General features: G+C 45.4%; 1 protein-coding gene and 1 pseudogene across 6 annotated transcripts; one reads left to right on the top strand and one right to left on the bottom strand.

Moving 5' to 3' along the window:
- The first annotated feature begins 70,751 nt into the window (after positions 1–70,751).
- CGNL1 (cingulin like 1) lies at positions 70,752–230,323 on the top strand. 6 transcript variants are annotated; one of them, XM_078448644.2, is made up of 19 exons: positions 70,753–70,903; positions 127,150–128,743; positions 129,522–129,616; positions 131,499–131,601; positions 135,007–135,108; positions 135,647–135,795; positions 137,195–137,330; positions 146,422–146,634; positions 195,164–195,370; positions 196,602–196,706; positions 201,759–201,911; positions 202,806–202,976; positions 207,474–207,635; positions 210,444–210,533; positions 223,373–223,456; positions 224,129–224,253; positions 225,221–225,329; positions 225,638–225,801; positions 227,113–230,323. In XM_078448644.2, exons 2-19 carry the CDS (start codon positions 127,166–127,168, stop codon positions 227,246–227,248), a joined length of 3,882 nt encoding a protein of 1,293 aa, XP_078304770.2. In that variant the 5' UTR covers positions 70,753–70,903; positions 127,150–127,165; the 3' UTR covers positions 227,249–230,323. The 6 variants fall into 6 exon arrangements, with proteins under 6 accessions (XP_078304771.2, XP_078304770.2, XP_078304767.2 ...); XM_078448641.2 differs by having other exon boundaries at positions 70,754–70,903; positions 131,496–131,601; XM_078448643.2 differs by having other exon boundaries at positions 70,756–70,903; positions 131,496–131,601; positions 227,116–230,323.
- LOC132669646 (sperm-associated antigen 7 pseudogene) lies at positions 101,310–102,312 on the bottom strand (annotated as a pseudogene).
- Positions 230,324–257,769: the final 27,446 nt, after the last annotated feature.

The following is a 257,769-nucleotide window of genomic DNA, read 5'->3' as shown; positions in this document are numbered from 1 at the left end:
GCCCATGGGGCATGTTCATGGGACTAGAAATAACCTTCCTGTCTTCTTTTTCTTTCCTTCTTGAATCATGTATTCCAGAAGGCAACCTGAAAGGGTTTTTCTGTTCCCTTTGGCCCAGACCTCCAGTCTTTTCCCAAAACTGATAAGGGATGCTGCTGCAATGCTACCAAGTTTTCCTTTCCCACTCTTGAGGGTCGATGCTCCACTAGACAGGGTCCTGGCTAAAGTATTCAGCCTCTCTGATCCATTTTAACCTTGGGCACTGTAAACACAATGCCCCAGGCCTCCAAGCCCTGAAAACATGTACAACCTGAAAAAATATTACAGAGCTAAAAGATTTAAAAAATTGCAAAAATGAAAATAGTTTTAAAAATAATTATTAAAATTATCTCAAAGTTGCATAGCAAAATAAAATTACTCTTTAATGTGGAATTTGAGCTCTTTTTAATATATTTCATTTTTTTGTTTTGGTTTTTGTGAAGATTTTACTTTTAAGTAATCTCTATACCCAACGCGGGGTTTGAACCCACAACCCCAAGATCAAGAGTCTCATCCTCCACCAACTGAGCCAGCCAGGTGCCAGGTGTACATATATATATCAATGTATTTATTATAATGGAGACTAGGTCTTCCAAAGGTTGTAAAACCATTCTGGGTTTCTTCAATTCCACAATCTTTTTACTTACCACTTTTTTCTTCTCTGTTTCTTGATTGTTTCCTTGGGAAGAAACAGAACACTGTCTTACCCTCTGGAGCAAGGTCCCTCTCTGTATGTCTGGAGATCTAACCTAGTGCCTAAGGCCATGAGGACCCCCAGGGACAGCACAGGTTTTTTAGAAGCTCTAAACAGACCCCTTTTCCCCTGATCTCAGGCAGGGTCCCTTGCAGCCCTATGAGGTATTTTGCTTTCTCCATTTCTCTGGACTTTAGCAGCCTTTTTTTTTTTTTTTTTTTTTTTTCTGCAAGGCAGTCTTTTCTAGACAGTTGGTCCTTCATGGGCCAATGTGGCAACTCCATGCTGGGAGCAGGCTGTGGCAGGGCCTCTGTTCAGCAAGCTGGAGGGACCACCTTGACCTGAAATATGACCCAGCTATTCGCCACGATGGTTTTTTTCCATCCTCTGAGTGCTCCCAGTGACCACCCTTGCAGCTCAGAGAAATTGGATAAAGTTTCAAACCAGCACAGTAATGAAGCTAGAACCCCTGTCTTGTAGGGCCTCGAGCATTCATTCGAAAGCCCTGCCTCGTGGGGGCCACCTCACACTCAAAAGGTGCAGGCTAGAAGATCCTCTTCGCTGACACCTCCATTCTGTCAGGCTGGGCCACCACACCTACTCATTCCAGGCCTCCCCTGGGCAATTCCACCTCATCCTCATTAAACCCTGTGCTGAAAGGGGCAGGGCTGTTTTTCAGACTCTCGGCAATGAGTTATTGATCAACGCTGATAGTGCAAGGAGCTTGATCTCACCCTGGGCTGGCAGAGATTAATTAGCTTGATTCCCAAACATAATTCCTAATTAGGCACAGGAAGAAAAGAAAGAAAACACAAAGGAACTACTCTTTCCCCAGAACCGCTGACCTTCTCTCTGTCCAAGGGTGGAGGGGGAGAAGCAGGAAACAGAGCAAGAAGCAGGTAAACATGTCCTAGCACCTGAGAGCTTCCTGCCTCCCCCAGGTCCAAACCTGGGGCCGCCAGCCCATGAACGCAAACAGTGCCGAGGAAGGATTGCCTTCCTGCAAAGGTCTCCTATGAAAATGTGTGTTTAATTGCTTTGCTTTGCTCCCTGCCTAATGATGCATAGGAAGGCACAATTAAGCAGGAGGCTTTGAACTACCTGCTGTAGGCTTGCTTATCCAGGGGGACCGAGGATGCCAGCAGAGGAAAATTCGGCTGCATTGCGCTGGAGGAGAAAGGTTGGGTGTGGACTGCATAATCGCCCTGAGACCTGAGTAGAAATAGGGGAAGAACCATTTCCTGCAAGAACCATTTCCTGCAGCTGGGAAATAGGAGACCTCTTGCTCTATTACTGGCATTTTCTAGAACTTTCCAGCCAGGACTGACAGCCCAAAAGGCTCTTCCCTGGTAGTGGGGAAAGTGATGTGAGGTACGAGGGATCTACGACTTAGCAGCCATGAGATCTGACTAAACAATCATTCAGAGCTTTAGTTTCCTCTTCTGTAAAATAGGGATAAATAATAATCATACTAACTCACATGATTGTGGGAATTAACTGAGGAATTTCAGAGGTGCATGGCACATAATAGACACTTCCAAATACCCCTAAATGAAAGCAACCCAAGGGAGCAGCAAATAAAAAATGAGAACTTGCACATGTATTATTTCTTCACTGGCACACATTTAATAGGCTTGACAATGTGTCAGATTGCTGAAATCTAAGCCATACGAGCGATGTGCCATTGCTGAGATCACAGTGGGAAGACAAATGGGTGGTGGGCGGGGGGCCAGGGTCGGGGGTGGGGGGGCGGTGGTTGAAGACAGTGTGACCAGGGAAAGGGAAAGATAGTAGAGTCAGTACAGAAAGACAAGGACTCTGGCCAGTGTTGACTGCCAGGGAGGGGATACAAAGAAGCTGTGCCACACTTGAGTTTGACCAGGAAAGAACAAGAGAGTTCAATGGCAAGCTAGTGATGAGCTCAAGAGGGTAACAAATGGGAGTCCCTGCCGTCAGTGGTAGGCATTGCAGGAATGGAGAGGATCCCCTGCCCCTCCCCACCAACCACCCACATCCATACCAAAATGTGGGCTCTATCAACCCCTTCACATCTCTCTACTCAACCTTTGTTTGGATCCTGATCCAAACCAACTAACTACAGAAAGCTATCAGACACTTGGGGAAATTTGAACACAGGCTGGACACTTGATGCTATTAAAATAATGGTTTATGTTTTTAGATGTGATACTGTGGTGCTTTTTCTAACAGTCCTTGTCTTTTAGAGATACATAGTGAAGTGTTTATCGAGGGAATGATACAATGTCTGGAATTAGCTAGTGTAATCCCGTGGTGGGGAGCAGGGGTAGCATGGAGTAAGGAAGTTTAGATGAAACAAGGTTGGCTTGAGTTGACAGCTGTTATGTGGGGTTGCATTATGTGCTTTTGTGATGTTTGAAATTTTTCGTAATAAAAAGTGGAAAGAAAGGAGAAAGACTGGAAGGCAGGAAGGAAGGGAGGGAGGGAGTGAAGGAAAGAAGGAAAAAGATTTTGCTCAAGTGTCCCTTCTGAGAGATCTTCCCTGATCCCCACATTGGCAGGGGGAAAGCAGGCTGTTTTCTGCTCAGCTGGAGCAGGGAGGCTCATGAGACAGGAGAGACACCCTAGGAACATCCCTAGCTCAGGGACCAGCCACAGCATGGAGAGAGACAGCAGGACGGGCTGACGATGGAGGAACATGGCTCTGGAGGTACACATGACATTGGGTGGTGAAGGATCATAGAACCAGGAGGGAGGTATTAGAAGGGAGAATATTAAAAGCTGTCAAGGAGGAAGCAATGTGAGCCAACTTCCCTACCTAAGGAAGGGGGGCAGGGTGGAGGGGAGAGTGCTCCAGGATTAGAGTGATTTTTTTTCTGAAGGAGAAGGGGTCCTATTTTACCTCCAGGTACAAGCCAGGAGGCATCTGGAAAGACTCAGGCCACTCAAGGAAGCATCTGTTCCTCCACCAGCCAGCATATGGCCCTGGCCTAGGTGCTGGCCCGGTCACCACCAAGGGCAAAGCCTCTCCCACAAGACTTCTTCAGGAATGATAGGCCAGCCCTGAGTCCTTGGGTGATGAGAGCGTTCCCATTTCCCTGGGGCTTCTCCAGAGGTTTCCAGCAGGCTGAGAACCCTCCTGCGCTGACCCTCTCCCAGAGGGAGGCTCTATCCTAGCACATCCTCATGGGGGAAAGAATGTGTGTGGGGCGGGAGTAGGGGGGTGACATGTCCAGATTTGCCTAGAGAGGCTGGTAATGGAGAGTAAAGCATCTGCCAACCAGTTTGGGGAAAAGTGGATTTTGCAACAACCTGGATGATGTTAAGTGCTTGAGGGGCTTGAGAAGACCAAATGTTTAATATTTGGGAAAGAGACTGTCTAAACAAAGTAATTAGGAAGCTCCTTTGTAGTGATATGAAAGAGATGAATTGTGTTTATCCGACATCAAAGGACAGGAGCTACAATAGGGAATGAGGCTCATGGCAGCGTGGGCAGGGCAGGAGTAGAGACTTAGTGGTCCCTGGCGTGGGGGGAGGAGAGTTCCCAGTAGTGTGTGTTTTGAGGATCTCTTTGAAGAGATAAAGATAAAACTGTCTCCCACTCATTTAATGCTCTTCCTAAAACCTACCTCCCAGATTTAATGCTTTTCCTAAAACCTCGCTCCCAAAGCCACCTTTTCAACAGCACCGTTTACCAGAAACCGGGAGAAACACAAGAGCCTGCCCTCCACTGTGTGCCATTGCGAAGGGAGTGCTCACAACTGCTCCCCTCTTAAGGATTAACTGAGAGGACAGCAGCCCAGCCCGTGGTGCAGTCAGGCAAGCTGGGCTTTGCAGTTCAAAAGAAGTGGCTGAGAATCTTGTGTCTGCGTCCACTGCCTGGATGACCCTGGGCAAATCCCTCAGCCTCTCTAAGCATAAACTGCCTTGCTTGTAAATGGAAATGACAGTCCCTAAATCACAAGGATGTGGTGTAGGAGGAGAGGGCAGCTGGAGAAAAGGAAGCAGAGTGCTGATAGCAGGATCTGCTGTGTAGGCCCCATCCTCTAGGGTTAGGGCTGGCCCAGGGCTGGCCTGCGGGAACACAGGATGACACCTGAGGTTCATTTAACCCGCAAATTCAGTGACTCTACCTTCAATCTCACATTTTTGAAGTGTTTACAGGTGAAATGAAAGGATATCTGGGATTTATTTTTAAAATATTCCAGCAGGGGCGCCTGTATGGCTCAGTCAGTTAAGCCTCTGGCTCTTGATCTCAGTCGGTTCGAGCCCCGCACTGACAGTGTGGAATCTGGCCGGGGTTCTCTCTCTCCCTCTCTCTCTCTGCCCCTACCCTGTGTGTGTGTGTGTATGTGTGTGTGCGCGCACACGCTCTCTCAAAATAAATAAATGTTTTAAAACTTTAAAAATAAAATAAAATATTCTAGCAAAAAATACAGAGTAGTTAAGACAAGAATGCCAGAATATTGATCATTGTTGAAACCAGATGAATAGACATGAAGATTTATTATTTTATTTTCCACTACTTTTATGTGTGGTTGACATTGTTCATAATAAACAGTTAAAGTCACAAAAACAAATTTCTGTCCCCTGTAGCTCTAGTTCCCTCCTGGGGGAGCTGATGGGGTTCCCTGCCCTTCCCTCCCTCCTTCAAACATTCAGCATCTCTGAAGTTGGTGCTTTGAGAAATGAAGACAGTCACAGCACAGACCAGCAGGAGAGGCAAAGAGATGAATGAGAAATTACAAGGCGGCAAGGCGTGCACCCCTGCATATTGGGGATGCAAGGTTCTGGGACCTGAAGAGGGAGCAGCTAACTCAGGAGAGAAGGTGTCAGGCAAGACCAGTCACAGTCATAGTCACACTGAGCGTCAGGCCAGAAACAGTGGCCTGGGGGACTGCGGGCCTCATGCGGTTGGGGGAGTTTAGATCAGAAGCCCATCCACTGCACCACACAGATTCTTTTATTCTTTTACTTGCTGAATGGAGCTGAATTCTCTGGGGTTTTTTAAGTTAATTTATTTTGAGAGAGAGAGAGAAAGTGCAAGTAGGGGAGGAGCAGAGCAGGAAAGAGCAAGAATATCAAGCAGGCTCCACACTGTCAGCACAGAGCCTGACACAGGGCTCGAACCCACAAACCGTGAGATTATGACCTAAGCCCAAGTTAGAGGCTTAACCAACCGAGTCACCCAGGCCTCAATGGAGCTGAATTCTAATCAAACCCATCTGGATTCTCCTGAGACAGGAGTTAGACATCTGTTGAACGAGCAGGACATAGTAAGTTTGTTCCAGCCACTGACTTCAGTCTTTGTAGTAGAAATAAATCAGGTTTCCTAGACAAGCCTCAGTCCCGTGTCCATTCCCTCATTCATTCAATTAGTTACAGATCATTTTTCATCTCTCCCAATTCAATGGGTCAGGAATTGAGGCAGGGCTCTGTGGGCAGTTCTTCTGCTGCACGTGGCATTAGCTGGGGTCATCCTACCTTCCAGGGGCTCACTGCCTCTTTGGGGAGGCAGGTAGGTCAACACAAAGTTACTACACTCCATGAGTACTACACTTCAGATCTTCAGTTCTCATGGTAGGAGTCCTTTCTAGAAGACGAAAGGTTCTTTGCTAAATAATATTACTGTTGTAGCCAGCCAAGCACACACAGTCTAAGAAACATACAATTTATTCTTACCTCCCGATTCAAGTCATATCTTCTAACACAGGTTGCACAGGGCAGGGCGAGGTCTGTGTCGAGGCAAACTCTGTGCCCGATTCCACTCACCCTCCACCACCGCCCCCCCCCCCCCCGCCCCCAGCTCTCTAATGCCTGGGGTGCTGTGAACTCAGCCTGCAGGCCTGATCAGTGCCTCCTCTACTAGGGTGTCCCCTTCTCCTCCATGGTTATCTTTTCTCTAACTTCTCTTCCTCCCCTGGGTCCTACTTCTTCTTGCCAGACCAGGGCTTTGCCCGTCATGCAGCATCATTCCAGATGGACAGAGGCGAAGGGGCCACCAGATCCTGCAGATGGACCATGTGTAAGAGAACCAGACCCCGGCCACAACCCAGTCAAGCCACCTGTGAGCACATCTCCTGCATGTTGTTCTGCTCAAAGACTTGACATTGTGTAACTAGGTACCCCTTTTTCCTAGCTCTGGGGTGTACACAGACCTGGAAAAAGGGTGCATATTTGTATACAGGGGGAGGAGACATCTGGAAGTTGGGGCTAGGGTGTGAGCCCTCCCCTCTGCTGGTTGTAAAAAGTGGGAGGCAGCAGGATAGTTCCCGCTGAATGAGCGAGAGCTCCTGGGCCAACCTCCCCTCCTAACTGCTCAGTGAGGCCCAGGGGATGGCCAAGTCTTTTTAGGAAATAGGTGGCTCAGACAGCAAGAGACCCCAAACAATTTAAAAGTGAAATTGCATTCCTTTTTTTTTTTTTTTTTTAATGTTTATGTTTGAGAGAGACAGAGCACGAGCAGGGCAGGGGCAGAGAAAGAGAAGGAGACACAGAATCCAAAGCAGGCTCCAGGCTCTGAGCTGTCAGCACAGAGCCTGATGTGGGGCTCGAACTCACAAATGGTGAGATCATGACCTGAGCTGAAGTCAGACGCTTTACTGACTGAGCCCCAGGCACCCCTGAAATTGCCTTTCTTAGGATTCTCTGCATCAGGAATTCTTATCCTGCCCTATTTCTCCACACCTGGGAGGGGAGGGACCCAGAGCCCAGCAGAGACTCACAGGACTTAAGTGCCCCAGAGCATGGCCAAGTCATGCTGGTCTGCAAGCCAGCTGCAGCTGTCAACACGGTAGGAGTCGGAGAGTGACATGCAACCAGATGACCTTTCATGGGGGCACCGCCCACACCCTGCTTTCAGTCCCGTCTCTGTTGCCTAGCACCCCCATCCCATGTATCCTGAAAGGAGAAATCCACCTTCCCAGGCTCCATGTTCCTTTCTGGAGCAATGAGGATGAACTGCTCAGTCCCCCCGGAGTTTGGCCCTGCTGTTTCAGTCCTGACTGCCCCCTGCCCCTGCTGACTCCCATGTCTGGCCCCCCTGTCTCATGGCCTTCTGACCTGCGACTCAATCCTTCCCGTGCCCAGCCTAGATGAACCTAAACCTGAGTGCATGCTGCTCTACTTCTTCCTGCTAAACATGGAAATCACTCTTTTTTTTGAGAGAGAGAGAGAGAGAGATAGAGAGATAGACAGTGCTAGCTGGAGAGGGGCAGAGAGACAAGGAGAGAGGAAGAATCCCAAGCAGCCTCCACACCGTCAGTGCAGAGCCCAGTGTGGCTTGAACCCACGAACCTTGAGATCATGACCTGAGCTGAAATCAAGAGTCAGACGCTTAACCGACTGAGCCACCCAGGCACCCCAGAAATCACTCTTCTTAGCTGGCTTAGAAAAGATCAATTAAGATGTGGATATGGATCGAGTCCATTCAGTTGTCTCAATCATTGAATAAAGAATTTAGTTATTTAGACTAACTAAATATATTAGACTACTTACACTAACTAAATAAATCAGATTCATTTTTAAAAATTTTAAATAAGTCTCAACTTCATCCAGAGACCAAAAAGCCTGTGGAAGGCGAGACGGAGGAATCTCTGAACTTCAAGCTCTTCCCACACCCCTACCCATGTGCATCATAGCCCCTCACGCAGAGGACACACTGGAGGCACTCAGCCAACACCGCTGGCTGGTCCATTCCCTGGGGAAGGCGATGTGATCACGGACAACCTGCCTTTTCTGCCCACACAGGGCTCTAGGGAAGGCAAGTGCTCCTCCTTGGAAGGCAAACAAAGTAAGATGAGAGGAGGGAACTCAAAGCAATGGAGAGGGGATGGCACAGGGAGGGGGTGTTTCATTTTCCTTTACTGGGGAAGTTACCCACAAACCTTCTCTCCCCATGCGGGTCTCCATTCCAAGTCTCCTCCTCAGAGACCAAATCCTGGCCTTAGGCTTGATGTGCCCTCCAGCCAACAGGCGATCATTCCTCCTGATGCATCTGATAACAACAAATGCAAAACTTCCAACAACCCAGTGGATTTAAACAGGAAGTGGGTCACTGCTCCCAAAGAGGGGGTCCCAGCTGGGGACGGGAGGCAACATGAAGGGCTCCTGGGGAATCCTTCTCTTACAGGCTTCCTGGGCCCTGCCTTCGACAGGAAGAGCGCCCTGGGGATGCTGTTGGCTGGAGCCAGCTGGATCCAAAATGGGATCATGCTTCCAAGGAACCGAAATTTCTGGGGGTAAATACGTCCCTTTTTGCATCTTTGACTGGGACGGTTCCCCAGTGTATCTTTTGACTGGGAAGCAGAATGATCCCCTCGCCACTAGAGAACAGGAAAGGGAAGATCTAACCATCCTAAGCATACATCTGGGTAAATGTTTGGCTGTGAAAGAGAGAGACACAAAGTGTACATGTGAGAGAGTGTGTGTGACAGAGTGTTGTGTGTGTGCATGTGTGTGTATGCGAGAGGGGGAGAGAGAGCAAGAGAGCACCTGTGAACAAGCTAGCATTTGGATTGATGTGAAGACTTTTACTCCTACTTTTGAAAAGTCCCCATCCCTTGAAGAATGCACCAGCCACAAGAGGAAAAACACAGAGAAAGTGTCTGTAAAACAAGGAATGACTTGTTTGGAGGATAATTTATGTAAAAGTGCCAGGAACACAACACACAATAAACACCAGGTAACATTATTTCAAGAAACCAAAGGCAGTCGTTAAGGTCAAAGGCCTTAGGGACCCAGGGGTCTGGATTTGAATCCTGACTTGGCTTGTGACCTTAGGCTTCATCTTTTTCTGTTTAACTTTTTCTTTTCAGTAATTTTAGATTTACAGAAGAGTTGCTACTATGGTACAGAAAGTTCCCTTGTATCCTTTACCTTGCTTTGTCTAGTGTTAATCACTTACATAACAACATAGCCATGGTACATTTATTAAAACTAAGAAATTAACAATAGAACATTACTAGTAACTAAACGACAGATCTTATTCAGATTCCACCATTTTTTCCACTTAGATCGTTTTTCTGTTCCGTGACCTCCAAACCATGATATGGCCTTGCATTTTACTATGTGTCCAGTCTGTGACCATTTCCCGATCTTTCCTTCTTTTCTCACGATTCTGACACTTTGAAGAGTACTGGGCAGGTATTTTGTAGACTATACCTCAGTTTGGATTTTTCTGGCATCTTCTTATGATTAGACTGGGGTTATGGGGGTGCCTGGGCGACTCAGTCGGTTAAGCATCTGACTCTTGGTTTCGGCTTGGGTCATGATCTCACACTTCCATGAGTTCAAGCCCCGCATAGGGCCCCATGCTGATGGTTCGGAGCCAGCTAGGGATTCTCTGTCTCCCTCTCTCTCTGCCCCTCCCCCACTCGCACTCTGTCTCAAAATAAATAAATAAACTTAAAAAAAAAAAAGACTGGGGTTATGGATTTGGGGGAGAATACCACAAAGGCCAAGTGCCCTCATCGTATCATGTGAGGGGGTACCTGCTGTCAATATGGCATCACTAGTGATGTTACCTTGATCACCTGGTGAAAGTGGTGTTTGCCTGGTTTCTCCACTGCAGAGTTACCATTTTCCCTTTCCATGGTCTATTACTTAGAAGCCAGTCACTAAATCCAGCCCACCTTCAAGGGCAGAGGAGTTAAGCCACACCTCTCAGAGGGAAGATCATTCACCTTTATATTTGGAATTCTTCTGTGAGGAGGATGTGTCCCTTGTGCCTCATTCTACTTAATCTTTTTAAACCCCAGCTTCTCATCTGTGAAATGGGGACAATAGCTGGACTCAACCAAGAGCGTTGTTGGAAGGTTTACATGGTGTGTGTGGAAAGCACTTAACACCAGCAAAGGCTAAATACGATGATCGGGAATGACCGAAAAACACATCAAAACACTTGCAGGCATCACTTACCTCGAAGTCCACTGTGCCTCTGTTGGTATTGGTCTCCCCAGACTAGGGAGTAAAGGTCCTGAGAGGGGGCCGTTTGGGGCCTGGCTGGTGTCAGCCTGGTCTCTGTCCTACTGTGACCCCTGCAGGCAGAATGCCAAAAGTCCACCGGGGGCATAGCCTGGCAGGCAGAAGGGAGGCAGTCAGGGAGAGAGAACCACAGAGGAGCTCGGCTAAGTTGTGGTATGTGGATTGGATTTGCGGGGGAGCAGAGACGATAGAAAGGTGGTGGGAAGCAAACACTCAGAAGCCACTCTGGACGCCGAGATCAGGGGAGAGCCCAACACACGGCGAACTCTGAATGATTATTCATTTGGTTGAATGGCTCGATAATTTAAACAAAAAACATTAGAGTGGGAGTCCATTATTTGGGTCTTACATTCTAGATTTTTCTGCCAACCTGCTGTGTGACCCTGAGCATCAAATTACTTAACTTGTCTGGGCTTCATATTCCATATATGTGAACTGTGAGAAAGTTGAGGAAAGATGAGCACTAGGCCCAGGCCTTAGAGAAAAGGCATCGACCCCCCCCTTCTCCTCCTGGCACCCCAGTTTTCTCATGACCCAGCCCAATTCCCTACCATGCTTTCAAAGCAAGTGCCGCAATCTTAGAGCTTATGAAAGAGCCGGGCCAATGCCCGATGTTTTTCTGAGTTATAATACTGGCTCGGCCTGTCTTTGCCCTGTACTTCCCACACACGCCCCTCTTTGCTTCTTTTCACCTGCCCCTGATTGTTCACTCCTGGTTCCTCGAGGTGGGGGTGGGGACGGCCTTATGCAGTCCTCAGAGGTGGCCCGCCAGCCTCTCTCTGAAAGGTGGATCCCATCTTTCTTTTCCCTCTGTGTTTACTTTTTGACAAAGACAAGTGATTGGAAAGGTTCTCCAGATTCATAGTCTTCAGAAGGGGGGTTGGCTTCGGCTTTTCCCCCAATCATTCATGACCCTGATGCATGTGTTCCTGGACTGGTGTAGAGCTGTTCTTGGTGCTTCAGGGAGGAAGCAAGGAGTCATCACAGGGTGGAAAAGGGCTTTACAGAGATGGAGGTGCTTTGAAGGGGATGAGTTATTCTTAACATTAAGCTACTGAGCCACCCAGGTGCCCCACCCCTGATTTATTTTTTAAACTGGACCTCTCCTGCCCAGGAGGGCTTTCTAGACCAAAGCTGCCATTGTCGGCACCTGCCTTAGCATTATGGAATGCCCCAGCTTCTGAACCCTCTGACTTTCTTCTCTGCCCCTAGTTTTCCTGGAGCCTCTGCCCTCCTCTGGCCACCCAAGCCCAGGGCTCACACACCTGACCCAGTCACCTTTAACTTCCAGCACCCGGGCGCCCCCTGCTGCCTGGAACTGTTGTAACCATTGGACAGAGGGCTCTATTTGCGGGTGGTCGAGTTTACAGTCACACGGACACAAACTTGGTGGCAATCAATAAAAATAACTTCCCAGCCGTCCACAGGCCAGAACTGTGCTGGGTATCGTGGAGGAAACACAGTAAGTTTCTGCTGGGTTACAGCCAGGGGGATGTCACTAGGCCACATCCCCTGTGTCCCTGCCCACCTCCTGCCCCAAGCTCCATTCCCCCACCCCCCGCCCCTGACCCACCTTTCAAAGCCAGCCCAAGGCTCTGAGCCAGGCTTGCCCCTCTGATGGGAAGATTCAAAGCCCCCTAGGCCAGGAGGGCCAGTGAGGGAGCATGATGGTGCCTCCCTGAACTAAGGTCCACTCCCACTTCTCTCTTGCCTTGGGGACCACACAGCAGCCGATGGCAGCATCCTGGTCTCATCCTCCTGTGCCTTACTCTCTGCCCCAGGCTCTGCCAAGAACCAAGTCTGGTTTTCCATTCTCCCCAACCCTCCTGCCCAGCTCGTCACCTCTGAGCTCCAGGGGCCCTCACACGAGGACCAGAGCCCGTTCACCCATGAGGCTGAGTAGCCCACCCTACTGTATGAGCCCCTGAGAATGTTTTAATTTATCTTCAAGTCAGAAGGAAGAGATAAACGTTTAGGTTTAAGAAAATATTTTGATATACAATGCTAGCATATTCATCTTTCTACCAACACAGTTGTAAAATCTAACTCTAAATATTATTTTGATATAGAAAAGGGTCCATGAAGGCCAAAGTGTCCAGGGCCCATCTGAGCCCTAATGCACCCCTAAAGCGCCCCTGGACACGGCCATCTATCTACCTGGGCAGCCATCCTAGGACCCGCAGGGTGAAGAGTGCTGGGGAAGGCCAGACTCCTTGAATGTGGCCATGATAGGATTCTCTCTTGAGAGTCTCATGTGGGTTCGTTGCTTTTTCTTTTCTCTCTTAATACAAATGTGTAATGTTTTCATTGCCAGAGAACAAACAGAACCCTGGCTTGTGTTTCACGTCTTAGGAAATGGTTCTTATGTACTCTTGGCTGTTCCTTCATGTTCTGGGTAGTTACAGGCTCGACCCCCTTTGGAGTGGAGGGACAGTATATCAGGTCGTTCATTGGTGGGTGGGGCAAGCAAGGAAGCCCCTCCAGTGCCCCCTTCCTCAGTTGATCTCTCTGGAATCCTGGCTTCGGCATCCAGCTGGTCTTTCTCCAGAATCCAGACCTGCCCCCAGATGGTGTCCCAGTCCAACCTGCAGTCCAACCTGTTTATCTTCTTTCTACAGGCCACCCTCCTAAGTATCCTTGTCAGGGGTGGCCTTGTCAGGGGTTCCAGAAGCTTCTTCCATATCTACTTTGTTACCTTCCCCACTCTTTTAGTCTATTTGGGCTGCCATAACAAAGTACCCCAGACTGGGTGGCTAAACAACAGAAATTTATTCCCCCACAACTCTGGAGGACAAAAGTCCAAAATCAAGGTGCTGACAGGATCATTTCTTCTGAGGCATCTTTCACTGGCTTGTTGCCGGCCCTCCTTCCTCTCTAACATCACATGGCCACCCCACTGTATATGTGTGTCCTGATCTCCTCTTCTTGGAAGGACGCTAATCATTGAATTCAGGCCCACCCCAGTGACCTCATTTTAACATAATTACCTCTTTAAGGGCCCTGTCTTCATATACAGTCACATTCTGTGATACTGGGGGGTTAGGCCTTCAACATCTGAATTGGGGGGGATGACATAATTCAGCTCATAACACCCACCACCACCTTCACCTCCATGCTCAGAAATGGTTGCTGGAACTACGGAATCCGAGCTTGTGAAGGGTGACAATGTGACAAGTGACAGGCAGGACACATACCTTTGGGGGCCATAGGCCAGGATGATGAGAACCGTGGTTCTTAACAGGCAAAGCGCTGCTGTGGCCTGCCTAACATGGAGACCAGGAGAGTAGATGCTTGCCTGGGGGAAAAGGAGGTTCTCCTCAGATGGGTCCCCTTGGCCAGCCCTTGAGAAGACTCCCTCGTGATGCTCATGAAATGATTATTATCAATGGGAGGGATTTAGTGCCCCTTGATCTAAACTGATGGATACTCTTTTTACTCCAGAGTAAAAACTACATTAGAAAGCAGCAGCCTCCCCCCACCCCACAGGCCTACTCAGCCCATGCTGTCTCAAACCAGACATCACCCACCTTTTCAACCAAAAAGTCAGATCCTTGTTCCAATAATTATTCAACCACTGAAGCTCCAAATTCATGAACTGAATTTATGAAGAATCTCCTAGAGGATTATTTTCACGGAGGAATCTTGTACAAACCCAGTCTGTGTTTATCCAGTCCTTGGGTAGACCATTCTTGGAAAGATGCTAATGTTCAAAGGGCCTCCCCCCCATGCCACTGCTATGTCCATACCCCAGTTTTATTTGTGCCACTCAGCTGGCTGGTTCATGCTCAGGGCCAAGTTCATTCAAAAAGCTAAAGAGGAATAAAGTAGGGAAGCGTAATCTTTTCCAAAAAGAATTATTCCCAGTACTCCAAAGTCACATGCACATTTTTAAAAATGTCTATTTTAAGATCAAATACTATTTAACATTTCCCAACTTGGTGCTCCCTCCATTACTACAGTTCCAGATCTCTGTTCTGAGCGTATCAATTCTGCTGGTAGAACAAGAAAGAACTGGAGGATCACTTTTTAATCCTAACCATTCTGGCAGGAATCTTTTCTGGCCTTCCCTTAACCCTGCCCACATCCCCCTACCTCCTCCACCCCCAGGGTGGATGCTGAGGGAACTGAGGGAAGGGGACACTATTGCAGCTGTGTCTTCTCCTTCAAAGCAAACCTCTCTGCTCAGGTCTTCAGATGCTGACCAGGGTTCGGAGGAACACTAACTCCCATGCTGATTGCCATTCAGCCCGGAGTCACTTGTACAGGATAACAATAGCCCCCGAGCTACCCTGGATGCAGTGTAAGCCCAGAGTGAACCAGGCTCTTGACTGCCTTGCCTTTGCCGACAAAATGGACCACAGCCTCCTCTGCAGCCCTGTTCTTTTCCAGGAAGCTCCCGGAACAGGCCCGAAGCTTTTCTGCGAACTTCTGCAAGAGGGTCTCAAGAGATCCTACATTTGTGTGTCACCTCTCTAAGCACCCACTGTGCTCCTATACTCCTCACCAAACCCAGAACAATTCAGGCAAATTCATACCTGTAAAGTTGCATTAACATAAATGCTCACAGTTCGCAGGCTCATCCCACTTTGTTCTGCATACCTCAGGTCCTCAGAAGCTCCCTGTAAATGTCTCCCAGGTCCCTCTGGGAGCCTCCAGACGTTGTCCTGCCCAGGCTCACCAACAGGCCAGGTGCCGCGTGTTGATGAAGAGACACTGAAAGTGTTGCCCCCCCGCCCCACAACCGTAGCCTCTGTGAGGTGCTGCCTCCAGGGGGCCTGTACCTCCTCAGAGCCGAAACCCTAGAGTAGCCAAGACAGTGCTGCACCCCCTGCAGGGCCCCAGGCCAGGGACCCCACTGTGCTTCCATGTGGCTAGGAAGGCCCCCCTCCGAGTCCCTGTCTTGTCCTCTAGCCCTGACCCAGGAGCCTATCCTTGTGCTCTGTGCCCCATAAAAACCCTTGTGAAAATCTTCACAGGAAACAGACTTAGTTATTGGGGGAGACGGGGAACAGGCCCCCACACTGTTCTTCCACTCCCCATTATTCCTGTCTCTGTTCTCTGGCACCTCCACCCAAAACACACTTCTTATTGCTTCCTTCCTTCCTCACACAGAACACCCAATGGTATTAAGTCGCGAAGGCTGCCGGCCCGCAGACGCATCAGATGTAGCTATGCCTGGAACCCAGGGTTAGGCTCAGCCGGGGCTCCCCTTACATGCAGTTCTGTCTGGAGACCCTTCCCATCTCTGGTGGTCCTGATGCCCAGTGCTACCACCGTGGCACCTAGCGGTAAGTTGATATCAGCCTGGGATCTTCATGGTTTTTGTAGGAGAAGTAGGGCAGGAATCACTGCCCCCGGAAATGTCCTCCATTAAACCAGAATGCAAACCCTTGCAATTTCAGTGAGCCACGGAATCTTGAAGTAGGAGGACCTTTGACGTTGCCAGCTCAGTTGTGACCCAGCACCCTCCACCAAGGCCCACCCTGCCTCTGCTGGCCTGTGGCCGACCAGGGAGGCTCTGCTTGCAATATGGCCCAGCCTTCCTTCTGATCACCAGAGAGTGAGTGATACTGACAGTAATGAGCCATTATGGAGGCCTATCATGGGCCTGGCACAGAGATAGGCACTCAGGGATATGACAGGGGTGTTGCTCATGCCTCATGTAACAGAACCAGAGTCCACCTGGCTCATGGTGTGGATGTTTGGCACCAGGAAGCAAAGTTCCTGAAAAGGCCAGCCCACTGTCAATTTAACCTTTCTGTGCCTCAGTTTCTCCATTCATAAACTGGGATAATAAAAGCACTTATTGCATTTAAGAGTTAACTGAGGGGTGCCTGGGTGGCTCAGTTGGTTAAGCATCCAACTTTGGCTCAGGTCATGATCTCATAGTTCATAGGTTTGAGTCCCACATCAGGCTCTGTGCTGACAGCTCAGAGCCTAGAGCCTGCTTCAGATTCTGTGTCTTCCTTTCTCTTTCTCTGCCCCTCCCCCACTTGTGTGCATGCTTTCTCTCTCTCTCCTTTCTCTCTCTCTCTCTCTCTCTCTCTCTCTCAAAAATAAACATTTATTTATTTTTAATCTAATTTTTATTTTTGAGAGAGAGACAGAGTGTGAGCGGGGGAGGAACAGAGAGAGAGGGAGACACAGAATCCAAAGCAGGCTCCAGGCTCCGAGCTGTCAGCACAGAGCCCAACGTGGGACTTGAACTCACCAACCATGAGATCATGACCTGAACCAAAGTCTGGTGCTTAACCGACTGAGCCACCCAGGCTCCCCCCAAAAATAAACATTTAAAGAGTTAAATGAATATATATCTTAAACATTTTATATATTGCTTAAAACTGTATGTGGTGCATAGTCGATGCTATACAAATGTTACTATGTTAGTCTGTGAGTCTGAGTCCAGTCTAGAGAGAAAAGCCCCACAGTGATTTGAATAGGAAAGGTTAACATAGGGGCGCCTGGGTGGCTCGGTCGGCTAAGCGCCTGACTTCAGCTCAGGTCATGATCTCACAGTCCGTGAGTTGGAGCCCCGTGTCGGGCTCTGTGCTCACAGCTCAGAGCCTGGAGCCTGTTTCAGATTCTGTGTTTCCCTCTCTCTCTGCCCCTCCCCTGTTCATGCTCTGTCTCTCTCTGTCTCAAAAATAAATAAACGTTAAAAAAAAAAAAATTAAAAAAAAAAAAAAAGGAAAGGTTAACATAAAGACTTACCACCCATAACAGGGTTGGAGTAACACCAAGGAATAGAGGGATAGCAGACGAAAGAGCAGTTGCCGAGCTACAGGCTAAGAGAACACACCCGAGGAAGAGCCCCCACACCAGACTTGGTGGTAGAGGGCACACCACTGCGGTGTCACAGCTGTGGAACTTGCTGGAAACGTGCCCTCTAGGATGCTGAAGAAGGCTGTCCTGGAAGGTTTCGGTCAAGAGGGGATGGGGTAGCTGATGTTTCTGGGTGCTGTTGGCCTCCCTGCACCGCAGGAAGCCTGCAGTGGCCGGACCGCCAAGGCTATGGAGGCAGAAGCCGGACCTGATGGGGCCACTGACACCGGCTGCAGGGAGCCTGCGCGGTAATGCTTTCCTCCTCAGTGTCTCTCCAGTGCCCTCTACTCACAGAGCTTCGGTGCCAGCTGCCAGCGGGAAAAATATTTGAAGGGCCCATATTTAATTTCATGGAGCAGGCAAAAGGGGTAAGTTTGAATCTGAGAGGCAATAAGTCAATGACTGGCACAGTTAGCGATTATTATGTTTACTATTTGCAGTGTTTTGTTTACATAAGCTCTTTAGGAAGTCTGGGGTCAGAAAGACAGAGAAAACCAGGGGCGCCTGGATGGTTCAGTTTGTGATTTCAGCTCAGGTTGTGATCTCGCGGTTTGTGGGTTCGAACCCCACGTCGGTCTCTGTGCTGACAGCTCAGAGCCTGGAGCCTGCTTCGGATTCTGTGTCTCCCTCTCTCTCTGCCCCTCCCCTGTTCATGTTCTCTCTCTCTCTCAAAAATAAACATTAAAAAAAAGAAAGAGAATACCTGGAAGAACTCTGAGCTTCCAGGGGGTTATGGGGCACACACAGTAAACTGTGCCAATCAGGTTCTCTAGGGAAACCCAGCACCCCGGGGTGGGGAGTCAATGCCCCAAAGACGGAAGGCAGTGTTTGAGTAGGACAACAGGCAAGTCCCAGCCAAGCCCTCAACAATGGATGTTTCCGAAGGCCTAATTAACGAGTTTGGGGGCTGCAAAAGATTAAAGAAAGGAACCGCAGGAGTTTGCTGAGGCAGAGCTGGCATGGGAGATCTTTGGGGGCAGGTCCTTGTTTTGCCAGAGGCAGCAAAGAACTGGGTTTAAGAAGTGTGGTGGGGACAGCATTAACCAAGCTAGCAAAGGGGCCCCCGGAGACTGGAAGACCTGGTGAGTTCCCTGCTCAGTGAAGGGGGTGGGGTAGGGGGAAGAGCCAGGGGTTTGGCTCACATTTCAGCATATCCTGTGGCCACCAAAAGGACCTTGGAAGTCATGCCCTCCTCAAAACCAGCTAAGTTCCTTAGGATCTGTGCCCGGAACCTTCCTGGGCTCTGAACCAGATCACATTGCTCCACTCTCCTGCAAAGTGTGGCCCACAAACCATGACGTCAGCAACACTTGGGAGCTTATTAGAAACGCAGACTCTCCGGCCCCACCCCAGACAGTGACTCAAAACTCATTTCTTCTAACCCCTGAGTGAATGGTGTCCATTAAGGTTCCAGAAGCCCCATTCAGTTCCGGCTCCATAACTTCCCAGGGCAAAAAAAAAAAAAAATGACGGAAGCTTTGTTAAAAAATTGACATTTTCAAAACAGCAGTGGCAGAATTTTTTGTTTTTGTTTTTGTTTTTGTTTTTGTTTTTGTTTTTGTTTTTGTTGTGGTACAATATATACAACATAAAATTTGCTCTTTTAACCCTTTTTGGTGTATAATTCAGTGGCATTAACTATGTTCATTCTGTGCAATCACCGTCTTCCATCTCCAGAACTTTTCCATCTTTCCAAACTGAAAGTCTGTACTCGTTACATGATTACTCCCCATTGCCCAGCCCCACAGCCCCTACAGCCACTATTCTATTTTCTGTCTCTATGAACTTGACCACTCATACTAGTGGTCACCTAGGTACCATTTGTCCTTTTGCATCTGACTTAGTCCACTGAGCGTAATGTCTTCGAGGCTCATCCAGAGTGACAGCAGAGTGTTGAACCAAGTGTGGGGCCCTTCCGGGCACAGGGCTCTATGGCTGCACAGGTCATATGCCCTGATTCTACTCTACAGCAGTGAAAAGAGGCTATTTTTTTTTTTTTTTTTTTGAAAAGGCATCAAGAAAACTACTCAATGTTTCCTCAAATCAGAGGCTTTCTGATTTTATTTTTAAGCATTTTTCAAAGCCAAGGATGAGAAACTAGAGAACATTTCCCTAATTAGAGCTATAGAGCAACAGGGAAGGCATTTTCAAGGTGTGAAAATGTCAGCTCAGCCTGGAGTTTTCAGGAGGGACCCTGAAGAGAAGAAGAGAGTCCAGAAAACATGCCTGCGGCAGCCGGCAAAAAAACCCCAAAATACAAATAGTTCCCAGTCCCAGCCCATAGCCCCATGAGAGTCAGGACCGAGCCCCCAGAGGGACAGTGTCAGGAAGGCAAAGAGTTTCTTTGGTCTCCACAAACCTCCTGGAAGACACTGTGATTCATCCTTGACAAGGAGCTGGACACAATATCCGTGTATGCACGGACCGACAAGAGCAATATCACAAAGCATGAGCCTCCGAATATAAGGCCAAGGGCACGGAGTCCAGTGTTGGGATTGCATTTCGCTGACAATATTGACCTAACCCATCTGAAAGAATGTCATTTATATCATTCAGTATGATTTTCCGTCACCAACATATTACTATTTTCAATAGCTGCTGTGGCTACTCTCACTTAAGAGGAGGAAGCCTCACCAAATTAGTAAAATGAAATCTGAATACATCTTTTGAACTAAACAGCTTTCTTGCTCTGAGTGCATGTAGTGTTTAGGAGAGAGAAATTTCAGGCAGGAAAACTCCTTTGGGATTTTTAATGAAGACAGAAAAATGGCTTATCATTAGCTTATCAGTTACCATTTTGAAATGGGAGATTTTTATAGTTCTGGAAAAGCCTGTTTATTCTCCACCACAGTGACATCTTGTTTACGCCATCATTTGCTCAGCTGACTCTGCCCTCATAATTTCCAGCAAAGTAAATGTCAACCCTGATTCTGCAAACTATCAAATTTGCTGCATTTAAGTAAATTCTTGATATGTTATCCGGCTTTATCCTAGGCTCTTAAAATGCTTTTTAAAGAACCTGCTGGACCCATGACCATAGGTGAGTCTGATGTTTTCTTTTTGAAGATAAGTTGCAGAAATGTTGAGGTTGTGGTTTTATGACTTGCCTGAGTTCCCCGGACCCCCACCTCCCATCTCCACCTCGTTTACTGGGCAATAACCCCCTCTGATTACAGCCCCTGGCTTGAAAGCAAGGCCAAGGGTTGTGGGGGCGGCGGGGGGGATGCTGATCCGGAAACCTCCACAGCCCCGTGTAATTATAGCACAAACACGGCCTGTCCGGTGACTGCTGCCCAGCACGTGACTGCGCCTGGCACAAGATGATGTTCACCGAGTGTGTCTGCCCTGCCTGAGTCACAGGCAAGCGGGAAAAACAGGGACTTGTTTTCCTCATACATCTCCAAGGCTGCGTTCCAACCTGACCATGGCCGCAGAAGCACAGAACCCCACGGCTTCTTGGCAATTACATGGTTTTCACACTTCTATTTTTAAAAGCTTTGGACAGAAGTAACCTGGGGATCAGGGATGTTGGGTGAATGCCTTTCTAAAGTTCTCCCGGCCAGAGGCCCTGTCCTGGCAGGGGTCCCAGAGCAACTGTGAAATCAAAATGCCACCACAGGTCCCTCTCTGCAAACCTGCACCTCAGGTGATAAAAACAGACACACCGGAGGCACCCTGGACCCTCACAGTCTGTTCTACATGATGACGAAGAGAACCTTCTGGCCTCAGGTCCCCAAGGGGTCCAGATTATCATCCCCCTACTTTGTGCGGACACATAAAATTTTCCTATCCAAGACTCCACTGTGGCGGGTCCCCAGCAAGCCCACTCAGCTGGGAGATGGAGGTCACTAGGCAGGGAGTGTGGTGGGGGGGACTCTCGGGTTCAGCACCCAGGAGGGGAAGGGAAGGGCAGAGGTGGGAAGGGGGCAGGCGTGGGCAGAGGAAGGAGTTGCGCCGGGGTGCAGTCTCAGCAGATCTGGGGTCTGAGGCTGGGTGACCCCAGAGCTGCCAAGGGGCATATGGGTTCAGGCCTTCTGTAACCCCTCTTCCCACCCATCCATCAGGCATTGGGCCTGGCCACCTGGGGGTTGCTGTGACTGCCCTGCGAGGGACTGACAAGTCAGGCCAGACTATGGGCAGCACCCCAGCTTCGGGAGGAATAAGTTCTTCCTTCCGATGAGGGACCCGACTGCATCACGGCATCCGTGACAACACTTCATCCTTCCTTGTCCATCTGCAAATTAAAAAAAAATTTTTTTTTGAGGTGAAATTCACATACCATAAAATCATAAAATTAACCATTTTAAAATGCCAATTCAGTGGCGTTTACTACATTCACAATGTTGTACAACTACCACCTACATCAAGTTTCAAAATGTTTTCATCGCCCCAGATGCAAACCCCCATCCATTAAGCAGTCATTCCCATGTCCCTCCTCCCCACCCCCAGGCAAACACGCATCTGTTTTGGGGGCTCCTTGCATTTACCTATTCTGGGCATTTCATGGGAATGGAAACATATAATATGTAACCTTTTGTGTTTGGTGTATTTCACGCAGCATAAGATTGTCAAGGTCCATCCCTGTTGTAGGCTGTGTCAGTCCATTCCGTTCGGCGGCTGAGTGATACTCCATCGCATAGACAAACCGCATCTCGTTTGTGCATTCATCCGCTGATGCATGTTTCAACCGTATCCTGTCATCTTTGTAAAAAGGAGCTTAGGGTCAATGTGGAAGTTCCTGGTCATCGACGATGTGACTTCACATCATTTGGAAGCAGGACAAGCCCTCCAGGTTCACGTGTGGATGGGACATATCATGAATTTACATGCCAGAAGACGCTCTTGCTCAACTGAAAATCCGATGTCCATCAACCTTCCTGGGCCTGATGGTGGCACTTCAAGCTTGTCCCTTACCCTCCTGCCACCACGTGCATGCCAGGATGGCCTTGGCCCAGCCATGCCCTGCAAAGGCCACACTAAACCCCTTCTGGGGGTGCTGTCTGCTGTCTGCTCCCAGGGACCAGCCTGGGACATCTGATACCTTGCCAGCCCCAGCCCTTGGCTCAGGTGCCCTTCACGCCTCCCTGTGTTGCTGACGGGGAGTCTTTCCCCTCTAAGCCTCAGAGCCACCCTCCTTGGCTTGAAGTCAAAGCCACCATTCTGGCAAACAAGATGCACTAGCTGAACCCACATCCACCCAGGCTGAGCCCATTGGCGAATCTCTGCACGGCCCTTCCGCCTGACTCAGTCCCCACCTGAGGGCAGAGGAGATGGTGCCCTCTGTGTCTGTCCCTGGATCCGGGAAAATGCTGACTGAGCGCCCACAGCCCTGGCTCCTTGTCTGGCCCCTCAGTGTTGTCTGCCCTGCTCATGACCACTCACTTCTGCTCACCTTCCCTGCCCTTCAGTCTCGGTTCCCTTGTTCTCAGGTACCCCCAGGTGCCAGGGCACCTAGCACAGAGGTGGTCAAAAAATGTTTGTTGGCAGAAGAACCTCTTTCCTGGAAATTTCAACTCCATCCCAAAATGATTCTCTAGAAAACTCTTTACGAGAGGGCCCCTTGCCACTTGTTGTTTTGGTTTTACATTCAGTCTGTGATCCTCCCAGTGATCCCACGAGAAGGACATTATGATCTCTGATCTACGGATAAGGAAGTTCGGGAGAGAAGTGGCAGGGCCCCTGGGGGCCTGTGGGACCAGTGCTGCCTCTCCTCTCTGAGGGGCCTCTGCCTATCAGGTCGGCTATACTGTGAACCCACTCTGTGCCAGGCATGGGGCTCACCGCCGTGGTTCCTTGGGCACTGTGGGGCCTGAGGCGGGGAGAGAGCCTTCAAATGGTTTTTTCAGTCTAGTGGGGAGGCAGGCAGTCTACCACCAGGGCAAGAGAGAACTGTACTCAGCCTTAGGGAAGAGCCCCGGTTCTGCGGAATTTTGAATAACATGTATATAAACACTATTTATATCCTAACCTGGAGCAGACTTCGCCCAAAGCGCATTCACCAGGTGAAAAACCTTACTGTTAAAGCTCGGTCTGGAAGCGCATTCACCAGGTGAAAAACCTTACTGTTAAAGCTCAGTCTGGAAAATAAAGGCCACAGGCAGCAGGAGGGGGAAGGAGGTGGCGGACACGACTGCCCCATCTGGACACTGATGACAGCTCCCGCCATAGTTGCTCGGACCTGTGGACAGGATCCTGTCTTCCCTCCTTCCTCCCAGCCGCAAACACAGGCCATGGCACAGAGGGGGCGCCCAGGAATTGTGCCATGAAAAAGTGCTCAGGGGGTGATGCTGAGGAAGGTGTGGGGGGAGACAGGCAGTGATCTTAGGGCTTGAAACCGAGGCATAGGTGAATCCTTCGCACAGTTGCTTTTTTTTTTTTTCCCTTAAAATATGGATGGAAAGTGAAAGTGTTTAGTTCTCCTTTTTCTTTAGGTTGATGAGCAGTGAACTGTGTATGCCCCAAGGAACAGACTCCCAACAACCAAGCACTTAGAACAGAGCCCACCTGCCCTCTACTGACAGGTGCCCAGCCCCACCTGCCTGTGTGGCCACCAGCTGAGACTGGCCAGGATCTGCAGTCCCCAAGCTCTGGGGTCCCAGCAGGAATAGCTGTTGCGTTTTATCCCTCCCCTGGGGATGCTGGTGCTTCCCTCCCTCCTGCTCCCTTTCCCACCCTTCCCGGTGGACGTGTGGCTTGTGTTCTGGGGAGAGAGGAAGCAGCTGGCACTCGCCAGCCTGGCAGGTGGTGGCCCCTTGTGCCGTGGGAGGGAAGCCTGGACAAGGGTGGGAGTCGGGGCTGGAAGGCCCATGTCCCAGACGGCCTGCATTCCTAATGTGAAGGCTTAGAGCAAAGGGGTTTGACTGCTCCAGGGGGAGGAGAGAAAAGGTTGTGCAGGCCTAGACAGTGGTGAGCAGGGCAGGCCCGAACAGGACACTGAAGTGCATGGTGTGAACATGACAGGTGTTCAACGAGAGAGAGAGACAGAGACAGAGACAGAGAGAACACCATCCTGGGGCCTGGGAGGCAGGAAAGAGACTCCGACCACAGACGAGCACCGCGATGTCCGGGTAGGGGAAGCTCCGCCCTTCCACACCCCATTTCTTTTGCCTCTCTGTGCCTTGGGGGCCCAGAGTAGGGCTGAGGTGTGGGGAGGTGCCAACAGTCCGCAAGTCACGAGGTAAACCCCAGCTTGGCCACTTGCCTGGCAGGGGCCCCACAGAAGTCCCTGCATATGTAAATAGGTGCTTGTCCAAATTCATTCCAGCAGAAGCGCCTATGGACGGGAGGACAAGAGGAGCAGCCATGGGGTGTGTGAGGAAGACAGAGCCCCGTCTCCAGAGAGCTGGAAACTTCTCACAGGCACCACCATGTGGGACCAGTTCACTGCTGGGTTCACCAGACCCCTATGTTCCTGCTCTGCTGGAAGGAGGGCGCCCTGCCCAGTTTCCTCCCTGTGAGGTGAGTGGTAGAGGCCCAGACTGACCTGAGTGGTTTTTCTAATTCTTTTCCCATTCTGTCAAGGACGGAAGGGGATGCTTCCCGACTCAAGGGGAAAAAAGGAAGAGAAAAAGGAGGAATGAGAAGGGAAAGAGTTCTCACCAGAGCAGCTTGGGAAAAGGCCCTGGCTGCAAGCCAAGGCCCAACCACTGCCTGATGAGACCAGATGGCCTGGGCTCTCCTGCCTTCGAACCTCCCGAACTGTGCAGCCCTCCTCCTCTGTGCTTCCCACGCGGTTCTTCAGAAGGTGCGTGAATTTGGCTCCAACACTGATATCCCTGGTTATTGTTTCCTTTTAGATGTTCCCTTTAGCTTCTGCCTTCTATCTTCAGCTGAAATCTGAAGATTAGGCCAATTGCTTTGTCTCTCAGACTTATGTAAACGAGAGGCCTCAGATCTCAGGAAGATGCAGAGAGCTCTCACTGTACTTCCTTCTTAAGGCTCCAAAGACATAAAATGGTTGCTATGGGGATTCCTTCATTTGCAGAGTAATAGTTTTCAGAAAAAAGGATGATTCACAAGTTCTTTCAGGATGAAGAGTCCGTCCTTGGGGATGATGTGATGTAATGTAATAGTGTTTAAAAGAGGAAGGATAACTGGCTTTAGTTTCTGCATGTTTCCTCTTCTTCCTCAACCCCTGTGTGTGCTTGGGGCCCACCAGCAGCTTCCCCAGAGCCTTATTCTGCACACAGGCTTCTGGCTGTTGCCTGATACCTCCCTTTGCCTCTTTGCAATATCTGAGGACAGGTTAAAAATGTTAGAATCCCCCTGGTGAGCCATTTCTGGACCCAGCTGGCTGGATGAAGTTGTTAGCTCAAGGGTGCCACAGGGTTTTTGCACATTCATTTGCATTATGACTGACTGGGTGGAGAGCTTTTCCTACATTGATTCTCTCCAGAAAGCCTGGGGTTCATAGTGCAGACTGGAAACTGAGGTCCACAGAGGAGGTTGGACTGACCCAAGTCCCCAGTAGTATGTAAGGCCCAAGTTAGGCCCAGAAGCCAGCCTTCTAAGCGTCTGTGGCCAGCAGAGCAGAAGCCAGGAGGAATACTTTTATGAACAAACCTCTTCTCTAATAACAGGCAAAGAAAAGGAGGTTGGCTGCTGGGAGCAGGAAAAAGAAGTAATGAGGGGTTAAAATGAGATTGAAATCCGATCGAAATGATCCTTCTTTTCTTTTGGAAAGAGCACTGCACTGGGAGTCAGCTATGTGACCCTGGGGAAATCACCCTTCCTCTCTGGGCTGCAACTTTCTCACCGGCCAATTGAAGGGGCAGGGCTAGAATGAGCATGTATCCTTCCAGTGATGACAGGTTTATATACTGCACCTGTGCTGGAAATGTTAGTGAAGCCTTTTCCATGCTAAAATTAGTGTTCAAGGATTCCCTGTGGCCCACAGCATGGAGCCCAAGCTCTTTTGCCTGGAGCTCAAGGCTCTATGTGATCTGGTCACAGCCCATCTTTTCAGTCTTCTCTCCTCCCATTTGCTACTTCCTGTGGAGTACTTACTGTTCCATCCACCCAGCCTTCACACCTGTGTTAATACTCTCTACCTGCAGAGCATATCTCCTCCTACCCCAGTGCCCTGGCTTGAAAAAATCCAGTTAGTCTTTCCGCTCTCAGTTAAAATGCCACCTCCCTCAGGAAGTCTTCCTGGAATGCTGAGTTTGGGGTTGTATTCTTTTCCCTCCTGTATCCACCATCATTGCCTTCACCTGAACACATGTTGTAAATTATCTAGTCGTTCAATTCAACAAATATTCCTGACCGATTAGGACGTGCTATGACAGTGACAAATTCTGACATACTTCTGTGCTCATGGAGGGGGCGAGGAGGGAGGCATTCATCAAGTAATTGTGTTCATGAATGTGTAATTCCAAACAGAGATGTGTGGAGGAGGAAAATGGTTCTCTGAGAGCTCATCTGATATCTGGGAAGGAGAGGGTGGGCAGAAAAGGAGGTGTTCCCAGGAGGGGAAGAGCATGTGCAGGAGGCCAGAGAAGGCCAGGGTGAGGGGAGGCCTCCCAGAAAAGGGGGCCAGGGGGAAGTGAGCTGCTGGGCAGGTGGGTGGGAGCCTCTGCAGGGGTTTTGAGAGAGAGTAGTGGCAGATCAGATCTGCGTTTAGAACAATGATATTGGCTGCTGTACAGAGAAAAGCCTAGAGCAGTGGTTTGCAGTTCCCGAAGTGAGGGATGCCCGAAGTGTGAGAAGAACCCAGACCTCTCCATTCAGTTGGTCTAGCGGGAGGCCAAAGTAAAGAGTCCTGGTAGGAGACCCCACAGTGGAGCATCCCAGAGGTGACAGTATCTTGGACAGGAATGGAGGGACTTGGAGGAGCTTGAGGGATGTTTTGGAGATAAAAGTGACCAGGTTATTGGTTAATTCCTATGGGAGTGAAGGAGAAGGAAGTGTCGGGGTTGAGCCCCGAGTTTCTGGCTTGTGCAAGTAGGTGGAGGGGTGGACATGCATTGAAACAGGGAGCATGGGAATGATGCCGTGTTAGGGGCAGGAAGCAGTTCCCAGCAGACAGGACCTGGGAGAGTCTTCGGAATCTCTGCGCCTACCTGGAGCTCGAGAGACCTTGCTTTCCTGGAATCCACTCCAAAGCTCCTTACCACTCTCACCTGCAGAGGCCAAGGTGGTGGCAAGCAGGGCCTGGCAGGTGGCCAGTGGTCCTCGCTGCGGGCCTGGAATAGAGATGTGAGGAGGCCAAGAGGCAGGGAGAACACAGGCCAGCTGAGACCAGCTGCTCGCCCAGAGCAGCCCAGCCCATGGCAAAGGCAAAAATTAGCAAAGGCTAATTTGCTAAGAGCCCTTGTGTGGAGCACAGAGTAAGGAGAATTGCCTGATCCCCAGACCACAGCCCCGGTGTCAGCAGGGCTCTCCCCTCCCTCCGGATCAGGGGGGACCTCAGAGCAGGAAATGAACACTCCATTCAGGCAGTGAGCTTCGCTGTGAGGCCCCCTTCCTCCCCCCCCCCCCCCCCCCCCCCCCCCGCATTCTCGGAGGCACCTTCGCTTGTAGGAGACTCATGAAGGGGCAATCAGCTCGCTTGGATTCCCCTCCGCAGGGATTTCAGAGCAGTCAGAAAACCTGTCCACACTGATTTCTTCCAGCCACTTGATGCACGAGAGAAAAGACTCCTCTTGGAGGTGGGGGAACTGGGTCCCAGGCTGACAGATTTTGTGACCTTGGATATGTGGCTTATCTCACCAGGTCCTGGAGGGAGAGGGGGTAGAAGAGCCAGACCTGCTCCCTCCAGAGGCTCAGGGCCCTCCGGTCCACAGGCCCTGCAAGAAGAGCAGGCTGAGTCCTGGAGGAAGAGGAGGGAGAGGAGGAGGGGAGGAGCAGAGGGAAGAGGATAAAGAGGAGGGGGGGAGGGGAAGAAGGTGCAGAGGGAGAGGAGAGGGGAAAGGAGGAGGCAGGGAGGAGTCTGGTGTGGAAGGGCCAGACAAGGGAGAGGGGAAGGGACTGTCTTTAACTGCCCCTCCTACCCAGGCCCCTGACCCTGCTCCTTCAACCAGAGTGCCTACCCCATATCCACCCACCCGTGCCTTCGTCTGCGGGCAAGAGGGATGGACCACAACGTTTGTTTGTACCACAATTACTTGAACTAAAACCCTAAGGTTCAACTTGGAAGTCTTCTTATTTTTCATTTTACCCCTATGTGAGAACCTGTAATGGCTACAAATACTTGGGTTTTTGTGCTTGTTGTAAATCATTTCTTTAAAACACGTTCTCTTACATCCCTCCAGGCCCTTTACCTATTCTTATAACCCAAGGTAAAGGCTCCTGAAGTCTTGTGCTTTTCTCCTTGTGCATTCAAACATACTGACATGTAAAGGGTGTCACTCCTTTTAAGTCACTGTTTGTTTTACGAAAATGGGATTATACCCAATACAATTCCTTGCCACTGCTCGCTGAACAGCAAATGCATCATGAAAAGCCCTCTGCATGAGCAGATATGGATCTTATTCTTTCCAATGGTGTGGAATACTCCACAGTATGGACTTATAGAGCACTCCTACACACCTAAGAGATTGTTCTCCAATGGCAAAATAGAAATCCATTTTTTTTTAATTTTTTATTTATTTTTGAGAGAAAGAGAGCACAAGTGGGGGAGGGGCACAGAACGAGGGCAACACGGAATCCTAAGCAGGCTCCCCACTGTCAGCACAGAGCCTGAGGACGGGCTTGAACTCGGGAGCCGTGAGATCATGACCTGAGCCAAGCAGGTCGCATAAACCATGCTTCACTGATTGAGCCACCCAGGCACCCCTAGAAATAGATTTTTTTTTTTTTTTTTTTTTAATGCTTGAGACTGTAGCAAATTCTTTTTATCTGGCAAGGAAGTGAACTACCTGTATGGTTCAAGAGCCAAGATCAGCAACCTTGTGTGAGGTTGTGGGTGAAGACAAAGAGCTCTGTCCCAAGGAGTTTGCTCTCCTGCCACTAGACAGTGGTGCCACAGCTGTATGAGGAGGGCTGAATTGTGCGCCAGCAGGATGGAGGCCTGAGTGACACCAGAGACGGCAGGCCTGCTGGGGAGCATGGACTTCAGAAATTATCTGATGTGCTGTGTGGCCAAGACAGGAAGCTAAGTAGGAAAAAGTGGGGTTGTTCTAGGGATCGGTGAACAGCCACTTCCTGCCCACGGACTTTGCTCCCGGAATTTCAACAGCCCCAGATTATTTCTGGCTTTTAGTTCCCCTCACTGAAGGTTGTGCAACTCGTCTCTCGATTTTCTAACTGCAGAAGGGATGAAAGTCTGAGATTTCAATCAAAGCTTAAGAAAATAATAATCCTTGGTTGCCCTAATTCTTTCCTGAAAATACCTCACACTGACAGAAATTGTCTTTAAGCCCCTTTTCTCTTCGTTCATGCTTTAAATTTCTGCCTTAATTAAAAAGAATTGTTTACTTGATGTGGGCTCCAAAGTGCTTATTTATTTTAACAGATCTTCTTGTTTCTTCTTTCCTTATCTTAACCAGTGCCTTGATAACTCTATAACTCTCCATTGTGCTGTCTTAAAATGCCATTGTCTCTGTCACCAAGGTAACATAATAATGAACTTTATAATCAGCCCATTTCTATTCCCACAGAATGGAAGCTGTGTCAATAACAGGCAGAAAGCACAGCGCCCCTAAATTCAACTGCCCTGAACTAGCTGCCTGTCCCTAGCAGAGATTTCAGAATGGTCTTCTCAGAATAATATTTCAATTTCACTCAACCCTATGACATTCGATGACAACATTAACAGAAAATTAATGATGAATTCATGTCTGCATTCCAAAGTACCTGGCTGAATTTACTGTGTGAAAAAGAAAGAAGAGAAAAGAAAAGAAAAAAAAAAAAGGAAAAAAAGCAGCTGAACGGATACATCATTGAAAACCAGCAACTGTTGATTGACAGAATTTTTTCCCATTCCTTAAGGCGATCAAGTGCAGCGCCCAGTCTAAAAATGCCTCAGAGACGTGCCATCCAATGACTTGGACCTTTGAGCTCAGGGGATTGTGATAGAATTAAGTCTGACTCAACAAATGAGGTCACTGGGAAGAAGTGCTGGCGTTAAATTTACCGTTAATGCCAAGGTCAATTTACTAAACAGTCATCTGCTTGTGGTTCCAGAAGTCCTCTGGGTAAATTCCAGAGACTGCCGGGGCTGGAGATAGCTTGCTCATGAAGTCACCGATTCTTGGTCAATGCGACGTTTGGTGACCATCTTTTAGTCCCCCAGAAAGTATTTCCAGAGACAGGATGCCATTTTGGTATGTAAAGCCTTTGAAATCTGTGGAAGGCGACGGTTGATGTTAAGTCTAGAAATGGGATGGCAGGAGGGGAAGAAATGGTGTCTCTGGTGCCAGGAGACTCGAATTCTCGCTCTGCCACAGGCTGAGCAATTCAAGTCACTGGATGGCTCTTCTTAGAGGTGTTGCTAGATTAGATATTGCACTATATCAAAAGTGTAGAAAAGTAAGGAATTCTGTCAATCACCAGTAGCCAACCATAAAGGATGCCTTTTCTCTTACTCCCTGAGCCACAGCGTCCTTATCTGTCAGGTGGAAACACTACTTACTTACTTCCCCAGCCCACCCTCCCAGAACAGGTGACATGAGTCAGATGATAATATACGTATGAAATTGCCATCCAGAGTTCAAAGTTCTAACAAACAGAAAGCACTAGCAGAAGTCATTTCTAGATTCTTTCTAATGAAGTTTTTCAGTCATTTCCAACTGAAGTTTTAGGAATTCATTAAACATGTCCCTGCTATGGATCCTGGGCTGGTTCTAAGGTCACATCCCACGTGGTCAGTGGTCTTTTCTCTGGCCAGACCCCTGGGGCTCAGCCCGAGCTGCGTGCTCACACTCTCCACCCGTGACACCCGGAAAGCAGGAACCACAGAAACGTCCTCTGAAACTACTCTCCTCACAGTTTCTCAGCTCTGAATTCTGAAGTCTCCACAGAGTTATTGGCTGGGCAACCACCCTCCTTAACCCAAGTCAGGTCTCCTCAATTCTTAGAAGCAGCATAGCATAGGGGCAGCCTGCGGGGCTCTGGGCCAGACGGATCACTTATTATCTGTGGACCTTGCTGAGCCCTGATTTTCTCATCTGCCAATAAATATACTTTACTGGGTATCTAAGAGGTTGAAATAAGAGAGCTTATGGGAGGAGCTGAATATAGGGTTTGTTTTTTTTTTCCTTTTACCTTCTTTCCCTGCTCCCCATTCTGGTGCCCGTAAGGCACCGTCTCCTCTCTCCTGATTGGGTGCTCCACTTTCTGTCTTTTCTGTCTGCAAAGGGGATCTGGAACACAAACTTGGCCACATGTCTGTGCAACCTCCTGGAAATGCCCTCACAAGGCTATATCTTCCCCTTCCATACTGGCCTGTTCTGCATTGTTCCAGATTCTTCCCGTTTGGAGTTGTATGGGGGAAACGTCTGGATGTGTCACTTAATTTGTCATGTTGCATCTGGTGTGTCACATCTGTAATGGCACACTGAAAATCATGTCATTTGTGCTGCTGGCAAGCCGAGAGAAGGCTTTGTGTGGGTCTGCGTGTAGGTGCTGGTGTGGCCCCAGAGGAAGAAAGAGGGACTCCGGGGGCCTGACGTGAGGAGTCAGGTAAGATCCCACTAAGTGGGTTTCACTGAAGGCTGCTGACTCTCCATGAGTCCCCACTTCCTGCTGTCTTCACGGGATACACTGAGGGCTGGAAATTGAATTAAGCTGGGTTTTCCAAGTCACCGGAGCTCTTCCTTTTGACCCAGGCCACTGGGGGAACAGGGCCTGCCAGCCACACCCATGTCACACCCGCCCCCATCTCCATTCTGCAGGGGGGCAGGGAAGTGTCATGCGGAAAGGCTGGCATGATTGGCATTCGGCCCCCCACCCCACCTCCACCCTGCAGCTGGCCTCCCCACCTCTGCCCCTCCACTATCTCTTCATCTTTCTCTTCATTTTTGTCTGTTCCTGTGGCTGCCAGTGTGCCCTGGGGTCACTTCTTTCATCGTAAACTCGTGCTCTGTGGAACACTTTGTCACTTGAGAATGTGTCTTAAAAAACAGACTGTGTGCCCTACTGCAGACAATGCTGCACACTCCGTTTCCCTCCAGGGGGGTTCTCGATTCATATTATCTGTTAAGAGCCCTGAAAAAAAAAATCCCATAATAAATGGTTTCATTTTGGTTTTTCCAAACTCTTTTTCCACAACTCTTTTGGTCATGAACCCTTCCCTGGGAGCTCCCAAGGAACATCTATGAACAGGGTCTGGTGAGTCCCACTTTGGGAAAAGCTGCCGTGAACAACGTATTGTTTGTAGGAACACTGTGAGGCCAAATTCACTAATGAGAAATCTGGCATCAAAGGCCTATGGAAAAATGTGTGTGCTTTGCTCTAAAGAAAACATGACATTTGTGCAGATCAGAGGTTCCCACCCTTTTCACCACGAAAGATCCTTTTTAGTTCTTTCCTCAAGGGATTCCATGTTTTGAAAGCTTTTATCTACCCAACAAACTACATTTATTGAATAATAATTTGTTTCTTTGCGTTTTATCCATCAAAGACGTATAACTGCCAATTAGTGCTTCTGATCAGTCAAGATAACCACTGTTACGACACTGAGTTGATATGACTCTAGCCAAAAGCAAATAAACTTAATGTTTTATTTAGTCTGGGAACCTCACTGAGGTAAATGTGGGATTTCCTTTGGGCTTTTTGAAATCTGGAAAATAGCTTGCAGACCCCCCTGGCTGCCTTCACAAAGTGCAGGGTGGGTGGGAAGCAGGGCCGTGTGTGGAAACCCAAAGAAGACACACATGGCTGGAGGAAGTCAGGAAGGTGCTGGTCATTGAGGATCCCGCAGACAGCACGGACAGTGAGGGGCTAGGGGCCACAGCCCCTGGGAAGCCTGACAAGCCATGGATTAAGGGGACCAGATCCTGGTGAACAGATGAGGCCAGGATAGAGCTCCTCAAACGTGGGTAAGAACCTGGACAATGACATGTCCCCTCTGGGTGTCTCCTGCACTCAGTTGCCCAGAAGAGAGCAGGGGAAATGGACAGGGGAAGGGAAGCTATGGGCTCTCCTCCCCAGACCCTCCATGATAGACTTGTCATTATGAGCTACGAGGAGGTGAGTGAACCCCGTTCTATGGCTATCTTGGATATTGGAGCTTTTGAGGGCTTGAGGGCCCTGGAGATACGGGCCTTCCACGTTGTGGCTGGCTCACCACAACCCTGAAAGACAAATATCTGCCCAAGGTGCTCCCTGGCCCTGCAGCCCCCATCCCTGTTCCTATGGGAAAGTGGTGGGGTGTTGTGGAGCTGGGCCTCCGACAGCAGGTGAGGCTCCTCAGTAGAGACTTTCCTGGGACACTTGAGACGGGATTTTGTGTCCTGTCTTTGTGTAAGAGCTGTTGGGGGCACTGGAGGTGCAGCTGGTGGCCTGTTACCTGAAGGGAGAGAGGAGGCCCCTCCGTGGGAGAATAGTGCTCAGGCCGTGCCCTTTAAGCCCTAATCAGCCCTCCTGGACTGGGTCCCCAGCCCTTTCTGGGCCTCACGAGCCCTACTCATGCTTAGCAATGGCCGTGGACTTCAACATCCAGGCCACCTTCATGTTTCTTTTCCCGCATTAGCCAGGACCCAGCATTTTCCCAGAAGATACAATCTGTGTCTGGCAGAAGCCTACTTGCAAAAATAAATCTTTCCCTGAACATTTTCCAGGCCCATTTTAGAAACAAATCTGGGTGATGCCTTTTACTCATTTCCAAAGACAAACAACCAACGCCTGAGGTCTCTCTCTGTGGCATCAATGGTCTGAAAATGGAGGAAAGGGATCTGCCCCTCAGAAGAACCCCATTTTGAGTGAGGAGGGGGAGCAGCTCTCGAGACTGTCCCCTGCCACAAGCCACTGCTGCTCAGCCACAGGTGGGAAGCCCAGTCCCCAGTGTAGAGCAGCCCTGCGGGGCAGGCCCTTCCCTCTCACTTGCCCAGGTTCTCCCACAGGTGGGAGCCTTCCTGTGGCTTCCGGAAGCACCGATAGTGCAGAAGGTACAATCTTCCTGATCCCCATTCAGTCATTCATTCGTTCAACTCAATAAATATTTATGTTGAGCACCTGTTATATGTCAGTAGCGGCACCAAGCGAAGAGCTGGGGGAAACAGTGGTGAACACACACCCACAGGGCCTGGCACATAACAGGCGCAGTGTCCACAAGGCAGTGACTAAGTGCATGAGCAATGCGGCGGTCAGGCAGGCATGGCTGCAGTTTTCAGTGTTCTGTCATGGCCTGATCTGATTTGCTTTTCACAATAGCCCTGTGAGCCAGGCAGAAAAGGAGGGAGAGAGGGAGAAGGAAGGAAAGGAGGGAGGGAGGGAAAAAGAAAGAAAGAGAAGGAAGAAGGGAAGGAAGGAAGGAGGAAGGGAGGGAGGGAGAAGGAAGGGAGGGAGGAAGGAAGGAAGAAAAGGGAGGGAGAGAGGGAGGGAGGAGGAAGAGAGAGAAGGGGAAGGAAGAAAGGAAGGAAGGAAGGAAGGAAGGAAGGAAGGAAGGAAGAAGGAAGGGAAGGAGAAGGAAGGGAGGGGGAAGGAAGGGAGGGAAGAAGGGGGTAAGGATGGGAGGAAGGAATGATGGGAGGGAGGGAGGAGGGGAGTGGAAGGAAAGGAGGAAGGGGAGAAGGATGGGAGGAAGGAAGGATGGGAGGGAGAAAGGGAGGGAGAGAGAGAGGGAGGGAGGAGAGGAGAGGAAGGAAAGGAAGCTTCTATTCATTGGGCTAGTGCCCTGTGCTTTCACATCCACTATCTATTTAGTCTTCCCAGCTATATATACTATGTGGTAAGAAGGTACCTCCATCCTCACTGTCACAGAAAAGAAAGCCAAGGCCCAAAGGAAGTGGCAAAGGAGGGATCCACACCAGGTTTTGGTCTGAGTCCAGAGCCCCAAACTCTCTTCCATACAGGCACTCTCACACTCACACACGCCTGCACACACGCACTTCTGCACGTGCACACACACATCTGAACTGTGGGCCCCTGCTCCAGGGCCACCAGGGAAGGACCCACATGCCGACATTTTACCTTCCTTCATCAGTAGATATGTTCTGAGGATGTGCTCTGCGTTCTGCAGCTCTTCTCTGGGCCTGGGAGCCCCGCACAAGGAGAGACCAAGCCCTCCAGGTGTGTGCTGGCCAGGAGGGTGGCTACTGAGCCCCGAAAATGTCGTTAAATCCCAACTGGGATGTGCTGGGAGTGTAAGATATACCCTGAATTCCCAAGACTTAGGAAGGAAAAAAGAATGCAAAATATCCTGTACTTTATGTTGATCACATGCTGAGATTATATATCTTTTGGGTATATTGAGTTAAAGAAAAAATGTTATTAAAATTGTATTTCTTGTCTCTTCTTATTTTTTTAGACATGGCCGCTAAAACGTGTAAAATCACATATGTGGCTCAGGTTTGTGGCTCGCATTATATTTCTAAGGGTCCGCATAGCTCTAGATGGAAAGAGACTCTAGGGGTGCCTGGGTGGCTCAGTCAGTTAAGCGTCTGGCTTGGGCTCAGGTCATGATCTTGCGGTTCGTGAGCTCGAGCCCCGCATCCGGCTCTGTGCTGACAGTTTGGAGCCTGCTTGGGATCCTCTGTCACCCTCTCTCTCTGCACCTCCCCCACTCACTCTTTCTCAAAAATAAATAAATGTGAAAAAAAAATGTTTAATGGAAAGACAGACTGTAAACAAGTAAACAAAGAGGGGTAATCGCAAATAGAGAAAAGTGGTAAGGAGGGAGTAATACAGGGCAGTGCACTGAGTGGGGCCGGCAGGTGATCTCAGGGGGCAGTGATGCATGGGAGGGACAGACCTGCCTGACCACAGGAACAGCGGAGAGGTGCCAGGGCCTGCATCATGAAGGAAGGAAGGAGTCATCATACACAGATCTGGGGAGCAGTACAGGCTTCCCCTGACAGAGCAGGAGTCCAGGAGCTGCAAGGACCCTCAAGGTCACCCCCTCTGCTTCTGGTGTTTGCCACGGCCCTGATATAAAACTGGATGGCTGTGCTGTGCCCGGCACCTAGAAGGAGGTTACTCCACAAAAGCTTGTCAGAGTGCCTGTGACTGTCAAGCTAGCTCTAAGCTCTAGGAGAAGCAGTAGGGATGAAATAAACCCAAAGCTCATAAATAGGAGTGGGGCGGCCAGCAACAGACAACAGGCAAAGAAACAAATGTATATATCAGGTGTGACCGGCTAAAAGAAAAATCAAGAAGGGATACAAGTACGTAGGAGCTGTGTTAGACAGAAGGTGACATGTCGGGAGGGAGTTCTGACATCACCAAGAGGAAGAACATTCCAGAGAGCTGGAACAACATGTGCCAAGGTCCTGAGGTAAGATATACGTCTGGAATTCAAGGACAGCATCAATCCGGCACGCTGGGCAGAGTGACCAAAGGAGAGGTCAAGGAACCTCAGTGTTGGGGTGAGTCACATAGACGTTCTTCATAAATGGCAGTCATGGTTATCATCATTACTAGCATTCTAGGAGAACACAGGCTTCCTAGAAATATGGCAATTGCCACCACTCACGGGATCTTCCAAGATGAAGAGACCTCTCTGACCTCAAGGCTCGGTGCAAAAGAAATGGGATGGCTTGAGGCTGGGTGGGTGCACACTGTCCGTGCTCAGCAGTTTATCTGTAAGAGAAACTATGCTGAGGAGCGTTTGGAATGGGGTTGTCTCTGGGGGTGGAAGTTTGCAGGTATTCGAGAGGCAGGTGGCCCAGGTGGCCACAGGCCTCAGGAGTTTCCTACAATTAGGGAGCCAGGGCCCCAGAGGCTAGCTCATTTTCTGCTTTATTGTCCTCTCCTATCCACCCCCCAGGCCTGGGCTTCTCATGCCCCTTCCTTACTCAAGAACCCACAGTGGCTCCCTACTGCCTGTTGTCTTGTTCTTCAGCTGACCCTTTGCCACATGATTGCTCAAGCCCCTCAGGTCTCCTTGTCCAGTGGTTATCTGCCAAAAAACCTTGGCCAAGACTGCTGGAGGAAATTACTTGGTTTTTGCCAAGAGGGAAAGGCCTGTTTAATGAAATTTTTTTCCCCCAGGAAAATGATCCTTCTGCCCTTCTCTGAACCACAAAGCCAGCACTACATTGGCTTTCTGTCATTTTGAGAGTCCCTCAGGCTGAGGCCGGCTCAGAGAGCATCTGAAGTTCCTTGGGACAAACACGCCCACTAGACTCAACCATGGGAGGCTGGCTGTCAGGTGTGCACGGGCTTTCCAACACAGCCGGGTGCCTTCAGAGACAACTGGCTCCCATCCGGACTCTTCTCAGCCCACATTTATCGGGGGCCTACTGTGTGCTCGACACTGTGGCTGAACCACTTGAAAGTGGACCCTGTACGGGGGCTTTATTCCAAATACGATTCTGTTACAGAAAGGCCATCACTATTTTTTAAATAATTACTTATAGAAACAAAACCAGTCTTTTGAACCTGATAACCACAGAACGCCACGCTTATAAAAGTCTTTCCATAATCGACCATATCTCAGAATGCCTACTCTCTGATCTCTGGAAGGGGTCCAGGGTGCAGATCCTTCTGTTTGCTCTTTATCAGGAAGATGGGCATCATTACATAGCAATTTGCAAATGACACTCAGAAAGGTTAAGTGACTTTACTATAACCACACAGCCCCATGATCTGGAGGCAGAGTGGAACCTCTATGCCTGAATCTAGAGACATTCTCCAATCCGGCTATTTAGGGTATCACTGGGGGAACTTTTGCAACTACCAACCCTCCAGTTGCGACCCCCAGAGGATCTGATTTAATTGATAGGGCCTGGAGGGGAAGTTAAATCTCCCTAAGTGATGTTAATAGGCTTCAGGAGCTGAGAACCATTGCTCCAAAGCCTGTAGCAGAAGCACACCGCCTGGGGACAGAGGAACTGTCTACTGTGTGATTTGGGGCAAATTCCATAACCTCTCTGTTCTTCAGTTTCTTCATTTGCCAAAAGGGAGATCTCCTTTAGGGTCTCTTTCACACACAGGGTCTGTGAGTCATAAGGTCATGGGAAGATGCTTGGGAAGCCAACAAGGCAGGACGCTGTGAGAAAGGGGTTTGCCCATCCTGCCCCCCCACCATTGGATCAGAGGGAGGAAGAACAAGGTCCCATATAGGAAACCAGGTCACCCGGCCCTGCCCTCTCCACCTTGCAGTCCCAGCAGTGCTCTTCCTGGGGTGGAGGTCAAGTGTTCCTTGGCAAAGGGAAGGCCTCTCAGAGGAGGGACAGGTGCACAGGTCCACGCCTTCCTTGTGTGTGCCCGGCCCTATGGGCCAGCATGGTCCTAAGTGACTGAGGCCACTGGGTCTGCAGGGTTGGCTTTGGGCTTACGGTGACTCCAGAGAAAGAAGAGAGGACACGAGGTCCTGTGGGTTCAGCAGCACCCTCAGGAGGGGCGACTTACCTGGGGTGGGAGCCCACAGACAGAGGCCCAGTCAGACCAAGATGACTGGGGGGAGGGGGGTCCTCTCCATAATGTGATTCTCAGAGAGTTTCTTTGTTCTCAGTTCCTGAGTGTGAACATGGCTGTTTATGTTTCCCAAATTATGAAGGTGATTTTGTGTCCTTTGGTGGCTTTTCAGTGTTTCTGAGATGGAATCTATTTTTCTTCTGAAACATTTTGGGGCTCACTGGGACATTTGGGTGAGACAATAGGGGGCCATGGGAGACTCTCGCCCCTCTCTGTGCTGGGTTTATTATTATAGTGGAGGGGCTCAGAGAGCTCCAGACTGGGGACGGAGGGGGTTGGGGACTCAGAATGAAAGAGCAGGCGGGCAGACCTGAGCCACCAAGAACTAACCAAAGTCCCCTCCTGCGTGGAGAGAAACTGTGGCCGGACAGGCCATCCCCGCAATTCCCTGAGCCTGGTAGGGGCAGGTGTCGCTGCACTTGTCTAACTGGAGGTGGATGGAAGCAGCTTCCCGGGGGAGTGACAGGCATGAGCTCAGCCACCAAAGGCAGCCCCGCTTTCCCTGTGACCTGGTCCACAGCGAGCCCAGAGGATGCACATGACTAACCACGTTCTCACTAAAAATGTGGGCTCCGGAGCCAGAATTTCTTGGTGTGACAAAGCACAATCTGCAGGCAGTGCCTCAGGAAGTGGGTCGTAAAATTCCTTTTCTGAGCCCTTTTCTGCTTGTGTGAGGCCTCTATACCCAGAGCCTATAAATATGAGCCAGTGATGGTCAGGAAAGAGGCCAGCGGTCACTGAGCAGTGTGGCAGGGCCATGGAGTCCTCCCAAAATCTCCCTGAGGCTAGTGTGTCAGATGCTGGCTGTGGATTTGTTCTGTGACACTCAGGCCAGAAGTCTTGAGCTTCCGTTAGTTTCCAGGCTCCCTCTACCAGGCTTGGAAGGAAATCCCATCTGTTGTGTTTGGGGACCTTTTCTGCTCCCTGGGGTCCTAGGGACCTGAGAAGTGGTGTGTGGGCCTCAAGACACCACGGGCACTGCTGAGAGATTGGCTCTTCTTCATCTTGGTCCTTGGAGGCAGTGGCACCACTGAGTCCAGGCTGAGACCCCAGGCATCCATGCCCTGCGTCCATGAGCTATCTTCGCACGATCCCAGCCCTGACTCCTCCCCATTTTCTGAGACCACCACCCCTGCCCCCCATCTCTCCTGGCACTATTAACCCCTCTCTTCAATTCAGGATGCCAGTATCCTCCCACCTTCCCCTCAAAGACCACTCAGCTACCCCCTCTCCTCCCTCCCCGTGGGTAAAACCTAACAGCTCTTTACTTGTGGAGCTGAGATAGGTGGGTGTGGGTGGGAGAGCTCAGCCCTTCAGAAACTCTGAGTAGGAATGAATGGGGAGGCAGGAAGTTGCTTTGTTCTTCTTTTGGGAATCCAGAGCAAAAGCATTATTAGCCAAATGACACCTTCTATCCCCCACTTCCTCACCCCTCCCCCGCCCCGACAAAACAAAACAAACAAAACCCCAAAGACCAATTTTTAAAATTTCACTAAATAGCTCAACTCGCCACATTAGCTTCATTTTACAGATGAAGAAGCCAAGACTTAGAGGGGTGCTTGGGGTACCACTTGGCCCTTCTAGGTTCACAACCCTCTAGGGAGCTTTTCTGGTGTAATCTGAAACCACCTCCTTCCCCAGCCCTCTGGGCTTCCCTCCCCCCACTCTGTGAAGGTCAAGGAGGAACCTAAGAAAGAAGCAGGCTAGCCACCCTGGGTGGCTCAGTTGGTGAAGTGTCCAACTTCGGCCCAGGTCATGATCTCATGGTTTGTGAGTTCAAGTCCCACATCAGGTTCTGCACTGACAGTACGGAGCCTGCCTGGGATTCTCTCTCTCCCTCTCTCTGCCCCTCCACCACTTGCACGTGCATGTGTGTGCACACCCTCTCTCTCTCTCTTTCTCAAAATAAATAAATAAACTTAAAAAAAAGAAGCAGGCCATTCCAGATTGGTAGGTTGGCAACTTTAAGAATACCAAAGGGAACTGGGGTGCCTGAGTATCTCAGTCAGTTAAGCATCCGACTTTGGCTCAGGTCATGATCTCACAGCTCATGGGTTCAAGCCCCGTGTCAGGTTCTGTACTGATAGCTCAGAGCCTGGAGTCTGATTCAGATTCTGTGTGTATGTGTGTGTCTCTCTCTGTTCCTCCCCTACTCATGCTCTGTCTCTCTCTGTCTCTCAAAAATAAATAAACATTAAAAATTAAAAAAAAAAGAATAGCAAAGGGAACTTATATTTGAGACTCGTCTGGATGGCAACAAGATGAACGGATCCCCACACCCGCCCTCCAGCTCTTAAGGAGACTATAAAAAGGCCCTAATTGGGCTCAGTCACAAATACTGTGCAGGTGTTTTCAACACCATATCACCATCTCAAGGCAATGTCCTTGGAGTAGCCTCTGGGAGCAGGGAAAGCAAGCAGAGCCCACGTTTCAAGGACAGGGGAGATGGTGAAGAGCCTCTGAATGCCCAGGTCCAGGTCACGGGTCAATTGGTGGTCACGACTTTTTGATGACTTTTCCCAACAACCCTGGCTTGAAATTTACCAAGACGTTGGCCCCAGTGTTTACCCACTCAGTCTGACCAGCGTCAGGCATGGTGGTGGGCACTTTCTTGGCCCTGTGGCCACAGAGCTGTTACCCACCTGTTGAGACATGGCCTTTATCATAACCTTGGCCACTGCTGGTGAACAGGTGGAACGTGACCAAATGACTATTACATTCCACCAATGAAGGTAGAACTGGCTAAGCCCTCCTTCAGAGAATGCATCACCACGGCTTTCTATAATGTGCATGCTTGAATTAAACAACTGTCCTGGACCAGGCACTGTGCTCACAATTGTGCGTGTATTATCTCATGTCATCCTCACAAGAATCCTACACTTATTTCCATTCTCCAGACAAGGAAATGGGTGCTAAGGGTGCTGAGTAACTTTCCCACATCCTATAACTAGTAGGTTGCCAAACTAGGATTTGAACCTGAATCTCCAATTTTTAATGCTTGTGTTCTTTCCATCATTTATCAGTGAATATAACTGAGAAATTCCATTTTTTGAGACAGACAAAAGCAAGAGAGGCGAATGCCCATATTCTCTTCTTTCACTTGTGGTGACACATGGGCAGACAGAAGACAACAGGAAAACAGAAATTTCAGTCTCAGGAATTTTAGGGATGGGATAGGAGCTACTACAGTGGTTATTCTATAAATGACCAGCAGGTGGCACCATTGCACAACACCTGCACACCCAATTGACTCAACGGCCGAACAGGATGGAAAATACTTCCCAGGGGAGTGGCCTGCTTTCCAAAAGTCGCCAAAGATCTGGTAAGTCCAGCAAGGCTGTCGCCTAGTCTGTTCATAGCTCATGTTCCCCCGATGACAAGAGCTGCTGTCTGAATAAGAAAGTCAGCTCATGTCCATTTACTAATTCATCTATTTAGCAAAGATATCCTTTGTACCCAGCAGCTATTTAAAAATATTTTGAGCTTCTTAGATCTTTTAATAGAATCTGGTCTGTCTCTGAAAACATTGTGCTTCCTTCTCTGGAGGTTCAGGGAGCAGGATGAACTCTGTAATGAGGGTTAGAAGGGACAGGTGTTCCCTGTGAATTGAAAGTGAAGAGGTCAGAGGTCATGTAAGAGCAGTGGTGGAGTTTGACCAGGCATTTGGGGGCCAAGCAGGCAGCTTTGCACAATCCACCCTTTGCCTCTGTGTGGGGTTGGGAACTTGGGGAGCCTTGGAGTCGGAGAGAGGGAAGGGGAGGGAAGTGGGGAATAAGCACTTCTCATACTGTTCGTAGACAGAGTCCTTTCCACTGCTAACTTAGTTCTTGGATTTGGAAGCTCCTAGGAATGGCATGGTGGGGCAGGAACCAAGAGCCCAGGGAAGTCACTGGACTAGCTCCACCATAGTCTCAAGGGTGTCGGTCACATGCTCTGCAAATGTGGGGAATGTTCACCCAGGAGAAGTAGGGAGTCAAAACGGAAACCCCAGCATTAAAATGTGAAGAGATGCATCTTTCCTGATGGAGGGAAATAATGGGCAGCCAGATTCCTGAGTTGTTGATGCCCACACTGGGAACACACAACTCCAGGTGTGACATGCCCAGGACTACCTTCAAAGAGCAGGTGAAGTAGCAAGTAGAATTACCAGTCTTAACAGCCTCCAAAACACCTGCTTCCCATAACCCAGAGACAATCAGAAAGAGGGCAAGGGGTCAGGAAAGGAGCTGGGGAAGGGTGCTTTTGGGGACACAGACATGAACTGTATGGCAGTGTGGACAGCTTGTTTCCCCAGAGAAGGAGATCCGGAGGCAAGATGGAGAGTGACTTCCTCCTGAGGGGCAAGGCAGGACCTTGGGCTGTACCTCAGAGTGCTGGCTGCTGAGCTCTGACCTGTCTGGAGGGAACCACCTCAGTGAAGGAGGGTCCGAAGCTCTTCATCAGTGCTTTTACCTTTCAGTTTCTCTGAAGCCTTATCCCAGCCTTCACACAATAAATAGCCAGTAGTGGAGAATTTGCTGGAAGGAATGTGGTGTGCTAGAGACAGATTCTAAGCTGCGTTGGGAAAAATTATGTAAAGTACTGTGACAAACTTTGTGAATTACAACTTAAGAGATACCTTTTTAAATACTAACCTATTATCTTGAGATGACAGGTATCCACTTATTTTTATAACTACTGCACAGAATCTGTAAAAAAAATGAACAATGAGTTTTTTAAATGTCGTATAAAAATGTCTATGATTTATTTAAACACAGTTATACAGGATGTTCATAAAAGATTTAGTAGTCAAGTATCATTGCTGTGTAACTCGGACAGATTTTCCTTCTGTACAGCTTCTCACGTAGAAGTATAAAATTCCGTAAGTTCTGTAAACAGATATAAAAGCAGGTTATCAACAAATAAGATTCATAAATGTGGCATAACCTCTATACTCTATAATTTTATTTTATAAAAGGTTATAATTTTATAACCTCTATAATTTTAATAATAAGGGACTTTGAATATTTTTAGGTGTTTTGCATATCACCAACAACTTGAACATCCTTCAACCTATTACATCTAAACTCTAGTCTGTGTAGAGATAATGCCAGTTCCCAAGTGTTATGGGCTGAATTGTGCCCCCCCAAAATCGATATGTTGAAGTCCTAACCCCCAGTACTTCAGAATGTGTATATTCCGAAAATAGGTTCTTGGAGCGCCTGGGTGGCTCAGTCGGTTAAGCGTCCAACTTCAGCTCAGGTCATAATCTTGCGGTTTGTGAGTTCGAGGCCCACATCCAGCTCTGTGCTGACAGCTTGGAGCCTGGAGCCTGCTTTGGATTCTCTGTCTTCCTCACTCTGTCCCTCTCCCCAACTTGTTCTCTCTCTCTCTCTCTCAAAAATAAATAAAACATTTAAAAAAATAGATTCCTTAAAGAGGTAATTAAATTGAAGTCACTAGGGTAGATCCTAATCTAATATGACTGGTGTCTTTATAAGAGGAGGGAAGCTGGACACAGATACATGCGTAAAGGGAAGGCCGGGTGAAGACGTGTAGAGAAGATAGCCATCTCCAGAGAGGGGCCTCAGAAGAAAGCAACCCACCAACACCTTGATCACAAACCTATAGCCTCCAGAACTGTGAGAAAATAAATTTCTGTGCTTAAGCCTGTGGTCCTTTGTTATGTACAGCTCTAGTGAACGAATACACTGAGCTATACAGACTAATGGGGAAGAGGCCATAAGGATAGAAGAAGCCAAGATAGCTTCTTGCAATAATAAATCCCTTTTTCCAGAATAATTTGTACCTGTCTTCTTAAAGGAGCTATTTGCAGTGAAAGAGAGTAATAAATTTTCAGATTTCAAACGTGTTCATTTGTTTCTTTGCAACTGTATATGGCCTGAAAGCGACAGGAATCTTTCAAAGAGTCCCCTGTCTTCTAAAGACCGATGGCCTGTGCTAACCAAAGCTGTGCCCAGGCACGGACTCTAGTTTGGGAAGATAAATGAGCAGATACACTTAGTCCCTGTGTCACAGCTGAGCTCCGAGTCAGGCATCAGGAGCTGGAGCAGGTAGTCCTGGGGACTTGGGTAGGGTCAGCCAGATGGCAAAGTGACTTCTAGGGCCCCAAGGCCAGTGTGGCAATTTTGGCAAGGCCACTGAGCAGGGGCTGGGTGGGGGACCCCCGTGAGCAGGCACAAATGCCAAAGCTGGTCAGAGAGGACGGACCATGCAGGGGTGCTTGGTCCCCGTTGGGGTCTCCCACCCAGGACTGGACCAGGGGCCTGATGAGGTGGCATACTGGGCCATGCTCTGTTTTGGAGACCGTAGCTAACTACTGTTTTAAAACTAAATAGTCGGTGGACTGAAAAGTGCTTTTTCAAAAGTTGGTTTTGTATGGATGGGCTAGATTCTCCTAACACACCACGGCAATTTTCTGGGGGGAAAGCTCTAGAAACTATAGCTCTAGGTTGCCAGGCCAAGGAGAAAAATTATTTTAGAGCTATATTACTTGGCTGTCAGCATTCTGCTGGCATCGCTCTATACACGTATCTGAACTTTTTCTACAATAAAACCTTATTAATTTGAAATCCAAAGAACAAAAAGAAAAACTCTCCAACCCCCCAATGGATTTTGTATTTACCAGCTTTGGCTTATCTCAGCATTTTTTTTTTTTAATTTTTTATTAAATAGCAATAAAAAGTGACGCGTTGGTTGAGGACTAGCCTTGGCTTTGAAATGGTCACTATTTTTAATAAAACAAATGGAAATGATGGTATTTTACTGCAATTTAGTGTGATTTAATTAACTCTCACTTGTGTTGGGCCTTAAACCTCCCTGCCCCAATCCAGGAAGTTCTCAGCAAACTGCTCGGATTAGGCATTTCTCAGGACAGTGGGGCCTCTGCTCGATGCACTCCCTTTTCAAACGACCCTGCCATTCTTCTCAAAAGCCTTCTGAAGCTCCCAGGCCCCCATCAGAGGTTGCCCTTGAGCCTCAGAGTTCAGGGAATCAGAGAGGGGCCTTGGAGAGGTGGAGGGGGCACCAGTCCTGGGCAAGCCACTTCATTGGCACCTCTGCTTTGGTCAGAGCGGCCCTGCTTCCCTCTGAGTCATGCTTGAAGCCTCTTGGTATTATTTGATATGGAAACAAAAGGTTTCTGTGGCTAAAAATAACTTAGAAAACCACTGATCTGTACGATAGGATCCATGTTCTTCAGCTTAACAGTCATGACCCAGAACAATGCAGCAAGGTCCACCTCTCTGTTTTTCTCCACTTTTCTCTCAGTCCAAAGCCACTTACCCAGCGGGCCCTGAGAACATCTCTATGCCTGGACTAGAAGGCCTCTTTTCTCTGTCTTTCTGATTCCCTGGGGTTGAAGACCCGGTGCAGTTCCCACCCCTCGGAGGTGGCTGTGTGCTCCCTGACTGTCAGCGCTGGAAGGCTCTCTCCTTCCACGGGCCCCTGCTCCTCTCCCTGGCCACAGCTGGCCTGACCAGGGGACCCTTCACAGGCCTTCCGTGGCCTGCTGCAGAAGCACGTGGCTGCCAGAAGGGGTGGCAGGAAGAAAGGAGACAGGGCCACAGGGGGGACTGTGGCTGGTGCTGGGGCAGAAAGGCCGTGTGTCGTCAACAGCCACTTGTCAGTCAACATTGTGAGGTGGTCAGGATGCAGAGGCCGTGTGTGACCTGATGAAAGTAGTTAACAGATGCAGGAGAGTCAGGGGGGTGGACAGTGGCAGAGAGAGAGGGAGAGAGATTGGCCCTGCTCCTGAGAGCATCCTGGTTCTCGTTTGGGTCCTCATTTGTGAGACCTGCTGGGAGGTCTTGCAGCAAATCTTCCCTCCACTGAAGCCCATTGCAGGAGGGGGGGTGGGGGTGGAATCTGTTCCTGCCAACAAAAGAGCTAGTTCACATCTCCTTGGCTGGACTTTGAGCGTCTGGATGTCTCATTCAGCTTTTATTCCAGGCAGCACACGCTGCAGGATCATGGCAGGAGTGTTGTGGGGAAGGATCCAGAACTACCAGCCTGCCTGCCTTGAAAACAGAGCATGTTTGAGCTTGACTGTTGAGTGAGCACAGCCCAAGCCTGGGCAGGGACTGGTGGGCATTTCACACCCACTACTAAGAGGGCTATGATTACAGAGATGACAATAATAAGGGTCAGGCAAGGATGTGGAGAATTGGAGCCCTCATACTTTGGTGGGAATTTAAGATGGTGCAGCCTCCGTGGAAAACACTCTGGCAGTTCCTCAAAAGATGAAACCTAGAGTTGTTACATGAACCAGCAATTCCCGTTTTTTTTTTTTCCTTCAGAATTTGTTTATTCACACAACCAATGTCAATGTTTGTCCAATACAGTTTCCCTCAATCTGAATTACATCGCGTGGTGTCATTTAACATATTTCTCTGCCTGTGTGTTTCCTGTAAGTTTGTGCTGGAGCTACAGGCTTGAACAGATTCCTGTTCACTTTTTTGGCAAAGATCCCTCGTAGGTGGCTGAGTGTACTCCCAACAGGAAGCTCATTGTGTCTGGTTGTCTTTCATTTTGCCTTATTAGCCATTGTTGCTGTTGTGCCTAGATCCTTAATTCATCAGGACTGCCTGTATTTCTTTTAATTGAGATATAATTCCCATACTATAAAATCCATTATTTTTTAAAGTTTGTTTGTTTATGTTTATTTATTTTGGAGAAAGAGAGAGAGAGACAGAGCACGAGCAGGGGAGGGGCAGAGAGAGAGAGAGAGAGGGAGACACAGAACCCAAAGCAGGCTCCAGGCTCCGAGCTGTCAGCACAGAGCCAGAAGCGGGGCTTGAATTCACTAACTTCGAGATCATGACCTGAGCTGAAGTCAGATGCTTAATTGACTGGGGTACCCAGACACCCCAGTTTATTTATTTATTTTGAGAGATAGAGAGGGGGAGCACAACAGCATGAGCAGGGGTGGGGCAGAGAGAGAAAGAGAGTCCCAAGCAGGCTCTGCACTGTCAGCGCAGAGCTTGATGTAGGGCTTGATCTCAGGAACTACGAGCTCATGATCTGAGCCCAAATCAAGAGTCGGATGTTTAACTGATTGAGTCACCCAAGTGCCCCTATAATTCACTATTTTAAAGTCTACAATTCAGTGGGGCTTCTATTTAGTATGTTCATAAGTGTATGCAACCATCATCCTTATCTAATCCCAGAACATTTTCATCACCCCGAAAAGAAACCCTGTTCCCCTTAGCAGTCACTCCCCATTCTCTCCCATTGCCTCCAGGCCCAGGCAACCACTAACTTCTGTCTCTATGGATTTTCCTCTTCTGCACCTTTCATATAAACAGTCTCATTGGAGGTCTGTTAGGTTGGGTTTTCAAGGTTCATTCATGGTGTAACTTGTATCAGTCCTTCATTTCTTTTTCTTCTCAAGTAATAAACCACCGTATAAACAGACCACATTTTGTTTGTCTAGTCATCAGTTGTTGGACATTTGGGTTGTTTCCATCCTTTGGCTTCTATGAATAACAGTGCTGTGCATACTCATGCACAAGTTTTTTTGTGTTAAACGTGTTTCCATTTTTCTTGGGTGTATGCTTAGCAGAAACTTTTTAGTTTGATGTAGTTCCACTTACTGGGTTTTGCCTTTATTGCTTGTGATATCCAAAAAGTCATGCCAAGACCAATGTCAAGGTGCTTTTTCCCTAAGTTTTCTTCTAGGAGTGTTATGGTTTCAGATCTTATGTTTAAGGCTTTAATCCATTTTGAGTTAATTTTTGTGAGTGGTGTAAGATAGGCATTCAATTTCATTTTTTCGCATGTGGTTATCCAGTTTCTAACACTATTTATTGAGGAGACTATCCTTTCCCCATTGGGTATTCTTGGCTCCCTTGTCAAATATTAGTTAGCCATCTATATATGAGTTTATTTCTGGGCTTGTAATTCTGTTCCATTGATCTATTTGTCTGTTTTTGTGCCGGTACCATACTGTTCTGTTTCTTTACTATAGCTTTATAATATACTTTGAAATCAGGAAGTGCAATGCCTCCAGCTTTGTTCTTTCTCAGGATTGCTTTGGTTGTTTGGGATCTTTTGTGGTCCCATACAAAATTCCATCCACTGGAATTTTTTTTTTTTTTAACGTTTATTTATTTTTGAGACAGAGAGAGAGACAGAGCATGAACGGGGGAGGGGCAGAGAGAGAGGGAGACACAGAATCGGAAGCAGGCTCCAGGCTCCGAGCCATCAGCCCAGAGCCCGACGCGGGGCTCGAACCCACAGACTGCGAGATCGTGACCTGAGCTGAAAGTCGGACGCTTAACCGACTGAGCCACCCAGGCGCCCCCATCCACTGGAATTTTGATGGGGATTTTATTGGATCTTTTCAGGTTTAATAATAGCAATTTTTTTGGTTGTGTTTGTGTGTGTGTGTGTTTTTTAAAGAGTCCTTATCTTTTAGAATTACTGAAATATTTACCAAAAAAATAAAACAAAAAAGATGTGATGCTTGGGATTTATTTCCAAATAATCAGGAGAGAGGGAAATGAGTGGCAGTGTGGATAAAATGAGATTGGCCAGAAATAGACAATTGTGGAAACTGCGTGACAGGCATGGGGGTGGGGGTGGGGTCATTATGTATTCCTACTTCTGTGGGTTTGAAAATTTCCATATTTCCCTGTTTGTTATTTCAAAGGAAATAAGAAAGGGGGAAATGAAAGAGAAAAATCACAGGCAAACCAATTGCTGAGGTGGGCTGTCAGGCACATCTCTCAGCTGTGGACTGGACCTGACAGTCTTGCTTTGGCTGATCTGCTGTCTGCACTGAGGCTGACGCATTTCCACTCTCCCATACTGCCTCCCTCCCCCTTGTCCTATGACTCATCCCAGGAGGTAGTGCTCTCAGTGGCTGTGGCCATCTAGGCCTGGCCTCACCGCTATTTCCACAGGAAGAAAGCTGGCTTCTGTGGACTAAGGTAAGAGCAGGCGATCACGTGTGGCCTCCGCTGTTGTGGAGCAAGGATTCTAACCCATGGCCCTATGGTCACCAGAGCGCTTCAGAAAACAAAGAGCCGAGGTGTATGAGGAGGATGAGGAAAAGGTAGCTGAGAGCTCACTGCAGTGTAGGAAAGGGAGAGGTGATTTCTGAATCAACAGTTGGGGGAAATTGTGATGAAAGGAGTGACCTGAACCAGAGAACAGATCAATCGTGCAGACATCTTGAATGTGGAGCTTAACCAGAATCAAAGGGCCCCACAGCGAGGTGTGCTTCTCCTCTGCTCGGAGATGATCCACCTGGGAAATGGCTTGTGCCCCAAGAAAAGATCATTTGTAGGCTGGCTGTTTAGGAATGGGGAACACTTCTCCCACGGAAAACGGACAATGTTAGACGAAGTATGGGGTTCCCAAGTTCCCCCTCCAAAGTTTATTTATTCAGTTTAAATGTTGAGCATTTGCACCTGAAGTAGCTAAGCCAATGTTAAAGGTTTGGCAAGTTGGATCACACTCAAGTTATACTTGAGGCCAGATGTGTGCCTGCAGCCCTCTGGTGTGTTAGAGGGATTAAGGGGTGGGGGAGCCCTTCTGGATAGGAGACAGAAGTGGTGAGATTCCAGGTGGGTTTGGAGTGGTAGATACATTTCAGGGGCAGGAGCAACCCCTGGGTCGTTCTTCCTCATTTTTGTTATGGAAATTTCTGAAGTGTGCATTGAGGCAATTCCCAAATTAGCCTCAAATGAGTCCCAATAAGGAGGGAGTGTGAGGAGCAAGGTGAACCTGCCCATCCGAGACAGAAATGAATGTGCTCAGAATGTGATGTGCTGAACTGGCAATCACACCTCCAGGTCTCCATGATGCCTCCAGTCGACCATCCCTGCCCCATGTCCCTTCAGTCTCCAGGCCCCTGGCTCCCTGACTGAATTCTCACTTCCACTTTCATCAAAACTGCAGAGGCAGTTTTGCTTAACTTTGCTTTTATTTTTGATGTTCCAAACACAGCTTTCCTCAAGTGATCTTTTCCACCAGGCCTGTCACTTCTTCCTGAAACCAGCATGCAGAATGCTCATACCAGATCCATTAGGCAGGTTAAAAAAAATAGGCCTCTGATGGCTTCCTTATTTCAGGAAACATTGAACTAATTATTTCCACTCAGGAAAATACTGTGTTGGAGCCCATTCCTGGTTCTAGTCCCCAAGTGAACACAAGGAAGAAGCAAATGAAAAGCCATCTTAGTGCGGATAGATCAAAGGAGGAAAGGAACTCATTTTCCTTAGAATGAAACTTTAATAATTAAAACAATAAAGAAGATGGGTTTCCTTGACCCTCTTCTATCCATTCCACCACAGCCACACACTCATTTCTCATTTGCTTCTCAGTCATGAGCTGTCCTGTACCAGTTATCTATTGCCACAGTAATGCTGTGTAACAAAACGTCCCCAATTTTAACAGCTTAAAACAACGAACATTTATTATTGCTCATATGTCTACAGGTTGGATGGGTGGTTCTGGTGATTTGGGCCAGGTTTGGTTGAACTCAGCTGGGCGTACTCTGTGGCCAGCTGTTTCCGGAGCTGAGGCTAGTGGATTTGGGTAGGATGAGTTGCCTCTACTCCACAGACTAGCCCGTTGTTCTCTTTTCCTCTAGCAGATTGGTCCAGACTTGTTTTCATAATTGAGGTAGGGGTCCTAAGAAAACATTCAGGGCCTCCTGAGGCCTGGACTCTAAATGGCACACAACATTCAAGGGCACCTGGGTGGCTCAGTCAGTTGAGCGTCCAATTTCTGCTCAAGTCATGACCTCATGGTTCATGGGTTCAAGCCCTGCATCGTGCTCTGTGCTGACAGCTCAGAGCCTGGAGCCTGCTTGGGATTCTGTGTCTCCCTCTCTCTGTCCCTCCCCCACTCAAATACGCGCTCTCTCTTTCTCTCTCTCTCTCAAATAAACATCAAAAACCATATTTAAAACAATTTTTTTAAATGGCACATAACCACTTCTGTTACATTCTGTTGGCCCAAGAAAGTCATAAGGCTAGATCCGATTCAAGAGGAGAAAAAACATACCCCACCTCTTAATGGGAGGAGTTACAAAATTGTGAAGTCAAGGGGTGGATGCAGGGGGGCCGTTAATTGTGCTCATGAATTCCATCAATCTATCAGAAATGCCAACATGATTTTTCTTTTAACTGCAGACTTAGTCCAATTTCACACATTAGTGAAACTCATTCAGGCTCTACTTCCAGATTTCTAATTCCTGGGGAACTGGGAAAGCAGAGCATGCCAACCTTCTATAATCCTTCTTCGTGTTACAAACATTTCGGGAGCACCAGCTGGGCCAGGTCCCTTGCTCAGTAGGCCCTGGGGAAATATAGGAAAATGACAACCCCTTGACCTTCAAGTGTTCAGCCCAGCAGGAAAATGGCACCGTGAACAGTGAGAGCAAGTGAGAGGCAGCCACTCAGCTCCTGCAGGAATCCCTGAGGAAGTGATATTTGGTCTTGAGAGGTGAATTAGAGTTTTCCAGAAAGAGAAGGAAGGCAGTTTGTTCCAGAGGCCTTGAAGTTGAAAAGATGGTTGTGTTTTTAGGAAGACGAGCTGCTTGCAGGGAAGTACAGGTCCCATGCGGTGAGGGGACTTGACCGCCCTCCGATTCAATACAGCGTAGGCCTCTATTGTGAAGGATACGGAAAGCTTTTGGAGGGCGGAGGGTGTAAGCTGGACTCATGTGCTCAAGTGTGCCCTTTGGAAGGATCTCTGGGGCAGCAGGGAGGTCGGGGGTTGGGGGCAGCTGAAGACAGGGAGACCAGCTGGAAGATTATTTTCATTTTAAATATATCCTTTCAGGTGAAGTTTCTATGACTGTCCACCTGCAATGGGGACATTCTCTCCAGTGGCTAAACCTTCTCATCGCTTGCTCAGAATTATGCAAGGCAGTTTGCAGTGGGGGCAGGGTCAGGAGCTTTGTCCTTCTCTGCTCTTGGCCAACTTCGTAACAGGTTAGCTTTTAAACTTCTGGTTCATTCCAGACACAACGCCTCTGGCCCTGAGAGAGAATTTGGCCTCCCCGACCCCACATAACATTTTCACTTTCTGGGAAACACCCTGTACTTGATTAGGTGAGGGAGGCATACACAGATCCTTTCTGCTCAGGCCTCCCTTCCAAGGCCCCTTGTTTATGCATGAAAGTTCCAGCCTGTGACAAGCACCAAGTGCAGTTTTCTTCCGACACCTCATTCAACCCTCCTGAACTTTCTGAGTCCTAGCCCTTCTCTTGCCAACCAGGTTGTCACACAGTCTCATGGGAAGTGGGTCAGGCAGAATAAATGGTCTCCCAAAGATGTCCATGCCCTGATCCCTGGAACCTGTGAATGTGTTGTTACATGGCAAAGGGGATTTAAGGTTCTGAATCAACCGACCTTAAGATAGGGAAATTATCTTGGATTATCAGGTTGGGCTTGGTGTAATTACTAGGGTCCTAAAAGTGGAAGAGGGGGACAGAAGAGGAGGGCAGAGGAGGGCAGTGTGAGAAGATCTCTGCCTGACGTCACTGGCTTTGCGAGATGGGGAAAGAGGGCCATGAGCCAGGAATGTGGGTCGCCTCTAGAAGCTGAAAAAAGCAAGGAAATGGGTTATTCCCTGGATCTTCCAGAAAGGACCACAGCCCTGCCAAATCTTTGATCTTAGGCCAGTGAGACCCACATGGAATTTGTGAACCACATAACTATAAAATGACGAGTTTGTGTTGTTTTAAGCCACCAAGTTTGTGGTAATTTGTTACAGTACAATAGGAAACCAACACAGATGTGTGAGTTGACCGTGGTCTCCTTGGTGACAGGGTTTCTGCTGTACCCCCATCATCTATGTGATATCATATGCCCAGGACTCAAGAAGTACTTTGAGAATTGACAGGACTGACTGAGATGAAGGAGTGGGCATCTGGTCCTTCCAAGCCCCAGCTGGCTGTGTGAGCATGGATGAGTCCCCTCACCTTCCAGTGGCTCAATTTCCATGCCTCTTAAGTAAGGATGTCAGGCTTGATGCCTCTAATGTTTGGGTAACTTTTAAGTTGATTCATGAACACGTCCCTTGACTTCCTTTTCTCTCCCAACAGCCACCACTGGGTGAGTCTCCCCCTTACAACTGGTCACACTTGTAAAGACTAATACCATTAATCTCAAATGCCAAGGTCATTAGCTAGTCAGCACCTGAGGCCTTCATCAACTCTGTTTCACCACCCTTTCTGGGGCTCCCTTGTTTTTCATGAGTCCCCTGCCCACAGGCTCAATTGGGAAGTCATGGTAGACATTGTTGCCTAGACCCACCGCATCCTCCTCACCTTGGGAGGGCACCATGCCCGTTCTCAGCCATGAGGTATGTGGCAGGCACTCCTGCTTCACAATTTTGCTCAGGATCAGAGCAGGATATTCCCCCTGGCCCATGGTGATGTTTCTAGTAGAACTTTTAATCTGTATCTCGCATTTCCTCCGAGCAGGGTGTGTCCTCTGGGTCCAGCTTCTCCATTCGGTGTTAGGGGCAACTACTGAATCAGTGGGAAGAAAATAAAACACTGTGTTATTACCTACTGTAAGAACAGTGTCACAAGTATTGGAAGATATTCATGGCACCATCTATTTTCCTGATCCTCTCACCTTTGTTTTCAGAGAGTCATCCTATATCTAAGTACAGATTCAACTTAGAGGAAATTTTCCTCTAGTAGTGAAGGACTGAACCAAATTGTGGCATGCGACCTCCATGTGATGGTAATACTTGTCATACTCACATGGTTTACGTTTGTTTCTTTATTTCTTTATTTTTAGATTACAGATGTTTTATCTTAGAGCAGGAGTTCTCTACTCTAGCCACCCGTTAGAATAACTCAGAGAGGGGCGCCTGGGTGGCTCAGTTGGTTGAGCATCTGACTTCGGCTCAGGTTATGATGTCACCATTTGTGGGTTCAAGCCCTATGTTGGGCTCTGTGCGGACAGCTCAGAGCCTGAAGCCTGCTTCACATTCTGTGTCCCCATCTTTCTCTGCCCCTCTGATGCTCATGCTCATGCTCTGTCTCTCTCAAAAATAAACTTAAAAAAAAAAAAAGAAAAAAAAAACACTCAGAGAATGTTTAAAACCCAAGGCTAGACCCCAGAGCCATTGAAACATTGGGTTAAAATCATTTGGTTTAAAAAGTGACTCTACTTTTCCGTGTTCTTCCAACGTGCAGTCAGGGTTGAGAACCACTGCCTTAGATGACAGTCATCACTCTTGTTCTTTGCTTTGTTATTTATAAAATCTAGTTTACTTAATAGTGACTCTAAAGAGCCACAACATCCGTGGGTGCTTGATTGTTATACTAGAAGATGCTTTGTCCTAACTGATGCTGAATTCCATCTTAGTGCCAAACGACACTTTCAGAAAGTCCTGGGATCTCAGCCGTGGGCATTCGGGCCAGCTCTGCATCCCAAATCCTCCAGAAGCGCACAGGTAAGACACTCACGAATTCCCTCTTCTGTCTCTCTTCTAGGAGCCCAAACGGACAAACCCAGCCCTGGTCCAGGAAAGCTGCTCTCCTCACACATTTGCTGCTCTGACCCATCTCCCCACTTTCTCACTGACTCCTCGTGTTCTCACAACTTGTCGGCCCTGGTGCCTGTGTGAGGTATAATCCTCACCTGCCTCCTCCCTGGGTCCCCTCTGGCCCTGTGGCCCAGACCTCTGGAGCACATCCCTGGCCCAGCCACTGATGCAGCCTTTAATCTCACTGGGTGCTCTTCGCGCACTCAGCCAGGGAGGCTGCTACCTGCGCAAGTGGCCATGACACCCATTGTGCAGGAGACAGCACCCCAGGGCTGGGAGTTACAGAGGCCTGATGATCCCAGGAACCCAAGTCCTGGCTGAACTGGCATTGACCACATGGGCTTAGGCTCTTGGGGACAAGGGCTTCTGAGTCACACCTAGAACACAGGAACGTGCCATGCCAGCATCAGGCCGGCCAACAAATGCAACTCATCTGAAGGGACTGTTAATGACCTCAAGAGCACCTGGAGACAGGTATCTGGACTGTAGCCCAAGATTTTAGGCAGAAGAGTCAGCAATCTGGTCTTTGGTACCAGACCCTAGGCAGGGAGGGGATGCCAGCAGGCACCGTGGTGCCCAGTGTGGCTCTTGCTGCCTACACCTCCCCCTGCCCTTGCAACATTCGTACACCCTGCAGGCTACACGTGGCTTCCCTGCATCAAAGCAGAGACATTGGCCTCAGCTGGTGCATCCCCTCCATGAGCAAGTCTGACCCCCCCCACCCCCTCTAGACTGCCACAGCTGGGAGCGAGTCCAGTCACACAGTATCTCTTTCCTGGGTGAAACCCCCTTGGCTAATTGCTCACAACCCAAAGGAAAAAAAAAATGTTCCACTTTCAAAGAGTGAAACATGCCTCCTTCCAAAGAGTTGCTAACAGCCAGCTGCTAACTAGGTGGCACTTGAAATTCACAGACACCAGTTCCCATAGCAACCTCAGGGAACTATCACAGCCAGCTCCTGATGCAAACTGCTTTAGCAAGGGGTTTTGAGAGAATCCCATATTTTTAAAGTAAGTCTTAAACATAGTTTTTATGTAGACATCAAGAGGTTCCTCAACTGAGGTGCTTTGATGGGAAAGTCCTGTAATATTCTTTTTTTTTTTTTTTAATGTTTATTTTTGAGAGAGAGAGACAGACAGACAGACAGAACATGAGCAGGGGAGGGGCAGAGAGAGGGAGACACAGAGCTGAAGCAGGCTCCAGGCTCTGAGCTGTCAGCACAGAGCCTGACGCGGGGCTCAAACTCACAGACTGGAAGATCATGACCTGAGCTGAATGAAGTCGAAGGCTTAACCACTGAGCCACCCAGGCGCCTCTCCTGTAACTATTCTAATGTGACTACCAATGGCTGGGAGCACAAGGACAGTGGCATAAAGGCAGCCAGACTGCATGCCATGATGAAGGGGGACTTCCTAGACTTAGCATTGCGTTTGAAAACCTTTGACAGACTTCCATGCATAATGCTGTTTTGGAAATCTTGCCAAGAATCACAGGAGCCATAGATGCACAATGTCAACACGGGTATGAGCCCTCCAATGGCCTGATTTGCATAGACAGCCCACATCTTGACTCAGCTCCTCTATCCTGCCACCTCAGGGCCTTCTGATGAGAAGAATCCTCCGCTTCCCTTTCTCAGGCACTGCAGCGGATGAGTCAGTTTTCCCCAGGTCCTCTTCTGGGAGGACAGGATGTCTGGCCCTCTAGAGTGGATTCTCCAGGTACAAGGGCTTCTTGAAAAAGTGGGCTGGGATTTCCCTTGAAAAAGGGAAAATACAAAATAAACGAGGATCAGCTCGTGGTGCCAGGAAGGAAGGAAGTCCTCAAAGCATGATGGGGACATGTCAAAAGATCACAGGAGCCAACTTGAAAGGGCTCTCAATAGCCAAGTCTGGGGAATTTGAGCAACAAAATAAATAACTATAACAGTGGATCGTGACCCATTGAGTAAAATGAATGTATTTTGCTAAGTGAAAGAAGCCAGATCCCCAAAGCTAGCTATCCCCAAGCTATTACATGAGTTCACTCGTGTGACATTCTTGAAAAGGCAAAACTATAGAGACAGAAAGCAGATCAGTGGTTGCCAGAAATAGGGGGTGTGGGGAGGGGTTAATTACAAAGGGGCAGCATGAGGGAATTTTAGGGTGGGGTATGCAACTGTTCATTTCATGACTGTAGTGATAGCTATGACCCTGTGCCTTTGTCAGATCTCATAGGACTGCAAAGCACATAGAGTGAATTTTACTATATGTAAATTTAAAAAAAATTAAGCAGAATGTGTGTTCCCCAAATAGAACACAGATTGTTACCAATGAACCCCATATAAGTGAATTATATAACCCCACTGAAAGGGGTGGGGAAGAAAAGAACTAACCTAAAAACCTTTGGAAAATAGAATTTTGACTAGATACTAAAAGGCTAAAGACAAAGAAACCGTACATCAATTCTGTACTCCTACTAAATTTCTCTAGGTTAACAATTCTGAAACTACTTTATGTGGAGACTAAGGCTGAACAAATAAGTAAATATATTGTAGATGCTGATAGCCAGATTTGTCACTGTCAGAGAAAGAAGTTACAAATAAGAGAAGAGGGGAGGCTGGAATGAACCCTGTGGTGTTGGATTGGAATCTGAGAGATCAGTATGAATGTATAAACATAAGGAAAGACTGAGGATCCATCATAGAGCAGAGGAGGCCAAGGAAACACAACTAAATGCAATGGGGAATCCTAAAGGATCCTGCGGAAGAAAAAGGACATTAGATAATTAGACAATTGGTGTACATTTAGTAAGGTCTGTAGATTAGATAGGAGTGTTGTATCCATGTTAATTTCCTGATTTAGAAAAAATGTTTATGTATTTAGAGAGAGGGAGAGAGAGAGAGCGAGAGAGCGAGTGCATGCAGGGGAGGGGCAGGGAGAGAGGGAGAAAGAGAATTCCAAGCAGGCTCCACACTCAGTGCAGAGCCTGACTTGGGACTCAGTCTTACAAACTGTGAGATGATGGCCTGAGCAGAAATCAAGAGTCAGATGCTTAACTGACTGAGTCACCCAGGCGCCCCTCTATGTCTTTTGTTTCCTTTTCTTCTCTGATTGCTCTGACTAGAACTTCCAGTACAATGTTGACTAAGGGTTGTGAGAAGAGACATCCTAGCCTTGTTCTTGATCTTAGGGAGAAAGCATCCAGTTTCTCACCATTAAATATGATGATGTGAGCTGTAGGTTTTTTGTATATGTTCTTTACCAAGTTCAGGAAATTTCTATTTCTAGTTTGCTGAGAGTTTTTAATTATGAATGGATATTGGATTTCGTCAAATGCTTTTTCCTAAACAATTGACTTGATTATATAATTTTCTTCTTTAACTTGTTGATGTGATAGACTCGATTGATTTTTAATTGTTGAATTAGGCTTGCATACCTGAAATAATTCCCACTTAGTTGTGATGTATAATTTTTTTTTTAATGTTTATTTTTTAGAGGGAGAGACAGAGCGTGAGTAGGGGAGGGGCAGAGAGAGAGGGAGACACAGAATTTGGAACAGGCTTCGGGCTCTGAGCTGTCAGCACAGAGCCTGATGTGGGGCTAGAACTTGGAAACAGTGAGATCATGACCTGAGCCGAAGTCAGACACTTCGCTGACTGAGCCACCCAGGCGTCCCTGTGATGTATAATTCTTTTAATCCAATGCTATATTGATTTGCTAATACTTCGTTGAGGACTTTTCTTTTTTAAAATATTTTTTAAATGTTTATTTATTTTAGAGAGAGACAGAGTGTGAACAGGAGAGGGGCACAGAGAGAGAGAGAGAGAGAGACAGAATCTGAAGCAGGCTCCAGGCTCTGAGCTGTCAACACAAAACCCAGTGTGGAGCTCAAACCCACAGTTGGTGAGATCACGACCTGAGCTGAAGTTGGCTCAGAACCTGGAGCCTGCTTCTGATTCCGTGTCTCCTTCTCTCTCTGCCCCTCCCCCAATAGCGCCTCTGCCTCTGTCTCTCTCAAAGGAAAATAAACATTTTTTTAAAAATTAAAAAAAAAAAATAAAGTAAAACCCAGACTCAGATTTCCCCTCTTTCTTAGTGACTTTTACTAGTCTACAACATCCTAAACATGCACTGATGCTCATATTTGACATTTTCATCAGCCAGAAAACTCTTTTTAAATAAATGTAAATCATCTTTTCTTTTCCTTTTGTCATATATAAGTACACACACACACACACACACACACACACAATCAAAACCACAAACAAAATGGTTTTGTGTTTTTCCCCCTACAGTCTGCACTTAGGGGCCTATTATTATTGTTACTATTATTATTATTATTATTATTATTAAAATTGTGGTGAAATCTATAAACATAAAAATCCCCATATACACCATTTTCAATGGCATCGAGTACATCACGCTGCTGTGCAGCCATAACCATCCATTCTCCAGAAAATTTTCACCAAAACACAATGTTCTGAAAACTATCGAGTTTATTAAGTACCTCTCATTCAAGCAGAACAGCTAAAGAAAGAAATATAGACTGAGCAATATGGACACTCGCAGCTGCTACATTTCAGAAGCAGTAAAGTATCCCCCTTTGAAAAATCTTTTCCCATTTTGTCATTCCTTGCAAGTCCTTGCAAATTCCTTGCTTTATGAAAACAAAATTTAAAATAGAAAACAAATACTTTGTCCCTGCTGGCACATAACAACCAAAGTTTATAACAAGGTAACCGTTTTATAGCCCTCCAAGCTCGTTAAAACTTCATTCTTCCTCTTGTGTTCTATCTTTTGGACAGGTATATAATTAAGATAGATGGTGTGTGTGATCCTAAGAGCTCCCTTATCAGAGAATGTTCTGGCCCAATTCAGTTTGTTATATTATACTGTTTTTTTTTAAAGTCCCTTAGTATTATACTTCTTAGCTGTCTACATAGTATCAAATGTAAGTCATTTTCCTTCCTATAATGTTTTCAACCTTTGTTGTATCCATTAAGGAAGTTATAATTCTGAGAGGTCTGAAAGGTCTGAATTTTACTGCTGACTGGATAGATCTTTATCTGGTATATATATATATATATATATATATATATATATATATATATATATTATATATATATGTATATGTGAGTTTTAAGGCAGTGAAGCAGGACTTGAACTATGTTTGTGATAGTTATATTTCACTTCTATATATTTTTTTGAAGATTTTATATTATTTGTTTAAAAATTTAATGTTTATTTATTTTTGAGAGAAAGAGAGAGAGACAGCAGAGGAGGGGCAGAGGGAGAGGGGACAGAGGATCCAAAGCAGGCTCCGGGATGACAGTAGAGAGTCCAATGTGGGGCTCAAACTCACAAACTGTGAGATCACAGCCTGAGTCAAAGGCAAACGCTTATCACACTGAGCCACCCAGGTTCCCCATCACTTCTTCTATATTTTCTAAAAACTTTGTAATCCTTTGAAAATATACCAGGCCATCTTATTAGAGAATGGTATCTAGAGCTCTACCTCCTTGGGGCTTAAGAGTGTTCTAGAATATTCCAAGTTTGGAAAGAAGCATCCAGGATCGGGAGGAGAAGGGGAGTATGTGAAATATCTGGCATGAGTAGACATCCCCCTCTTGAGTGGTCACCAGGCAAAGGGCTGACTGTGGAGGAAGGGAAGCCTTGCCCAGGAAGGGAGAGCTGGCATAGTCTGTGGGCCAGCATGGCAGCTCCCACAGTGCTCTTCAAGTCCCTTGAAGTGGCCCTTACGTCTATTTTTTTTTCATTCTTGTTTGAATGGTTTCTTCACATCTGCTCCCCCACCCCCCAGTTCGTCTCCTCTCCTCTAGTCTAGAATAATATTTTCTATTCCTCCAGAGCAAATCCCACAGTTAAGCCCCGTATTTTCCAAACTTTTAGTCTGAGCCTAAAGACCCCCAAGTCCAAAGGCATTTGAAAACTACCACTCTGAATTCCTTTCTTGTCTGCCTCCCACCCTGTCACATCTCACCCTCAAGGCAATAGCCAAACAACAGGGGCTTGAAAAGGGGAGGTACAGCTACAGAGAACAGAAAGGAAAGGGCTTATTTTCATTAATATTTCAAACACATTGTCCCACTGTGATGAAATTTTGTTGGGGTACCTGGCTGGCTCAGTTGGTAGAGCAGGTGACTCTTGATCTCTGGGTCATGAGTTCAAGCCCCATGTTGGGCCTAGAGCTTACTTTAAAAAAAAAGAAAAAGGAAAAGAAGTAGATTTTGTCTGATAGAAATAAAATATAGTCAGTTTCTCTACTGGGAAAATTGATCTACAGAATAGTGGTCCCTCTCCAGCCTCAAAGGACAGTCTCTTAAAAAAATTTTTTAGAAAAAAAAAACAAGAAAAGAATTTGCTAGTGAGAAACTTAAGGTCCTTACAAGGAAAATGTTATTAGAACCTAAAAAAATGTTTTTAATGTTTATTTTTGAGAGAGAGAGACACACACACACACAGAACATGAGCAGGGGAGGGGCAGAGAGAGAGGGAGACACTGAATCTGAAGCAGGACCCAGGCTCTGAGCTGTCAGCACAGAGCTGGATGCGGGGCTTGAACCAGGAGATCATGACCCAAGCCGAAGTCAGATGTTTAACCGACTAAGCCACCCAGGTGACCCTATTAGAACTTTTAAAAATGCCAAAAACAGGGTACCTCGGCCCACCTCTAGAGACTGATTTAATTGGGCTGGCATGAAGTTCCAAAAAAAGCTAATTTTTAAAGTTCTCCATGTGGTCAGTGTAGGGCAGGGACCCTCTACGTATAAACAGGCAGACTCATTCATTAGACAAAGAATGAACCCTGCCCAGGCCCACAATGCTTTCAGAAATCCACAAAAATGTTTAATTTCTTTTAAAATTAGAAGGAAAAAAAAATGTTTAGATGAAAGAACATGTTTCACTATGTGATATTAACATACTTTCCTTTATATCAATGCATTTGTAAAACATAATTTTTAATATTTTTTTGGAAGAAGGAACCCACAATACCAGTCTCCAGGGAACACAGAAGACCACGTAGTACTATAGTAAAGGAACCAGTGTGTCAGGATACATCTTTGAATATCCCTAAATATAATTATTCTGTTCACATTAAAATACATCAGTAATGTTTAGACCTTGCACTGGCAGTAGTGATATCTAAATTTCCTTTCTCGGGGCGCCTGGGTGGCGCAGTTGGTTAAGCGTCCGACTTCAGCCAGGTCACGATCTCGCGGTCCGTGAGTTCGAGCCCCGCGTCAGGCTCTGGGCTGATGGCTCGGAGCCTGGAGCCTGTTTCCGATTCTGTGTCTCCCTCTCTCTCTGCCCCTCCCCCGTTCATGCTCTGTCTCTCTCTGTCCCAAAAATAAAAATAAAAAAAACGTTGAAAAAAAAATAAATTTCCTTTCTCATGACCTGTCCTCTACGGATGGTTCATGGTGGTCTCTACCCCATTTCAGTGAACCAGATGTCAATGTTGCTGCATTGCCAATGATACCCTAAGAGGCATTTTTGAGTGTCTAGTCTTTTATTCAACATCCAATGCCATGTTCAATTTGGAGCCACTGACCAGGTCCCTATAGATTTAGAGACGGAGTGGATTGGAGGCCTTGGAGAAAAAGAAGCTTTGGCCCTGAGTGACAGGCCCGAGGTGACTCTTGTCCCCACCAGTGTGGGGGCTCTCTACCCTGGCTGTGCTGGCCCCTGATGCCCAGCTCAGCTCTTGCCTGGCCTCTCCTGTGGGCAGAGCTTCCTAAGGCTGAGTTATAGCAACCTCTGCTGCCCCTTTCCCTTCTTTCCAAGCCCACATGCAAAACTTAAAAGTCATTTTCATTGTGTTGGCACAAATTCTGGAAATCTCATGGTGAGGGAAGGGCCTATGGATATCAATATCCATGTCCTTATATTTCATGGAAGGGACTCGGGGCTGGGAAGGACCGAGGTAGCAGGCATGTAGGGATAACTTCATGCTGGGTTCCATTGGCACGGGCCGGGCTCAGAGGACGTGGTCTCCTGTGAGGCCTGGGTATGAGACTAAAGCACACAGTGGGGAAACTGCCCCAAATCACCCATCTGGAAACTCCCTGTGGTTGCCCAGGCGCTGAGGTCCCTTAGGCTTCCTGCAGGGAGCTGGAGATGCAAAAGCCAACCCTGCTCTGAAATGAGGGAAGGAAGGGGTGGGATGCTTCCTAGATGCCTTCCAGTTTGACTATCCTGTGCTTCTCCAGCAAAGCTCTGGTTCTGACAGACCCGGAGTCGTGGACACGCTCTTCCACCTGTTTATTAAGGACTTGGTCTTGGGCAAGTTGTGTAGCTTTTCTGAGCCCCAACTGCCTCATCTGGAAAATGAGGATAAGAGCATCTACCTCACCAGGTTGTTCAGACATTTAAATGTTACAGTTCCTCAGGCTGCTGCAGAATGCCAAGTTCCTGCTGCGGCCACCGTCTCCTTGACCACAGGACTGTATGCAGAGGGCATCGCCGGTCTGTGGACCACTCACAAGCCCTATGGTAATTCCTTACACCTACGTTCTAGGAAAAGAAATTGTATCTACTTTTGCAAGATAACCTAAATTCTAGTTTTCATTATTTCAGGACTAGCCACCAGATAGTCCTTTGTTATTTTTTCTTTAGACATATCCGGACACATGCATTCTGGAAGGAGAACTCCCTTGATTGAGAGCTTTGGCAATCCTAAATGAACAAAAACACAACATTTAAAAACATCTGATCTGCTGTCTCAGGTCTCATCTTTGCCCAGTTGGTCTGAGAATGTGACCCTCAAGGTGGCTTAGGTGATCTATGATCAAGTAATTCAACACCCTGCAAATGATTAATTAGTTTGCTACAGAGAAAATATGGCCCACAGAGTCAAAATTAAAAAAAAAAAAAATTGGGAGGGGCTGAGCCTGGGTAGCTCAGTCAGTTAAGTCAGTTAAGGTGACTCTTGATATTGGCTCAGGTCATGATCTCTCTCGGTCGTGAGATCAAACCCTGTGTTGGGCTCTGTGCTGACAACATGGAGCCTGCTTGGGATTATCTCTCTCCCTCTCTCTCTTTGCCCTCTCCCACTCATTCTCTCTCTCTCTCTCTTTCTCTCTCTCTCTTTCTCCCTCAAAATAAGTAAACATTAAAAAAGACTTTGGCTGGGGCGCCTGGGTGGCTCAGTCAGTTAAGTGTCCAACTTCGGCTCAGGTCACGATCTCACTGTCCATGGGTTCGAGCCCCACGTTGGGCTCTGTGCTGACTGCTCAGAGCCTGGAGCCTGTTTCAGATTCTGTGTCTCCCTCTCTCTCTGACCCTCCCCCGTTCATGCTCTGTCTCTCTCTGTCTCAAAAATAAATAAATGTTAAAAAAAAAAAAATTGAAAAAAAAAAAAGACTTTGGCTAAAGTGTGGTGGAAAGGCAAACTTTTATATCCTAGAGTTGTTTCGACAAAGCCAGGGACACTTTGGGGATAATATTTAACAATGCATCTTCACCGAATTAGTATCAGTGGAGTTGGAATAACCGAGGAGACAGGGATTGTGAACCTTTCCTGCTCCTTAATAATCCCTCCCTCATCTGATCTGCTGAGCTCTGTCACTCCCACTCTTGTTCTTCAGCTTCTAAGCAGGAATGACAAGCTTCTAGAAATTCCAGCCTACTTGGGGCCAACAGATCTACAAAATGTACATAAAATACTTTGGACTATGCTGGATCCCTCTAATCTTGCTATTTATTCCTTCTGGATTTTTTTAAAAAAAAATTTTTATTGTGCACATTGAAGCACCTGTGGGAAAAATTTGTGGTCCTCTTAGAGCAAGTCCTGAAGGGCAGCATGGAATCAACTTACCCATGTTTCATTTTTTTTTCTCCTCCTCTTTTGACATTTTCACCTGATAGGGATGTCCTACCTTTAAAGCGAATAAAAAACCAAGTGACTTTAGGGGCGCTTGGGTGGCTCAATTGGTTAAGCGTCTGACTTCAGCTCAGGTTATGATCTCATGGTTCACCAGTTCGAGCCCCACATTGGGCTCTGTGCTGACAGCTCAGGGCGTGGAGCCTGCATTGGATTTTGGGTTGTGTCTCCCTCTCTGTCTGCCCCTCCCCTGCCCAATCTCTGTCTGTCTGTCTCTCTCTCAAATAAATAAAACATTAAAAAAATAAAGTAACTTTCTTAATCCTCCTGTCTCCCACAGAATAAGAACGTGTTAATGGCACACTAGCTTCATTACCTTCCTCCACACTATACACAGACACATTTGTTTTTCTGAAGGCTAATTAGGATCTTTAAATAGTAATTAGACTCCACCTCTTCCCCGTGGGGTGCATGAATATCAACTCCCTTTAGAGACCTTGGGATCCAGGCCACAGAGATATTAAGTTACTAGTCCAAGGCCACAGGGCAAGTTTTGTTAGAATTCAGATGGGCTTGGCTATTCCCTGGTCTGGCCACAAATTGATGTACTCAGAACCTGTTTTCAGTGGCATTTCCTGATGGTTATGGCTGTGTGTAGTGACAAGCATGTGTTTATTAATTCATTCATCAATCAGTTACTGAACACCTGTTGTGTGCTAGTGGCTGGAGACTCAATGAGGGATCTGGCCCTCTCCGTAAAGTTAAGGAGCTCTCCATGTATGGGGGGGGGGGGGGGGAATGGAGTGAATTATAATTACATAGGTGCTGTGATAAAACTCTGCAAGGCAAGGGGAGAACAGAAGAGGAAGGGCTTGAGCTAAACCTTTAAAGATAAAGAGCCAGAGGGAAGGGCACTTGAGGTCAAGGAACCTTGAGAGCAGGCCCACGGTGTCGGGGTGGGGTGGGCAGGGGCACGATCCTCTTGTTGAGTTCTCTGGCAATGTGGGCCAGTGCATGTGGGGCTTTCCACACCTTGCCAAGGGGTTACGTTTTTTTTTTTTTTCCTGTGGGCTGAAGGAGGACCTAGCAAGTTTGCCTGCCCAAGGGACTCTAGAACTTCAAACAGAAACTTGTTTGGTGTATTAAGTACCTTCCTCTTGCACCTGTAAGAATGAATACTTTGAAAAGTGAATAGTTTGAGGCAGACATTCTTAACCTCATGTGGGAAGGGTGGATGGTCTAGCAATGAGATAGGGCACCCAAGGAACAGCCTCTCCTCTGCTCTGGCTCAGAGCCAGGCCTTGCTGGAGAGGGCACAGTATGTCTCACTGGATGGCAGAGAAGTCACTGTGGTGTCAGGCCAGTGGAATTCGCTAGAAGTCTGACCTTTAGGGTTCAAGGGGGAGTCTCTCCACTATGAGACAGCTTGGGGGTGATGAAGTGGGGGATAGTACCAAGAGAAGCTGCCATAGTTGTAGGAGGCAGGTCCTGAGGAGCCATGCACACTGTGAGAACTGTAACTGCTGGGATAGTTCTACGCAGACTCAGTGTCACTAAGTGCTGATAGCTGCCCACCTTGACTGAACGCTTTTGCCCCAGGGAGCTGGGGTGGGGAGTGTAGCCCCCTAGGGACAGCCCTTGCCAGACTTCTGGGAAAATACTCCAGCTCCTCCCATCCCCTCTGACCTTCAGGTTGTCAGTTCTGGGGGTGGGGGTGGGGAGAGATATCGAGCTGCTTCCTAAGAGGTGCCATTGCACATGGTGCCAGGCTCAACAACACACCCCAATGGGGGCTTCCTCCTTCCCTGTCTCACTCTTCTTTCTCCCTCACTCTGCTTCTAGGGATCCCCTCTGGAATAACCACTTGACCTATGTCCAGTCTCAGGCTCCATTTCCAGGGCCACCCAAACTATGGCAACCTCTTTCAGAGGCTCCAGCGGGAAGTCTCTCTCCTCCTCTCCTTTCCAACCTCGCTTTCTTCCCAAGCAGGGTTTCTCCACCTCAACCAAATAAACCGCTTCACTCTTTTCTGCTCTATTCATTTCCTCCTGTTCCCTGTCTTGTGTCTCATGTCACCTTCTACCAATGCCCTTTTGTGCTCCCTTTATTACTCACACTCATTATATCCTCCAAGTGAGAGCCACAGGAAGCGTTCCACAGAGAGCTTCCCTCCCGTGGCCCCTCCTGTGTTGCACATCACTACTATTATGTTGTTCATACCACAGCATTTCTCTGAATATTTCTGCATCATGTTTTCCTTGTACACAAAATTTGGTGGAGAAAAGAGGTGATGTTTCTTTACTCTTCCTCCTGAAAATTTCTCTTCTGGCAAGTTGCTGCAATTGACAAAAACCACAACAACAACAAAAACAAAAAACCTAAACAAAACCCTAAAAAAACCCACCACCGCCACCAACCAAAAACATCCTTTCTATAGGCTCAATAGCAACAGTCAAGGGAGAGAGAGACTTACATTGAATAAAAATAAAGGAAGGATGCTTTTCAAAATTTCTGAAGCTTTGCCTGGAGAGAAATGTTTGCTTTTGGTTGAGGCTGAAGAAGCTTGAGCACGCACCCTGATAACAGCGCATCAAAAGCAAATTCTCTGATAAACTAATCTCTACCCTGCCTCTCTCCTTGCCCCCAAAGGCTCCCCTTATTTTCCTTATCAGGAAAATATTTGCCTTGAAGTGGGGGGGGGGGGGTGCAATTGCTGATTAATGCTTTTTAGACTCTTAACAAATATTTACTAAACACATGCTTTCTATAGTTCCTTGTGTAAGGATCTAGGGAAGAAGTAAGATTAGTGAGGTTGCGCACCACCACCCTTTCATTCGTGAACCACTCACCCATTGGTAGCCATCCAAGACTTCCCTGGGTCTTCCTGACAGCTCTCACTGCCTTAGCTGGTACCCTCCACTGCCCTAAGTGAGGGCACTTCACTCTTCTCTCCCTGCACCTGGTCTGGCCCTTACTCGGCTTCACCCTCCACCTGGACGCTGCTCACCTCTGGCCCTCCCATCCCCACCCCCTGCTGCCTGCAGGGCTATTTCTGTTGAAAAGCGCCATCATTACCCCACAGCCAAGGAACCTTTAACAGCTCTCATAGAAAACCATTCTTATTTCTAGTGCTCCAAGCCACAGGCATGGAAATCTCCATTTGTTGGAGCTTTGTCTTTGCCTTTTCCAGTCCCTCACTGCACGTACCTGGTTCCCAAGTCCTTTGGGTTCTTCTTGGGGAGTGTCTTTCTTCCCAGTCCTGTCCTGCTGCAAACCCTCCTCATTGTTTTGCTGGTTCCTCCCAGGCTGCAGGTTTCTGCCATTCGGGGTCTCCAGGACCATTTAAATGCCTTCCCTCCATAGGGTGCAAGTTCTCTTCTAACCATTTTGCAGTGTCCAAACACTGTTTGCTTAACTTGAGCCCCCTTACTTTGGTATTTGATGCCTTTTCAAAGGCATCTGTCTGGCCCCGTTCCCCTTTCTAATATGCATACAACATGATGATTCGATATTTGTATTGTGAGATGATCACCACAATATGTCTAGTTAACATCCAGTTTCAAAGACTTTTGTGTGTGTGGTGAGAACTTTTAAGATTTAGTCTTTTGGCAACTCTCAAATATGCAGTTCAGTATTAACTATAGTCACCATGCTGTACCTTACATCCCCATGACTTATATAATAATTAGATGCTTGCACCTTTTGACTCCTTTCAATCATTTTACTACCCCCCACCCCCCATCTCTGGCAACCATCAATCTGTTCTCTGTGTCCATGAGCTCCTTTTGTTTTTTTTTAGATTCCACACATAAGTGAGATCATATGGTAGTGTCTTTCTCGGACTTATTTCACTTAGCATAATGCCCTCAAGCACTGTGCATGTCATTGCAAATAGCAAGGTTTCCTCCTTTTTTTATGGCTGAAATAAAATTCATATATATATATAATTTATTCATATATACATTTGTATATGTTATATATATGTCACATTGTCTTGATCTATTCATCCATTGATGGACACTTAGGTTGCTTCCATATCTTGGCTATTATAAATAATGCTACAATAAACATAGGGATGCATATATCTTTCGAGTTAGTGTTTTTCATTTTCTTCAGATAAATACCCAAAAGTGGAATTGCTGGATCACATGGCAATTCTTTTCATAAATTTTTGTAGAACTGCCATATTGTTTTTTTGTAATGGTTGCACCACTTTACATTCCCAACTGCACAAGGGTTCTCTTTTCACTACATCTGCACCAACACTTTGTTTCTTGTCTTTTTGAGAGTAGCCGTTCCCGACAGGTGTGAGGTGATATCTCATCATGGTTTTGATTTGCATTTCTCTGATGTTCTTTGCATAGTGATGTTGAGCATCTTTTCATGTATCTGTTGGCCATCTGTAAGTCTTCTTTGAAAAAATCAGAGCAGATCCTCTGCTCATTTTTAAATCAGCTTTTTTGTTTTTTTTTTTGTTATTGCATTGTAGGAGTTCTTTATATAGTTTGGATATGAATCCCTTATCAGGTACATAGTTGGCAAATACATTTTTTTCCATTCAGTATTACTATTTAATGCCTTTTTATATTGTTACTTGAAATTATTGAGTTTTCGAGTGTCTATTTCATTCAGTATGTCAGCAACTGTCCACTTATTAAGTACCAGTTGTGCGACATTTCCATGTTTTCTCAGGCAACCTTCCCAACCTGGCGGGCTAGGTATATCCCGCTCTTCATTTCACACTTGGTCTCAAGCCCTCACAGCTGGTCAGGGGCATCCTGACGTTTCCCCTGGAATGGGCCAAAACTCGATGCTAGAAATCTAGTTTCCAATCCCAGTCTTACTACCATCAGCTGTGTGACCTGGGTACCTCACCCCCCTGCCTCGCTGGCAGGGACAGACTTTTATTATTGTTAGTTTGTAAGCGGCACCTATCTGATCCCCCTCCACCAGTGTCTAGACATACTAGGTGCTCAATTAATATTTGTTGAGTTGATTGTGATGGAAAAAAGGTTACACTGTAAAGTTTCTGCTCAGTTGGGGTCGAAGGGCTGCAGGGAAGGGTAAAGCGAAAACTGGGCTCCAGGCCCCGAGTTAGAGACAGGCCGGGGTGGGGGCTGCGAAACCCGGAATTTGGGAAGCTGGAGGCTCGGAGAGAAAGACACCCGGCAGTGGTGGAGGGGAGGTGGGAGGACATTCCGATCCTGGGCAGGGTGAGGACAAAGCGTCGCAGGAGAGGGGTGTGAGGCGTGAGGTGCGGCGGGACGAGGTGCCGGCGCGGGACGGCTCGTGCGGCCAGCGGGATGAGGGTGCAGAAGGGCGGTGGGCGGCGCGAGGGGCCGAGGCGGGGCGGGCAGCAAGGGGCGAGCCCGCCCGCGGCCGCCCGGGCAGGTCTCGCCCCCGCGCGGCCCCCTGCCCCTCCTCCCCGGAGGGCGGGGCGGGCTCGCCCGGCCTCCTGGCGGCGCCGCGGCTCCTGCACTTGGGTCGGGCTCTGCTGGCTGCGGCGGGAGCAGGACCCGGGCGGCGGTGAGTGAGGCGGGAGCGGGCGCGGGCCCGGGGCAGAGGCGTCTCCCAGGCGGCGGGGCCGGAGGGGCTGGGGCTCCGCCAGGTGCTCGGGGGCGCGTCCGCCCTGCAGGCAGGGGGCCGTGCAGCGCCCGCCGCCAGGCGCGCGGGGGCCGGGGCTGGAAGGTGCGCTCGCGGCTCCAGCCCGCCGCGCGGCCGGCCGCCGTGCGGAACATATGGTGGGGACTCCTGGGGGGAGCGGCGTCGGGGCTGGGGCAGGGCCTCGGGGCCTCCCCGCAGAGGAAGAGGGGTCGTCAGCCTTCGCACCCTGCCTCGACCCCCGGGTTCCTGTGACAGCTGCGAGTGAGCCAGGGTGCCACACGGAGCCCTTCAGCCCCAGTCCCACCCTGTTTGACTTAATTTCTCGGCGTGCTCGTTCAGACCGGCCCTTGCGAAGAAAGGGCTGCGGCCGTGGCTGGCCCTCCCCGTCCCGACAGGTCTTCCCTCAAAGCCCCCGCCTCTCTTAGAGCACAGAGCCTCGCTTTCCAAGGGACTTTTCCAAGTTGCATCACTGTTTGGCCCCTAGACAGGTGCTTGGCTATCAGGTTGGAGTTACACAGGATTTTTAAAAACTTTGTATACATATTATACCCACGGAAGCACTGCCCTTCCAGCGCTGTTCACAATACGCTGTTCGAAGCACGTTGGGAATTCTTTTGGGGCATGGGTTCCCAAACTTGGCTGCACGTCTAGAGAGTTGTTTTTTTGTTTTTTTGTTTTTTTGTTTTTTTTTTTTTTTTAATACTGATGCCTGTGTCCCACCTCTAGAGATCCTGATTCAGTGGGTCGGGTCGGAGGGCACCCTGGATGATGGAATTAAAAAGCAGGTGATTGCAATGTACGGCCACACTTGAGGCTTCTTGCCTCTTGTTGAACGAACTACTAAAGAATGATCGGTACTAACAGAACTCCTCTCAGGAACGCTTGATTCTGCCTTCTGTAGGCCACCTCTCTACCTGGAGAGCCTGTTTTTTGGTGCTTTCCAACCTTGGACTTCAGAGGGTGACTTTTTCTGGAGTATGCTTTGTTTCTGCCTGTTTACAGTAAATATTGCCTGGGCACTTTCTGCCAAGGAGGTGGGAGTGTAGGAATTAAAGCCACAAAGTCCTTGCAGGATCAAGGTTATAATACAGTGTTGTCCTATTCAGCAAAAACAAAGTGATAGTGTGACTTGTCCTATTTGGAAAGGATTTCAGATTAAAAACAGGAAAAATACTTCAGGAATCCATTAACTTTCGGAGCCCCTCTGCTACAGGTGTGATGATTTTGCTTTAGTGTGAGGATTTGTCTTTCAGGAAAGCAAGCTAACAAGATCCTTAAGGTTTTGTGGTTGATTTTGTCAAGTTAATGTGTGTGCATTTGTGAGTTAAGCTTTTTCCTATTGTGTGATTAAGCCCAGCAGATATAACACAGTGTATATTTCTTGCTGATAGAATATCTGAGTTACGGGGTTGGTGCCTTAACCATAGCAATGCACATCTGGGGTGAGTCCTTAGCCACTTTTGGATGGTCTTAAAAATGATAGGGGAATATGACTAAGGAAAAATTGAACATGGGTGTATATATATATATATATATATAGAATGTGATTATATATATTTTATTTAAAAAGTGTGTTTACAGTGTCCATGTTATTTTGACAGTCTCCTGTCATCATCCAAGTATGATGTCTGTATTAGATTCCTACCTGGATGTTGCTATCTGGCCACAAACCAGGGGATTTTATTTTTTCTGAGGTCCTGACTGGCCCCCTTGAGTTTTTCTTATCAGTGATGTGACTTTTAAGAGAATGCTCTCTAGAGATGGAGACACATTTGCATTCATTTCTAGCCCCTAATAAAAGTCGAAAAGAACATTGAATTTAAAAAATAGAAAGTTGTATAGTTTTGCAAGTTGGGTTTTCTTTTTCCCACCTTCCACTACCATACCCTGTTCCTATGCCGGTGTTCAATTGCTGGAAATGGGGCCGCTGTGGGAGCGGTCTTAATTGTCTTGGCTTGAGAATGGAGGTTATGTGGAGTGCATGGTCTCACAGGGTGGCCCCTGACCTGAATCCTCAACCTTTGGGGAACAAGACCATATGGAAAATGTTTTCCTACTGTTGATTTTTTTTTTTCTTGTTCTTGGACCAGGCCAACAAAATGAAGGCTAGCTTATTTTGGTATTGTATGGATTGTAACCTTTCTAATCTTGTCACCATTTGGGGGGAAAATGTTTATTTGAGGATGCTAGTTGAACTCTTGGTGTCTGAAAAGTTGCACTTGAATAGCAATACTTACACTGTGAATATAATAGTACATTCTGGCCAAATTAAAAAAAAAAAAGAAAGGAAAAGTGCTTGTAACTGTGGATCTAAACAGATTTATTGAAACATTTCTTACTTTGGGATAACAGCTAAGGTCCGATTTTTTTTTTTTTTTTTTTTTTTTTTTTTAATTTTTGAGAGAGAGAGAGAGAGAGAGAGACAGAGTATGAGCAGGGGACAAAGAGAGAGCTGGCAACACAGAATCTGAAGCAGGCTCCAGGCTCTGAGCTGTCAGCGTGGAGCCCAACGCTGGGCTGGAACTCATGAACCATGAGACTTGAGCCGAGTCGGTCGCTTAACCAACTGAACTACTGAGGCGCCCCTCTAAGCTCCGATATTCTAAAGTGATAGGGAGTGAAAAAAAACAAGAAAGCTAATAATGAGGGGCTTCTTCGTTTAGGGAAAGGGTATAAGGCCCTCAGCAGTGTGATCCTTGATTTGTGTTAAGAGTAGACTGCCCTATTGGTTTCCCCTTTTTTTCTGTCTTTAGGGACAGATAACCTGCTTGTAGTGTTGGGGAGTGGGGTGGTTAAAGAAATGTAATGCTTTCTTCACTCCCTTTCTCCCTGAAACCTGTTTATGTAAGAGGTGCCGTCGACCTTTAAAAAAACCAGCTGATTTTGTGGGGCATCTGGGTGGCTCAGTCGGTTAAGTGTCCGACTTCAACTCAGGTCATGATCTCGCGGTTCGTGGGTTCACGCCCCACGTCAGGCTCTGTGCTGACCGCTAGGAGCCTGGAGCCTGCTTCAGATTCCGTGTCTCCCTCTCTCTGACCCTCCCCCGTTCATGCTCTGTCTCTGTCTCAAAAATAAATAAAACGTTAAAAAAAAATTAAAAAAAAAAAACAGCTGATTTTGAGCTTCTCCTTTCTTTTCCCCTCTGATCCTGGCACTAAAGGGCAGTGCAGTGGGTAAGAGGTTGGCATCAGCAGAGAAAAACCAAAGTTCAAGGGAATTGAAAATTGGGTAATTTTCCCTGAATGACCAAGTGCTTATTTTATTCTGTCACATGACATTCCTGTTATCACGAAACAAGTTATGGCATGACGACTTTGGAAATGGGGGGAAAAAAAGGATGTGATGGGAATGTCACCACGGTTGATGGCCTTTGGCATAGGGGAAGCTTATTGAAGTTTGTAATCAAACACTCCGGTTCCAACCTGCCTTTACCTTCCTCTGTCAGGCAGTGTTGCCTGTCAGCCCCCCAACCAGTATCCCTGGGGGAGACGATGCTTCATCTTAAATTCACACCAAGTTTTGAAATGACACAATGTCATTTCATTTCTTTGTTCACTCATTTAACAAATACTTATACAGCCCCTCTTACTGGCAAAGCTCTGCATTCCTCATGAGTTCTTGGTGAACAGGGTACGGCCCCTGACTTGACAGAGCTTACATCTGGTGGAGGTGAAAACTGGGGGCTGCGGTAAGTTGGGAGGTCTTAGGATCACAGGGAGCGCAAGGAACTGGGGCGGGGGGGTGGCGAGGTAGCCCCTGGCTAGCCTCACCTGGATAAATGCCTTCTGGGTTCTTTGTCACAGCTTTGCTTGGGTGTAAATTAGAATTTATTAGGTTCTATATCAAGTTTTAAATGATTGGCTTCAGATACTTTTGCGACAGGGAGGGAAAGTCATGCTGAGAAAGTAGTGGGGAGTGGGGAAAGAGGAGGCAGGATTCTGCCAGATGCATTTGCTTAAAGGGGGTGCTTAACCAAGCAGTGTGAGGGTAGTACCTGCGGCTGGGAAGCGGGTAGAGAATGTGGCTGGGTGGTAACTGTGAATATAACAGGAGTGGCTGCCTCTCCCGTGGCACTGGGACGGGAGCCCCATGGTGCCAAGTTTAAGAGGCAGCTGTTGGACTTGTAGACCCAGAGGTTTGGTTCCTGTCTGCAGCTCTAGCCAGCAGGCAACATTCATTCTTCATCATTCTGTCACTTCAGCTCATGTTTCCTTGGACAGACTGAAAACTGGACTTCACACTGTGGTCCCTCAGGAAGGTGGTTTCCAAAGAGCTGACCCATTGGGCTAATAACGCCAGGGCTGTAAGAGGAGTGACTGTTTCTGGACCGCCTTCCAAGTGCCAGGTAGTGTGCTCAACACTTGTCTGCCGCAGCTCTGAGTCTGTTCCTGCCTGAGAGGCAGGTGGCAGTGGCCTCACTTTACAGAGAGAAAACAGAGGCTGCTCTGGGCACCTCTTAAGCAGAGCTGATTGAGAAATTGTGTTTTCAGTGCCCTATTTTTCTAACATCCAGTCTTCTCAGGTCTGGATTGATTTGTCATTTTCCTTTACTAGATGACGTGAAATGTTAGACTGAAGAGCCCTGTGGGCTTGTCATCCCAAGGGAAATTTTATGGCATTGTATGGGGTTTTTGTTTGTTTTGCTTTTTATTTTTTAATTTTTATTAATTTTTTTTAATGTTTATTTTTGCAGGAGAGAGCGAGACAGAGTGTGAGTACGGGAGGGGCAGAGGGAAAGGGAGACACAGAATCTGAAGTGGGCTCCAGGCTCTTAGCTGTTAGCACAGAGCCCGATGCAGAGCTTGAACTCACAAACTGGGAGATCATGATCTGTGCTGAAGTCAGATGCTTAACCTACTGAGCTACTCAGGAGTCCTTTGTTTTGTTTTTTAATAGAGAGCATAGATTAGGCTGTTCACAAATGCTCTGAAAGGATCCCAAATCCTAGGTGAGAGAGACAGCTCTCCTTTCTTAAAGCTCTGCAAACTTCTGAGTTTCTGTAGGTAATTGGTTGCTGGGTAAGAAACTAAAAACAAAATTTAGTGTTGAACATTCTGGAGCAAAATCTGTGCACGTTCAATTCTTATTTATGTGGTACTTTCGGCAAAAACTAAAACTTTGCTGGGTAGTAATTATCTCCAGCTCCTAAAATTACAGGTAGTAAGGGCTTCAAGGCCCTATGCGGCTATAATTAGTAAAGATGCATTTAAAACAGGGTTAGTGAGTGTGGGTTCGTTACTGCATTGGATTCTAGCTCAGCATTTCAACTGAGAAGGATCAGCTCCAGAGAACATTTGCAGGGGACTCAGTGGAGGGTCGTCATGGAGTTAGCGTGTTTGGGATTAGAGTGCACAGGGTGTTCGTCATGAGCATGGATAATTTCTGCCAGCCTGGCTGGCAGCCTGTTTATAGGGAGGAGCTTGTTCCCTGCCACCCAATCACAGGCATTTCTGCTTGCCTTAGGTAGAGTACACAGTGGTTCAGGTTGTTAATATGTAGTGTTTTTTTTTTTTTTTCCCCCCCTAAAGAACTACAAAGCCCCGGTATTAATAATCTTTCACTGTTGCTTATCTTGCCTTAATCTCAGGATTGAGACAAGGTGGCCAAGATTTTCTAGTTTTGGCTTTAATAATTCTCTTGGTTTTTACCTCTGACTTTCCCTGGCTGTCTGTCCTTGTATTTTATGGTGTTTGAAACAGGCCTTCTGTTTTTCCTTGCAAATCTGTGTAGTCCATACAAAAGAGAGGACCTGCCTTGACCAGGATGCCTCTCTGGGACCCTGTGACATCAGTGTTTTTAGTCCTGTTTTTCCAGGTGAGGGACCTGGTGAGGTCTGGAGTCGAGTACCCCGTGGGAGTTTGGGGATTCCAGCTCAGAGGTTCAGACTCTAAACAGCTGACCTCTTTGGACTTCATTTGAAAGGAAAAATAAATGGCCCAGCTCTCAAAGCTGTGAAGAGTTCTAGTATATTCTATGAGTCAATATATATCCTTGATCACTTTTTTTAAAAAAAGATTTTTGCCTCTGAGATTTTTACCCTCCTTATTAAAAACAGTGACTTACTCAGAATTACACAGCAACAGCTGAAAAGTCGATTAGCCTCTCTCCTTGCCCTAATCTAATATCAAAAACCTGGAAAGTTTACTAAGCATGTGATTACAGTGGAAGCTTTAGGAGCTGGAGAGGAACTGATAGAGAAAGAATGGAGCGAGAGATAAGAGAGTAATTTGCAAAGAGACTGCAGGGTGGATTTTACCAAATTGGAGATTTCTTTTACTTGTAATTTTCTGGTTTGGGGGTCTATCTCCTTTGTTCCCGATGTAGGCAGATCAATTTAGCCTTGTCTATATTGCCCTGGGCCACCTGTGAATGTTTTTTGGGGGGGGGGGCGTTAGGTGGGGGTGGTGAGGGTATAGGGTGAGGAGGAGGAAGAGGGCAAATGGGGAGTGGGGAGGGATTAAAGCCACTGGTTCCCTGGTGTCTGGCCTGCTCAGGACATGACTGCCTCTCATTACAGGACTGGGTCCCTGCAGTGAGTCCAGCTTCTTGGGTGAGAGGCAGCTGGGTGGTAGACAGAAGAGAGAGGGCAGGGTGGGCTTCAGATTTCTCCAGAGACCTGCCCTAGATGAGTTCATTCTCATGATTGCAGCAAATCATCCTAGAGTACTTACTGCCAGCCTTGTCTGAGAGGCTCTTAATATAACAACTCTAGGAAACAAGTGCTACCATAAACCCATTTTACAGGTGAGGGAAACAAGGCCATGAGAAACTGGGTAAGTTGTCAAAGTTGTGCACCTACCAGATAGTAGGATCCAGGGTTCAAACTAGTGTGGCCCTTTGCTGTGCTATTAATGACTGAGATGGCCTCTTCAGACCCAGACATCTGGTTTCCGCACTGGCTCTTCATTTCTTTGACCAAAAAAGGCTTGCTTGCAGAGGCCTTTATCTCACAGAACACCATTGGAGCTCTTTGCGTACCTGCTCAACTCCCACAAACCTGTGAACAACCCTATAAAGAGGAGGGGGGCTCTCCACTGGCTTTGTATCCTTGGATCTAGTAGCAGGTGGGTGCTCGGTGAAGTTTCACGGAAGGAAGGATGGAAGTCGGTTGGCCTTTCATAACTTGATGTCCCTGTGTTTCTTCTATCTGTAGCAGCTGCAGCGGTTTCTAAACAGAAAAGAAACATGAGTGAGCGTGGGGCAGTGTTTCATAAAAGTAATCAGAATTTCTGAAAACACATTTAAAAAACGTATTTCAAGTTCCCATGGCCAGGATCTTATGTTTATGCTTCCAGCATTTATTATTTGCAGGGCTTGCCTCCTCCTAACCCTAACCCTTGCGGGTTATTTTGTGAGTAAAGAGGTCCTTGAGACTCTCAGACATTGTTGGGACTGCTCTTCTCAGCAGAGGCAGCAGAGACTATTTTCTTTGGGGTCGAGCACCAAATATCAGGAGGGTTCAGGCCTACCATCCGTTTTCCAAGGGCAAGACGCAGGCTCACATTTAGATACACATAGCAAGTAGCTCTGTGCCTTGTATCCTCGTTCTGTCTCCACACCACGGGGTGAGAGTATTGGGGTTTCTCCTACTTGGGTTGGGAGCCACGGCTGCCCTTCGCTAGGAGTGTGGAGTTCTGGCAGCTTCCTTTTGGATTTTGGATTTGTTTCCTTGCCTATAAAATGGGGTCGTTACAAGTGCCTGCCTCGTAGAGTTGTTAGGGTCACATCTCTTTGACACTAGAATTTTTTTTAACGTTTATTTATTTTTGAGAGAGAGCACAGGCAAGCACGAGCGGGGGAGGGGCAGGGAGAGAGAGGGAGACACAGAATCTGATGCAGGCTCCAGGCTCTGAGCTGTCAGCACAGAGCCTGATGTGGGGCTGGAACCCATGAACTGTGAGATCATGACCTGACAGACAGGGTGAAGTTAGACACTTAACCACTTAACCTACTGAGCCACCCTATAGAGTGTTCTCAAATAGGGCCCTGCAGGGGATGTTTGGCAATCTCTGGGGACTTTCTGGGTTGTCATGACTGGGGGGTGGCGGTGGCTACTGGCGTCTAGTGGACAGAGTCCAGGGATGCTACTAAACACCCCAAAGCACACGGGACAGCCCCCACGACAAAGAATTACCCGGCCTGAAATGTCAGTCATGCCAAGCTAAGAACCTGGCAAGTTGGGACCTCTAACAGCGGTGGCTGTTTTTAAAAACATTCTTATCAAAGGGCTAAAGGGACACAGGACCAGTGACAAAGAGCCCTCCTTTCTTAAGTAGGGAGGAAGGAATGGAAATTAACCTTTTACTCATGTTTCTCTGTGACCCCACAGGTGCCCCTGAAGTAGGAGAAATAGCTACTTTCCTCTCTGCTAAGGGATTCCCAACTTCATTTGTAATTGCTTGCATCTATTTACATATAAATAATACATAACATTTACATACAAATAACTAATATGCTAAAACCCTTAACCTCTCTGGGTAGTTAAACCCCGGGCCCTGAAGGCAGACAGCAGAGTGGGACACTGGCGTAGAAGCCGGGCTCCTGCTACCTGTGTGTGGCCTAAGGTCAGCTACAGACCCGGGGAGGCTTGCTTTTCTTTTCCGTAAAAGAGGGCAGGTGACCCTCTTATCTTACGTTGCTCCAGGACTAACGAAAATAACTGTGCACATGTAGAAACAGCCCCACGTGCGTGAAGGTGTGGTATGGCTCCTCAGGCAGACCTTTCGGTCACGTTTTTCAGAGAACTCTGCGCCTAAGTGGCCACTCAGTATGTGGCACCACAAAGGATTAGGGCTCAGTAGCCAAAGAATCCTGTGCTGCTGGCCAGGTGGTAAACTAGGCCCAGAAAACATTCCTGCGGCATAGCGTGTGATTCGTGGTTGTGAGTGTGTGTGTGGGTGTGAACTACTTGGTCGCCCCACCTGTGGCTTCACCCTTTGGCTTTCCCTTCTTTGTTCTGTGGCCCTAGGTAAGCTCCTTGACCTGCTCGCGCCTGGTTTCCTCGCCTGTGAAATGAGGCTGCCGGTACCACCACCATCCACCTGAGGGTAGGCGTAGGGGAAGTGACTTGGCCTTGAGTGTGCCGTGTGCATGGGAAGCTTAGCCCAGTAGATGCGTTCTTAATAAAATAATACTATGTATCATTTTGGCCTGCCGCATCTGTCATTTTTCTCAGGTGAGGAAGGGATTGCCCCTGGGTTAGGAGCTGAAGAAGGTTTTCTCTGGAGTTCCTGGTATCTTGTAACTTTTCATTGTAGTGAAATACACACAACATTAGCTCGGCCATTTTTACCAGTGTAACTTGAAGCAATTTAAATTTTAAGTGGCATCAAGTACCTTTCTAGCGTTGAGCAACCATGTCCACTAACTCCAGAACTTTTTCATCCGCCCAGAGGGAAGCTGTGTCCCATAGAGCAGTCACTTCACATGGTCCCTGCGACCATGGTCCCTCCCTCCTTCCCTCCCAGGCCCTGCGACCCTGGTTTCCTCTCTGTCTCTGTGGAGTTGCCTGTCCTGGACATTTTGTTTAAATGGAATGCTACCGTTTGTGGCCTTCGTGACTGACTTCTTGGACTCAACATTGTGCTTTCCAGGCGTATCCATGTGTCGCAGCAGTGGCCACCGCTTCATGCCTCTTGACCTGGTCTTTTTGGAGAGCAGCCCCAGCCTCAGTTTCACTGGCCTGTTCTCTTTACAAGTCATGTCCTGTTGGCAAGCTTTGAGATGTTTGTCTTCATTTATTTTGGCCCATTTTGGCCAGCCTTATTTTGTCCACTTTTCCAGTGATTCTAATGGCCCTTGAAATGAATATTGGAATGAAGGGCCCAGCCGGGTCCTCAGTGCTGCTGGGGAGTAAGGTCTTAACGGGTATTTTGTTTGTGTTGAACAATTAGCAGCAGGAGTGTGCACCGGGGCCTTGAGTTGAGCTTCATTTTCCCGGGACAGGGTGGCAGGTTTTAAAAACAAGTGTCTGGAAAACACCTACCAGGCCCTTTTTATTCCTCTGTTTAAAAGCTTTCCACAATGAGAAGTGGTCCTCAATTAAGTTGGTTAATAAAAACCTCCCTCTGTTTTAAAGCATTCTTGGGAAGTGTTTACATTGAACAGCACTGTGGGTTTCTAAATGAGAAGCTGTGGAGTGAGTGATCCTTAACCTGTGACTTTAATAATATCCTTTGCTTTAGATTTCCAGGTGGAGGCCTGGGCCAGATTTGTAGCTTGTCATTGATCCAGACAATCTTGACTCTATCCTGTCCCTCCCTCCCCCTTCAGCCAGACCGGTAGAAGATTGGACAGACCTGAAGCAGCTCGGAGATGTAAACCAGCTCACCAGAGAGGACTGGGCTGAAAGGAGGTGGTGTATTCCCTTGTTCTGACCTTAGTAATAGGGTGGGGGGCTTCAGCAAGAAGAGATTAAAGCGTTGAGGAGAGCAGCTCAGAGCTTCTGAGGTCCTGGGTCCTTTGGGAGAGGCCTGAGCTTTCCACCGGGATTTGGAGCTTGCTTGGGCTAAGGAGGCCACAGGTGCTCCGTATAAATAGATGTTGAATGAATAAGTGAAAATTGATAGAACTGAGGAGTTCATTAAAAAATAAGTCGAGTTTTTTCTCTCTTTTAAAAAATAACTTCTCATTTCTGTCTTTTAATTAAATAGTACATTTGTAGAAGAAAGTAGATTGCACCATCAGTAAATGTACAAATAGGATCACTTAGATGCATAAATGTTGGATTTCATCCCTCCTGTGATTTAATCCAGGACAATAAATGAATGAAATGAATAGAAGCTTTGTTAACAGAGACCCCTCGACCCCAATAGGATTAGGAACCTTGGGGTTTTGCTAGACTAAAAAGGTACTTGTAGGAATGAGTTGCCTTTGTACTTTCTGATCTCAGCTCCCTGTGGAGTAGGATGATGCCACGTGTATAGAGCTGCTTTGTGTGTGTTTGGTTAATGAAGTAAGATCTCTTTAAGCACAAATCATTGTTTTTGGTGTTAACAGTGGTTATGTGAGTTTTGGCTGCATAATAGTGCTGGGTGACAACCCTGGATCTCAAGGTGTCACAACCACAAACATGTGTTTCCCACTTGCTCCTCTTGATTAGGTGTGGTTAGGTCGACCTAGGCTGGCCTTGACTGGGTCAGGCTTTCATTTGGCTTCAGGTCTGTCCCACATGTGCTTACTCTGGGGCCAGGGCTGAAGGGGGAGCAGTTACCTAGTACAGGTTCATCGCATGGCAGCTCACTCCAGCAGACGATGTCGAGTGGAAACGTGTGATGGCTCTTAAGACTTTGGCTCCTAACTGCCAAATGTTCTACCAACATTCCATTAGCCGACACATGGCCAAACCCAACATCAGTCTGGTGGGGAGGCATGCTTGGTCTGTTCTAGGGGGAGGTACTGCAAAGTCACATGGCAAGGATGGTGGACATATCACCCCATTACAGGGGAGTGAGGCACTGGAGGATCTGGAAGAACAGCCTTTTGGGAACTTGTGGAACCTAGGCCAGCTGGGTGAAGAATCATAGACAGTTTGTCCAGGTACCAGCCGATGCCTTGGTAATTATCATAAATTAGCCTGACATGCACTGACTCTTGGCTAGCCAAACATCACTTCATGTTCATTCACAGTGATGGTGGTCCTGGGGGTTCTGCTTATCTGTGGGAGGGGCAGAAGTGATGAGCTGGGTTTCTGTTTGGTCAGTAGTTGTGACCTGACAGGTGCCCACTGTGGTGGCAGGAGAGTGACAGAGCAAAGAGGACAAAGGACCAAAGTATCCAGGGAGACTGGGGGTTTGACTTACCCTTTGCAAGGTCCCTCCTCAGCATCGGTCTTTGGGAGTGAGCCTAAATCCCACCTTTAATAGTCACTGACACTCTTTGTCATCAGGGCCTTCATGCATGCTGCCCCATGTTTATTTTTTTTAATGTTTATTTGGAGAGAGCGAGAGAGCACATGCGTGCAAATGGGGGTGGGGCAGAGAGGTTTAGGGGAGAGAATCTTTTTTTTTTTTTTTTTTTTTTTTTTACAGGCTCCAGGCTCTGAGCTGTCAGCAGAGAGCCCGATGCGGGGCTCGAACTCATGAACCGTGAGATCATGACCTGAGCCGAAGTCGGACACTTAACTGACTGAGCCTCCTAGGTGCCCCGGGGGGAGAGAATCTTAACCAGGCTGCACACTCAGGGCAGAGCCCGATGTGAGGCTCGATCTCACAGCTCTGAGGTCACAACCTGAGCTGATATCAAGAATCAGAAGCTTAACTGACTAAGCTACCCAGGCGCCCCATGGTCCCTATTCTTATAAGGACCCTGGGCCTTAGTTTCCAGAGTCCTCCTTTTGTATGTGAAGAAACAGGCCTCAGGAAGGTTGGGTGACTTCTCTTCAAGTGGATCCAAACTAGGTCATCCAGTTCCAAGTCTAGGGTTTGTCCTTCCACACACCTATGACTGTCTTGGCCCAGAAAGAGAATGGTGACTGGCTTTAAGGCATTACAGCATATCCTGTATACCGTATGTGATAGTGGCTACTTTCCTGAAGGAGTCAGGTGAGCCTTGTGCCAAAGCGCAGTGCCTTGGGAGGCACAGAATGAAATGTTGGTTAAGAGTAGTCAGCCCTTGTGTTACTTGTTTGCAGTGTGTCTTTTTTCGTGAAGAGCTGTCAGGCTCTCCGAGGGAAAAAAGACTCTGGCCATTAAGTGAAAATGCACTGAGAACAGGTGGGGACTAAAACCCTGTGAAGCCAAGGGTGTGAGGAGACTCATATGTGCCATGGGTGGGATTATAAATCCGGTGGACTTCTTTTTGGAGAGCACTTTGGCAATGGGGATTCTTTCACCAGCTGGTAAATAAAACCCAATTAAAAGTGGTTGAAATAATAAAGATATGTATTATCTCATGTAATCCAGAAGTTCAAAGCTAGGACATTTTGGGCATGAATTAATAGAAGACCCAGATGCATTTTCTCTTTTCTCTGTGCCAGCTTCAGTATTTGGCATTTGTCCTCAAGCTTGTCTCCCCATGGCCCTCATGTGGCTGCTGCTGCTGCTCCAGCCTGTATCCTCATATACAGTGATGTCCAGAGGCAGGAAAAGAGCAAAGCGGAGAATGCCTCTGCCAGAAGCCCCCTGCAGAACTTCCATAGCCCCTTTGGCCAAACTGGGTCAGATGCCCACACCTGAACCAATGACTTGCATGGGAGAGGTGGCTCCCATGTTTTGCTTAGACCAGTCTCTGGGTTAGAGGCCCAGCCTTCCCTGAAGCACATGGGTACTGGGAGGAGAGGGGACAAAACTGGAGCTTTGCTGGCCAGGAGGAAAGGGGCAGTTGTAGGTGACCTCTAGTGTTGGCCACAGCATTCTCTTTCAAAATTAAGAATGTGTATATTCTAACTCAGTCCTTCCACGGTTAAGAATGTATCTTATACCTGCATAAGTGTTCTGGCAAGCATACAAAGATATTCATTGCAGCATTATAATAACAAAACACTGGAAATAACCTAAATATCTTCCAGTCATTGGGCAGATCTGTAAATACTGATAAGGAAAAATTCACAAAATATACCATGAAGTTTTTTTTTTTTCCCCAAGCAAGGTACAAATTAGTATGTATCCTCAGATCCCATGTTTGTTTTTAAAAAGTCTTAATTCTTGGTTGGCAAAGATAAATTTCTGTAAACAGTCCCGAGAAACATGGTTATTTATTGGTTATGGGATTGGTATGGCTGGGAAGGAATGTTTCTTTGCCATTTCAACAGTCTTTCTTGACTGTTTGAATTTTATAAAAAATAGCTGTATGTATTACCTTTAAAATAAAAAAGAAAATGATAGGTATTTTCTTAGTGTGTACAGGAGCTTAAAGAGAGGAAACCAGTGTTCTAATGTGGGCGTTATGAGGAATAGGAGGGCCACTTGACTGTGTGTAATTGGCCTGAAGGGAAGTTGAGAAGGAAAAAAAGTCCAGGAGTGAAACAGTCATTTTTTAAAAATCTTCCTTGGTATACTGCACATTGTCTTACACATAGTAGATTCAAATACACATTTGAAGAATGAATGAATATTTAGATCAAGACCCAGAGCAACTTTATGAGGTGCCAGAACCCAACTTAGCTCAAGTCAGCAAGAAAGTCAATTCTGCTGGAAATTTATTTTGCAAATAAAATATGGCTGCTGTTTCCTCTATTTCCTTGAGCTTCCAGAATCTAATTCATTGCTAAAAATCAGAGTATGCAACTTTCTGTTCATCATCCATCTTAAACTGAAACCTGCTGTGCCAAGTTCTGAATAATAAAGCTGAATAAGATTTTTACAACTAAGGTAAGGGCAAAGAGGGGAACCACCAGCATGTGTTAGCTGTGTTGATAGTTGTGGCTTCAATGGAGAGATACCTAGATGGCCTAGATTGAGCAATTATGTTTTTAAAGCAAATTAAGGCCCTTTGGTACCCCACACTAACAAATCAAAAAATTAATTATGTCATTCTGATAATAGGAAGAAACTAGATAACAGTAGTGAAATGGAGTTTTTTATTTGGCCAGTATTGGTAGAAAAGTGTGAATATGCTTATCAGTGAAATGAAACAATGATATGTAATAGTATTTTCAAGTAGGATTCTCTTCCATGTGGAAAAGCAAAGGCATATGATCATTAAAAAGTCTTTATATTAGGGTGGGGGGAGGGGCAGTAAGGTGACACCATTACTTTGTGCTGATATTCTTCATAATTCCTTTGCTAGAGGGCGCTTTCTGAATTTGATTCTTGTAAATCAAAGAAAGAATGTTGTAACTGACATTTCCATTAAGTTGCTTTTAACTTTTATACCCTTGGGTTTTAGCATTTAGCTCTCTGTAATGGCCACCGGATGCCCACTTTATTCAGACAATAAAGATACCCATTGAGCTGTGGTAAGATCATTTCCTTTGGAACAAAATGAAAAGCTTTCTGCATTCACAATTGGAGGAAAATGTAAAATTTTAGTAGGCCTCTTCTGCTGAGATTGAAAAGAGTCCATGTTTGAACACCATAAACTTTGTGGTTCAAATGTGCTGTGGAAATTTCCAGGCTGCCTTTGAAATAAAAGAAGCAAATACACCTTTTCAGAGTGTTTTTGTAATGGGTCCTTAGAAATACTTGGAAGAAGAGTAGTATTTCACATCTTTGTTGGGATCGTTTTGGGATCAAAAGATCCTAAGATCGCTGGTACATTATGTTCTAGAGTGGACCTGATTTAAATTACTTATGAGAGAGAGAGGAAGGAAGGGAGGAAGGAGAATGAGGAGGTAGAGGGGAGGGAAGGAGGGTATAGGAGGAAAGAAGGGAGGAACGAGGGAAGGAGGAAAAGTTTGTGTGCATGTATATATACCTGTAAACCTAAATGTTTATGCTCACCTCACATAATTTTTGTATACATCTTCCTCCGGTTTTCAGACAGTCTAATATCTGTGAATTCTGTGATTAAATTTGATTATTTTATTATTTTTGAGTAATCTCTACACCCAATGTGGCGCTTGAACTTGTGACCCTGAGATTGAGAATCACATGCGGTAACCTACTGAGCCAGGCAGGCCACCCCTAAATTTGATAATTTTATTTTTGAAATTTATTTTTATTTTTTTATTTACTTACTTTGTAATTTTTTTTAAGTTTTATTTATTTATTTTGTGAGAGAGAGAATGAGCACAAGGATGAGCATTGGGAGGGACAGAGAGAGAATCCCAAGCAGACTCTGCCCTCTGAGCACAGGGCCTGATGCAGGGCTTGAAGTCGGGAACTGTGAGATCATGACCTGGCCTGAGCTGAAATGAAGACTTGGATGCTCAGCCAACTGAACCACCCAGGTGCCCCTAAATTTGATAATTTCAGGTGAAATCTGCATCTACATCAGGAAATATAAAAAATAATGATAGTGATAGCGCTTGGCACTGTTTTAAGCACATAATGCCTATGAATTCATTTAGTCCTTAGAGTAACCCTATTATTATCCCATTTTTACAGTTGAGGAAACAGGCAGAGAGAGATGGAGTAACTCATGCAAGGTGATGCAGTTAGTAAATAGTGGGGCTATGTTCAAAACTGGATCATCTGTCTTCGTTGAAAGCAAATTAAAAATTGAAGCAAAAATCATGAGATTTGAGTCATTCCTAAATCTACCAATTCATCTTGTAAATCAGAGGCTTTTCTATTAGTGTTTACAGTGTTTCATTTAACTGGAATAATTTAATCTGAGCCCCTTGTTTCACAATCCACGTTTTAAGTTACTTTCCACAGTAAGCATATACTTTATAAATTATTTCAGTTGTAAATCTGACATACATTGAAGGACAGTAAATTTAGCTAATCAACATGAGAAACTTTAGAGAGCTACTTGTCTCCTCTTTTCTTAGGGAAGAAAGATGAGCTCTTTCAGTTCCCAAAGGAGTCCTCAATTTAAAATGAATGATTCCCCTGGAATAAAATATTCTTTCTCCTCCTGCAGAAAGCAGCTACTGCTTTCAGAAGCTGAAGTCATTTTTCTCTTCAGTGGTCTGTATTTAGTCCTGATGTGTGTCTCCTGCCAGCTTTCTTTCTTTCTTTGAAACTTCAGCAGCAGCATGACTAGTGATTCACCCTTCTTGAAATAAATGCTGAGGTTGGTGTTCTACACACATGACTTCTGAATGCCCAGGTCACAGCCTGCGCTCTGGCCCTGAGTTAGCGATAGGTAAGGAGCCCCTCCTGGGGGAGATGTGATCGCAAAGTGATGAAGAACTTAAAGCCAAGAGCAGTGCCTGGCACCTGGGAAGACCTCAGGAGACGTCTGCCCCTGCTATGGTTGTTGTGTGTTGGGCCCTTGCCTTGTGCATTGCCTAGTTGAATTCTCTTTGCATTCCCATCAAGGAGGTGATGGTCTGTCCCCATTTACAGTAGACACTGCAGCTTAGAGAGGTGAAGAGTTTGTCCCAGGCCATATGGGTAGTAAGTGGTTACAACTATGGTGCAAACTGGGTTTTTTGTTGTTGTTGTTTTTTTTTTTTTTTTTTTAAGTAGAAAACTGTAGCAATCATTAAGTGTATAGTTTTTTTTTTGTTTGTTTGTTACTTGATAGAGACAGCAAGAGAACACAAGTGGGGGCGGGGCAGAGAGAGAGAGAGAAAATGAGAGACAGAGAGACTCTTAAGCAGGCTCCACACCCAGTGCAGAGCTTCACTTGGGGCTTAATCTCAGGACCCTGGGATCAAGGCCTGAGCTGAAATCAAAAGTTGGACGCTCAACTGACTGAGCCACCCAGGAGCCCCATAAGTGTATAGTTTTTCTAGGTGTGCAAGATGGTTTAGTGTTGATCTGACTGCATTCCTGGGATGAGAGATGCAAAAAAACCTTCCATGCTATTCCGCCATCTTGGTCCCTCTCCCATAAGTGTATAGTTTTTAATAGAAGTTTGCTCTTCCCTCCCACTTAGCATTCCTCAACAGAGATAACCACCGTCCTCTTTCTATCACTGTAGGTAAAATTTGACTGTTCTTGAACTTCATAGAAATGGAATCATATTCATGTAGTGTGTACTCAGTTGTGTCTGGCTTTTTTCATTCAACATTATGTTGACATTCATCCATGGATTTGCAGGTGGCAGTAATTTCTTCCTATGGTTTAATATATGGCTATATTTCTCCCTGTATGACTGTACCTCAGTAATTGATTTATCTACCCTACTGTTGATGGACTTCTGAGTTGTTTGCATTTCTTGGCTATAATTAAAAGTCTTAATCAGTATATGTATGCATGTTCGTTCACTCTTTCTTTGTTTGTTTGTTTCTTTCTCTTTTTTAAGTTATCTCTACACCCAATGTGGTGCTTGAACTCACAACTCGGTGAACAAGAGTCACACGCTCTACTGACTTAGGCAGGTGCCCCTCTGCTTGTAGATTCTTTGGGTATAAAGGAGCAGAATTGCTGGATCTTCCTATGTCTGGAACTGCGGTTGATACTGTGAAACAGTTTTCCAGAGTGGTTTTACCAGTTGATGTTTGTACCTAGCACAGTGGCTGCAGTATCCATGCTTGGTATTGTGTGTCATCTTCCCTTTAGTTGTTCTTGTGAGTGTGTAGTGGAACCGTGTTGTATCAAATTTGGTTTTTAATCAATAGATGCATATTGTAAAACATTTGGAAAATCACAGCAAAGTATGAGATGAAAAATAAAAACTTGAGTTCTGCCATCAAGATATATAGGTGTTAATATTTGGGTGTATTTTTTTTCTCACTGGGTATATGTATGTATATGCACGCTAAATACAAAATTGGAGTTGTTTTGTGCAAGCAAGATACTGTTAACGGGGATACTTTGGGTGCCTATATAATGAAATAAGAAAGCACAAATGGAATGCCCAAGAATAGAGGGCTAATGATAGTATAAATGTACCTCATATTTCCATTTTCCTGTTTTATTTGGAGGAAGAAGGAAAAAGGAAAGGAAGCCAACATTTGTTATGTATTTGCCACGCCCTGGACTCTGTGCTGATGGAAGTGATGATGTGTCCAGAGTGGACTTGAGTGCTGTGAGAAAGTGCAACCCACACAGCAGCCGTCTGACATACAGCATGTTTGAAAAATAAGTGTTACTTCACACCTTGTAACTGAGCGTGCTGGAAAGCTAGGCTCATGTCCCAGTGTAAATGGACTCTAATTACACTGGCAGGTTGTTTGTCCAGTCGCGAAAGTGCACATACTCCTATTGTTTTAACCCACGTGAATATTAACACATAGGGAGCACCACTTTGCATGGAGATTACTTCATTATTTGGTGCATAGGCTTCATATTTTAACAACTGTCCTGTTTCCTTCAAATGCATTAAAGCCAATGCCGTTGTTTTTCAACATTAAATCTAATCTCAAAATCCTAATTAAAATCTATATTTGAATAATTTGCATTATTGGCTGAAGTTTTCATTGGTTAGTTTTTTTTTGCCAAATGGAACCTTGTTATTTGAAGCCATGCGTAATCTCCTGAATACCCAGGACTAATTTTTGTTACCAATAAAAATGCTTTGGTGGGGGTGGGGGGAGGATAGAAAAAAAGACCGGAAATCTACAGTCTTATAATCCTGAATGTACTTTATGTTTTCATGACAATCAGTAGAGACCTCTTGGTTTTCTTTCAAGAGCAGAGGGTATGGGATCTTTCCATTGAGGATGGCTGGCCTAGGGTAAAGTTCTCTCATGTGGGCCTAAATTAATTTTGGGTGTGTTGGGGAATAACTTTGAAGAATGATAAATATTTTGTATATACTTGTCAGATCACTAAGTTGTACATCTGAAACTAATGTAACATTGTGTCAACTGTACTCAAGTTAAAAAAAAAATTTTTTTTTAAGAATAGTGAATATCTACTCTCATGGTCTTTACAAACAAAAGCCAGAATTCATTAAACTTTATTCAGACAGTACAACCTAAATAAAAATAATAGCTTAATTTTGGACATGTTGGACAATTAGGTATTTCACATTAGTTCATTTTCCTGATTTCTGAAGCTTATTTATTTAAAGGGTAAGACTAAATATTTAGCTTTGTAATTGAAATTTCAACAGGGACACATTTCCCAGAATTACTAAAACCTAGATACTAATTAAAATTACCATTTGCATTCTTTTTTTTTTTTTTTTAATGTTTTTTTATTTTCTGGGGGGTGGAGGGGAGAGACAGACAGAACACACGCAGGGGAGGGGCAGAGAGAGAGGGAGACACAGAATCTAAAGCAGGCTCCAGGCTCCAAGCTGTCAGCATAGAGCCTGAAGCAGGGCTCGAACTCATGAACTGCGAATCATGACCTGAGCCAAAGTTGGACGTTTAACCGACTGCGCCATCCACGTGTCCCTACTGTTCTTATTAGTCTCATTTATCATGTGGAGATATGTTTTTTAGACTTTAATTTTTTACTGAAGTATAATTACCATACAATGTTATTATTAATTTCAAGTGTATAATACAACGTAGCGATTCAACAGTTTTGTGCACTACTTGGTGTTCACCATGATAGATGTGGTCCCTATCTGTCACCATATGTTATTTCTGTATTATTGACTATATTCCCTATGCTGTACTTTTCATCTCCATGATGTATTTTATAACTGGAAGTTTGTACTTCTTTATCACCTTTATCTATTTCATCTACCCCCTTCCACCTCTTCTCTGACAACCACCAGTTTGTTGTATTTAAGAATCCAGTTTTTTGTTTGTTTTTTAGATTCCACATAGGAGTGAAATCATGTGGTGTTTGTCTTTCTCTGACTGACTTATTTCACTTAGCATAATACTCACTAGATCTATCCATGTTGTTGCTAATAGCAAGATCTCATTCTTGTGTGTTTTTTTTTAATGTTTGTTTATTTAGAGTGCGTGAGCAGGACAGGGGCAGAGAAAGAGGGAGAGTGAGAGAATGCCAAGCAGGGTCCGCACTGTCAGCGCAGAGCCTGATGCAGGGCTCAGTCTCACTTACTGTGAGATCAAGAGTCAGGCGCTTAATCGACTGAGCCACCCAGGTGCCCCAAGATCTCATTCTTTTTTATGGCTGAGTAATATTCCATTGTATGTATACCACTTCTATATCCTTCCATCTGTCTGGACACGGACTACTTTCATGTGGAGCTCTCTTTAGAGGCTCTAGATGCATAAGTCTCCTTGTTCCTATGTTAGATGCTTGTGGAAATTACTGTGCTTCTAGTTCATATGACTGCTTTTTGTGGTTCTTCTGTTGTCTTCTCTAGCTGACACCTTGTTTGCTTCCAGAGTGGCTCACAGTTCTGTCATTGCTTCTATTTGGCTTTGTACTAGGGATTGTGATTTCCAACTGTGTAGGATTGTGTGTAAGAAGAAAAGAAGGAAGCTGACAATGAACTGTGTTATATATTGGGTGCTGGGTCCGAGACCACATGTTGCCTAAAAAGGAAACAGTCATTTCCCAGCACCACTGTTTTGCATGCTCAAAGGCTGTTTCTGTTTTTATTTATTTATCTTCATTTCTTGACAGTAATAATGACTTGTTTGTAATCAAAATGGAAGCACTACAGAAATGTGTGATTTAAATTCAAAGGGCCCCAGGGTGCCTGGGTGGCTCAATTGGTTGAGTGTCCGACTTCGGCTCAGGTCATAATCTTGAGGTCCCTGAGTTCCCTGCATTGGGCTTTGTGCTGACAGCTCAGGGCCTGGAGCCTGCTTCACATTCTGTGTCTCCCTCATTCTGTGCCCCTCCCACTCACACACTCTCTCTCTCTCTCTCTCAAACATAAATAAACATCAAAAATAAATTCAAAGGGACTCATTTTATCACCTCTAGGCGTAACAGCTCTTTAAGAATTTGGTAAGCTCTTTTTAGATTTTCGTGTAACTTTATAAATATGTTATTTTACAGAAATGAGGCTACTCTCTCTATATAACATATATACAGTTATATATATAACTATATACATTATCCTGATACTTTTTAAAAACAATGTATCATGATACTTTCCATGGCTGTATATAAAAAATTTTTTTAATAGCTTTCTGGTATTCTGCAATGTGGATATATAAAAATTTAGCCAGCTTCCTATTAATGGAAATTTGAGTTATTTGTATACAAGTATTTACACACTTAGGATTGTGTTTGTGTAATTCTTGTGTTTAGGGTTAATTACTAGAAGTAGAATTGCTGGATCAGATGGTGTATACATTTAAAATTTGGTGCTGTCTGCCATAAGTGTATACCAATTTACTCTTGTTTAGGTAACAATGGTAGAAAACAATGTGCCAATTTACTCTTTTATCAAAGACTGTTTCTGTGTATTTCCTGGTGTTTTCAGAGTGCCAATTGTGAATCAGAAGTGTCAGATGAGGTATTTTTGCATTTCAGTTTTTAGTCCAAAGAGAGGCCTTTATTTATTGGATGAAAGAGGCAAGAAGTAGGAGAAATGCCTCTGTCAAGAAGAGAGGCAGGTAGAGCCTAGAAAAGGAGGAGGGAAGAATGGAAGAAAGAGAAGATGCCAGGGGAGATGCTCGTCTTCCATCAGAAGCAGATCCCTCCTGTGCCCTCTGGTTTCTGTGTGTGGCACTTTCTAGCCTGGCCTGAGGGTCTTCCTAGATCACCACCGTCCTTCTCACCATTTCAGGTTATCCATTTACCCTGAAGTGGATAACCTTTGGGGAATGGAGGCCTCCCTGTTTCCATGAGGACATCAAGCACAGATCTTAATTGTGAATCGAAGCTAGCCCTTTTAGAGCTCAGATATTGTGAGGCTCACGAAATTGCTGGGAAAGTGGGAACCAGACTATGGAAATGGTCCAGGGAAGATGGGTACGTAGGGCCACAGGCATGCTCTGAGTAGGACATGCCACCAGGGCCATGCTGCACTGGGGACACAGGCCCACCTTGTGGCAGTAGAGATGAGAATTTGGCCTTTTCACCTCTACCAGTTAGTTGTGGTCTCTGCCTCACTTCAGTTCTCCTGTGTACATGGGGAATTCCCCAACAGAGGAAAAGATTGTGTTCAGATGCTGACTGAAATATGGATCATTTCCAGCCTCTATCCTTGGGTAATCCCTCTTGCCTCCTTCTGCAGGGTCTTTGAGATCTCAGAGAAGGGGGATACAGGTGTAGATGTGTAGACACATCCATACACACATACTTAGATACATATAGCCTTTTTAAAATCACTCTGTATGCTCCCCCCGTTAGGTAGCATGGCAGCACATGTTGTTGTTTAATTTTTTTTTAACAATTATTTATTATTGAGAGACAGAGCATGAGCAGGGGAGGGGCTGAGAGACGGGGAGACACAGAATCCAAAACAGGCTCCAGGCTCTGAGCGGTCAGCACAGAGTCTGACGTGGGGCTCGAACTCATAAACCATGAGATCATGACCTGAGCTGAAGTTGGATGCTTAGCCGTCTGAGCCACCCAGGTGCCCCTTGCACATGTTGGGTCCAGCTGCGGGGGTAGGGATTCAGCAGATGGTTGGTTGTGCCACGTTTGCGGGTGGGTACGTAAGGATAATTTAGATGGAGATTGGATTTAGCTTGGAAACTAAGACCCTTCAGCCAGAAGATATAGATAGTCTGACTACATGGTCAGATTATTTGTGTTGAGGAGTCAGGCCCAAGTTCAAGTTCCTCAGAGCAATGACTTCCGGTAAGAAGATGATTATGAGTGAAGACACCTGGATTCTAGTGTTGGTTCTGACAACTAAGAGGGATGTGGGACAAACCCCATGACTTTTAAATTGTGTCCTTATGTTTTAAGTGAGGGTTTGGATGAAGTCATTGTTTTAGAATCAGACGACCCATCAGGAGAATTACCTGGGTTGCATGTGTGTGCGCATGCGCATGTGCAGAATGTTAGGCCTCAACTCTAATCCATCCATCAGAATTTCCAAAAGGGGTCTGGGGGACTTGTATTGTTAAAAAAAACTCGCAAGTGATTCTGATAGTGCCACAGTTATAGAATGCCTAAGAAGTTTCCTTATCAGTTTTCATGTTCCACGAAACGTGTTCATTTCAAAGGTGGGTGGTCTGGAAAATTGATTTTATTAGGCATCTTCATCAACTCTTCTCTGAACTTAATGGAGCTCCACATTGTCTCATCTTCAAATTCTTTTTTTCTGCATTCTGTGGCAAAGGCTGCTAATTTTATATCCAGTGTCTATTCTCTTCTTCTGTGGTAACCAAAATACCTGATAATTTTCTAGGGTGTAGTAATGTGCCAAGCTAAAAGATTCTATTTCCCAGCCTCCCTTTCACATGGCTATGGGCCAGGGACTTCAGCTTTAGTAACTGAAAGGTGAAGTGTTATGTGTGAGGCTTATGGGAAGGTTCCAGAGACTGACTTGTGTAGACAGTGCATCCTTTTGCTTTTTCTGTGTCTTCCTACCTACTGCTTGGGACATGGACACAACGGCTGAAATCCAGTAGCCATCTTGGATCATGATGTAACGGTGGAGTTGGAAGCCATACTCTAAGTAGAGCACAAAGAAAGGAGGAGTCTGGATCCCCAAGTACCCTGGAGCTGTGATACCACCCCTGGAGTGCTTACCTCCACACTTCGTTCTTGCTGGTTAAGCCAAAGTTATTTTGTGTTTTTGATCATAAACAGCTAAACCTAACCTCACTGATACTCCTGCTGGGTGGAGGCTTGACAGTATGTCTTCCACACCTCTAGGTGGCTTGCGCATAGTAGGTGCTCCATAAGTATTTAACAAGGTAAACGCCCAGTGGTACTGAAGGCTGCTCTCACCTCTGCCTTTCTTATGTTAGATTAAATTACTCATAGGGACCTTTTGTTTGTTCTGTCCCAACCACCAGGAAGGTCGTTCACAGTCCTCTGTACAGGGCTTTAGGGCCACACGCTTAAATATTTTGACAAGGCAGCAGATAGTGGGCCTTTGAAATTGCAACTGCATGCATACATTATTTCGAATGAAAATCTAAGGGCTGGGCACTTTTCTGAATCTACAGAAGAAATTGAAGGTGGTTTTCAAGTGATGTCAGAAAAGGCCACCATGGACTCTTTTGCTATCATTTGGAGGCTGTTCTTTCCACAGTGCCAGCCAAGAACTTGATGTCAGGGGACTCTTTTGAAAGCGACTATTAAGGGGCCCTCATTGCCAGCTACTGACAAGGGGGTCTGCCTTCTCAGTGGCAACCTCAGAGGTGGTCTTGGCCAGACCAAGTTGCTCCTGACTCATGCTGAGCTTCGTCGGCCAGGCTGACACGCCCCTTCGAGGCCAGGACAACATGCTGGTTTCCTGGAAGCATGGGGGCCAAGACTGTGCTGCTAAGAAAATGGTACTATTTTTGCAAGTATGGCCTAATGGGAGTGTGTTTAAAACTCTTCCTCAACAGTAAAGCTCCTTTCCAAGAAATATTGGGTTAAAAAAACCCAGACTTAAAAGCAAAAGCTGGGAGATGAATCAATTCTTCACCGATACCAAGGAGTTTATTTCAAAACAGGTTTCATTGACTGCGTTGATTTGGATGGCCCACCCATCTCGGTTTGCCCACTGAGAGCAGGGCGCAGAGGAAGACCCACACCCCTTTGTGGGAAAAAGTGAATTCTGTGGCAAACCCTAGTGGCTCAAGAGTGTTTGCTTCTCCTGGAAATAATTATAGAAATATGCAATCCTTGAAAGGCAACATCTGGCTGGCTGGAGGCGAGCTGGCAAATACTCAATCTAAATAGATGGAGGTGACGTTGCACAGAAGGAAAAGAAACAGCCCGAGAAAAGGGCCAGTGAGTTTTAGAGCCCATGTCTAGAGAGATACCCCTCTCTATCCTTGGGTTGACTTTTCCCCTGGAGAAGGGCACCCCTCCCAGCCTTTCTAGAAGACAGATGCACAGCCCAGAGCCCAGTGACCTACCCCCTGCACTTCTGAGGAGGCTTCCATGGAGGAAAGGGGGCCTCTTATGGCTCTGGTTGGCTCCCACAGCTGAGATGGGTTAGCTGCCCAGGGATTGCCCTGGGCCAGGGCTCTGCAGGCAGCCTTGACTTCTCATCTGCTTCCAGTGCAATCTGAGGTGTTCATTTAGACGGTTAGACATGTCTTTTCCCCCTCAATGCTTTTTCATGGTGCCGTTTGCTTGTCCTTACCAGCCATGCCCAGCACCCAGGAGCTCTGCAGCATTTCTGCCTGCTCAGTTCGGAGGGGCCCAGCTTTGGACCTCTTAACTCCAGGGCACATCCCTTTGGTCCTTGTTAATTTTTACATCCGCCAGCTAGTGACGAAAGCAGAACAGCATCTTCATGGGTTTATGGATGTTGGCGATTTTTCTTTTTTAATAGCATGCGATATGTGTTCAAGGAAAGAATGCAGTTCTAATAAATCTGAGGAACTATTCTGGATTTTCAGACACCGGGTTTCTATGAGAGCTATGGTAGGGGTATTTTGAAGGACTTACTGGAAAATCTGGGCCCTCTGCAAGTTTTTGCAGATGGTGCATTTTCACAGAGAAATGCTTCCAGTAGCAGTTTTGTCAGTTCTTCTATAGTTGTTACTCTTGGCTGTGGTTTTGTGGAGCCTGAGACAATGGTCTTAGAAGTCTGGGTTTGACTTCTCTGGTCTCTTAAGCTTTCAAGCACCTGAAGAAGGCTTAGACAGAGAAGACCAAATTTCTTTCAAGTCAAGAGGTCTTGGAATAAATCCCTGGAGGAATGCAGGAGGGACATCCTGCTTTTGAATAAATAGTTGTTAGTGTAATGTGGCTGAAGTCCTAGTAATCACATTGAGAAGGGGACTCAAGAATGGAGTTTATCTGGGTTAAAGGGTTAAAGAGCTGAGAGTCCTCAGACCCCTAAGATACTGAAGTTCCACCTCTCCTTGCTTGCTGTGTGATCTTAGATGAGAAATCACTGGACTTTTCTGAGCCTCAGTTTCCTTACCTGTAAAACTGTGCAGCCCATCTCACTGTCTTTTTCTGTGACTCGATACAGTCATGTGGTGTTGATGCTTTCTGAACTGTAAAGTGCTGTGTCAATGTTGATGGCTCTCTTGTTTACTTCGCCCTTCCCCTGGCCTCCAGTGTCAGTGGTGACATCAACATCACTGCTTCTACCATCCCTGGGCTGGACCATCTTTCTCATACTCACCTCATTTCTCACACTTACCTGTGTCACTGACTTTGGGTCGCCATTTGGCCCTGCTTCTGATTTGGGAGCTGTGATCTTTGCTTTTCCTGCTCCCAGGTAAGGCTTTGTCTTTCTAAATCTTCCTGTTTGGACTCTGTGATAGGTTCTCTGTTTTCTGCAGCATTCTTAGCTTTGTTCTGTACAATCTTCAACTGTTTTCTATTGTTTAAGAGTGGGTGGGGAGGGGAGAAAGGATGGGGACCTCTGAAAAGGTGCTTTATTAATCTTTTTCTGTGCTTCTTCCATGTTTGCCTTCCCCAGCCCAGACTCTGCCCCCTTCCCCAGGGTTTAGAGAAGACACAAAAGCTCTTAAAAGGTGTTGGCTTTATTTAACTGTGTGGGGCTGCAATTTACATTTAAGACAAATGCCTTTTATTCGTTCAATACAGATGCTTACCAACTGCTATGTTTACAACTAAGTGCCAGACCCTACATTAACCCTAGAGGATAGGTGGTGGTATCTTTATCAAAGGATAGCAAAGCACAGATCCTACTCTTGGTACCTTGTGTTTCAGTGGGGGAGATCTACTGGAGGAGATGCCAGTAAACACACAAAGACATATCAGTGGGTGATAAGAGCTCAGAAGAACAATTTGGTAAGGTAAGGGGGGTGGGGGATGGTGGAAAATCCTACTTTATGGGGATCGTCTTTTCTATGAGATGGCCAACAAGAAGTTGAGGCTGGAAGGAAAGTCTGGAGCATGGCTATCCTAGGGGAAGAGCATTGGGAAAAGGAGATGGGGGCCTTATGGCCCTAAAGTGTGTTCTGGGAACAGCAAGGGGAAATGCGGGATGGGAGACTGTTCTAAGAGGTGGTGGGGTTGGGGACGCAGAGCCTGCTGGATTTCACAGGTCATCTTAAGGCTTTTATTGTGATGGCCATGGGAAGCCAGTGCAGGGTTTTGAGAATGAAGGAAGTGGACAACCTAGAACTTTCTGTGGGCTTACAGAAAGCACAGGACTTGCTATGGACTTGTTCTGTAGCCACTGAGAGTGGCAGTGGCTTAGTGACACAGAAGAGGAGGGGGGAGTAACAAAGGGCACTGAAGGTGGGAACAATAAGCTGGAGTGAGTACCTCAGGAAACCACATGCCTGCTGGTTCAAAATGTGTTTGAAAATGTTGACCAAACACACGAGAGTGTAGTAAGAAGGTCACAGGAGAGTGCTGTGTAAATCCAGAAAGGTATTAGTATGCATACTGAACTAACGGCCAGAGTTACCGATAGTGCCGTGCTCTGAATACATTCTGAAATAAATGCTTTTCCTTGCGTTCATTTGTTTATCAAAATGTTGACTACTTATGAAATAGTAACTTAGTGCTTACTGAATGATACTAGAATTTGTTGTCGGTTTCTGGTCAGTTCACAGGCCACATGGAAGGTTGGGCCATCTGTTTCTTTGATGTGAGTTTTTTGTTATCTCATGGGGGTAGAATTGGTATCAGTTGTGGTTGAACCATCTGACTACTGATGACAAAGCCGTGTCATCTGCCTCTGCTCTTTGGAGGTGGGCGCCTAAAAAAGCTTTCTGGGGGTGCCTGAGTGGCTTGGATGGTTAAGCGTCCAACTTCATCTCAGGTCAGGATCTTGTTGTCTGTGAGTTCGATCCCTGCATCAGGCTCTGTGCCAACAGCTCATAGCCTGGAGCCTGCTTTGGATTCTGTGTCTCCTTCTGTCTCTGCCCCTCCCCTGCTTGCTTGCTCGCTTGCTCATACGCTCTCTCTCTGTCTCTCAAAAATAAATAAACATGAAAACACTTTTAAAAAGCTTTCTGTATACACGAGGAGTTTTAATACATTTGTTATGGCAGCAAGAGCTAAGTTTTAGCATTTATGGGAGGTCTTGACTCGCTGAAACTTCCCTGATGCCTGGATCTGCTTTTTTCTTTGTTTTTAGCAAATATGAAGGGGGGGGGGGGGTGGATTTCTCACCGGCTTTATTTTCTGAATTGCTTTTAGTCTTAACACGCAAAAACATCGTCAGGGAAATAATTGTGAAAAGTAGGTCTAATGTGGATTGGATTTCTTATCAGAAAGTTCATTAGAATAACATGTAGCCTTTTTGCTACTGAAAACAGCAGTCCCCTTTTGATGATGTTTAAATTTTGAAGTTCAAAAAAGGAATTCAGACAGTTTGTTCCCATGTCTGAAAATATTATTACTCTGTTTAGTATCTTCAAGAGGCATGGAGCTGAGAGGGTGGGGTGGAAGTTAAGTGACCTGGTTAAATATCCATGTGCTGCCGAAATCTTATAGCAGGTGGGATGCTCAGAAAGAAAATAGTTCCAAGAAGTCGTTTCCCAAAAACAATGGAGGGTGGATCACACCCTATTATGTGTTTATTCTGCTAAAGGGAAAAGAGAGTTAGCTTTCCTTGGGGCCCCAGATGTCAGGGATGATGAACACATACATTCATAAGCTGGACTCCTTTTCTTTGATGGAGACCTTGGTCCCAAATGCCTCGCTCGGAGGTAAATCTGTTTCTTCATATGAGGAGTGCCCAGTTGTTCCCTTTGGACTCAAAGAATCGATTATTCAGAAATGTGACTTTCAAGCCCCAGAGCAAAGTTTGGGCAGTATTTCAAGGGCTAAACTTCCGAAGACTATGCCCTTTCCCAGGGGTCAGCACAGGACCTTTTGGCTCCTCTTTCATGAGGGGAATACTCTTGAGATTGCCATTTGGCTTCCTCCTCCCTGTGGTGTGTGCGCTCACTGAAGGCCATTCGGGATTGAATGCTGAAGAGATTACGGGGCAGCCCTGCCCTCCAGGAGCCCACAGTCTGTGATGGGAGGTAGAGAAGGGAGAGGGCAGTCCCAGTGAGTGGGCGTGGGCAGCACTGGCACATGTGTGGGGAGGGGTTGAGGGGTTCAGAAGACAGGAAACGTGGTCCAGGGGAGTCAGGGTAGGTGAGGCCTGAGGAGAGGAGGGGTTGCCAGGCAAGCTCATGGAAAGCCATGGAGCCAGCACCGGATCGCCGACGAATGGCTGAGGTGTCCTGGGAGGCAGGGTCAACAAGAAGCAGTCATTAACTGGTGTGGTACCTGAGGGAGAGGAAGAATCTAGGAAGCTTCCCAGCTTCCCGGTGGGGTTGGCATTAATGTTTTGTACTGTGCTTAGCAGTTTGAGGAAAGGATCAAATGGTCCTGGGACCTTTTGTTCTCTTGGACAATTGGAAGCTACTATAACAAGAGTAGGCATGATGGTAAGTTGGGTCTAGCCAGGGAGTTGTTTTTCTTATGAGAAAAACATAGAGAAACAAGTCCCAATAAAATGTTGTTTGGTTTGAAAAAACTACTAGAAGAGAATTACGAATGGAAAGTTTCCCTACAGAGCATCTTAACTGTAGGCTGTCTTGCGTGAGGGCGTTGCCTTCTACTATGTTGGCAGGTGGCAGTAATTCCTTCTATTTGTAAGATGGCATCAACCATCAGCCCAGAAGGTATTTAAGCTAAGAAGGTTTGGGGTTCTGGCCGGCAGGAGCTTGCCACTTAAAGAAACTGGGGTTGTGCCCTAGTTGGGGGGATCTGCTGTTTGCGGGGTAAGGGCTGCATACTTGGGAGTTAACATGGTCTAGTAAAGTGGACGAACAGGGACTTGGGGCTGGGATGGACCAGATGCCCTCAGAATCCTAGCTCTGTCATCTGTTAGCTTATAACCTTGTCCAAGTTACTAAATCTCCTTGTCCTTCAGTTTTCCCATTTTCTTTACGGGGGTGGGGAGTGTCAGGCAGTGTTTATTGAATGTTAAGTAATCCCAGCTCCATGGGGGAGAAAATTCCTAGGAGAAAGGAGAATAGAGATTAAATGCCCACCCGTGCATTCACACTCATGTGCACGCACCAGCAGACATAACACATGCGTATCCAAGCTCCAACAGTGACAAAGCAAACACCTGCCTCCCCATCCTGAGGGACAGCTGTTAGGAGCTGGTGCGGAGGTGCGGCTTCAGGATGGGTTCTAATAGCAGCAGCCTTGTCTCTCCCTGCCCCCCCCCCCCCCCCCATACCTCAGAGAGCTGGAGTGTCTGGGAGGTTAGGTGGCAACTCTTCCCTGCTCTGTTGTGGATGCTTCTTGGCCTGGGTCTCATTCAAGAGGCCTGGGCCTCTTTGATGGGACACATGTCCCTCTTGTTGGCCATGGGCACACAGCTGTAGGTCTTGTTGGGCTGTAGCATGTGGCCTGTGGCATCCTTGGCTGCCGCCTTGCCGATTAAGCGGCTGTACTTGTCCTTGTCGTCACTAGCAGGGCTCCCCACCACAGGTCCCTGCTGGGCTGCCTCCTCTTGCCGCTGGGCCAGCTCCTTCAGTTGGGGTTTCTCCTCAGCCTCCTGGGGGTTCCACTCCTCCCCAAAATGATAGGAGTCCAGCTCTTAATCTGAGCATGCAAACTCCTTTTTGAAGATCATGACATAGAGACACTCATCATCTCTGAAGGAGAAGGATGTCAGGCCAGCCACTTCCACCATATTGTGTAGGGTGCTCCTCTGTATCTCGTTCATTGGCTGAAACTTTTTCTTAATCTGCCCACTGTCTTGGATGAAATCTGACATCTCTTTCTCCATCCTTTATGAAACTCCACTTTCTGTTGTTTCTCCTGCTCCTGTAGTTTCTTCAGGCGAGCGACCTGCTCTTGGGCCTTGTGCCGAGACTCCTGGTCACCGAGACTGGGTGACTTCTCCATGGAGTTCAGGATGGAGCCTAGTAGGTCTGCCATCTTGGGAGTCAAGTTTTCCCATTTGAGCAGAATGTCAGGTTAGATGTGAACCTAAGTAGAGTGCCCTAAGTAGTGCCTGGCTCATGGTAGGCACTCAGTAAATTGTCAGTCTGTTTCCTTTGTTGATGTGGGACATGTCTGTATCACCACTGGGCAGGAACCCTGGCTTTCTGTTTATCACCTGAATGACACTTGATCCCTTGGGCAGATAGCCACCTTCTTTCTCTTGAACTCCCTGCACCTGCTTTGGCTAATAGAGGTGGGGGGGGGGGGGCGTTGTGGAGGCCTTCTTATCACTTCCTCTCTCTTTCTCATGATGTCTGCATAGTGCTTGTGAGAGTGTGTATGCGTGTGTACATGTACATCCATGTGTGTGCTTTGGGGTTGGAGGGTTGGAATGAGGAGGCTCAATAATAATGATTGAAAGAGAGGAAAAAATAAATACACTCTAAATATATCTGTTGCTATATTATTTGTTAAAGACCTGCAAAAAATCTTGTTAACTATTAGAGAAACTGTAAATAGAACTTACCAAAACTGCTTTTTCAAAATATTAAGCCTCTGCTTCCTAATTTTGTCATGGCTTTTGAGGGTGCCTTTTAATTCTTGTATTAAACGCAATACTCTTGTGTGACTTTAGTGTCTTCTCTCCTTTGCTAAAAAGATAAAATGCGGTCCTTTTCTTACAAAGAGTGAAATTTATCATGTTTGTGTCTTTTCAGATTCAGTGGAGAAAATCAGATTTACTTGAAAACGTTAAGATATCTGTAGTTTTTGTATTTTGATACAGGAGTCTGAAAATAAGCTGTGACAGTTGAGAGAACAAAAATGAGCACTGTACCACAGGCCAACTTTTGAAGGAGTTTACTAACATGTATCAAATTTCTACCATACTGGATGGGGCTCTTGTCAGTGTTTTTCTCCATGTCAGAATATGACACAAGTATGTCCTGACGTCGAGGATGTGCCTGAAGTAATTCTCATTCACTTCTTGTATAGGCTGGAGTCCCTGAGTGGATGTGTTGGGTGAGCCGGAACACCCACCCCCAGCTGCAGGCAGGAGTGGCTTCCCTCCAGTCAAGGGACTTAGTGGGGGATAAGATCTGGAGAAAACGCTGCTCTTTGGTTGTTCTCTTATCTTCTTCCCTTCTCAGCACTGTTTGGGCCATTCTTACCTCTGTACTTGTTATCTCTGGTGCTGATCACCTTGATATTTTCTCAGTATATGTAAGTGGATGATTGTTACAAGTAAATAGATGAAATCATTGGCTCCCAGATTTGGAAGAACCTGCAGGTACTGAAGGGCTGACCCTGGAGTCCCTTCTCAAACCTGCCTGTTGGCCTTCCTCCAGTGACGGGAGACTCACTGTCTATCAAAACAGCCTGGTTTAGCTTTAGGTGTCTCTAACTGTTAGAAAACCTTCCTTCCCTTAGATCGAATTGGAATTTGTGTCCCTGGCACATTTACTCATGATTCCTTTTTCTAACCTTTGGAGCCATGCAGGGCAAGTTTAATCCCTTTTCAAATGGCAGCCCTTCTGGTATTTCTATTTCATGACAATATATCCTGTTCTCAGCCCTGTTCCCCTCCTCTGTACCCAGTGCCTTCTCTTAGCTTCTGGGTCCTGAAATCATCCTGGCCACTCAAACCAGACTCTTGCTGATAGCCCCAAGCAGAGGGGGCTCCCTAACTCACCAGCGACAGCACTGATCAGCAGGGTCCATTTGGCTATTGTGGCTGCTGGACTGGTGGCTCTTTTGTCCCCAAGACTCCCTGCGTGTTCCCTGGAGGCTGTGTGCTTGGGCTGAAGATACACTTCTGAGATAGTTGGGGGTACTTGTTGTTGATTTCCAGGGAGTCTTCCCTGCCCTGCTGAATCTGGATGTTTAATTTCCAGAGATCATTGTGGTCATTGACCATCATCTGTCTCACAGCAAATTTGTTCTCTGCTACGACCCAAGTCTTTTTTCTTTTTTTTTAAAAAAAAAAATTTTTTTTAAATGTTTTAATTTATTTTTGAGACAGAGAGAGACAGAGCACGAGCAGGGGAGGGGAAGAGAGAGAGGGAGGCACAGAATCCAAAGCGGGCTCCAGGCTCTGAGCTATTAGCACAGAGCCCAATGCAGGGCTCGAACTCACGGAGTGTGAGATCATGACCTGAGCTGAAGTCGGAAGCTCAACCGACTGAGCCACCCAGGTGCCTCCCAAGTCTTTTTTTCTTAAAAAAACAAGATTTGCTCCTCCTGTGCCTTATCATCTTGGAGTCAAACAGTTAGTTTCTTCAGGGCCTTGGATTCTCCTTGTTAAACTTCATTTTCTTGGGCCTCACCCATTGTCCAGTCTGCCGATCTGTTTGGCCCCTTAACTCTGAACTCACTGCCTGTGTTTCCTGGGTTTCTGTGGTTTTCATGGTTGAGGGCATGGGCTTTAGGGTGTAAATCTCCTGTCTACCACCTACTGGGTGTATGGTTTGGGGCAAGGGCATAGTGAAGAATCTTCTAGGGCAGTTGACAGAACAGATGAGTGGTATCTTAAGGAACCCAAGGGCAGGAGGCAGCAGCCTCGGGAAATCAGAAGTGGGGAAGCGGAAACAAGATATCATCCCTGCTTCTTTCTGAATGTTTACTTTTTTTTTTTTCCTTCTCCCCTGGAGACTGACTTATGTGGCAGGCAGAATAATGTCCTCCTCCCAAGATATCTACCTCTTAATTCTGAAACCCATGAATATGTCACCTTACATGGCAAAAGGGATGTGATTAAAATAAGGATCTTGAGATGGGGCGGTTCTCTTTGGGCCCATGGTCATCACATGTTCTCATAGGGAAGGCACTCCCCACTCGGAAATCAGAGCAGGCTCCTGATGGAGGAAGCAGAGTCAGAAAATGCTACCCTACTGGCTTTGAAGATGGAGGAAGGGACCAAAGAGCTAAGCAATGCAGTCAGCTTCTAGAAGCTGGAAAAGGTGAAGGAATAGATTTTCCCCTAAAACCTCCAGGAAGAATGCGACACTAATGACACCTAGACCTTAGCCTAGTGAGACTTCTGACCTCCGTTACAGTAAAAATCAATGTGTGTTGTTCTAAGCCACTCACCTGCAAGTGCCTTCTTTAAAGTCTTTTCCATGCTGACTGTCCTCTTGCAGTCATGAGCTCCCCACCTGCTCCTTGTGCCCACGTTGGAGGCAGTGTGGACCATTCCTGCCTTGACACTTTGTTCATTGCTGTTGTCTGACTCAGGGCCCAGCATGGACCCTCCATGGGGTGGGTTCTTGGTAAATGTCTCCATGGACTTACCAAAGACTCCAAGAGAAACCTTAAGGTGCCTTTCAGAAATCTGGCTGCAGGATCAGTTCTTGGCCTCCCAGCATACAGCCCTGCCAGAAAAGGAATAAGACCAGTCCCTCATGATTCTCTCCCAGCGAGCCCTGTGTGGGCTTCCAGATGGCCACTTCTTCCCTAAGTGTTGGTGTCTGCTCGAGAGCCTCTGTGTGGTGAGTCCACCTACTTTCTGAGACTGAACAGTTGCCATGTTTTCATAGTCTTTAAATACCAGAGGTTAAAAAAAAAAAAAAACGACAGAGAGTGGGTTTTGGTGCCTTCTTTTTCTTTAATGTACTACAGTTGAAAAAGTGCTTCTACACTGAGGATTTCATTTAATCCCTATGGTGGCCCCATGAAGTGGCCAACCCTTTTTCAGTTTGTTAATTATGGGAGTGACAGCATCCAAACTCTTCATATTTTGGGGTGGAAACCCATCATCACTTTCCATGGGCCAGAGTTCATGGCAGGGCCTGCCCAGTCTCTCTCTCGTGGGTGGGGAGATGTTTCTGTTCCCAGGGCTGCTCTATTGTACCTTAAAGAGGTGGTGAGAATATTCTCATTTTCCCCTTAGAATTCCAGACAGCACTTAGCATTCTGCTTTCCTTTTCCACTAAGTCAGCATCCTCTTGTACCCTAGCCCTCTTCTCTGCTCTTAACATGGCCTCCTTGCCGTCTGGGCCTGTAGCAGTCGGCCAGCCATCTTCTCTCTGGCTTGAATTGGAGATATTTGGGAAGGCCTTCTGGGTGAGTGCTTGCTCTTGGAGACCCCTGCTGTCAGTGTGACCTGGGACTTCGTCTCGTCTCTACTGCTGGGGCGCACACAGAGGTGTTCCTTGCTGTTCTCTAGGCACGGTCCCAGCAACCGCAGCCTCAGCCTCCTTTCTCCTCGTGATCTTCTGCAGATGGTCCTCAACCTATCACCCAGATGAGTTCTAGATATTTATTTTGCAATTCGTTGATTGTCTGGAGTTAGAATGCTTTGTCCTGGGGATTTAGTGTCATAAATGGTGCTTAGAGGTTCTAGGCCCCCAACCAACATCTATTGTACTTGTTAGGTGGTCAAAATCCGGAGTCAAGACAGTGAGCTTTGGAGTCGGATAGCTCTAGGTGACTTCTGGCTGTGACACAGCTATCTGGGTAACCTTGGGTAAGTGATTCATCCTCTCTGAGCCTCAGTTGCCTCACCTGTAAATGGTAATAAGTAATAACCTCCCTGGCAGGGTTGCTGAATAATGTATTAAAAGTGCTTAGTGTAGTACTTGATGCTTGGTAAATGTTCAAGGAATGATTGGTATTATTTATTACGGTACTATTAATTATGTATCTAGTTTGATTGATAGCACCAGACATCGAATCACTATTTATACTGCCATTTCTATGGGTAAACGGATTCCAGGATTAAACTCTGTGCTAGCCATTCAGAATTGAAATGTACTTTTTTTTCCTTTTGGAGGTCTCAGATTGCTGTGGGTGAAGGAGTCTCCATTAATTAATTAATTAATTCATTCATTCATTCCGGAAACAATCGCACTGTCACATATGCTGTAGGGAACTGGGGGTAAAATGGTGAGCAAAACCCGGTATAGTTCCTGTTCTCATGGATTTTATAGTCTGATAGGGGAGACAGACATTAATTTAAAATAAAAAATCATGGAAATGTGAAAATACAGTTGCTGTGGAGGAAGCTGGGAGAGGGTCTGGGGAGATGCTGCCTGGGTGTTTGGTGGGTCTTGGGGTTGAATCTGTGTCACTGCCTGGCAGACATCGCCTGCAGCCGAATGGCTTAGGGCTTTGGCAGCAATGGGTCCAGATCGAAGCAGGGTAGTGACAGCCTGGGCTCTAGCAGGTGACAGTCTAAGGTGTCTGAGACCTCAGGGCCTGTCAGAGGGACAAGTGTTTATAAGAACGGAACAGCTGTGAAGAGTATGGTTGGGGAGGAAAGGAGACTCTGGCTTTCAGGTCAGCGCACCAGAGTCCTCAGGTGGTGCTTATTAAGGAATGTTTTAAATGGGGCTTTAACTTGGCCCCTCCTTCTCTTCAGCCCAAATGATACCCTGGTCCAAGCTTCCTGTCACTGTGGCTTCTAATAGCCAAGCGAGTGTAATTAATATCCTGTTCCATATAATAGCTTCCATCTCATCACTCATTTTGCATGACTACTTTCTTGCTCTCAATCCCTTTCTATTTCTCTGTTTTCTCCTGTTTGATTTCTCCTGCTCTGTGACTAAGTCAGCTCTTCTGTTTTTCATGCAATTAATGTTTCTCTCTTGGAGAATAATGTTCTTTGGGTCTGAGATGGAGGAGGAAGGGGGTAGAATTCTGTTAGTCCATAAGCAACATTGGTGAATAGGTTTTGTTTAATACCCCATTTAAACTCTGCCCCCCATGCTGCCTTCTCTGCGGACGGTATAGATAGCTTCAGTGTTGGCCCAGCTGTCTACTTGCTCATTCTTCCTTCCATGAACGAGATGTAGTTTGCAAGTTTCTTAGTCATTTACCTGTCCTCTTTGTCTTATGGGAAACTGTCTTCAGGTTGTATAATATACATGCCACCGTGTGTAGCCTTTGAACTCAGGAACTTGCTGGATTTCTCTTCAGGTCCCTGTGATGGGATGCTCTGTATTCATTGCGTCCTGGAAGATGATGTACCTTGTTGTTTTTCTGGCAGAGGTATTATCCAGGAGCAGTGTTTTGAGCTCTAACCAGGGTGGTATGCCTAGTGACCTGTTGAAGGACATGAGTATTTCTGTTCTGGCCATCCACCAGGCCAGAGGTGGGAGATGGGTCAGGAATTGCAGGTGTTGGCTCTGGAGTGACCACGATGACCACCACAGTGAGTTTGACTGCCTGGTGGCCTATTTTTTTAATGTTACTTAAAAACAACAACAACAACAACAACAACAAACAACCTTTCACCCTACGACCCAGCAATTGCACTACCAGGCATTTATCCACAGGGTATAGGTGTGCTGTTTTGAAGGGAAACATGCACCCCCATGTTTATAGCAGCACTATCGACAATAGCCAAAGTATGGAAAGAGCCCAAATGTCCATTCATGGATGAGGGGATAAAGAAGATGTGGTATATATATGTATATATACAATGGAGTATTACTTGGCAATCAAAAAGAGTGAAATCTTGCCATTTGCAACTATGTGGATGGAACTAGAGGGTATTATGCTAAGCGAAATTAGTCAGAGAAAGACAAATATCATATGGCTTCAATCATATGAGGATTTTAAGACACAGAACAGTTGAACATAAGGGTAAGGAAGCAAAAATAATGTAAAAACAGGGAGGGGGGCAAAACACAAGAGACTCATAAATATGGACAACAAACTAAGGGTTACTGGAGGGGGTGTGGGTGGGGGGGATGGGCTGAATGGGTAAGGGGCACTAAGGAATCTACTCCTGAAATCATTGTTGCACTATATGCTAACTAATTTGGATGTAAATTTTAAAAAATAGAAAATAAATAAAATAAAACACCCTTTTTATTTTAGAATAGTTTTAGATTTACAACAAAATTGTGATGATAGTACAGAGAGTTTTCATATACCACCCACCCAGTTTCCTCTATTAACATCATATGTTTGGTTTGTCACAATTAAGAAACAAATATTGATAAATTATTGTTAGTTACAGTCCATACTTTATTTAAATTTGCTTAGTTTTTATTTAATGCCTTTTTCCTATTCCAGGATTCCATCTGGGATACCACAGTATGTGTAGTTGTCCTGTCTTCTTAGGCTCCTGTGGGCTGTGATAATTTCTTGAGACTTTTTTTGTTTCTGGTGATGCTGACAGTTTTGAGGAGTACTGGTCAGGTACTTTATAGGATGCCCCTCTATTGCTGTTTGTCTTAGACTTTTCTCATGATTACACTAGGGCTAGGGGTTTGACAGAGGAAGATGACAGAGTAAAGTGCCATTTTCATCACAGTATATTCTATCATTATGACTTCTCACTGTTGATGTTGACTTGGGTGAAGTATGGACCTGGCTGAAGCCATGTTGCCAGGTTTATTCACTGCAAAGTTATTATTTATTCTTGTTTCCATACGGTTCCCTCTCAGGAAGTCAGTGTGTGCAGCCTCAGGGAGTGAGGAATTATATTCTCCTTCCTTTAAGGCTGAGTGTCTAGGGGCACCGGGGTGGCTCAGTTGCTTAAGCCTCAGACTTCGGCTCAAGTCATGGTCTCATGGCTCTTGAGTTCGAGCCCTGCCTTGGGCTCTGTGCTCACAGCTCAGAGCTGGAGCCTGCTTCTAATTCTGTGTCCTTTTCTCACTCTGCCCCTCCCCCGATTATGCTCGCACGTCTGTGTGCTCACTGTCTCTCAAGATCAAATAAACATCAAAAAAAAATGTTTTTAAAGTGTCTATATCAATTATTTGCACTTCTTATGCATGGGGGATTTGTCCCTTTTTCTTCATTTATGTATGTAATCATTTGTTTATATCAGCATGTATGTACTCATAGGTATTTATTTTTATACTTTGGGTTTTAACACTTCATTATCTGTTGCTCAGTGTGTTCCAGCTTTGGCCTTTGGAAGCTCCACGTCTCTCACACATATCTCCATTATTGTGGGCATTGTGGGTTGTTTGTTTTGTTTATTTTTTAAAGCACTTCCTTACTTTTTGACACTACAAGATGCTCCAGGCTCTTTTGTATACTTCCTGCCCCCCTCCTGGAATCAGCCATTTCCTCAAGCATCCCTGGTTCCTTTTACTAGAGAATTTATTGGCATTATAAAGCAAGATCTGGGTGCCGGGTGTGCCCATGGCTACTGTAATATTGTTGCTTCTAAGCCCTCTTGGCTGACAGAGCAAGGAAAAACATGTATATACTCTATTTATAAATATGTAATTATCTGTATCTGTATTGTGCTGAACATGAGTTCACGCTGATGTCTCCAACTTGAATCCACTATCATTAGATCATTCTAGCCCTTCTGCCCTTGCGTATCTGTAGCTTCCCACTCCCTCCAGTGAGAAATAAGGCCCCACCCATCCGCCATCTGTTTACTTGTTTGACCAGTCGCAGTATACGTGTGCTTTCAGCATTGTTAACCCTCCTTCCTCGGGAACAACTTTATCAACTACAGTAAAATATCTGTGTCTGGTTCCTTTTGGTCTTAGGACCTCCACTCATTTCTAGAATTACTTAGATCATTTCCTTTTCCCTCACCCCCTTCTGTGAAGTTTTTTCATACATTTGTAATACAAATAGGTTCTTCTGGTCTGATGACTCTTTAGGAGAGAGAAATGGGGAGGTGAAGACTCAGCTGTCAGGGAACTGAGTTAGAAAAACTTGGGGACATTTAATTATATCTACCAAATATTTGGTGGTTCTTTGCCACTGGATGACAGGATCCTTACAATCTTTTCTCTCCCTGCTTCCTTTTGTCCCTACCCATTTGCTATGGACTAAAGGTTTATGTTCCCCCCAAATGCAAATGTTGAAGTCCTAACCCTTGAGGTGATCATATTTGGAGATGGAGCCTTCAGGAAGTAATTAGGATTAGATTAGGTTGGGTCATAAGGGTGGGGCCCTCATGATGGGAGTAGTGGTTTTGGAAGAAGGGGGAGAGAGAGATTTCTTTGCACACACAGGCACTGAGGGAAGGCCATGTGATGACAGCGAGAAGTCTACCGCCTATAAGCCAGGAAGAGAGATTTCATCAGGAACCGAATTGGTTAGTACTTTGATCTTGGACTTCCCAGCCTCCAGAACTGTGAGAAATAAAGTTCTGTTGTTGAAGCCACTCGGTCAGTGGTACTTCTTGTGAGCAGACTAATGCCGCCCTGTATATGGAAGGATGGGCACCACTGTTGTGGAGCCGTACTGTTGTGGAGCCGTTTCATAAACCATATCCTCCATTCCCTTTCTACCTTTAAACAACAAAGGGACCTCTCTTCCCTCTGGTGATCTGGGGTAGGAGGTAGGTTTAGGTAGTGGTCTTAGTGGTACATTTATAAATGAGAGCTCCTGGGTAGAGCCTCTGTTGGAATTGTCTGATGCTATCTAATGGGATGCTTTTGGCCAAAGTAAGCCTTAGGATCAAGGGAATACTGCTCACTGGAAAGATTATAATCACCTAGTTGGAGAAAAACATAACCCCATTCCCCAAACATACTGAGCCTACCTGGGAGCAGGAGGGCCTGGTTTTAGAAGCAGGAAGAGCACTGAGAAGGGTCTGGGAGCATGCTCTCCGGTGGCTCGGAGCTGGACTCGTCTCCCTGCTCTTCACTGTGGTCAGCCAGACAGCATCATGTGCTCCCGTCCTGCCCAAGATCGTGAGCTTGGAAGTGCTTTGTAAGCCAGAACATGGCAAGGTGGATGTGAGTGGTGGTTAAAAATTCCATATTAAAGGCTGAGGCTTCCTTGAGGCAGATTTTTCTCTGGGATGCTGATTTTGAGTTCTTTGTGTTTCTAGTTTCTTTAGACAGATCATCATGTCTTTGCCTTACAGCTGTCTGCTCACTCCGTGTAAGTAGAGAAGTCACAGGAGCTGTCCCTGGCATGGGAAACAGAAACAAGCCTGACGCTCCAGAGAAATGTGTGACCCTCTACGCTTACAGATGGGCAATTTTAAAACCTCTTAACTGCCAGGGAGGGACTTCCTTTCATTGTTTTCCTTTTGTGTTTCTTCCTTTTCCTCTTCATGTTTTCTCTTTCCTTTGTAGTGATCTTTTTCATGTCTAGGATTAAAAAAAAAAGTTATTTACTTTTATTGGCTGTTTCATTTCACAACTTGGCACCTGTTTTGATAGGAATGTCTGCTTCCTGCCACCGTCAGGACAGTCAAAGAGTACAGGGTAAATTTGCCAGGGCTTCACAGCATGATTTCTAGTGCTGTAACTCCTAGAAGGCTCCCCCTGGGGAGAGTGAGCCAGGAAAACAAATTACACTTTGGGTTTTAATACAAAACCTTTCTAAATTCAGCCCTTAGGAGAAAAATAAGACCTTTGTACATTCTTCTTTTGCAGTGTTTTTCTATATGGTCATCACTTACCCATGTTGAAGTGTATGTGTTAATGTTCAACATTAGGCTGATGTCCAGAAGTTAGTTTTAGACATTACAGCTCGGAGTAGGTTAATGTTTAGTATATAAGCATTTAGAAGAGTACTTGGTGCATAGTGTGAATGTTTAAGGGTTAATTACATTATTACTATTTATTATTATTACTATTATTAACTAATGAACAGCTCCCATGTGGTATGTTGTGGGACAGTAAGACAGAGATGAGGGACCTAACGTCAATACTGGGTGTAGGCAGAGGAGAGTAAGCTGAAATTGCTGTTCTGGCGAGTGAGAAGTGATAATGGGGATAGGAACGGATCCCAGGGCAGTGGTTTGCATCTAAAAACTTGGAACTAAGGAGCTTGAAAGTGGTTCCTCTAACAGAAGTCAAGGGTATGTTGCGTGGTCTCTGAAAACCCTTCCACCTTTAGATTGTGATTCTATGTAGACTCCCCTCTGCTTGGAGTATGACTGGGTGGGCATGGGCATTAATAGGTCAAGGGGAGACCAACAGAGGAGAGGGGAAAAGAGTGACTTTTTTCCCCTTTGGATTCTTTTGGGTTGGAATTGTTTATGTCTTTTCTGGCATTCCCAGGGTGAAAAGGTATTTCCATGTGCTTTGCCGTTGGTCTAAATTAAATGCAGACTGTACTTGAGCTGCTCTTGGCATACCCTTGGAGGTTCAGCTGCAACTGGGGACAATAGGCAACTGCCAGGGGGAAGGAGAAAAGTAATATTCCATTCAAGTAGGTAGGGTCTGGCTCAGAATTCTTTGAGTGTGAATACCAGGTTTTGCGTTTCGTTGGCACCCCCCCCCCCCCAAATCCGGGCTGCAAACACATCCCTGGGAATTGGAAACAAATTCTGCAGATAGCTCATTTTGGGGTGGAAGGATAGTGGGGTGGGCAAAGGAGGCACCGAAGTTTTCCCTGCCTGTATTTTTGTGTTTTAGTTTCTATGATAATTGACATTCCTTGGAAGAGTTGTCTTTACTCTGTTCTTTTGCTGGTCTGCTCTGATCATGTTTCCCTGCCTTCCTGCTCAGTGACAGAGCTCTTGTCAAGGTTACCTTTGATCTCCATCCTGTTTAATACTGGGATAGTTCTCTAGTCTTCACTGACTTACTAGCAGCATTTGCCTTATTGGACCTTCCTTCCTTTTTGAACCCCAGCTTCTGTGGGCTTGGAGGCCACCCCACTCTCCTGGTTTTCTCCGGCCCCCTGGCAGTCCCTACTCTATGTCTTTGTTCCTTCTCTTCTCACTCCTCAGTGTTGTTGGGGTGGGGCTTAGGCCCTCCTGGTGGATCTTGTTAAATGCAGATAATGATTCACTAGGTGTGGGTGGGACTTAAGAGTGCATTTCTCACAAGCTCCCACGGGATGCTGTTACTCTGTCCAGGAGCACACTGTGCAGCGAGGCACTGGGGCTCTGTCCTCTGCCCCTGCATCTGCATGACTTCCTAGTGGAGCTCATCCAGCCACTGGCTTTCAACATCATTTGACTCCCATTGGTGACTAACTACCTGACTTGGGATGAGACCAGAGCCCTTTGGGATTCCCGCATACCCCCATCATTTGGCTCCTGCCCACTGCTCTGTGCTCCCCTGCTCCTCCCCTGCTCACCTCTTAATTAGTTCTGGCCAGGTTGGCTTTCTTGCTGATTTTCTAACTCGAATCATAAATCCCTTTCTTGGGAACTCTAAACTTGGTGTTGTGTCTACCTGGCCCTTGCACGACTTTGCAAAGATCTCCTGATAGCCTTCAAATCAGGTGTCTCCCTCTCGGAGAGAGCTTCCTTGATCATTGTAGCTCAGAAGGACCTTCACCACCACCTTGCACTCTTCTTGCCCTGCTTCCTTTTCCTCATAGCATTGTCGCTGTATGAGTTCCTTGTTTGTTCTCCCCACTAGAGCGTAAGTTCTATGGGCAACTGCCTTGGAAGGGGGCCTAGCACAGAGGGGCTCTCCATGAGAAGTTGTTAGTGACTAAGGGAAACATTAGCATCAGTCAGCATACCCTGAGTGATGAGGTGACAACTGGATACCAACACTCAGTTCCAATGGCTGTGTTTATAAGGGTTGGGTTTAGGTAATAACATCATATTTCAATGATCATGATGTGTTGGGAAAACACGGAGATACAGTGGGTATGTAAATGAGGCCATCACACCATGTGAATACCCAGTAGTTTTATGACCAGACTGCACAAAGGGAGGTTTCATAGTCGTTTGAATTAAAAACTGGGCACAAAAAACTGCACAGTGAAACCATGAAAATCTGCACTGCATGGGTCAGTGTCTTTTTGTTCACACCCGGTATCATGATTTAGTTTCAGCAAAATTAACATTATCCTAGATACAAATTTATGTTGTGAATTTGAATTGTATTGGCTTCTTTAAAAAAAAAAAGAAAAAGTTGTGTTCTTTTTTTTTTTTTTTTTTTTTTTAACATTTATTCATTATTGAGAGAGAGAGACAGAACATGAACATGGGAGGGGCAGAGAGAAGGGGAGATACCGAACCCAAAGTAGGCTCCAGGCTCCGAGATGTCAGCACAGAGCCTGATGCGGGCCTCGAACTCACAAACCACAAGATCATGACCTGAGCCGAAGTCGGACACTCAACCGCCTGAGCCACCCAGGTGCCCTGAATTGTATTGGCTTCTTAAATGTATTTTTAAAAATTGCATTGGCTTCTTAAATGTATTTTTTTTAAACGTGGTTGTATGGTATCATAGGAACTATAATGGTTTTATATTTGTACAGTAAGTTAACACTAAGGGTCTTTGAGAACATTTTCTTTAAGGCATCTGTACATTATACAAGCTTGTGAAAGACGAAAATAGGGACACCTAGGAATACGTTTTAATGTTTCAAACTGCTTGTGAAAAGCTATTTTTAACAAAATAAGATTAGTGGGCTGAGTGGGCTATTTTAGCATGCTTTCAAGAGAGTGAAATTTTGAAACATCCATATTCCTATGAATACCAAAGAATATACTGATAAATCCCAAAAGGATAAAATATGTAATATTTTTGTTTTTTTACATAGTTGAAACTTCTGTTTCTGGTTACTGCTTCAATTTCTAATCATTGAAAGACATCATGAATTGTACAACTTCCGTACCGGAGACATCTGCATAAAACATTGTTATTTCTGTATAAAACAAAGATAATGGAATTGATGGCCTTTGCCCATCACTGCCGGGGCTGGGGTTACAAAGGTGTGCAGGGAGAAGCTCCCAGTTCTGACTTGACCTTGGTGCTTCTGGCCCCACGAGACCAGAGAGGAGGGGTTCTGCACTTGGGAAATGAGACCCAAGAGCAGACAGATTCTTGCTTTGAAATGACCTGTGAATGGTACTTGCAGACACATTTCATTTGAATACATGGCGTTTGTTTATATCGTGTTCATTTCTGTCTTTGTACCTTAGGGCTGCTCTAACAAAATACCAGAGACTGGGTAGGTTATAAACAACAGAAATGGACTTATCACAGGTTTGGCCGACTTTGAAGATAAAGGCTCCAGCCTGTGATGTTCTGGTGAGGGCCCTCTTTCGGGTTTCATAGCTCATGCCTTCTTGCTGTTATCTTCAAAGGGTGGAAGGGACTAGGGGACTCTCTGGCATCTTTTTTAAAAGAACACTAATCCTGTTCATGAGGGCTCCACCTTCAATGACCTAACGCCTCCCAGAGGCCCTACCTCCTAGTAGCATCATCTTTGGGGGTTAGAAATTCAACATGAATTTGGTGGTGGTGGTGGGGCACAAACAATGGCAACTTCCATTTATAATTCAAGGCTGTCGTACTAATGAGCTCAGCCGTGTGGAGCTGTGCAGCCCGGGAGGCTGGGGCAGAAGATGAAGAGTGGAGTGTGAAGGTAGGGATGGGGTGGGTGGGGGTGTTTCAGGAAAGAAGAAGGCAGGTGAGGGCCTCAGAAACGCTCACGTTATCTAAAAGAACTACCCGTTCTCTAATTACCCGAGTAACCGGTGAGAGCAAGATGCAGCATGTTTGGTGTGACTTTGGCCTCTGGGATAGTCCCCCTTCCCCTGCCACGCGCCCAAGAGTTTATCAGGCTTCTGGCATCACCAAACATTAGGGGTAATAACTGATGAACAGAAAACCTGCATTTGCACATGTGGGAATCTGCTAGGTTTCTATTTCAGGTTTATTTTAATTTGCTATTTTACGATTTTTGGGTGGCTACACACTGTTACCTTTTGTTTTTAACAGTCCTGCTGTATGATACTGAGTAAGCTTCTGGGGACAAACCCAGGTGCCTGTCATTTGTAGCAGTCTTGCTGGGTCCTGTGCAGATAGCTGAGAGGTACATTTAAGGCACCTGGTTGGCTTATGAATCGATGCCTGAAGGGAAGTGGGAAGACTGCATGCCATGGACCCTTCCTGGATGGCTCTGGATTTTGCTCTCATTTGGCCAGGTTTGCTCATGACACTGACTCCTGCCATCTTTTCTTTGATGTGGGCAAAGGTGGACAGATTTCCCTGGTCATCTTATTTTGAGTGACCAGGAAGAGATACTTTGCAGAAGGCATAACGTATATTCCAGGGGAGAATGTTTAGCTTTGGAATTCACTTGGCAGAAATTGCATTTGAGGAGGTTCTAGGAACAGGGCTTATTCTAGCTGGCCTTGTTGGAATTCCACAGTGTCCTCTTTACTTCCCTTAGGAGACGCTTCATAACCCAGGGCCTGCTTTCTGCTTTTGGAGCACACACATCATATGAATGTGGCTGTCCAGGGTGGGAAGAAAAGCCACAATAATCCTGATGTTCAGGTTCTAGTGTTTTATTTTTTTAATTAAAAAAATTTCTTTAATGTTTATTTTTGAGAGAGACAGAGCATGAATGAGGGAGGGGCAGAGAGAGAGGGAGACACAGAATCGGAAGCAGGCTCCAGGCTCTGAGCTGTCAGCATAGAGCCTGATGCAGGGCTCGAACTCATGAGCTATGATATCATGACCTGAGTTGAAGTCAGACACTCAACTGACTAAGTCACCCAGGAGCCCCAGGTTCTAGTGTTTTAAACAGCGACACATATAACAGCTGAAGGTAGGAGTATGTGTGAAAGGTGGGCATAGGAGATTTGTTTTGGAAAACCTTGACTTTTTAAAAATTGTTCCCATTTTAAAAGGAGCTGTGTGCATCGTGCATACGTTACTAATTAGTTCATTCATTTGTTCATTTGGTGCCTGCCATGTGTAAGACGCTGCCAGGAATATGGCAAGCAGGAAGGCCTCCTTGAAGAGTAACTCTTCTTTTTTTTAATTAAAAAAAATTTTTTTATGTTTATTTATTTTTGAGACAGTGAGAGATGGAGCACGAGCGGGGGAGGGACAGAGAGAGAGGGAGACACAGAATCCTAAGCAGGCTCCAGACTCCTAGCTGTCAGCACAGAGCCTGACGCGGGGCTCGAACTCACAAACCGTGAGATCATGACCTGAGCCGAAGTCGGACGCCCAACCGACTGAGCCACCCAGGCGCCCCTGGTTCTTTGTTTTTATAGTGGCAGGACAACTTGCCTTAAAATATCAAGAACAATTTTATTTAGTTATTAATTTTTTTAATGTTTATTTTTGAGAGAGAGAGAGACAGAGTATGTGAGTAGGGGAGGGGCAGAGAGAAGGGAGACACAGAATCCGAAGCAGGCTCCAGGCTCTGAGCTGTTAGCACAGAGCCTGACACGGAGCTCAGACTCACAAATGGCAGGATCATGACCTGAGCCAAAGTCAAACGCTCAACTGACTGAGCCACCCAGGCACCCCGGCAAGTAGGTTTTATTTTATGTCTACACTAATTGTCAGTGACTACAGGGGTGTAGTGTTGAGGAGGATTTTGAGGCTAGATTTCGGCTTGTAGAAAAAAGGCAGTGATCGATAACCTTGTGTTTATGTATTTTGGGCTTAGGCTCCCTATAGGAAACTGTAGCACAAATGTCCTGGATCTGTCTCTGGATAAGATCTTTTCTGTGTGCTTGGCAACATACAGACATCCGTTTATACTTGCAACAGTTGTTTATTAAATTTCCACTGTAGACATAGCACTGTACTTTAGATTCTCAGCTGTCTGGGTTCTTAATTAGTTAATAACTTATTTCAGGATGTTGATGGTTAAGAGCTGTTTGGTTAACCAGTGTGGTTTTTAGTCTCTGACTCGTAAGTATTGAAAAACATTTTATGATCAAAGTTACTTTCTTGTAGCCATAAATGCCACATTCCTTATTTTTCACTTATTATTTCCTGTTATTTTGTTTAGCATACAATATATGATTTAATTTTCTCAATTACCAAATACACTCATCATCAATAATCTGGCTTTAGTGATAGGGAAACATTCAGAGATGATAAAGAACTTGTCCAGAGCCAGGATTTGACTTGAGTCAAATGTCAGACACATTCCCCACCCTTGCACCTTGGTGCTGTGTTCCCAGAATTGCACACTTCTTTTTTTTTTTTTAATGTTTTTATTTATTTTTCAGACAGAGAAAGAGAGAGCATGAGCAGGGGAGGGGCAGAGAGAGAGGGAGACACAGAATCTGAAGCAGGCTCCAGGCTCTGAGCTGTCAGCACGGAGCCTGACGCAGGGCTTGAACTCATGGACTGTAAGATCATGACCTGAGCCGAAGTCGGACACTTAACCAACTGAGCCACCCAGGCACCCCCAGAATTGCAAACTTCTATCTCTTGGCCCTGCACTGGGAGGAGAATTGTTTAGAAATGATTTCAGGGTTAAGAGGTAAAAAGGGATGAATAACATATCATCAACATTGTTTGGACACAAATTCTGTATTTTTTTCAGAATGTATTTATATTCCATGTGGAATATAAAATGTCAGGCAATGAATTTTAGAACTGAAGTTGGGAATGTAAGAACACTATAAATTTATTGATAATACACATGCCAAGCAGGTAAGGAAAGAGGAGTGGGATCAAAATGACAAAAGTGGAACAGAGACTGATGTGATGGAGACCATCCATGGGGACAGGAGGAGCAGACTTCCAGAGGCGAGGTGGGGGTCTCTGGAAACCCAGCTTGGTGTCCGTGCTCCAGTTTGAGTGTGGTTAGACTGGTTAGTCCTAGTGACCCCCGATCCTTAGACTCCTGGATGACCAAAGTGTCCATCCCTAGTATAAAAGGAACCTTTCTACAGACTCCCCCCACCCCCTCCTCTAGCCACTTTCCTTTTTGTATGAGGGGAGGGTATGTAGGAGGAAGCGGCAGCCTTCAATATTAAAAGCTGAATTTATTCCCCCTAAATAGAAAACTTTCGGTTGTCATTCTTACCTTCTTCAAACCACACTGAACTACGTAGGTTAGACAGCAACTCTGCTGTCATTTTCAAACCTCAAAGCTTATTTTTGAAACTGTTTTCCCAGGGAGTTCTGAAGGCTTGACAATGTGAAGACATTTCCTTTGAAATCTTAAAAGTTTGATCAGTTTCCTATGTTTGCACCACAGAACAGATAGGAAGGAAGGAAGGAAGGAAGGAAGGAAGGAAGGAAGAAAAGAAAAAAAGAAAAGAAAGAACATAAAGCTTAGTTGAGGTAAGACTGCCTCTTTCTGTCATGTTTGGGAATGAGCACATTTAAAAACCCGTCTGCATTTTGCTAATATTAGGCTTTCCGCATTCTGATTTTTCACTTTTATCTAGTTGACATTCTACTGTGGATACTTCCCCTAAAATTCATGTCTTCCCACCTGTCCTACAAGTGGTCTTTTAAGAGTGAATGTTTTGTCCACTCTTTACACATGTTAACTTGTGTGTATCATCAGACTGGCGGCAGCTTCCCTCGGAGCGAGACAGTTACAGGATCCCACTCAGGGGACATTACTTTTTGGTTTGTCGCTCACTTCCTGTTTCTTGGAATTAAGTTCAAGACTGCTCTGAGGAAGCTCATTAGCTCCCTGCCTCTGCTTTAGATGCTCTTTTAAACGACTTGTATGATAAAATAAGAATTACTCATTCCATGCAGACATACACAGAATTCTTTTCCTGTGCCAGGTGCTGTGCTGGGGGCTTGAGCCAGCCTGGCCTCGCTCGTGGGGACTGTCATCCTCAGGACGGAGGGCAAGCCATGGCGGAGACATTTCCAAATGCCTAGTGGTGTTTCCCCCGTAGCTAGGAGAGCCTCCGGAGTGGCTAGTGACTATGTTTCCAGGTCTTGGGGGTTCCCCTGGGAATTAGAGCAGTGAGGTAGGGATGTGTGGCCCAGCACTGTCACTAATCTCTGTGCTCAGCTGATAACATGTGATGGCCCAGAGAGAGGAAATGTTTCTGTCTGGCATATGTTCCTACTTCCAAGTGCTAAGCTCTTTGTTCTTACTCAGAAACATACTCATTGATCTCGCTAACTAAAGCAATTATCATCATTTAGTGGTCTTTTCCAAAAGCATTATTTCCACTCCAAAACACCACTTTTATTTGCCAAGTGTCACAATGTTACATCCTGGCAATTGGTCCACATTTATTGCCAAATTATGTAAGTCCTTGGTTGGGCTTAGTCCCCAACTGAGCAAATGTGTCTGTGGAGAGCATTAGGATTGTGGCATGGCCTGGTATCTGAAAATGAACAGCTGTCCTTAAACTCATTCATTAATTCAGTGTTTACACTGTGATTGGGAAGGAAATCCACATTTGTTTAAAACACCCGTGCCCAGCTGAGAAATGTCATTCTGTGAAAATATTGGATTGAGGTTTGTTGTCAAGGAAATGTAAATAGTGGACATTTCATGAAATTCAAATATGTGGATTAATTTACTAACAGGGAGCTAAGATTATAATAAACCAAGGTGGCCTTATTCAAAGATTGAAATGTAATTAGTGTTGACTGTAGTAGCAGCAGCTAATGAAAAGGGCTGTAAAACCCTCGAAAAGAATTTTCTTAATAAATATTAGAAGAAATATTTTCATAGAAAACTCAGAGTCAGCATAGAAGAGATTATTGGTGAGGAAGTTGTGACCCATTTAGCAAATATCATAAACAAAGCATTGCAGGGAGTAAAGTTGTTTGTTCAGAAGCTCTTATGTTAAAAAAGTACTTGTTACGAACTTGAATGAATACGAACACTTGTAGAGATCCAGGATAAAACGTGCCAGTCCTGCTCGGAATCAGGATTGAGACACACCCGGTCATCTTGGTCCTGGCCTTTGTGCGTTGCTTCTTCAGCGTAAGGCACGTTGGCTGTTCTTATTCTAGTGTTGAGGTGTTCTATAAATATTACTAGCCTCGTCAAGCTAGATCAGTTTAAAAGCAGGCGACTTACCTTTTTCAAAATCCCACTCAAAAGATCATAAAGGCGAAAAAATGTTAAAAGCTACGAAGACGAAGAATGGCAGTGTAGACCCTGTGGAGATGAGCTCGATCACACACAGAAGAGTGACCGTTGTATTGGTGGGGTGATTGGGCTTCAACCTGTGGTGGCAGTGGTGGAGAAAGGAGGTGACTTTACTAGAGAGCCGCTGGGAGGCTCAGGGATGGAAGGCATGAAGCCTGGGTTGCCATAGGAGGCAGGGATGAGGGGCCAAATTCTAGGGAACTGTGTAAGTGCCTTGAGAACCGGAGCAGCTAGCTGTCCAGGGCCTCGTCTACACCCTGGATATCTGGATACCCACGTGCTTCTGTTCTGTTGCCCACCCTGAGGAAGGGAAGGGAGTATGGGTGGCTGAAAATAAAGGGATTGAATGAAAGCTGGGACCTCCACACTCTTCCACTGCCCTGTCTCACAGTGCCCGCAGCCAGGCCTGGGCAGCCCCAGCGATGGATTGGGAGATTCCTTCCTTGAGAAATCAAACTGCGCCAGAAAAAAATGCTCCAGATCCTGAAATGTGCGTGTCCCTCACTGGAAATCTTGGCACCTTTCCACGCCCATTACTTGACGCTCGCTAGCTAATAACTCCACTGCACACACACAGAGCCTCCAATCTGCTTTTAGGAATTCACTGCTAAATAGGATTGGGCAGCCAAGGATCCCAGTCTTATTAGGAAAGGTTTCAACATGAAAGAAAGGACCAAAACAAACCAGAAAGGAGAAACCTTATAGCAGATGCAGATACAGCAGAAAGCAGAAAAAACTTATTTTTTTGAAAAAAGTTATAGTTAGTATCTTCCAAGGGAGAGAAGCTATCTTATGTCTAAAATGAGAATAGCGTTTATGACACAGGAACACTTGGAGAACAAAAAGGAGATAAGGGGGATGATAAATACTTGAATTTTTTAAAAAGTTGAGGATGTAGCTCTCAAGTAGAATTAAAAGGACAGAATTGAGAAGTGGATAAGAAAAGAAAATTGAAACAGCCTAACAGATACAACATTACTAATATATTACATGCAAAGACCAAAACAGTTCTCTGAACATTATCAGAGAAATAATAAGAACGTTTCATAGAACTGATGACATGAATTTCCAGATTGAAGAACTACATTAAACGCCCATGTTTTATAAAAGTGCCCAGTCTTACAAAACCCTCATTCATATAAGTCATGGTGAAATTTCAGAATAGCAGAGACAAAGAAAAGGTCCTAAAAACTGTGGGAGAAAAAGAAACAGGGCACACTTGGAAGAAAGGATGTCTTAATAGTAGAATTCTTAACAGCATCCCTGGAAGCTACAGGATAATGGAAGTAATACTTTAAAAAATTGGAGAGAAATTTATTTCTTAGAAAAATTGTTTTTAATAATTTATTTTTTTGAGAGAGAAGCAGAGCGCGAGCAGGAGAGGGGCAGAGAGAGAGAGGGAGACACAGAATCCGAGGCAGGCTCCAGGCTCTGGGCTGTCAGCACAGGGCTTGCAGGGCTTGAACTCACGAACCATGAGATCATGACCTGAGCTGAAGTCAGATGCTTAACCAACTGAACCACCCAGGCGCCCTGAGGGAAAATTATTTCTAACCTGGATTCTAAATCCAGCTGGCCTATCAATCAAAAGTAAGCATAGAGTAAAGACATTTTTCAAAATACAAGGACTGGAAAAGTTTACTCTCTTGGGTCTTAAGAAGCTACTCAGTTGTGCTCTGTCAGACCAATTGGGTAAACCAAGAACAAGGAAGGTCCAAAACTTAGGAAACAATATGGTGCAGAAGGAAAAGAGTAACCAGACCTTAATAGAGAGCAGGAGGATTGGCGGCTGCACCAGGGGAAAAGGGCACCAGATCATCTAATATGTTGGTTATTTGAAAATGAATACAGGCAAGCATCTAACATGTCATGTAGCAGATGAAAGAATTTAAGGTTAGGTATATTGAAATGAAGGCAAGTGCAAATAGCAATCACATATTAACTCTAGAAAAGTTAAATATTTTAAGGAGAGATGGCCATAGTTTTCAGGTTGGCTCTTTAATGAATAAACATTTATATAATCATAACTGTATATATTAATATAAAAATATATTACCATAATAATACAAATATAAATAATATTGAGAAGCTAGCAGAGTGAGAAATTGGTATGTATGGTGTGTCCCATGTGTAAAAGGGACACAAAGTTGCTGCGAGGCACAGTAGTGAGCAACATAGAGGTGTATACCAGAGAAACAGCTAAAATTTGCAGTTGGTTTCCTCTGGGGACTGTGATCGGGATGGGGAACGGAGGCTGAAGAGTCCAGGTTTTCATTATGTCTTGTTTTATTTTGATTAAAATGAAATCACTTAATTCTGTTAGTATAACTCTGAAAGTAAAAGTAGGCATAATGACATAATTGGGATTGGTGACTTAATAATGAATTTGCAGATGAATATACCACTCTAAATTGTTCTTCTTTGTAAAATTGGAGGTGATGACATCTAACATATTTAGCATTTAAAAGAACAGTCACCAGCAGAAGTGACAGCACCATGCTAGTAGGAGACAGCTACATCCAGGAAGACTTAAGGCAAATTGAAAAGATGAAATAAGTAAGGATGTATGATAGCTGAATAAATAATTGCTAAAGTTGTATGGATGTATTTTGAATTCCATGCTTTAAAAAAGAGACTATGTCCATTACCCATTAAATGTTGGCAAAAATTGTCCCTACAGAGGAAACCTCAGTACATTTAAAAAGGAAGGAATAGGGGCGCCTGGGTGGCGCAGTCGGTTAAGCGTCCGACTTCAGCCAGGTCACGATCTCGCGGTCCGTGAGTTCGAGCCCCGCGTCAGGCTCTGGGCTGATGGCTCGGAGCCTGGAGCCTGTTTCCGATTCTGTGTCTCCCTCTCTCTCTGCCCCTCCCCCGTTCATGCTCTGTCTCTCTCTGTCCCAAAAATAAATAAAAAATGTTAAAAAAAAAAAAAATAAATAAAAAAAAAAAATAAAAAGGAAGGAATAATATAAGTTTAATTTTCTGGCTACAGTGCATGTAGAAATTAACAACATAGAGAAATAAAGATCCTCTAAGCCAAAACAACACAACAGCAAACATATTGGATGTGAAAAAACTTTCTGAGAAACAACTCATGGGTCAAAGAAGAAATCAAAACCACAAATTGAAACTATTTAGGAAATAATGATAGAAACATTACTGTGGTGGAAGTTATTGGCTGCTCTCCGAGTGTCTGTTTGCTTCTGCCTTTTTACTAACACCACATTGATTTTTTTCAGTGTCAGTGACCAGCTAAAAATCTGTTCCCCAGTCCATCCTTGTACATGGGGGTGGACATATGATCAAGTTCTCACCAATGAGGTAGATACAAAGTAATATTGATGGATGGGACTTTCAGGAAATCTCCTTAGAAAGGTTGACTCAGCTGGCCTGATAAACCTTTGGCATATGTGATGCTGGTTAGCCAATCATAAAGTGTCTAATACATGCTACAAGTAGATGACTGGAAAGATAAAAGAGGTGTTGCTCAGAAATATCCTGCCATCCATTCCAGCCTTGGACTTCCTACCTCTGGGGGAAAAAAAAAATCCTAACTCTTAAGTTGCTATTTTGGGTCTCTTTGTTAGTAGAAACCAGCCCAGTTCCTAACTGACATAGATATCACAACTCATGGGGTATAATTAAAGAATCAAAGTAAATGAAGCACGCAGGTCATGAAATTGGAAACAGAAAAACAAAAGCGAAGGAGAGCAGAAGGAAATAATAAAGAACTAGAACTCAATAAGAAAATTAAAAAAGGAGAGGCACCTTGGTGGCTCAGTCAGTTAAGCATCCGACTCTTGATTTTGGCTCAGGTCATGATCTCATGGTTCAAGAGTTCAAGCCCTACATCAGGCTCCATGCTGACAGTGTGGAGGCTGCTTGTGATTCTCTCTCTGCCCCTCCCCCACTTGTACTTTCTCTCTCAAAAATAAAGAAACTTAAAAAAAAATTAGAAAAATGATTGCTATGTCTTAAGAGCTAGTTGTTTAGGAGAACAATTATTAAAAAATATACATAGATACACATTTTATTTACACAAGAGACCGGTGAAGAAAGCACAAATAAAGACACTGGATAACTCGAGATATAAAAGAGATGAAATGATCTATGCTTTGTAAAAAAAACTCTGTGCAAATAAATTTGAAAATGTGGATCTGATAGATGATTTTCTCAGAAAATGTGCTGCCAGACTGAGTCCAGAATAGAAAGACAACTGAAAAAGCCCCTAGCAGTGAAAGAAATGACACAGCTGTTCTCTGTGACCAGTTGCTACTGTTCTTCCTGGGGCTTCTTTGCTCTCAGAGTTCTTCAGGGGGTGGAAGTGATTTCTGGTGGGAGGTCTCTGAGGGTGGGGTGGGCTGGGTGTCCTTCCCGGTCATCTGTGTGCGGTCTTTCTGATATGGTGGCCACACCCCACCAAAGGTGATGGCACCCGATTCTTAGCATTAGGATACATCACAAAGTAAAGGGCCCTGAGTCCTCAGTGTTTTATAACATTTTTCAGATCAATGTGTTACTGGATCCCTTTTGGTAAGAAAAGATGATGAAGAGTTATTTTTATTCATTTTCTCTGATTGTCAGCCTCGCAAAGTCAAAAATGTTTTAAATGTTATATCCAAATAAATAGTGATAGAGATTTCAAAGCAAGGCTGTACATAAAAAAGGTTGAAAGTGTTATTCCAACAAGAAGATCAATAATAGTATGGGAGAAAGGAAAAATGGTGAGCATCAGAATTCCTTAGCTCTTAATTGTTCCGTGGAAAAGTACCTTGTTCTCAAATGCTGGTAACTGGAACATCCTATTGGTTAAAAATAAATAGCATAAAGTGGGAAGAAACCAACTAAGGAAAAAAACCCAAAGCAACCAGAACGGGCTGTCAACTAGAAACGGAGTAAGGAAGTTATGCCAAAGGTGTCAGGTTAGTATGCCAGCCTTCTGCCCAGAGGCCAGGGTTCAAGCCCAGTGTTGACAACACTGTGGTCACAGAGGGCATCCGGAAAGGCCTGTTTGGGTGACTGTTTGGTTCTGAAGTGTCCTTGCTCCTTGTGTCTTCTTGAACTTTCCCCTTATAATCTTCATTTAAACAGATACGATTCGTACCTAATGCCCTCTTTTTACCTGTTTTTCCCTGGTAGCGAGAACCAGTGAACCATGGAGCTGTATTTCGGTGAATATCAACATGTGCAGCAAGAATATGGTGTCCATCTGAGACTCGCAAGTGATGATGGCAAAAAATCAAGGAATGCCCAGAACTCTAAGGCAGGCTCCTATGGTGTCAGTATTCGGGTACAGGGAATTGATGGCCACCCCTATATAGTCCTGAATAACACAGAGCGGTGTCTAGCAGGCTCGTCTTTTTCTGAAAATGGGCCACCATTTCCATCTCCAGTGATAAATAACCTGCCTCTGCATTCCAGCAACGGGTCTGTGCTAGAGGAGGACAGCGCAGAATTGCAGCTCCCAGAAAATCCTTATGCCCAACCTGGTTCTGTAAGAAACCTGAAACAATCCTCTCTCTTTGAGGGCAAGAATGGGGTTCTAGAAGGCAAAGAGGGGCCAGTGAAGCCATCTCACATGCTCAACTTTCAGCGGCATCCAGAGCTTTTGCAGCCCTACGACCCTGAAAAGAATGAATTGAACTTGCAAAATCACCAGCCTCCTGAGAGTAATTGGTTAAACACTTTAACAGAAGGTACCAACAATAAGAAGGCTTGGACATGCTTCCCCAAACCTAGTAGTTCGCAGCCTAGCAGCTCTCCTTTGGAAGATGTGGGCAAATCCAGTGTGACGGCCATTCGTTTGTGCAGCTCTGTGGTCATAGATGACCCCAAGAAGCAGACCTCAGTGTGCGTAAATGTTCAGAGCTGCACCAAGGAGGGGCTGGTAGAGGAGGCCCTTTCCCCCAGTGGGAGGTCCCTAACTGCCCACAGCCCACACACCCATCCCGAAACCAAGAAAGCCAGGCCGGACGTGCTTCCCTTCCGGCGACAGGATTCAGCGGGACCCGTCCTGGATGGAGCTCGGTCCCGGAGGTCCTCTTCCTCATCGGCAACTCCCACTTCGGCCAACTCTCTGTACAGATTTTTACTTGATGATCAGGAATGTGCCATCCATGCTGACAATGTGAATCGTCATGAAAACAGACGGTACATCCCCTTCTTGCCAGGAACTGGGCGGGATATTGATACAGGATCCATTCCTGGTGTGGATCAATTGATCGAAAAGTTTGACCAAAAATCTGGCCTCCAGAGGAGAGGAAGGTCTGGGAAGCGAAACAGAATCAACCCTGAAGACAGGAAGAGGTCCAGAAGCGTGGATAGTGCCTTTCCCTTTGGTCTCCAGGGGAACTCCGAGTACCTGAGTGAATTTAGCCGGAACCTGGGCAAGTCCAGCGAACACCTCCTCCGCCCGTCACAGGTCTGCCCGCAGAGGTCACCTGCTCAGGATCACCGTGGGAAACAGAGCGTGGGCCGTGCCTTCGCGAAGCTACAGGGGGCCCCCCTCAGGTCTCCCCAGCAGAGCAAAGATGGGAAAGTTCCAGAAACCAGAAGTGGTCGGGAGAGTACAAGCACGCATGCATCTTCCCTCCCAGCACAAAGTAAAAAGGAGGAGGAAATCAAAACAGCCACCGCTACGCTGATGTTACAGAATCGGGCGCTAGCAACTTCGCCTGACTCTGGTGCCAAGAAGATTTCTGTGAAGACGTTTACTTCCACCTCAGATACTCAGGTGATGCTAGTGGGTCCTTCTTTCTTTCCTTCTTTTTGCATTCCTTCTTCAGCCTCATGCTGCAGGAGGCTCTGGGAACACAGACCCTCTATCTTGAATCAGTAATTGCATATCCGACATTGTTTTAGTTTCCCCCTGCAGAGTTTTCAACCCACTGCCAATTGTATGGTTTTCCAAGTCAGTTCAGTACACCGAGAATCCCACTGTGGTCTTGCCTGTAAACGGACTTGTCAGAGTACAGAGAGGCTTGATTTTTTTTGTCAGCCTATGTGTGAGATCTCAAAGTGTGCAGAATTTGTTTCCATCCAGAGGTTCAGTGTTGAGGTGTGTGTAGATATACTGATTTTTCTCATGAAATTGAGCGACCAGGTTAATACCTGGCCTGAGGAATTAGGTTAATCCTAAAGTGATGGAATTTATTTAAGTGATATATTTAGTGTTTTGGTAGTACCCATAAAAAATAATGATAGTGATAAAAGTGCTAATAAGGGTGTTAAGTGCCAGCCACTGTTTGCTACATATTACAGGACTGCACCAACTCTGTGAAGGTAGGTACATTAATCTCCATTTACAGGTGAGAAAATTGAGGTGAGGTAAAGTTAAGTAACTTGCTCAAGGTTACAGGGCTCCTAACTGGTGGAGCCAGTTATAATGAGGATCCTTACCTGAGGAATTGTTTTTGGAAAGTAGGAAGGTGTTTGGAAGCTTCTGCTTCAGGGTTTCTGCCTGCTTCCTGGAAACTCCATCCTGTGATCTAATAACAGCCTTTATATTCCAGGCCACACCAGATCTGTTGAAAGGCCCGCAAGAGCTCACTCAACAAAGCAATGAGGAGACGGCCAAGCAGATACTTTACAATTACCTCAAAGAAGGGTTAGTGATATTCCTTAAAGGAGCAAAGTATTGTCCTTTCTGGTGGGGTCTTGATTTTTTTCTCCTGAGACCTTGTGTTTTGCCTTCCCTTTCTGATCTGTGTGAACTATTGAGGCTTAGGACTCAATGGCTGGAGTTTTCGTAACAGTATTTGAGTCTTGGGTACTGAGTGTGAAGAGCAAGGGGATAATGAATATATGTGATATATATTTTAATTATTTAAAATTTTTTTTTTTTTTAACGTTTATTTATTTTTGAGACAGAGAGACAGAGCATGAACGGGGGAGGGGCAGAGAGAGAGGGAGACACAGAACTGGAAGCAGGCTCCAGGCTCTGAGCCATCAGCCCAGAGCCTGACGCGGGGCTCGAACTCACGGTCCGTGAGATCGTGACCTGAGCTGAAGTCGGACGCTCAACCGACTGAGCCACCCAGGCGCCCCTATTTTAATTATTTTAAACCTGTACATCCAACATGAGACTCGAACTCACGACACCAAGAGCAACAGCCACATGCTTTTCTGACAGGGCCAGCCAGGCACCCCTGTTTTTCAAATGACTTTTTCTTCTTTAAAAAGAAGTTCAAAGATGGGAAGAATATCTACTCTTCGGTTTTCAACTAAGTCAGCCACCTTGAGTTCTTCATGCACAGAGTAGTAATCAATTATTCGCAGTTACAAAGAAAACCACCTCCCCCACCCCCTGAGTTGACATTGGCCAGGAGCCCCTACTTCTATGATTTTTAAAGCATGTATGACTCATTTAAAAGAAGTGCTTTTCACAGACTTATCTTGGAGGTTGAGTTTGAGTAATCTGGTTTTCAGTCCTTGCTTAGATACTAAGTCAGGAATTTGCAGTTTCTGTTTCCATTGTCTCATCCGATAGGATTAAAAAGGAAAAAAAAAGCTTTACAGCCTGATGTGACTGTGAGTCACTTACTTGAACAAGTACCCATTGGTATCAAAACCCTTCATATTTTTGCATTGTACCTTACAAATATAGATCGGTAATACAAAGCTGACAAAATAGGTTCAGAGTATAAGAGATGGGCTCTTTTTTTTGAGGTGGGGGAGAGGTAGTAACTGAAGAGATCCTTTTAGCGAAGAACTAGTTATTGGTGTCTCTCTGTGAAGGTTTTTACCATGTTAAGATTTAGAGAGAAGAACTTTTGATTTTTAGAATTCTTTCTCTAATTTTTTTTTTTTTTTTTTTTTTTTGCTCATGATTTATTGAGAGACTGGGGAGACAGACTTTAATAGGAGGTGGCTATTTAAGGAAACTTATTTAAAATTTTCCTAATTGCCAGGTATGTGTGATAGAAGGTGTGGTAGAAGTTAATAAAACTGATCATTACCTGTGAAAATGTAGACAGCTGCGGTGTTGACAGTCTTGGCCTGGGGGATATATTTTTTTAAAACACAGCATAAAAACCAGTTAAAATCACTGTAGATCATTCTTAGCATTAAGATTTAAAAGTAAAGTGTGTGACTGTGGGTTGTGTGTGAGAGAGAGACACACACAGAAGAAATTCCTTGCTGGAATGAAATCAGTCATTTGAGTCAAACAACATATTGGTAAATTTTCACTGTGTGTTTTCTCCAGGCTTAGAATGTGATTATATCTCTTTCACATGTTTGGAAATAGGAACTCTTCTCCCAAATTGAGTGGTAACGTGTAACAAGGTGTTGGAAGAGAAATACGCCATCCATCCTGTTCTTCCCTCAGTGGTTTTGTCTGCAGCTTTAATTAATTCATACCTCTTGCAATTTATCTTCTTAAACGGCTTGTTTGTGTGTCCTGGCATCTGAAGTATCCTGAGAACCGTGGTTGTGCCCCTTACTGGTTTTTTTTTTTTTTTTTCTTCCTGCTGCCTGTTTTCCAGAAGCACCGATAATGATGATGCAACTAAACGGAAGGTCAACCTGGTTTTTGAGAAAATCCAGACTTTAAAGTCTCGAGCAGCAGGGAGCACACAAGGAAATAATCAAGTAAATTGGAGTTTTGTATTCTGTAGAGGGCATTTAACTTGGAATGTGGCAAACAAATTGTTGTTTCTTCAGCCTGTACATTTGGTTATGGCAGTAAGTGGGAAGTTACCCGAGTTGTGAGCAGGACCTAAGATGGAAGACCATGCTTTAAATATTATTATTATGCACGAACTTTTTTTTCAGAAAGGTTTTAAGATATTTTATTCTTAAAAATAATAGCATATTGGGACTCCTGGGTGACTCATTTGGTTAAGTGGCCGACTTTGGCTCAAGTCATGATCTCATGGCTTGAAGGCTCCTGAGTTCAACCCCCGGGTCGGCCTCTGTGCTGACAGAGCCTGTGTCTGTGTCTCCCTCTGTCTCTGCCTCTCCCCTGCTTGCGCTCAGTCTCTCTCTCTCTCAGAAAAAATAAAAATTAAATTAAAAAAACACAAACCTATAACAAGACAAACAGGTGGTGATACAAATAGGTAGTGAAATTTAGAAAGAGAAAATAAAAATAGGAAGAATGGGGCATCTGGGTGGCTCAGTCAGTTAAGTGTCCAACTTTAGCTCAGGTCATGATCTGATGGTCCATGAGTTCGAGCCCTGCATCAGGCTCTGTGCTGACAGCTCAGAGCCTGTGACCTGCTTTGGATTCAGTGTCTCCCTCTCTCTCTCTGCCCCTCCCCCGCTCATGCTATGTCTCTGTCTCAAAAATAAACAAACATTTAAAAAAAAAAAAAAGAAGAGGAAGAATGACTTGAAATCATGGATGGAGAACCCTAACATATTCCAAGGTATTGAAGGAAGGTAAGTGTGAACTGGACCCAAGCTCTAGAACTTCAGAGAGTAAGAAATAAGGATAAGAACAAGAGAATAAGAATAGAGACTGGTGAAGTCAACCAGCATGGGTGGGAGAGAAAGGAAGGAATGGATTGGGGTCAAATTTAAAAAAAAAAAAAAAAAAAAAATCCTATTTATTATACTGAATTCCAGTTGGGACTTGGAGATTTTTTGTTGTTGTTAGAAGAGTCCTCTCATATTTGATGAACATCTGCTACATGTCAGACACACCTTGTGCCCTGAGAGGAAGCAACATTTAAGAGGGATGACTAAAAGCTTGTTCCTCAACCCTGCACCACCTGAATTGACATCCACTTCTTGCTTGTGTGTCTTCTCTTTGCCTTCTGGGGAATTCTGCATGGAAAGGAAAGAAAATGCCAGAGACAAGTCACAGGAAGTTTGTCTATAGCTTCTTTGTAACTTTGGAAACGTACGTATACACGATGTTTTTAGGCATCAGCTACCCTCTTCTCTCTACTGTTCAGCACTCAGCTAACCCATGACTGCTGTTATGATATCCAGTAGAACAGTTACATACATACATTATTCCCACAGAGGAATCTTTGAATTATATACCATGCTTATAGGCAAGCTTCAGGGGTTCTCCATAGTTCTTACAATTGAAGTGTTTTGCTAAAACTCTTAAATCCAAATTATCGCTGTGAGTCTTGCTTTTCACTCACTGGCATATTTTTTGGGTGAAAACATACATCTTTGGTCTTGATGTTGAGACTGTGTTTGTGGGCACAGACTAAGGGGATCTGGATCAAACTAGGGAAGTTAGGTTAAGCCCTCTAGAATCCAGGACACTAATGGTGTCTCAAAAGAGTAAAGAACGCTCTGGGAGAAGAAGGGAAGGCAGGGTGTTCTAGGTAGAGGGACCAGCATGAACAAATATAAAGAGGTGTGTGTTTGCTATGTTTAGGGGACTGGAGGTAGTTTAATGTAGCTGGAGCAGAGAGCCAGGATATGGGGAGGAAGTGCCAGGTAGAAAGGACCTTGGATATCACATAAGTTTCCATTTTAGGCTGAAAGTGATGGGCCATCATTGATGGACTTTGAACAGGAATGAATAGTGTCATATTTGTAGAAATTTATTCCTTTTGCAGCTTTTGGAGAGAGGTAGGGTAAGAGGAAGGGAGATCAGTTAGGCTGCTGGCGCATGAAGCCAGAGATGATGAGATGAACCATAGCTCTTCGACTTCTGGCTGAGATCACAGCACCATGACTGCTGAATTGCCCATACTTTTCTACTCTCCATCTCTCCCTGTTATTTCTGAATCTGATTATCTGCAGGCAAAGGCTTGGGAGTTTTATCTTTTAGGTGTCAGCTAAGTGATTTCCTATGAGAGAAGGAAAGACCATGTTGGAAACAGCAGAGCAGGTAGAGTTTTCATTTGGGCAAGAACAGTGTACAATTTCTCATGAGTTGGATTTAGATTTCCATATTGGATTGTTCTCATTTTGCTTAAGGAAATAGGAAGTCCTGTGTTTTTGTTGACTCTTGGGTTCAGTTAACTTCACAGGAGTAAGTCAGGAAGTATCTCGTTCCAAGTTCATTATACACAATTCACACCTGGATTCAGGTGCAGGAGAGCCAGGACATGGCATTTTCTAGCTTCATTTTGCGCCTCCCCTTTGTAGTTTTCTAGCCACTTTGCTATAGGATTTTAGCCAAATCCTTTTGAGAGCATCTCCTGTTATTGTATCCATGGAAGAAACAAAAAGAGATCATTAATATTCATACTCAGATCAGAGATGATATTTTCTAATAGGCTCTCTTTAATCAGATCCCTCTTTGTTATATCTGTCTTCATTATGGAAATGTAGCATCCAAAAGAAGAAAGCCATTGTAGCTAGCATCCGTTTATTTATTACTCGTATACAGGCATATGCAGAGAGTGAGAAAATTTCTGGTTATGGAGCAGTAAGTCCCAATGTCACGGAAGTTCTGTAATAGATGGATTGTGTGAAGGGCCTCGGAGACACGGAGACATGGGCTTTGGGTATAACTTTATGCAGTGGATGAATCTACAACAAATATTTATTTTTATCTTTTTATATTCTATTGGCATCTGACTTATATACAGTAAATTGCACAAATCTTAACTGTGTAGTTCATCGAGTTTTTTTTTTATTTTTATTTATTTTTTTTAACATTCATTTATCTTTGAGACAGAGAGAGACAGAGCATGAACGGGGGAGGGTTAGAGAGAGGGAGACACAGAATCCGAAACAGGCTCCAGGCTCTGAGCTGTCAGCACAGAGCCCAACGTGGGGCTCGAACTCACGGACCGCGAGATCATGACCTGAGCCGAAGTCGGCCGCTCAACTGACCGAGCCACCCAGGCGCCCCTATTGAGTTTTTAACAGAGTTGTGTGTCCATGCACACACCACCCAGATGAAGATACAGAACGTTCTTATCCCCAGAAAGTCTCCTTGCGTCCCTTTCTCTATAGGGATTTACATTTGAATTGGATCTTAAGATTTTGGTGTTACTGCTCAGATTGTATTTTGGGAGACGGAGAGAATAAAGCATCTTGAACATTTACATTAGAGAATCTTTGCAATAATTATAGGCTTCTAATTCTTCGTCTGAAGTCAGAGATCTGTTGGAACAGAAAAACAAGTTGACCACAGAAGTGGCCGAACTTCAGAGACAGCTTCAACTAGAAGTCAAGGTACCTGTTTTTTCCTTTGTTATTATTAACATTTCTGTCTTGCTTGATAATATTTTAAGCACATTGGGATGCCCAAGTGAAGTGAAAGTCAGTTTTTTTTTTGTCCCCAAAAGAAACATTCCTCTCACCGCTGAGTAAAAATTCCTGTATATTTGGCTCCTGCTGTCCAGAGAAATTTTTATGTTTCTATTTTTTAAGTAACCAAAGCATATAGACACCATTTGCTCTGACAGAGTGAAACACTGTTGGATTCAGGCAGGCCAGTAGGAAACTTAAATGCGTATAAAATACCCAAACTGAGTGATAGAAATAGCAGACCGAGGTTTAGCTGTCTTCATAGTTCTTTTAGACATATTACAGCTCATTCAATATTTAATATTCTTTCCAGTTGCAAAGTCCCATGCCAAATGATGTAGTTTGATTAAGTTGTCTAATAAGTAAATGCAAAGCCATGGAGTCCATCAGAGTTTCGAGGTAATCTGTGGGATTGCGTTAGTGTTGGGTGGAGGTACTTTCAGATCACATGTATTTATATTAGAATCAGCAGAACATCAAGGAAGAGAGAGAGAGGATGAAAGCAAACTTGGAAGAGCTCCAGGGCCAGCACGACAGTAAGGTGGAAGAGAACTCCATGCTGCAACAGCGACTAGAAGAAAGTGAAGGGGAGCTCCGGAAGAACCTGGAGGAGTGAGTCCTGGGCCAAGAGCCTCTGCCCTTCCTGGGTTCTTGCATCCGATGTAGCCAGAATCTTTTTGTCCATTTAATACCAACCAGCCTTCCAGATGTTAATAGGGGCTGCTGACCCCTCCTTTTCTCCCTCTTAACCTTTTAAAATGGGGAAACTGGTGACACATGCAGAAAGGTTAATAATTTAAAAAATCTTTATAACCTTAAAAAATGCCTTGTCAAGTTTCAGCCCCTTAGAGTGACTCTTCATAGCAGATAAGTGAGAAGCAGGGAATACAGAGTGTTGATATCTAAAGACAGAGTTCTCGAGGAGTCTGGACCCAGCCTCTAAAAAGCACATCATATCACTTCTGTAATCTCCTAGTTGGTGAGTTTTCTCCTGAGTGTTGCTGACCAGTGCTTATGCATCTGTTGAGTCTGCCGAGAGGGAAAGTCAAAGCCAAGATGGCCCTGTCATTATGTCATATTAAAATCTGCAACAAAAGGATCTGAAACCAATGTCCGAAAATGTACAATGCTATGAAGCTCTGTGGACATGGTGAAAGCCTTAAGTGAAGGTTTAAGTGGGGGTGAAATCTAGAAGGGAATTCAAGAAAAATAAGACATTATATAATAAAATCATTTAATTGCCCTTGCTATTTTGATGGTGTAGTTTCTGCTTTTAAAGCATTCTTAGAGGTTAATTCCGGAAGAATTGGTGAGAAAAAAGCAAAATTTAGGGTGTAGTAAAGACTTTACAAAATAAAAAGGTAAAACAGTTGTCAGTTTGATTTAGAGCAGAGGTTGGCAAACTTTTTCTGTCAGATAGTAAATACTTAGGGTTTATAGGCCATATGGTCTTTGTTGAACCCACTCAGTTTTGCCATTGTATTGTGCAAATGACCATATGCAATATATAAATGAATGAGCATGGTTATATTCTGATAAAACTTTATTTACAAAAATTGGCTGTGGGCCAGATTGGCCAATAGGCCATGATTTGCCAGTTCTCCTGGGGCTGGGGGTGGGGTAGGGTTGGGTGGGAGGTAGGGAATAGGGTGGCTTTGGTGAAGGCATTATCAAAGAGGTTGTGCTTTTGGGGGGTCAATTTCTCATCTTATCGTCTAAATTCCAGGACCCTGTGGTCTCCTTGTGGGGAGAAATGGTCACTATATAACCTTTCCCATTACATTGGTTTGAGTTCTCATTTGTCTTCTTGTTAGGCAAGTTAGACTGAAGTCATGAGTTCTTACCAGTGCCTTTTCTGGTTTGTGATGCCTTGTTCAGTATAGAATGGACAACAGGAGGCTCTTTGGGGCTTTAGATGACTCTGCTTGACCATCCTAAGGTCTGCAATCGGACTGGATGAAAAAAAGCTGGGCCCAGGAGAGTCTCTCTAATGGGCTTCCTTCCCTGCCAGACTGTTCCAGGTGAAGATGGAACGGGAACAGCACCAGACTGAGATCAGAGATCTTCAGGACCAGCTTTCAGAAATGCATGATGAGTTGGACAGTGCTAAACGATCCGAGGACAGGGAGAAGGGAGCTCTGATTGAGGTAAGGGGGACTGTGGGATCAGCTGATATGAAAGCATCTGCCTGGAGAGGATGGGATGGGTGGAGGTGGGGCGGACTGGATACTATGAGCCATAGTCTGTTACGTGTATTTGCTGCACTGTGCCTATGACTAGATTCCATAAAAGCATCACAGTATTATTTCCTTCTGGATTAATAGGTTTTAAACCTTGTCTTAGGAAAAATTTCAACCATACAGTAAAGTAGAAAGATCAATATATGAACTCCCATGGAGCTCCAACCCAGATCCAACAGTCATCAACATTTTGCCATACTTTTACCATTTCTTCATCTGTCCCTTCATTTATCCCATTATTTTTTTATCTGTCCATCTGTTTGTCTTTGCTGAATCATTTCACAGTTAATTACAGATAATACCACACTTCACTCCTAAATTCTTTGGCATGCATCTTAAAAAAATTAGGGAATTTTGTTATAACCACAATACTATTATCATACCTAAAACAATTAATAATTCCTACAATATAACAATAATGCTAATACCTGGTCCTTACTGAGAATTTGTCCCTCAAGTATATTTTATAGTTGTTCCTCCATACCCCAAGCCAGGATCCAACCTAGAATCCCATATTGCTTTAATTGTTTTCTCTCTTTGAGTTTGTCTTTGTATAGATTTTGGTGCATATTTCCAGCTTTCTTCCATTCCATTGGTTTTTGGAAGAGACCAGACCAATGGCCCATATTTTGGATTTGTCCGATTGTTCCTTATGGGGTCCATTAACTTGTTCCACTATCTTGAGCGTTGCCAGTAAATTTGAGGTTAGATCTAAACACTAACAGATTCAGGTTAAACTTTAGGTAAAAACACTTTGTAGGTAATACTAATTATGAGAAAGCATTTTAAAGATGTTAGTGCCCATACAGCACTTATCACAGTTAAGTTTTTGTTTAAGGCTCCTACAAGACTGTAAGCTGTAGGAGGCAGGGTTGGTGATGACTGGCTTAGTGTTTTATCTGCAGTAGCTGTACCTGTGACTGGGACATATGGCACTCAGCACATATTTGGTGGATGGTTGGATGGATGCATTATGAATGAATAAGTGAATGAATGAATATATTTGCTGTGTACATAGGTTGCCTATCTGGCTTTTGCCCGTATGAGTATATTCCCGACTGAATATTTAGCTCTTCTCAATCCATGAGTCAGTGGATGAGGTTGACTCTTTCCACTGCTTAGCGTTTGTTGATGATTGTGTGGTTTTCCAAAGACCATCATTATCTCTCCCCTGAATTAGATTGCCATTCTGTTGAGTTGGTAGACACACATAGGTTATGATCATTGACATTGTTTTGGTGGGAACTGGGTATAATCGAGGCTCAGAAACAGAACTTGTATCTCTGCGCTCATTTAGATGTTTTGATGTTGGCTATAATACTATCATAACCTGTATTTTTGGCATAGTTTTGACATTTATTTCCTTATAAGCGTTGGTTTATAGGAACAGCCATAAATAAATGATACATAATTTAGAATGATGCAAAAAAAAAACCCATAAAAAAATAAAGGTATCCTGTCAACCTTTAATTTTCATTTTCTACCACTTTCCCCCTAAGGGCCTGTGTCTTTTCTTCATCCCCTGTCTTGGAGTTAAAGTTTCTGGCTGCCTGTAAGTGTCAGCTGTCAGGTGTTTACTCACCCCCTTCCTTGTTTGGTTTTGGAGTAATTGCCCAGGAGGGATTTTAGTTCTTGCTCTTTAGAACTTAGAGTCTCTTCCCCATGACTTGGCAGCGATGGAGAGCAGAGAGCTTGTGGCCACCCAGGATAGGCATACTCATGGATTCATTTTTCACATGGGCAGAGGGAAATCTCTTCTCTTCTCCCCACACAACCATCTCTCTGTCTCTGTTTGGACCTTTTCTCCCAAACAGGCCTCAGGTCTGTTCCTTAGCACCTATTTCCCTTTTTATCCAATGACCTCTATCTTTTTTTTTTTTTTTTTTAATTTTTTTTAACATTTATTTATTTTTGAGACAGAGAGAGACAGAGCATGAATGGGGGGGGGGGGGGCAGAGAGAGAGGGAGACACAGAATCAGAAGCAGGATCCAGGCTCTGAGCCATCAGCCCAGAGCCCGACGCAGGCCTTGAACTCGCAGACCGTGAGATCATGACCTGAGCTGAAGTCGGACGCTTAACCAACTGAGCCACCCAGGCGCCCCTCCAATGACCTCTATCTTAAAAAACCACCACATTTGTGGGATTAGACTGCTTCTCGTGGTGCTGCCTTCTTCAGAGGGCTGAGTTACAAAGACAAGGTGCGTTAGAATGAGGCTTTGAAAATGGGTGTATTTGTCACTGAAGCATTAAAACATCATAAAATGAAATCTTGAAATGGACAGGTGGTGGAAACATTTTCCGCACACCTTAATGACTATTTTTCTGCATTTTCTGTTTGCCTTCCTATCCATTGAGAATTTTCATCTGCCCTTCTGTAATTTAGGGACAGTTATAGTGCCCCTGCAGCTTTGATACCTGCTTTTATTTTATTTTTTTAATTTTCTTATTGTTTTTTTATTTTTGAGAGAGAGACAGAGAGCAAGCAGGGAAGGGCAGAGAGAGAGAGGGAGTCATAGAATATGAAGCAGGCTCTGAGCTGTCAGGACAGAGCCTGATGTGGGGCTTGAACTCTCAGACCACGAGATCATGACTGAGCTGTAGTTGGCTTCCCAACCAACTGAGCCACCCAGGTGCCCCAATACCTGCTTTTAGAAGTTCATTTTTCAGAACCACTTTTCCTTATTATACTCTATAGTCTTCATAGTTCATCTTTTAAGGAGATAAACCGTAATATGTTTCATCATCCTTCTATATTTATTGTTTCTCTTTTTATTTTCAATTACGTAAAAATGTATTGAACATTTTTCACATGTATCCTTTTACTACTTTAAAAAAATTTCCTAAGGGTAAGCTTCCAGAAATGATGTCGTTGAACAGTTTATGGCTTTCAATAAAAATGTAGCTTTACAAACAAATTTAAATAGAAGACTGCCATGAATCCTATGATTCTTGTATGGACACTTTATTGATTCTAAAAGAGGAAGGTGTTAGCTGTTGGGAAGTCTTTTAAGTTGCTCAATTTGTTCACTAACTGAAACCTATAATTGTTAGTTGTTCTTTTTATCTGGTATGCTGTATCCTTTTAGGTTCATGTTAGCACATTTGACTTTGCTTTATTCTGTATCTGTCCCTTTCTTCTACTAAAATTTTTTTTAATGTTTTTTATTTTTGAGAGAGAGGAGTGATGTGCGTGCATTAGTGGGGGGGGGGGGGGTGCAGAGAGAGAGGGAGACACAGCATCCTAAGCAGGCTCCAGGCTTCAAGCTCAAGCTGTCAGCACAGAGCCTGATGTGGATTTCGAACTCACTAGCTGTGAGATCATGACCTGAGCGAAACTTGGATGTTCAACCAACTGAACCACCCAGATGCCTCTGTCCCTTTCTTCTAGCCGGCTAATTCAAAGACGTGTTGGCTTTGCTTCCTCCCCCATTTCTTGCCTAGCACAGCACTAAGCAACAGAGCAAAGGAATAAATTTCAGTTTTTAAATCTTTTTAGAATTGTCACCTTTTTAAGAAAAGGGGATAATTCTGAATTGAGCCACGTGCTTCTTTGCCTCTTTAAGCACAGTGTACTTAGAGTGTATATTAATGAATATGATTTAATTAATCAAATAGTTTAGTGACTTATTTACAGTGGTAACTAGGATAAGCATATGAACCTCAGTTTTGGTGATGTGTTTTCAGGTTGGTAATGAGAGACACAGAAAGGAAACAGAGCACATCTGCTCTTACAGATGTTCCCAGTGTTGCTGGCTTTCTCATTATTTGCCTCTTCCTGTAACGGGAGGACTGTTATCTGCTGTCTTTCTGCAGGATTAGTTGGGGTACAGTTAGCTTCTCTGTGCCAAAGTGGGTTTCTCCTCTGGAAATTCATCCTCACTGTTTTAATCAAGTTCCTATTACTTGTCACCAACATTTAAAACCTGATCTATGGTTTCTATACCACTAATAAAATAGACCCTGTCTCTTTGTCATGTTCAATTTATTCTTCATATCTTAATAAAAAGTGGCTTGGGCGAATCCAATAACAGATTATAGTTATGGCCAAGTTTTCCATGGCATTTAGCTTAGAAGAGGCTCTTAAACACAATGCACCTTAAACACTTCTGCTTTTAAATGTTTTAAAAAGTTTGAAGGCTTTTTATTTTGTGAGGCTTGCCACAATCCATAAGATTTTTAATGAAATCTCTTCTAATACTTCACATTTTGTTAAATAATACTGGGCACCAATACAAAATCAGTAAAGCAACATTAGGAGAGAATAAAATGGCTAAAAAGAAGATAGAAAGAAATAGTAAAAAATACAATTTGCTTAGGATAAGCCATATAACTGACCAAAAATAAGATGACTTTGTTATTCTTAAACAATTGATTGTTCTGAACTTTGTAAAAAAAATTCAGGTTACAAAAATGATTATGGGACAAGTTTTCAGCCACTTCTTTGTCTGTGAATGCATTTCCCTCTATTCTGGGGGAAAGGGGTGAACGTGAGACCTCTCTCTAAGTGCATGACAGTGGAGTTTTCTAATTACCAACCATCATCTTTGATGGGAGCCTACAGTGCTGACAGATGGGCCTCACTCCAACAGAATCTGGTAATGTTTTATCCTTGGCATTTGCCAAGAGCAAGTACTTGAAATACTCTGGTATTGAAATTATATTGATCCGAGGATAGACTGTGCTCAGAAATGAGGTCTCTAAATAGTTCTAAACTTGCAGGATATTACTGAATTATTACACATATTTTAATCAAAAAGTACTAAAAAATAATCATGGTTTTCATCAGCTGTGATGTGCTTTCTAGGCTGTTCTTCTGAGAACAAAATTTACATAATTCCTATCAGCTACAGTTTTGATACAAAACCCTTACGTATCCTTTCAGTGAGTGTGGGCCAGCGATGGGGACCCCTGCTGAACTTCTGGGAAACATTTATACAGAAGAGATCAGCATTTTTCTCAGGTTGACCTGGAATACCTGTCAATAGGTGGTGTGTGGAGTGAGGCTTTCTATGGAAAGTAAGTGGCTGCTGTGGATATTCTGGAATGTCTGCTTTCCAGATAGCCACTTGCTGCTGCCAACAGCTAGGTCCCAGAGTGGGCTTCTCTTTTTCTTTCAGCTTTTTTTCTTTTCTGGTTCTGGGCATGTCTGTTTTCTTTTTTAATTTTTGTTAATGTTTGTTTATTTTTGAGAGAAATAGAGACAGAGCGTGAGTTGGTGTTGGGGGCAGAGAGAAAGGGAGACACAGAATCCAAAGCAGGCTCCAGGCTCTGAGCTTGTCAGCACACAGCCCGACACTGGGCTTCGACTCATGAACCGTGAGATCATGACCAGAGCTGAAGTCGGATACCTAACCGACTGAGCCACCCGGGTGCCCCAGGGAATGTGTCTTTTCTTTAAAGAGGTGGACTTCCTTACAGGCACTTCCAGCCATACCCAGTGTTCTATTCTATTTGCAGCTGAGAGACTGAGCACAGGGTAATTGCTCCTCAGCCCCTCTTGAGTGTGTAGATTTGTGGTCAGGCTTGCAGAGGCTGTGTGATTAAAAGAAGGGGTATTGGTATCCAGTCTGTGTTCTAATCTTCCACCTCTAAGCTGTGTGAATGTAAGCATGTTAGTGTCTCAAAGCTTCAGGGTTTGGTTTTTTTTTTTTTTTTTCCATCTATGAATAAGAATAATATTAATCGCCTTGAATATTCTCTCTTAGGATTTTTGGAAATCTTACCACAGTTCCTGTTATATACTATGTACCAAGCACAATCACATCTGTCGCCTCTCCCTGCTCACATACATTCATACTCACTAGGCTTTTATCTCCTGGATACTTTGTTATCTGCACCTAGCCTGAATGCATATGAAGTTTGAAAGTGCTGATTCTGATTGGGCAAAGCTTTCCTTTGTTTTCTGATTGGTATCTCTAGAGAGGCATGGTCACCTCTGATGGGTATTTACTTACGTTTTGAAATTTATATACTTTTTCTGCTCTCTTTGTCTTGATATAACTGGAAATGAGGATACCGAGGCGATGGGATAAAGTTTCTGAAATCTCTCGTGGTTTTTTGGCCTCTACCCTGGAAAACCTCAAGTGCTGCTAAGTGATAGGGTGAGGTGTAATCTGATTGGATTTGTACAACACAGGCCACTTAAGCAAAGCCACGACTGCAGATAATGGTGCGTCGGTGTAAAATGGACCATAAAAACCTAGGTTCTTGACATGCATTGGTGGCAGGGCACACCAGGCAACGCAAAGACCAGATACATCCTGGGAAAGATAAGTGTGGGAAGAGGAACTGCCTTATCATCAAAACAATTGAGAAATGGGTGAGAGTAAGAGGAGGAAGTGGAGTTAGAACCACAATGTCTGTTAGAGGCTGGCAGAAAGCCCAGGAAGACCTGATGGGGTGGCCAGTCACAGCCATGATGGTGGGGGGGTTTCTGCTGCCTTGGCTGGCAGCATTGGCACCAGGATGTCCCCTTTGGTGCGTGTCAGGATGGGGTATATTTTCATAAGATTTGCATATGTGTTCTGTGCTTGGTGCTTTGGAAGAACCAGAATTGCCTTATTTACCTGGATGAATCTCTTGACCTTTCTTCTGAGCTTCTCAGTGCCTGCTAGCGAAATTTTTGAAGGGCTAAGTCTTGGTCTGTGCCATGTGGCTCTACCCTGCAACTGGTTCAATGCATGTGCATGTCCCAGAGAAAAGGCTAAGAGATTCCATCGTCAGTCATATTTTCATCCCCTCATCAACGACATACTTCTTGAATGGAAAGTCGTTTATCATCGCCAAGGCCTCAGCTCCACAGGTGGCAGCCATTCCTCTGATTCTCCAGGAATTCCAAGAGAACAGGATGTGTATTTACTCAGAAGCCACCAGTGAAAAAATAGACCAGTTTAGAATTCTTACATCTCCAGACTTCTGCCGTGCTGCATGTGTGAATTTATTTCTACTCAGAACAGACACATTCCCAATATCATTGATGTGTGCACCAAAAATACAGTCAGATCTATATCCTTCTTTCAAGGGGCTGACAGTCTAACAGGGGAGGAAAGAAAATAATCTCTGTGGACTGCAAGGTAAAAGCATTAAGTGCTCTGAGACACACCGCTAGAGTGAGATGGGTATCAGGAAGGGGATTCAAGGAAGACTTCTTGCAGGAGATCCTGCTCTGAGTCTTCAGGGATTTTCTGAAAGGCAGAGGCAGGTGGGATTGAGAGGGAAGAAGGGCGCTTGAGACAGAGGATCACGTCATAGGGGCCACAGGTGAGCAACTGGATGCAGTGAGTAGTTGGGTGGCAGGAGAGCCTAAACCAGGGAGGCGACGGAAAGGATCTCTAGGATGTTACAGAGCTAACATTTTGGTTGTGAAGGACAAGGACAAGAGAGGTCAAGGATGCTTCTAAGCTCCCAAGCAGGTGGTGCCATTTAGAAGAATAATGAACAAAGGAGGAGGAAAGGAAGGAACATGATGAATTCGCTGAAAAATATAAACCTACTGAATCTTAGGTGCCTGTGGGACATCCAGATGGATGTGTCTGGCAGGTCACTGGAAGTGCAGGTCTGAACTCAGATAAGAGTTGGGAGGTAAAGGTTTGAGAGTTACTTACTTAGAATGAATAGTTGGGAAAAAAAAAAAAAACCCAACCGATGAGCTTGCCAAAAAAGAATAAAGAATGCGAAGTTGCATTCTTGGGGATCATCTTAGCTTTTGGGAAGAGGGAGAGAAAAGCCAGGGAAGATTGTCATAGAAAAAGCAGCCTGAGGGAAGAAAACAGGCAAGTACTGTCTTTGAACTGCAGGGCAAAAGAGAATTTTAAAGAGAGGTTGGGAGGATCAAAGAAGGGTTGGTGGAGAAAAGTGAGGACCGGGGAGAAGCCTGGACTTGTTGACTGAGAGGTCACTATGACCTTGGAGGGGACAGTCTTAGTACAGTAGGATCCAAGGCCATGTAGCAAGAGATTAAAGAGTGACTAAGTGGTCAAGAAGCACAGTGGACAGAAATTACACTTTATAAAAATTTAGTGGCAAAGCTTGTTGTTGTTGTTGTTGTTGTTGTTGCTTTTTGACCCAGTGGATTCTTGTGCCCTGAGGGAAAGAATACAGACTCAAGGAAAGAGAAAAGAACAATGTGACAGAGAAACAGATCACCGATGGAGGAAAGGCCTGGAGCAGGCTGGCGAGGGGCAGCTCGTGGTGTGGGAAGTGGCTGCGGGTGGGAGGGGGCTGGGTGTGCGGAGAAGAGCCGGGGTGGGGGTGCTGCCGAGGCACCCGCGTCCGGGTCCCGCCAGTGTGACGTGGGGGCGTCTGCAGGAGAGGAGTGTCCTGAACTTGAGGATCGCCGAGTAGGTCTGAGACAAAGATGGTGAAGTAGAAGGAATGCGAACTTTTGGCAGGACACGCTTGGGTTTAGGTAATGCGATTTGTAGTGGAACGTGTTGCCCCAGTTTTGTGACTTTTCTCAGGAACTCTTGGCAGTGAATGAGGAGAAAATGGGAGTGTGTGCCTTGCCCAAGTGCGACAGGAGACTGGGCAGAGCCCTCCCAGTACCAGGGCTGTGAATGAAGGGTTTGACCACACGCAGGGCCCCAGGGGGGGCGTGAAGTTAAGTGAGCCCACACAGTGGACACGTCCCCCACTGAAACAACAGCACACGTGAGCCCTTTGTGAGGGCAACAGACCATTCATTGCACAGAAAGGCGGTGAGATGGAAAAGACACACCTGCCCCCTCAAAGCAATGAAAATGAAATCAGTTTCCCTTTTTCTTCTTCAAATCGAATCTCAAAACGAAGGCAAACAAATCTAGGGGAATGATGGTGTCAGAGGAGTGAAAGGGATGAGGAGGAGATGGTCTAAACTGGTGTATACTATGGTGAGGAGAGAGTCAGAGGACAGGTTGAGAGGATGGCCATTCGTCTGGGCCACCCAGCTGGAGGGGACACGTAGGGCCATTCAGCAAAGATGTTTAATCCTCACCTCCCTGTTCACGCTTCCGTCTCTAGGAACTCTTACAGGCAAAACAGGATCTTCAGGATCTGCTCATCGCCAAAGAGGAGCAGGAAGACCTCTTGAGAAAGCGGGAGCGTGAACTCACCGCCCTGAAGGGCGCCCTGAAGGAAGAGGTTTCCAGCCACGACCTGGAGATGGACAAACTGAAGGAGCAGTACGATGCCGAGCTGCAGGCCCTGAGGGAGAGTGTAGAAGAGGCCACCAAGGTGAGTCTGCTGAGCCAGGTCTGGTCAGACTCCAGGGCATGTTGGCCCGGGGCAAGAGAGTGAGGGTGTGGCACGGGGACAGACGAAGGGGCGAGACCGCCTTGCTCACGCCTGTGCTAGTTGTTTTTCTTTTCACTACAGAGTGAAACTCAGTTTCATCAGATTGTGGAAATAGAGCTTGATCATGAATAATGAGCTCAGCCCTGTTGCTCATTGGCCCTGTTGACCATTTTGAGTCTATAAATTTAAAAATTGTTAAGGACATGGATAATGCTTTTATTTGAGGTGAGATTTGGAGGCCCGTGAGGGAACCGAGCCCCTTGCAGAGTACAAACCGGGGCCCCTCCAGGTGTGCCTAAGGGTTGGAGGCCGAGGGCATTGGGTGGCTTTGCGACAGGATTGCAGACCAGACCCAGATTTCTGGAATCCTGACCCCTGCCCCTGCCTTAGCCTGTTCCTTTTGACTTGTGAAGCCTTTTGTTAAATGGTTTGGGTTCTTTTCTTAGCAGAGTTCCACCAGGGCTAATTGGCTGAATTGCCCAGACCCTTGTGAGATAATTTTTCTCTTAATTGAATTCTTGGCTCCTACAACATAGGTTGTAAATTATGTTGAGGTCTTCTGGTGCAGGCTTCATCTTGGCTGTTGAAGAAGAGAAAAAGCAACGTTTTGAAGGGGAAAATGCTTTGAAATATCATGCCATCTTTAGGGAATGAGGGGAATTACAGAGTATAAAGTTTTTTAGAGTCTCTGCGATGCACAGGTTAAAGAGGATGAGGAAAGAACTCTTGATACTGTTGGTTTATTCTGTGATGATTATGGCGACAGCTTTGAGCTTGTAGGCCCCCCCCTCCCCTAAGCTCCATAGTGATTCACTGATTTTCAATTATGGCATGGTAATTGCAAATGACAAGAAGTGAAAGATGGTTTTGTTTGTTATAACAATAAAAGGTCTGGGAAATAGTGTGTTTGGGGTTGTTATAACTGAGATAGTTTTTAAAGAGCTTCTCATTGATTTGCCTTAGGTTTTTTTTTTTTTTTTGGAGATTAGGTTTAGTTTGAAGGAGAAAATGGAAACTGATTTAATTTTCGTTGCTTTGAGGGGATGTGTCTGTTCCATCTGATTTTCTTTCTGCGCAGCAGCCTGGTGTCCTTTTTCTTAGCTTTTCTGTGCTGTTGTTTCGTGGGGGATGTGCTAGTAGGCTACTGAGTAAGAGGATTCTCCTTTGAACCCACATGTCTTTATCACGTTCAGACCTTTCATCAAAGCTCGAGTTAATATGTTTATTCATTGAAGGGTAGTCGAGGATGGTGTTTCGGGCATATGTATAGTGATCTGAATATAAGGAAAGTTAAATTTGTGCCATGCATCAGATGCAGGATATGGTATTAGAAGCTTGTAGGTCCTCTCACAGATAGTGCAAGTGGGGAAGGGAAACATGGTAGGTGAAAGAGGACATTTTTGTTGTATGACATCAAGATCATCTGTAGAGACATAGTCTGTTGCATTTTGACTCTTTCAGAGGTCAGTATTGTATGTTAATGTACAGCATTTTAAAAAATGTTTTATTTTTCAGTGAGGACAAGTGGGGGAGGGGCACAGAGACAGGGGAACAGATGATCTGAAGCAGGCTGTATGATGATAGCAGAGAGCCCAATGTGGGGCTTGAATTTATGAACTGCGAGATCATGACCTGAGCTGAAGTTGGATGCTCAACTGACTGAGCCACCCAGGTGCCCCAAGTACAGCATTTTAATTATGCCAATTTAAGAAAGATAACTTGGTTGACCCATATGGGTTTGTGAAAGAAATAACAAGTGAGTTAACCAAGACATGTATCATTGGCAGAGAATGTAGGGTTTCTAAGCAGCAGGAAACTAACCAAAAAGGGATGCACCTCAGCATCCAAAGGGGTGTGTGCCAGCAAGGTTCTTTGTCCCAAGGTCATATTCTACAGTGCTCTCAGAATCTTCCCCTGAAAGGACAAATCTGATCATGTCAGCCTGTGCTTAAAGGCTCTCTTGGCTCCCCATTGCTACATTTAAGTTCCAAGTTGTTATCGTGGTAGGTGATAGAAGCCCTTTTTCTACCTAACCCCGTTTCCAGAAAACTCCATGTTCTCTTAGTCCTTTCACCTTTCTGTACATGTGAGCTGACCTCCGTCCACTTTTCTGCCAGACTACCCCCTTGAGAATCCTTCAAGACCCTCCCCAAATTTCCTCTCCCCTGTGATGGTGACTGGATACTTCCACTCCCCTTTGTGGGGTTAATTGCACCTTTCTTAGGGTTTCTTTTGCTCCCTAGTTATTCATCTTCTGTAGTTTCTATGATACCATGTTGTAACTCATCGTGTCTGTGACTTCGTTAGACTCTAAGCTTCTTAAAGAAGCACAGAGGACATTTTTATCCTTCCTTTTTCTTCCTGGAGTAGGAGTGGAAAACTTAAGTACCTTAGGGCCCAGGCAAGGACATGAATGAGTGGACTTCTGGGTGTGTTGTTGGGGGGACAGTAGGACACGGTGGAGACTGTGGCAAACTAGTAAGTGTGCCCTTTGCCGTAGAGTTCGTTCCTTCTTTACTGCTGTTGAAAATTGTTAGTAAAGGAATCCTGCCCCATGTTGTCATCTCTCAATTTTTTTTTTTTTTTAAAGAATTCGGATATCTGGATGTTGATGTGAGATCTTCCGACTTTTAAATTAGCAAGAGAAGAATGATATCGATCAAACTCAGCTCATCTGCAGGCTGCCATCGTGTGACCTTTGTCTCTAGAGTTTAGCACAGTGTCTGGCACACAGTTATATCTGCGTAATCTGATGAGTGAAAGGAAGTAGACGACAAATTCCCCTCATAACTGGGTTTTCAGTCCCTGTTGTGTAGTTACTCTTGGCTTTTCTGCGATGGTGATGGAGGACGTCTTTTAGGAAACTCTGTTACTCTGAATTTCTGTACGTTGCCTTTACGTTTCCCTGCAGTTTCCTAAAGGGCATCATGATTGCATTTTTGTCTCTTGTTTAGCTTGTGCTTCTGAAGGTGGTTGCTGAACAAATGTGACTGAATCATATCTAATGGAAAAAATAAAGTCAGTTTAGCAGACAGATGCTGCCTTTTTGTTACATTATTTACATGTGAGTATTCTATAATAGAATTTTAAGGTTATTCTATTAACTACTTGGAGGAGAGTGAATTAAATATAATTTTCTAAAGTTTATTTTATTTATTTTGTAAGAGAGGGAGGGAGGGGCAGATAGAGAATCTCAAGTGGGCCGTGTGCTGTCAGATCAGAGCCTGACACAGGCCTCGATCGCAAGAACTGTGAGATCATGACCTGAACTGAAATAGAGTCAGACACTTAAGTGACTTAAATACAACATTTTAATTTGGTATCTTGTTTCTTAAATGTGTGCATTAGCATTTAGCCTTTTGCTGTCCCAGAGGAAGGACTTATCCACCACTGTGACTAAAAACTGACATTTCTTTGAGGAACTGCATTGCATTAAAAAGTTTATTTCCTTGGTAAGTCTTAGGAGGCAGCCCAACTTCCTGCCATCAGTTTTTCTAATTTTTGTCACTGCCCCAGGGCCCAAAACCCCTAAAGTGCTATTTTATTGTTGTCAAATAACAAATATTTCATCCTGGCCTGAGCTTGAGTGCAAAAAGTTTTAAATTACTAGAACATTTGGTGAAAACCACCAAGTTGTATTAAGAACATTTTACAGGCATTCCAGATAGACACTCTGCAAGAGTGGTCTTGATAGACCCAAGCAGCTACACCTTTAAGAACAGAATGATTGCTTACCAGATGAGAATTCATGAGTGCTCGTTTTTTGTTTTTTTGTTTTTAATTCTTTAAAATTAATTAATTTTGAGAGCAAGAGAGAGAGCATCAGCAGGGGAGAGGCAGAGAGAGAGAATCCCAAGCAGGCCCTGCACATTAGCCTGGAGCCTGATGCGGGGCTTGAACCCGCAAACCGTGAGATGATGACCTGAGCCCTGAGTGCTGTGGTTTTGTGGTGTTTCCTTGTGCAGCAAAATGAAGTGTACCTTCCCCTCCAAGCAGTGGTGGTTTGGGTCATTAGGGGAGCTACTTGAGTTCCCTTCCCATTGAGAAATGGAACTTGACGTCTGTTAGAAAAGGGGGTTATTTCTATCAAACATTCTTCCAAAGGACCCTTAAGGACTTTGACACTGTATTTCATAGCTACTTCTTTGTGCTATGTCCTTTTATACTCTTTCTGGTTTTGAAAGCGAAATGTTCTGTCTCTTCTTGGGTTTGTGGCAGTTGCTAGAATCTAAGTGAGGAAATGGACAGTCAGTGAGGATGTGAATGACCGCTGTCTGGTGGAAAAATGAAGCCGATAGCTCCTCTTTTTCATCCGTACCCCTTTCCATCTTCAACTCCTCGTGCAAAAGACAGGTGCAAACAGTTTAGTGTTTTCATATTTCTAGCTCCTCCAAGGAGTTCCCTGGTTGCTTCTTGGACCTTACAGTTTCTAGGGACTGGTGAATGCTGGAAATCTTGTTCTAGTTTTTTTCTTCTCTTTCATACTCAAGACTGTCATCATTTTCCACTAGGCATCCCCAGTGTGTGGCATTTAATAGGTGTTTAATACATGGTTTTGGAGGACAGGAATAGACAAAAGAGAGATGGCCTTTGAGTCCTGACAGTCCTAAGGCATATTAGATTATTTTAGGGTCTAATTTATGAATTTAAATTGTTTCTTGTGAAAATGACCAGATCTTGTCTGTTGAGAGCAGTTTCATAATGTTAATGTTGATCTTCGAAGGACTGATTTGTGTCTAAAAGATATAGGTATTTTGAGGGTGTTCAAAGAGCCACTTTTACTTTTGTATTGTGTAACATGACTTCTGGGCCATTAGGCCACCTCAAGGCCTCAACACACAGCAGTTAAGCAACAAATATGTCTTAGATGAGTGGATGAGTGGAAGGAGAATGGAGATACGTGAGAGACTCTTGCCATCTTTCACGTCTCCATTTGTATTATATGTAAATACAACATTTATAAGTTTACTTACTGAACCATTGTCAAGTGCAAGGTATGGTGAAAGTTACGAAGATAAATCAGAGAAGTGTACCTTCCAGAAGATTGGAGGGGAGAGAAGTAATACTGAAGCTGACTACAGAGTGGGAAAGAGTAAATGTCCCAAGGGAAGTGTGGCTAAGTGCTGTGGGAGGTGGCTCGCGCTGGGGGCAGGGGTGATGTCGAGGGGAAGCGAGCGGTGTTTGAGGCCGAGGACATGGGTGGTGCTGGGTCCAGCATATTCAGCATCTTGTAGGTAGGGAAGTGAGATGTGGGTCTGGGCTGGAGCCTTGTAGAGCAATAGAAGATAGGATGGTTACAGATTAACAGAGACTTTTGAGAGGCAGAGACCCAGGTCCAACACATGGACCGTGTTTGGATCCCAGTTCAAACAAATGAACTGCAAAAAACAAAATATATTTGAAATGATTGGGGACACTTAAACATCATCTGTATATTTAGTGATATTAAGAAATAGAGTATGCAAAAGTGTTAGGAGTGATGATAGTGTTATTTTTAAAAGTTTATCATCTATTTGTTTATTTTGAGAGAGAGAGAGAGAGAGAGGGAGAGAGAACACCAGTAGGGGAAGGGCAGAGAGAGAGAGAGAGAGAGAGAACCCCAAGCAGGCTCTCCACTCAGTGTAGAGCCTGATGTGGGGCTCAGTCCCACAGACCATGAGATAAAACTTGAGCCAAAATCAAGAGTCAGACACCCATCCGACTGAACCACCCAGCTGCCCCAATAGCTGACCCATTTTTAAGAGTCTTTTATTTAAAAAAAAAAAAAAAAAAAATTAAGTTTATTTATTTTGAGAGAGAGAGCATGAGCAGGGTAGGGGCAGGTAGAGAGTGGAGAGAGAGAATCCCAAGCAGGCTCTGCACTGTCAGTGCAGAGAGCCTAATGCCGGGCTTGAACTCATGAACCATAATATCACGACCTGAGCTGAAACCAAGAGTTGGACACTTAACCAACTGAGCCACCCAGGCACCTCAAGAGTCTTTTACATTTTAAAGAAACTTACTGAAGTATTTATAGGTGAAATGGTAGGCTATCTAGAATTTGCTTTAAAATAACCCAGTTGGGGGAGAAAGTGATTGGGGGTGTGGATAAAACCAGATTAACCATGTGTTGGTAAGTATTAAAGCTGCATGATGGATAAGTGAGCGTTCATTATGCTACACACTCTACATTTGCTAATGTTTAAAATTTTTCATGATAATTTTTTTTAAGAACAGAAAAAGACAAGATAGATAAGGTGAGGTGAAGAGGGATATGAGGACTCATTAAATATCGTAATGCTGTGATACATGAGTGGTTTTTCATTGGTGAGGGAGCACTTGATGTTTGTCACAGAGACCTAATAGGGACATGCTTGCATAGCAGGGACATGCTTTCATAGCGGTGACCTGCAGGTAGGGGAGTTAGCAGTTGGAAGAAAGGTTAGAAATAGGAGGATGGAGCTGCGGGGTCAAGGAGGCAGTGGCCAGGAGAGGCAGGACTGGCAGGAGAGTCCCCACATGAGTGCCATGATTGGGGTGAGGGACAAAGAAGAGATAGGGCTAAGCCCAAGGTATTGCCTCAGGTGCTGAGGCCTTGCCGGGGATGGGGAAGTTCCAGGTGGGGCTTCTGGGGGAAGGCGGTTGGTAAGAGGCAGGGCGGCCCTGTTGGGTGGGGTGGTGAGCCAGTCCACGAGGGTGGAGGCCACTCCTGGAGGGTCGTGATGGCTCCAAGACAAGAAAACAGGAGTATAGGGTAGAAGAGCGGGAGGACGCAGGCTCAGAGACAGGATGAGAAGCGGCCAAGTCTAGTAACAGGAAAGCAAGTTGGAAGAGTGTTGCATTTGGCTTAATGGATGATGTATTTGAGAAACTTCTAGAAGCAGCTTGTTTTTGCATTACACACACACACATATATATATACACACACACACACACATATATATATGTATATATACATACAAGTCTCTGTGCTTTCGTCTTGTTTTGCTCTGTATGGTGTAAATTCTTTCTAACACATTTTATATCCTATAACGCTTCTATAAATTGTATTCAAATTCAGAATGGTGAAGCTTTCTTTCCCCCTCAAAAGTGTCCTCAAATTATGGCTCTATGTTTATGTTTCACCGAACAATTTGGAAATGTCACTCATCTTATAAAAATGGAGATGTGCTTCAGTGCCCCTTTCTTGTGTCACTTCTAGATTTTCCCTCTCTCTTTCCTACTGATCTGTGACTGGTTCCTTTAAAAGCAAAAGGTCACCAGAGGGTCAGATGGTAAAATCAGTGCTAATCTCAAGATCAATGGAATTGCCTCCCCTAAAGATAGGGCTAATTCAGTGAAAAATCTCATTTCTGTTTTCTCCACGGGAGCGAGGGTAGTGAGGGAACCTGGAAAAAATCCTTATTTCCCCAGCTTTCTAATTTCACATAATCGGCTTACCCTGGATGACGGCTGTTGAGAACGGGGGACATGGCAGGGTGGCAGGCAGGTGCTCAGGTAAAGGGAAGTATCTCTTTTCCACCGACTCAAGTGCGCCCAGAGTGGCACAGAAGTTTCCATCGGCAAAAGTAAAATGCAAAGATTCAAGGTTAAACAAGGTCTCCTACATTTTTTTCTCGCTAGTTTTTTTTTTTTCCCCCTCCAGAAATGACTCTTTTAATAATCTCATTGCTCTTTTGCATTCTGTATTGATTAAAAAGTAGCTAAATAGGAGGCATGGTGTGGTGTCCTAGGATGTTTGTTTTGGACCCACCATTTAAGCCCTAGACATGCCCCCTCCCTGCTGGGACTCTGATCCCAGTTGCATGGGTCCTGATAACGCCTCTTAGGGAGCCGTGGTGAACATAAACAGGACATCTCTGTACTTGCCTCCTGGTGCTTTCACTCAGCTGCCAAATTGACTTGCTGTGGTTTGTAGAAGAAAGAGTAAGAGTCTCACACACAGCCATTCCTTTTTCATCAAATGTTTGAGTGTGTTTGACCAGTGCTGGACACTGAGGATACAAAGGTGGGCACGCCATGGAGTTTCTAGCTTTAAAGATCTTTTATTAGTCCTGGAAAGACATGCAAATAAGAGGATGATAAAGTTATGGTGCTGTGGTTGAGGCACACGCAGGGTGGGAGATCAGGAAAGGCTGACCGCTTTTCCTTAGATGGCAAAATACAGGAGAGAAAGAGGATGTCCCTTCTGTACCTTGACACCCTGAGTGTCTTTTACATACCAAATACTTAAGATTTAGAAACAAAAAAGATACTTGTTTTCCTAGGACCGCTGTAGGAGTTTCTGGACTTTAGCACCCCTTGAACCTACTGTCATTGTACTAGACTCCTTTTAGTAAACTCAGAGTTAACAGTTGGAAATCCTGGACAGTTTAAATACCCTAAGTGCAAGGCAAAGAAAGAATGTTGACCTGGGAGATGAGTTAAAATAGATTTCATTTATTTGAAGAGCCAATTAGGTTCCACTTACAGTTAAGATTTCCAGAGGGTAGGACCCCATAAAATAAAATATTTACAGGGAGGACCTCTGCTTTTCCCAGTTCGGACCACAGCATTAACAGAGCTCTCATTTGGGTCTGTTGTCCTGAGTGGCTTTGGCTGCTGCTGTTCTGCGGAGAGCATCATGGTGTAGGAGGGTGAACTGATGCCGAATCACATTAAGAAGATTATTCACATGGGATAGGTAGGACATTGGCCAGGTTTTAATGATTGGACCGTGTAGCTTCATGAGTGTGGTTGAACAGGAGGGCCTTTTCCTGCAGCTCCAAAGGGAGGGATGGGGAAAGGAAAGCTTTCAGGACACCCAGAGCATTCCGATGACCCAGAAAATCATAGCGAATTCACATTCAGTGTGAAGAGAAATGGAAAAACTCTTGTCCTGGCCTCAGGAAGAGCAACAGAACAGCCTGGTCTACAAACCATGCTGTCCCTGCCTTGCCTGACACAGGCTTTGAGTCGGTTGGGAGCAGAGAGGAGAGCTTCCATCTGTTTCCCATCTGTACTGAGGAATGACCAGAGGGTGAGGCTTAAATGATTCAGGAGATTTGACGTTAGCATCAATTCCTAACCACTGGGAATGGGTTGCTGATACAGTTTGTGGAATCTCCGTCAATAACTACTTCGCTCATAGTCATTAGTTAATTAAGCAACTATCTACAGAGCATTCCATTTATGCCAGGCACTGTCTATGCTGGGTTGTGGAAAGAAAATGGACAAAATGGGGGAGACAGACCTTATTCAGTTAATCACATGTATAAATGTGTAATTCAGTTGTGATAAGCGCTTTGAAATAGAGAAGGGGGGATGCTTCCTTGAGGAAAATGATGGACATCTGAAGGATGAATAAGAATTAGTTATATTAAAGAAAAAACTCAAAGAATATTCCAGGAGGAGGATAGAGCATGTGCAAAGGGCTTGGTGGCAGGAGGGAGCGTGGTCTATGCAAGATGTGGAGTGAAGGCCAGTGATGTTGGGCTGTGCAGGGTAAGGGGAAGTCTGGTGTGAGAGGAAGTAAAGAGGAAAGCGGGGACTGGCTCTTACAGGCTTGTGCGCCTGGGGGGTTTTGTTCTTTTTCCTAAGAGCCATGGAAATCATGAAAGACTTTTAAAAAATGTATTTATTTATTTTTGAGGGCGGGGGGGTGGCGGGCAGAGAGAGAATCCCAAGCAGGCTCCACACTGTCCGCACAGAACCAGCATGGGACTTGAACTCATGAACTGTGAGATCACATCCTGAGCTGAAACCAAGAGTCAGATGTTTAACCGACTGGGCCACTGAGGCTCCCCATGAGAGACTTTAAGTGTGCGTATGTGTATGGGGCGGGGGGGGGGGGGGGCGGGGTGGTGGTGCGGAGGGAGCCAGAGGCAGAGAAAGACACGCGCACAGAGACACAAGCAAATTATCTCTATAGAAAAGTCTGCTCTGGTCTTTACAAGTGAGATGGAATGCCCTGGATAGTTTGTTCATGCTGCCACTTAAGATGGAAGCACAGACTGTCTGAGGTCTTGTTAGCAATCCAATTCCATTTTTAATGGTATTATTACCTGCCCCTCTCTCTGCTGAAGGGCAGAATGGGAAGGGAGTAGGGTCACGGAGGGCCCCATTTTGTTGGTGAGGTTTTTGCTCTTTGCCAAGTGCTGGTAGCCTAAATTTGTAAACTGTGCTGAGGAACAAGTGGATGAGGGTAAATAGGGACCAAGGATGAAGGGGAAAGTTTACTATGTTGGTGGTGAGGTTTGTAGGAGGAATGTTTAATGTGTTTCTTGTCTAATATGGTTGTTCTAATGTCTCAATGCTGGAAATGTATGCATTTACAGAAGTAGTGAGAATAACCAAGTGGAGTGCTTGTCTGTCTCCCTGAATGGAATGAGTGTTCTGAGATCTCTGAACCATCCATGGACACCACCCAGAGGTCAGGTGTGTGAGCAGGGCAGGGGTAGTAGTCACTCACTGAGGGCCAGTAACCAGACACATGTCCAGGTGTGGCTACAGTCAGCCCACAGAACTGGGCAGTGTAATGAGAGAGGCCTATTTTAAATAGCCAGGCACCATCACAGCCAGTGGAACATTGCAAATAGTTAAATCGTTGACATCTGAAAGGGAAAACCACTTTAATTTTATTACCAGAAATCCTGCTTAATCTGTGTTATACTCTCTCAGGTCCTCTATACTCTCTCTGACCCTCTAAACTCTGCCTGATGAATATTTTTCTAAAGACTTGCCAAGATCATTAAGTAGATTTCTACTTGGTGGAAAAATTTGGCACTATTATTTGATCACGTGAAGCAGAAAATGGAACATGTCGTGAGCTTTAAGTCCATTAGATAAGAAGCAGTGTGGAAACAGAAACATGTACAACGTTGGGGTGCCTGGATGGCTTAGTTGGTTAAGCGTCTGACTTTGGCTCAGGTCATGATCTCGTGGTTCGTGAGTTCGAGCCCCGCCTCGGGCTCTGTGCTTACAGCTTGGAGCCTGGAGCCTGCTTCGGATTCTATGTCCCCCCCCCTCTCTGTCCCTCCCCTGCTCACACTCCATATCTCTCTGTCAAAAATAAATAAATGTAAAAAAAAAAATTAAAAAAGAAAAAGGAATATGTACAATGTCAAGGCAAATGAGGATAGGTAAGGCAATTGTAGTAGTCAGCCTCTGAAATGGCCCCCACTGATCTATGCTTCCTGATATTCTTGATGCTTTGTAGTCCTTTCTCATGTTGAATAGGGCTAATGTGGGTGACCCGGAGGAAATGGTAGAGTATGACTTCCAAGGCTGGGTCACTGTAGCTTCTTCCTTGCTTCCTCTTGAATCACTTGCTCTGGGGGAAGCCAGCTGTTGTGAGGGCCTACGGGCAGCCTGTGGAAAGTCTCTTGTGGCGAGGGACCTAGGCCTCCTGTCAACAGTTATGTGACCACCCCATCTTGTAACTGGATCCTCTGGCCCCACTCAAGTCTTCAGATGACCGCAGTCATGGCTGGCATGTTAACTACAGTTTCATCAGAGACCCTGAGCCAGAACTACCCAACTAAGTCACTCTTACCTTCAGAAACTCTGAGATAATTAATGGTTAGTGTTATTTGAGGCTGCTAAGTTTGGGGACAAGTTGGAATGCAGTAATAAATAACTAATATTGCAGTTTGACTAAGCCATGTCTTCTATGTCGCATTTCTTGATAGCTGCTGACTCCAGCAGAACTACAGCATCCTCCCACACGCGGGTCTAGTTTTTGTTTTGCTGGGCTGGTCGTGTTAGGTGATACGTCATTCTCTTCATCTTGAAGGATGGACCATCTTATTCTTTATATCTCTGATAGCTTGCAGAGTGCTCAATAAGTAGGCTCCGTGTAAACGAATCAGAATGTACAAAGGTGAAACAGAGTAACAGCTTAAGGAGAAGTCAGCGTTCTAAATCTGGCTCTGCTATGGACTTTATAGAAGTTTCCTGGTCCTTGTTTTTTATTGCTTTTATTGTAAATGGATACCATTTGTATTAATAAAAACAAACGATAAATGAATACATATGCATATATGCTTGTGTACATGTAGACAATCTCAGGAAGGATGCAAAGCCATAAATGGTGATTGCCTTTGGGGACAAGTAGGGAGATGGGATGAGAGAAGAGCTCTTTAAAAATAGCATATAAAACCTTTCAGACCATTTGAGTTTATCCCACGTACAATGAAGTGGGATACCAATCTGTGCCTCTCCTATGTGGGCCAAGAGGAACCCTTGAGTTCAGTGATGAATGTTCACTTTTTTCACTGGGGTCTCTGTCTCTGCCTTGTCCCTTCCCTTCCATCTGCTGCCTGGTCTGTGGCTTCTGTGCCCTTGCTATCAGTTCTGTTGGCTCATCTCCTTTCCCGTGGACGCTGCCCTACTTCAGGCCTTGTTATCTTTAGCCTGGGTGATTTCAGCAGTACTCTTCCTGTTTCTGGGATTTGGCCCTTCCACACCACACCCCCCTGCTGCAGGTGGGCCAGTTGACAACTGCCCCTCTCCCATCCCCCATGGCTTTCCTCCATTACAGAGCCCTGCACATGCTGCCTCTCTCCTGCCTTTCAACCCCGGTCCTCACTGTTGTCCATGATGAACCCAGCACCAGAGACACTAAACAGAAATGTGTTTCCATCCCCACTCCATGCTTTCTGCCTCTGGGTCTTTGCTATGCAGTCTCCTTTAATCTGGAAGCTGGTGTGGCACAGTAGACATAGGAGATGGTGCTTCCTGGCAGGGAGATCCTTTTTTGGAGTATTGTATTTTATTTTGTAGAGTGATATTGCACATGATTTTTTCAGAAAAAATTCAATTTCTATGCACCAACCACCAAAATACCCTCAATTTTTCTCCTTTTCCAAATCCTTGTAACTCCTTCCCCCTTTGGGAGGTAATCTGTGTTGGTGGTTCTTAACTAGGAGTGATTCTGCCCACTTGCCCTGGGGGACATTTGACAATGTCTGGAAATGTTTTTAGTTGTCACAACTGGGGCAGGGTTACTGGCATCCAGTGGGTAGAGGCCAAGGATGCTGTTAAATATGCTGTAATGCACAGGACAGCCCTCTTACCCCTAACATGTGTTGCTGTTGAGAAATTGGAATCTATGTATATAAGTATACGTGTGTGTATATACATACGTGTGTGTGTGCATGCGTGCATGTGTGTATATCTTCTTTTCCTTTTACACAGATGACTGCTGTGTGACTTAAGCGTAGTTGGTGAGCAGTGACTGAATACTTTGGCAAACCACATCTGTAATCCCCAGAATCCTCTTCTCTCAGTTGGGAAAATAATACTAACAGAGCCTGTCTCCCAGAATTGTACATATTCTGGCCTCAGTCTGTCTTTTCTGACTTGCTTTCCTGTGTCCTCCTCCTGGACTTTTCCTGTGTCCCCCTGCCATCTTTCCTCTGTCTCTGTTCATGTTAGCTGTCTGTCTCCAATGTCCTTCCCACCACTGCACCCCTGTCTCTGCCAGTAAGAACCCTGCCTCAGGACTGAGCTCACATGCCCTCTTCATATGGTCCAGCGGCTGCTGGCCCTTGTCTTTGAGATCCCCAGAGCCTTTGCCCCTCCTAGAGCATTTACTGTTTTGCTTTGACAATAGCTGTTTATTCACTCAGCTCGTGGAGCATCGTGTGAAGTGATGGCATCCAGCATTTAAAGCAGAAACACAGAAAGGATCACTTTGCTTCGAGTAGGCGGGCCAGGAAATGGAATTCCTTAAGAGGGAATGAGGTGTGGTTGAGTCTTGGGAGCAGTGAGAGTTAGTGAGGTGACTTAAGGGTGGGAAAGGGCATTCCAGATGGAGGGAACTTCATAAGCTGCAGCATGGGACATTTTTGGGTTCTCTCCTGAGACTTCAGTGTAGCCATTTTCCTTGTATCCTCCAAAGTCTTACCCTAGGCAGTTACTAGATTGGTGTGTGTGTTCATGTATTTATCCAACAAATATTTTTGAGTGCTTTCTATATTTGAGGTGCTAAACAGACATAAATGGATTTAGGCATATTGTTGGTGGCAGATGGATGGCAATAGAGAACCGTTAGAATAGTAGATGGCCTTTACAGTGATTAGATGTGGTTTAGCGAGTTTTGAACTACAGATTAAGTCATGTGACGTGTGGTGGCCACATGTTAAGATTCTGGAAATGTGTGTGAGCACAAGTCAGAGGCAGATATAATGGAAAACTCTGCCTGCCCCAGTGGTCACCAGGGAACAGAACTTGTTTGAGCCAGCATTGTTAGGTTGGTTTCATGAGAGACAAAATCAAGGGCAAGGTGTTCGTTCCACAGGGTGATTGCAGTAGATTTTGCAGTAATGAATAAGGTAATGTTGTTTTGTCAGTGGTGAGTAGGAGTTGGGTGGGAGAAGGAACAGGGGAGAGATCAATTCCTTTCCTAGGAAATTCCAAAGTCGCGATGGGCCTTATCCTTGGGGACTTGAAGACGAAGGGGAAAATATGGCCAAGTGCACATATTTCTCCTTTTAACACTTTGCTTCATTTTCTTTCTTTTTGTTTTATTTGTTAAATTTCTGCACATGTTTCTCAAGTGTGTGGTCCAGAGAGAAGAAATACTGGCTGTCTCTGGATTTAGGAAAACTCTGAGTCCACTTATAGTTAGAAAAAAGGGCTGGATGTGCTTCAGAGACTTTTTGGAACAAGACTGGGGATAAAGTCAAGCAAATAAATGACAGAGCCCAGAAGAGGTGGCATTGAGATGGATCTGAAAGTATTCGGGCAGACGTGGCATGGAAGGATGTGAAAACTTTCTGTCTTTTCTATCCTTGAATTGCCCAAGAGCCTAAAGATGTCTGTTCTGCACCAGGCAAAGTGTTGGCTAGACAGCTGTGCAGGGAAGGCTCCAATGCCTGCACAGTTACTTGGAAGGCACTGAATTCTTCATGGTTTTGGAGCAAGAGCCTGGGCATTAAGAAGCTCTGGAAAATAGGCACTGGGGTCATCCTACAGAGTCTGTATGGGGAAGTCTTTTAAGCCAGTTTGGTTTATAAATATGATTGTGAACTTGAGTCCAGCACATGCCAAGCCCAAAGGAACAGCATGCTGTTTGAACCCCACACACTTTCTGATCTGTAGGGAGGGTCCCTTCTGCCTGGTCGGGCATTTTTCTTCCATGTCTATCAGCCTGTCACCTTGTGTGAGAAGAAGATTCCCACTGCCTCTTTGGTACTTGGTTTCTGAGACTCCAGGATGCCAGGCACCTCCCCTACCCGCTTGGCTTCCTTCTACCCATCCTGTTATGACCAGTTTCCCTTACAGCCCCAACCCACTGCCCTTTCCCGTATCTGTCTTAGTGACCCTTCAAGGCAATAGCAGACACGTGTGCTATGTACCGTGAACTTCCCGCTGCTGAACTGGGGAGAAAACGTGGCTGGCAGGTGGTGAGCTCTGTGGCTGGTTCGGGCCCTGTGGAGAACCAGGGTTAATAATTTACTCTACCTCTGTGCAGCCACTGTTGTTGACCTTGACAAAACTCTGGTGGAAATTAGTCAGAGCCTGGCCTGGCATTTAAGTAACAGGATAATAAGACACAGGAAAACTTTTTGTTGAGAGGGGAATCCTGTCTCCGCGTTTACAGTTGACATTCATATGCCTCAGTCCTGTTTGCATTCAGTAGTGGACGACTGTTTGCTCACCATATTCATAGCGTACATGAGATAAAGATGTCATTCCAGGTCAGGGGGCATGGCTTTATGTGAGCCACTCATCCTGGTAGAGAACAAAAGCCATATTGAGGGAGAAGCCCTGTTAGGAGAGACAGTCCAACATGTGGGCTTGGTGGGTAAGACAGGTGAAGACGCTCCACCCCACCCCACCCCACCCCACCCTACACGCACGCTTTATTTGAAATTCATAGCCCCTTTTCTCGAGCAGGTCTGAATCTTCTACTGCCGGTGCTTGGAGAAGGTTAAACTGAGTAAACTTGCTAGTGTAAAGTCAACAGCACTGCCAGCTTCTAGAGGCCCTTTATTCAGGGATGGGGGAGCTCTCATTGTAGAATTTGCTCTCTCTCTTCCCTGCCATAAAACCAACATCGGGGCAAAAAAGAGAGCTGGATTAAAAGTTCTAGTTAACTCTTGGGTAAGCCTAGGTTGCCAGCAAATAAGCAGTGATCCGAAGGCAGACTCGCTTGTCAGGGAGTTGTCTGAATGACTGTGTGTTAGGTGCACGGTAGGGCCGTGCTGTTCTTGTTCTGCTCTCTAGAAGTATGAATGCACTTATTTACCTTTCAAGAGCTGCAAAGCACTGTAGAAGGCCAGCTGCCCTTCCCCCTCTCCCAGACCTCTAGGAAGGTGCCATGACTTGTTTAGAGATGGCTCCAGCATATAGTTTTTGGTTCCCTGGACAATGCTTTTTCTAGCACGCTGGCCAGCACTTTCATGCAGCCAACAAATACATACTCTGTAAATACACATGTACTTGTGGGGAAGGCAGCTGGGCCAAGATGAGACTGTGTGGAGGATGGGGACCGAATAACACAGCAAGCCAGAAAAAAGGAGAGGCGGAGGAGGAAGGATGGGAGGGAGCTAAAAGGGAGAGGGCTGGGGACTGGGCCCAGCTCCCGGCTACAGAGAAAATCCGCATTAGAAACAGGCAAGAGGGACAATCCTAGTTGGAAGTGTGATGGGCATGGTGAGGTGTAGCAGAGGCAGAAGAGAGAAGGGATGGCAGGGGCAGGATGATCAGGTGGGAGGTGGTGTGGATAGGAAGTGGAGAAGCTGGGAGCAACAGGAGATGAAAGACAGGAGTCAGGACTTTGGGCCCAAGATCAGATGGTAAAGGGAGGAAGGATGACTCTGAGAGAACCAAGAGGAGGGTGGAGGATGGAGCATAAAGCCATGAGCTCTGTTTCAGTGGGTGGGATTTCTGCCCTGGAAGTATCACCACACATTTATCCTAGATAAAGTGTCACCCAAGATGGGTAATCTCTGCCTTCTAATTCTAAGGACTCTCTGTCCATAGCCTTGAGCATAGGTATGAAAATATGCACTGGATTTGATGTTTAAAAGAGGGTTTTTATTTGAGGAAAATAGGACTGAAGTCCAATAAGTTGTAGCTTTAGTCTCTTTTGGTGTCTGGGCAGGAGTTTGAAGAGACACCCTTGGAAAGACGTCTAAAGAACTTAAGTGACTCAGGTCCCATCCTTGAGAATGATATGAGAAGTATTTCCTTTTTAAAAATTTATACTTCAGCTGAGAATTTATACAGCCTTTCAAAGAGGAGGCGGACACATTCTTGGTTCCCAGTGATCTGCCTGTGAGCTTGCAACATTTACTTGGTGGGTCTTGTGTTCCTACCAGTTGGCTTGGGGCCATCTCCCTTCTTGGTAAAACCAACTTTGATATGTCATTGGAGATTTTCTCTTTACTCCAAATCATTCCTTGATGACCAGTACTAGAATAGCCTCCCCTTTGTATCTAGACATTATCAGATCAGCCAATAGTATCTTACTAGTTTTAAATTTTTTTGGAGGGGTGGATTCCTTGGGATTTTCTACATCAACAACCACGTAATCTGCCAATAAGGATAGTTTTATTTCTTCCTTTTCAATTTGTGTGCTTTTTAATTCTTTTTCCTGCCTTACTGTGCTGGCTAGAAGTTCCAGTCCTCTGCTGAGTAAAAGTGGTGAGGGTGGATATCTTGCCTTATTCTTGATCTTAGGGGGAAAGCATTCAGTCTTTCACCATTAAATATAATGTTAGTTATAGGTCTTTTGTAGATGATCTTCATCAACGTTAGGATGTTCCCTTCTAGTTGGAGTTTTCTGGGAGTTTTTCTTTTTGTTTGTGTTTTTATGAATGGGTGTTGAATTTTGTCAAATGTTTTTTCTGCATCACTGATAGGATCATGTGCTTTTTGTGCCAATTTTCAAACATAAAACCAGTCTTGCATCCCTAAAATAAATTCCACGTGGTCTTCGTGTTTAATTCTTTTTATATAATGCTGAATTCTGCTTGCTAATATTTTGTTTAGGATTTTTGTGTCTATATTTATGAAGGATATTGGTCTATAGTTTTGGGGTTTTTTTTTTTGGTGTGTCTTGTTTTGGTACTATCTTTGGTTTTGGTTTTGGGGTAATATTGACCTCACCAAGTAAATTGAGAGTATTTCTTCCTCTTCTATTTTCTGGAAGAGATTGTATAGAGTTCATGTTTATTCTTCTTTAAACATTTGGTAGAATTCTCCAGTGAAACCATCTAGCCCTGGAGATTTCATTTTGACAGTTTTTAAATTATGAATTCAGTTTCCTTAGTAGGTATGGGACTGTTAAATGAACTGTTTCATATTGGGTAATCTGTGGTAGTTTATGCTTTTTGAAGAAATGGTTCATTTCATCTAAGTTGTCAAGTTCATTTGTGTAGAGTTGTTTGTGGTATTCCTGTATTATCATTTGATGCTTGCAGGGTCTGTAGCAGTACTCTCTTTTGTTCTTGATATTGGTAACGTGTGTGTGTGTGCGTGTGTGTGTGTCTGTCTGTGATTTTTACCAGAGGTTTGTCAATCCTATTGCTCCTTTAAAAGGATCAGCTTTTTGTTTCATTTATTTTTTTTCTGTTCTTATGTTTTATGTTTCATTGATTTCTGCTTTATCTTTGTTATTTCCTTCCTTCTGTTTACTTTGAGTTTGTTAATGCTCTTCCTTTTCTAGGTTCTTGAGGTGGCTGCTTACATTATTGAATTCAGACCTTTCCTCTTTTTAAATGTGAATATTTAGTGTTATTCCCCTTCACCGATTTAGTGAATATTTAGTGAAATATTTAGTGAATATTTAGTGAAATATTTAGTGAATTTCCCCTTCACCGATTTAGCTGTGTGCCATAAATTTTGACATGTTGTATTTTAATTTTCATTCAGGTCAGTGTATTGTTTTTTATTTTCCTCCAGGCTTCTTCTTCAACTCATGCATTATTGAGGAGTGGGTTGTTCAACTTCTAAGTGTTTGGGTATTTTCCCATTATCTTTCTTGGATTGATTCTACTTGGATTCCATTGTGGTCACAGAACACACTCATACGATTTCAGTTCTTCTCAATTTGTTAAGATTTGTTTTAGGGCCCAGGTTATGGTTTATCTAAGGTATTTATTCCATGAGTTCTTGAAAAGAATGTATATTTTACTAGAAAAAGACTTTAAAATAGTAAATACAGATTGGTCTCAGGGATAAAAATAAATTTCTTGTGCAGGAGAAAGATTGTTTCTAGTTGGATGAGCTACTTAGCTCATAGCCTTAGTTATAGCATCAACAGAATGAGAATGCATCCTTTTTAGTGGTTCACAAACACTATATTTGCATGGTAAAAATTAAGTGGTAGAGGATATGTGAAGTATTCTATTTTCCACTTTTTCCATTCAGATCATAATTTTAAGGAATTTTTTTCTGTTTTATAGTTTTTTAGTAGAAGAAATGATAGAAAAAAACTTACTTTAAAATAATTTGAGGGGCGCCTGGGTGGCGCAGTCGGTTAAGCGTCCGACTTCAGCCAGGTCACGATCTTGTGGTCCGTGAGTTCGAGCCCCGCGTCAGGCTCTGGGCTGATGGCTCGGAGCCTGGATCCTGTTTCCGATTCTGTGTCTCCCTCTCTCTCTGCCCCTCCCCCGTTCATGCTCTGTCTCTCTCTGTCCCAAAAATAAATAAAAAACATTGAAAAAAAAAAAAATTTAAAAAAAAAATAAAAAAATAATTTGAATCATGCATAGAGTGTAATACAGGAAAAACTAAATCTTTTTCAGATCATACTTTTGACAACACATATTTTCCTCTCTCCCAGGATATTTGGAGTGTCATTGGATGAGCAAGCATAGGGCATCCATATTTTCTTTATTGACAGCAGTACAGCCTGCTGGACAATGATTCAATAGGGGGTTGGCCACCTGCTACCTCTTCTGGTGCCCCAGCCGTACCGAACTCTCCTAATATCCTCTCACTTTCCTTCTAGAGAAATCAAAGGGCCTGCCAAGGTAAGTCAGCAAACCAGGCCAGAGTCAGGAGAGCCAGAATTCAAGTTTATGAGCAGCTGAGTCAGGGGACTGGAATCAGAAGTGAGGGTGAGTCAGGAGCAGGGCCCAGGCTACTTAGACAAGCTGAGGTGGTGACCTTGTTGGATAAGCTGCCTTCCTGTTACTCCAGGACAGGGTTGAGCTCAATTGTGCTGAAGTCTGAACTTTATCTCCCACAGTGCTTGGTTACCAGAAGTGGCCAAAAAGAAAATTTGGCCCAGGTCAAGCTTCCCTGCCTCTCTTGTATTAAGTTACCTGTCTGAAAAATGTAAACCGAATTTTAGGGTCCTATGCTTCGGTTTTCCTCTGTGGAAATGTGAATGATATCATTGCAAAGGGTCAGGAAGAAGGTGGTGGGAGCAAAGAAAGAACGAGGTGAATAACTAAGAGTGAGAAAGAGAGAAACGGGGTTGGAAAGTAAGACAGACACTGGGTGCTTATGGAAGAAGTGAACTGTTGTTATCGTGAAGTCTGCTTCCTTCTACCTCTCTGGTAAGTCTGCCCACTCCTCCTCTGCCTCACTTGTACCATCTGCGTCCTTAAACTGGAGTCCCTGCTCACAGCCATGGTTTGATTGAAGGGATGAGAACAGGTTGTCGAGAGTGACTTTCAGACATTTATATCAAGTGATTAGATGAGTATTGGAGGCACTGAGAATCCAGAGGAGGTCCAGGTCTTGGCACAGTAGTGAGTGAGGTGAGGACTTCCATTTTATTCATATTGAGTCTGTGTTGAGTTTGAAGGGCCTTTGGGACATCCAAGGAGAGGCCTTTGGCACAAGAGAGAGACTGGGCTGGAGCTACCAATTTTGGTTGGCCCCAGTGGGCACTTGAAATCGTTAAATGATCCTAATGAAGAGGCTGTTTGAATTCTGCCCTAGTTTTATATTCCCATTGAGAGGATGTGTTCTAGAACTTCTTACTGATGTCACAGCAATTGTAGGCTTGGTCTTGCCTGCCATTGAAATACCGTGGAGATATTTCACTCCTTTGGCACTATGTTTCCTAGCCCAGTTCAACTGTTTCCTGATGCAAGCCAAGATTTTAGCAGAAGAAAGCTTCTTAGTGGACAGACTTAAAAGCCTTTGTACCTGCACAATCACACTAAACTCTAATTGCACAGCATGTAGAAAAGAATAAGATCAAATTCTCTATATTGTGTGTGTGTATTTGGGGAAGAGGGGTTGAGTTTTCCAATTCATATTTATTACGAAGTTCAGATCCACCTCTCCTTGGGGGATGAGTTTTTCCAAGATGGTAAGTGAGTTCCAAAGAATAACTTTTCCTTTCTCTTCTTAAGTTTATTTAATCTTCTTAGTTTACTTTGCCTGAGTCAACATTATTTATTTTCAGGTATTGCAGAGCCAAAAAAAAAAGTTATTAAAGAGGAGGGTGGTTTAGTTTTATTTTTATGGGCTAGAATGATGCTTAGTGGGAATATTTGGCATACTGGCTTAGAATACATTTTTTTTTTTATATACTGGTGTTTTTAGGAATTGTAAGGGGTTGGTGTTCTCTGATAATTGGTAACAATATAAGTGTCATTGTGTGTTACCAAATCTATATACTTGGATATTCTTTCTCTTCACATTATTTTATATTTTTAGGAAGGCCCAAGGTTAAGGCAGATACCTGTGGGGCTGGGTGATTAGAACTGTGTTTAGTTGCTAGCTTTGTAGGTAGGGTGCTTTTGAGAATCTTGCCCATACTGGCTTCTTTACTTCTCATAATGTGTAGGTCCAGAATTAGAGGTCATGTCTTCTGTCCAGATGAACTAGAGTTGGGAACAAGTTCAGGAGGTGCCAGGTATGCTAGGTAGGACAATAAAAACCTTAAGATAGCCTTTCTTGAAAAGAGTCTCCAGTATTCTTCAGTCTCTGCATATACTTATGGAGTATATGAAGCGTACAGGTTTTTGTAGGGATGGATGTTTCATTTGTTTAGGATATATACCTAAGAGTAGAATCTTTGGGTCATATGGTAACTCTCTGTTTACTGGTTTGAAGAATTGCCAAACTGATTTTCAAAGTGGTTGCGCCATCTTACATTCCCACCGGCAATGTCTGAGTGTTCCCATGTCCTCACGTTCTCCTAAGCACTTATTATTATTTGTCTTTCAGATTATAGCCATCACAGTGGTGTGAAATGGTGTTGCATTGTGGTTTGATTTGCATTTCCCTGATGACTGATGGTATTACTGATGATGTAAGCATCTTTTCATGTGCTTAATGGCCATTTGTATATCTTCTTTGGAGAACTGTCTGTTCAGATCATTTGCCCATTTTTTAAAAATTGGATTGTTTATTATTGAGTTGTAATCTTCATATATTCCAGATACCAGTCTCTTATCACATCATAATTTGCAAAATTTCTTTCCCATTCTTTGGACTCTCTTTTCACTTTCTTGACATTGTCCATTGAAGCACAAACATTTTTAATTTTCATGATGTCCAATTCATGTATTTGTTGGTGTTGTTACTTATGTTCTAAGAGACCATTACCTAAATCAAGATTATGATGATTTACTCTGCTAAGAGATTTACTGTTTTAGTTTTATAGTTTTTGTAGTTTTAGCTCTTACATTTAAGTCTGTGATCCATTTGGAGTTAAATTTTGACTATGGTGGGAGGTATGATTCCAACATCATTCTTTGGCATGTAGATGTCAGTTGTGCCAGCACCCTTTGTTGAAGAGTCTATTCTTGTCCTGATGAGTGATCTTAGCACTGTTCTGTCCCCATGAAGGTGTGCTTCCCAGGCCCCTTATCACCCCAGTTGTTTCTCAGATTCAGGTTGGTGGTGGGGACTGGACATGAGGGAATTTGAGCATTTCCCCAAAAGAGACTGTTCAAACCAGAAGGGGCTGACATAGCCCTAACTGCTAAGTTCAAGTTGTGGTTACTGCTATCCGAAATGAGTGAGAGATTGCCAGGAAAATTCGACTGGTTGTAGAAAATAAAGAGTGCCATGTTCCCTGAACACAGGTAGCTTAAACACATTTTTGACCCTGCTCTGCTTGCAACCTTACTGAGGTCCCTTGGTTACCTGGAGAGATTCAGTGATGGACACAGTTTCTCTTTTATTGACTGGGCTTTCACACATGGGCAATAATAAGTAGTTGGAATAATGGCGGGACGTGGGGGGCGGGAAGGAAATGAGGTTAAGTAATAGAAAGCAGGGATTTCTCAGAATGGCTCTGTGACCTAAGGCACTGAGGTAACCTCAGGAGGGCACTGGATTAATAACCTCTGAGGTCTTCTTCTCTTATATTAAAGTTCTGTGCTGCTGGTGTACTTGAAGATGTTGACAACATGGTGAGACTCTGTTTCTCAATGTGTTGAGAAACCACGTTATAAAAACCTATGTGGTACTGCCACAAGGTAAAGAAACACAAGTACACACACACACACACACATTGATGCAGGTATGACAAAAGGACTAAGGAGCCAACTGAAAGACTCCAGTGGCCAAAGCTGGAACAATTTTAATAAGGTAAAGTAGTAATGGATATATGAAATAAATACCGTGGGACCATACAAATATCTATTCGTGCGTAAACACGTGATTGAATAAATGCCTAAATGGGGAAGAGGAGGCAAATCTCCCTTACGGAATTCCAGATAATTTGTACAGGCACTTTGCCTTCAACCGGGTAGTTTAGCTTTCCACCCCTTAAGTGTGGGCTGCACATAGTGACTTGCTTCCACAAAGGACAGTGTGGAAAGAGGGAAAAAAAGAGTAACTTTTCTTTTTGGTCAGTGGAGAAATGTGACAAACACTGACTCAGCCAGGTGATCAAGGTCAACATCAGCAGTGATTGGTCACATTGATACCCTTGGTACAATGTGATGAGAATGGCACTTACCTCTGTGGTCTTCTTCCCCCAAACACTTAACCCTGGTCTAATTATGCAAAAAGCATCAGACAAATCCCAGATGAGGGACATGCTGCAAAATATCTGACCAGTACTCTTCAAATCTGGACAGTCTTTAAAAACCACGGAAAGTCTTAGAAACGGTCACTACCAAGAGAACCCCAAGGAGATGGGATGACCAAATGTTATATGGTGTCCTAAGCAGGATTCTGGAACAGAAAAAGGGCATTAGGTAAAAACTAAGGAAAACTAAATGAAGTATGGGCTTTTGTTAATAATAATGTATCCATATTAGTTCATTAATTATGACAAATGCACCATACTAATGTAAGATGCAATCATAAAGGAAATTGAGTGTGGGTATGTGGGAACTGTATATTAGCTCAGCAATCTTTCTATGGTCTAAAACTGTTCTGAAAAGTAGTTATTATTTGAAAAAGTGAACCTACCTGGTGAAATTTTCTAAGACACAGTTCAGTACCTGTTCTTTGAGGTCATCTTGAACAACTTCCTTTCAAGGGAACCATTTCTCCATTGTATGCGCCATGCACCTCTGTTAGATCACGGCACATTGCACCGTAGTTCATGCACTCTTTTCTATCCTACTAGGCTATGCGCTCCTTGTTTATCTTTATGGCCAGCCTCTGGCACACAGGAGGCACTCACGTATTTCTTAGCCGATGTAATGAAGGATCGAGCGTAAAGAACAAATATTTCAGGAATCTACTGTGTGCATGACCTTTTGCTACAATTATGGTCCTTGTACTCAAAGGTGCTCAAGTTGTGGCTAAGAGGTAGAATAGTAATGGATACTGATGCCTTGATGCGGCAAGAGAATGAAATGCCTGCTCTGTCTACTGTAAAGACCAGCATAAGGTTCATAATGAGATTCTGGCAGTAAAAGTGCTCTCAAAAAAAGGTATTTATCCCAAGTGGGATTCACATGGTGCTGGTGGGACCCACTCCCCAGTTCATCAGCTTCCTGCCCAGGGATTTCTCATTAAGAAGCTTTATTTCTTGATTTGAGGCTTTTACTCTTGGAAATCCACAAGTAGGATGACCCATCTCGAGGAGCCCACTTTATTTATCAACTGAAGACTTAGATTTCTCAGGCTGATGAGTGCAGAATCTAGGAGACCTGGTGGGTAGTAAGTTAGGCACCTCTTAATGAAGATGTTAGAAGGTCTGACCCTCTTAGTGGCCCCAGAATATGAGGCAGGTCTGATCTGATTGACTTCTTCAGAGGCATCACACACATTTCAGAATAACACTCATAATTTTACCAACTAGCACAGTGCAAAGATTAAGGGCCGCCAGGCTCTCATTTGGAGGGGAAATTTCCATGAGCAATAGGTTTGCAACTTTGTTTCCATTCTGATACTTTTTTTTATAGGATGAGTCTGACACTACTCACAAAAGCATGTACAATAAAATAAAAATATGTGTATTTATAAAAAATCAAGGGAAATATGAATTCAAATAGAGTTGGTACTAGGGGTAGAGGGGACAGAATAGAGCCCAACCACATAGTCCGAAGATCCTGAAGGTGAATTCGAAATGTGGCCCTGAGACTCCTGGTGGTCAGAGTGAAAAAGGAAACATGATTGACCTCATGATTTTTGCTGTCTTCCTCCTCAAGGGGAAGTAAAGCTGCTCTTGACACACAATTTTGAACATTATACCCGTTTCTTTCCTAGCCTGAGAGTATGGAGACTCCATGAGCAGAGAGAGACGGTAGATGCTAAGATCCAGACATGCCTGCTGTCATTTATACTTGCCTTCAGCTCACATATCACTGAGAGAGAAACAAGGCATTGCCCTGGAGTCTTGAATAGCTGTTTGGGTGTGGGCATTTTATTTCCAAATTTTACTTCCATATTTAGAATTATGGTAGCACATCTTTCCTTCTGCATTGGTGGAAAAAGGGACTGACTAGTCAAACAGGCATATGTGGGTATGAATATTTATGATTCCGAGGTCTGGTTCAACACCAGGAATAAACAATGCAGGAAAAGTAAGTATATTAGACCAAAGCTAAATGCTTTGAATAATGAATACATGATTTCAAATTTGAAATTTGAAGTTAATGGCAATACAGTTCAATCACATTGATCCTCTTGTCCTTCTTTAGAAAATATTAAACATTTGAGTGACAGCTGAAGAAAGAGGTAATCCTTGGAAGTTGTCAAAAACTCACTGAAGTCATGTGCTTTTTCTTTTAACAGGGTTAATTGGCAAGAGATTGGGGTTACAGAGAGATTTGGAAGGAGTTTTCTAGGTGACAGGATTCTTGGCCCTGTGCTATTACCTTGTTTTCTGTGACCTGAAGACACAGAAAGCATTCTTATCAAGTCTATAGGTTACCCACATTAGGCAATTTACTAGATGACAGACTCAAGAATCAAAATGATCTCAATAGGTGGAAACAAAGAATTAAAAATCAGCTTCATTAAACTGAAAAGAGAGATAAATGGCATCTCTTATTTCTTTTTCCTTCATTTTTAGGGATTAAGTATAGAATGGAGGATTGAAAGCTTAGTAGGCCTTTTGGATGGCCATAAGCTCCATTGCGTCAACCCTGACAGGAACATAGATACCCTTATGTGCATAAGTCAGCATTCTGTCAAACGTCAGAATCCTCCAAAGTACCACTTACTGGACTCCATGAGATTGCAAATTCTTAAGTTCTGTTCTTTCCATCTGCTGTGGTTATTATAGGCACTTAGTAATTTTCTCTGCTCAGGGGTATTCAGCAAATAACAAATATCTATTGAGCGCCAGTTGCTTATAGGACACTGGTCCAGGAACTGTGGCCGAGGAGATAAGGGAGACATGGTCTCGATCCCCAAGAAATCCTCTCCTAAATATGTGCGGGCGAGGCATGAAGTCATCTGCCGCTGTTGTACCCCACACTGATCAGAAGGGTAAGATAAACAGTAATCACTTGGAGATGTAAGAGACACTGGTTGGGAACATCAACCTGAAAATCACCTAAATCTTGCAAGTCCAGGAAGGCTCCATAGACCATCATTTTTATATGCCTGTGTTCTTGCCGTTTAAAAAGTTTACGTTTATAGGCTCATCTGGTGACTTATTGTTTTAAAATTGTAGCCATCATATGGGTATTTGTAACTGGATAGTGTGTGAGAGGGATCTATGTTCCAAACTGGAGGCCAAAAGCTGTATTTACGATGGAAATACAAAGAATTCTCTTTCTTCTCTCCTCATCTCTAGTTCCTGCTGTGGTTCTGTTGAAATCCAGGGTGTGAAAGAGCTCACCTCGGCCACTGTCCTATTTCTTGGTTCCTTTTCCCCTCTGCACCCAGATTCAGCATTTAACACCCTTCACTTGTGAGCAGCTTACAATAAACTACTCCTATACGTAAAAATAGAAATACAAAATTAAAAAGCATTAGGAAGGATGGATTTTATTTTGGGAAAGGCCCTAATTCCATGAACTTTCTGTTCTTTCTGTTTGGGGCTAAATGGTCCTGATTCTTTCTTTTAGACTAATTGCAAACTGGTGTGTATTACATTTTCCATCCCAGAACAACAAGATTGTGTGTTTTTCTGTTCATTCCTGAACCCCAGCCACTTGTGATGGTGCACAGCATTCAGCTGGTTTCCCATCCAACAGATTGTGGCCAAGGGTGTTCCTGGGAAACTTGAGTGTCTAGGCATGAGCTCAGATATTGGCACATTTGCCACCCCTGTAAATATCTCTGTGTGCTTCTTGTATAACACTGATTGGAAAGCCAGAAGGTAACTCCTCTCCTCTGTATGCAATAGCTTTCTCTTTGCTCTTTTCTTAGGGATTTCTCATCCATTTGTTGTGTGACAGGAGCTGTGAAGATGGCTTTCATCACCTCCAAGCTCCGAGGACAGGGTCTTGTTTTTCTTTACATCCTTCCAAGGGCTTCATAGGTTACAGAATCAGTTCATGTAGCTTGGTGATACCCTGTGGTCATGAAACCATGGACCTTTCCTTAGTTTCTTTTCTTTTTTCTTTTTTAATTTTTTAATGTTTATTTTTGAGAGAGAGAGAGACAGAGCGATGGAGGGGCAGAGAGAGAGAGAGAGGGAGACACAGAATCCAAAGCCAGCTCTGAGCTGTCAGCACAGAGCCCGATGTGAGGCTCAAACTCACAAACCGCGAGATCATGACCTGAGCCAGAGTCAGACACTTAACTGAGCCACCCAGGCACCCCTCCTGTAGTTTCTGTAGGAAGTTTTTCCTGGGAAGTCCCTGAACTGGCTTGCATGTGTAACCTAGAAACCAGTTGTCAGCAGATCATTTGCATTATATTATTAATATTCTTTTTGCTCTGTCAGTCAGCTCATTAACCACTAGGCTTGCCTTGGGTTGGCCTTATTGCCAGCTTCCTCATGGGTTATAAAATGAAGTAACTCTGAAACCTCTTCCAGTTCTCATACCTTCAGGATGTTTTGATCTGTCTTGATAGAAGGCCTCCTTTGTCAAGAATTCTTCCTGCTTTCTTTAAAATCAGACTTACCGTGAAGCCTGAGCTTCTGGTTTCATACCTTGATGACTGTCATAAACAGCTTAACTTTGCCCTTTTGACCTAGGAACACCACCAAGGAGAGAAAGAAAGGATTACGGTGCACATCAGCCTTAGGAACTGTCAGTCCGTCTGGGAAGATACGAAAGGGTGGCCACCCTACCATTCTCAGGTTCTGTACGTGACTGCGTTGATGAACAATTTGAGGGGAGGTGCTTATAAACACCAAGAAAGAGGGTTAAGCCAGTGCATGGTGTCTTGGGAAGCATTTACTGTGACTTGGTTGACGACCAGCATTATTTTTCCTGGTGTAGACTGACTTTCATATAAAGTCTTAATGTCTCCGTTCCATTGTAGCTTTGGTTAATGCCACATGACGGGTGAGGGAGTTAGGAAGGCATCTATTTTCATATGAAAGCATAACGTTGGAAGCATACATAGTAACTAATTGAGAAGAAAAATGAAAGCGTATTTCTAGAAGGCCAAGAATGTCTTAGCAATCCAGAGAAATGTTCTTGTAAAAGCAAAACTGATAACCGGGAGTGACCATGGAACGGAGCCTCATGGGCTCTGGGGAGTGGAGATAAGATAAATGAGTGAAAGACAAGAGGAGGAAATGTGTGTTTTTAAGGAAAATATTCACAGGGTTGATCTAAAGTGCAATTGGATGTGCTCACAAAGGCCGCAGATACATTAAAAAAGAGAGACAAAACCCAAACCACTTACCTTCTTTGTAGGGTCTTAAAATCAAAATGTGGCTATTTCCAAGAAAATTGTTCTAATTATCAACAGAATCATTTACTGAACTGACTGAGAGTCATGCTCAACCCAATGTTTGGGTCCCTTTTGTAAAGGAACTAACTACCAAGGCATTCAAGAAAGAGGTTGGTGGCCTGTGCCCTGTAGTCAGGTCGACCTGGTTTGAACCCTGGCTGTCTGATTTGGGGCATGTCAGTTAATTGGTCTGTGCTAATTTTTCCCATCAGTAGGATGGGGGGGACACTAACAGAGCCACAGAACCGCAGTGAGGGTGACATGAGGTCCCTGACATGCTGCAGATGTGACAGATGGACGTTTGCTCTTAGGCCAGGGAGGGGAGGAGAGCGGAGGCCCGGGCCAGAGGACTGGCCTGCAGGGGAGCCAGCTGCACTTTCCTGGTGACCAGCACTCAGCAAGCAGAACAGAGCAGCAGATACCTGGCCCCACATCCTCCCGGGTTGGGTGGGGTGAGGGTGGCCGTGGAAGGTCAGAGGGTGATATTCCCAGCTGCTGCAGGTCCCTGTGGGTGCCTGGCACATCTGGTGACTTGAAACAAAGGGCACCAGTGGCCACATCAGTTCAACAGGAAGGAAAGTCTTGGGCATGAGGGCCTCTTTGTTTGCTTCTGTATGTGTGCACCTCGTCTGCCCTGGCAGGCGGAACTAGCTGTTTGTTTTTGTAGAGCAAAGAACAGGCCTGGTTAAATTGGGGGGCTGGGGAGTCGACGGGTGGGAGCAGTTCCTTTCAGGATTCCTGTTGGTTAAAACAAACTCTGGGAGAAGTATCTGGCATGTGTCTCCCTGTTGCAGATAGAATAAAGACACATAGCGCACGTGCCTAAACTTGGATCCAGCAAAGTCAAAGCCCACAGAAAAGGGTCATAGGTGACCTGACCTCTCTTAGTCTGGGCTTCTTATTCTGCATCAGTAGGAATATTACTGAGGACAATGGCTAGCCATGGAGTGGGATTAAAGAGAGGCCTGCAGTTTCCAGAAGTGGGGCAGAGGGGTTAGGATGGGCTAGGCATAGGGGCAGGCCCTGCGGAATCCGCAGATCGTGGCTTTAACCTCAGGGCCACAGGGAGCTGAGTGTGTGTGCTGCATGGCAGACATGTGAGCCAGCACACGTGTGCACATGGGGAGGGCGGCCTTAAGGCTCCCCGTACGGAATTTAGCACCACTGATCTTTGGGGAGATGATCCTCTCACGTTAGCAGGCACATCTGCGCCCCCAGCGCACTAGGCTCCGTGCTCAAGAGGGAGCTGAGAAGACAGTCTCCTTACCCGTGAGGATTGCAGATAGAAGGTAGAATCCAGCAGAAAGCAACCAGCCTTTGCAAACTTCCACACCTTCCTTGTTTTTCCCATCTGTGCGGCCTTTCCCTTTCCTTCTCCGCTTGGCACTGAAAACTTTGCAGCTTCACCCACCTCACCCAGGTAGAATTAGGGCTCCCTTCCTTGCTCTCCCATAGTGTTTGGTTTATGTCTCCATTATGGAATATACTGCATTGTACTTTCTTTTTCACATCTGTTGTTCATACTTCAGATCGATTGGTTTAACAGTTTAGTGTGTGTGTGATTTTGGGTATTTACTTTGAGCCACACACCGTATTAAACCTAGTGAGCAAATGTGGACATGTGCTCCCTGCCCTCAGAAAGCTTACAATCTAGTGGAAGAGAATATAGAAGGGGAAAAAATATCAAATAAGTAAACGAAAATTGCAACTATGACAAGTGAAAAGGCTCATGGATGGAGGGGCTAGGATTTGACCTAGTTTGGGGGGGTCAGGGACAGTTTCTTTGAGGAGGTGATGATTGGGCTGAGCAGGAGCTAATGATGTAGGGAGGCAGAGTCATCCAGGCAGAGGTGCAAAGGCCCCTGGGTAGGAGAAAAAACACAGTAGAAGAAAAGGCCAATGGAAGGGATGGGGTGAGTGAGAAGCAGTGTGAGAAGTGAGGGGGCTGGGAAGGTAGGTGAACCATGGAAGCCCAGTGGACCAAGTTAAGAAGGTTTGCTGTTTGTTTTTGCCCTTCTCCTTAAGAGCACAGGACAACCATTGAAACATTTAAGCAGGGGGCAACAGATCTGGTTTGGGATTGAATATACTCTCTCCTGCCCCGGTGTGTGGGGAGTAGATTGGAGAGGGCAAAAGAGGGGATGCGGGTAGTAGACCAGCTCGGGGGGCTTCTGCTTTTGTCCAGGAAGGAAATGGTGGCATTCTGGAATAGCATCATGACATAGAGAACAGACGGTAGATCTGAGACAAATTTGGGAACTCCTGGGATAAAGTTTTAAATGGCTTTTCTTATTACGGGACTTTCAGAGCCTTTGATATGTGGGCTAAATATGGGTTATGATTATCCAAGAAAGGACTCGGCCGTAAGACTTTCTCAGATTATATGACCACACAACTCTTTTTTTTTTCCCAAAGAATTCTCCACAGTAGTTTGGTTTATAGAATATGTTGGGGCAAATGCTGCATTACATACATCTCTTTTTGGAGGGTACTTTGTGGCAGAGGGCCCTGCATACTGTTCAAAGAGCTGTCATCGGGAACGAACCTGACGCATGGTATAGAGAATGGAGTCTGGCACAGGGTTTGAAGACTCGGGCAAAGTCAAATTGAATGAATAGGTAGGCTGAGGTCAGCTGAGAAAGTCTTGGGGGCCAGACTGGGAGGAGTTTGAATTCAGTTTGTTCTATGTTGGGAGTCACTCTGGATGCAGAGCTGAGCTGTGTCGTGGAGGAAGTGTCCTCCTGGCAAGCCCACCTGGAAGACATGTTTTAAAGGAGTGGAGTGGGGAGGCGTGTATTAGGTGTGTTAGTTTTCCAGACGTGAGGAGGTAAGAGCCTAGGCTTGGGTGGGTGAGGGGAGGGATGGGAAAACGCATCTTTCAGGTTGAGAAGGAGCGGGAAGAGGTGTTTCTTCACACACTTTCTCCTCGGTGGTGGCCACTGTGGCAGCATGAGGCCGGAAGAGCGTCTCTTCTGTTTTCTTGAGGCCAGATAGGCACAAGGACTCTCCTGGAGCCCTTGGGTTCCCAGGCAGTGCTGGAAGAGAAGGTGTGTGTTCACCTTGTCCTTGTGAAAGAGCAGGAAACGTACTACTGAGGTGAAGAGATAATGCTGAGTCCACCAAGTTCCTGCCACGGTGGAAATTCCACTGTGTAACTTTGAATATGTAACTTCGGCAAGTCCTGGTTTGCTCATTTGGAAAATGGCTAGAAGATACCTGGCACTTTCTACGCTAAAACTCTCAGCCATCTCAAGGAACTGAAAATTCATTGTTTTTCCTTAAAAATTTTCTTAAAAATTCCAGGATAATTAACATACAGTGTTATATTAGTTTCAGGTGTGCAATTTCGTGGTTCAGCAGTTCTGTACATCGTGAGCAGTTCCGTGCTCATGATACGTGTATCTCTATTTTTTTTTGTAATTCTTTTTAACGTTTATTTATTTTTGAGACAGAGAGAGACAGAGCATGAACAGGAGAGGGGCAGAGAGAGGGGGAGACACAGAATCTGAAACAGGCTCCAGGCTCTGAGCTGTCAGCGCAGAGCCCGACGCGGGGCTCGAACTCACGGACCGTGAGATCATGACCTGGGCTGAAGTCGGACGCATAACCGACCAAGCCACCCAGGCGCCCCGATAGTGTATCTTTAATCCCCTCTGCCTATTCCACCCATCCCCCACCCACCTCCATTCAGGTAACCATCAGATTGTTCTCTATAGTTAAGAGTCTGTTGGGTTTTTTTGTCTCTTTTTTTTCTTTGTTTCTTAAATTCCACATATGAGTAAAATCATGTGGTATTTGTCTTTCTCTGACTGACTTATTTCACTTAGCATTATACCTGCTAAATCCATTGAAAATTCATTTATCAGGTTAAGCAAGACCCTGTGCCTCTCCGAATTGATAATTTTGTGAGAAAATTTGGACTGAAAATGGGGCCTTTGAGGAGTATCCAGTTCACACATGTCTTTGAAACTCAGGCATCTTTTCTGAGGTAGAGGTGCAGTGAAGTGAAGCCGACTTCAGTCAGGACAGATCTCTTAGTAATACGAAGGTAAACGGCACGCTAATGAAGGAATCTGCTAATTGGGGACTCAATTTAGGAAAGGAGGGTGCTATAAATTTATTTTTATACAGGATGTTTGAAAGTTGAAAGAATTTTCTCATGGCGACATTGTTATAAATTGGGGTTTGGTTCTCCGGTCAGATAATGAGAGTTGGTCTGGCTCATGACAGCGGAGATAGTGTATGTTAACAATAAAAATATAGTATAAAATAAATGTGCAGTGGGACAGTGTGTGTGTTTGGTGATATCACTGGATGCAAATATACCTAGGTGCTGAAAAACATGTAGAACCAAGTAATTCACTGAACTTGAATTTGAGTGCAGTGTGCCAGGCACAGGACTGGGCCCAGAGTGAGATCAGGCCCTGCCTGCGAAGGGCTCCGTGTCAAGTTTTCAGTCTGTTGGGCTCTCAAGTCCTGTTGCCTGGGACTGCTTACTAGCCTTGAGACCGAAAGCAGGTTACTTGGTCCCTTAGTGTCTCCATTTTCTTACTCATAAGCAAAGGCTTTGACAGTCTCTCTCAGGAGGGATGGGGTAACGTGAGAATTAAGTGAGATGCCCCTGGAATGGCACAGTGCCTGTCTGCATAGAGCAAGCACTCAGGAGATGCTGTTATCCCTGTCTGGTCTGGAGCCTTGGCCTGTGGGATGCAACCAGCAACTCACTTGGGGCCAGTCGGGAATTGGGCCCCGGGTCCGGTCCCCCAGGCATAGCCCTGGTAACGGATAGGATGCGGTGGAGTGTTGGCCATTACGGGAGAGAAGAGCGGGAGGGAAAGGAGGCTAAGGGAAAGAGTCTTTTCCGCCCAGAAGAGTTAAGGTACAGTTGATGAGCACAGAAAATGCTTTGGGGCGACAGGGTGAGCTCTGGGGCTATGTGAGAAATAGAGGGGATCAGAGAGGGGGTAGAGGTACCTTGGTGGCAGGGGAAGTGGAGAGGGCCAACAGCCAAAGAAGGGATGGAAGCAGGAGGGGGACCGCAGCAGTGACACCCCGACTGTCACCCTTGGTCCCTGCAGTGTCGCTCACAGGGGGATCCTGGGAAGGGTCTAATGGGCATCTGTATGTCTCTGGGTGGCTGAAGTTTTCTTTGGCTTGTGAACTCGAGCTAGCACCGGTTTCATCTTTGGCCTCTATGCAGACACACATCTGTGAGGGGTCTCAGTGTTTTATTTACTGGGAGATTCCAGAGCCAGGGTGGTTGGTAATCAGGGGTGATGGCAGGCCAGACTCTTCAGGAAACACTGTTTTGGTTTGGGGCCTCACACTTGGAAAGAGTACTTGATGTCACTCCCCAGGGGGTAAGGAGGGACCTTTGAAAGTTTAGCTTGAAGAAAGGGCAGGACAGGTGGTGTGAGGGAGGTATGGGGGTTTCAAGTGTTTGAATGGCTGTCATTTGGAGGAGGGACTGTAACCTTCTTGCTCTCTGGGCAAGAAGGAATCTGCTTCCTCCTTGGTTGATCCCAGTGGTGTTGTAGGAACGCAGATATCAGCTCAGCATGAAAATGTTTCCATGGCTGAGAGCTGTCACAAAACGGAAGGGCACATTTTGATAGGCAGTGTGTTTCCAACCTCTGGAAGCAGAGACTGGATGGCTGCTTATCAGCCAGAGATATGGCAGGGTGGAGAGAGATGGGGGGGGGATATCAGAAATTCACATTGGGGTTTGAACCAGAGAAATTTGGTGTCCCACATAGTGCTGACATTCTACCACTTTATGAGTAAGATATGGAAGAACGAGTAAATATCCAGGTCTGTTTTAACTTATCTGGAGAAATGGAAACTTCGGGAGGCCAGAGAGAGGAAGTCACCTTTATCTGCCATGTAGGCGCCATATTCTTAATCACAGAGATAGACACATTCTTAGAGGCCATTAGACCTCTGTGCTCACAACCCTCTGTTTAGGCTGTGATGACTTATTATTTCATTTGTGAACATGTTTAACTCAATCGTGGGGCTTTAGACTCTACGAATGGCACTGTGCTTCCTACAACTTGTGTAGTGTAGACAATCAAGTGTGAGCTTAGATCCTTAATTAGATTCCCTTTTCTCCTGACATTTGATGGCTGTGGAAACGAGGCTCGGAGAGGTTGTGCCTTGCCTCAGGTCAAACAGCAGGTGAAGGGCTGAGCTGGGACCAGGCTGCCTGCTCCATTCTGTTTCTAGCATTTCTTCCACACAGGCCACTCTCAGAGGTTTGTGAGTATTTGGGATGTTTCAGGACCAGTGACTGCATTTCATGAAGTTACCATCTATGGACACACACTTCAGGACACTCTTTGCGTTTGGCCAGGGGTTTGGTGGCAAATGGCAGATTTTCCTGGATGTGAGGTTAGATGTCTTCAGAGCCTCGCTGGAGTGCTGAGTGTTAAAGTTGGGCTAGGAGGGGCCACCAGGCTTGCTCTCTGAATCTGCAATAGTAGATCAGCAGGAGCCCTGGTGAGGGACCCCACCCTCCACCTCCTGCAGAGGTGGCCCCAGGAATGGGCCAGATCTCTGTGGATAGTATTCAAGGGGGCTTCTCAGATTCATGGGTTGGCTGGGCTGGTGTGGGGATCTCACGGGTCAGGTTGGTGCGTGGGGCCCCCAAAGTCAGAGTTCCTGAACAGAAGCAGTGCTTGTGGTCTAGTAAATGGCAGCCGGTGACTTGGCTGGGGGTAGGGGAGTAGGCTTCTGATTGGGTGGGGCCCAGAGAGTAATGCAGAGTCCAGGGCAGAAGGCCAGTCAAGGACTGGGCTCCCTGTGTGTATGAAGGTGCAGCTTCACTGGCCCTTGGTGTGCTGGGGCTCACTCAGGACAGGCTGGATAAAGTGTGGCATGTGGAGGAAAGTGGGGTACTTTCACTTTCTGAGCTGTGTGCTGCCACAGAAACACCCTGAGCTCTTACAGCCGCCCTGAGAGTGGACACAGCACTATGTCCCCATTTTGCAGAGCAGAAAGCTGAGGCTCCAGTTGCACAGCTGGTAAGTGATCAAAGTAGGGTTAAGATAATGGTGTGAGGGTCACTACAGTCACGCTGTTTCTTTAGTGCACGCTGTGTGCCTGGCCACGTGCTGTGTACTTTCCATTCATTACCTGTAATTTGCACCACAACCCTATGTGGTGGGTAATAGAATTGCCATTTCAAGATTGAGATAATTGCAACTCAGTTAAGAGTCATCGAGTGTCTCAGAGTCCCATGGCTAGTACGTGGCAGAGTCAAGTTTTGAACCTAAGTCTCCCTGGCTATGGAAGCCCATGCCCTTTCCTTGTTAAAGCCTCACTGGTTCCCTGAAATGAAGTTTGAGATATGCTCAAAGTTTTGTTCTCAGTGGACTGGAGGTAGGTGGGCTCAACCTGTGTTGGTAGGTCTTTCCATGATAGGCTAGGTTATGTTGCAGTAACAACATCTCAGTAGCTTAACTAAGAAAAGACTATTTCTTGCTCACAGTACGTTCCTCGTGTGGGTCATGGCAGTGTGTGGGTGGAGGTTGCTTTACTCATCACAGTTACTGGGGGCCCAAGTGTCTGTGATTGTTGCAACAGTGGGAGGGGCATATTTGAATCACTAAGTGGCTCTTAGAGCTGGGACCTGGATATGACCTGTGCTGCTTGCACTCATATTTCATTGGCCAGAACTAGTCATATGATCACAACGGTCCTCAAGGGGAAGGCAAGCATGATTCTCCGTGTGCCTGGAGGTGAGAAGGACTGATATATTTGGTGAATAGCATTAATGACCACCATCGTGATTTATAGGGACCTCTGTGGTAGGTGCCCAAATGGCCTTTCTTTTAAAAAAATGATGGGGTTGGGTTGTCTGGTTAGCTCAGTCATTTAGGTGTCCAACTTTACGTTTCAGCTCAGGTCATGATCTCGTGGTTCGTGGGTTTGATCCCCACACTGGGTGCTGTGCTGATGGTGCGGAGCCTGCTTGGGATTCTCTTTCTCTCCCTCTCTCTCTACCCCTCCCCCTCTCATGCTTTCTCTCTCAAAATTAATTAATTAATTTAAAAAAAATGATGGGGTCCTGGCCCTCGAGCAGTCCTGGGGTAGGTCTTTGTTTTGATTTGGTTACTCCATCCCTCCCCCGCTGTTTCTCTCAGCTCTTCTAACCGGAAAGGTGACATTTTGTTCTGTCTTTAGTCAGAAATGGAGGGACTGAGTGAGAGTCGTGTACAGCCAAGGCTTAGAAATAAGTGGTCCAAGGGGAAGGAGGCCAGAAGCTCACCACACCTCCTTCAAGCCTCTGTCTGGGAGGAAATCTGTAATTTATATTCTATAACTTCTGGGTGGTATACACCAGTTTGTTCCAATACACTGCTCTTCATGTAGTGATGAGTGTTTTGACATTTGGCACCATTATTTGTCATTTTCCTTGATCCATGCAGTGAATGGATCCATAACACTACCCTTGCTTTTAAGAAAACCAAACTGTGATTCAGAGAAATTGTTACTTGAGCAACACCTCAGGAAGGGCAGGTGACCCTGCCTGGATTAGGACATTTCCTCTTTTTTGCCCTGCTCCCTTTGCTTGTCAGAGCTGGCTGCTGACCCCATCTGGCTGGCCTGCAAGGAGGGGTCCGGAGACCCTGGGTGGGCTTTGCAGGAGCTCAGTCTGCTCAACTCTGTTGCAGGGAACAGCCAACGTCTTTGAAGGAGGAAATAAATAAAGGTCATCCTTGGGAGGAAATAAATAAAGGTCATCCTTGTTGTATGTCTTAATCCCAGTGATTGTGGGAACCAGTCTCAAATTTGGTGAGAGGTTTGGTCTAGCTTCTTGCCTCCTGACCTTGACGTTAGTCCTCAGTCCTCCTTTTCTTTCTCCATTCCCTGCTACCTTCACTCCTGCAGCCATGGAAGTGGGGGACAAAGGCAAAAGGTAGCAATTTTCTGCATGGAAATTTGGTCTAGTTTGGGGGTTTAAGGAGGCACTAATGGAATGGTCATTGGATTGAGAGTTACTGCTCTAAGAATTGTTATTTAAAAATTTTAAATGGCATGATTTCTATAACTTAGTGTTAATCCTTTCAGTATTTATGGAAATATGGTAGCAGCAATGTGAAAGTTGAAAGATGAGCTTTCATAGTAACATGATTTCTGAGAAGGGAACAGTCTAGATCTGTGAACTCGATTAGGACCTGTTGGCTTCCATATTGAGCCTTTGGTTTATCTTGGAGGGGTCCCCATAACTCCCCAGTAGGCAATGCTCTGGAGAACCTGCTTGTTTATGTCTCTCTTCAAAAATCCTGTTCAACCTGTTGGGCCTGTGTGTGCTGACAGCGAGCTGATTTTAACCATTTGTAAAGCTGTCTGACCTATTGGTGACAAAGTGAATCTAACCTGGTCTAACCCCTGCTTTTTTCATGCCCCACCCCACCCCCCACCACACCATATTTTCCTGGTGACGCAGAGCTCTAGGTGCATGGCATTGTCTGCCGGCCGGAGCTCCTTGGAGGGCCATCTACACCATGGGAAGGTGTAGGGGTCCATAAACAGGAACTTCTGCATGCTGGTTACAAGATTATATCTTAGACTGTAGCACTCAGGGTGAGGGAAGTGGCATCTTATAAATATGATGGGAGCCTCTTTTTATCTCCTGGGCATTGAGAGGACCCAGGGACACTGGGGAAAATATTCTAAGAATTTTTTAAGGAGTGGTGTAAAACAAGAATAAAGGCAAAAGCGTGTTTAAAAGTCTGTAACCCGGCACTGTTTCAGAGAAGCCCCTGAAACAGTTTTGGTGATATAATTGCATATTCCTTTTTCCCCCCTTTAAATCAGGGTGAGTGAATGGACATAGCGAAAGCCCCCAGCTGATAGGTGTGGCTCTTTTCCATTCTCTGGCTGACTGTGGGGAATTTTTCCTGAAGCTGCTGCCCTACTCTGAAGAAAGTAGCAGAGATCATGGGCAGGGATTGAAAGCTGGATACTATTTCTGGTCGTGTGACTTTTGGCTACCGAACCTTAATATGTAGCTGTCATGGGTTGATTTCTTACCCTGTGCCCGGAGCAGTGCTCCATGGTTAGTACAATGTCTATCTTAATGACTAGAACAACAGGAAGACCAAGGCTTAGAGATGAACAAGCAGGGCTGAGTCAGATCGGCTTACTCCAAGGCTTTTTTTGTTTGTTTTTATTAAGTTAACATTCACCTAACATAAAATTCACTATTTTTAGTATTTTAAAGTATACAATTCTTAGTGTTTATGTATTCATAAGGTTGGGTAGCCGTTACCACTTTTTAAGTCCAAAACATGTCCATCGCCCCCAAATGAAGCCCCTTACATACAAATTCCTTCCTTCCCTGGTCCCTGGGCAACCCCTAGCCTACTCTTTGTCTCTGGATTTGCCTGTTGTGAACATTTCATATAGAAATGTTCTATATTCATTCTAGTTTCAGTAGGATCATACCATATATCAAAGCCTGAGCAGGTAGCTTCTTGGGAAAATCACCTGACCTATTTAGGTGCAGAGTATTTTTATCATAGGTGTTTTTATCCCTATCTTGGGTATCTCTTTTAACGTTATTTTGTGGCTTAAATGAGAACCTGTATAAAATGCATTCTCTAAGCAAGTGTGAGGTGTTTTATTAGTATAACTTTTGTTTTGGACCTGTGTCTAAATTACAGGCCATTCGGAGAGCAAATCTTGCTGGTTTCTTAACTACTTAAAGGGAATTATATTGATTTATTTCACAAGGACATGGTGAAGAAAACCAATGATGTTTTTAACCTATGTAACCATGGAGTTACTTAGGGAAAACTGGCTAATTGAATATGTTGAAAAGGGGGTATGTTTCAGGCGGTTTGAGCAGAAAAACTACCACCAGAGCAGCGAACAAACCAGGATGTAAATAGAATCTTCGGTAAGCATATACATTTAAACTGACTTTTCAACGTTTTTTATTTATTTTTGGGACAGAGAGAGACATAGCATGAACGGGGGAGGGGCAGAGAGAGAGGGAGACACAGAATCAGAAACAGGCTCCAGGCTCTGAGCCATCAGCCCAGAGCCTGACGCGGGGCTCGAACTCATGGACCGTGAGATCGTGACCTGGCTGAAGTCGGACGCTTAACCGACTGCGCCACCCAGGCGCCCCTAAACTGACTTTTAAGGCAAGTTAGTGACACTTTGTTTTGCTCACTGGCCAGAAGTTTCCCGTTTTTGGATATGGTCCTCACTTCTAGATGCCAGGTAAGGGACACTGATAAAAAGGATCTGAGATTAGGTGACAGCATTTGAAAATGAAAATTTAAGCATGATGTTAAAGAGTAAAACTTCTGGAATTCTTTAATCCCATGATTGCTGAATATTGCCCAGTTTCTTCAAGTTCATTATAGAATCCCAGACTGTGAGAGCTGGCAGGGACGCTGAAATTGGCTAGACCATTTCATGAACAGAGGAGCAAACTGAAGGCAGACAAAGTTAAATGACTTGCCCGAAGTCCTCATGCGGTGTATTATTAGCAGAGTCTGGTCCAGAATCCACATCTCCTACCCACTGTTCTCGGCATTGGAATCAACTCTTCCTTGGAAATATTTGGGGTTTTGGTAACGAGTACCCTCCAGTTCTTTGCTTTTTCCTTTGCCACATTGATTCCGTCTCACTCGTGCCCTGCTCCCTTGCCAAAACACAGACCGACACAGCTTACTGAGCAGTCCAGCTGCGTAACCGATTCAGTTCTGAACTGCAAATATGCTGGGGAAGAACGGTGTTGGCATTTGGAAAATAGAGTGAGAGAAGTTTTGGAAGTTCTGATGTCGCTTTTAGAGAAGGGGTTTAAAAAATGATGTTTTTCCATGGCTCAACCCCACCGTGACCAAAAATGGTAAGTAGGCAGAGTCAGAGGAGGAAGGGAAACCCCATCACTTTACATTAGTGCAAGGGTGTCAGCTTTTTCAAGCTCTACTATCTCTTAGCTTTTCTTTTCTTTTTTTTTTTTTTTTTTTAATTTTCTGACCTACTTAGAGCTATTACACTTTCTTTAATGATGTGAATGGAGCTCAGAGAGGTCAGATGTTTGCATAGGTCACAGTGTGGGCTGGCTGCAAAGCATGTGCTAGTGTCCAAGTCCCATGACACCCAATCCCAGGCACTGGGAGTCATATCAAGAAGCACCGAGGACTTGAAGAGTTGGGGCTTGAGCTGTGAGCCTCTGCAGGAAGGCCCTGAGATCGGGCAGCCTCTCCTCAAAGTGAGACCCACAGCCCAGCATCACTGGCATCAACTGGAAGTTTGTTAGAAATGGAGAGTCGGGGCCCTGCTCCAGGCTTCCTGAGCCACGGTGAGCATTGAACAAGATCCCCAGGTGGGTCCTGTGCTCAACATAGTGTGAGAAGTCCTGGCTTGGAGGCTTTAGGCCAGTGAAATTCCCAGCCAGCTAGGGAAAGAGATGAAGTGAGTGGCTTACAACTACATTGTATGGTGTTTCTTTTCCTAAACTGTTTCCTGTTGTTCAGGTGAGGGGGACGCTGAGGACCCCATACAGGGGACCTGGTTCTCTACACATTCAAAGTGAGAAAGGGACTCTTTATTTGTGACCCAGGTCCTCACTGTGGAAATGAAAGTGGACGTCTACAGCTGTGATGGTTGAAAAGGCGGTAACCTCCCAGCCGATGACCTGACCTAGGGGACACTTTGGGTACCGGTCAGCTGAGCTCGTGCAGCCTCAACACAAGGGTGGGGGGTGGCCAGTGACGTGGAACCGACAAAGCAACATTCCATTCCCTGGACTCCTGGCCTCCACGCCTCAGCTGTTTTCACTCATTCAGCAAAAAAGGGAGACAGAAAAGAAACAAAAGCTGGCTCTGGCCGACGCCTTGTTAATTAGTAAAGCCTGATATGTCCATGTGTTGGGTCCATACTAGGGCAAGCCAGGAGGGCCTTGTCCTAGGCTACTTGTTACCCAACAGGAGCAAACCTGTCCGTCCGAGGTGTCTGTGCTCCTGCAAGGAAAGTGCATCAGCAGCTTTGGGTCAAAAAAAATACTCACGCGTAGCTTTTTCTGCTACCGTTTGGGAATTTTGTGCTTGTTGTGGATAAAAGTTTCCTGTGGTCCCAGGAGACAGTGTGAGCATTTCTAAATGTGAACATTAAATCATGAAAATGTGCCAGCTGATAAGCAAGTCAGTATTTGCAGTGAATGGTGGTACCTGGCAAAGACTGGGATTTTGCGCTTTTTTTTCCCTTGTGATACAGTCGTGTATTCTCTCTTCTTCTTTTAAATAGTAATTGGAGCATATGGTTAAAAGTCAACTATTTTAGAAGTGGTGGAAATATAGCAATTTAACACACTGAAACATGCTGTTTGTCTGTTTTGGAAATTTTTTTTTTAGTTGCCATCAATTTAGCAGACCATCCTCAGTTGGGAAATGAGGCTAAATTTTTAATGAATTAGCCAACCAAGAAACCTGATTTGCCCTTGGACTAATAAGAAGGAGGTCATCTAATTTGTGCAGTGCAGTTGTCCTGGAAAGACCGTTAGAGGATCTTGACTCTCTCTTTGGAGCAATGTAGGGTTGATATTTAGCTGGCAAAAATGTGCAGGCTGCAGTTTGAAACCACGTGTGGGGATTTAGAACCACAGCAGATGAACTGTGCCGAGCCCTACCCTTTGGAAAACACGTGTGGGTTTTGTTGGCTTGGTAGTCATGTCAGTAGTGAGGACTCTTGTCCAGATATTTACAACAGTGTAGTAAGTAGGTAACTTCATCCACCTTTTACAAGTGAGGAAAAGAAGGCCCTACGAGGCCAGGCCCAGCGAAAGATGCTGCAAACAGCCATAGCCTGGGTTTGAGTCTGATGTGGTTGACTGACCATAGAGCCCTCTGCTCCCTCCTCTACACTGTTAGATACACATTTTTAGAGTTAAAACTGAGGATTCCATTCTTGAGATGATTTATGTCTGTGTTGCTCGGGTTGAGATCTGTGTGCATGTGCCAGGTGGGTGAGGGGGAGAGCGCTTGGAACGGCTGCAGGGGAGAAGTGGTACCTCGTCCAGAACACCAAGGGCGCAGTGTCTTATAAAATGAGAACATGGAGTAGGATGAAAAATATTGTGGAGTCGAATGCAGAATGTACTTGTAATTTTGTATTGGTAATTTTGATGGAAAAACCCAAACCTTGAAAGGGAGTTCTTTGCAGCCCCTTGGCTACCTCCCATCAGCCCACATTGGACTTCTCTTCCTACAGGTTGCTGGGTGGAAATTTTGGAGACATGCTCATATAAGTGCAAGTCCTGGGCCATCTGGGCCTTTTCCACTCTCCCACCTATATGTGGTGAAAAGGAATTTCTTAACTATGTGAACCCGCGTGGGAGATTTCATTGGCGCTGTGCTCTGTTTGTACAGCTGCTCCCCAGGCTCCAGGCTCTGCTGTCTTCCATGGCCCAGAAGTATCTGTGAATGTGCTGTGGAAGGGTTTCTAGAGGCTGGAGGAGGTGAGAACTGGTCTGGGGAGGTGGTTGTCCTCCAAGTGCCTGTGGCCGTTGATCGTCTTTTCAAAGAAAAGGTGTATTTATTTAAAAACATGTAATCTCTCCTAAATTTCCACTGTTCAGAAATCAAGACTTACAAGAAGGTTTGCAAGGGAATATGTTCCTCTCCTCCTTTCCATAACTCTGCCTCCCTTCCTCACAGCCAGCCAGTGTTACCAGTTTCTTGTGTAGCCAGGTAATTACATACTTAACTCCCATTACCTTCCTTTTACACAAACTTTGCTCTTGTGTGTACTGTTCTGTCCCTTCCATTTTCCTTGCTTTCTTGTTACTTTATTTTTCCAGCTGCTCAGGTTATCACTGAACTGATAGAACTTATTTAAACAAGTGCCCCATCAGTTGGTACTTAGTTCATTTCAATCTTTTGTTCACATAATGCTGCAATTAATAATCCTGTTTGTATTGTCATTTTGCACACATGTAGGATAAAGAGCTAGAAGAGAAGTTGCAGGGTCACAGGGGAATGTACTTTATAATTTTGATTGATACTACCAAATTGCCCCCCTAGGAGCTCATACCAGTTTCTAGCTGCCCCCCAGCAGTGTGTGTGTTGGGTTCCCCTTATACCACCCACCCACCTTCTGACCTTGGCGGCCTGAAAGGTGAAGAAATGATCTCAGTGCAATTTTAAGGGGTGGATCTGTCTTGAAAAACATCAGAATATAGCACATCTGCTACTTTTGCCCTTGTGGTGATGGCCTAGTATGGTGTTTCCGGCCTTTTGCAGTGGCAGTGGAATTTTTGTTTCTGTTGACTATTTATGCCTGCTTGCATGAATAAAATAGTAGTTAAAATATTAAAAAGCAAGTTTATGCAATTCTTTTAAAATAGATATCACATAGGTGATAATGATATGGCTAAAGGAATCGTTAGAAACTGTGTGGTCTTTACTTTTATATATGATGCAGCAGTCTCTCTAATCTTGTTATGACATACAGGACTTAAGATCAAAGAATCACCTAAACATCAAAACACAACACAAGGTCCTTTATCTAGTATGGTTCCAGTAACTTCAGTGAGGTCAGCAGTACTTTGTCTCCAGTGATCTCTGCATAGGTCCTTACCAGCTCTGGGCTCAGTAGAGTTCTGCCTTTGCCAACATTCCTGAGATACAAACTTAAGCATTTGGAAAAGACACATAGATCAAAGTTCAGAGTTGGAAGGGGGGCTTTTGGAGGTCCTCTAGACCAATTTCATTTTCTTCACTGGGAAGTCGTGTAGAAGAACTTGCATGTAAGACCTGCCTTGAACAAAGGGATATGCAGGGAATTAGGTATGGTTTCAGGAAAAGGAAGTTTGAGTCCTATGGGCTTGATATAACATAGGGGACTGTGTGTGTGGGCAGGGACAGGGATGGGTTCCGGAAAGGTTTACCAACAGAGGCTTAAGGTAAATTTATTTGTAAACATACTGTGGTCTACCACACTATGAAGACAGGAGAAAGACATACTTTACAGATAGTCAAAACAAGACTAAGTGTCTCCACCCATTCAGGCTCCCTGGAGTCCCACTCAGCTTGTGTTACTGAAAGCTAGGACTGGAGCAGACTCCTGCCAGCCAGCCATAAACCGAGTGATTAACTTGCCTGGCCTCCCTGCAAGTAAGTTCTCAGAACTCAGGATGTGCCTCCACCGCTTACAGACAGAATACCAAGTCCTAAACATCACACCACAACAAAGGGTCCTTTATCTAACAGGTCAGGACGCCAGTTAGTTCTGAATTCAGGTTCGGCGAGATCTGGTTATCAGTGGTCTTGTTCTTGATGAGATTTCTGGGTGAACAAAGGAGCATTGACTGCCTGAGTGCGTTCTTTGCTTTACCAGATTTAGGCAGGTATCTCCAGCCTGCTCTTTCCTCTCACTTGTGCCTCGGCCGACCTCAGACCACTGAGGTAAACCCCTCATCTCTCCCCTCCATCCCAACTCCGCATCCAAGTTTCCTTTGTCTTTTGTTCCTCTTTGAATTGGCTGTGTTGAGATATAATTTGTATGACATATGATTCACCTGTTTAAAGTGCACGATCCAGTAGTTTTTAGTGTGTGCCTAGAGTTGTACATCTAACACGACTGTCATTTTCAGGGAACATTTTCATCACCCTCAGCCCCAATCAACCACTGATCTACTTTCTGTCTCTATAGATTTGCCTAGTGTGGGCATGTTGTATAAATGTCAGCATGTGGGCTTTTGTGACTGGCTGCTTTCACTTAGCATAATGTTGTTCAATATTCATCCATGTTGTAGCATGGCTCAGTACGTCATTCGTTTTGGAGCCAGTGCATGGTATGGATACACCCCATTTTGTTTGCCCATTCATCAGTTGATGGACAGCTAGGTTGTTTCCACTCTTAGGCTATCAAGAATAATGTTGCTCTGAGGTTTTGTGCAAGTTTTTGTGTGGCCGTAGGTTTTCATTTCCCTCAGGTGTAAACTTAAGAGTGGAATCTCTGGGTCGTATAACTCTGTTCAACATTTTAAGGAACTCTGAAACTGTTTTCCAAAGTGGCTGCACCATTTCACATTCCCACTAGCAATGTATAAGGGTTCCAGTTTCTCTCCAGCCTCCCCAACAGTGGCTATCATCTGTCTTTCTGATGACAGCCATCCTAGTGAGTGTGAAGTGGCACCTCGTTGTGGTTTTGATTTGCGTTTCCCTGATAACTAATGATGTCGAGCATCTTTTTATGTGCTTATAGGACTTTTGTAGACCTTCTTTGGAAGGAGGTCCAGATCCTTTGCCTATTTTTAAATTGGGTTATCTATCTTTTTATTACTGAGCTGAAGAATTTTTTATATATTTTAGATATGGGTCCATTATCAGATACATGCTTTATAACTATGTTCTTTCATTCTGTGGGTTGTCTTTTCACCTTCTTGATGGTATCATTGGCAACACCAAAGTGTTTAGTTTTGATGAAGTCCAGTTTACCTATTTTTGTTGTTGTTGTTACTCGTGCTTTTCATGTTGCATCTAAAACTCTGCCTAACCAAGGTGACAAATATTTGTTACTCCTGTTTTCTTTTAAGAATTTTGTTTTTGAAATGTTACATTTAGGTCTGTGATCCGTTTTGAGTTCATTGTGTGTACTATGTAAGGAATGGGTGTCAATTATGTAAGGAACAGGTGTGAAATCATCTCTTTGCATGTGAGTACCCATTTGTCCCAGCACCCTTTGTTGAAGACTGTTCTTTGTCCATTGAATTTTCTTGGTGCCCTCATTGAAAATCAGTTGACTGTAAATGTTGGGTTTATTTTGGGGCTCTCAATTCTATTGCATTGTATATGTATCCTTATGCCAGTGCCACACTGTCCTGATAACTGTCTCTTTGTAGTCTCATGTTTATTGGGAAAGTTAGGGCAGGAATGAACAGTCTAGACTTTTCTTTCTCCTTCCCCATCTGGCCAGTTATTGGATTCTTTGGTTCCTTCCTCAGGCTTTCAACCACACTTTATTTCTCCTTGTTCATCTTGCTGGTTTCAGTAGGAGAGGATACCCACGTAATCCTGAGAAGTCCCAGCTGTTGGGCACTTTACTTTTCTCCTTAGCAATGCAAGCTAACCATGTTCTGACTCAGTAGCTTGGCTGTGATGGTCTTTCCAAGATGTATGGAATTAAACTTTTGGGTTGTGAAAAGATGCTTTGGTTTCTGAAATGCTCTAATTGGTTCAGTGCAGGCTAATACAGCTTATTGTACTGTTACAAGATTTAAAGATATTTCTGTAAGGCTACGCAAGTAAGCAAGCAATTCCGGCACATAGTTCTCCCAAGTGGGCCATGACATAGCCTTCGAAGCCACAGCTTGCCCTCCCTGGGCCTTCCATTCCTTGCAGGCATCTGCAGCGCTGTGTTGTGAGCACTAGATTTGCTGACATTGGCGTCTTTGTAGTAGTGGAGAGATGGAAGGCAAGAGATCTTCTGGGAGAAGTGGAATTCTGGACAAGGCCACTTATCATCACTTTGTGTTGCTGAGCCAAAAAAGAAAAAGCCCATGCAACATCTGGAACTAACAATAACCACACTGTAATTGTCACCATGCCTTTCTGTTATGAATTTTGTGCAGCACGAGCTCATTTTCAGAAGATCGTGCCTAGAGCTTGCACCAGGAGCTGTTTCATAATTTAAATGAATTTTAATTTCCATTTTGTATTGGACATTAAAAAAAAAAATCTATAAACAGAAAGCATCCTTCATCCAGAACTCTTGTTAAGGGGTCCTGCACGTGGTGAGAGGTCAGGGACATGAACACAGCGGAAGGCAGTGGTTACAAGAACAGGTTCTGGATTCAGTCTGCCCGAATGCACTTCCTCCTAAGTGAACTTGGACAAGTTCCTTATCTACCCAAGTCTCAGTTTCTTTGTCTGTAAAATAGTGATAAGAATAGTACCCACCTCCTAGAGCTGTTAAAAGCTTGAAATCCCATGTCAAAGACTTAATACAGGCAAGGGTTGACAACATTTTTCTGTGAAGAGCTAGGTGGTAAATATTGTAGGTTTGCAGCATCAGAGGCCTTTCCTTTAGGCATCTGCCACTCACTCTGCTGTTGTAACGTGAAAGCTGCCGTAGACTGTGTGCTCACCAGTGGGCGTGGCGATGCTCCAATAACACTTTATGTTTAATAACAGGTGGCATGCTGGATTTGGCCTCCAGGCTATAGCGTGTCGTTCCCCGGCTTAGCACGGTGCCTGGCGCATAGAGGGTTTTTAATAAATGTCCTCCCTGCTCCAAGCTGAGGACTGCCCCTTGACAGTGGGTCCCATGTTCACTTGCTACATGTTTTTAACAGAATGTTGAGGTCCTAGCCAGTCGGAGCAACACTTCAGAGCAGAGCCAGCTGGGGGCTGAAATGCACGTGAAGGCACTGCAGGAGGAGAATGAGAAGCTGCGGAGAAGCATCGAAGAGCTGGAGCAGACTGTCGCTCGGCTTCAGAGGCAGATTGCTGACATGAAATGCGACGAGGCCAAAGCGAAGGAAATGCTCAAGAAGTGCGAGGTAAGGCTCGCTGGGCCCCAAGCCCGGGCTTGGCAGCTGCGGAAACTTCTTTTCTCCTGTGTCAGTGGTTTCGGAAGTGCAAGGGGATTTATTAGCATAATTCAGTAGGAAAGGTGGAGGCAGTCGTGAATAAGTCCTCTCTGCAAGCTACTTTTCTTGTTCCCTGTGGGTGGTAAACATGGGAGACGGACTTCGCCGAAGGTCAGGGCTGATGAAGTCAGGGTCCCCACTCACCCAGACATCAGGCACACTCAACCTTTTGACACTGAACAGAGGATTTTAAATGTCTGAAAGGCCATCCTAATACCACCATTGAACCCGGTCACTCATGACTATGTTTTCTTTTTGAACACTTAGTTGATGGATTTTGAAGTTGCACAGGTTTTAACAAACCAATGGTCTGGTTTGCCAGATATCTAGAGGCAGGCGGCTCTTGGCAAGAGACATGTTACCAATGGCAGTGAGAGCTGGCACTGAAAAGAGAGGACAGGGGCACCTGGGTGGCTCAGTCAGTTAAGCATCTGACTCTTGGTTTCGGCTCAGGTCATGATCTCGCGGTTGGTGAGTTTGAGCTCTAAATAAATGAACTTAAAAAAAAGTAAAAGAGAGGACAAAAGAAATGTAAAGGGAGATGTATTCCAACAGGGGCTTCCAAAATGGTCATTTGTCAGAATCAGCTGGAAGCCTTTTCCAAAACTCTGTGTGCCTGCGTCCATTCAATACCTGCTGTTTCTGAAGCTCCAAGGGTGAGGCCCGATATTTGTATTTTCAGTCAAATGATTCAGATATTCACATCTGGCTAAGTAGGTAACCGCAGATGGTCACACACATCTAAGAACATAACTGTTGTGGGGCAGCTGGGTGGCTCAGTCGGTTAAGCAACCAACTTCAGCTCGGGTCACGATCTCACTGTTTGTGGGTTCAAGCCCCGCGTCAGGCCCTGTGCTGACAGTTCAGAGCTTGGATCCTCCTTCAGATTCTGTGTCTCCTCTCTCTGCTCCCCCCCTGTTCAGGATGTGCCTCTTTCTCTCTCTCAAAAATAAATAAATATTAAAAAAAAACAAAACAAACATAACTGTTATGAGCTACTGCGGGCCTGTGGCTGGCACATTGTGACCACAGCCACTGCTGGCTGTGTCCTCAGATGTCTCTTGTGTTCCTTCCATGCCACTGAGTCAACTTTATAGGCATAGCACACATGTAAATGCACACTGACCCTGTTTCATCGTAGAGAGAAGCCCAACAATTAGAGGAGGCCCTTGTGCATGCAAGAAAGGAAGAAAGAGAATCCACATCAGCCAGAAGGACCCTGGAGAATGAGCTGGAAGATGCTCAGGTAAACACAGAGCTGTTGTCTTTATTCCTCATACAGGAAGCCTGAGAAGCAAAATTGGAGAGTCATGTACAGACTGCCATTGGTCCCCTTCACTCTCCGACAGCCTCGAGTGGGTAGAGGCCAGGGATGCTACCTAACATCCTTGCAAAGCAGAGGACGACCCCCACAACAATGAATTATCTGGCTGAGGTTGAGAAACCTCGGTATAGACATTAAAGAACTTGACAGTTTTCCAAAGATAAAATATGAATTGTGTGAGAAGGCCGGCAGGATTGGTCCCCAAGGCAGTGTGGAGTCAGCTCTCTGGCAGAAGTCAATTTCCTTTCTCCTTTGGGCAAATAGACTCCATAGAGTACAGTCCTTCAGGACGACTATTAAAAGGAGCAGGAGGAAGTCCGTTTTTTTGAAACGAGATAGCTATCTGTATTCAAAATCAGTAGATTCTTAGAAAATTAGGTTTTCCCATTTGAAGGTTAGAAAGATAGTTGGAAGTACATTCTAAAAAAAACAAACAAAGAACCAAAGCCTGCACTAAAGTTCTAAAATGACTTTGCACAGCGACCTCAGTGTGAACCAGATACGTCCTTTACCTGCTCTCGGGTTTTAACGAACCGGCACCAAGGGTTCCTCAGGCAGTTTCTGAGGATTCAAAAGCCAGTGATTTTGAGCAGTTTGTCAAAAAGGAGATTGTTAATGTTTTCCATTAGGACCCACTTGTCAACGAGGGTAGGTGGGGAAGGGGCATATGAAAAGTGACAAAGCAGTCAGGGTTCAGATTTATAAATCTGCCTGATGCCTCATTGCAGCTTTCCTTTCCATATACAGCTCCCCCTCTCAGGGGGCAGAGAGGAACCTGCTGTAACTAGGATTCACTGAGGTCAGCCGTCATCCCCAGATCAGTGGTCTGTGCCTTCTCTCCAGCCTTGCACAGAGACTGTGTTTTTGCAAACAGTAAAGCCCTCTTTTCTTCTGAGTCTGGTGTCTGACTGTCCTCACCGTGGCCTTCTTTCTTTCAGTTGAGATCTTTGTAACAAACCCTTGTTAGGTTAATTTTGCATGGAATACGGATTCACCGTGCTGCTGTTAAAGGCCTGTGCTGACTACACACCTGACCCCGAAGCACAGGGTGCGAATCTGTGAGCTGGTTGGGGACGGGAAGAGAGAAAAAGCATACTTTCTCTACAGGGTCAAAAATCTGCACCTTCGTGTCCTGTCATATCCACCCTGAATGCTGGGTGCAGCTGTTACAGGCTCCTGTCTTTATCATCTGTTGGTCAAACCATTAAGTTTCACAGCTGTGAATCTGCCGCTCAGGGTTAATTCGCAGAGAGAGCAGATGATAGCCTCGGGGCCTAAAGATCTCCTTGTAATCCCCACCCACCCCAACCTCCAGATCTCTGGCCTTGCCTTGGAAATTCTCCCTGACGTGTTGCTTTTGTTCAGGCCTGTTTCCCCAGCGGCGTTGGGACGGTGGGAACTGGAAATGGCAGGCGCCACCTGGCAAAAATGCTCAGAAAGGCCCAACAGTCTCACCTTCCTTATCTCAGCTGGTCTCAGAAGCAAAGTGCGCCATCACTTTGTTTTCTCTAAAACCAGGAACCAGACACCCAGCTCCTGTGGTTCTGTAACTTTCTGCACGCCTCTCTTTCCTAAGCTGGCAACGGAAAGGGAACTTACCCTTCAAGGAAGAGGAAAGAGTAACTGGGTTCCCCCCCCCCACACACACACATAGTATTTTGTATTTCGAAGGCTTTGTGCTTTTAGCAATCCGTAGCATCTTCATGATTGAGAAATGTATCTCTTCACATAGTAGCTGAAGACTGTGTGAACTTAGGTCTGATTTTATTAAGAGTCAGAAGGTGGCAGTGGGTCGTAAGATGCCGCAGTTTGTCGGCTCGGCCCCTCCCGCTTGGGGTAGGATGTGCTGTTGTGCAAATCTACGTGAGCTGCATTCGGCAGCGATGTCTAGGTTTCCCCTGAGAAATGGCTTCTGCAGGTGGAGAAGTAAAGAGACCTTTTCTGGAGAAGCCACAGTTCTCTCCTTCGGGGGGTGGATCATGGTATGGATTCCGTATGCCTTCACCTCCCACTCTGTTGGACTTGTGTGCATCAAGATGACAGAGGGGAAAAGCCCCAGTGCTTCTGCCATTCCAGTCCCCAGTTACTGTGTGGCAAGATACCGCTTAGGGCCTACTCAGTCTTGTGTCCCCACGGAGGCTGTGTGAGGACAATAGTTTATATCTGTACATTGCTTACAGTTTATAAGCTGCTCTCACATGCAGTAACTTGGGCATCCTGAAGACACTCCCGAGAAGTGTTTTCAAGAGTTCAGATTTGCAAACGCTTAACTGCAGCTTTTCTTTCCGAATACAGCTTCCCCCTCCTCAGGGGCAGAGAGGAACGTGCTTGTACTAGGATTCACTCAGGTCAGCCGTAACTCAGGGGCTGTCACCCCAGCTTCCGTCTGATTAAGCCTGTCATTCCTGTAAGCCCATAAGCTCACTTGCACTTGCTTATTGTTAATATGGACGAATAGGGGTCTTAGTCATATTAGGAAAAGGCTCTGTGTCCATTGACAGAGAGTGGTTTTCAAGCTCAAGGGTGTTACTATACATTCACTAACTTGGTGCTTTGGATTCCCCTCACTGATCATTTTGTTCCCAATTTTGGTCCCTGTATTAGTTAATGGGCTCTCATTGCTGGTCTTGGAAATTCAGTCACTGTAGCAACAGCATTTCACTCCTCTGACTGCATATTGGGAAGTTAGCTTCTTTTCATGTGGATTCTGAACAGGTTTTCTCAGCAATGATGTATTGGAATACATTTCTTGAAGAAATGAGGAGGCAGAACATTGTTTTAAACTTTAAAGTATGTTAGAATTATCTGGGTAACTTCTAAATCTAAATTTGGGGGTCCCAGTCTAAGAAAAACTGTGATTCCATCCCAAGGGGCTAGAATCCGCATTTAAGGCAAAGAATACTCTGTCCTTACTTGTGATTCTGATGTAAGACGTCTTTAGACAACTTTTGGGGATAGGTATTAATTTTCAACCACTGTGCTTTTATCTTATGCCTAATTGTGAATCTGGACTATGAGACCTACCCAGACAGAAGACCTATTGCTTGCCTTGACAGATCTCACTACCTTGCAATGGAGCAATCTATAAGAAATATTTTTTAAATAATTGGGCAAAACTGTTCTTCCAAGCAGATGTGTGTGTGTTGGGGTGGGGAGTGCAGGATTTTGGCCAGGCCCCAGGCCCAGAGTGGGTGAGTCTGGTGTCTCCAGTGGCACAGGAGATCAGGGCCAGGCAGGGAGCCCTGCCCGAGCCAAGGGTGAAGCAGAAATGCATACACCATATGGAGGTTGGATGGAGCCAGGGCTGGCTTGTCTGCTGGCCTGGAGCCTCCAGGATTGGGATCCAGGAGTTGGAAAAGAGAGGCTGGGAGGTCTGTAGAGGCGTGCATTGAGTTGGATCCCACAGAAAGCCATTGATGTCACTCTGTATTGCTTGTTTTTCAGGAATTTACATTATTGACAGTTTTCTCCCACACATGGAACCCTACCTCGCTTGCCTTACCCTGTGTGCTCCCCTTTGCCCCTAATACCACTAAATCAACCACAGACACAAATCCCAGGAGGTGACCCTCTTTCTGGTATGTGCCCAGCTGGACTGTGGTGGGACATACTCCTGCTAATTGCCCCCACACTGAACTTCTGATTACCTTCCTTTTACCACCTTCTTTTCTCCCAACAGCTTTTGTTGACCTTGGTTTACCTTGGCAATTAACTTTAGCGGCCCAGCTGTGTTGGCTGGTTCTCGGAGTGCAGTTAACCTGACTGAGTGGAGGGGCCAGAAGGCCTCCATGGGTGGCTTTTTGGCCCCAGGTCACAGGGTTGGCCAGCTGCATGGTTGGCTATACTTTGCAAACCAGGAGTGCCCAAAACGATTTGGGAGTGTTTTCAAGATGCCTGAATTGGTGCATGTGACAGAAGCTTGTAAACTGTTAAGCATTGTATGAATATAAACCATTGTCCTTACACAGCGTCTACATGGACACAAGATACAGCTCCTAAGCAGTACCTATATTAACCCACATTCAGCCCTCAGGACCCGATAACATTTTCCAGATGATCCAGCCCACATCTGGGCCATGCTATTCCCTTCTGAGCTGTGCGCCTTCTTGCTATCGTTGCACTAATGGCCTTAACATTCAGCCATCTTTCTAAGATATTTTAGGATTTTGTTTTAGAATTGCATGTTCTTACAAAAAGAATGTCAGGCTATGCGACTGGGTGAGGTGAGAGCTTCAGGGGGGATCCCAGGGCAAACAGCGCCCTCAGGATAGTTTCATTTTATGGTACGTACCAGGATTTGGTGCTGAATCACTGAATAACACTGCACTTTTCTAAGTACTGCCTTTTCCATTGAACACCTTCTGCTCATCAAGTTTATCCACCTGTGGATTGCCACATTCCCTTTTCTTCTGTGTATGAGTCCAACCCACGATTCTGTTAACTACAACTTCCTCTACCCACATGAACTCTTGACCTATGGGGCAATGTTCTCTTTCCTCATAGATTGATTTTTAGCTATTTTAACTGTAAGAGTCATTAGCAGAGCAGATTCTAGAACATGAAGTATAATGCTGTATAGCACAGGATGTAAATTGCCACATTGTTTTAGGTTTGTTTGATGTATATCTTTACCTCAGTTTTCAAGCATGAACTTGAAAATGCCGTGTTTTCAGACACTGTCCTTAATTGCTACCCCCAGCAGCCTTGACCATTTTCTATATTTCTATAATAAATCCTTTGTCTGCCCCTTCATTCTCAAGTGTGTTTTTGGCTAAGTCAACTTCACATTTGGGTTCCCAAATTTCAGAACCAACAATGTCCTTGTGTCTTCTGATGGCTTTATTCCTTTTCCTTATCACTGATGTAGCAGGTCTGATTACTTTGTAGTGTGGCTGCAGAATTCCCTCTGCCACCTGTCCCTTTGGCTGACATGATAGGTAGGTGACAGCCCTATACTTTGCTTGCTGTCTGCAGAGAAATCTGAATCGGGCCACCCAGGAGCAGAAGCAGTTGTCTGAGAAGCTTAAAGATGAGACAGAGCAGAAGGAGCAGTTAAGGAGACTAAAGAATGAGATGGAGAATGAGCGATGGCACCTGGATAAGACCATTGAGAAACTGCAGAAGGAGGTGAGGGGCAGGGGAGGGAGAGGTGTGGGCAGAACACCATTGGGACCCAGCGCCCTTGGAGGGCCTGGTGGGAGCTAAGGAAACCTGTACTTAGTCTAAGCACAAATGTGTCGGATTCCCAGATTCACTGAAACAGCTCTTCGGCCTTGTTGAGAATCCCAGTTAAAGGGAAACTGGTCTAGAAAATACCCTCTGGAATCTGGGCCCAGCTCCTCTCAACAATTACCCAAAGGAGCCTGGCATGTAAGTGCAGACTTCACAGGTGTTACCTGAATCACAATCTCTGTGTCTGCGTCCATCTTTTTTGTCCAGGAGCGTGAAAGACAGTTCCAAACGCCAGTAGTTGCTACTTGTCTTCTCAGCTCATCTCTGCCCCAGAGTACCCAGAAGGAGAAGGGCACAAAGCTGACTGGCTTCCCCACATTCTAGGAGCCAACAGGAGTGCCTGTCGTTTTCTGATAACCTGCTATGTACCAGTCACTCTACTAGCTATTTTGTAACTAGAATTCTATACGTATTGTTTTAATTCTGACAGCAACCCTGTAGGATAGATAACTGTGATTCTGGTATTTCCAACGAGGACGAGGACACCACCGAGGCCCAGAGAAGTTTAAGTACATGTCCCAGTTATGTAGCTGGTATGTGGCAAAGCAAGGACATGACCATATATCGAGCTGCAAAGGGTGTGCTTGTTCACCCCTCCATGCTGCCTCCAAGTTAGAGGTGACTGAGCCTGGACAGCCCATGACAAGGTTCTCTGCACAGTCTTTGGGGGAGGTTGTCAAAGAAAGAAGAGGAGATGTGTGTTCTGTGTTTAGATGGGACCCAGACTTCGCTCCCTGGCCCCACGTGGGGCATCACAGGGTAGGCTCACATCCATGTCACCCCTTCCAGATGGCTGACATTGTCGAGGTGTCCCGCATATCAACCCTGGAGCTCCAGAACCAGCTGGATGAGTATAAGGAGAAAAATCGCAGGGAGCTTGCAGAAATGCAAAGGCAGTTGAAGGAGAAAACCCTAGAGGCTGAAAAGTCACGTCTGACTGCCATGAAACTGCAGGATGAGGTAATGACTGGCTGGATCAGTTCCTGGTTTACCCCTTAGTCAAACTATCCTCAGAGACGGCTTTTAAACCTTTCTAGGAGAGACTTGGGGTAGATCTTAAGACGGCATTTGTGCTTGATTCTTCAGTGTTAACCCTTAGGATACATGGGGCAAATGGCATTCTAAGACACAAAGTCCTAGGGCCTCTGACATAACTTGAATGTGGCCATCTTCTTGATTAATTCAAGATTTTCTGCCTCAATTGTTTAGCTGCTATTTGTGGAGCACGAGTGGTGTACCCAGCTGTGCCCAAATGATTCCTGTGTATTAATATTTTAATTTAATCATCGAGCAAGTATTATAGTAAACAATCACTTTTTGCCATTCATTTAGAAAATATAGACTTTTATTAGGGTGGTTGGGGTAGACAAGAGCTTCAGAACAACAAAGGGTGGAGACAAAAAGAAATCCTCAGGAATTTATGAGTACTGAAATTATTAAAACATTTTTAGCTTTATACTTAGGAACAATAGAGCAAAGTAACTCAAATGTTAGCTCCCTTCAGTCTTGACTCGTAAAGAACTAAGAAAAAGGGAATGTTTTTGATTATTTTAATGGAAAGCTGAAGGCTCTAAAATACAAGTACAGCGTCTGCTGATTTCTCGCTGTGCCTCTTGCCAGCTGGATGACCTTGAGCAAGTTACCCCAATTTTCTGAGCATCTCCTCTTTCCTTTTTAAAAGTATACAAAATAATGATCATTTCGTAATGAAATGAGATAACACATGAAGCTATAGAGTAGAGGCTTTGCATGTCCTGGACACTAATGTTAAGGTTTTTTTTAATTCCAAGACTTGCTTTTTTTTCACAAGCAGTGCCAAGATTCCACAGGAAAACAAGATTTTCTTTAAAAAACAAACTTTTAATGTCTTTGATGATCAAAGAAATGTTACCCATGAGTCAGTGCTATAACCGTGTGAGAGAACAATGGATATTTATTACAGACCTCTAGAACACTTCTGGAAGGACCCTGATAACAGGTCCCCTCAGCTTCAGCATCATATGATACAGGACTCCACAGATCATTGAAATTAGCATAGTGACATCACAGTTCTCTTCGGCGTTAAAAAAAAAAAAAAGTCATTTGCATTTCTATGGCAAATGGGAGGGGAGATTGAGATTATTTGGTGTCTTAACACCAACAACCACATGGTGTGCTGTTTTGATTTTGGAAAAATCAGTGTCACATTGACCCCTGCAAAGTACTTCCTGTTAACTCTCTGTGTAACGGTTATTGTTCTGCTAGAATCTTTGGATTGGAAGGAACTTTAGAGATCCTCTAGTTAGATGAGGCAACTGAGATCCAGAAAGATTCGTTAAGGCCAGCAGGAGACCTATATTGTTTATAAAAGAGCAGTAATTCAAAAGAGGATTTCTTTTTTTTTTTTTTTTTTTTTTTTTAAAGAGCTCTTGCCCTTGTCCTGGGCTCCAACTTCTTATTTTTTTTAACATTTTATTTATTTTTGAGGGAGACAGAATGTGAGCAGGGGAGGGGCAGAGGGAGAGGGAGACACAGAATCCGAAGCAGGTTCCAGGCTCTGAGCTTTCAGCACAGAGCCCGATGCGGGGCTCGAACTCATGAGTCGTGAGATCAGGACCTGAGCTGAAGTCAGACACTTAACCGACTGAGCCACCCAGGTGCCCCCAAAAGAGGATTTCTTAGGGTGAAAGCAAAGATGGCCCTTCTTAGATTTTTCTCTGTGGTGTAACCCTATGAGACACTGTTTCCATGTAAATGGCAGAAACACACACCTCATCATTCGGGAAGGAAACTGCAGTCAGATACCGCCCTGCATTAAGCTATGGAAATCAGTGGAGTTGTTTAAAACAAAAGTGAATAAACAGGCTAGGGTCACTCTGGATCCTTGAAAAGCTTAAGCTGCACTCTTCACTGTCCCTGAATCTGTGTTTCGGTTGAGCTGAGTTAAAACTGTCCATTAACAAAAAAGTGGTTTATTCTCAGGGCCACAGCACTGCCTTCTTCGCTTTAAGAGAAATAGATGTTTTACATATTTTGCCTTTGGTGTGGATCTAGGAAGTTCTGATGAAGGTAATCGTTAGAGAATTAAGACTCAGAATTCACTATTCAGTTTATTTTCTAAATCCCACTTAGTGAAGGGCAGTTCTGACTACTTAAAGGTAACACTAGTGGGTTCAAAAGTTACTTGCTTACTTGTGATTCTTACTTGTGATGTATTTTCTGGTGCATATTTGTATTGAGTACTCTTAGTTTGACATAGCCCTTGCGAGACGTCAGGAGGGACATACTGGGCATTAGAAGACAGGAATGTGCTGGGCAGTGGGAAGGGTATCAAGAAGGGAGTGTGGGCTGTGCATTGGTTTGTCAGTCTTTCTGACCCTCAAACTTCTTTTCGGGTATTAATCTCATTTGATTCTCATCTTAGCTCTTTAAGGTAGGTTTTATGATAATCCCATATTACAAATAAGGAAACTGAGTCACAGAGGTTTTTTTGTAATTTAAAACTTTATTTTGGAGAGATTTAAAACCAATTTTTTTTCACTGTTTATTTTTGAGAGAGAGAGAATGCAAGCAGGGGAGAGGCAGAGAGAGAGAGGGAGACACAGAATCTGAAGTAGGCTCCAGACTCTGAGCTGTCAGCACAGAACCTGACATGGAGCTCAAACCCACAGACCGTGAGATCATGATCTGAACCAAAGTTGGACATTTAACTGACTGAGCTACCCAGGTGCCCCTGGAGAGGTGTTTTTTTTTTTAATGCTCTATAGTATAGTATCTAAAGAATATTCCATCATTGTTTTTCCTTGGGATGATTCTCCCCTTGTGCTCTGGTTCAGTTACCACCAAGCCAGATGAAAGTCTGTAACTGGAGAGATCTTCCTCAAGGCTATGCTGTTGTCATAGAAAGGTCCGGTGTTCCGATTAGCCTCCACGACAGGAACCCATTCCCTTAGGTCTTGCCACTGGACTTCTGAAACTAGGCCAACCTGCTGGGCCGCCCCAAAGACCATCTTTGAGGCTTCCCCAACTCTCTATGAAAATACCCTCAAAGGATGCTGGTTTTTTTTTTTTTTTTTAAATTAAACTTTTTTCTTAACGTTTATTTTTGAGAGGGGGAGAGAGAGTGCACGCGTGCCCGCGTGCAATTGGGAGAGGGGCAGAGAGAGAGGGAGACACAGAATCTAAAGCAGGCTCCAGGCTCTGAGCTGTCAGCACAGAGTCCAATGTGGGGCTCGAACTCACAAGCTATGAGATCATGACCTGAGGCTGAAGTCAGAAGCTTAACTGACTGAGCCACCCAGGCACCCCCAAAGGGTGCTCTTCTTTTTTTTTTTTTTTTAATTTTTTTAACGTTTATTTATTTTTGAGACAGAGAGAGACAGAGCATGAACGGGGGAGGGTCAGAGAGAGGGAGACACAGAATCTGAAACAGGCTCCAGGCTCTGAGCTGTCAGCACAGAGCCCGACGCGGGGCTCGAACTCACAGACCGCGAGATCATGACCTGAGCCGAAGTCGGCCGCTTAATCGACTGAGCCACCCAGGCGCCCCTGGGTGCTCTTCTTTAATGGAGTTTGCCACTCACTGTCATATACTCTCTGAAGGAAATAAACCCCTGGTGTAGTTATTCCTAAAACTGCTTTCACCCCAGCTCCAAGAGGGAAGGAAGTTGGAAACAAAACAGATAGCCTTTGTCTTCACTGAATCAATCCACACAGATGTGTAAGGAACACCTACTGTGTGCTGAGGTGGCTGGTTCCCTCAGGGAGCTTCCAGAGAAGTAGAAAACATGGACAGCCCCTGTGTATGAATCTCTTTGTGGCACGTTTTTCAAAGCCTTTAGTTCAGTGCCACCTTGTGGATGAAAAAAACACTGTAAATTATGACAGCTGATACAGGATTTTCTTCTAGAGGCAGAGGTTTTCACTAATACTGCACATTTATATTATTAGATTTTGTGTCTGTAGGTTGTTTTGGGGTCATTAGTTCAGTTGTTATTTTCCCCTGATTTTGACCCTCCACTGAGATGATGCCGGTACAGGTGGGTAATAAATTGCACTCTAGGAAGCACTTACCTAGTTCAGTGACTTTCAAGTGTTTTTGGCTATGACCTATGTGGTAAGAAATACATCTCGCATCGCAACCCAGTAATAGGTACGTCCATACAAATATATGAATATCTGGCACAAAGGTTTCACAAAGCAATATCTGCTTGTACTGCTCTACTCTGATATTTTCTGTTACACTTAATTTCAAGATGCTAACCAACATCTACTACATTGAATTTAGAACCCAAGGGATTACTACTTGTAGCTAGAGGAAGAGGAAACTGAGACCCAGAGGGAGTTGGAGCTTGCTCAGGGTCTTCTGATCTCCAGTACGTGGGCATCCCCTGATCACCGCTGGGGTCAGCCTCTGCAGTGTCCAAATGCTGTCCAGGTGCTCCTGATGCAGCCCAGATAACCGCCTACTCCTTCTAGATGCGTCTGATGGAGGAAGAGTTACGGGACCACCAGAGAGCTCAGGATGAAGCACTTACAAAAAGGCAACTTCTGGAGCAGACCCTGAAGGGCCTGGAGTATGAGCTGGAGGCCAAGAGTCACCTCAAAGATGACCGAAGCAGACTCGTCAAGCAGATGGAGGTCTGTAGGCCGCATGAGTGTGAGCTGGGGCCTATGGAGGGCGAGCATGGGACACAAGAGAAGCCGTGCACACCTAAGCCTTTGGTTTTTACTTTCTGGAACAGCCTGACCTTTGTAGTCATTTCTCGATTTGAGGAAGAAGCTGGTAGTTGGTAGACGCATAGGACATCAGAGCTGAAAGGAATGATGGAAACAGTGCCCTTGTTGTCTTCAAGAGGAAACAAAACAGAGCCCCAAAGAGGCCAGGTGACTTTACATAAGGGCACACAGACAGAGCATTTCCTGTTGATTGCTTTGGAGATGCTTCCCACTGTAGAAGAGGTAGGACGGCTGCACATCTAAAGAGGGGCTGAGCTGTGCCTTGCACCCACACTGCCTGACTGCTGGCTCTCACTTGCCTCACCACATGGCTCCATTCCTGTTCCTGACTCTGGCCCGTTTTTTCTGACAGATGATCCACCTTGCCCAAGCTAGTGGCAAACTTTGTGGCTCAATTCTTGTTTGGATACACCGTATGTACATAACCCAAGACAGTAGGTCAGGATGTGCTCACTGGAATCGCCAGCTGGAGGTGATCAGTTCACAGGGTGAAAACACAACATGGCAGATAAGTGTGAGTCAAGGACTAGAATATGAACATGAGCAGGCTACCGAACATGACAGGAGGGACCTTAACGTCAGTCTCCCTGAGCCTGTAAAACAGAGTAATGCTCAAGAACAAAACCAGCCCCAAACCACAACAACCCCCCAACACACACACACCCACATCTCAATGGAGTTTGGAGAGAGAAAGAGAATCAGCCCCACGCCAAGGAGAGAAGTTAAAATTGTCAAGGTTTTGATAAAAGTGCTTAAGGACAGAGAGAGATAGTTTGAACTTAAAACCCATGGAATTTTTTATTTGATTTTGCAAATAAAGAGAAATAACTTTTAAAACCTCTAAGAGACTTAGTAGCAATTTTTATCTAGGGAGTGATGTTTCAACAATTAAAGATTTTATTAGATGGGCCCTTGTTAGAGGCTGGAATAACCTGGTTACGGTTCTGTTGTTCTTTTGTAGGATTGCTGTGTATTTTGCTGTTGTCCTCATTCTGATCTCATTAGAGGGGCTCATTTTAAGGAAAGCTAAGGTCAACCTGGTTAACTAGGAAGTGATTTTTCAAGGACCTAAACAATCTGGTTAAAAGCAGGCTAAAGCCTCATCAGGCAGTGGTGTAAGAACCTTTGGTGTAGTGGCCCCCTGAATGCTCCTGGTGGGTTTTGAATTGTACAGATTTTAGGCAGGAAGAGAACCGTGTGAGGAGGTGCTTTTACCTAAACATTGGGGTGCCATCTTCTAGAATGTTCTGACTAAAACCTTTTGCCAACTCCAGGTCTAGAGGCAGTGACATAGCTGGGCCTCACTCTCCCCTGTGCAGTGGTTTAGTTATTTCTCCATTAGTTACAGGACTAGTAGCTCTCAAGGGCCTACCTCTGTGACGCACATGGGAGGCATGTCTCCTCCCCTGATAGGCGGCTGGCAGGACTGTCTTGCTGGGACTAATATCTTTCCTGTTCCTTTGCTGCATTTAGCAAGTTAATTCTTGGGATTCCAGGGCTTTCTCAACAATTGGGCGTTTTCTTTAGACTCAGAAACTCAGAGGCTGTTTTATGTAAACACAGCACTTGTGGACCCTTGGTGATTTCTGACAAAGGCATAACTGTCCCTGGAGGAGTCAGGAACCACTGAACAAACACGGGGCTTGGTGCGGAACCCAGCTCTCCCTTCCAGATTGGACTTTGGGACTCTCAGCCTCCGGGGAGGGAGCTTTCTAGGTTCCCGAAAGACTTTGTTCACCAAGAGGGAAGGCATTCACAGACATTTACTCATTCGCATGAGTTCTGTGAGTCTTATTTTTGGCATTTACAGAGGCGTCCATAGCTTGTCAGCCAACTTTGACAATTGCAGAGACAGTGTTTACGTACAGATGCTACAGACTCATGTTTAAAAACTCACCATGCTAATTGCTTTTTAGCGTGCGTGGCTCTGAGTTAACCCAGACATATGACAAATTGGCTAGTGACAGGAGAAACATGTGCGCAAACCCCACAAGCAGAGTGGTTTGTGTTAGAAGCCTCTTTTTTTGTACACACAGCTACTTCGAAATGCTTTTCTCTTAGCACTCCGTGGTGTTAAATGAAGGCCCAGCAAGGAAGAAAGAGATGACAGTTCTTCTGTAATGACTGGTTTAACAGAATGGACCACCACTGTCTCTGTGTTACTCTGGTGCAGATTTGGGACTCCACAGTGCAAAGTGCATGAGGTTCCCTAGAAGAAACAGGCAGGTGCAAAAGTATGTCATAGACTTTACTCCTGCAAGGTTTAGGAAACCCTGAGCAGCAGAGAGAGAAAAGCATTGTCCAGAGCTTGGAATATTTAGAGAAGTATGTCTTGGATGATAGCTGAGCACACACATTCCCTTTTAACAGGTAACTTGGAGACCTTAGCCTTAGGTAGATCTTAGGTAGATCTTTGATTCATGAGGGGGGGAAAAAACATGAAGGAAACATGTTAAAATATCCCTAGTGCTTATGTTAGGGTTTGGGATAATATGTATTTTAGAAATGCACAATTACATTTTACCTTATGAAAGCAATAAAACACAGTTTTTTGGGCATTGTGGGAAATAGACACGTCCTTTCCCCAAACGCTGAGGATCCCCTGCTTTGATCTTCCCTTGAGGTTTTCTTTCCACAGGGCAGTACTTGCCCTTAACCCGGGTCATCGCAAGTTCCATTGGGCGTGTTTGTGTCTTCCTTCTTTCTTAGGACAAGGTGTCTCAGCTGGAGATGGAACTGGAAGAAGAAAGAAATAATTCGGATTTGCTGTCTGAGAGGATCACTCGGAGCAGGGAACAGGTACTGTGTGTAGTTGAATGATGAATGGATTGTCCTTCGTGAAAAAGGAAATGTGAGAAGTTAAACCCACGGATTTGGCCAGAGGAGGGAAGAAAATTCTTGCCCTTTGGAAACGATGGAGGATTGAGTAGTCTTCCCCATAGTAAGCCACCAAGACAGAGATATAACGTATAACTGAAAGCACGCAAGGTGGAAGTTTCCAGAGTGGTTATGGGGAACAATCTACTGGCCATGATGGGCAAAGTGCTTTTAGAGCAGAGGCTCTAAGAATTATTAGTTCAACAAACAATTGCGTGAAATTTTGTGGCTGACACTGTTAGTGCCATGGAAAGTGAGTGATGTGGTGCAGACTTTTCCTTTGAGAAGCAATAGAGACACCTAGGAAGCAGTCACCATACAATAACAGTCCCTTCCAAGTGAATGCTTTTTGCAGTTTTCAAAGGGAAGGAATTCCCCTTATCTTTGATCTATCCCTACAGCAGCACCTGGAGATAGCAGGGGCAGTTCTCTCTGTCTTCACACCGTAGATAATAGAACTCATTTCCCACACTACACTCCATGTAATCCCAAGGGTTCTGAATTTTTTTTTTCCCATTTTTTAATTAAAAAAAAGTTTAGAGTGATCACACATGGAACCATTATGGGACAGGATTCAAAATACGCAGTGGCAGTTTTGAAGAGAACCTGTATTCTCTAATCTCAGCCTTTCATTTACAAATGATACATGTGGCTGCCTGTAGAAACCTGAAGGGATGTACTCTCAGTGACAACTCAGTTGTATGCTGGGCTGAACATGGTCCTGGAGAAGCTGTACGTAGACATTTGGAAAGCTCTTTGCCACTCGACTTGCTTTGGGCACCTTCTTAATTAAACAATGCAAACAAAACCTAAAAGCCTTGGATGATGCTGCGTATAATTGAGAAAAATATCTGTATAAAGGATTAAAATGAAAAATCTGAGAAAGGCAAGTTAATTTGGGCAAAATCTTTATCCAAAGCAGCACTTTCCTCAGGTCACTCACTCTTCTACTTATCCACATGCACCACCTTTGCCCCGCCTCAGGATGCCCAAAAACTGGAGGTGCCAATGACTGGGGACAGTGCCATTCCAAGCTGGTAGCTCCTCTTCAGAGTCAGAGGGGAATCACTGGCTTCTTCTCCATTTGCCACTGTTTCCCTACTGACAGGCTCTTTGCAAACAAGCACGACAGTCCTGCTGTTTTGCTTCTGAGAGTGAAGAACTTGCAATCCGAGGCTCCGTCCTCCCTTCCCACTGAGCTCAGATTCAGTTCTGCCTGCGTGTTCTGTGCTGTGCTGGTAGCATCCTGCTTAGGGGGCTGGCAGCCCAACCAGCCGGAGCTGCAGAAGCTCAGAGAAGACTCTCGTGAAAATCTGAAGTCCAGATGGGGAGCCCAGCCTTGACACTTGAGCCCTCACGGGTTCTTGCTAAAGTCTGCATTTTGTTAAGTTCCTACACTGGTATAAAAGCTGCTTGGTGACATGTTCCTGCCAGCTTGGCTGAGCGGCCACATTGCCACAGGGCATTTCAGGATCTGCTGAGCATTCGTGATAACAGAAGTGGCCATGAATTTGTTTTGCTAATGCTTCTCATGATGTATTCAGGGAATGGGGGGAACGTCTGTCATCCAGTCCCTAACCAGGCAGGGAAAACAGACTCCCAGACCCCATGTTTTACACCAAAACCAAAACACAGACCCAGTGACACAGAAAGTGGTTGCCTCCCTCTGCTCAGCTGATGGCCTAAAACTAAGAACACCGATCGCTTAAATCAGTTTCTTTTGGCCCCTTCTTCCTTCTCTCACCTGAGCACGGGAGGCATAGAACTGCTGGAAAGAGCACCAGACTTTGAGTCCAGGGCCTGACTCCTGCAACAGCCCCAGGGAGCTCCAGGAAAGTCCTAGCCTCTCTGAGCGCAGTCTCTAAAGTCTATGAAAGTGAGGCTGTTTGTTCAGGAGATTCCTGGAGGCTTCTCCAAATTCTAACATTGAGGTGCCATGACTGGCTGCATATAACCAAGTCTCTGAGACACTCTTTAATTCCCCATCCTTCCCTGTGTCTGAGCTGCAAGTCTGAAGAGAGGGTTCTGCTGTCTCCAGCGTCTTTGTCCTGTTCGTTCTGTTTTCCTCTTCTGTTTCCTTTCTGCGCCCTGCCCTCTCTGAGGTAGGGAGGGAAGGTGAAGCCTGGTATCTGTTTTTTTTTTTTTTTTTTTTTAATTTTTTTTTTCAACGTTTTTTATTTATTTTTGGGACAGAGAGAGACAGAGCATGAACGGGGGAGGGGCAGAGAGAGAGGGAGACACAGAATCGGAAACAGGCTCCAGGCTCCGAGCCATCAGCCCAGAGCCTGACGCGGGGCTCGAACTCACGGACCGCGAGATCGTGACCTGGCTGAAGTCGGACGCTTAACCGACTGCGCCACCCAGGCGCCCCGCCTGGTATCTGTTTTAAGCGGAAGAGTGGAGCATCATGTTCAAATTGATGTAGGAATTGCTAAAAAACAACAGCAAAACAAAACAAAACTCCTGACTTGAAGTGTTGTCTCCTGATCCAGTGCCCAGGGCCCCTCTTCTGGCCTTTGCTGCCTCTGGATTCATGAGGAAGCATAGTGCAGAGAAATGGGTTGACCAAATACCTGCCTCACTGGAAAACATTTAATTCTCAGTCAATGTCAAGGTTAATCTGAGCCTTTTTTTTTTTTTTTTTTTTTTTTTTCCCTCTCCTAAAGGCTCCAAGGAAGGGTATAGATGGTTGGATCCTGATTTCAATCTACTTACTTTAACGTCTAGGGCCATGTGCCTGTTGCCTTCCTGCCAGAATCAGAGAAAGGGGAAACTTCCAAAACTAAGATGCCTTCTTCTCTGCCCCCTCAAACCTATGACACCTCCTTAACAGGGACATCTCCTAAAGAACAGGAAATGGTGCCTGTCTCATATCTCCAAGCTGATTTATAACGTCAGCCCTGGATGCTCAGCAAACTGCTATCAGGCTCTGAAAAGAGAAGACATGGGGAATTTATACTTTTTGGGTCTTGCTCTCTCTAAATTGAAAAGGAAAAGGTTACAGCTCTTACTTAAATCCTGCATTCTTACAAGCTCCCTTTCTGAATTTCGCTTCCCCCCAAACATCTCTCATTTTTCCCCTAGTCTTAGTGGGAAGGCTTTTGTGGAAAAGCTCGGGGGAAAAAAGTTGTCCGGAAGTATCAGTAAATGGCCAGCCCATTTCAGAGAATCTTAGATCTGGCAAGGACTTCCAAGTTCCTCTCCCCAGACTTCTCGTGCAGTGCACAAGAGATCTGAGGCCTAGGGCCACCCACGATCTTGCCAATTCACACAGCCAGTTAGTTGTTAGTTGCCTTAGATCTCCTGACTCCCCAGTGTTCTATCTACCAGTGCCTGTAACGTATGACGGGTACCTACTGTGTGCATAAGTAGCATGTGGTGGTAAGGCTGCAAAATGATCAAAAGTGGTCCCTGTCCTTGAGTGCTGTGTTTAAAGAGATGGACCATGCCCCCAGAAATGGTAACTAACAAGAAAAAGTGCAGATACTCAATGCCAAGTGTGAGATGTAGGCAGGTAATGAGGGAAAGACCATCATAGCAGGGGTGACCATGGGAGTTCTTAGAGGAAGGCCATCATAGCAGGGAAGACCATGGGGCTAGTTTTGAAGAAAGGGTAAGATTTAGACAAACCAAGGAGTGGGAAGGGAATCCTAGATAGAATGGATGGTGTGAACAAAGATTGGGAAGTAGGATATTTGCAGTGTTTCAAGGAGCAATGAATGGACTGCTATGGCTTGATTAGGTTTCTGGTTTCCATAAGGAAATAATAGGAGATAAATTTGGAGAAGCAGGTTGAGGGTATTGAATGGACCCTATCCTGAAGGCAGTGGGGAGCCATCGAAGGTTGTGGAGCAGACAGAGAAGCTTACATAGTATTCTAGAAGGTTAATGTGATTGGGTTGGGACAGGTGAACGGGAGACCAGGAGGAAGCTCAACTGGGCTTTTTCCAGGGACAGAAAATAGGAAAGGCAGTTTTGAGATCAAACATTCTATCCTTTCCGTGTTTTTTTCCCCCTCCTCTTATGCATACATTTGATACTCAACAAGTGCTGGACATGTTATTTATGAACTCTAATAAGGCCTTTTCTTTTTTTTTTTTTTTAATTTTTTTTTTTTTTTTTAATATATGAAATTTACTGTCAAATTGGTTTCCATACAACACCCAGTGCTCATCCCAAAAGGTGCCCTCCTCAATACCCATCACCCACCCTGCCCTCCCTCCCACCCTGCCCTCCCTCCCACCCCCCACCAACCCTCAGTTTGTTCTCAGTTTTTAACAGTCTCTTATGCTTTGGCTCTCTCCCACTCTAACCTCTTTTTTTTTTTCCTTCCCCTCCCCCATGGGTTTCTGTTATGTTTCTCAGGATCCACATAAGAGTGAAACCATATGGTATCTGTCTTTCTCTGTATGGCTTATTTCACTTAGCATCACACTCTCCAGTTCCATCCATGTTGCTACAAAAGGCCATATTTCATTTTTTCTCATTGCCACGTAGTATTCCATTGTGTATATAAACCACAATTTCTTTATCCATTCATCAGTTGATGGACATTTAGGCTCTTTCCATAATTTGGCTATTGTTGAGAGTGCCGCTATAAACATTGGGGTACAGGTGCCCCTATGCATCAGTACTCCTGTATCCCTTGGATAAATTCCTAGCAGTGCTATTGCTGGGTCATAGGGTAGGTCTATTTTTAATTTTCTGAGGAACCTCCACACTGCTTTCCAGAGCGGCTGCACCAATTTGCATTCCCACCAACAGTGCAAGAGGGTTCCCGTTTCTCCACATCCTCTCCAGCATCTATAGTCTCCTGATTTCTTCATTTTGGCCACTCTGACTGGCGTGAGGTGGTATCTGAGTGTGGTTTTGATTTGTATTTCCCTGATAAGGAGCGACGTTGAACATCTTTTCATGTGCCTGTTGGCCATCCGGATGTCTTCTTTAGAGAAGTGTCTATTCATGTTTTCTGCCCATTTCTTCACTGGGTTATTTGTTTTTCGGGTGTGGAGTTTGATGAGCTCTTTATAGATTTTGGATACTAGCCCTTTGTCCGATGTGTCATTTGCAAATATCTTTTCCCATTCCGTTGGTTGCCTTTTAGTTTTGTTGGTTGTTTCCTTTGCTGTGCAGAAGCTTTTTATCTTCATAAGGTCCCAGTAATTCACTTTTGCTTTTAATTCCCTTGCCTTTGGGGATGTGCCAAGTAAGAGATTACTACGGCTGAGGTCAGAGAGGTCTTTTCCTGCTTTCTCCTCTAAGGTTTTGATGGTTTCCTGTCTCACATTCAGGTCCTTTATCCATTTTGAGTTTATTTTTGTGAATGGTGTGAGAAAGTGGTCTAGTTTCAACCTTCTGCATGTTGCTGTCCAGTTCTCCCAGCACCATTTGTTAAAGAGACTGTCTTTTTTCCATCGGATGTTCTTTCCTGCTTTGTCAAAGATGAGTTGGCCATACGTTTGTGGGTCTAGTTCTGGGGTTTCTATTTCTATTCCATTGGTCTATGTGTCTGTTTTTATGCCAATACCATGCTGTCTTGATGATGACAGCTTTGTAGTAGAGGCTAAAGTCTGGGATTGTGATGCCTCCTGCTTTGGTCTTCTTCTTCAAAATTACTTTGGCTATTCGGGGCCTTTTGTGGTTCCATATGAATTTTAGGATTGCTTGTTCTAGTTTCGAGAAGAATGCTGGTGCAATTTTGATTGGGATTGCATTGAATGTGTAGATAGCTTTGGGTAGTATTGACATTTTGACAATATTTATTCTTCCAATCCATGAGCAGGGAATGTCTTTCCATTTCTTTATATCTTCTTCAATTACTAATAAGGCCTTTTCCATACATGCTCAGGATGTTATTTTTCAGACTGATGGATTCAGGGAATCCTAATAGAAAAGTTTTTTCAAACTTTTGGATGCTTGTGTTTTGTTTTCCTATGTGGCTAACAGGAAGGAGAGGGATGAATTTAGAGCTGATAAAGTGACAGCTTATTCTATAAAACAGAGGTTTCTGTTTTTGAAACCAAATATGGGTTCACCATATGCAGGAAGGTTTCTAACTTGTAAATTGAAGGAAAATTCATTTAAATAGTGGATATTTTACTGGGTTTGGTCTGTTTAAATCCAGAGAAATCCTTTTTGCTCTCTTTCCTCCAAAACCATTTACAATAGCTGTCTTTATTGAGGATTCCCTAAGTGCTGGGCGCTGTGCCCTGTGCTGTGCATGCTTTCTGTCGCTGTTTCCAGGCCTTGTGAGTAAGTGGCCACCCAGGGTCATGAAGCTTGTAAGAGGGGAACCTAGGATTTGGCTCCAAAGCCATTGCTTCCCACCTGTTCCCATCATCCCAGCATTAGACTAAGACTGGTAAAGACCTGCCCCCTCCCCCAAATACATTTAGGGGCTCTATTCCCAAGTGAAAGATGAAGCCATGGTGTCTCTTAATACGGATGAGGGTTTATGTTCACCTGATCTTCTCTTGATTGTCCTGTGAGTCCAGAATTTACATAGTGAAAGAGGCCCAGCATTGGTTTTAAATGTGTCAGGCTGATGTTCTAGCTCACTGGGCATTGCTGTGTCATTGCTGGTGGTTGAGTACCAACAGTTAACAGTAGGGCTGGGCCTAAATGGAGAGGCATTTTCTTGTCCACAGAGGCCAAGGTAACCCAGCCTAGTGGAAAGGTGATTGATCTGACATGGGCAGCTGCCAGACAAGAGGAAAAATAACAACTGGAGAGCTTTGGGTGGCTTTATGGTCTTTCTAGGGGCTGAGTGAGGCTTTGCTGTTGCCTTGGCAACTATAGGATAAGTCCCAGTGGATAAGGTTGCAGGCCTGTGCAGTCATTCTCAGGTGGTGGGCGCCAGTCTGCTCCTCAGTCTGCACCAGGATGATGCATCCTCTAGGATATGGTACTCCTTTGTAGTCAGTGACAGAAGGATCAAAATGGGTTTTTTTTTTTCCTTGTAATTAAAACAATCCTACTCTCAGAACTGCTTGCTGCTGTATGGGCTGCTCCAAACCCAATGTGTATAGTTGGTTAATAATGATTTTCCTCTCTTATGATTGAGGATCTTCCTGGTATTTTTAACACCAGCCAGGAGTGTAGGTCACAAGGCCCTTTACAGCCCAGTGGTAAACATAGGTGATGGGATGAAATATTGTTATTAGCAGTCATAAATATCTTTGGCTTCTTGTTAACCCGGAGCAGCTGCTTTTAATCCTGAGCGCTGGCTCAGGTCATGGGTGCCTCTGACATAAACCCCACTGGAGTCTGATACTGTTATTTCCGATTGGAATGTTCTAGGTTTAGCATTCCTTCAGTCCAGCTGTGATAAACTGTTGCTTTCAGCTCCTGTTCTGTTTCTAATTTGATTGGAAGTTTTTATTTGGTCTATTTAGTATAGTTGAAGGGTAAACAGCATATGAAGCACTAAACTTCTATAAAGAAGTATTTTCCCAGACTCAGATTTACTTCTCTAGTCCAAAGGAGGAAGCTGGCCAAGCCAGAGGCTTTTCTCTTTTCTTTTCTTTTCTTTTCTTTTCTTCTCTCTTTTCTTTTTTCTTTTTTCTTTTCTTTTCTCCCCTTCCCCTTTTCTTTCCTTTCCTTTCCTTTCCTTTCCTGCCAGTGCAGGTGAGAGGAAGAAGGATCTGATCTAGAATCTTCTCAAGTCATTGGGCCCATCCTAGAGATCACTGTATTGAGCAGAGCTAAAACCCAGCCTTGGGAGTGGCATCCGTCACTTCACATGGTATTCCTTGTATAATGCTCCACGCAGTGGATTTATTTTGGAATTTTCTGTCAGGTTGTTCTTTCTGAAGAACCGAAGAAAACTTGTCCTGCCTGCTAAAAGCCTTGGATTGCAAAAGACTCGAGAAAAATTGATGGCCCGGTCACATTAACTGTTAGGTTTTATGGTTGCACATTTGTTCCTTCCTGTTCTTTGCTCTGATTTATTTTGCATTTAATAGTGCATTTTATTAAGTGCAAATATTTTGCATTTTAATAGTCATCGTTTGAGGGGATGTGGTGAAGTATAAATAATTACTGTTTTGTTTTTGTTTTTCGGTTTTTTTGTGTGTTTGTTTGTTTTGGAGTATCACCCTTTGCCCTGGGCTCTCCAGGGAGGTCTTGAACCTGTGGAGGCCTCTGGGATGCTGACCCTCTGAGTGTTCGTTTGCACTGGGAGGCCCGTGTCCTGGTAGGACCCAGATTTTCCAGTAAGGGGCACTGAGGGAACAAGGCTTTGGGCACCGGCTGTGTCTTTAAGTTGCAGGTTTGTCTTGAACTCCCGGTCTGGGTTCAGCACTGCATGGCCCCTTGGTGGTCCTCGAGTCCCTCCCTGGCACTGTCTGCCTCACTCCTCTGTGGAAGTTCCCGCCAGAATGCTCTCTCCTTGTGGGATTTGCCCTTCATTGAGAGATGGGGGTTTTCCCACATGTGCTAAGAGGGAGAAAAGGAGTGAATGATTTTTAGCCAGAAAGCCTGGGTTAGAATCCCAAAACTGCTTCCGAAGTTCCTGAACCTCCCACCTGGAAAATGGGGTGATAACATCTGCCTCACAGAGTGCTAGGAGGATTGAAGGGCCCACACGTGCCCAGGACACTTGGAGTTGCCCCACCGCACCTGTCACCGGGGGCTTTTTGCTTCTTGGTATGTCCCTGCTCGGTCCTCAGGCCTGGAGCATAGCTGTAGCAGTCACCACCCACCCCCTAAAAGCAGATGCTGTAAACAGCTGCAGTGAGACCTCTGCCTCTGCTCTGCTGGCCTATTACTGTCTTTTGGTACTTTTTGGCCTTACATCTCACAGCAACTGTTAACCTGCAGTTCTTCCTTAATCCACACTTGGGGAAAATAATTTTCCGTTCCTCCCCTCCCTCACTCTCTTCCTCCCTTCCATGCCTCTGAGCTACAGGCACCTGCCTCCCCTAAGTCCTGCATTATGCTCTCTCAGAGACTCAGAGAACGGTCTCTCCTACTCCATGCTTCCCCCGGCACCGGGCCTGCATCCTGTCCCTCCCCGTACACGGTCAGTCTCCCTGTCCGGCTCCCTTCTCGTTACTGTCCAGCATCTAGAATTTTCCTCTCCTCTGTGATTCTCACCCTTGCCTGCTGATAGGTTTGGGGCCCCTCTGTGGCAGTCTTCTTTGGGGAACCTCACGTCCCCAGCCCTCCAGTTGTAGGTGACTCTTGTCACCGCTGGAGTTCAAGGAGAGGTATTGACCCGCCTCTTCATGCCCCGCACCTTCCCAGTTTTTGTGGTTGGGCTCCCCCCTCTGCTGAGCCTTCCAGAGTGGACTTCTTGTCCTGCTCAGGTGCTCTTTCCTGGGCTTCCTTATGCCTGACCTTCCTCAATCCTCACCCTTCTTGGCTTTGGGGACAGGGCCGTGCCCTGGCTTCCTCCCGGCCTCCCCTAATGGAGTTGGGGGAGCATGCTCCCCAGGGCACATTTCTGGGTCCTCGTCATACAGTTCACCTTGGGGGTCTCATCAGTCCCACGGCTTCAGCTGGTGTCACCCAGTCTCCGTACTTGTGTCCACAGCCTCTCCTGGGCTCCAGGGACTGATGGGGCTATTAACAGGACCTACCTCCTCCAGAGCGGTGAGGACAAAATGAGACAGCACTGTAAAGATGCTCAAGATTTCCTTTAGTGAGTGCAGTCTCCATGCTTGCTCCTGTCACCTGTTCTGACAGGCCCTATGTGACTGCTCCCTGTCCCCCATCTCTTAACCTGCTTGTCCCCTGTCCCTGTGTGTGCAATTCCTCCAGCAGCCCGTCCTGTTTCCCACCTGCCACTCGACTCACCAGTGGCCCTGATTTGGCAAGCTCTATTCCCTCTCCTGCTCCCCTCAGACCTCTCAGGTAGGTTGCAACTGAGGGTCTATTTCCCCGGTCCTGTGAGCTTGGGCTGTGACTTCTGTCATGTGCTGCATATACAGGACTGGTTCCTTTGTCCCCCACACGGCTATACTGAGGGCAGGTCCTGCGTTGGTCTTAAGCGTCCTGGGGCTGATTGTGTAGTGTATCCTGACCTATCCTATCATCCTAAGACCCGCTGTTCCCCAGCAGGCAAGTTGGTGTGTTCACAGACACACGCTCACTGGCACCTGACAGGGCAAGCCTTTTCTGGGGACACTCCTCAGAGTCCAGAGAGATGGGGTGACTCCTCTGTGGCAGGGATGGGGGCAGGGGCCTCTGGCTTCCTCAGGAGAGCCACAGAGGGTGGCAGAGCCACCAAAATGTGCTTTCACTGTACATTGCTTTTGGCCACCTCGAAGAGCCTTCACAGGCTGTTTTGTTCGAGTGCCTTGTTGTAGAGACGAGTCTGCCTCCCAAAGGTGAGGCGACTCAGGTCACACACAAGTGAACTTGGAGCCAGAAGAAGAGCCAGGCGGCCACTGCTCGTCTGTGTAATTACTTCCCATCACAGTGACAGTTTAACCGCATTCTCAGTGGAGTCCTGGCCTCTGCCCAGGGGCATGAACGCGACGCTTCCGCCCAGGAGGCACGTTGCAGTCCCGTGGCCCGGCCGTGCTGACACCCTCCGTGCATGGTGTGGTGTGTGCAAAGGCCCCGCTCCGAGTGGGCTGTGAGCCCGCATTCATTAGCTGTGCACTTTGTGCTCTTGTGGCAGTTACAGGAATATTCCAGCACCTTTATAGCATGTGATTCTCAAGGGCTCTGGGGCCATGCAGGGAGGGAGCCAGGTCACGAGGCAGAATTCTCCACGCTCTGCCTGCTGACCCTTTGCATTGCTGGCATTTTCCCCTACTGCATGCAAGGATGCCCTAAGGAGACTGCCTTCTCCCCTTGGGTTTTACAAGACAGCTGCATGCGAACCCTAGATCCATTTGAAGCCTTTTCTGCAGGTTGGTCCAGAGAGCCAGGGCAGGTGGAGTCGTGGGCTGTGAGTAGGTTTGATCTGGGTTCTAGTCCTGCTGTCTCCAGTCACATGTATAACTGCCCTGGGCATCAGTGTCCCCTGTTGTAAAATTCTGAACCCTGCCAGTCAGAAATGCAAAAATGTGAATGTTTTTTGTTTTGACTGCACAGATACCCCCTCATCTGTGGGCAGAGTCCCAGCCTCCTCCATGTCCAGGCCCTGCCTATCGCCTGCCTTATTCCTCGGCACTCCCTGTCACCCACTCCAAGCCAGACATACCATACGCACAGTGCAGGGACCGTGGGAGAAGGGAGGAGATGCAAGTGTGGCCCAGCAGGGTCGTGTCTCCTGTTATTCCTGGGACCCCCGGGTCTTGCTTTCCAGGCAGATGGGGGGGGAGGGGTGAGCTTTTCTTTTCCTCAGGTGCTTGTGCAGGTGATGAAAATCCCAGTGGAGGCCAGGCTGGTGAGATTGTTAGAGATGCTCCCCAGGTATCCAGGCACTCCCTTGCGTACACCTCTTACCCAGGCTGAACCCCCACCTTATAGGGGAGGGGGTGGGTTTTATTTCCCCTGTCAGTTCTCCTGGCCTCTTCAGGCTGCCCTCTGCTGGACAGTCCTGGGAACAGGGTCTGGGGCCTCTGCCTCTGGTGCTTGTTTCACTGCTGCCTAAAGCCCGCTGGGAATGGGAAACAGAGGCAGGCGATAGGACTTCTTTCTGGGTGCTGCTCAGCTAGCCTCATTTTCTCTTAATACAGAAGAAATCCTTGGTAGCATTTAGGCTTTGCCAGGTCACCTGGAGCTGCCCAGTATTCTTGCTGACTTTTGTTGGTGGCACATGAAGGGAGAAATCTAGCAGCATCTGAGGTATGCTAACTGTAGTAGAAGCCTTTTCTGAACTTTGAACTTGTAATGCAGCAGTCAGGAACTCAGATGAATACTACAGCCCCCCGTTACTAGTTCTGTAGATCTTGGTCAGGTTGGATCACTGACTCATCCCGGTTTGCTTGGACTCAGTTTTAGCATCGTAAGTCCTGTGTCCTGAGAACATCCTCGGTCCTGGGCGAGCTAGCTGGAGTGGTTGGTCTCCAGACAAATTCATGAGCTTCTCTAAGCCCCGGTGCCCCGAGCAGAGATAGTACTGCCTACTTCTTGGGGGTGTTGTGGGGACATAACAGGCTAGTGCTTGTGGAGTGCTAAGCAGGTGTACCAGTTTTCTAGTGCTGCTGTAACAAAATGCCCCCAATGGGGTGGCCTAGAACAACACAGATGTGTTATTTCACAGTCCTGGAGCCCAAAAGTCTGAAATCAAAGTGTCAGCAGAACCATACTCCCCTTGGGCCTGTGGAGACGCTCCATTGCTTCTTCCTAGCTTCTGGCAGTTTTCTGGCCCTTAGGCATTCCTTGACGATAGATGTCTCCCTCCAATCCTCTCTCTCCATGTGTCTCTCTTCACATGGCCATCTTTTCCGGCTGCATATCTGTCCCTTTGTCCAGAGTGCCCCTTTTTATAAGGCCACTAGTCATGTGGACTAGGGCCCACCCTAATGACCTCATTTGAGCTTGGTTACCTCTGTAGAAACCCTATTTCCAAATAAGGTCATATCTTAGATACAAGGAGTCTGTATCTTTTGGGGGGGGCAGGGGGGACATAATTCAGTCCATAGCAGCAGGGTTTGCTATGACCATTACTGCCTTTTGTGTCATTATCTTTGCAATCATCACGAAACCAAGAGTATCTGCGAAACAGCTCCTGCCCCCAAGAGGAGACGGCCTGATGAAGAGGAGCTGGCTTGGCAGTTAGGATTTGGTACCCGGGAACCATTTGAGCCTGAAGGATCTAGAGACAGCCTGTCTCACTGCTGGCTTTGTTCTGCTTGGTGCAGATGGAGCAGATGAGGGGCGAGCTACTCCAGGAGAGAGCTGTCAAGCAGGATTTAGAGTGTGACAAGATTTCCCTGGAGAGACAGGTGAGGCTGGCTTTGGACTAGACCACCCCCCCCCACCCCCAACAGGGCCGTCTTTGCATGGCATCCAAAGAACTCTGGGACATAACCCGCCCGAGAGGTGGAGGTGTTCCCAAGGTCTTTTCCAGAGAGGTTTTCCCAATGATATTAAATCTGCTTGGAGGTTGAGCAGCTTGGGGAGGAGAAATTGCAGGTGGTGTCTTCTGGATCCTAAGAGGGCTAAATTTTAACGCAAAAGAAATGAAAAAGCCGTGAGTTGCTCAAAGCTTATTTGAATCATTTCTCTTACATGCGGTTGACGTAAATTCTTCACTGAATACTATGTATGTTATTGGCGGAGGAGCCTATTTTTCCTGCCTCCTCTACTCCCGATAGGTTTGACAGAAGAACAAGGCCATGCCTCTTGCCTGACATCTAGGAGTCCTAGGACGGCCAAAGATTTCACTTGGGCTCCTAAGGGCATGTGGTAGAACCTCTTCTCTTGGCCTGCCAGGAGCTGAGTGCTCTTGTTTCCTTGGAGACGTTGCTGGCTTCCCTAGGTCCCCTGGGGCCATGCACCCTGTCACGGAAGGCAGCCTTATCACAGATGCCCACCAAATGCTGGCTCCACCCTATAAACCTGCACAGAGAGTGCGGCAGACACACACCCCTCACAGCACCCCCGTCTGATTCTAGAACAAGGACTTAAAGAGCCGGATTATCCACCTGGAAGGTTCCTACAGGTCCAGCAAAGAGGGGCTGGTGGTGCAGATGGAGGCCAGGATCGCTGAGCTGGAGGACCGTCTGGAGAGCGAGGAGAGGTGAGCCCCACCAGGACCAGCTGCGGTGCAGAGGCCTGGCACGTAGTGGTGGTCACACTGCAGAGTGCTTTCCGATTTGTGTCTCTTGTCCTCATGAGCCTTCACGTGAGGAGGGTAGAGCAGGTACAATGGATGAGAAAACCGAGACCCGTCCCAGTGAGTGCTTGAGGAAGGTAACCAGGCTGAATATACATCAGCAGGACGACAGCACAGGCAGCCTACTCCTGAGTCCCCGGCTTCCCCACCATGCGGCTGCCCCTCTCCCCACCCCTTACCAGACCACGCTGCCTCATAAGCTACTGAGGTTGAGCTGGTTTAGAGGCAGGAGGTTGACTCTGCCCCGGGGGCCAGAGGTATTGGAGCAGAGGGCAAGTGCCATCTCAGAGATTGGCGGGATCCCCACAGTGGGTGGGAGGCATTGGGATCAGAGGGCCACACTCATTTCCAGCAGATTCTCTGCAGCTAGCTCTAAGGTCACAGCCTGGGGGTCAGCACCAGGGTTGAGCTTTACTGGCCTCCGTTTTCACTCTTGGCCCCTCACCTTCCTGGAAGGGGTGAGGTGCGTGTGCATATGGCACTGTGCACTATCGGTTTTTCAGTAGGACTTTGGGGCCGGGCTGGGGCAGCCTGAGATCCGTGATGCTCACACCCTGGCAGTCAGGGACCCTCTGCTGTAAAAGTAGAGTCTGGGACTGGAAGAACTCAGGGCAGCTCCAGTCCCAGTTCTGCCTGTTGCTGACTCTGTGGTTTTAGGCGGGTCACTCCCCTTCATAGGGCACCCTTTCCCTCACCTGTCCAGGAACAGCCCCTTCGTCCCATACTGTCGTGTTCTCCCACCCTAACCATCACGTTGACCAGGCTGCCTGGCTGGAGCTTCCCCTCCTCCGCAGACTGCCCTGGGCCTCCTGAGGAGCTGAGATGAGAGGGTTTCATTCTCCGCCCCCCCCCCCCCCCCACACCTTTCCAGGGAGCGGGCCAGCCTCCAGCTCAGCAACCGACGGCTGGAGCGGAAGGTGAAGGAGCTGGTGATGCAGGTGGACGATGAGCACCTGTCCCTGACTGATCAGAAGGACCAGGTGAGGGACCCTCATTCCCAGATGGGATTTTACACCCCAGGTAGGAGGGCGATGGAGTTGTGGAGGCTGAGTCCCTTCTTACCCTCACCCCAGGTGCATCGTAGAGCATTGTGGCCTTTGTAGCCTACTTCAGTAGGGGGTTCAGTAAGCCCTAGCCCCTGAGCTGAGACTGGTTGCTCCCTTTGCCATCTCTCGGTGTCTTGGGGAGATGGTGGCTGGATTGCTGGCCTGTCTGTGCTGGACTCTTCTCTTTCCCGGCTGGACTGGGCGACCAGCTAGCACCCAACCTGCCCTCTCTCCCAATGCAGCTGAGTTTGCGCTTGAAAGCAATGAAGCGACAGGTGGAGGAGGCTGAGGAGGAAATTGACAGACTAGAAAGTTCCAAAAAGAAGCTGCAGAGGGAGCTGGAGGAACAGATGGATGTCAACGAGCAGCTGCAGGGACAGCTCAATTCCATGAAGAAGGACCTAAGGTGGGTGAGCGTGGTGGCCCCGTGGGGACCATGATTCCTCTGACATTTGAGGAGAACTTGGCGCTTTCAGGGCGTTCTCACTCCTGGTGTCTGAAGCCAGTTCCTTGTTGTCGCCTTGAGGGGTCATCCCATCCTAGAGAGTGGCTGCATCCACTTGGGTCACCCCATCTGTTCATTCGGGTCTCATATGTGTCATCCCCAAACCAGTCTCCTGATGTCAGCTGGGCACTTCATCCCTCTTAGCCATAAGGGGTAACCAAGGCTCAAAGCAGGAGGCCCAGCTCATACCACCATGGAGAAGGCAGCTCTTAGGCCAGCACTTAGGACTCCTGCTTGTAGGGAGAAATAAGATAAGGTTTGGGCTCATATCCTCATGAAGACTAGACTATCTCAGGAGAGAGCTATTTCTAAAGCTCCCCTGCTGTGATAAGGGGACTGGGGGTGGGGGTCACTTTACCTGCCCCAGGGTCACTGGGGTGCAGGGTGAGATTAGATTCATGTTCATCCATATAGCTAAGCCTTTCTCAGAGGCTGACTATGCTGGCAGCATAGGTGGTTTTCTTGTAAATGGACAGAAGACCCCAGCCCATTAAGAATCCTGTAAACAGGGCCTTTCTATCAAGAACCTGGCCCCAGGGCTGACATTAGGGTGCACCATTTAAGGGGGCACCAAAAATCTCAGTAATCAAGATAGATAATTAATGCAATATTATAAAAAATAAATGCCAACAGCCCATGGTAAACAAGATACCAAAATTTAAGATGGGATCAACAACGGGGGCATCTGAGCTGCTCAGTCGGTTAAGCTTCCAACTTCGACTCATGTCATGATCTCATGGTCCGTGGGTTCGAGCCCCGTGTCGGGTTCTGTGCTGACAGCTCAGAGCCTGGAGCCTGGTTCGGATTCTGTGTCTCCCTCTCTCTCTATCCCTCCCCCACTTGTGCTCTGTCTCTCTCTCTCTAAATAAATAAATGAATAAATAAACAAACAAACGTTAAAAAAAAATTTAAAAAAAAGGGGGAGCGTGGATCAACAACAGCACTCTGACGAGACATATCGTAGTTTGAGGCAAAAGGAAAAATCAGTACTACCCAACTTGTCCCAGCCCTGCCCAGCCCTTCCTATCAACACCAGCCTGCCACGGGCAGTTTGCTCCCTGCTGCTGAAGGAACTGTCAGGTGCACACCACCCCTTGGGCTTCTCTGCCAGCCAGTGGGGTGGATAGACAGGAACCCAAGACCCTTCCTTCATCCCCTGAACAGAGATGAATCGCAGCCCAGGGCCTGGAAACATGCCCCCTCTTCTTTCAGCAGACTTAAGAAGCTGCCGAGCAAGGTGCTGGACGACACGGACGATGATGACCTCAGCACGGACGGGGGGAGCCTCCACGAGGCGCCGCTGAGCTACACTTTCCCCAAGGACAGCACTGCCATCAGCCAGATCTGAGTCCCCTTCCAGGGCTGTGGAGGTGGCCCGTCATGCCTCGAGGAGACCCTCAGCCAGCCTCCTGCAGCGGGGACCTGCAGCTAGCTGCACACGTGCAGCTGGGAGCGGGAGCGGCAGCGCCCACGCGGAACAGAGACCCGGTGTCCCCTGGTCACAGGACAGGCTGATTCCTCCACGTCGCGGTCCTCCCAGAGTCTCTAAGGGGTAGCACGCCTCTCCCAGCTCAGGCAGGTGGCTACTGCAGGTTAAATGTTGACTCCCGAGGCAGAGGAGACACCACTCATTGCAGGGTTTGGAGAATATGATTTGGCAGGCGGAAGCCTGGGTTCTGCACCGCCATCTGCTGGCACCGTTTGCAGTGCTGCTCCTGCCCCTCCTTCCTCCCCCACCAAAGAAAAGGGTCCAAAGTGCTAGTTATTATCTAACAGCAATTGTGCAGGGGAGAGAGAGAATGTATAAACTGTACATATTTTAGTCCAGATTCTCATGGACTGCTTCTGTTGCCCTGTGGAATATTACAGAGGCTATGTAGGGTGGCTTGTTTGTAAACTCCACACTTCTAGCTTACTATTTTTTAAAACATGGAGCTATTAGATTTTTATTAAGACCTAGATGAGAGAGAGGGTAGAATACAGACTACTTTGGACATGAGAGTTGGAAAAAAGGAATTGTCGTGGTGTTAAGGGACAATTAATTCTGAGAAGAGAAATTCAAGTGGTCCTAGTAAATAACTAATGGAGGAAGAGAAAGTCTGAGCATCACTTGTATCTGTGGCCCTGCTCACTTATTTTATCTAGAATTTTGTTGTCATTTCTGAACCCTGCTGAGACCAATTCCTGGTCACCAACTGCAATGTCTTTACCACAGTTGGGGTAGGGAGACTTTTAAGTAAGGCTTTTGGCAAGTGATGTAGTTTCTAGAGGGATGGGGTCTTACTGTCATTTCTTATTGGTTCTTTCCTCCCTCTGCCCACGTCAGGCCTCCAAGTAGCCTCCTCTGCCTAGGGTTGCTTAATGGGGAGTAGGATGGTGTGGGGACAAGGCTCCTGGACAACCATGTGAGGAAGAAAAGGTGGTGTCCAGTAAGGTCACAGGGAAGGGGAGGAGAGGAGGTAAGCAGGCATGTGTGGGTATGCAGAGAAAGGAAGAGAAGGAAGTTCTTGAAAGCTGGGGGGATGTGTAGACAAGGGGCAGATTGAGTAGGATTTCGAGTTTATGTCAGAAAAGCAAGGGAAAACATGAAAGCCAGACAGGAGGTGTTTCTGTACAAACTGGAAGGCTCCTCCCAGCTTCCTGGGACAGAGGGACATTGGCCAGCACCAGGCATACTGTAATTGGGATTCACTGAGGTCTGTGGCGAGACCATGTTGCTGGGACAGCATTATAGGGAACGTGGAATCAGGAACATGCAGTATCCCAGTACTTCTTCCTGGCTTTTCTAGTGTCACCTCCCACTTTGATTGTTCCCAGGTATGGCCAGAGGCCAAATCCAGTCACAGTTGGGCCCCTATAGGTGAGGGCCAGAGTGTAGAACCAACAGCTCAGGAGGGCCACGCCAGGGAGAGAACACTGTAAGATGTGTGTGTATGTGCGCGCGCACGCACACACACACACACACACACACACACACAGTGGGGCAGAGAGAACAGTGTTCAGTTGCTTTGACAGTGTCCCCAGGCATTCTAATAGATGGGAAGCCTGTGGACCAGAGAACTCTATGACAGTTACCAAGAGGAGCAGGGTGTTTCAATGTGCTACCTACCTGAGGTCACAGAGCCCACTGAGCGGGATTCAGAGTAATCAGTTGGGTTTAAGGGCAGGTGTCACCATCCCCTACCCCAGGATCCCCCCCAACCCCCAGTTGAGTCAAACCCTTTTCCACCTCTGCTGGCTTGGAGTGGTTCTTGCCTCTAATTACTTATTTGAGGTGTGGAGAGATTCTTCCCTTTAGCTATTCATTCATTTAGCAAATATTTATTGGGCATCCATCATGTGTCAGGCACAGTCCTTGGCCCTGGGAATACAGCAGCGAATAAAGCAGACCAAAATCCCCTCCTGGAGTGCAGTTAGGGGAAAGAGGGTGATGACAGCAGTCATACAAATGAACACAGAGGCTGAGCCCCTCCCTACCTAGCCCTGGAGCTCCTCTGTGCTCTTGGGGACACAACAAGCCTGGTTCACTGGAATTCCCTTCGACCCTCAGTATATTCTTGGTTTCCCTGCTTCTTCCACCATCCTTAGAATCTGCCAAGAAGTCTGCCTAAAAATGCCTCAGCTCACTCATAACTGCAGGTGGAAGATGAGAAAGGCCGGAGATGCAAGAACTTTGGGGGTGAGTGTCCATCTTGCTTTGTGAGAAAGTCACTGTCTCTCTTTCTTGCCAGTTCCTTGTGGTAGCCATGAGTCTGGCTGCAAGAAGCAAAGGTGCCCATGAAAAGAGAACAGAGATCACCATTCAAAAGGGTTGAATCCTTACTGGAAAAGATGGGCCGCTGTAGATGTTAACAAACACATCACCCTACATAAGAATGGCTCTAGCAGTGAAGCATGTGGTGTAGCGGGCTGGGAACAACATTGGACTGGGACTTGAGAAGCGTTTTCAAGTCCTCGCTCTTCTTGCCCTGGTGACCTTGACAGGGGTGACCTTGATGGAGCCTGTGCTCCAGAGGTTGCCTGGAATAAATGAGGACCATGGTGCAAGGTCCTTTCCAGCTCTGACATGCTATCATTTGATTTTATTATATACTCATTTTTTTCTGTTTGTTGCTTTAAGAACTAACCCTATTCAAGAATATTTTCTTTAGCTAGCTTAAAAAGAAAAAAATATTTAATAAACAAATACGTGGCCAAATGCAATGCCGAGGAGACAATCATCGTATATCTTTATAATTTTTTTCCTGCTTCAGAGTGTCATTTGACAAAGGCAAGAGGATTATTCTGTTGGGCTACAGCTTTTGGGTATGTCTGATTGCTTTGGTTTGTCATGGGGAAGAGACGTTCAGGCACATCTACCTCCATGTGCGTGAACTGGATAAAGCAAGGTTGCCTTTCAATAAATGGTGTCACCCAGCAGGAATCTTGACTCTCCCATTATTTTGACTCCCTTGTTTGCTCCAGAGCTTGGCTCTTTGTCCACCAAGAAACAGCAAGGTGAATGGCTGGAAACTGCTCGAGGAGGTAGAACTTGTCATGCCTGGGACCCGTTTCTGAAATAGAAGGGTGGGTGTGGGTCAGTGATAAACACTGAGAGAATTAATATGCCTGCTGCTGGTGATGTGCTGAGAAATCCAAACTGCCCACTTGCAGAACAAGGCAAAATGGGAAGTGTGTTAGTAACTGAGAATAAACAGATACTCCCTGTTTATTCCTTGTACCTAAACTAAAACGGGTTCTCCAACAATCAGCATTTACACGTGATCTCTCTTGATCGACAACAGGCTGACTGCGGGTACCAGGGTCCCCATTTTACAGGAAAGAATTACTTCTCCATGGAAGGGACCTATGTTGCTCATTCTTTGTCCTCACATACATCCTCTGCCCTGTTGCCTGAGGGCTGCCTCCTCCATGACCTATGGCCACCCTGTTCGGGGTCAGCCCATAGGAGCAGGTGGGGGTTGGGTATTTCCCTGTTGTCACTCCATGCTTCATGTAACATTTTGGGCTGTGGCTCCTATGGAGACTCGTGACTCCAGCACCCACAGGACTTGGGTGACCATACCTCCCTTTGTGCCTCTGGTCCTAAAGCTGGTCCTGGTTTCCTATTGCTATTCCTCTGGGTCCCTTGGCAGCCCTGGTGGGTTCCTGCAACATTGCCTACCCCCCTCCCCCACCTCAGTGCAGCTCTCCAGTGCAGCTCTTTACTGAATTCTTTGGTTCACTGCAGGTGGGTGCTGTCGCCTGTACAGAGCTGTGCCCACTGCCCTGTCGATTCCCCCAACAGTGTAAATAATCCTGCCCATCCAGCTATTCTGCAGCCCCTGACTCCTCTTATTCTGACTGAACGGAGCATCTCAGATATTAAATGAGATTCTCTAATTTTAATTAGTCCTCAAAGGCTTTGCATAAATTCTGTTTGCCTTTTTTTTTTTTTTTTTTTTTTTAAAGTAGGCTTCATGCTGAGCACAGAGCCCAACGCACGGCTTGAACTCATGCCCCCATGAGAACAAGACCTGAGCTGAGATCAAGAGTCAGATGCTTAACCCACTGAGCCACCCAGGTGCCCCTGTGTTTTTCTTTAAGGTCAGGTTTGTTGAGGTATCTGTTTATCATTTGTAGTAAAAGGTGCTCTTGTTAGTGTTACCTGCTTTTGAAACTGGATTAGGCTCTTTCCTTGGACCCCCTGCCAGGGTCTCTTGGTGGGGACAGGAGACCCAAGGTGAGCCCAGAGCCAAAGGGAAAAGTCCTTCCAGGCCTGAGGCACCCTCCTCCACATTCTTGGCATTTCTTCTTTGAACTTGATAGCAGCAGTGATCCCATCTTTATTAGTAGACAGTCATTAGCCAGAAAGGTTTTTTTAAAATTTTTTAAATTTTTGTTTATTTTCAAGAGAGCACGAGTGGGGGAAGGGCAGAGAGAGAGAGAGGGAGACACAGGATCTGAAGCAGGCTGTCAGCACAGAACCCAGTGTGGGGCTTGAACTCACAAACTGTGAGATCATGACCTGAGCCGAAGTCGGATGCTTAACGGACTGAGCCACCCAGGCACCCCAAGCCAAGAAGTTTTCTATTCGAAATTTTCACATGATGGGGGAAGTGACTTGACAGCAAGTTCCTGTTAGGGGCTAGATAGCCCCGAGGCAGAAGTCCCAGGCTTTGCAGAGGGATCAGCAATGCCTTGACCCTATTCTCACACCTGTCGAATACCCGGCCCTGAAAATCATCGTGGGCATTCATGCGTGTCTTCCTCCACAGGGCGAGTTTGAGTGTGTACCCCATGCCAGGCTTATCAGGGCTGGAAAAAATGTGCCAGTGCACTTCCCAAAGGCATTCAACAACAATATCTACCCTGCGGGGGGAAGTTTGCAAGTTTCCTACTGTGCAGAATCCGGCTTGCCTTTACAACAGATTGTCAACAACTCCTTGGGGATGGGGAGCATGATTCCAGAGGTTTCCTGGGTAAGCAAGATTAAACAATTTTAAGAGCAAGGCAGAAACCTCGTGAGGTAAGGAATCTGAGGCTCAGAGAAGCCTCAGATGTTTGGCTATAGCTCACATGTGGAGCCAGTAGCCAGCCTGTAAGCAGAAGCTGCCACCCTGGGCCAGGTGCTGCAGCAAATACAAGGTTTAAGCCACAGTCAGGCACCTTCAGGAGCTTACAGAATAATAATAAAATGGTGATGATTAAGCTAAATGAAAATTATAATTATTCAGTCCTTCATACGTTTATGACATACCAAATTTGTGTATTTTTCCCATGTCTAGTTGCTGGCCTTCCCAAGGGCATGTGGGTGGAGGTGGAGTGCCACGAGTGGAGTCTGGGTCTCATTCTGGGGCTCCCACTCTACCCCCAGGAATCTCTGCTGCCCCTCACCCACACTCACCACCCCAGGGGACAGAGGTCTTTCATGTGATCCTGTGTTAGGGACCCCTCAGGCCCCTGGATCTTTCCTTTTTCGGATACTCCCTCAGTTGTTGGTTTCTGGGCAGCTCAACCATTGGTGGCCTGCCCCCACTCTCAGCACGGCAGTCCTTTGGAGCCACAGACCTCATGGATGAGGTGAGTCACAGATTTTTAGCTGCTCATCTGACTTCCTGTCTCTGGTGCCACTTGCTGTTGGGCTGCCGATCTCTTATTTTACCCTCAGTGGCCTCTTGGTGCTTTGCTAACCTGACCTCTCCGGGCCCAGTCTGGGGTGGGATGGCTGCTCTAGGTGGTCACTGGGCCTCCCCACATTCTCACTGCATGAAAGGTGGTCTTTCAGGAATGTCAGCAAGTCCTGGAATTTGGTTGGTTCTCAGCGAACACTTATCTTCCCAGCCCCCAGATTGCTCTCTGGGGAGATCCTTCTAGAGCACTATTTAACAATAACCTCCATTGTGTAGTATCCTTTCCTATTAGTCTTACATTCAAAACTGCACTTGCAGCCTGAAATCAGCAGATTGTTCTCAACAGAACACTATCCACTGAGGTCACTAATAAAACCCCTCACCTCAGAGTAGCTCATTGAAGAACATCAGGTGGGTGGGCTGGAATCTGAAAACCCTGGGCTGCATAGCAGTGGGCTGCCTTCCTGGAGGTGATGGCATAGTCTCTGCTAGGCTGGGAGGGGTGGTCCCAGGGGGAAAGCGCTCTGGATCCTGGATCCCTGCAAGTGAGCAGAGGCCAAAGCATGTCTAGGGAAGGGGGAAGTCTGAGCAGAGCCAACTTCAGGACTTGGAGCCGTGTGCAGAAGCTAATCACTAAGGAAAGAGGTCCCTCCGCCCCAGCTGTCTCCAGGACTGGGAGGGCTCTGGCTGTGGAAGCCAGACGCCTGGTCACCTTAATCGGGTGTATGAGCTGGGCATGGGGGTTGTGTGTGCTGGTCAAGGAAGCCGATAGACCTGCCTCCCCAGCCACACAACAGACAGAGGGCGCCCCTTCAGGATGCCACACAGGGAGTCTACAAATCTAGTCAGTTTTGCCCTGTGGGTGATTCTTTCTTGGTTTTTTATTTTGTTTAAACTCCATTATAGTTAAGAGAGCCTGGCTGGCTCAGTCGGAAGAGCAGGTGACTCTTGATCTCAGGGTCATGAATTGGAGCCCCACTTTAGGTATAGAGATTACTTAAATAAATCCATGAACTTAAAAAGATAATAATTCTCATAGAGAAAAATAATAGCATAGATTCCAGTATAGTTAACATACAGTGTTATGTTAGTATCAGTGTATAGATTCAGCGATTCTATACGTGGCTCACTGCTCATCGTAAGTGTACTCTTATTTCCCATCTCTTATTTCACCCATTATTCCATCCCCCTCCCCTCTGGTAACCATCACTTTGTTCTCTACAGTTAAGAGCCTGGTTTTTTTGTCTCTTTTTCTCTTTGTTCATTTCTTTTGTTTCTTAAATTCTACATGTTAGTTAAATCATAGTATTTGTCTTACTTTGACTTATTTTGTTTAGTATTACGATCTCTAGATTCATTCTTGTTCTTGCAAATGGCAAGAATTCATTCCTTTTTATGGCTAATATTCTATATATGTATATCTCACATCTTTATCCATTCATCTACTGATAGACACTTGAGCTGCTTCCATAATCTGGCTATTGTAAACAATGCTGCAATAAACGTAGGGGTGCATGTATCTTTTTAAATTGGCGTTATCGTATCTTTCGAGTAAATCTCCAGTAGTGGAATTCCTGGATCATAGGGTTGTTCTGTTTTTAATTTTTCGACGAACCTCCATAGTGTCTTCTGCAATGCCTGCGCCAATTTGCGTTCCCACCAATAGTTCATGAGGGTTCCTTTTTCTTCACATCCTTGTCAACACTTGTTGTTTCTTGTGTTTCTTGTTTTAGCCATTCTCACAGGTGTGAGATGAGCTCTCATTGTGGTTTTGATTTGCATTTCCCTGATGATGAGTGATGTTGAGCATCTTTTCATGGATCTGTTGGCCATCTGTATGTCTTCTCTGGAGAAATGTCTGTTCATGTCTTGTGCCCATTTTTAAGTTAGATTATCTGGGGGTATTTTGGTATTGAATTGTGTAAGTTCTTTATATATTTTGAATACTAACCCTTTATTGGATATGTCATTTACACATATCTTCTCCCATTCAGTAGATTGTCTTCTAATTTTGTTGATTGTTTCCTTAGCTGTGCAGGAGCTTTTTATTTTGATCTAGTCTCAATAGTTTATTTTTTCTTTTGTTTCTCTTGTCTTAGGAAACATATCTAGAAAAATGTTGCTATGGCCAATGTCAGAGAAGTTATTGCCTGTTCTCTCTTCTAGGATTTGTATGGCTTCAGACCTCATATTTAGGCCTTAATCCATTTTAAGTTTATTTCGTGTATGGTGAAAGAAAGGGGTCCAGTTTTCCCAACACCATGTGTTGAAGAGACTTTCCCATTGCATATTGTTGCCTCCTTTGTCAAAGTTTAATTGACCATATATAACCATGGATTTATTTCTGGGCTCTTTATTCTTTTCTATTGATTTATGTGTCTTTTTTTTTTTTTTTTTTTTTTTTTTGGTGCCAGAACCATGCTGTTTTGATTACTAAAGCTTTGGACTATAACTTGAAATCTGTAATTGTTATACTGCAAGTTTTGTTTTTCAAGATTGCTTTGGCTATTCTGGCTCTTTTGTGTTTCCATGCAAATTTTAGGACTGTTTGTTCTAGTTCTGTGAAAAATGCTCTTGATATTTTGATAGGAATTGAGTTAAATCAGTAGATTGCTTTGGGGAGTATGGACATTTTAATATTTGTTTCTTTCAATCCTTGAGTATAGAATATCTTTACATTCATTTCTCTTCAATTTTTTTCATCTGTGTTTTATAGTTTCTAGAGTACAAGTCTTTCACCTTGGTTAAGTTTATTTCTAGATATTGTTTTTGTTTCAATTTTAATGGGACTGTTTTCTTAATTTCTTTTTCTGCTACTTCATTATTAGCGCATAGAAATGCAACAGATTTCTGTATGTTGATTTTGTATTCTGCAACCTTACTGAATTAATTTATCAGTTCTAGTAGGTTTTTGCTGGAGTCTTCTGGGTTTTCTGTATACAGTATCATGTCATCTGCAAGTAGTGAAAGTTTTATTTCTTCCTTACCAACTTGGGTGCCTGTCATTTCTTTTTCTTGTCTGATTGTTGTGGCTAGGACTTCCAGTACTATGTTGAGTAAAAGTGATGAGTGTAAATCCTTGTCTTATTCCTGACCACAGAGGAAAAGCACTTAGTTTTTCCCCATTTAGGTTGATATTGGCTGTGGGTTTTTCATAGATGGCCTTTATTATGTTGAAGTATGTTCCCTCTAAACATACTTTATTAAGGGTTTTTTTTTTTTTTTATCATGAATGGATGTTATACTTTGTCACATGCTTTTCTGCATCTATGGAAATGATCATATGTTTTTTATCATTTCTTTTGTTGATATGATGTATCATATTGATTTGAGAGTATTGGACCAGTCTTGCATCCCCACAATAAACCCCACTTGACTGTGGTGAATGATACTTTTTAATGTATAGGAAAGATTCTTTGTTAATATCTAAAATCCCTTGACAGAGTGGAATCTGCAGTTGGGCAAACACCCATGGGCCAGGAATCTTTGCACCTTATCTTATTTAATGTGTGCCCTGTGAAGTGGGTAGTGTTACCCCTTTCACATGTTAGGGAACATGTACAGAAAGAGATAACTTGTCCAAAGTCACCAGCTAGTAAATGGAGCTGGGCTGAAGTCTCTGGTCTGCTGCTCTTACCAACCTAGAGCTTCCCTGTAACTTGACCATTCTCCCTTGCTACCTCTCCAAAATAGTCACCTTTGACCCCTAGCTGAGGCCATTAGCCACAAAGTCTGGATGGTTTGTCTGAGGTCACAGTGCCCCAACCTCTGGACTGTAAGTCTGCACTTGGAGCATGAGGCCTGCCTCCTCCTTTATGTACGCCCCCATCCTGCCAGCTGCAGGCTGCCAGCCTGGCTAACCTCTGGGTCCTCTGTTCCTTCCAGGACAGACTTTGTTTTCCAGGAAAGGGCTTGGAAGTTAAGATAAACCAGGTGTCTCCGGTTAAATGCCCTCCAGCCTTTGAAAGGGCAGGACTGATAAGCCTGCTGTGCAGCTCCTAGGTTTGCTCAGTTCCATGGCTGGGGCTGGGGCTGGGGCTGGAGCTGCGTTGCCTTTCATCAGGTGCCAGTGGTTCCCAGCAGTTCCCAGCCTATCAGTGGGCACGAGTTCGGGGCTCTTTGGAGATAGGCACCTGCAAAGCTAGACAAGGGAAACTGGATCTGTCACAGGTAACAAGAACCCTTGTGCTCCTGTCTCCTCTAGGAGTCAGTCCATGTCACTGTCCAGGATGTCCAGCTTCTCTTGGCATTTAGATAATAAAGGATCAGAAAACAGAACTGCCTTCCACTCAACCTGCCTGCAGCCTCCTCCTTTGAGCAGCTACAGTCCAGAGCTCTGACTCTACCAAGCAACGTTCGTGCCTGATCCATACATGGCGTCCTCAACCAGCTTCATTTTCTGAAATGAATGACTGACCCCACAGACTCCTCCCCTTCATGACAATTTTTCTTTTGTTTGTGTGTTTCATTGCTGCTGGATTCTAAAATAAAGGTACAGAGTGCTTGTGGGCTCACTAAAATTGGGTGGCCTTCCCAGGCCCTATGGAAAGGTTAGGTGTGACCAAGAAAACCAGGGCTCGTTAACTCCCTGGAAAGTCAGAGACATGCAGGCAGGTGTGGGCTTTCTGAGGGGTGCCAGCCTGCACTCAGAGCTTGCTTCCCGGAAGTTAGGAGGCCGACTGTAAAGTTCGCCCCTGTGACTTGGCTACCAACATCAGCAACAAAAACATTTAGGAAGCACCAAATAGGAGGAAGACAGAAATGTGCAGGGTTAACATGACATCAAATCGCTGAGAATTTTCACTTGAGGAGTTTCCACTATGTTTTTTGAAGGAATTTGTGTTCTCATCATCAAGAATGAATGGTAGTAAACATTTGGTCGTATCTGCTTCATGTTTATTTTATTTTTATTTTTTTAATGTTTATTTATTTATTGGAGACAGAGAACGAACAAGCAGAGGAGGGGCAGAGAGAGAGAGAGAGAGAGAGAGAATGAATGAATATCCCAAGCAGGCTCCATGCTGTCAGTGCAGAGCCCAACATGGAGCTGAATCTCACTACAGTGAGATCATGACCTGAGCCAAAGTCAAGAGTCAGACACTTAACCGAGTGAGCCACCCAGGTGCCCTTGCTTCACATTTGTAAATAAAATGTTATGGATAAAGTTGAAGATATCTCCTTTGTCCCTCACTCCCTGCTCTTTCCTTTTCTCCCTCCAAAAAAAAAAAAAAAGACCCAAAAACAAAACAAAAACAAACACACACACACTATGGAGAGAATCAGCCAGGTGTATCAGCATCTAGATTAAATGGAGTTAGGGATGATTGGAGGTGAGACCCATAGAGGGAGAGACAACACCCGCACTGGGGAGTCATGAGACTGCCAAGGGGCACACTTGATTAATGGCATGGTGACTAAGCTGCCTTTTAACGGTGAGCCCAGACAGGCAGGGCCCTGGTTTGGCTGAATTGGAATGTCCCAAGTGTGAAATGTTGCCCCAGAGATATTACTTCTCCTTCCCTAACCCTTATCCCTCAAATGTGGTGAACAAATACTAAAGAATATTGAAGGAACACCCAGTGATTTGCCTGTTTGGGAAGTGGCATTTTTGGCTTGTCTGTGGTGCCCCTGTGTCCAGTTCCAGGCTCACAAAGATCCGGGTCTCACTGTGTATCTCCCCAGGAGAACCATGGGTGGTGGCATCCTCTGTCATTCCTGGAAACACCCAGCCTAGGCCTGGAATTTATTGTTCTTTGGCTGTTGTCTTGATGGTGAGGAGGGCACTGTGCACATCATTCAGGGCCAGCTGGGAGCTGGCCGCCATGTTTCTTTTGCTGTGTTCTGTCTGGAACCTTGATGGTCCCAGTGTGAGCTTCATTTGGTAAATTTCCCTTTTAACTGTGACATCGTTGCTGGAATCCTTCCATCCCAGGAATAGCTCTTCAAACAGTATGGCAGTAGAAGAATGCATTGTAGTATGTGTTCTTCCTTCAGCAGGCATTTTCTGGCCTGAAGTTTCTGCAAATAGGATCACCCCTCAGCTTACCAGGAGGCCTCCTGTGTGCTCCTGGTTGTCAGGGAGAGGGACTGAAAGACCTCATTTCTTTCTTTATGTATTTGTTTTTCCATATAAAATAGGACAACTGTATTACCAAAAATTGGAAAATAACTCCACCAGTCTGATGCAGCCATCATGAGCATTTTTAGCACATTTCTTTCCGGTCTTTTTTTCCTTATGCAGTTTCTTTAAACATAACTCCAACCATGGTGTTTATGAGATTTTATATATGCTTTGTTGTCACCTAACATTAGAAAAAGCATGTTTCCCAATATTAGATAATCTTTATCATTTTTTTTAACATTCATTTTTGAGAGTGAGAGACACAGAGCATGAGCAGGGGAGGGGCAGAAAGAGAGGGAGACACAGAATATGAAGCAGGCTCCAGGCTCTGAGCTGTCAGCACAGAGCCCGACACGGGGCTTGAACTCACAGGCTGCGAGATCATGACCCAAGCTGAAGTCGTATGCTTAACCAACTGAGCCACCCAGGCACCCCTCTTTATCACTTTTAAAAATGCTGCATAACAAGCCATTGAGTGAATACCACCTGTTAATTACCATCCCCATATTATTGGGTATCTAAGATCTGCAGTTTTGCCTTCCTACAGTAAACAGTTTTGTATCTGTAGGGTTTTTTTTTCCCGTATTTCAAATTATTTGCTTTGGTAGATTGTCAGAAGTGGAATTCCTGGGGTGTCAAGTGAAAAATCTTTGAGTCTCTCTAAGTGTTGCCAAATTGCTTTTCGGAAGGGTTTACCAACTTGCATAGATACCAGTGATGTACAAATGTGCTGGTTACTCCACATCCTCTATCCCTCAGCTTTGCTAACTTAGCTCTCTTCTGAGTAATAGGACAACCTCTTTGATCAGGTTCATCTCCTTTCATATTGTCAGTGGGGCTTATTTCACAAGGTGTTCTTTAAATTTATATCTATTAAGGTTGGTGTGTTTTTTAAGTAGCATAGAACATAAAATGCAAATAATGTAACAAACAGTAAAAAAAAAAAAAAAAAAAAAAAAAAAATTCCTCCATCCCTGACTCTAGTGTCTGCAATCTTCACCCAGAAGCAACCACTCTTTCTGGTTTCTTTGATTTCTTCCAAGCCAACTTCCTGATTTTCATCCAGGCCCCAGAATTTATAAGTGTCCCGCTGGACACATTCATAGAAAAGTAAATAAAAGCAATTTTAAGGGATTTGAAAGATGGTGAGGAGAGTGTGGACCTTGGAACTGCCCCCTCCCCCAGGGTGCCTCCTCCCCACCTTCCCCACGACAAAGGACACCTGACTTTGAACTGCTTTCTAGCAGGGTTACCTTCAGAACTGGAGCTCATGACCCAGTGAGGTGATACTGAAGGAAAGCTGGTCATAACAGTTTTTTTTCTTTTTTCCAGTAACTTTTGTGCCAAACACATGAGAGGCTTCACCACAAGAGGCCAAGGTCTGTCTGAAGAGGGCTAGGCCTTACGAAGGGATCCAGGCCCAGATAACTTTGTGGACTGTCCTTTCCCACCTACCCATTCAGATGTCACATCTCTTGGTCCCTCTTTTGGTGACTATTTTCTGCTTCTCACACATTTTCTTGGGGAGGTCCTAGATTCCTTACTCTCTGACTTCCCACTGGCTTTCTTTCAGGTTCTTTTTCAAGGACACCCTTTGCCCAGTTCTAGTGTCAGACCCAGTGGGTCTCTCTCCTCTAGCAGATCCACATGGTCAAAATCTTAAACATAGGGACACCTACTAGGAAAGGCAGTGAGAATGGGGATCATTGAGGCAAGTAGCCTGGAAGGAGAGAAAATACAGGGTCAACCCCATTTTCCTGAGATGGCAACAGGAGATTGGGACCAAAGGCTCAGGGTCTGTGGGAAGTGGCATTCCCAACCAGATATTAATGGTGGCTGCAGGTGTGAAGTTTTCTAAAGGCCTCTCTGTTCTAGTTTGGGCTCTTTAAGGGGCTAAGAGACTGATGGCATGGAAGGCTTCACAGGGCGAGTCCTGGCCCAACAGCTGCAGTAGCCAGCAGGGGGAGCTGTGCTCCCTTCTGGCCGTGATAGCAGATTAGTGAGCCCTGGCTATCTGGAGCCCAACCCATCAGTGGTGGAGTCCCAAACAGGACTTTGGATAATACCAAGGTTTGTCTTGCCAGCCTACCCCAGATCATCTGGGGCTCCTAAGTTACTGCTATGTTGCAATATTTGCATTGCACTGATTTTAATTCTAACATTTGTTGTGAGCTGCTATTTCATGAGACCAAAGTTACTCATTTGTACCTTTCAAAGGGCATTTGCCGTGCATCTCCTCTGCCCTGGCCTACATCGAAATAAGTAGGACTCAGTCCCTGGAATCAAAGGAATAAGAAATGATCAGTAAGAAATTAAAAAAAAAAACAAAACAACAAAACAAGGGGCAGAGTTCAAAGCACTAATACATAGGTGAAATGTGTTGTGGTTTATGGGGGAAAGACCACTGTTGGCTGGGGCAATTAGGGAAGGCTTTGTGGAGGAAATTTTAGTCTTTCACATGAGTGCCGCTTTGGTAGAAAGTACAGGGTGAACGCATGACTGCCTTGGATTCAGAGAATCAGCCAGTTGTGTTAGAGTCTAGGATAAATGAAGTGGAGGAATGATTGGAGGTGAGGCTGGAAAACAGGTTTGGGAACATATTTTTGGAAGATTTTTAACACCACTCCCAGAAACAGGGAAGCAGCGGATGTTTATACACAAGAGACTCTGGATAAACAAACAAACAAACAACAACAAAAACCATACTGTTGAGTTTTATGCCTTGTCCTTTTTGAGAAGGAGATGAATTTTTTTTTTAAGTGGCTGGTAACACTTAGCTCTTATAAAAGGTATGATCCTTGATTATCAATAAGGAGAATCAGCTTCTTCCGACTGAGAATTCTCTGATTATCCATTTTAAACATCCTAGGGTGCAAATCACTACTTATTTCAAATCAGTGCTTTTTGAACTTGAGTGTGCATCACAGTAGCCTGGAGGGCTTGTTAAAACTTAGACTACTGGCCTCACTCCCAGAGTTTCCAGAACAGCCAAGAATTTGATGCACGTGGAGAACCTCTGGATTACATTTCCTACCTGCCTTTCTCAGCATATCCACTGGGTGGCAGCAGAGAGCATGAGTCACCACAGTGGCCAAACCCAGGAGTCCTCAGATTGAGGCTGTGGGGGCTGTTTCTGTAAGCCTTCATTGCAGGTATTTGCTACCGAATGACATGCAAACCAACCTCAACATCAAGCTGTCCAATATGCAAGGGCACGTTGTAGAAGGGAGTGCTTAGTGTCTTAGATCTCGTTCTTTCCCTGGATGTCCCCACTCCCAACTCAACCCCACACACCATCTGCTTGGCTCTCAGAATTCTCCTCAAATAGTCCCTCCTTGAGGAGGAGTATATTTCATAAGTTTCAAAGTTGCTTGCAACAAGGTTTTTGTCTGAGTGTAAGGTAAACTAGAACTTGGAATGGGAAATGTGGGGTCAAGAATGGGCAGGTTAGGCTGTGGCCATGGGGTCCTCCTTCAAGCAGAACTCATGGCACACTGCCCACCATATCTCAGCAGAGACCAGTCCTGATCCAGAAACAGGCTGCAATTAGGTGCCCTCCTGAGTGAGATGGCATCCTGCCACATCCCCCCCTGGATCTCTGCAATGTCTGCTCCTTCATGCAAGTGTTGTCCCCGTCAGCATCTCCAAGTCATTTGGTTGACATTGACCCGTTCATGAACCAACACAGAACTCTAGGAGTGATCAGTTACACAGTGCCTGTTAGTTGTTCAATGAGGGACATCATCCCTGCTTGCGATCTGACTATTCAACCAGTTGCCAAAACTGTACCCACGCTTAGTGCAAAAGTCTCCTCCTATATGAAGCCTTCCCTGACCCTTTAGATCCAAATCATTCCCTTCTCTGGGCTCCCTTGACCCTCTGTTCTAATGGAGTTCTTCTCAGACTGTGCTTAGTTGGTTATAGTTGTTTCTTCCCTTCACCATTATGTGGTGAACTCCTCCAGGGCAAAGACTGTGTCTCAGTATTCATCTTTCTTTGTAGGAGGGTCTCATAAATGTTGGAATTGAAATGACTTTTGTCACATATTTTGATAAGTGGTCAGTGGTTTGTTAAACTAAACTTTATGATTTTATAAACTGAAAGCATATTTCCTCTGGGCCTTTCTCCTCCTAGAACAAGTAGATGTGATGATTTGGGTTCTACATCATAGAATACTGTCCACCTATGGAAGGATAGACATTCTAATAAGTCTAGAAGTTTCTAAGTTAATTTGTGAATCATTGAGAAAGAATCCACTCTGTTGTGGTCAAAGGTGAAAAATGGAGTTAACTTTAATCAACAAAGGACAGAAAGTCAAATATGCCTTCTGCTAATGACCATTTTCCCTGATAATATTGTTTTCTAATTCTTTTTAGTTTATTTTGCTGGTGAGATTTGTTCTCTTTTGTTATATGCTTGAGATCAATGTTTTTATCCTAGTTTACTTAATATCAAGAATATTTTCTATTCTAGGGGTGCCTGTGTGGCTCAGTTGGTTGAGTGTCTAACTCTTGATTTTGGCTCAGGTCATGATCCCAGGGATGTGGGATAGAGCCCCCTTGCTGAGCATGGAGCCTGCTTAAAACTCTTTCTTTGTTTCACTCTCTCTGTCTCCCTCTGCCCCTCCCCTGCTTACACTCTGTCTCTCTAAAAAAAAAAAAAAAAAGCATTATTCTAATGTTTTTGGACATTTTTGAACATTTTGAATGTTTTGATCATCTTGAACATCTTTAAAAACCACTATATTATTCTATAATGTATAAAAAATATACTTTACCTAATTTTTATAGGCAATATTTTCTTTGGTATTTGGAATTATTTCTTAAAATAGTATCTCAAAATTGGAATTATTGTGTCAAATGTTTTTTTGTATTCAAGTGGAATATTTATTTTTTCACTTATTCAAATAATTTATATTCATTGTTAATAAATACAGATTAATAATTATATGAGTATGGATGTGAATGAGGAGAAGGAGAGGAGAGAGGAGCTTCACTCTCTAGAAATAGCTATTAATATTTTCATGTATATTTGTCTAGAATTTTTTCTCTCTATACATATTTATTTTATAAAATTTGGAATCATACTATTTGCATTATCACATAACCTACTTTTCAAATTACCATGAATTTTCCCATGTTTAAAATGTATTTCTTCAACACAGTTTTAAGAGCTGCACAGTATTCCATGGAACAATACTAGTTAACACTTATTTTGTTCTTACTGTATGCTAGGAAGTTACATACATGAGCTCATTTAAATCCAAATGATTAGCATATGAGATAGGCACCATTCTCTCCATTTTAGTGAAAAGAAAAATTCAGGGGCACCTGGGTGCCTCAGTTGGTTAAGCATCCAAATCTTGATTTCGGCTCAGGCCATGATCTCATGGTTCCTGAGTTCGGGCTCCACATCGAGCTCTTTGCTGACAGTACAGAGCCTGCTTGGATTCTCTCTCTCCCTGTCTCTGCCCTTCTCACGGTCTCTCTCTGTTTCTCTCTCTCTCTCTCTCAAAATAAATAAATAAATTTTTTTAAAAAAGAAAAATTGAGGCATAGAAAGATTAAATAACTTGCCTCATTAAAATGTATATGAAGCAGTAGTCTTTTGTAGGACATTGAAGTTGTTTCTTTTTTGTTTGCTATCATAAGTGATGTTGCTGTTAATTCATGAAACACATATTCATTGGGTTCCCACATGTGCTGGGTATTTTGCTAGAAGCTGTGTATGTGGAAGTCAAATTGTCAGCCGAAGGTAAGATCAGTTGAGGAAGAGACCCATCTTTTTTTTTTTTTTTTTAATATAATTTATTGTCAGATTGGCTAACATACAGTTTGTATAAAGTGTGCTCTTGGTTTTTGGGGTAGATTCCCATGGTTCATCGCTTACACAAAACACCCAGTACTTATCCCAACAAGTGCCCTCCTCAGTGCCCATCACCCATTTTCCCCTTTGAGAGTCTCTTATATTTTGCCTCCCTCCCTTTCTGTAACTACTTTTTCCCCTTCCCTTCCCCGCCCCCCCCCCCCATGGTCTTCTGTTAAGTTTCTCAAGATACACATATGAATGAATTCATATGTTATCTGTCTTTCTCTTTCTGACTTATTTCACTCAGCATAATACTTCCAGTTCCATCCACGTTGCTGCAAATGGCATGATTTCATTCTTTCTCACTGCTAGGTAGTATTTCATTGTATATATAAACCACATCTTCTTTATCCATTCATCAGTTGATGGACATTTAGGCTGAGGAAAAGACCCATCTGAAAGGCTCCTGGCATCAGACTGAATTTTCTACCTTCTGTTTCCACCTGTGACTGAGGGGCATTCTGTGCTGTGAGAGCAGTGTCTGGGCAGGTATACTTGCGCCTGTCTCTTCCATCAGCATCAATATTTCCTAGCTCATCTTCTTGCTCCACACACCTGCCAGGGTAGGAGCTGGCCTTCTTCCTTCCTGAAACAGGCAACCAAAGCCGGAGGTGTAACCTGGGGAGCCAGTCCCACCCCTCTGATTATGTTGTTTTGTCAATGCAGTGTTTTCACTGATAATGAAAATGCCTAGACACAGCCCCTGTCAGTGAGGAAAGAAAAATGCACTGGCTGCTCCACAGTGGAATAGCTTCGCACCCGGGTTACTCCCCTCTGCTCTATCCCCCCCTCTTTCTTGTAGGCTGTTTGTTGATGTATATTTGGTGTATTTGGATGGGGGCTAAGATTTTTCTGGACATCAGAAAGGAAAAAGTAAGCAGTTTGGGGATTTTCATGCATTTTATTTTAATAACAATTTTATTGAGATATAACTTATATACCATACAATTCACACATTTAAAGTGTACAATTCCTTGGAGCCCCTGGGTGGCTCAGTTGACTTTGGCTCAGGTCATGATCTCACAGTTCATGGGTTCCAGCCCCGTGTCAGGTTCTGTGCTGACCACTCAGAGCCTGGAGCCTGCTTCAGATTCTGTGTCTCCCTCTCTCTCTGCCCCTCCACCACTCACGCTCTGTCTCTCTGTCTCTCTCTAAAAAAAATTTTTTTTTAATTTAAAGTGTACAATTCCTTGATTTTTTAGTACATTCACAGAGTTGTACAGCTATCAATACTATCTAATTTCAGAACATTTTTCTCACCCCCAGAAGAAACCCCATATCCATTACCAGTCACTCCTCTTTCCCCCCCCCTCATCCTGCCCCCCATCCTCCTGGCCCTGGCAACCACTAATGAGCTTTTTGTCTTTATGGATTTGCCTGTTCTGGACATTTTTACATAAATGGGATCATACAGTATGTAAGCTTTTGTGTCTGACTTCAGCTTAGCATGGTGTTTTCAAGTATTTCATTCTTTTTTTTAGGGCTGATAGTGTTCCATTGTGTGAATATACCACATTTTATTTGTATAATCATCAGTTGATGGACATTAGAGCTGTTTCCACTGTTTGGCTATTGTCAATAATGCTGCTATGAACATAAGTGTACAAGGTTTTTTTTTGAACAAATGCTGTCAATTTTCTTGGGTATACAGTATACCTAGGAAAGGAATTGCTGGGTCATAAGGGAACTCTGTGCTTAACCTTTTGAGGAACAGCCAAGCTGTTTTCCAAAGTGCCTGCATAATTTTATGATCACACCAGCGTTGAAGGAGGGTTTCATGCATTTTTCACTGCAGTTATCATGACAGTCTCTAAAAGCTAGGCACTCACAAGCCAAATGGCCCAATGGCTCCCCAGCTCACAATTCCATAGTGACAAGGACAATCTCAATCAGCTGTGATCCTCTTATCTTTCTGCAAGACACGGTGACAGGTATACAGGGTCTCCATGTCTCATGTTTGCATAGGTTGTTTAGATAGTCGTCCCTAGAGACTCATAGTTTTCCCACTGATACCTGACTTTTGTTGGCATTGGTGGCCTATGAGTCTAATGACCTCGGTGCAGCAGCTCGATCACACTTTTACCTAGAATCGCATGCTTAGGACCCGTAATAACACTCTTGCATAGTTCTTTGCTGTTCACAAAGTGCTGTATTACTTCCCTTTCCTTCAGACCTTCTGCTCTGCTTTTAAAGCTGTTGGCCTTATTAAAGCAAAGTAATTTCTGCTGAGATATGTTAATGGTCAATGAGATGTTGGCCTTTCATCAGGGAACTTTGAATATTTGCCTGGTGAGAAGGCATCTGTATTGGTGAGAGTATAGACCCATAACAGAGTAGACTAGGTTTTGAGGCCCTCTCTAATCCGGCCCTAGGGGACTGCTCTCTGTGCACAGGCCATAAGCTTGGCATTGTTGTAGGAACATAATACCATGTTCAAACCAGAAGAATTTTCTAAACCTTTCCTCTTATACAAAGATCACTTATGAAAAAGCTAAGATTGGTAGGATTCCAAGGAATTTTTCTTTTTACTTATTTTATTTTCCTTTTCCTAAACGTTGAGTATGTAATAACTAAAAGTGTTTAAAGAAGCAAAAAGTCTAAAGCCAAAGATCTAGAAGCCTTGGGGGTTTCCAGTTCTCCTGCAAGGGCAATTCTTGTTCATGAGTGTTCCTTCCTTCTTGCCCATAAGTCAGTTCTCTATGCCTAAGAGAACATTCCTCACAACCATGGTTTCTTTAAAAAGACAGCCTTTGCAGAAGACTCTTGTCAAATGTTTTTTCATCGTCTATAAATTACATACAACTCTTTTCCCCCAACATTAGCATCAATGTGTATGTTGATTTTATCTGAAAATGTTCAGGCATGATCACTCCTCAGAGGAGCTATGTTCCCCTCCCTCTCTCTGTCTCTCTCTGACCAAAATTTATATATTCCCAAGTATTCTTTGTGTGAACTTTTTATTATGTCGACTCACCCTGGGTAAAAAGCTACCAGATGCTGTAGAAAAACCCCCTTTAAAACCCACCTCCTAAGGGAGATGGGCGTTTCTCAAGCCTGAGCAGTCCAGAATCCTAGTTAGAAGGCCTCATGGTCAATCTAAGGGCTGGATGTCCCTTGTTTAAATTCAAATTTATTTTCTAGTTCTAATGCAAATACAATTTGCAGTCCTACCCTGTACCGCTTACTGGAATAACCCACCTGCATGTTTCTGGTCCTGGCATTATATCACTCAGAGATAGTTCTAATATTCCAGTAAGTTACCACCTGGAAATGAAACATTTAAAATTCCCAGGACCAATGGGCTGTTGTATTACCAAAGTCTTGTTTCCCTATGTTATTTACTCGTCAGAAATGCATTGATTCCTTGTTATTTCAGAGGCCATCTCACCCCGTTCCTGCTTCCATAAAGGACTGTATCTAAAATAACCATCATGTCCTGTCTGTCCATCATATTCTAAAGATTTTATGGGTGTGAAAAGATGACATCTTTGGCAAATGATTACTTCTAGTGTCTAATTTTTATGAATTTAGGAAGTTCAACTTGATCATAAGCTGAGCATTTTTTGCTACATTGCATGCCATTTTCTCAGAATGGATCTGATAACTGAGAATAGTAACCATTATGTACTGAGTATATATCATATGCCTTAGAGTCACTATTATAGTGCTTTATAAACATTACCTCATTAAAATTTTTTTTAAGTTTATTTATTTATTTTGAGAAAGATAATGAGCAGAGGAGGGACAGAGAGAGTGCATCTCAAGCAGGGTCCACACTGTCAGCATGGAGGCCGATGTGGGGCTTGAACTCACGAACTGTGAGACCATGACTTGAGCCGAAACCAAGAGTGTGATGCTTAACCAACTGAGCCACCTAGGCACCCCTAAATGTTACCTTATTTTATTCCTAAAATAGCCCTGTGAGGTATGTATTATTGGCAGCCTTTTTGGGAGAAGGAAGAAGAGGCTCAGAGACACAAAGTAACTCCCCAAGATGACATAGTTAGAATTTTGGTCAAGCGGCAGGTGGAACTTACTTGCTTATCACTGCTCTTTCCTTACATTGGGGATGGTCCATGCACTGACCAGTGAGACCACTGGCCACTCCCCTACCCAGCTCCAGGATCACTGGCAGCCAGGTTAGTATCCTCCACATGGGAGCCTGGAAGATTCCTTCCTGGGGAAGATAACTGGCACAGGGCATAGAACTGAATGCCGAGGATTGGGGGTTCCTCAGTGAAAGTGACCCAAAATTTACTCTGGTGAATCCCACAGTGGAGGGATCCTGACCCCACACAAAGGGTTACCATCTGCTAGTCAGTACCCCATTCTCAAAAATGAGTGGATGGCCGGGGTGCCTGGGTGGCTCAATCAGTTGAGCATCTGACTTTGGCTGAGGTCATGATCTCACAGTTTATGAGTTCAAGCCCCACATCGGTCTCTGTGCTGACAGCTTGGAGCCTGGAGTCTGCTTTGGATTCTCTGTCTCCCTCTCTCTCTGCCCCTCCGCTGCTCATACTCTCTCTCTCAAAAATGAATAAACATTTTTAAAAAATTTTAAAATGAGTGGATGGCCAAGGGTTATCAGGCATTTGAGAGAGATCACTAATATCAAAGAGACAAAAGCAAAGAAAGATTTAAGATGAACTTGGGAATTAACAGGCGATCTAGGTGGCAGAAGGGAACCACCACCAGAGCAACAGCAAGGTCTTGTGATTGGCCCTCAGAGAATATATACTCAAGCACAGGAAGTTGTCATGGGGAACAGAGAGCAGAAATAATCTTTGGAACTTCAAAGTTTGAGAGCGGGCGGAAAAATTAAAGAGTTAGAAAATGAAGTTAAGGAAATGAGAAAGTAGAACAATAACATAAATGAAATGGAAAATAGGAGAGAAAACATAATAAGATTATAGGATCTATCCAGGTGGTCTAACATCCAAATAATAGGAGTTCCATAGAGGGAGGATAAGAGAACATGGAAGAAAATTATCAAAGACACAATTCAAGAAATTTCCCCATATCCAAAGGACATGAATGTATAGATGGAGAAGGTCCACAAAGTGCCAAGCACCACACGTGAAAATAGACCACAACAAAGAAGGTAATCATGACTTTTCAGACCACTGGGGGTGAAGAGGAGACCCTAAAAGCTTCTTCTGTGGAGAGCAAGGGGTTATCAGGAGTCAGAATGGCATCAAACTTAAAAAAAAGAAGAAAAAAAAAAAGCAACACTAGATGGTGAAAAACCATGGAGCAAAACTTCAAAATTCTGAGAGAGAATGATTTCTCTATACCAGAATTTTGTACGCACCCAAATCATCAATCGGGATTGATTGCAAAGTCTTTAAAACTTAGACTCCTGTTTATCCTTAGTTGTGTTCCTCCGAAATTACCCAAGACAGAGGAAGACAGGATAAAGAAAGTAGGTGATCCATCCCAGGAGATGCATTCTGAGAATCCCGAGATGATGGAAAGGGAAGCCACAGGGTGGCTCTGAGGAGCCGGCATGGAGAGCAGCCAGTCCAGGCTGGAGCAGGAGTTTGGAGAGCTCTGCCAGGATGTGGGGTGGGGACTGTCCAGAAAGAAGATGCCACTGATACAGGATAGAATGAGTTTTGTTGTACTGAGAGATTGCTACTTTTGCAGGGAAGTTAGTGATGAGTTAGTAATAAGTAAATAAAAAGTGATAACTGTTAACTCCAAGAAAAATGAACAGTTATATAAGAAAGAAAATATACAGTGCACTTCATGGCCTAATAATCACATGGCAATAGGGTGTAAGCCCTGAATATCGATTCAACCAAAATGAGGACATAGTTCTATCTGCCGAATGGAGGAGGGGAGGTGGGCAAGGAGATTTAAGAGAGCAAAACCTCAGCTTCCATGTGGAAGGTTGATACGATCTAAAATCTAAATAAAATCTAGGTCTAGCAACATAAATGTGTTGTTTGAATATATAGAGCTAAATACCAAGAAATCACTAAAAGAGTTCAAAGTGGTTGTGTCTAGAGAGTGGGATTCAGGGAGTAGAGGATGGAGCAGGAGAGTGCTCATTTGTAGGCAAAGCTCTTAGAACCTTTCAGACCGTTAAAATCAGAAATTTGTGAAACTCTGATTTCTTTTAAATAAAGTCAACAGCTAGTAGGTACAGAATCAGTATTTGAATCCAATTCTGTCTGAAGCCAAACCTCTTATTGTCTCAGTTTTGCCTCTTAAATGCTTAATACATATTTGCCTTAAGACTCTGATTTTCTTTTGAGTCTGGTTTGTGCAATTCACACAACAATCTTTAGACTCCATGAGCTAATGGTCTCTGTTTATTTTGTTGACCACTGTTGCCCCAGGGCCCAGCGGACCACCTGGAATAACTAGGCCCTCACAAAACATTAGTGTGGTGTTAGATCCATTTTCTAAATCTCTAAAGGTGTTGATTTCGATTGTCCCCATGCCTCTTTAAGACTGTTTCCGTCCTTGGGGCGCCTGGGTGGCTCAGTCGGTTGAGCGTCCGACTTCGGCTCAGGTCATGATCTCGCGGTCCGTGGGTTCGAGCCCCGTGTCGGGCTCTGTGCTGACAGCTCAGAGCCTGGAGCCTGCTTCCGATTCTGTGTCTCCCTCTCTCTCTGACCCTCCCCCATTCATGCTCTCTCTCTGTCTCAAAAATAAATAAAATGTTAAAAAAAAAAAAAAAAAAAAAAGACTGTTTCCGTCCTGCTCACAGACATGAGATTTGCAGCAGACGTGTGAGCAGGAACAAACTGAAATTGCACGATCCCCTAGGAAATCCAGGGTCTGAAGGATGGGCCTCACTGCTCAAATAAATACCAGTGGCTTCCTAGGAAAAGATGCCGTTCCTGGGCTGCCTCTGCCTGCACCATGGCAGCCATAGTTCCGATGACAGGAGCAACAGCTGCCTGGGTCCCCTTGGCTGGGCAGGTCCTGCTAGAGCCAAGGCTGGTCCAGAATTCAATGTGATGAGATGTTATCTGGTACTTGAAATGACTGTCTTACAGATGCTTCTTCTCCACTGTCCTTCCCTTTCTCAGTCCTGACCTTCCTTCCCTTGGTGAACATGTATTGAACACCTACTAACTGGGCACAGGGAGGGAGGTGGGTGGGGAGAAAGCTGAGAAAATAAAAGGCAACTAATGCTGTCCTTATCATCAAGGAGCTCACAACCAAGTAAGGATGCTGGGCGTGCAGTCAGCTTCCCAACTTGAACAAGGTGGAAGGAAGCCAAGAGCTAAGCTCTGCCCTGTGTGCAGAACAAGGGACATAGGACACCAGCCAGGGACCGGGGGAGACTTGGAGGGCAGCGTGGGGCTTAGAGGAGACACAAGGCTCCAGGTGTGAGGTGGACAGGGCACAGGCCCATCGAGGCCTCAAGTCCTCATTGGCAGCGCAGAAGAGATAGATAGCAGGGCACAGAGTCCGGCGCTTCCCACAGATCAGCCAGAGGGGGCTCAGGCTCCTTCTTTGCCCTTCTCCTGCAGTGGGCTTGGAATTTGAGCTGAAAAAATGCCCAGAGATGCTGAGGTGCTGTGGGGAGAACCTGCAGTGACCTCACTGCCATCTAGAAGAGGAGCCAGAACGTGGGCTGAGTCCCTGGAGGCTGTGGCTCTCGCCATAAAGGAACATGTTCTGGGGCCTCTGCGTGAAGGTAGCTGTTAGGCTCCTTGGCTGCAAGCACCTGAAGGCCACGGGATTACCCTAAGTGACCAGGAAAATGTGTTCTAAGGGGCCTCTGGGGGCTGGTATGTCCCTGCAGATGCCTGGCTGCATCAGTAGGCCGTCACGCCCTGGGCAAGTAGATGTCCTGGGCAGTTGTTAAGGGTATCTTCAGAGAAGGCATTTCCTTGGGTCAGAATAAACATGGCTTGAGCAGCAGCAGGGGTGGCACTGCTAGGGCCTGAGGAAGGCGTCCCAGTTCCACACCCCCTCTTATTAGCTGGGTAGCCGCAGGCCCCATGGGACTACCGAGCATTTGAAGTGTAGCTAAGCTAAGTTGAAATGTACTGTGATTGTACAACATATACTGGATTTGGAACACTTCGTGTCTGTAAAATATCAAATCTCTCATTACTATTTTACTATTATAAACAGTAACATTAATAGTAATGTTGAAATGACATTTTAGATATATTGACTTAAAACAAAATACAGTAGTAACATTAATTTTATGTTTCCTTTCCCTTTTTTGAAATATGGCTCTTAGAAAAATTAAAACTCACAAAATTGGGTCACCTGGGTGGTTCAGTCTGTTAAGTGTCTGACTTCAGCTCAGGTCATGGTCTCATGGTTTGTGGGTTCGATTCCTGCGTTGGGCTCTGTGCTGACAGCTCAGAGCCTGGAGCCTGATTCAGATTCTGTGTCTCCCTCTCTCTCTGCCCCTCCCCCACTCATGCTCTGTCTCTCAAAAATGAATAAACATTTTTAAAAAATCACAGAATTGGCTTGTTTTATATTTTGACTGGACATAGCCATTTTAGACTCTAGACCTAAGGTATTTCCATCATTGAAAAGCACAAAATCACACAGACTTGTCAATCTCAATTTATGTAATCTCAATGCTTTAGCCTTCAATTTGGTATTAAGCAGTACCTTGTTCTCCAGCGTCCCAAACCCTGGCCCAGTGCACAGCTGCCCCAACCCTCCATGCGGCCTGTAATGAGCCAGCCCTAACCATAGGGACGAGGTGAGGACAGCGTTCCTGACATAGGCCTGTGCACCCTTAGGAGCCTAAAGATGTTCTCAGGGTAACTGTGGGCCATTCCACTCTCCTGGATAGCATGACAGAAAAAAAATTCTACAGTTTCACATGTATTGCCACTTTGGCTGATGACATCTGTGGTTCCTGGCCTGCAGCTTCCAGCAACCCAGCCAGCAGGGATGGTGGTCTCAGCTGGTCAGAAGCTCTAACTGGCAGCTGTAAATCTCTCTGGTTAATGAAAATGTTGAAAACAAATTACTCATTAAGATGTGATCGGATAGTCAACATCTTGCCAAATGTGCCATTCTGAGAGGATATCACTGAAAGATGCCGTTGGTGATGGCAAGTCTGGGAACCACTGGCAGAAGTAACAGTATCCTTCAGGGTCCTGGTTCTTGCGTGTTTAGTCTCCACAACTGGTTGGTAAGTGACAGAGTTCCCTTCAGTTTTCCCCTAGGGGTTATGTCCTTGGTATGTACTTCCCTCGAAAAACCATAGAGTTTCAAGATTTGGAAAACTTCAATCATTTCGCTATCTGGGATGATGAGCAATCTGTCATCACTGTCCAAGCCCCACGACCGACCCCCATGCAGTCTGTTCAGCCTCACTGACTCCACACATTGGAATGTAGCAAGCTTTAAACTATCCCCTCTCCAAGAACTAAGAGTTGTAGCCACAAGCTCCTTAGTTTATGCTGCAGCCCCACATGACACTGCGACACTCACAGAACCATTTCTTCACCCTCGTTGAGACCACTGGCACCTGGACCTTCCTAGGGTGCTACCAATCCACTCTCCTTGACCTTCATCTGTGCCTCCAGCCCCCACCCTTCGGGAAAGCAGCATCCATCAGAATTAAGGGCAGATGCTCGGGGGCAGGCTGCCTGGGCAGTGTCCCCACACCTTCCCTGTGAGACTTCAGGCAGGTTACTTCATCTTTCTGGAACTCAATTTCCTTATCTGTAAACTGAGGTTTATGAGAACACCTACCTCGTAGGGAAGGACATGATGAATAATTATATATATATGTATATGTGTGTGTGTGTGTGTGTATGTACATATAATAAGATACTGTGGGTAAAGCTTTCTATAGTGCCTGGATCATAGATGCTCTCAGCAAATATTAGTTATCCGTAGTTGTTATTGACTGTCTTTCCACCTGCTTTCTTCCCTCAGCCATTGTGGCTGCTCAGAGAAAGCTAGAGAATCAAACTACTTGCTTTGGCTATGGCGTCACCATACTCCCACATTGGACCTCCCCATGGCCTGACCATCAGTGGGTATGTGTGTATGTAAACATTCTATCCACAAATATGTGTGTCATTGTGTTGGGTTTTGTTTTGTTTTTTTGTCACAGTTATATCGAAATGTATTTCACATACCATACAATTCACTCAGTTAAAATATACGACTCAGGGAGCCTAAGGGGCTCAGCTGGTTAAGCATCCAACTCTTGATTTCAGCTCAGGTCATGATCTCACAGTTCATGAGTCTGAGCCCCGCGTTGGGCTCTACACTGACAGTGGGGAGCCTGCTTGGGATTTTCTCTCTCCCTCTGCCTTGCTCGCTCTCAAAAAAAAAAAAAAAAAAAATGGATAAGCTTTAAAACAAAAAGTGTACAACTCAGTGGGTTTAGTATATTCTGAGTTGTACAACCAATAAACACAATCAATTTTGGAACATTTTCATGACTCTCAAAACAAAGCCCATACCTTTTGCAGTCAATCTCCATTTCCCCCCAAGCACCTGCAGCCCAAGACCACCACTAATCTGTTTTCCTCTTTAGATCCACCTGCTCTGGACATTTCACGTAAATGGGACCATGAAATATGTGGTCTTTTGTGACTGTTTTATTCATTTAGGAAAATATTTTCATGGTTCACCCATGTCGTAGCATGTATTAACACTTCATTCCTTTTTATGGCCAAATAATACTTCATTGTATGTTTCTTGGGTTCTGGACTCAGTTCTGACATAGGGCGAGAGTTTCCTCCACACCAACAAGCAATGCTCCGACACTAGCTGGGTGTCCTACAACTGAAATCCCTTCTGATTTCTCCACTATTTATCTGGAGATAACATCAGATTCCACAGGTTCAGTCTGAAAGAGGACTTCAACTACTGCATTTTAACCTCAGTCTTTCCAGCTTATCTCTTAACTCAGGCAAAAGACCCAGCGGGCAAAGCATCCTGGAGGGAAAACAAAAGTACCCCCTCCAGCAATAATGACTGCCTTGAGGTAGCCTGTGATTTTGAGACAGTGATCCGCCTGACCTGTACTGCCTACCTTCCTGTACCCACTGACCTCTGTCCCACATTCTCCTCACATAAACCTGGAAGTGTTTTCAGCACTTTAGAAACTGTCTTTGAGAAGATAGTCTGCTATCTTCCGGTGTTGGCCTCTCTGAAATAAATTCTTGTTCCCACCCCACGCTTGTCTCTCTGCCTTTGGATCTTGTCAGCAGCCAGTAGTACAATCTGGTCTGTTTGGGGGACCCCGGAGGAGATGCTCTTGCACCCCTGCGCCCTAGTTGTTAGTCCTATAAGACTGTCTGCACCTCCTCTAGACGTCATTTGCAAGTGACCCGTGTTTCTGACCGACTGGCAACAGATTGGAGGTTCCAACAACCCCCTCCTAGGGTTTGATTAATTTGCTAAAGTGACTCACATAACTCAGAGAAACATTTTCCTTAATAACCAGTTTATTTTATGTGTATATACACATTTATTTAAATTTTTTTTAATCTTTATTTATTTTTGAGAAAGAGAGTGTGAGCAGGGGAGGAGCAGAGAGATAGGGAGACACAGAATCCGAAGCAGGCTCCAGGCCCTGAGCTGTCAGCACAGAGCCTGACGCAGGGCTAGAACTCACCAACTGTGAGATCATGACCTGAGCCGAAGTTGGACGCTCGACCGACTGAGCCAGCCAGGCGCCCCTAAAATATATATATTTAATGTTTATTTATTTTTGAGAGAGAGAGAGAAGAGCAAGCATAAGCGGGGGAGGGGCAGGTAGAGAGAAGGGGACAGAGGATCCTAAGCAGGTTCCAAGCTGCCGACAGAGAGCCTGATATGAGGCTCGAATTCACGAAGCAGGTGATCATGACCAGAGCTGAAGTCCGACTCTCAGCCAACTGAGCCACCAAAGCACCTCTCGATTACTAGTTTACTATAAAAGGACAGGACGAGGAATAGGGAAAAGGGACAGAGCTTCCAAATCCTTTCCAGGCATGGTGCCCTCCCCAAATCTCCATGTGTTCACCAGCCCGGAAGCTCTCCAAACCCTTTTGGGTTTTTATGGGAGGCTTCATTACACAGCCATGATTGATTAAATCATTGGTCTCTGGCAATTGTTTCAACCTCCAGCTCCTCTCCCCTTACTGGAGGTCAGGGGGTGGGACCGAAAGTTCCAGCCCTTGAATCCTCAGGTTGGTTCCCCTGGCAATCAGGCCTCAGCCTTAGGTAAGGTCCCCAAGTCACCTTATTAGCATCACAAAAGATACCATTTTGACTTTCATCACTTAGGAAATTCCAAGGGTTTTAGGGGCTTCTTGCCAGAAATAAGGTTGATGACCAAATATATACTTCTTATTGTAAGTCACAATGTCACAGTATGAATATAACACATTTTGCTTATTCGTTTATCAGTTCATGGGCATTTGGGTGGTTTCTACTTCTTAGCTATTATGAATGGTGCTGCTGTGAGCATTCGTATGTAGATCTGTGAGTGGCCAGAGGTTTTCATTTCTATTGGGTATATATCATAAGTGGAAATGCTGGCTCCTATGTTAAAGTCTATGTTTAACCTTTTTGAGAAACTGCCGAGCTGTTTTCCAAAGCCGTTGAGCCATTTTACATTCCCACCAGCACACCAGGAGGTTCCCAGTTTCTCTGTATCTTTGCCAACACTTGTTATTATTCATCTTTTTGATTATAGCCATTCCAGTGTATTTGAAGTGGTACCCCGTTATGGTTTGGATGTGCATTTCCCTGATGACTAATGCTGTTGAGCTGCCTGGCAATCATTTTATCCATCATTTGCTTATTAACTCCTGGATTCCC

Source organism: Panthera onca, chromosome B3 (genome assembly GCF_046562875.1).
Source record: "Panthera onca isolate mPanOnc1 chromosome B3, mPanOnc1 haplotype 2, whole genome shotgun sequence".
In the NCBI taxonomy this organism is placed as follows: Eukaryota; Metazoa; Chordata; class Mammalia; order Carnivora; family Felidae; genus Panthera; species Panthera onca.
The sequence above is the reverse complement of the archived record's forward strand: the minus strand, read 5'-3'. Positions and strand labels throughout refer to the sequence as shown.

Coding starts and splice junctions, on each gene's coding strand:
- CGNL1 (XM_078448641.2), top strand. CDS start 127,166: ATGGAGCTGTATTTCGGTGAATATCAACATGTGCAGCAAGAATATGGT. Junction 196,707..201,758: donor ATGAGCTGGAAGATGCTCAG/GTAAACACAGAG, acceptor TGCTGTCTGCAG/AGAAATCTGAATCGGGCCAC. Junction 202,977..207,473: donor CCATGAAACTGCAGGATGAG/GTAATGACTGGC, acceptor TACTCCTTCTAG/ATGCGTCTGATGGAGGAAGA.